This window comes from Lynx canadensis, chromosome X, assembly GCF_007474595.2.
Source record: "Lynx canadensis isolate LIC74 chromosome X, mLynCan4.pri.v2, whole genome shotgun sequence".
Lineage (NCBI taxonomy): Eukaryota > Metazoa > Chordata > Mammalia > Carnivora > Felidae > Lynx > Lynx canadensis.
The window spans coordinates 9989842-10276909 of NC_044321.2; the positions used below are offsets into that span (position 1 = coordinate 9989842).

General features: G+C 48.1%; 4 protein-coding genes across 19 annotated transcripts in view; 2 read left to right on the forward strand and 2 right to left on the reverse strand.

Moving 5' to 3' along the window:
- Window positions 1–7656, forward strand: part of RAB9A (RAB9A, member RAS oncogene family) — a 22816-nt gene extending 15160 nt beyond the window's left edge. For 2 of the 6 annotated variants that reach the window (XM_030305390.1, XM_030305388.1), the window contains 3 exons: window positions 615–707; window positions 1705–1829; window positions 6561–7656. In XM_030305390.1, the coding sequence (XP_030161250.1) occupies window positions 6592–7197 (606 nt within the window). In that variant the 5' untranslated portion in view covers window positions 615–707; window positions 1705–1829; window positions 6561–6591 and the 3' untranslated portion in view covers window positions 7198–7656. Of the gene's footprint in view, window positions 1–614; window positions 708–1181; window positions 1210–1634; window positions 1666–1704; window positions 1830–6560 lie in introns of all 6 variants that reach the window. The other 4 variants (XM_030305392.2, XM_030305389.1, XM_030305391.2 and 1 more) reach the window with 4 other exon arrangements.
- A 3871-nt stretch (window positions 7657–11527) lies between these two features.
- On the reverse strand, window positions 11528–23131 carry TRAPPC2 (trafficking protein particle complex 2). The gene is made up of 5 exons (XM_030305655.1): window positions 23040–23131; window positions 16975–17084; window positions 14382–14526; window positions 13865–13950; window positions 11528–12625 (listed from the first exon to the last, which is right to left on the reverse strand). The coding sequence occupies exons 2-5, from the start codon at window positions 17065–17067 to the stop codon at window positions 12527–12529; spliced, it is 423 nt and encodes a 140-aa protein (XP_030161515.1). The 5' UTR covers window positions 17068–17084; window positions 23040–23131; the 3' UTR covers window positions 11528–12526.
- A 257-nt stretch (window positions 23132–23388) lies between these two features.
- Window positions 23389–65685, forward strand: OFD1 (OFD1 centriole and centriolar satellite protein). Of its 7 annotated transcripts, XM_030305157.1 has the most exons (23): window positions 23390–23635; window positions 23824–23922; window positions 27846–28046; window positions 30242–30310; window positions 30398–30428; window positions 37725–37832; window positions 39773–39909; window positions 40414–40587; window positions 42630–42736; window positions 44511–44630; window positions 46540–46613; window positions 47899–47990; window positions 49095–49284; window positions 50452–50582; window positions 51134–51245; window positions 51794–52387; window positions 52876–52999; window positions 57231–57331; window positions 58236–58355; window positions 61480–61637; window positions 64266–64418; window positions 65183–65247; window positions 65540–65685. In XM_030305157.1, exons 1-23 carry the CDS (start codon window positions 23513–23515, stop codon window positions 65580–65582), a joined length of 3126 nt encoding a protein of 1041 aa, XP_030161017.1. In that variant the 5' UTR covers window positions 23390–23512; the 3' UTR covers window positions 65583–65685. The 7 variants fall into 7 exon arrangements, with proteins under 7 accessions (XP_030161019.1, XP_030161017.1, XP_030161016.1 ...); XM_030305156.1 differs by lacking the exon at window positions 65540–65685 and having other exon boundaries at window positions 65183–65390; XM_030305159.1 differs by lacking the exons at window positions 44511–44630; window positions 65540–65685 and having other exon boundaries at window positions 23389–23635; window positions 65183–65390.
- Window positions 65686–88380: 22695 nt separating this feature from the next.
- On the reverse strand, window positions 88381–236543 carry GPM6B (glycoprotein M6B). 5 transcript variants are annotated; one of them, XM_030305769.1, is made up of 8 exons: window positions 128416–128681; window positions 120544–120663; window positions 102553–102739; window positions 100867–101023; window positions 96080–96251; window positions 94223–94296; window positions 93275–93340; window positions 88381–90525 (listed from the first exon to the last, which is right to left on the reverse strand). In XM_030305769.1, exons 1-8 carry the CDS (start codon window positions 128474–128476, stop codon window positions 90376–90378), a joined length of 987 nt encoding a protein of 328 aa, XP_030161629.1. In that variant the 5' UTR covers window positions 128477–128681; the 3' UTR covers window positions 88381–90375. The 5 variants fall into 5 exon arrangements, with proteins under 5 accessions (XP_030161629.1, XP_030161632.1, XP_030161631.1 ...); XM_030305770.1 differs by having other exon boundaries at window positions 90457–92055; XM_030305772.1 differs by lacking the exons at window positions 120544–120663; window positions 128416–128681 and adding an exon at window positions 236455–236543.
- Between the last annotated feature and the right edge of the window lie 50525 nt (window positions 236544–287068).

Genomic DNA, 287068 nt, shown 5'->3' on the forward strand with positions numbered 1-287068 from the left:
TATAACTGCAAAGGCAGCTGTACCTAAGGGGTGAGTAAGTCAGCTGCCTTGAGATCTCCCTCCCCATCTTTTCCTACCTGTGTGACCTCAAGCAAGGTCGCAGACCTCTCTGAGTTGGTGTCCTATTCTGTGATGTAGGCATAGGGACACTACTTGAGAATGGCTGCAGTGAAGCGGAGTAAATGGCTTACGAGCTTCGTCCGTGTTGGCTGTTGTGCTTGTTGTTGCTGTCGTTATTGTATCTTGAACCCCAGATGTCCGCATTTTGTAGAGTCTCATTTATTTGTTGATGGCATTGATAAGTTACGAGCTGCTGTCTGTAAGTTCCACAAAGATGCCCTGTGCTTAAAAAAGATGTGTGTGGGGGGTGTAAAACTTTTGGTTTAGATCAAGAGAGGCTGGTGCGCTAGCCCAGCTTCGCATAGGCAGGCCATCACTCCGAAACCTTCACATTGAATTTGGTCTCTAGGGCTTCCTTGTGTTTGCCTGCATAATCCTCTTTATTTGTTCTGCCCGGGGCTCTTAGCGCAATTTGATGCGAGAGATGGTCGTGGAAGAAACCAACCTTTCCTTAAAACCTCCTGTGAAGACTTCTTCTTGTGTTTGTTCCACAGAAACTTCCTGTGCTCCTATCATGAGCCTGGCACTTTGGTGAAACGCCTTTCCCTTGTCCATGTCCCAGTGACTCTTCCCAACGGTCCTAGGAGGTGGGTACTGTTGTGGCCATTGTCCCGTGAGCTTCAGGAGGGCACGTAGCTTGGCCCGGGGTGTGTACCCTTGGCCTCTGTGCCAGGAGCTGTTCTCCGTTCTGATGGTGGGCTAGATTTTGTTGCGGGAAAGTTTTCCCCTCTGCCTTGGCTGTCCAGAAGCTTCTGGACAATGCGCTGCCTTAGCCTTAGCCCAGCATTGCCGGTGTCGCATTGGTGCGCCTCCCCCTCGAGACCCTTTTTTTCCCCTTGTTTGTGCTCAGTTTATTTAATTCTTTGAAATAGGGTTATATTCTAAGCCCCTCAAAATTTGGGCAAGTTTTGAAGAATGAGTGAAATATTTTACATTTTCATCCTAATAAAATTTTATAGTTGTCTGAGTGTGAAACTTTGAAAAGAAGGGTGGGTAGGCAAAAAACTTCTTGAAAGAATGATGATTAAAGTGTAATATTGATTCTAGGATTTTTTTTTTAGGCTGAGAAAGGTCATGGACAGCTTTCAGGTGTGGTTTTCCTTTTATTTTATTTTATATTTTATTTTATTTTTGTTAGATGTAGGCTCTTTAAAAAATTCTTTTTATGTTTATTTATTTTGGAGAGAGAGAGACAGAGTGCGAGCCGGGAGGGGTAGAGACAGAGGGAGAGACAAAGAATCTGAAACAGGCTCCAGGCTCCGAGCTGTCAGCACAGAGCCCGACGCGGGGCTCGAACTCACAAGCCGTGAGATCATGACCTGAGCCGAAGTCAGACGCCTAATCGACTGAGCCACCCAGGCACCCCACTGCTGGTCTTCCTTTTAAATGAAGAATCTAGCTGCTAATACAGCCAGATATTTATTTACATTTTAGTTTTTGTTTTTACTCTTAAAACTATGAAAGCAAATTGAAAGTGCATTGCTAAGGTGAGCTTCCTAATTTTTTCTTTGCAGATAATGATGCTGCTTGAACTGAACAATTAAGGTAACATTTATGACCTGTGTAATATGCTTTCTTATTCAGGTTTCTTTATCGAATTTAGCTGAATTGTTAAAGTCATGTTTTAACCTTGGTGAGGATTATTATTATTGCCCTGGGGCAGTCATTCCAAACTGGGACGTATAAAAGACTTCACATTACGTTTTCAGGTGAGTTCTGAAAATAACATAACAGTATACCTTTATTCATTCAGCTTATACTGAAGTTTCAAAGCATTTTACTATTTTTGGAAAAGAAAAGGGACAGTTTTAGGGTCTGTAAGCCAATTATGGTTATGTTCTTGTGTAGCTTGTCTGAAGCTAGCTTTTGTTTGATTCAGTGGGAAAGAAGATAGTTTATATAATTATCTGTATCACGTGTATGCCTGTAGACAACTGTACAGTGAGAATCAGAAATGGCTGTATATAGCTTAGTTGTTTTAGCGAATGCCAGCATACTTGCAAGTAGGATATCCAGGAGGCCCCAGATCATAACGTGGGAAATGTACAGACTCGTACCCTCCTTCCTGGTGCGTGGGTCCAGCATCCCCCAAATTTGTTTAATCAGAGTAATGGCACAAACTAGGAGATCCTACATTATTACGAAAAAAGAAAAGAACTGTGTCAGAGTATCCTGATAAAGTGATAAATGGCAAATCGCAAGGAATTTCTAAGGCTTAATTTGGTAGATACGTGCAACCGGTCACCGGGGTGGAGGTTGTTAGATTGCACCGTCTGGTTTATAATTCGATGTGGAGATCCTAACAATTCAATGAATGCCGTGCGGTAAAACTTTGTGTCTGGTAAGGTAATTGGAGACTTACTCGAATACTGGGATGAATGGTCTTTGGGAATCACGCACATCTCTTACGTCCTCATACCACAGCGTGGGACTTTTGTGTTCACGTGTCTTGGAAATCTTGTGAAAGGAACAACCTCGGTCGGGATGGGGGCCTCCGGGGAAGGTTCCCAGTGTAGGTGGTGGCGGTGCCGCGTGGTTCCGAGGTGGTTGGGGTGAAGTGGGGCAGGGTCACCAGCAGAGGAAGCAGCGTGAGCCGGGGCGAGAGGCAAGGGAGAGCCTGGGAGCCGAGCGAGTGGAATGGAATTTCAGTTCCACCCGACCGTGCATTTCCAGATGACTGAAGCCAAAGATGGGGAGCCAGGCTAGGTGTCTTGTCTTAGAAGTTGGACTCCGATCCGAATGTCTGGAGAACCACCGAGGAACGTTAAGGATGGGGCATTAGCCCAACGCTTTCCCCATGTCAGAATAGCTGGTGTGCATTTTTGGTTTTGTTAGTCTTTTTTCTATAAATCGAAACTGTTTAGGCAGGATTGCAAAGAATTAAGCCAAGGGACCGATTTATACATGTGTCGGGGATGGGGGGGTGGGGGGGTGGGCGGCGGGCCTTGAGACTGTCTCAGTTTCCCCTCTAACACCAACCTAGTTTGAGCTTTGAGCAGAGTGATCCTTTGAAGTCAAAAACGTCTCCAAGAGGTATGTACTCCGATTGCCTCACAGTTTTGTTGGCCGGTTTAAATTGTATCAGTTGTAGTGGTAATTAGTAGAAATGTAAAGAACCAGTAAGAGGGACAGGTTGCTACAGGTTTTACCAGAATCATGTAACATGTAGTTGGGAGCGCAGAATTCTTACACATTACAGGAAGCGTTTAATTTCATAATACCGGCTCACATTTGCACATAACCAGGAGATAGCCAGATAATGTTTACTGCACTGATTTTGCAGATTCATCCTAGTCAGTTTAACCATTATTGTTCATGTCTTCATTACCTTCCCATTGAGGGATCCCCAGTATCCACTTTCATGTTAGTGACCATTTTTGCTCCAGAACTGTACTGGCCACTACAGTCATTGTGTCTTTAAATGTGGCTATTCAAATCAGTTACATTTTAAAAAAAAAATTAAAATTCGGGGCACCTCGGTGGCTCAGTCGGTTGGGCGTGTGACTTCGGTTCAGTTCGTGATCTCACGGTTCGTGAGTTTGAGCCCCACGTTGGGCTCTGTGCTGACGGCTCAGAGCCTGGAGCCTGCTTTAGATTTGGTCTCCCCCTCTCCCCCTCTCCCCCTCCCCCCTCTCCCCCCTCTCCCCCCTCTCCCCCTCTCCCCTCCCCCTCTCCCCCCTCTCCCCCTCTCCCCTCCCCCTCTCCCCCCTCCCCCTCTCCCTCCCTTAGAGAATGAAAGGAAAACGCCAAGCACTAAAAAAACTAAGACTCGAAATAGCCGCGCTATGGTCCCCCCGCCACTTCCCCTCTCCCCCTATACCCCCCTTTCCCCCCTCCCCCCTGCCCCGTCTCCCCCCTCTCCCTCTCTCCCTCTCCCCCCTCCAAAAATAAACAATTAAAAAAATTTTTTTAATAAAAAATTTAAAAAAATTAAAATTCAGTTCCTCATTCCTTTCAGCCACACGGCAAGTGCTCAGTGGCCACATGTGGCTAGTGGCTGCCGTACTGGATGGTGCAGATGGAAGAAGATTTGTTAGTGCTGCTTCATAGGTGGTCTTCTTTTACAAATTTTAATATACTTAAAAGCCACGGGGCACCTGGGTGGCTCGGTCGGTTGAGCATCAGACTCCGGCTCAGGTCATGATCTCGCGGTTTGTGAGTTCGAGCCCTGCATCTGGCTTGCTGCTGTCAGCACAGAGCCTGCTTCCGATCCTCTGTCCCCCCTCTCTCTACCCCTCCCCTGCTTGTTCTCTATCTCTGTCTCTCAAAAAGAAATAAACATTAAAATATATATATATATATACTTAAAATCTATGTAATAGTAAAATATTTACAGATTAAATGATATAATTTGATTTAAAATCACTGGGGAGAAGGGAGAATGGGGAGTTTTGGAAGAAACAGTATTTGCCATAAGTTGATAATTGGTGAAGCTAGGTTTAGGATCCACAGAGTTTCATTTATATTCTCATTATTCAGAAATGTTGTGTATGTTTGAAATTTTCCATAATAAAGAATGAAAACAGCCCTTAATAGGAACAGTGCTTCTGGCAGCACTTAAAAGTAGCCATGTGTAGGGGCGCCTGGGTGGTTCAGTCAGTTGAGCGTCCGACTCCGGCTCAGGTCATGATCTCACGGTTCGTGAGTTCCGGCCCCGCGTCGGGCTCTGCTGACAGCTCAGAGCCTGGAGCCTGCTTCGGATTCTGTGTCTCCCTCTCTTTCTTCCCGTCTCCCGCTCATACTCTGTGTCACACTCTGTCTCTCAAAAAATGAATAAATATTAAAAAAAAATTTAAAAAAAGTAGCCATCTGTAAATGGCCATCTGAAATCCCACCCCACACAGGCTGCTGGGAGAGCTTTAGTCCTGAACCTGGGCTTCCCCAGAAGGGTGTGCAGAGCACCACATTTTTGTTTAAGGTTTATTTCATTCCCTCTCAGAACACATGAGTGGCAGCCCAGGTTCACATTTATTAGGAGTTGGAACTGCCCAAATGAGTCTTGTGGGCAGAATGTGCTAGATGACGATATGCTATTAAAAATTCTATTGCTGCGGGCGCCTGGGTGCCTCAGTCGGTTAAGTGTCTCTTTTTTTATGTATTAATTTTATTTTTTAAATTTATATCCAAACTAGTTAGCATATAAGCGTCTGACTCTTGATTTCAACTCAGGTCATGAACTCATGGTTCATGGGATCGAGCCCTGTGTCACTCTCCGTGTTGACAGCGTGGAGCCTGCATTGGATTCTCCCTCTCCCTAGCTCATTCTTTCTCTCCCTCTCTCTCAAAACAAATAAATAAAAAGAGTTAAATTCCAGGGCGCCTGGGTGGCTCACTCATTGAACATCTGACTTTGGCTCAGGTCATGATCTCACGGTTCATGCGTTCGAGTCCCACATTGGGTGAGCTCGAGCCCCACTGTCTCTCTCTCGCCCTCTGTCTCTCTCTCCCTCCCTTCCCCTCTGTCTCTCTTTCTCTCTCTGCCCTTCGTGGGATTCTCTCTCTCTCCCTCTCCCTTTTTCTCTGCCTCTTGCTCACTTACGCCTTCTCTCTCTCTCTCTCTCTCTCTCTCTCTCTCTCCAAAAAAAAATTCCATTGCTGCTGGGGTGCCTGAGTGGCTCAGTCAGTTAAGCGTCCAACTCTTGGTTTTGGGTCAGGTCATGATCTTAGACTCACAGTTTCGTGAGTTCGAGCCCTGCGTCAGGCTCTTGGCTGGCAACAAGGAGCCTGCTTGGGATTCTCTCTTTCTCCCTCTCTCTCTGCCCTTCCCCCACTTGCACTGTCTCTGTCTCTCTCAAAATAAAACACTTAAAAAAAACATTCCTGCTGACATTAATGTTAGCAAACTCCAAATAGCGTTCCTAACGAAAAGAATGGAGTCCATTTACTCGGTCGATGGCTTATTTTTGTTCACAGCAAGATCAGTCCGCTTCTGTCTCTGGTTTCCTGGTTACCGGCTTCTATGGGGATAGCATTGGAAGAGAGAAAGGGGAGGTCATTGAGGAAACCCCTGGCACAAGACGAAAGCCATCGGCAAAACCGTCACTGTGCCAGCAGAGGGCCCTTGGAAGTTGTCACGGACACCTGCCTGCTTCGGTCTCCTCCTGCATCTAACACGCGGTGGCAGGGCTTAAAGTGAGGAGAGGGGAATGGTTGAGAGCAAGGTCTTCGGGGTGGCCGTTGGCTTCGAGTGCCCGCCTCGGTCAGCTGCGACCTGAGAGGGCGGGGAAGAACGAGTCCTCACCGCCGTAGGGAGCGGCGGTAGGGCTGTGCCTGGTACGCGCTTGAGCGCTCAGTACGTGACCGCTCTTGATACCCGATGACTTTCTGTGCAGAAAGGAGTGGGGACTCTGCGTTCTGTTTCCCTCGCGCGGACATCTGTCCGCTCGTGCGTGGCAACATGCGGGTCGGAAGGAATGTAATGGTGCCTTTTTATTTTACAGGGTTCTAAAGTCAAAGATCTTGAGAGTCATAATGGCAGGAAAATCGTCGCTTTTTAAAGTGATTCTCCTTGGAGATGGTGGAGTTGGGAAGAGCTCTCTGATGAACAGATATGTGACCAATAAATTTGATACCCAGCTCTTCCATACAATAGGCGTGGAATTTTTAAATAAAGATTTGGAGGTGGATGGACATTTTGTTACCATGCAGATTTGGGACACGGCCGGTCAAGAGCGATTCAGAAGCCTGAGGACGCCGTTTTACCGAGGTTCTGACTGTTGCCTGCTCACTTTTAGTGTCGATGATTCTCAAAGCTTCCAGAACTTGAGTAACTGGAAGAAAGAATTCATCTACTACGCAGACGTGAAAGAGCCCGAAAGCTTTCCTTTTGTGATTTTGGGTAACAAGATTGACATAAGCGAACGGCAGGTGTCCACCGAGGAAGCCCAAGCCTGGTGCAAGGACAACGGCGACTATCCTTACTTTGAAACAAGTGCAAAAGATGCCACGAATGTCGCGGCAGCCTTTGAGGAAGCAGTTCGAAGAGTGCTTGCTACCGAGGATAGGTCAGACCACCTGATCCAGACCGACACCGTCAGTCTGCACCGCAAGCCCAAGCCTAGCTCGTCCTGCTGTTGATCGTTCGGGAGGTCGCCCGTGCGGTGTAACCAACTCCCGCACGTACACGAAAACACGGGCTGGGGACGAGAATTAGCGTTTGCAGCAACGGACCATCCACTTACAAAATTAAACTAACCATGTTGCTGCCTCGTTAGTGGGTGGGAGGAGGGATCGATCCATCCACTCCTGGAAGAATCAATTTACTCAGTAGTGGCACCTTACACTTGTAATTGGTAATGGTTGTCTAATAACATTTAATTTAAATACGTAAGTTACAGAGCTAATAAATGAGATGATCAAGACTTTAAAACACTTGAATATTCTAGAAGTTACTGGTGTTTTTTTTTCCCCCCCTGGGAAAATGGAGAACTACTTTTTTATGTGTATATTTTATGTAATTAGCAGTCAATTCCTGGTTGAGGGAGAAATATTCCCTAAAGCAATAATGTTCAGTATTAAAGATGAAAATCAAATGCATTTGTGTTGCAGTTATTTCATGACTTCTTCATTCTCTTTAAAATCACTGAGGTGTTCATATTTTTATTATTTTTTAAATTTTATTTAAATCCAAGTCAGTTAACATCTAGCGCAGTAATGGTTAAGTGTTTCACATGTTGCTTCTCCACATCACAGTCGGGCTCACTGGTAACCAACCACTCGTCATTTGCGTGCCACATGTGTGCCCCCAACCCCACCCCAACACAGAAGCGCACTTTGTCACTCTTGGAGGAAATCCTAAGGCTTGTTTGTCCTTTGTGTGAGGGTAAATGAAGACATCTTTTGTTTGGTCGCGTATTTAGTGCCTTCTCCATCATTGAACGTTGTGTAGGGATTTGCTCTCAAGGAGATATTTTCATCCTCGGACTTACTGATCGAGCGGCTCGCAGTCTTCCGTGGATAAAGTTCATATGCTGCGCCATTTGTGCCTCTGCCGTCCTCCGGAGGCCAACTCCACCCGCTGGGGGTCATCAGGGGACCTGCCTGGGCAGGGCTGTCGTGCGCTACTCATTGGGAGCCACTGAAAAAGCGTTTACCATCATCATTCAGTAAGCTAAGCTTTTGAAAGTCTAATTTCCTAACAAATTGGCTCTAAGCAAAACATTTTAACACGTTGAGTTTGGGGGGATAATGTTCTCAGGTTAGACAGAGTTGTAGTTTTTTTTTAATCTATAAAAAATGCATTCCCTCCCCCCGCTGCCCCGGGTGCCTGGGTGGCCTAGTCGGGTGGCCTAGTTGGTTAAGCGCCCTGATTTGGGCTCAGGTCACGAACTCCTGGTTCATGAGTTTGAACCCCACGTTGGGCTCTGTGCTGACAGCTCACAGCCTGAAGCCTGCTTCGGATTCTGTGTCTCCCTCTCTGTCCCTCCCTTGCTCCCATTCTGTCTCAAAAATAAACATTAAAAAAAAAAAAAACTCTTAAAAAACATTCTCCCCTCCCAAAACTAACCCTCCATTAAAAAACTAAGGAATCCATCATTAATAAATTAGTGCCTATGATACATTCTTCCTTTTGTTTTTTCTCTGGGGGATTTGCTTTTTTTTTTCAGTTAAAAGTGTACCCATTGTCTTGTGATTTGCTGTTTTCTCTCAGTATATGTGGATATATTTCCATTATACTACAACCCACCTCATTTATCAGCTGTACAGAAACCATTCTCTATTGATACCTAGTATCTATCAATATCACTTGTTCAACATTGGGTATTAGGAGTAAGTTTTTTGTTCCTTTTTTAAAAGATTTTATTTTTAAGTAGTCTCTACTCCCAACGCGGGGCTTGAACTTATAACCCGAAGATCAAGAGTCGCATGCTCTACGGACTGAGCCCGCCAGGCACCCCTTGTTCATTTTTTGAATAGATGAGTCACATGTTTCAGAATCATAAGGCATAAGGGTTTCAAAATCACAAGGCATAAGGGACAGAGATCCCTAACCTTGCCACCCAGTTCCTGTCCTTGGAGGCGGCACGTGTCAGTTTCTTGGGTATCAAGCTATTTAGTATGTGAGGAAAGCATATTGTTATTCCTTTGCTGGGGCTGCCATAACGAAATGCATTCTGGGTGACCTAAACAGTGGGAATTTTTCTCACAGTTCTGGGGGCTACAAGTCCATGATCAAGGTGTTCGTAGGTTTAGTTTCTCCTAGTGTCTCCGTGGCTTGCAGATAACCTTACCCTGTGTGCAGTACTCTTTCCCCCCACACCCCCCATGTGTCTCTGTGCAAGTTTCCTCCTCTTACAAGGACACCAGATTGGATTTAGGGCCCACCCTAACGGGCTCATTTTAACTTGATCGCCTCTTACAGGGCCCCGTCTCCAAATACGGTCTCCTTCTGAGGGACTGAGGCTGCAACATACGAATTTTGAGGGGGACACAGCCCATAATACATATATATGTGTGTAGGTATTTACATGGTGTATGGTTTTGATACTTGTAGAGGTTTTTAAAAAACTACAGCTTTTCTATAACCTTTTTTCAGCAGAATATTCGGGGATTAGTTGGTCAAGGGGTCTAGAGCTGGGAAGCAAAAAATGGGCCAGGGAACAGATCTTCACGCGTGTGAAGACCGGCGGGTGGGAAGGGAGAGTAATTCAGTTTAACACCGTGACTTAAAGGGATTCGGGGGCTGCCTGACCTAGCACAGTACTGACATGTGACAACTAAGGAGGAACTAAACCTGACCCGATGTCTTCAGTCTTCAAACAGAAATAGAAGGAGCTGATGGTAAAGCTCTTTAACAAGGAGCAAAAGGTAGCTGCAGATCTGATTCGTTTGAAGGAAGGAAAAGGTCCTTTGATTGAATGGTGTTGCTTAAACAAAGACGAGAAATACTGAAACGAGAGTCGGGGAACAAAGCAGCGGGTGACCCCGGCGGGGCAGGCGAGACGGCCTGGCGGCCGGACTGGTGGAAGCAGCTGCGGAGCCCCCAAGCGGGCGGCAGGGAGGGACTGTGCGCGCGGCCGGTCCGGGGAGGGGGGACCCGGTGGGGGCGGGGGGGGGGGGGGAGGGGGGCGCTGCAGTGCAGCTGCTCGCCACACGGGGGCGGGCACCCGCGCTTCTGTGTCTTCTGGTGGGACGTCTTTGAGGCCGGTCATCGCTAGAGGGCAAAACGGAACCTGGAGAATGGGCAAATGGACGTTTGAAGCCGGTGTAGCAAACGCAGTGTGCAGTGTGGAGGCTGGACACGTACGATTGCATCGATGGGGTAACGTTTTTGTCACCGCCTTGTGAAAACTTCCCTAGTTGAAGTTAAAATATAATAGATGTTCATTTTTTTAAATTAACGTGAGCGAGGGAGCGGGGGAGGGGCAGAGAATCCCAAGCAGGCTCTGCACGGTCAGCACGGGGCCCCGATGTGGGGCTCGAACTCGTGAACCCGTGAGATCATGACCCGAGCCGAAATCGAGTCGGACGCTTAACCTACCGAGCGCCCCCCAGGCGCCCCTAGATGGTCCTCCTCTTGAGAAAACCTTGAGTTTGACATTTCTGTGAAAACGCGTGTACGCTTTCCCTTCAGGATCGTGACCCCGCGACGCCACGTCTCTCACAATACCAGTGGCTTGTGGGCAGTGAGCGCGGGGAGGAAAGCGGCCCTTGTACCGTCAGGGGACGCGGAGAAGTCCCCGCCGCGGCCGGCAAGCGGGAAGGGCCGCCGAGCCCAAGTGGAAGCGCACGTCTGCGGGCCCGGGGAAGGACGGCCGGACGGCAGACTTGCGGGCTCCCTTCGGGGCGCCCTGGGAGCGCTCACACACGCGACAGGTCTAGTGCTGACCTCCTCTGCTCGGTAGGGCGCCACTCACGTCACCCGTTGCTGTTGTGTTCCCGAGCCTTCAGTGTGACCTCCCCTCCCACCACACCTAAGCGCTGCCGGCTCCCCTGTCAGATGGCCTGCCCCTGCCCCTGCCCAGGTCCCGGCGCTGCTTCTCTCCGCGCGTTCGCGGCCCACGTCCCCTCCCCTTCAAAGGCAGTCACGCGCACAGGCTGACACACTGGACTACGGTAACCCGCTCCCACGGGGCTCCTGCTCCTTGTCCCCAGCCCCGCCTCACAGCCTGGAGGGAAGGACCCTGTGTGCGGGGTGCCCCGCGACCCCCTGCGGCCAAGGCGCCGCTCCCCTCCCCGCGCGCTCCGGGCTAATTAAGGGCGCAGCAGGTCCCCACGGGCTCCGTCCGGCAGCCGGTCAGCGGGGCCCCCCCCCCCCCCCCCCCCCCACAGCTCCCCTCCGGCACCTAGTCCGAGGCGCTCCGAACTCTGCAAAATGGGTTAAGATCCGGTTTGCAGACCTTCACTGGGGGAAAGAGGGCCACAACAGCAGCAGTGGCGGGTGAGCGGCGCTTACGAGACTCCACGCTCTCGGACAAACACCTTTATTGAAGAAACCAGAGAGACAGATGGGGCAAGCAATTACGGCACCAGCCTCACACAAGGGTATGAGACCAAACAGAACTACTTGCCCAAGTTACTCGGGATGGAACACAATTCTGCCAGTGCTCGCCATCTGCACGGAACAGATGTGGTCACAGTACTTGTATTTAAGTGGACATTTACCAGTTTACAGTAAGATCCCACTTATCACAGCAGAGCTCTCCCCGCCCCCTTGGCGTACAGCCCAAAGAGCAAAGAATGCCAACGTTAACGCAATATAAACGTTTCTTTGTTAACAATCTGACAGATACAATTTTTTACTAATCGAACTATCCACCGGTTCACTTAATCTTTAGTTTACTGTCTGAGGGAAAGGCAGTATGAGAACATAACCTGTTACTTTGGTCCCGGCCTCCCATTTTACAGACCTGGACCCAGGATTCTAGATTTATAGCACAATCACTATCCCCGGTCTTTGACCGAGGCAGGCGTGTGGCATCTGGCACCGTGAAAACCGCTGCGCTTCCGGGCAGCGCTACGTATGCCGCCTGTGTGGTTTCGTAACAACGTCTCTACACGTATCGAGGCCCATGTGCGTGCCGTCAGCTTCATTCCCTACTGCAGAAACTTAGCTTTAAATCTGTCTACCAAATCCTGACAATGACATTTGGTTCTGGATCGCGACATGAAGATCGAGCTATCTGAATGAGTCAAGTCAAAAGCTTATTCTTAATTTTTAGAATAAAGACATTTTCAAGGTTATAAAGAGTTTATAAATAACACTGTTCACAAGCAAATATCGATCTATTGACAATCGTTAAGAAACTGAATGCACTGTCTTGAAATATATAAGGATTTTCATTAGGTTTAGATAAATTTAGACCACAGGTAAAACTTTTCCAGGCTATTTACTCAAGTTACTTACAATGTACACATTCCTGAGAATACCCCATTGTAGTGACGTTGTTTATTTCCAGTTCTGCATTCAACTTAAAAGGTGTTTCTTCCCAAGAAACTGAACTTTTCTGTCAAATGCGCTCGATCGAATAGGAGAATTGGGTTCATAAAATGGATTCATTGCGAACTAGGAAAGACGAAGGCATTAGTGAACTTGTCAAAGTAAAAAGGCTGACAAATCACAGATCTCTAGAAGTAAATTATTTTAACGTTTTAAATAAAATCATCAAAGACATCCAAAACAAAAGTCTGAAGATCATGTTTTCAAGTTGCACGAAAATGTTCCATTGTTAACAGTAACGCCCCCTTGGGGAAATTTTTGCCTTGGGGTTTTAGTTTTGAGAAGTACTTATGGCAAACTAATGGTGGTAGGATAAGTGTTGCCCATAGAAGCTAAACAAACTTTCAGGATTCACCCTGCGTCTGAAATACTAATCTTCTCACATTCGTTATAAATATATGGATTAATCAGTAAGGCCCTTTGGCTACATGAAACTAAAAATCTACCATATGCTCATAGTTAAAGAAAAGAAGTTATACCACATTGCTATTAGGTTACTCTTACATAATTTCTTTAACAATCTGGTTTTCAATACTGTCCTTTAACACATGGCTAAGTGATCAGTTTCTCAAACAGTGTAATGACTATATCATAATATATGGGAGAAAATTGTTAAATGGAATCACTAATAAGGAAAAGGAGTTAACCAGTTTTTACAGCTTAAATCACTTGACGTTGTCCATCTTTGTAAGAGGGCTAAAGATTCTTATCTGCTACTTCTCACTAGGAATATTAACTGTGCTGATATGCAAAAAAAATCCTGTCGAAGTACAGAACACTTAAATTACTAAGAACATACTTCTGGCAGTGCAGTTTAACCACCGACGTCCTAGTAATATTTTATTTTTTCTAATTAAGCTTCAAGATAGGCGAGTGGCATCATTCTCCTTGAGTGACTGTTTGGTAAACTTCCCACCAGTTTATGATCTATAGTCACTGCGTTGTAACTTACTTGTAAAGCAGATGGAGAACATTTTAGATTAAAATTATGAAGCAATTTCCCTTATGCATGTAGCCTGCTTCCTTCTCTTTTTAGGATTCCCTGATAAAATCAAAACTATGTGCCAAAAGGGGGAAACTGAAACCAATTTAAAAATAACCAGCACGAGTTCTGTCCTAAGTACACGTTAGCCTGGCGGGGAAGACATGCCCGACGGGGGAGTTACCAAGGGCTACTTCTGACGGGGGCAGAGCTAGTCTGAGCTGGAAACCACCGTATATAAGGGAGTTGCTGCCACGGGCCAGTTTCCGGTCACAGTTGCAATCCCTTTCTACAATCGGATTTGAAAACAGAACACACCATACCTTTATGTATAAATCGTAGACATCGGTAAAGAAGTTCTTTATTCCATCTTCTTGCCTTATGTCATGAAGCATAATGAATCTCATATGTAAAATAATTAAGGCATAATCTTAGAAGTGAAAAATGAAAAGTACTCAGGTGATAGGATACCCTTCCAATTAGTCACATGCACTGTATTATTCTGTGACGGAAAAGCAAAATACGTAAACTGGGTCTGAAGTTAGGTTTTTATCTTAAAGAAAACATAATTTTTAAAGTTAGAAAATAACTATAAAATAAAGTAAAATCAACCGTATCTTTCAGATTAACCTTAGTTTTATAGGAGACTTGGTTTTAAAATTATCCGTTAAACAAAATGTGGGGTTTTTTCCTGTTAAAAAATATAAAAGTAGCCCCCTAAATGGCAATTTCTACCCGACACTCTGAAGTCCCCAGACTCGTAGTCTGGCATCGAGGTCCCATGTTGTTCTAGTTCGTTACCCCAACCTTTGGAGACCTTCGTTACAAAGGTAAGGATATGACCTGCAGTGACAAACGCTGAAACAAACCACTCATTGAACTTGTCCACGGTTTTCAAGTACATGTTGTTCGACAGCCACATGTTCTCGTCCACGAGGTCGAGAGCAGCATGAGCTATGAACTGGTTCAGGTGACGATGATCATCCTAGACGACAGTGTGAGTAGCAGCAGATTAATATTTGCAGACAGCATCGAGAACGCCACCATCTCATTCTGTAAATTCTACGCAGTTTTCGGGGGTGGGGGAGCATTTTCTGCTTTTACTTCATTACTGTCATGGGACTTACAAAAGATCTTAAGTGTTTTCATCTCACAGTCTGCTTTTTAATTTGGTAGCTAAAAGTCAACAAGTAGGAACAGCCAACCCACTAGTAAATGGAACGTGCTCAACAAATTATACAGATTATTTTTCTAATTCTGCAAGAAGGAAGTTACCAAATTCAGTAACCACTGAAGCATGTGAAGAAAGAGGAGGTTAAAAAAAAAAAGAAAAAAGACATTCACATCTTTTTAGAGGAAGACGCGAAAAAATACGTAAGTGGTTATGGATAAAGGAGGGCAGTTTAGGTAGGCTGGAGCCGAGGAGGTGGAGAACTAGAGGTGACCTTGGCTTGGGTCTCAGGGTCAGCGGGGGGCGGGGGACACAGGGTGAGCGGGGGACACGAGACAGCTGAGGTGGCGCTCTCGAAGGCCTGGCACAGGCCTCTTTCAGGCAGACGGAGCTCACGTGACAGGGGACCCGGGAGCGGCAGGAGGCCACGCTCCGCCTCGGCTGTGAGCCGGCACCTGTCTCAGCGGCAGGACACGGTCCCGTCAGAGCGGAGCGTCCTTCACGTGGGCTTCACTGGGAGAGGCGGGACTGTCCCACCACAGTGCGGAGCGGGAATTCTCAACCTGGAATGGTCTTACTCCCGTGGAATTCTCTATTTCCAGATAGATTTTTCAAAGCACACTTCTTATGGGCTGAACTGAATTCTTATGCCGAAGTCCTACCCCGCGTCCCCAGTACCTCAGAACGTGGCCTTATTTGGAAAGAGGGTCACTGCAGACGTGGTCGGCCTGCTAGGGCACGACAGCCCCTAACCCGGGATCCCTGGTGCCTTTCTAAAACAGGCGGTTTAGAGACAGACGCGCGCGCGGGGAGCAGGCCGCGCAAAGACCGGAGTTCTGCCACCACAAGCCCAGGGGCTACGGAAGCTAGGAGAGGGGCCTGGAACAGGCCTTCCCTGGCACGTTCGGAGGGGGCTGGCCCTGCCCCCGCCTCGTGCTCGGACCCGTGAGGCCACGAGCTTCGGTTACTCTAGGCCGCCCGGTCCGCGGTGCTCGGTCGGGTGGGCCCTGGGAGAGGCACCTTAATATGACCTGCTTGCTGAGGACGCGGTTCCTGGACCGGGCTGGGGGAGGGCCGCCAGTTGCCTCGGGATCCCCCGCGCAGCCAGGCAGGTTTACCTCGCGCACATCACCGTGGCGAAGCGAATTTACTCCTTAGAGAAAGAGATTATTTGGTGTCCGGCTTACCGCCGTGCTTCCCTCACTTTGCGTGGATGACCAGTCACGAGGTCAGAAGAAAAACGCAGAACTGCCTTAAGAAGGTGAGTGGTAACAGAAGGGCTAAGGTCAAGTCACGCCACAAAGTGTTTTTACGTGCCCCAGAAACCACGTAAGCAGCCCTGTGCCACACGGCAACCGTTGTGCGGAGACACCCCGACACAGAGTCGTAATGAGCCGCGCGCTCACGTGGATGTGGGAAAATACTGGGGCGACAAAGCACCTGACAGAGAACACAAATTCCTACGCATTTGAGTGGCAAGATTTAAGTAGCTGAAAAGCATCATACGCTGGACATTATGCGTTACGATTCATTTCAAAACTCAATTCTTGTCTTGAAGGACGTGAAAGCTTATTCTGGAAGCTGGGAGAGACACAGCATAACCTGCCGGCAGTTCATCAGCAACACAGACGAGTACAGAGAGATGGGAGGCCCCCAGGGATGCTGCAGACCCTACGTTTACTCTGAACGGCAACAAGGAAGTTGGGTGGCGTCGCCGGGGAGGACGGCATGTGGGCACCCAGTCAGTGGGTGGTGCAGAAGGTCCCTGCAAACCGCGCCAGTCTCAGGGGCAGCGGGGGGACACGGAGGCAAGGGTCCTTCAACCCTCCCAGGTGTAAATGGACCTGCCGCGTAGGTCCTGATGGAAATGTCACTTGGGCGGAATGCGCTTCCGTGGCATTTCCGGTCAGTAGCAACTGCTCCTCCAGCCCCACAGCAGCTGGAAGTGTGTTTCTACGCGCTCACGGAGCAGCTTTTCAGAACGGGGGGCACGGGGAAGCACGTGTCAGAGAAGAGACCCAGGGCCTCCTGCTCGTCTGTGCCAAGCGTGTGCGGAATGTAAGGGTGAGTCGACCACTCAGAGGACGGTCCCTCACTGGCTTCTATCACCCTGTGGGACTGGGGAGCAAGCCTCATGTAACCGTGGTGGATTCCAGCTACCTCCCCGGTCCAGACCTCCCCCGGCTGTAAAATCACACCACACCCTTATAATTGCAACAGCATAAATCGCGCTTACGAAATTGTTTATGTTTCCTTACGCACTTTGGATTCTGCTTTTCCAGCTGGCAAAAACTCCATTTCAAAAACTGGATTATCATGGTGGCCAACAATTACAAAGTAGAAGCTTCCAGACATTGTCTTCAATATAGCTCCTAATTAAATGAAAATAACACACGCTTTCAGTACTCCATACTGAAAACCAAAAAGGTTTAACAAGAAGTCTAGAATTCAATTTTTTCCTTAAACTTGACATTGTAGCAGGGACCACAAAGCTTGTCGTGCTTTCCACTCTACTGCCATAGACATTTGGCTTTTGGACTATACGGATTACATGCCTGGGATATGTCCTGTAGAATCCAGTACTTGAGTTTTCATAGGGAACCTGGAAGACCTCTGATACAAAATCATAACAACATCCTCATGACCTGAGAGTTTAGAATATTCAGAGTAAGCTGGGCCAAACTCGGACTGGACCAGTTAGCATTATTAGCACTAACAATGGGAAAAACGAATGAAGGGTGATTTTGTCCTCTTCCTACCTGAAGTATGTATAATACAAATCTAAGTCTCTGCAAGTACAGGAGCCTAGGATATGCCTCCTCCTCCAGCAATATTCCTAAGAAAGGAAGACATGGGGCCCCCGGCTGGCTCAGTCCCCGGAGCGTGCAACTCCCGATGCTGTGTAATCCTCAAGGTCCCTCTAAGGGATCCATCATCGTTCTGTTTCTTCCACCAGGAGGAAACGGACATTGGGAGGTTAAGGTCCGTGCCTGTGGTCACATCATCAGTAAGTGGCAGAGCGAGACCTGAACCTAGCTTTGTCTGATTCCAGAGACCCTGTGCTAAAAATACATACAGAAATCCTTCCGCCCATCTGTCTGTCCGTGCAGATTTTGATGATGCTAAAAGCCACAGAAGCACGGATCCTCCCCTGCGACTGCTTCCCCCCTGACTTTGTCTTCATTTTATTTCTTCAGCAAACCTGTTAATCCTAGTTCTAAGACTTCTTAATGCCTCAGATGTCTTTCTTTTTGGATTATGATTTCTTCCATCTTTTCTAGAATATAAAACTGTGTCTTCCTTTGTTTTTTTTTCTTTTTTTTTAAATTTTATTTTTAAGTAATCTCTATACCCAACCTGGGGCTTGAACTCACCACCCCAACATCAGGGGTGCGAAGCACCAGGCACAACAACATCTGGCTCACGGGAGGTGCTCGGCAAATGTGATCTAGAACAGCATGGAGGAGCGTACGCACATGGAGGTGTGTGGACCCTTACGGCCTCCACACGGGGCAGCAGTCTGGTTACCTGAGAGTATACAGTCTCACGGAGTGTACGGTGACACATGTCAGAGCCCAGGGCTCATCGAGCCACACTGGGACTTCTGCTCATTCACAGAGAACATCAGAACACCTGAAACGTATTTCCTAACCAGCACAACCTTTGTTAAGGAAATCGAGGGACAGCTGGCACTTTTACCTCTGGACTTGGAAGGCCCACGACTGGAAGACAAGGCAGATGGGACGTTCTTTGGGCACGATGAGGCCAAGAGGACTTCAAACGTTATTTGGGGCAGGTGTTGGCCCACCACAGCCCGCAGGCCAAATCTGGCCTTGTCCACCCTTTCATTACGGTCTAAGGCTGCCTTTGCCCGACAACAGAATGGCAGAGTGGGGCAGCTCCGACAGAGACCATCCGACCCTTTACAGAAAAGTCTGAGGGGGAAGATGAGAAAAAGGCCCAAACAGTAAAACTGAGTAACAAACACAAGCAGGAATGCTATAAAAGCTACGCAGAACCAGGAGAATCAGCAGTGATTCTCAAAAGAAAGAAATTCTCAAGGGGAAGGGGGATGGGAGCTGGAAATGTCAACAAAGTCGACAATGATCTCATTAATTGCAATAGGTTTCACGGCTAGAGTGTGCCAAGGGAACGGCTTAATTCGTTCGGTACGAACACTTAAGCAGCAGCAGCACACTATACACGTAGAAGGAAGCTAAGCCTCATTCCTATACCTGCAGAGTGTCAGTACAGGGTGAGGATAAACAGAAAGGGGACCGAAGGAACCATAACCACATAAAGGTTATGTCGCAAACCGTCCCGCTGGGCAGAACTTGAACTGCCAAGAATTTCACAGCAGCTGAAGGAGTACTGTAACTACCGGATTCTATGGGAAAAACTGGAAGGTTACTCCTTTAATATTTGAGGCTTATTATGCCCAGGTGGTAGGCAAAAGGGAGACGCACTTTAGAATTCTGTGCTGATACACTCAAGTTTCGGGGGGGGGGGGGAGGCGGCGGCAGGGTGGATGTTTTATGTCTGCACCGTCCGATGTGGTAGCCGCTGGTGGCTACTGTGTCTGCAAGACTGAATCTGGAACTTCACTTAATTTTCATTAATTTAAAAGGCCACATGTGGTTAGTGGCTTCTGTATTGGACGGTGCAGCTCTAGAACAGTGATTTGAAACGTTTTTAAAGCTTTGCAACCTCCGGGGCGCCTGGGGCGCCTGGGTGGCGCAGTCGGTTGAGCGTCCGACTTCAGCCAGGTCACGATCTCACGGTCCGTGAGTTCGAGCCCCGCGTCGGGCTCTGGGCTGACGGCTCGGAGCCTGGAGCCTGTTTCCGATTCTGTGTCTCCCTCTCTCTCTCTGCCCCTCCCCCGTTCATGCTCTGTCTCTCTCTGTCCCAAAAATAAATAAAAAAACGTTGGAAAAAAAAAAATTTAAAGCTTTGCAACCTCTTCAACCTTCCCTCCATCTGCAAAGCAAGTATTACTTAGAGCTACAGTATGTAATACAAATAAAGCAACTGCCGTGTGTGTGTGTGTGTGTGTGTCTGTGTCTGCTCGATTTTCCCATCACCCAAAACAGGGTCCCTTCAAGCATCTCCAAGGACGACTAGGTCTCGGGGTGTGGAGGAAATGGCTACACGGAACTTGGCAACGGATTAAACTGGGGAACTGAGGAAGCGGCAAGAACCAAGGATGTTCCCAAATGCCTGACTGAGATGATCAAGCAGAATATCAAGATGAGTCTATTCGCCAAGAAAGGAAATAGGAAAGGGAAAAAAGAGGGATGAAACGAACACGTCGCTTCTAAACATGTGGTGGCAGGCAGAACAGCACGCCCCTCGGTGTCCACATCCTAATCTCGAAAACCTGCGAGTGCTAATGTACGGGCAGAGGGGAATGAAAGCTGCAGGTGGAACTGAGGGCGCTCGTCAGCTGACTTCAAGATCGGGAAAGGAGCCTGGACGAGCCAGGTGGGTCCAATATAATTACAATGCTCTTTAAAGGTGGAAGAGAGAGGCCCACGCGAAAAGTCAGAAGGAGGGTCACGAAGACGCCACGCTGGCGGGGCTGAAGATAGAAGAAAGAGCCAGGAGCCAAGGAACGCGCGCGGCCTCGAGAAGTTGGAAAGCACAAAGAGAGCCACGCTTCCTGCTCCAGAGGGGAGCACAGCCCTGCGGATACCCGGGTTCCAGCCCGGGGAGGCCCGTGCTGGACTTCTAGGCTGCTACGGAACTGGAAGAATAAATTCACGTTGGTGAAACCGCTCAACTGGGGAGGATTTGTTCAGGAGCAGAAAACAGACGTCAAGGCTGAAAAGCCTACAGGAGTGGAAAAAAAGGAAATACTCGAAGTGCTAGCAGAAGGTAGGTGCGTTCTATAGGGAGACTGAGGACGGAGGGAGTTCGCTTACCACGGGAGGAAGCTTTCAAAGCACTGTGGGAAAGGCCCAAGGGAGGGGAATGAGGGGCTGGGGTGCGGCAAGGGGAAGCTACTTAGGCAGCTGGGGGACGATGACGTAGAGAACGGAGGCTGTGTTTGTCTCCCAGCACCCATCCCTCACGCCTGCAGGGGAGCCCGGCACGTAGGAAGGGCTCCACGCCTGCAGGGGGGAACTGCGCGGGTAGGGACAACAGCTGCGAGCGGTCGGGCAAAGCTGAAAACACGGGAACGAGAGGCAGGCCGGGATTAACTAGCCTCGATGCACCAAAGAATCTTCTGAATGCTCTAGTGCTGAGGCCCTCCTGGTCCTAGAGGCCTAACAGAAGTCTGTGATGAAATAACTGCACCTTTGTATGAAGCTGAGGTTGAGGCGCTCGTGAAGAAACCCTCCATGACCAGAGACTGGACTCTCCCCGGGGTGCGAACAGCAGCCGTCACTGATGGCTATGCTGACCTGAGCTGCTCCGGAGACGGACAACTAAAATTAATGTAGTGATAACAAGCTCTGCACTACCTTGAACGGAGAGAGGGTGTCTACGTGATGGAAGAACTAGGGCGATGATGGGGTGCCTGGCTGGCTCGGCTGGAGGAGCGAGCGACTCTTCATCTCAAGGTTGTGAGTTCAAGTCCCAAGCTAGGCGTACAGGTTATCTAAACCTTAGTGCCCCCCCCCCCGCCTTTCTTTTTAACTTTTCTTTTTTTAACGTTCATTTTTTTTTTTGAGAGACCGCATGCGTGGGGGGGAGGGGCAGAGAGCGGGAGACCAAATCCGAAGCAGGCTCTGGGCTGTTTGCACAGAGCCCGATGTGGGGCTCAAACCCACGGACCATGAGATCATGACCTGAGCCGAAGTCGGACACACAACCGACTGAGCCACCCGGGGGCCCCAGCCCTTTTTTAATATAAAAATGAGACCACAAATCTGTGAGGCTGGCATCAGAAGGGCAAAATCACAAAACGAATGGGAATGTGTCCGGTTAGAAAAACAAAAGTCACCTTACACTACCATCAGGAAAAGGGAAGAAAGGTCACCTGGTACAGAAGTAACAAGATGCAGGTCTGCTGAATCAGCATGATTTTCAACCATTTTTCGTGTGTGTGTGTGTGTGTGTGTGTGTGTGTGTGTGTGTCTGTCTCTCTCTCTCTCTCTCTCTCTCTCTCTCTCTCTCTCTCTCTCTCTCTCTCTAATGTGCCTGCACGCAGGGGAGGGGCACAGAGAAAACGTTAGGCAAGCTCCACACCCTGTGCAAAGCCCGACCTCCGGCATGGGGCTAGAGCTCACGGCCTTGGGATGATGAGCTGCACCTAAATCAAGAGTCGTCAGCTTAACTGACTGAGCCACTTGGGCGCCCCCCAAAGCATGATTTTTTTTTTTTTTTTTTTTTTTTTAAAGAGGCTGCCGGGTGGCTCAGTCAGTTAAGCCTCTGACTCTTGATTTTGGCTCAGATCACAATCCCATGGTTTCATGGGATCGGGCTCTGCTGACCGTGCGGAGCCTGCTTGGAATTTTTGTCTCCCTCTCTCAGCTCCTCCCCACTAGTGCAGTCTTCCTCTAAAAACTTTGAACTGGGTTGGAAGGAATGCTCTGGAAAGAGCTAGTGCAGGAACAGAGGATGTCTAAGCTGAGGGGGGTAGGGGAAGACCTTTCTGGGGGTGGAGAGTGAGAAAGAGCAGGATCTTACCATCAAATAGAATAGATGTCATCTCAAAGCAAAGATTTGACTAGGGATGGCAAATTGGCCCCTGCTGGTGCTGTTCTCATTAACCAGTAGTGACTGCCGGGACCTGGTACTGACTTAACATGGAGACAAAGTTCTAGCACGAAAGCTAGCTGTGATCAATGAGCCACATCTTCTGGGGGTTTGGGAAAGGGCAGTACGCTACGAGAGTGCCACGTACTTAACTCTGGACTAAACAGATCTTTCAAATCGCGCCGGAGGCCGAGTCTTGGGCTGCTCCTTTGAGGCCAAGTGGAAACTCCTTTGGGTCAATGTTACTGAGCACTTTCCAACAATTAAAATAGAACTACCAGGCTGCCTTTGAGAGGACTAAACCCTTCCTCTCACAGGACAGGGCCCACGATGAATTTTCCAGCTCCAAACGACAACAGTACCCTCGTAAACAAAACCAAATCCGATTAGCTGAATGACCTACAAAAAGGCAAGATGGAGCCAAGCTCCTGAGCTGGCCGACGCCTGCAGGCTGAAACGCGATGTGCCCTGGCCGGGCGGCCTGTGATAAGCTCAGCCGCCCCGGGGCCGACCAGATCCGGCCCGGCTGCCCGCGGGCGGGGTGGGGGGACCAGGCCAAGACCCGCGTCACGCGGGCCCCGAAACGTCCTTGGGAGCTCCCGTCCCCTACTTACTCCATTCCCTACCTGCTGGGAGAAGCTGACGACGGAAACCGCCACTCCGCTCCCGCCGCAGACCCGCGCTCGGCAGCCTCTATGGGAACTCCCTGGGCAATGCTCGCGAGACTGCGCGGTTGAGGGCTCACGAGAAGTGGGAGGGACTTCCGGTCAGGGGACCGCGCGGCAACGCGCGTGCGCCGTGGTCCTCCAGGCAACGGCCGTTGGGCTTGGCAGCGTCGGGGAGGGGCGGGATCAGCGCTGAGTCGGGCGAACCCTAGTCGTACTTTGTTTTCTCTTGTTGCCTCACTACCGGTCCCCGCCCTCCAGCTGCGTGGGAAAGCCGCGCGTGAACCGCGGCCCCTCCCACCCGTGAGAACCTCGGGGGAAAGGAAGTGCGTGTTTGCCAGAGTTCCTGGTTCAGAGCGGGAGGCCGATTAAACCGTTGAACGGTTTTGTCGTTCCCGACTGCCTTCCTTTTTCCCCCCGCACCCAGGCAGAGCATGGGCTCAGAAGGCAGGGATTCGCCTCGTCCTGAGCCTGCAGCTGGGGCTGGCTGTCAACTTGGGCCGAGGCAGCCCGGGCTGGAGGGGGCTTCGCGGCGAAGCCGGCGCCTGATGTCTCAGGTACCTACACTGGTCTCCTCCTCGGGGACCAGGGGAAACGTGGCCTCTTGTTTGCTTTCTTTATAGCTTTTTCCCTCCTCCTCCTCCCCGCTTGGCCTCTTAAGGTTTCCCCGGAGGCCACTGGTCTGTCGTCAGAAATTCATGGTTCCTCCTCCCGCTGGGTAACCCGTAGCCATTCTTTCTTCCAGTTCGCCATGCCCTCCACATCTGACGTGTTGAGTCAAGATGAACTGCGAAAAAAGCTATACCAGACGTTTAAGGATCGGGGTATACTGGACACGCTCAAGGTATCTGTTTTGGGCCTGTCACATAACTTTGACGAGTGTAATCTGTAACAGGTAGTCCCCATTGAAACCTATCCAGGTTTTGGGCTTTAAGAATAGGACATAGGTTGTATTGGTGAGTTACCTTTGTACGTTCCTGCAAAACTCTTTGTTCTGGAACAGAAGTCTTGAAGATGGTGTAGAGTTTGAGCCGTCTTAAAAGGGCTTATTCAAATAATAGATTTACCGGACTGACATTAAGGTAGTGGCAGGTAACTATCAAAGGAACACATTTTGGTAAAGTTGGACTTGGTTTATAAATCTAGCTTGCAAGTCCTGAATGACTAAGTGGTTTTGTAATAGTACTCCCTTTTGAACGAGGGATATTGGCATTCTACAGGAAACATTGTACTGCTTACCATAGAATAATTTAGGGAATGAGAAATTTCTTCCCTTAAGGTGGATTGAAATGTATTAGTATTTGGGCGGCAAATATTAGTACACATTGTATGAACAGCAAGGAGTAGGATTGGCTCACGTGTTTTCATTGTATACATTTCAAAAGTATATTTTATATTCAAAAAGTCAAACTAGGGAAAAGTGAGCTTCTTAAAAAATCTTTCTCCCTCATTGTTTTGGTAACCTCAACCTTTAGATTCAACTGAGAGAGAAAAAACATGGAGGAACGTCATCTGTCATACACTAATTGTGGTTTTGTTTTTTAAAGATTTTATTTTTAAGTAATCTCTATACCCAATGCAGGGCTCGAACCCACAAACCAGAGACACGGAGTCCCACCCTTTGAGCCTGCCAGGCACCCCTCCTTTTTAATGTTATGTGGTGAACATTTTCCTGTGTCCTCGAAAGTTCCTTGAAATCCTCATTTTCAATGATAACAGGCCTGTCTGAATGTGTGGGTAATTTATGTAGCAGGCCCCTGTTGAAGATGTACCTTCTACCCAGGTGTACACATTCCTTCAATTGTCTTTTTTTGGTCTAGGATGGGTTAAGTGGCATTACTGACTCAAAAGGATGAGCAGTTTTAAGGTTCCTGGTATGAGTCTTTTTCTAGAAAGGTAGTAATCGTATATATTTCACCAGCAACTTGGCAATGCTTATTTCTTGAATGCTACAATGACTTTTTTTTAAACATTGGAAAACCCTTATTTTAAAAATCTTCTTTAATGCTTATTTTTGAGCGGGCGAGGGGCAGAGACAAAATCTAAAATCGGTTCCAGGCTCTGAGCCTTCAGCACAGAGCCTGACTTGGGGCTCAAACCTGGGAATGGTGCGATCATGACTTGAATCAAAGTTGGATGCCCAACCACCGCAGCCACCCAGGTGCCCCAGAAAACCCTTATTTTAATATTCCTTTGATTATTGAGGTTGCACATACTTTCTGGATATTCATGTTTTTTTGTGCATTGGCAACTTCTGTTCCTTGCCCATCCCCCCTGAGGTGTTTTCTTTTAATAGAAACTTAACCTGTGTTCCAGTTTTGCAGCAGTACATTATCTCGGTGTTCAATTTTAACTTGGTTCTAAAAATCCTGATGTTATATTTTTCATATGGCCAGATCTGTTATTTTTTTGCTGATTATTCTCAGTTCTTCTCCACTAAAATGGATATTCACCTCTTAAGTTTTTAAAGAGCCCCCTTTTTTTTTTTAACCGTTAAATCTTTAACCCACTTGGAATTGTCCTATATGATGCATTAATACGCTTTCTAATGTGGCATGGTCCTTGGATTCCTGGCCAAGCCATATTTTCTCTTAACGCTACTTCTGGATTTGATTTGAGGGTGTTTTATTTCAGATCTGGAGTCACAACTGATACTAATCTGTCCTGAACCTTTTTAAGCTGTCCCGGTTTGGGTTTGGTATCAGGATTATGCTAGCCTTGCTCACTTTACAAATGGAGTGTATCTGCTGGAGACCTACTGTTTGTTTTTTTGCAGCTGGCTGTCAGGTTCTATTACTCCAGTCTAACCAATGGCAAGACAGATTTTTACCTCCTAAGTCTAAGGTCATTTTTATTTTCTGCATTCAATGACTGTGGCCTGAGTGAGTTTTAATTCTTAAAACCCACTGAATTTTTTAGTGGCCTAATTCACATTCCCTTTGGGTATTTGAAAAGAATTTGTATTTGCGGTGAAGTACAAAGTTGGATCTCTTAAATGGGCTTTATCAACTCTTGTTCCTTACTTTGAGTCTACTGTTAACTTGTGAGGCAGGTATACTGAGGATCCACAAGTCCCTACTCTTCCTCACCCACAATAATTGTACTTACTTCTGTTGTAGGAACATTAATTCTGAATGGATTTCCCTCTTCTCATTGGCTGCTGGAGAGCTCCCGGCCAGTTTTGCACTTCCTTCCAGCAAGGGCTGGTTGGCGTGCTTTTGTGTTTGTTGAGTTGGGGATTCATCTGTAATGCCCTCTTCTCCCCCCACCCACCTTAGTTTTACTTTCTGCTTCTATTCCTCCTCTAAATTTTATCCTATTTTAGTACTTGTGTGCAAGACCCCCTAAATCATTATATTAATGAAGCTGGGTCTAAATAGGTTACTCAGTATGTTATAAATCTCATTAAATCACCTTTAAATTTTACTGGTGGAGGATGCTATAATTTCTCGTTCTATTTCTGTTACTGACTACACTAGATGAAGCAGGGCATGTGTACTCTGAGTAAAAATGTCTTGTTTTACTGCGGGACTTGAGATGTGTACTAAGTCCTGTTCTGTACTGGTAATGACCTACCGTTCTACCCTTGAGCTGAAGGATAAAAGAGGTACAAGAACTCAATTGGTTTCTTGGATTCTATTAATATGAATTGATAGGGAATATTTACTGCTGAATCCCACAAGTCTAGGTGGCATACTTTGTTTTTTTTTTTTTTACTATCTTTTTGTAATGTTTATTTTTGAGAGCCACAGAGCGTGAGTGGGGGAGGGGCAGAGAGAGGGAGACACAGAATCCAAAGCAGGCTTCAGGCTCTGAGCTGTCAGCACAGAGCCCGACACGGGGCTGGAACTCAGGAACTGTGAGATCATGACCTGAGCTGAAGTCGGACGCTTAACCGACTGAGCTACCAGGCGCCCCCCTTAGGCAGCGTACTTTTTTTTTTTGTAATTTTAAGTTATTTTTTAAAATTTACATCCAAATTAGCATATAGTGCAACAATGATTATAGGAGTAGATTGCTTAGTGCCCCTTACCCATTTAGCCCATCCCCCCCTCCCCCCCCCCCCCCCCCCCGGCAGCATACTCTTAAGCTCAGTCCAATTGTAGGTTTCCAGATGATATGCAAAACAGGAGAACAAATACCAGTAGTCTGAGTAACTTAGGGAATTTTGTTAAAGCCCAAATGAATAACGTTAGTGTTAAAACCTTGAGAAACTGACCTACTTTTGAACCCTAATTTTCTCACTTACAAAGTGAAGATTCCTGTACTTGAGTGTCTTGAGATGTAAATACTCGATGCGAAAGTACATCTTAGTAAGTTTTGGGGTTGACTCATTTCACTTGCATATGTGATTTCCCTTATGGGAACTCAACTTTATTTTAACTAACCAATATGCCTGATATTTTCGTACGTTCCAACAGTCCACAGAGGTGAGAAATGGGCAGAATTGTCTCCTCTACTTGATAGCCTGATTTAAAAAATGCTGAGATGGGCTCCTGGGGAAGTGAAGTTAGAATCTGCCTGCGTTTGGCTGACCACCAGTTGAGCTCAGAAGCTGTGAAACAAGTTTCTTTTTCAGAACCCCGTGGGCTACTTGTGTCAGAGGGTAAGACCATGTACAGGGGAAGGCTCCTGACTTTGGGTCCTGGACCTAGAACCATACTGGAAATGAGGACTCTAATGCATGGGTCAATCCTGTATAACTCCGGTTGAGCGATTCTGCTCAAAACGTTTTCCCTCCTGTTTGGTTTTGGTTGTTTGAGCTAGACACAACTCCGGAAGCAGCTGATTCACGAATTGATGCACCCTGTCGTGAACGGAGAGGTGCAGTCCCAGTCCGCTCCAGTGGAAGGGAGTGCCCTCCTGATAGGCACCTCTAACTCTCTGGTGGCAGATCACTTGAAGAGATGTGGCTATGAGTATTCGCTTTCTGTTTTCTTTCCGGAAACTGGTGTGGCCAAAGAAAAGGTAAAGTGTTGAGTCTTCTGTTTTTGAATTTTCTGTTAATAGCTTCTTTCTAGGTAATAGTAAGTGCTGCGTAATAGCCGAGTGTTCCTTGGCTAGCTACGTCCATTTCTCCCTCATCTTTGAGTTCCCGTCCTACATTCTGTAAAGGAGCAAAGGAGTACTAAACTTGATGGTATATCGTTACCAATTCCATGGAAGCTCCGTTAGTCTTGGGTAAAATCATGATGCGCAGTCACTAAGTTTTGGAGCTAGAATTGGTCTCCCGATCTGTGTAGTCTAAGACGCAGAGTTGCCATTTATGTTGACGGTTGGAAGCTTGTCACCGTCGTGGTGACACCACAGGTATCCTCTGCATTGTGGAGGAGGAACCAGCCTCTGGAGAGGTGAAGTAGTTTGTTCAAGGTCATATGATTTGTAAATAATGATGCTGGGCAGTAAATCTAGATCTCTAAAACATGCTCTTTTTACTAAGTCTCTTCAGATACTTAGATTCCTTGGGATTACACTAGAGAAGTGAAGGGTACAATCATTTGTAAAAATCTGTGGCATGCTCAAATACTAAAACACCTGTTTTTACCACTTTCCTGATGACTTTCTGTTCAATGGGAATGGTAGAGAAATCTAGCCCTGCTTGATTTTAAGGGTTGATACAGCAAACTGCCTATTTTTTTTAATAGACTTAATTTTTTTTAGAGCAGTTGAGGTTCAGAGCAAAATTGAGCAGAAAGGAAGGTACCCCATGTGCTCCTTGCTCCCACTCGTGCACAGCCTGCCCTACTAGCAACATAATTAGATACATTTCCACAGTGGGACCTACATGGTCACATCTTCACTGAAGTCCATAGTTTAACAGTTGGTGTTGTCTCTGTGTTTTCACTCCTGATCTTGTCGATAATTGTCCAAAAGCTTCCTATTAAGAGGTTTTAACAAAATAAGAACAGTGTTAGTATCTGAGAATCTTAATATGCTTTATTAACGACCAAATTTTATTAACATTAGGAGTTCTTTTTGGGTCCCTCAATCTTTAAGCTTTTTTGCTTTTTTGTTACTTTTTAAAGTTTATATCGGAGAGAGCATGAGAGAGCGCGCGTGCACACACAAGCTGGGGAGGGACAGAGGAAGATCGAGAATCCCTAGCACGCTCCGGGCTGTCAGCGCAAAGCCTGACACGGGGCTCGAACCCAGGCACTGTGACCTCATGACCTGAGCCGAAGTCAGATGCTTAACAGACCGAGCCACTCAGGAGCCCCTGTTGTTTGTTTAAAGGAAGCTCTGTGCCTAACGTGGGGCTTGAACTCAAGACCCCGAGAACAAGAGTCACGTGTTCTACCGACTGAGCCGGCCAGGTGCCCTGAAGTTTCTAATTACACGACCCAGTTGGGCATGTTGCATGAGTAATAGGCAGTTACATAGCTGTTCCGGCAATAGTTAACCTGCTCATGTACTTAAAGGTGTTTACTATAAAATGCCGTGCAGAATATTTTCGTGAAAGGAAAACCCTGTCAGTGTTCCGAGGGAAGTCCTAGTACATGATGCGTGTTGTAGTAGAAATACAGATTAAGAATAGCCACCCAAAATGTTTAAAACTATTTTAGATAGGCTTTTGTCAGTCATGGTTGTAAAGACGGTAAAACTTGGTATTTTTTTTTTTAAATTTTTTTTTTTCAACGTTTATTTATTTTTTTTGAGACAGAGCATGAACAGGGGAGGGGCAGAGAGAGAGGGAGACACAGAATCGGAAACAGGCTCCAGGCTCCGAGCCATCAGCCCAGAGCCTGACGCGGGGCTCGAACTCACGGACCGCGAGATCGTGACCTGGCTGAAGTCGGACGCTTAACCGACTGCGCCACCCAGGCGCCCCTAAAACTTGGTATTTTGAACCAGTAGTATTTTAAAAATTTGATTACCATTGAAAGACCCTGGGATTCACACATGTATTCGTTGGTTCATCAGATATTTGAGTGTAATCTGTAAGGCATTAACCATTTGTTAGACCCATTATCTTTGTGAAGTATTTGGAGGTTAATTCTGTGATGGGGAAAAATATTTTATCCTCGTGACTTGAATATGTTATCAATAGTATAAGAAAGCACTTCAGTTTTACATTGTTAGTGTGATTCTTAAACTTTAGGAACATCCTAATTTATCGCTTAAACATCAGTGTAAAATGTCTACTCAATTTTTTTTTCCTTAAGGTATTTACTATGCAAGATCTATTAGAACTCCTCAAAATCAACCCTGAATCCGGTCTCTACAAATCACTGGTAGGATTGTTTAGTTGTTATAATCTGCCTTGGTCTGTTAATTGTAACTGAACAGTTGAATAAAGGTAAAATATTTTCTTTCAACAGATGTCAGGATTTGATAACAAAAACAAAAAAGGTAGGAGCCTTCATATATGTAGAAAATAGCAACATTTTTGTCATGTACTTTATCCTGTAAAACTCTGAAAGTAATCTTGAGGGGTAAGAGTAGGGAACTGAATTGGAATTTGATTTTCCATGCTGTGACAATACCTTGTTGTGTTTTTTTTGTTTTGTTTTGTTTTTTACAGATTTTATTTTTTTTTTTTAAGTAATCTCTTCCCCTAACATGGGGCTCGAACTTAAAACCCTGACAGTGGGAGTGGCACTCTCCCACCATCTGAGCCAGCCAGGTGCTCCAATACCCTAGCTTTTAAAAAACAAAAAAAAAATAAAATGATTGATCTAATTTGACCAATGTACATCACTTCTCCAAATTTCAGTCCTCTTAATTGCTCTTAGATACTCGCACACAAAAAACCCACTGTAGATAGTAGTTGATACAGCCCCACAAATGATCTGAAAGGTACTTTTTGTAAACGTACCCACTGTTGGGAACATTGCCCCGCACCCAGACAGTGTTAAGGCTCTAGGTATCTTTATATCCTAGATCTCCTCCTCGATAAAGTACATGTCTATAAAGTACAACTTAAAAATTATTAATTCTTAAAGAATGAAATAACTGGTTAGTAGTAAGTGTTACATAAATATTTCTTATTAAGTGTTGATATGGGCCTGGTAAACTGCTTTAATTTTGGCCTTGATAAGAACCATCCTAGAGGCCATTCTATAACTGCCACGGGTACAGACTGTGGGCTGGACTTGCCTACGGACTTCGTAGCATGAACTTCAGCTGGTAACTTGCCTGTAATACATATTCTTTAGGTCTTTTGAATAACCCGTAACGTTATGTAACGGCCCTTTCGTGTTGGTGTGCCCCTGGGTTTTGTCTGTCGCCGGCATTGCTATCATCCCCAGTCGGTGTTCTTTTCAAACTTCGCATTCGGCAAACACTTGAGTATTTACCTTCTGCCAACTATTAGTCTGTGACTGAATTGCCTAGTCTCTTGGGAGTGATGTCAGCAGAGGATGAGTGAATCAGATCACAAGACCTCCTAGAGTGCCTGCGAAGTAGGGCATCCATACTGAAGTTGAGTATGGGTAAGTGATCCTGTATTCTATATGCCGAGGCAGTACTGTTCCATGTAAATTTTCTGTAGTCATGGGAATGGCTATCCCTGTGCCATCTCATACGGTAGCGTGTGGCTATCCCTGTGCATCTGATAGAGCTAGCCATGTGTGGCTGTTGAAGGGTTGAAACGTGGCTAGCGTGGCTAACGAACTGTTAAATTGCAGTAGCCACACGTGAATAGTGGTCATACTGGATAGCACGGGCCTCAGGTATATAGTGGGTATCTGTAGCTTAACTCTGTGGGAAGGAAACTTGGGGCCTGAAGGGATCTTAAGAAATGGTATAACCACTGTGACAGATGGGTGTTTTCTCCCAAAGCTAAGCATACTCTTCCCATCCAACAGTGATGCTCCTAGGTATTTACCCAACTGACTTGAAAACTTAGGTCCACGTAGATCCCCGAATAGGAATGTTTGTGGTACTTGATAGTGATGGCCAGAAATGGGGAGCAGTCACAATGTCACTAAGAGGGGTGGATAAAGAAACTGAGGTGCATCCAGACAAGGGAATACTAATGAGTATTTTGATGACGGTGTTTTGCACTGTTAATCCATGCAAAAACAAACTACCTTTAAACGCATTTTGTTAGGGAAAGGGGCCGGTCCGTAAAGGGTACATATTGCGTGATTTCATATATGATTTTCTGAAAAAGGCAAAAGTGTAGAGCTGCTGAGTGGATCGGTGGTTGCCAGGGATTTGGCGGAATGGGGGTGTGGAAGGTTGAATAGGTGAAGCACAGGGAATTTCTTAAGCGAGTGTGTTTCCTATGACCGTGGTAGGATCTATATAGCACTATAGTGGTCAGAGCCTGTAGAACCTCCTAGCACAAAGGGTGAAGCTTAATGTATGCAATTTTAGGAGGTCAGGTGCCCCAGGATGGATTGCAGACAGTGACAAAACGGTCTGTCCTAACCCCCGTCCCCCCGCCCCCCCCCAGGAGAAGAAACGATGCTGAGCTCATCAACATTGGAAATGAAGATTTTATGACTAAAGGCAAATGAAACTGTATATAGGCCCTGGATGTGGAGTGATAGCTGGCTCCTGGGGGTACTGGTTAACTGCTCTGAAACCGTTGTACATGGATGCTGGATTTGGACAACTAACGCAATGGATAGTAGAGGGCGAGAGCCAAGTTTCTCCCTGTTAGAGTGTGATTTTACAGTTGGGTAAGGGGAGGAGGCTAGAATGATGTGTGCGATAGTGGGTTTGTTAGACCCCTCACTGTGAGCTCAGGTTTAGCTTCATACATCTGCAGAGGATCTCTATAGATCAATGTATCTGCACGGGTCCGTAGAACACTCCACTTTCCTTGTGCAGGCTGAGAGGGCCTAGAAGCAAGGACACCCTAGTAAACTGTGTGCACACCTGGTGCCCGGTTTGGAACACTAAGATTGGGTTTCGAAGACCATTCCATCATAGGAACCAGGGCTCCCCGGAGCGATGACTGATTCTAGGACTGGGGCAGAGAAGGCACAAGAGGAGCCCGGAGTGTTGTCTAATGCTAGACATAGGGAAATGCTTAATAAGGGGGGAAAAAAGGCACTGTGAAGGAGCTCCTAAGGGCCAAAGCTAGAACAGTTGAATAAATGGGAGACCAGAGCAATCCTTCTCAGAGGGGTATGCATACAGGGAGGGGAGAGGGGAAGTGGAACCAGTTAGGACCCATGAGAAGCCCTGCAGACCTGGGAAACGGTGATGACCGTTACGGTGAGCGAGGGGGAGGAGCACCTCTGGAAAGATGACCCTACTGCAACATCTCCGAGAACGTTCCTGCGGCATGTCTACCGTGTCTCCAGAGGCAGAGCAGGCATGCCTGAGCATAAGAGTAGCAGGAAGGTGTGAGGAGACAACGGGCTGACTGGGGGGAAAAGAAACGGGCAAGAGAGGATGAGCGGATGAGCCAGAGACGAATTGCAAGTGTATGTCTAATGAGAGGAAGTGAAAACCAGACTTGGGAATCTTGGGGAAAAGGGAGGTGGGAGGCCTTTACCTTTGTTCATGCAGAAGCTGAGTCCTTTCGACTGTTGGAAGATCCTAAAGCTCCTAATTTTTCATTTAATGTGTATTTATTTTCGAGAGCGACAGACACACTGAGCGTGAGCGGGGGAGGGGCAGAGAGAGAGGGACACACAGAATCTGAAGCAGGCTCCAGGCTCCGAGCTGTCAGCACAGAGCCTGACGTGAGGCTTCAGCTCCCACAGACCCATCATTACCTAAGCCAAAGTTGGACGCTTAACCGACGGAGCCACCCAGGCACCCCAGTTTTGTTCTTATGGCTGAGTGATAATTCCACTGTGTGTGTGTGTGTCCGTCCGTGTGTCCCCGTGTGTGCGCACACACTTACATACCACATCTATCCATTGTAAACAATGCTGCTGTAAACCTAGGGATGCATATGTCATTTCAAGTTAGTGTTCGTTTTCTTTGCACAAATACCCAGTAGTGGAATTACTGGAACATATGGTAATTCTATTTTTAACTTTTTTTTTTTTCTTTGGGTAGAGCACATGCATGTGAGCAGGGGAGGAACAGGGGGAGAGAGAATCCCAAGTAGGCTCCACACTGGGTGTGGAGCCCAACAGGAGGCTCGATCTCACAACTATGAGATCATGACCTGAGCTGAGATGGAGTCAGACGTTCTTTAACTGAGCCACCCAGGCACTCCTATTTTTAACTTTTTGAGGAACCTCCATACTGTTTTCCACAGTGGCTGCACCAGTTTGCATTCCCACCAGCAGTGCAAGAGGACTCCTTTTTCTCCACATCCTCACCAGCATTAGTTTCTTGTGTTTTTTGGTTTTAGCTGTTGTGATAGGTGTGAGGTGATCTCTCACTGTGGTTTTGATTTGCATTTCCCTAATGGTGAGTGATGTTGAGCCTTTTTTTCGTGAGTCTGTTGGCCATCTGAATATCTTTGGAAAAGTGTGTATTCAGGTCCTTGACTCGTTTGTTGATTGGTTTTTGTGTTGGATTGTAGAAGTCCTTTATATATCTTGGATATTAACTCCTTACTGGATAGATCATTTACAAATATCTTCTGCCATTCAGTAGGTTGCTTTTGGTCTTGTTGATGGTTTTCTTTGCTGTGCCAAAGCTCGCTATTTTATAGTCCCGATAGGTCTCTTCAGGCGAAGGAAGCAAGAACTATCTAGAAAAACACATATCTACAGTTGATGTCAAAGATCTTACTGCCTATGTTTTCTAGGAATTTTGTGATTTCAGCTCTCACATTTAGGACTTTAATTCATTTTGAGCTTATTTTTATGTGTGGTGTAAGAAAAGTGGTCCACTTTTATTGTTTTGCATGTAGCCATCCAGTTTCCCCAACACCATTTGCTGAAGAGACTGCTTTATCCCCCTGGTGTATACTCTTGCCTCCTTTGTTGTAGATTAATTGACCATACATGCGTGGGTTTATTTCTGGGCTCTCTGTTCATCTACGTGCCTCTTGTGCCACTGCGTTACTGTTTTGATTACGACAGCTTTGGGGTACATCTTGCAATCAGGAATTGTGATATCTCCAGCTTTGTTCTTTTACCTCAAGGTTGTTTTGGCTCTTCAGGAGTCTTTCCTGGTTCCATACGAATTTTAGTGGTAGTCTAGTTCTGTGAAAAATGCTGTTGGTATTTTGACCGAGATTGCATGGCGTCTGTAAATTGCTTTGGGTAACATTGACATGTTAACAATACCGGTTCTCTGAGTCCCTGAGCACAGAATATTTTCTGTTGGTGTCATCTTCGATTCTTTCATCCGTGTTTTAGGGTTTTCATAGTGTAGGTCTTTCAGCTCCTTGGTTTGGTTTACTTACAGGTGTGTGTGTGTGTGTGTGTATAATTTTTTTTTTTTTTGGTGCAGTGGTAAATGGCATTTTTTTGCCACTTGATTATTACTGTATAGAGGTGCAACAGATTTCTGTATATTAACTTGGTATTCTGTGACATCACTGAATTCATTTATCAGTGCTAGTGTCTTTTGGTGGAGTCTTTGAAGTTTTCTGTGTATACTATCGTGACATCTGCAAATAATGACAGTTTTACTTCTTACCAATTTGGATGTTTTTTTGTCCAATGGCTGTGGCAAGGACTTTGAGTACTATGTTGAATCAAAGTGGTGAGAGAGGACATCCTTGTTTTTCCTGATCTTAGAAGCGCTCAGTTGTTTACATACATTATGAGGTTAGCTGTTTTTTATCTATGGCCTTTATTATTATTTTTTTTAACTTTATTTGAATTGAAGTTCGTTAACTGAGAGTGTAATACTGATTTCAGGAGTAGAACCCAGTGATGCATCACTTACATACAACACCTAGTGCTCGTCCCAACAAGTGTCCTCCTTCATGCCCATCGCTCATTTAGCCCATCTCCCCACCCACCTCCCCTCCAGCCACCCTCTGTTCTGTCTTGAAGAATCTCTTATGGTGGGGTGCTTGGGTGGCTCATTCGGTTAAGTGTCCAACTCTGGGTTTTAGCTGAAGTCAGGATCTCACTGTCCTGAGATCAAGCCCCGCATTGGGCTCTGTGCTGATGGCGCAGAACCTGTTTGGGATTCTGACTTCCTCTCTTTGCCCCTCACCTCACTTGTGCCATGTTTCTCTTTCTCAAAAATAGACATTAAAAAAAAATCTTGGGGCACCTGGGTGGCTCTCAGTTGGTTAAGCATCTGACTCTTAGTTTTAGCTCCAGTCATAATCTTAGGTTTGTGAGTTCGAGCCCTGCATCTGGGTCTGCACTGACAGTGTGGGGCCTGCTGGAAGTTCTCTCTCACTGTCTCTGTGCCACCACTTGCACTTGGTCTCTCCAAAGAAACTTAAAAAAAAAAAAAAAACCAACACTCTGATGGTTTGCCTCCTTGTGTTTTTATTTTCTTTCTCCTTCCCTTCCCCTTTGTTCATGTGTTGTTTCTTAAATTCCATGTGTGTGAGATAATGTATTGGTCTTTCTCTGACTGATTATTTCGCTTAGCATAATACACTCTAGTTTTTTTATTTTTTTGATACGAAATTTATTGTCGAATTCGTTTCCATACAACACCCAGTGCTCATCCCAACAGGTGCCCTCGTCAATGCCCATCACCCACTTTCCCCTCCCTCCCACCCCTCACTTTATTCTCAGTTTTTCAGTCTCTTATGATTTGGCTCCCTCCCTAACTTTTTTTTTTCCTTCCCCTCCCCCATGGTCTTCTGTCAAGTTTCTCAGGATCCACATGAGAGTGAAAACATACGGTCTCTGTCTTTCTCTGTATGACTTATTTCACTTAGCATAACACTCCAGTTCCATCCACGTTGCTACAAAAGGCCAGATTTCATTCTTTGTCATTTCCAAGTAGTATTCTATTGTACATACAAACCACAACCTCTTTATCCATTCATCAGTGGATGGACATTTAGGCTCTTTCCATAATACACTCTGGTTTCATTCACGTTGTTGGAAACGGAAATATTTGATTCTTGTTTGATCACCAAGTAATATTCCATTGTGTGTAATACTACACACACACACACACACACACACACACACACACACACACACACCCCACCTTCTTTGTCAGTTGATGGACCTTTGGGCTCTTTACATAATTGGGCTGTTGGTGATAGTGCTGCTGTAAACATCGGGGTGCGTGTGCCCCTATGAATCAGCATTTTTGTGTCCTTTGGATAAATACCTAGTATTGGAATTGCTGGGTCATGGGGTAGTTTAATTTTTAGTTTCTTGAGGAACCTCCACACTGTCCTCCAGAGCAGCTGCACCAGTGTGCATTCCCACCAGCAGTGCAATGTTTGTTGGTTTATATCCTGTTTATCTGACTTTTTTTGTGTAAACTTGGCCCATGTCTTGTCTAATTTATCCATTGTTTTGACTTGTAACAGCTCTTTGATATTATGAAAATTACTCCTGTCTCCACATCCTCGCGAGTACTTTGTTGCAGTGTATCACTTGTCTTTTGACTTGATTTCGTGCCATCTAGGTTTCTAATTCTTATGTTGTGAGATTGATACTGCTCGTTATTGCTTCTAGGTTGTGTGTCATGTTTGCAAAGGCCTTTCCTTAGAAATTATTCTTAAAAGATCTAGAATGTAAGAAAGGATAATGTTTAAAAGCCAAGATCTTAGAAACAGGGTTGATGCAATGGTTGAATGGAAAAAGTTACACGCCGAAACTGTATTATGCGCTTTGTGTCTTGTAGGTTTTCTCATGGAGTTTTTAAAAGAAGTGGCAGAGTATCATCAGTCCAGAGCGAGCTGTGATGTGGGAACTCAGACAAGTTCCACATTGCCTGGCCAAGACTCACTTGGTAACTGGCTCTCCTTCAGAATTTTAATGTTTGTTTTCTCCTCAAGTGAAGGAAAGGACCTGATGTGCTGTACTATGGGTCTGTTCCTTGACTGGGAGGGGTGCAAGCCGCAGGGGGCACAGGTGCCTGCTTCCTCTGGTAGCCTCGCGGGAGGCGGCCAGGACTGCTCGCCCGCACCACCCTCCCCTCTCTGAAGGCCCACGTGCTTCTCTGTGTGTTGGGTTCAACCTCTCATAACTGGGAGGTTCTTCTCTAGGTTTCCTCTAACTTGAATTTATGGCCACTAAGGAAATCCTTGACTGCGTGCCTTGTGGAGAAAACTAGAGAAGTCAGTGGCATATCACTTTGGTTTAGAGCTGAGGAAATCGGGGTCCCCAGAGGAAGCACAACTTGGAAACGTTCCTTCTGGGTCAGAACGGATAGTAGAATCCGAATATTTTTTTCTTTTTTTAATTTTTAAAAACTTATTTTTGAGAGAGAGGGGGAGGGAGCATGAGCAGGAGATAGGCAGAGGAAGGGAGACACAGAATCTGAAGCAGGCCCCAGGCTTGGAGCTATCTGCACAGAGCATGATGACGCGGGGATCAAACTCCTAAACCGGGAGATCATGACCTGAGCCGAAGTTGGACGCTTAACCAACTGAGCCACCCAGGCACCCCTAGAGTCCAAATTTTTCTAAAATTACATGATTAATCAGTTTCTTGGCACCTCCTGAGTCTTAAGGAGAATAATACTTCTAACCAGTAAAAAGAGAAGTCTGTTACTAGTAAAACATAAGCTATATGATGAGGCCTTCATTTTGGCCTAGGTTTTATTCCATTGGGAGCATGGTACATGCTTATTCTAGAGAAGTACTGTCCAATAATAGCCACATGTGTAACTGTTAATTTTCTAGTAGCCATGGGGGGGGAACAGATGAATTTATTTTAATATAATTTATTTAACCCGGTATGTCCAAAAGATTCCAACATGTAATTGATCCAGAAAACGTTAATGAGATTATTCTATATAAAATTTCCATACTCCATCCTTGAAACCTGGTGTGTCCTTTACACTTAAAGCACCTCTCAATTTGAACTTGTCCCACTTCATGTACTCCGTGGCCACGTGTGGCTAGAGAGCCCTGTATTGGACGACACAATTGTAAAGCATTTGGAAAACCCAGAAAAGTAAATGGAAAACCTGTTGAAAGTTCTCTAAAAAGACGGACGCTGCCAATCTCTTCAAACTACTTGTGTCAGCCGCCTTGTCCGGTGCATCCTTTTTGGCAGGTGGTGTTCTCCACGATCGAGCTCATCCTGCAAGTCTGGGTTTGCGGTCGGTTGACGCTGGCCCGCAGCTGTTGTGGGGGCTGTGGGTCTACTGGAGAGAGCACTAGAACGACAGCCCAGCAACAGACGAGCTTGCAGCCCCAGTGCTGCCCTTACACAGTTGCTTAGCCCTATGGGACTCACTTAAACTGCACGGGCATCTGCTTCCTCCTCTGCAAAGCAGAGGAGTCAAAATACGTGATCTTTGATTTATTTTAAGGTCCGTGTTTTGAACGTGTCAGTCGACTTTAACCACAGTCCAATAAAAGCACTCTCTGCCTTGGCACTTAGGGACTGGGAAGAGATGCCAGTGTTTTTTGACTTAAGTTGCACTCTTGGCTTTCTTTCCCCCTGACATTGGATGGTGAGAATTTCCGATGTAGGAATGGTGGAAACGGTTGTACAGTGAACACTTGTATACCTAGACTTACCCGGTAAATTTGTATCCTCCTTGCCTGATCGCTTATCCGACCCATCCATTAATCCATCTTAATTTTGTGGGGTTTCAAAGTAAATTGCAGACATCCTTCCCGTTGCCCCTAAGTATACTCTGTGCTTTTGAACAGAGCTCCAGCCTCTTGCTCAACTGACGGCAGTTCCCTATGCTAATTTCCTATGTTGTTTTAACAGTGGAGAAGCTTCAGCTTATTGATGATCAGTTTGCAGGTGCTTACCCTCAGCGTCCAAAGTTAGAATCCTTAGAAGTAAAGTTGAATGAATATAAAAGAGAAATAGAACAGCAGCTTCGGGCAGAAATGTGTCAAAAGGTGAGCTGTATCTTGTTGCTGTGCTTGTCTTGAATGTCTTTTAAAAAAAAAAAAAAAAGTTTAAGAGCAAATGTAAGCAGGGAAGGGGCTGAGAGAAGGTGAGAGAGAATCCTTAGCAGGCTCCATGCTGTCAGCATAGAACCTGACTCAGGGCTCGAGCTCAAGAACCATGAGATCATGAACTGAGCCGAAATCAAGAAGTCAGACGTGTCACCAACTGAGCCACCCAGGTGTCCTTTGATGTCTTCATCTTGGGTATGGGGGGGGGGAAATAGAGAATTTTTATTAACAAATGTGATACACTGTTACGCATGATTTTTCTTTCCAACTGATGTCATTTCTTATGCCTTTTGAGTGAATCCTACACGTATAATGAATGAGATGAAAGTAAAAATAAGTTAAACTAAGTATATTAGAGCATTAGTGTTAAACCTAACCCTGAAGAGAGAAGTTATTTTCTTAGTATGGTTTTGGTATTTACAATAATTGGTGATCGATTGGCAGTTAAAGTATTTTAAAGATACTGAAGTAGCAAAAGTTAAGATGGAAGAGAAAAGAAAGTCTGAGAGGGAATTGGCTGAGTTCCGGAACGAATTGGAGAGAGCTTGTCGAGCAAAATCTGACGCCCTTATTTCTCGGGAGAAGTTGGCTTTTGAGAGAATTCAGAAGCACCAAGAGGTAAGATTTCACAATTCTTTGCCAGGTGTCTATTTCCTGTGGCTGTTTGTAGATGGGCTTCAGGCCCTAGAGTGGGTTGTGACAGTTGGTTAGCCAAGATCAAGCCCTACAGGTGTATGAGGGATGGAGGTCAAGAGCACAAGTGGTAGGACTGGCCTTGAAAAGGTTATGGAGACTTCCTCCCCCTAGAGCGCTGGGAGGAAGGGACTGCGGGTGCTAGCTTCCATGTTGGGACCAGGCAAAACTCCCCGCTGAATACGCTCCCTCCTCTCGGGCAGATGGGAGGGTCGGGGGGGCAGCCTCAAGGAGAGGATCAGTGTGGAATGGCTGCGTGGGGGTGGGGGCCGAACAGCCCTCTGAAGCAGGCCGGACTGGCGGAGCTGTGTGGAGGCCCTGGCCGTGACACGGGCATCCCGCAGCCGAAGTGGATCGAACCAGGTGCTTGTAGGCAGTTGGTGTGGTACAGTCAGGTTAGCGAGGGCGGGAAGATCGAGGCGCTTGGGCAGTGGACCTGACGGAGCTGAGTTTACTTGGCTTGAGAAGGGCAGCCTCTTGAGGACATTGGGGTTCGGTGGGGTGGTGAAAGGGGCCGGAGGGGATGGTGGGCGGCTACTACCCCAGGGGGTTGGTGGGGGGAAAGAGGGCTGTGTGGTGTTCTTGGAGGCATCCAGGACAAGATGTCGGGACGCTGATGGATGGAAGAGTAAGCGTGGGCCCATAGGACAGGGCTGCGGGTTGAGATGTCGCGTGAAGACTAGAAACAAAATGCAGTATGCTGCCCTTGGGTCACAGGGGTTGAGGGTCCCTGGAATTGCGGAGTCAAAGATTGTGAAAGGTGGCCATTCGATTTCTCCTGGAAAGTGACTGAACAGGAAGTGGAAAGGGCGAGGAGTGGCAGGAGGGATGGGGTCCACTCTTGGAGGAAAAACTGGTTCCTTTCCCAAGGGGCTGTCTTAGACGAGCCTGGATTCGGGACACTGTTTGCTGTGTCCAGCCAGAACCGCTGCTATGTGGAGACCTCGAAAGTTGGAGGGCTCCCTCCCAGCGCCCATCCTTGATTACAACTGCTCAGAAAGACCCAGTCATGTCCTATGATTTCGTGTACCGTTTCTGGTGATGGGGCTCTTAGAAAAAAATCAATGTTGGAGCCACTGTCTTTGAGACGATTGGATGTTTACGTTAACAACTGCATCCTCAAGACGGGTGACTGGCTAGTTCAGATCAGTTACCAGACCAGAATATTCATTGAGTTCGCGGATTCTCTTAAGGCTCTGGACAAGATGGCCATCCTCATGCCAAGCATCCTGGCTTTATTCCACTACCTGCAATGCCCTTCTTGTGCCCCCGATGAAACCCTCTTGGCCTTCAAATCCAGCTTCTGTGTCCCTTCCTTGTAATGCCTTCCCTGACTGACTCACTCAGGGTCCTGTTCCTGCCACAGTCCTGAAGTATTTTAGTTATAAAAGTCATCACATCCTAGTGTGTAATTTCACTTTCCCTGACTACACTGAATTTTGGAAAGATGGGAACTCTGCCTGTTCGTCTTTCTCTAGTTCTGAGTGTGCTGTTAGACACATGCCAGGTACTCCGTGAAGCCTTGCTCAGCGAACACACAAATGGAAGTGTGGCCCGTTCATCCACCTTGTTAACCGAGTCAGAATGACCTATGAACTGAAACTTTGAGACGACAGAACCAGGGGCATTCTATTCTTTGGAAGTTTTATTGCTACACGCACGTTTCGTGTCCTTTTCTTGCTGACGCACTTGTCGAAATGTTAAGTGTCTGGGGGATGTCCGTTAGGTAGATTAAACAGAGCAGAGATGTTAGGAATATATGCTAATGGGGCCAAACAGTCATTGAAGGAGGGAATGCATGTTTGGGTGGCTAAATGGGCAAAAAGAGTACGCTGAATTGGAACCTCTTGAAAGTGAAATTGTAACCCTAAGTATCCGTAGTTCTCTGGAATCGAGGAAGCACTATATTCGGATCTGTTATATCTTCTTTAGCTTGCTTGCTGAAAACTTAATGCTTCTGTACACAGATTGAAACCAAGGAGATTTATGCTCAGAGACAACTTCTCCTCAAAGATATAGACATGCTAAGAGGCAGAGAAGCAGAGCTGAAACAAAGAATGGAAGCTTTTGAATTGTGAGTAACGTGTGTTCGTTTGGGATATTCAGAATGACGATTCAAAAGAACTAAATACACGTCTTAATAGTCAGATGTTAACTGCCAAATAGAGTGTTCACTTGTAAAGGGGATCCCACCTAGCTTTAAAAGGCACAAATGAAGAGAAAGACTAGGGTTTCACTTATGAACTAGTACACATTAGAATGAAAAGCAGAGTGAGATGCCATCATCGGCTACAGTATGACCAGACACGTGACTTGAAGAAGCTGATAATGCTTGAACAAATGCCATGTTTCACTTACATCCAGTCATTCACATCCAGTAGCTGCATGTGTGCAAAGTAACAATTCCAGATACCCGGACCTGCCGCCCTCTCCTGCACTGCTGCTGTCGGGGGAGGGGGAAGACGGTGGCTCTGACTCAACTCTTACTGGGCGAAGAAACTACTGGTGGTTGTTTGTTTGGTTTTTTTTGTGTGTTTTTTTTTTTCTTAGTACCAATTGTGGAGGGGCAGAGAGAGAGGGAGACAGAATCTGAAGCAGGCTCCAGGCTCTTGGCTGTCAGCACAGAGCCTGACCAGGGGCTTGAACTCCTGAACCACACGGTTAGGACCTGAGCCAAAGTCGGACGCTTAGCCACACGCTGAGCCACCCAGGCACCCCTGGGTGAAACCATTTCTCTTGGTGTGTGTGTTCCTTTCCCTAAGTGCTCACATCTGTATCCTCCTTCAAATCTCAGCTGGGATTAAGAGCAAGCTCCCCAGTCTGTAGTTGGTGGAATTAAGCTTTCTTTCCCATTTGGCGTCTTGAAACTCGAAATATTCCAGGAACCCTATTTTATTTAAGAGGTTTGTCTTTGTCTTTATTAATGTTTTTCATTTACGTAGGTTCTGTTCATTTGATTTCGTCCTACCTTACCCTGTTTGGAAATTCTCAAGTGGCAGTTTGCTAATGTGAGAGAAAAGAAAAGGGACAAAGTTTGGGCAGATTCTGGATTGTATAATCATGATTATGTAACCACTTCTTGAACCTCTGTTTGCCCTGCTTCTCTCTTGTAAGCACATTAAGTGAAGTGAATGGATTTACTCGTCCTTTGCTTTACGGATGGGGCAGCAGAGGGAGCTCTAACACCAAGCCTTTATGCTTGGCCGGGAGCCCTCCCATCCCTGTGGTTTGGTCTAAGTGCCTGTGAACCTGATTCCTGGCTCTGGAATTGGTTTTGTAGGTGTTTGAAGGTCTCCCCACGAAAAGCACTCCATTCTTCGAATTTGGAGGTTCTGATGGACCCATCTTCTGTTTTCGGCCTCTTCAGTCAATAGATGATTGAATGCCAAAAACGAATCTTGTACCTCTAATTGTTAGGGGCCAATCAGTTAAGTCTCACAGTTAGAAATAATATTCTAGAAGAAACAAACACTTAAGGTACACTAAACTTGGCTTTGTGGCTTTGTAACTAAAAGCATCCTTCTTTGACCCCTCCGTTGATTGTGGCCCTTGATCCCCTGTACCCCCTTTTTGAGTGTGGGTTTTCTCCTGTAAGTGTAGAAAAGTAAGAAACCACTTTGGTCACGACACATTGACACTCCCCTTAGCCAGGTGCCATCTGCTAGCTGATGAGCTAAAGTTGGTAAAGTAGAGGGACTTCTGGCTCTTTCAGTTCACTTCCCAGCAGGGAAGCCTTGTGAAGGTTTTACTCTGGAGCTAAAAACACAAGGTGTCTCTTTCCCTCTAAACGTGTTACTTCCGCTGTTGGGGTTTTCTTACCTGCTTTCTTTCTCTTTGGCTAATTGCAGGGCTCAGCGGCTACAAGAAGAAAAAAATAAAAGAGCAACCGACGCACTTAGGAAACGGGAGCTGAATGTCCAGAATATTGAGGAGACCTATGACCAGAAGCTCAAGAATGAGCTGCTCAAGTAATTGCTTGGCCTTGTTAAAGAAATCCTGTGTCTGAATTAAGTTGCTGGAAACATGGCCACGCTGATGAAGTAGATAGAGCCGATGGTTGATGGCAAAATTGAGGGTTGAAAAACATCTGTGTTGTCATTGGTAGTCCAGCCTTTCCTGTGAGCATTTAAGATGGGTTTAAAAAGATAGAGAATAGCATGCTCTGCTCATTTGACCAAAAAAAAAAAAAAAATTGTTTTTAAGATTTGTTTTTGAGAGAGCAAGACAGAGTGCAAGCAGGAGGAGCGGCAGAGAGAGGGGGACCCAGAATCCAAAGCAGGCTCCAGGCTCTGAACTGTCAGCTCAGAGCCCAACACAGGGCTCAAACTCCTGAACCACAAGGAGTGGTTTCAATCTAAGCCAAAGTTGGACACTCAACACACTGAGCCACCCAGGCATCTCTCATTCTTCCTCATAGCTTCTCTGACACTTCCTGAGTGCCTGTGGTTTAAGTTGTTAGGGCACTTTATGACTTGCTCAGTTTGCACAGCTAAGAAGTCATAACATTGAAATTAATAAGTGCTCAGTTAATAGTGAGTAAATGCATGTGTAGTGAAGAGAGGATTCAACTCGGCTTCTCAGGGTATTTATTAGTAATTGACCTCATTTTTATTGCCTTGCTCTTAATTTGTCACTGTGCCATTACATCATACCTGCAAAGGTTTCTGGAGGCTATTTTACTTTTGAGAGAATGAGGACGAGCAGGGGAGGGGCAGAGAGAGAGAGAGATGGAGACAGACCCAGAATCTGAAGCAGGCTCCAGGCTCTGAGCTGTCAGCACAGAGCCTGACACGGGGCTCAAACTCATGAACCATGAGACCGTGACCGGAGCCAAAGTCAGATGCTCAATCAACTGAGCCACCCAGGCTCCCCTGGAGGTTGTTTTTAAAAACTGCTGTTAAAGATAAGTAGGGGGCGTCTGGGTGGCTCAGTCGGTTAAGTGTCTGACTTCGGCTCAGTTCATGATCTCATGGTTGGTGAGTTTGAGCACCGCGTCGGGCTCTGCGCGGACAGTGTGGAGCCTGTTAGGGATTCTGTCTGTCTCTGTCTAATTAAAAATAAAACTTAAACACCATTTTCATTGTATGACTTTTGAAACAATGGATTTTAGGTACATATTTTATGTCCACTCCTCTAACCTACTAGTGAACACTGAAGTAGCTCTAGTCATTAAATGCAGAATAAATGAAACACGTATATGTGAATTCAGCATAGCCATGGATACAGAGAACTGTTGGGTATCGTTTGTCTTGGTGTGTCCTTGGAGGCCTCGGCTGTCCTGTGGTTTCAGCCAGTGTTGAATTTGGGAGGACATCATGGGAGTGCCTCTCTGCTTTCTCTGACCTCTGAACCGCAAAGTCAGTTGGCAACAGCTGGTGGAGGTGGCTGAAACCCCGTAATCTGAGCCTTTGGGTGTTTCTAATTCAGATCTCATGCTGTTGGCGGTCGGCCGTCAGGACTGTGCTCAGCCCCTAGGGGCAAAAGTTCCTCTCTGAGGGAAGAGAGATGGGACAGGTGAATTGCAAGTGACCGACTTGGTTATCGTTTGGGATTTAGGGCCCGTCACGCACACCGGAAGTTTAACTTAATTGACTTCTTGGTGTCAGTCGAGACCAAGGGAGAGATAATTGTGCTTGGTGACCTCGCAACAACAGGACCCTTCGTTTTGTGTGATTGAGTTTGGGGACCGAATTTACAGGATCACAACAGAGTTCTCCAGACCTTTCACTTTTGGAATTCAGATCCTTGGCTCTCTTCTTGAGAGAGTCTGAGGTTTGCACGTGGTCACTTTCGGTGCCCCGGTCCCATAGATAAGCTCGGGTATTGATAGTCCATCCAGGAGAGTGACAAGCTCATTTTAGTTTTTCTGACCTGCAGGTATCAACTTGAACTCCAGGACAACTATATCTCTAGAACTCACAGGCTGATCGAAGATGAAAGGAAGAATAAAGGTGACTCTGGGGACGAGCTGTGTTCACTGTGACAGAGGCTGTTAGCTTGCGAGTGCCTGTTCTGTATTCTAAAAAACCTATCGTTTACACCTGGTGTTACTGCAAAAAGTACATGGTTTTTATTAATCTTACAAAATTGGTTTTTTAATACATTTTTGTGAATCTTCACGTTTAACCTTTCGTATATTCGCAAAGGTTAGTGATTCACCAGCAGGATTTTATCCAACTTTCTTTCAGTGTATTTTGATAGATGTGACTATCAAGAAAGTGGCAGCGACTTTTTGCCATCGGGTAAATACTACTCTTAACCACGAGACACTACAATTTTTACTTCCGGAAAATTGTAACTTCTCTGTCCCTGTGATCTAGTTTATTTCTTCTACTTCTAATGTATTCGTATGCTTCATGATATTTTCACGTGACATAGAATCTTTTCTTGGTAAGTTTTTTTTTTTTTTTTTATTTGACAGAGAAAGGAACCCCAAGTAGGCTCCACACTATCAGTGCAGAGCCTGATACGGGGATCAAACTCCTGGAACTGTGAGATGACGATCTGACCCAAAACCAAGAGTCGGATGCTTAACCAACTGAGTGACCCAGGCGCCCCTACTTGACCTATAATCCCTTAAATTCTTGAATACATTAGCCCAAGAGTAGGAAAGCTGGATAATTTTTTAGTCTTTGGGATACTTGACATCTTAATATATTTCTGGGAATTTGTCGATGAAAAGAAGTTAAACTTCTAGTGGCGATTTCAAATGGACTCTTGGGAGTAAACCAGGGCTAAGCACTTGATGCTGACCGGTCAGGTCACCCCGTGTACATCTGCTCGCGGCTAGCCTGTGGAGGCTGATACTTCTATGTACCCGTGCTGTCACGCGTTCGGCAAGTCAGGGTTTTGATGTTCCATCTCTATAGACCGTGTTAGATGAAGTGAAAATGACAAAATCATAAATACAGAATCCCAACAGACAAATCTGTCTTTAAGGAAGTACTGACCTGACGGCGCGCGGGCCCTGTGCTCAGAGCCGATGGTGTAAGTGGTGACTTTTGTGCAGCAGGACGAGGCTTGCCGCGTATTCGACCGTTAGAGTTACTTGCCGTCACATGTTGAGTAATGGGGCTTGTTTCTTACTTGGCTGCTGATTTGTTTTGACCTTGACATCTGCTATTCAGATAATGAAATAATGGTCATTAGGTGTGACATAGTGGCCATAAGTTATTAAACGACTTGTATTCACTAGGAAAACTTAATGATGTTAATTGGTTAGCTCTTTTCTTTCAGAAAAAGCTATACATTTGCAAGAGGAGCTCACAGCTATTAATGCGAAAAAGGAAGAATTTGGTCATTCTGTAAAACGTGTCAAAGAGCTCGAGGTAATGAAGTCTTGTGTTTTGAAATCGACATGAGGCAATATATGAACCTAGAGCTTTAGTCCTACGTGATTTATCTTACGTTGTCCTCATGACGCGTTGGGACTTGTTTCCATCTTAGTCTCCTGGGGAAGCACAGCAAGAGGATGTCCTTTGGGGCCTAGATCCCTGCCTGAATCCTGTGTCTCTCCCTTTCTGCTTGTGTGCCTTGGGGCAAGCTCTGTGACCTCCGACTCCTCCTGTGTAAACTCTGGGATGATCCCACCATGCGTGGTTGTGGAGGGAGTTCGGGGAGCTGAGTTTTGCATGTCGTACACGGCTTGTATGCACTAGCTTCTACCTCAGCCTCTTCCCCCTTCCCATCAAGGGCAGGAAAACTTCCTGTCGGGATGTCAGGATCTCCCAGCTTAAAACCCGATGAGATGAGCTTTTCACATGCCACTGTTACTTCACTTGGATTAAGCTGTGTGTTTGCGGGGCACCTGGGTGGCTCAGTTGTTTAAAGCGTCCAACTTCGGCTCAGGTCGTGATCTCACAGTTCATGGGTTCGAGTCCTGCGTCTGGCTGTGTGCTGACAGCTTGGAGCCTGGAGTCTGCTTTGGATTCTGTGTCTCCCTCTCTCGCTCTCTTTTTCTGCCTCTCTCAAAAAAAATAAAAACTTCTGTGCTATGTGAAGGACAGAGGTGGAACTTGAGGTAGATAAAATGTTAGGCTCAGAACCTATTTTTGTAGCCTGTTTTGTAGCACTTTAGACAGAGAACATAGTTTGTAAGGACTTGTGTATTAGAGAACTCTGTAGGCTTCTGTAACCACACTTGAGCTGTATTGTACTAAGAGGAAAGCACCCCACAGCGCGTTAGTGAGATCTCCCCCTTTGATACTTAAGAAATGCCTTGCTGCAATCTGGGGTTGATTTGGGGGGCCCTTAGTTGCCTCTGGAGGAGAGGACTTCTGCCGTGGTTCGGGTCTCCTTGCAGAGAAACAGACTTGGGTCACATGACCTTCATTAAATCGTGGCGCCCAGCCTCAGGCAGCTTGGCAGCCTGGACTTAGGCGGGACTGTAGCTACCCACTGTTCACACATAGGTGTTGCTGTTTCGATTCCAGCTTGAGTTAGAGTCGGTCAGAACCCAGTCTTTGGCGATAAGCAAGCAAAACCACCTGCTGAGAGAAAAGGTGAAAGAAATGAGTGACTATTCGCTACTGAAACAAGGGAAACAGGAGCTTCAGGCGCAAAATAAATTACTTAAACAACAGCTGGAAGAGACCAGAAGTGAGAACTTGCGTCTTCTAAACCGTAAGTCTTGTCCGGATTGGCGTGTCTTTGTGATTGACACTGGCTCGGTATTCCGAAACTGCTCTGTCCTGTAAGGGAGGCTTCAGTTGAGAAGATTTTCTCAAATTTCATGGATTGAAGGTACATTCTTTTCACTCGCTGCCACGAAATTGCATCACTAACAAGTTTCCAACTGTATAAATATGCCTCTCTGGGTGGCCCTCGGCTCCCCTTCCCTCTGAATGCTGGTTGGGTTTGGCCAGTGGGGACACACTCCTGTGCTTGGAGGGAGGGAAAAGAGTGAGGTCGAGGTGGCTGTGATCCCTTCCGCGTCTCCTCCCGTGTGGTAGGCCGGGGCGGGCCCTGGGCCTCAGCCAGGCAGGAGCCCAGGCCTTGGCTTCTCAGGGCTCTGTACCTGCTTGCGGTCTCCGGGTCTGGGAATTCCTCCCCTCCTGACCCTCCAGGCCCTAGGAGCGTTGACAACAGGGCCCCGGTAGCCCGGGGAACTACACTGTCCTTCGTGGCTACCCGATGTGAGTCCCTTTATTGAAGGATCTTCTGGTGACCCGAACTGGGGATACCATCTGCTTTCTGCCTGGACCCTAAGTGCCACTGACAGATGCCCAGGTCGGACTGGATGTCAGGGCAGTCATTGGCAGGTTCTGACAGGTTCCTCCTGTGCCTTCTGTGCGTACTAGGGCAGATTGGTGGGCTTTCATGTTAATTTCTGGATTTGAAAGAATTCTTTTACTGGGAGTACAATCCCGGAGAGCTGTAAAGTATGCAGTCACGTGCATTAAATTCTCTTGGGGCGTCTGGGTGGCTCAGTCGGTTAAGTGACTAACTCTTGATTTCGGCTCAGGTCATGATCTTGCAGTTCATGAGTTGGAGGCCCTGCACCGCACTGTCAGTGCGGAGCCTATTGGGGATTCTTTCTTTCTCCCTGTCTCTGTCCCTCAGTGCTTGCGTGCGTACGCGTGCTCGGCCTCTCTCTCAAAATAAGTAAACTTAAATAAGCTTTTTTTAAAGTAATTCTTTGGTTGGGAAGTTGGTGAGTCAAGATGGCCCTTAGTCTCCTTACTATCATGTACAAAGGAAAGAACAACGTAAAGCCTCTTGAGCTGCTTTTGTTAGGTGAAACGAGAAAACGTGAGGCTGGTGACGAGCAGGCTTTTTTTACCTTCACAGACCTGGCTCAGCCTTCTCCAGAGCTGGTGGCTTTTCAGAAAGAACTAAAGAAAGCAGAGAACGCTATCATGTGTGAGCATAAGGAGTTCGAGATCCACAGGCAGAACCTGCAGAAGCAGCTGCAAAGTGAAGTGAGTACTGCCTGGCTCACCCAGGCATCTGGGCGGGCCGCTCTGTGGGCCTGGGGACTCGGTGTGCGCCACACCGGCACCAGTCAGCCGGTGGCATCAGAAATGAGCCCCCAGTCTGCTGATTACTCCCCCAGTGTTCTTTGTCCTTGGAGAAGACTCTCAAGCTGTTGTGTGACCTTAGGTTCCCCATAGTAATAAAACCGAGAGGAAAGTAAACCCCCCCTAAACACGCGGTTTTCCAATCCCTGTTGGTGCTCCCTGGTAAAAGTAGCTGATTCCCCCCCTGTGATGCAACAGTATCGATGCTCTTTCTGACGTCTGCCTCTTGTGCTGGAGTAGCTGTTGTTCGAGAGGAGTGAAAAAGGAGCTGTGGAACTTGCTAGTGGGTTCTGTTGTTGTTTCATCTGGACCCCGGGGGTGATGGGTGTCTGGCTGCCGAGAATTGGCCAAATCGACAAAGAAAATCAGCCCGATGAGAGAATTGTGCCTTTGGAAGTATGCTGTGTGATTGGTTTTACATTGATTTCTTTTCCTCGTCTAAATCTTGGCAGATCGAACGTTCTGCACAGCTGAAGGCCCAGATCCTCGATTACGAAGATTCCATAAAGAGGTTAACGAGACAGGTGGCCGATTTGAAATTGCAACTGACACAAACCCAGACGGGTTAGACACCTCTTTAACTTGTGTGTGGGTGGGTATGTGGGTGCACACGTGGGAGAGAGAATGTGAGCAGCTTCTGATGCTTGTGAACACGTAATGATGATGATTCAGTGAAGTTGTAATTCTCACAGTAGGGAAAAGCTATAGAAATGTGTCACCTTAGAAGTAAAACTCTTGTCTTGGGGCACCCGGGTGGCTTAGTCAGTTAAGCGTCCGACTTCAGCTCAGGTCATGACCTTGCGGTTGTGGGATTGAGCCCCATGTCAGGCTCTGTGCCGACAGCTCAGCCTGGAGCCTGCTTAGGATTCTGTATCCCCCCCCCTTCTCCCTCCCCCTCCCCCCTCTGCGTGAAGAAAGCAGGCCTGTGAAGCCATAGCTGGTACATGCACTCTCTTGATAAATGTTGATCATGATTGCAGCTTCAGAAAGTGTTGAATGTGCGAGTTTGTCCTGAATACTTTGATTTTTGCAAAATAATGCTCTTGATCTCTTTTAACTCTATCCTCCACCTTTTCCCATCCTTTCTCACGCTGTCGTTTTGTAACCCATAGCCCTAGAGAACGAGATGTACTGCAACCCAAAGAATTCTCTGCTCGATCGGCCCATCAGTGGATTAATGGGTGGCAACGTGGTGGTACCTCACAATGGTGACCTGAACGAGGATTTCTTGAAAGATGCTTTCGGACTGGAAAGGCTGATGGCAGGCATGCTTCTGTCAAGGATCGCAAGTGACCCAAGTGCGAGCACCGGGAGTAGTTCCCCCGATTCTGACCTGGAGTTTGTAGCCAAGACCAAGGCAAGGGTGAAAGAGCTAGAGCAAGAGGCCGAACGTTTGGAGAAAGCTTTCCGAACTTACCATCCAAGAGTTCATCCATGCCCCACGGGAAGGTCTTCAGCCAAGAGCCCGCCACCCCTGCATGCGACAGGAACGCTCAAAAAGACCACTTCCGGTTTCCCTGGAAGACGTACTTCCGCAGAGGACGCAGCTGTCCCTGAGCAGCCTCTGGCAGGCACACCCGAGGAGGACAGGAGCAGCGCTTCCGCTTCTGAGGCGCGGCCGTGCAAGGGCACGCCCTCCAGACGCCTCTCCTCCACTCCCCTGCCCAAGGCCAAAAGGAGCCTCCTTGCTAAAGTGTATCTGGAAGGTGAGCTGCCAAGAGGGTTGCGGGGTGCTCTGCATTTGGAAGCTTCTGGTGCTCAGAGGGCCTCTGAACCGAGTGAGAGTGCAGCCCGGGACGGCAGGAACGAGCAGGAGCTGAGCCTGGCAGAGCCCGAGCTCCAGCAGTCGTGTCCTCAGTCTCAACCTGCCTTGTCTGGCTGACGGTGGCGTCTCCCACACGGGGCGGGGATGCCGAGGGAGGTAGTGGGGTAGTGTCCCATTTCAGCATTTTCCTCGGCGTGCAGACCTTGCTGAGTGACCGGTGGCTTTCCCTTTACCTCTGGTGAGTTGCATGTTTGTCACTGCTGTAGTTGTATTTAGGTGCTTGAATCATCAGTTTGGTAGATCATCTATGTGTCCTACCCAACTGTTTGCAAGGGTAGTGTTAGCTTTTTGAAGGTAACAGAACTGTTCAGAAACGACGTTGCTACCTTCTCCTTGCAATTTGTAATGGTCAAGCTTTCTGCCCCTTAGGTGGGGACAGATCCGGTGCTGCTGGCTGCAGTCCTGGTCCTGAGACAACGCCCCAGCCATCACCCTCTGAGTCCGGGCACAGCCCTTCCCTCCACCTGCTGCCCAGCCCTCCGGAGCAGGCCAGGTAACCCCGCCTTCCCCTCGGCCACACCCACTCTGGGTAGCCTCACCGGTCTCACGCTGGACTTGTTGGGGGGTTTGGGGGATATGAAAGACCACGTGGCAGTACAGAATTTGTAATCAGATTGTAAGATGACGTATGATCTTTGAGAATCCTCTAAATAACCTGCTTGGAGAAAATAACTCCTTTTAGCAAATAAGTAATTTCTACTGGTTTGCCAAGCTTGGCGTGTAGAATAGAGACGATGGGGTCAATAAACATCTTCATAGTTGCAAGAGTAGACTCAGTTTACAAAGATAAAACCAATGTACAAAACATGCAAAAACAAATGCAGTTGAAAACAATTTTTGGGTCCCCTGGAGGGCTCAGTCGGTTAAGTGTCTGCCTTCGGCTCAGGTCATGATCTCACGGTTTGAGTTTGAGCCTCGTGTCGGGCTCTGTGCTGACAGCTTGGGAGCCTGGAGCCTGCTTCGGATTCTGGGTCTCCTGCTCTCTCTGCCCTTCCCCTGCTCATTCTGTGTCTCTGTCTCTCTAAAAAATATAAAAAAAAGTTGAAAACCTTTTCACACATTGTTAGTCACTCAAAAATATTTTGGCATTTAAAATATAAACAACGTTACAATTTTTTTTTGGACCCGAGTATAGTTGACTCACGATGTTGGATTCGTTTCAGGTGTACAGGATAGTGATTGGACTCTGGACGTTATGCTGTGCTCCCCACGAGTGTAGCTGCTATGCAGTATTGTTAGACTCCCCTTGAGCGAATTCCCTGTGCTGTACCTTTCATACCCGTGGCTTCCTTGTTTCCTAAGTGGAAGCCTTTACCTCCCACCCACCTTCACCCTTCTGCCCACCCCTCCACTCCCTCTCCCAACTGTCAGTTTGTTTTCTGTATTTAGAGGTCTTACTCTTTCTTATTCACTTATTCTTGAGATGCCACATAGAAGTGAAATCATAGGGTATTTGTCTTTCTCAGTCCGACTTATTTCATTTAGCATCATGCCCTCTAGGTCCATGCGCGTTGTTGCAAATGGCAAAAATCGCATCCTTTATTATGGCTAATATCCCGCTAGGTATAGGTGCGTGTATACATGCTTACACACCCACGTTTCTTTATCCATTCTTCAGTCAGTAGATACTCGGGTTGCTTCTGATCTTGGCTATTGTAAGTAATGCTGCTGTAAATAGAGGGGTGCATAGATGTCTGCAAATTAGTATTTGTTGTCTTTGCATAAATACCCAAGAGTGGAATTCCTAGATGATCCGGTAATTGTATTTTTAATCGTTTGAGGAAGCTCCGTATCGTTTTTCAGTCGCTGCACCACTTGGCTTTCCCATCAACAGTGCTGGAGGGTTCCTTTGTCTCTACACCCTCACCAACACTTGGTGGTACTTGGCGTTTTGATTCTAGCCATTCTGACACATGTCACCTGATCTCTCCTTGTAGTTTTAACGTTTATTTATTTTTGAGACCGAGAGAGACAGAGCGTGAACAGGGGAGGGGCAGAGAGAGAGGGAGACACAGAAACTGAAACAGGCTCTGGGCTCTGAGCTGTCAGCACAGAGCCTGACGCGGGGCTCGAACTCACAGACCATGAGATCATGACCTGAGCCGAAGTCGGACGCTTAACCGACTGAGCCACCCAGGCGCCCCTCTCCTTGTAGTTTTAATTTGCGTTTTCCTGATGATGAGTGATGTTGGGCATCTTTTCCTGTGTCTTTTTGCCATCTGTGTGTCGTCTTTGGGAGCTGCCTCTTCAGGTAGTCCGGCCTTTTTTGTGAGATTATTTGGATTATTGGTGTTGAGTTGTATAAGTGCTTTACATATTTTAGTTTTCTTTTTTGAGAGTGTAGGAGAGGGGCAGAGGAAGAGGGAGAGAGAATCTTAAGCGGGTTCCGTGCCAGCACAGAGCCCTACACAGAGCTTGATCTCACAACTGTGACATCATGACCTGAGCCAAAAGCAAGAGTCTGACACTTAACAGACTGAGCCAGCCAGGTGCCCCTACGTGTTTTGGACATCATTGGATTTATCATTTACAAATCTCTTCTCCCATTCGGTAGGATGCCTTTTGTTTGGTGATGGCTTTTTTTTTTAAGCTGTGGAGAAGCTTTTTATTTTGATGTAGTCCCAGTGGTTTATTTTTGTTCTCTTGCCTCAAGAGACCTACCTAGAAAAATGTTGCAAAGGCTGCTGTCACAGAAATTCCTGCCTGTGCTCGCTTTGAGGATTTCTATGGATTCAGGTCTGAGGTTTAGGTCCTTAGCTTCTTTTGAGTTGATTTTTGTGTTGGGTATAAGAAAGTGGTCCAGTTTCTTTGTTTTGCATGTAGCTGTCCGGTTTTCCCAGCATCATTTACTGAAGAGGCTGTCTTTCCCCATTGTATATTGTTGCCTCATATGTCAGATTAACGGGCCATATTAACTTGAATTTCTTTTTGGGCTTTCTATTCTGTTTGATGGACGTGTGTGTCTATTTCTGTCAGTGCCATATGGTTTTGATTACTATAGCTTTCCAGCATATCTTGAAATCTGGGATTGTGATCCCTCCAGCTTTGATCTTTTTTCTCAAGATTGCTTTGGCCCTTTGGGGTCTTCTGTGGTTCCATACAAATCTTAGTATTCGAGTTCTATTAAAGATGCTGTTCGGGGGGGCACCTAGGGGACTCAGTCGGTTGAGCATCCGACTTTGGCTTGTGTCATGATCTCACAGTTTGTGGGTTGCAGCCGCGTGTCGGGCTTTGTGTACACAGTTTAGAGCCCGGAGCCTGCTTTGGATTCTCTCTCATTCTCTCAAAAATAAACATTATAAGATTATTTTTAAAAGGCTGTTTGTATTTCGATAGGGATTGCATTGAATCTGTAGATTGCTTGGGGTAGCAGGGACATTTGAACAACGTTACTTCTCACAATCCATGAGCATGGACTGGCTTTCTGTTGGTGTCCTCTTCAGTTTCTTTTATCAGTGTTGTATAGTTTTCCAAGTACAGGTCTTTCAGCTCCTTGGTTAGATTTATTTCTAGGTATTTTACTATTTTTGGTGCAATTGTAAATGGAGTTACTTATGTTTTTGTACTACTTCATTAATAGCGTATGTAAATGCAACTGATTTCTGGGTATTTTTCTATCCTGCAACTTCACTGAATCCATTTATTCCAATAGTTTTTTGGTGGAGTCTCTAGGGTTTTCTATGGATAGGATCATGTTGTCTGCAGAGAGTGACCGTTGACTTCTTCCTTTCCAATGTGGATGCCTTTGTTTTGTTTGTTTTTGAGAGAGAGAAAGAGAGAGCATGTGCACAAGTCGGGGAGGGACAGAGAGAGAGAGAGAGAGAGAGAGAGACAGACACAGAATCTGAAGCCGGCTCCAGGCTCTGAGCTGTCAGCACAGAGCCCGACGCGGGGCCTGAACTCACGAACCATGAGCTCATGACCTGAGCCAAAGTCAGCTGCTTAACCGATTGAGCCCCCCAGGTGCCCCATGGATGCCTTTTCTCATCTGATTGTTGTGGCTAGGACTTCTGGTACTATGTTGAGTCAAAGTGGGAAGAGTGGACCTCCTTGGCTTGTTCCTGATCTTAAGTTCCAATTTGCATATAATGGGAGTAAACCCTCAATTGGTAGTGGGTCCTGGGGTACGACTGCTTAAGCAGGCGTGGGTGGGTGTGTTCAGGAGCACAGGGGTGGGTGGCTCAGTCTGGGATTCGGGTCTCCTGTAGGACCCCTGTTGATGCCTAGTCCCCATGGCAGGAGATGCTGACTCCTTCATTCTGGGCTTCTGCATGTGGATTCCATTTTACTGTACAGAGTTGAAAATTGCCACGTGGGCCTATTATCCTAAATCGTGTTAATGGTTTTTTAGATCACTCTTGTAATAAAGCCAAAAAGAAAGACGAGACACGTGTGCTGAAGGAGGGCTTTTTAGTTTACGGGGGGCTTGGAGTGTAGCACTCTCAGCCGGCACGTGCTGGCGGTGTGCACAATTGTTTTCAAAACACTTTCGGGTTCTTTAAGAAATAAACTGCTCCCGGGAACAGCATGGTGATGAGGGTAGCACTTCTCTCCCAGCCAGTGCGTGGGGGGTGCCCACTGCAGTGTAGCCCTTGTTGTCTGTGAGTCTAGGGAAAACTGCTTTTCTGCAACAGTTTGAGTCCCAAAGAGTTTGTGTCATCCTGTGCTCTGGGGTTTTATATTCCTTCAACGTGACATCCTTGAATTTTATTCTTCCAATCTAGTCTTCATCAAAGACAGACAGAACTTGAAGAACAAGGAGAACTTTCAGATCCAGACAAGCTACCTTTTAAGGACAATGAGGAATTTGGATCATCTTTTGAATGTAAGTTCAAATAGGAGTCCTGGTTTTTAGAAGTTAAGAATGTAGAAAGCTTAGTTCTGGTGAAACATAACCACGGTCATAAAAAGCGAAGCTGTTACAGATTAGGACATTTTGATTTTTGTGGTAAAACCACAGATATTAACATACTGCCTCATTTTTAAATCACAAAGATTTTCGGGGGGTGGGGGGTTCGGAGTTCTGTTCGTTAAATGTTTCTGGATAGTTCACCATTTTGGAGTGGGCGCTAAGCCTCTAATTGAATCCTCAATTCAGTTTACCACTTTTGGGATTGCCTCAGATTTAAAATGATTTTTTTTGTTTCTCCTTTTATGGAACACGAGCATGCTAAGTTAGTTTTGTTTGAATTACACTGATTCCATTGACTGCCTCAGATTTAGAAAGCCCGTTGTTTAATTAAAGAATAGAGGTAAAATACTACAAGCTTAAAGAGTCTAGAAATGGTATCCTGGCCATGGCCCCGCTTTGTATATAAGCTGTCATCGTGTTTCGTGAGCTTCATCGCTAAGTGTGAAAGGTAGAATATTTTGAACATTTAAATGGCTTAGTGAACTTTTCAAAATCCCTGTGACTCCCCCTTGTTAGGCTCGTTAAATCATGATTTTAAATACAGTTCAAACGATTAGCAGCAACCAGGTGAGTTCTGGGACTCCGCTGATTTTCCTGTTGGGTGACTGATTTGATCGTGTGAATGAATGTAATTCTCAAAGCTAAAGAACACTTGCAGACGTGAACGCGGGCAGACGGGCGGCTGTGATGCAGACTCTAGAGCTGGCCCGGCTGCTCTGGCCGAGACTTGATGCTTGGGAGCGAGCGGTCCCCCCACCGCGCCGCACGCCCTTCCCTCGCTGTGGTTCCTGAGGACTCGCGTTCACACCTCTTGCAGATGCAGGGAGCACGCCGAGGCAGTTTGAGGTGGACGGCCTCCATCCTGCTGGCGACGTGCCTCACGTGGGTGCTGCCGCCGCCGCGGTGTCTGCCGGACCTCTCGCTTGTTGCCACCCCGGTAAGTTTTGCTTTGTTTGAACCCACAAAATAAGTTAACGAATTAGTGATAGTTAATACGACTTCGTTTTCTAGTTATTTGCTGCTTCTTTGCATTAAAGTCGGACAAGAAAAACCTTCCCGGGGCGCCTGGGGGCGGGGGGGGGGGGGTCTCAGTAGGTTGAGCGTCTGACTCTTGATTCCCACCCTGGTCATGATGTCACGCTTTGTGGGTTCCAGCTCTGCATCGGGCTCTGCTCTGAAAACTGGAGCCTGCTTGGCATTCTCTGGTCCCCCTGCATCGTCCCTCACCTCACACTCTCTCTCTCTCTCTCTCAAAATAAAGGTTTTTCTTTTTTTAACGTTGATCTACTTCAATCTTCAGGGAAGCTGATGACATTGGAGGAGAACTGGGTGTCAGACTTGTCTGGCCTGGCCTACCTGGTCTTTCCTCTTCCCTTCTCCAGACCGCCTGCTTCCCTCCCCAGTGGAGACATTTGAGCTCTGCCCCAGGGCTCAGCCAACAGGCATGTCCTTTTCTCCTTGAACCAGAGTGTTTGAGCCTCAGAGGTGAAAGGAAATGCCTCAAGTAAAACCACCTGTAGGTCCTTCCCAAACATCGGCGGAGCATCATCCCTAAAACCCATGGGATGCTTCTTGAAACCGGTTTGTTGGTTTCAGGCGCAGTTGGGAATATGAGGAATCACTGAAAGGAGCAAGAGGGTTGGTTTTTGCTGATTCCAGAGCAAGTCATTTCTGGAAAGTGCTCACTCAGACTCCATCAAGAGCCTTTTGCATACTGGATGCTTTTCTGGAAGCTGCCCCTGCTTCATGCAGCTTCTAGCAGGACAGTCAGCAGGCCATGGCTGATGGCATCCGATAGGACAGCCGATGGGGGCAGTGGTGCCCTAGAGCAGCTCTGATGGGCAGACACTGGAGTCAATAGGGAATAGAAATAACGCAATAGAATAAGGGACACGAACTGAGTTGACAGGCCTTCTGTTTTTGACAAGTACAGTATGTTATAATAAACGGCTTCTTAAATTACTACTAAACGGTGGGGTTACATTCTGATCGTTGAGGAACTCTCAGACCTGTTGTTTCACGTCTTGGTCTGGGCGCCAAGGGAGGTAAATACCTGCCTAAAACTTGCTATCTTTGTGCCAGCGGAAACCGTGCTTTTCTTCGCTCTTCCATCCGAAGAGGTTTCCCTCTGCCACTCTGGAGCCACCAAGTACACCTCGCAGCGAAGGAGCCCTTTCCTCATTGTCTCTTGAAATCTTCCCCCAGACGGCACCCTCGCCCTGAGGTCGCTGCTCCTTACGAGTGACGTGCCTCCAGCGAGGAGGCTGCGTTTCTGCCTATGCAAGTGGCCAGTGGCCGCCTCTAGGGTTTGAATTTCATGACCAGGATCAAGTGGAGACTGTGCTGCCGCTCTCCTGTGGGAGACGCTAACTTTTGGTTGGTGACTAGAGCACAGCCATGAGGCTGGAAGTCCCGTCGTGAATCTGTGCTTGTCTGTGTGTTAGCCTTGCTGGGAAAGCTGAGGTTCTGGACCAGAGCTGGAGGAGAGAGGTCAGCGTAGTCCTCTGTGGAACTGAGATCAAGTTAAACACGTGAGGCGTGGGGACGTGTGTTGTCAGCCTAGAGAACAGGCGATTCAAACCTGGACCTTGGCCGGAAGGGACAGAAGTAGGGAGACAGGTGCTTATGGGTTTTGACAAGGCAGGTACAAGGTACTGTGTGAATATGGTGCTGAAGTGGCCACTTGTCACTGTAGGAATGAGGAGCTCACAGAAGATGTGGCATTCAGGTGAGGGCTGGCATCCTGGGTGGGGCTTGGGGGAAGGGAGCACATCTGCTTGAGGAGGACGTGCGAGCGGGTAGCAGGGCAGACGGCGCTGTACTCGGGCACCCGTGTGCGTGCCAGCGCCTAGACGGGAGGTTTCGGACGTGAACGTTCAGGTGATCCAGGAGGTCAGGCAGGAAGGGAAAAGGCAGTTGGGCACCCGACCGCCACGGGTTTGGATTCCACCGGAGCGGAGCGTGTGCACAGCACATCCAGAAGTGACTGGTGCTCACGCAGGTGAAGGCGGGCTGCCTGGAGAGACCTTGGTCACGGAGACCCTTGACCAAGTGATTTCGGCCACCCGGGTGAACGGTGATGAGGACCTGAACAGCAGGAGGAGGAAGAGGAAAGTGTAAGCCCTGGTGACCGAGTGGACGTGGCGTGGCAAGAGCATGACTCCAGGGACAAGGATGAGGAGTTCAGCTAGGAAGCCAGGGCTGCAGGATCTCCTGTGTCGATGGCAGGGAGCCCGGTAGAAACATGGGTGTGAGCAAACACGGAGAGAGGTCGGGACCGGAGAGGGAGGTGTGGGAAAGGTGGGGGATCAGCCCAGCGGAGGTGGGCGGCGGCAGCTACTTGGCTAGACCAGGGGGAGGGTGTGGTGGTGTCCCATGCGGGGTGCAGGAGAGACTGCAGCACCCCTGCACGGGAGCAAGGCGGGGAGTTACAAGAGGGCTGTGTCTGGGCGCCAGGGGGTGGGGTGGCGGGGCTCAATCAGGTAAGTATCCGACTCTGGGTTTCCGCTCTGGTCATGATCTCCTGTGTGGGTTTGAGCCCACGTGGGGCTCTGTCCTAACTGCACAGAGCCTGCTTGGGATTCTGTCTCTCCCCTTCTCTCTGACCCTTCCCCACTTGTGCACACACACGTTTGCGTTCTGTCTCTCAAATAAGTATACTTAAAAAAAAAAAAAGGGGGGTGGGGGCTGTGTAAATGAATAGGGACGAACGGTTAAGTCTGAATCCTAGAGATGGGGGGAGGCTCCTAACCAGAGGCAGAAGTGGAAAAGTAGGGCTTGCCTGGGGAAGCAGTGAGGAGGTGGGCAAAGACGGGGAGAAGATGTGATGGGGGGGCATGGGAGGCAGCTAAAGTCATCGTGGTCAGGGTGGCTTATCTGCATCTCAGCCAAGTAAAGGCGGGGCGTGGTGCTCGGAGTGGGTTTGGGGGCTCACAGATGGAACAGGCCAAGAGCCCTCTGAGAACCCGGCAGATTCTTCCTGAGTCTTGGGAAGGGCCCCTGCTTACATCTGAAAAATCTGATGCTGGAAATGACTTGCTCTTTATTTTCTGTCCCATTAGGTCTAGATCAGAAACCAATGGGAGAACAGAAGGAAGAAGAAAAAATATGGGAACAGCACATGACAGAACAAAAGCAAAGAGAAGAAATAAGGAAGAGTGAACTGCAAGAAGCTTTAGAAAGGGAACGAAGAGAACTAGAGAAGCTGGATCAAGAGCGGGTAACGATCGGTGCAACCCAATTCTCTCTACCGGCGTTGGCACGGTGCCCTTCCTGAGTCCCTTGCTCTCAGGGAGGGAGGTCCTTGCTGTGTCCCAAAGTCCTAGGAGTGGCGGGCAACTTTGTCTGGTTTTGGTTTTTTACCATACAACATTCTTGCAGTATTACGGACTGTGTTCTCTATGCAGTACTTGACGTCTCTGTAACATAACTGGACGTTTGTACCTCTCAACACCCTTTATTTCACCCATCCGCCACCCACCTATCCTGCTGGCAAACACCAGTTTTCTGTATTTGAGCCTGGGTGTTTTTGGTTTGTTTTTTAGATTGCACATATAAGTGAAATCATGGGGTATCTGTCCTTCTCTGACTTCACTTAGCGTCCTACCCTCTAGGTCCATCTATTGTCGCAAATGCCAAGATCTCCTTTCTATGACTAATACTCCGTTGTATGTATATACTACATTTCTTTTATCCATTCGTCTTTGGATGGACGGTCAGTTGCTTCCATATCTTGGCCATGGTAAATCAAGTTGCTGTAAACAGAGACGTGCATATATCTTATCAAATGAACGTTTTGGGGCTTTTTTGTATAAAGACCCGGTTACGGATTCACTGGATCATGTGGTAACGGTATTCTCGATCTTTTGAGAAACCTTCATTCTGTTCCTCAGAGTGGCTGCACCAGTGACGACTCCTCCACATCCTCGCCAGCGTGGGTTGGTTGTTTCTTGCCTTTTCAATTTTGGCCATTCTGATGGGTGTGACGTCCTATCTCGTTGCTTTGATTTGCATTTTCCTGATGATTGATGTTGAGCATATTTTCATGTCTCTGCTGGTCATCTGAATGTATTTGGAAAAATGTTTATTCAGGTCTTCTGCCCATTTTTGATTGGATTGTTTGGGGTTTTGTTTTTTTCTTTTTTTTGGTATTGTGTAAGTTCTTCATATATTTTGGATAACCTTTCATTGGATATATCACTTACAAAAATGGTCTCTCATTCAGTAGGTTGTTGTTTCATTTTGTTGATGGTTTCCTTTGCTGTGCTGAAGGTTGTATCTTGATGTAGCCCCAGTGGTTTATTGTTGCTTTTGTTTCCCTTGCCTCAGGAGATCTATCTAGAAAAATGTCAAAGGCCAATGTCTGATGACTACCTATGCTTTCTTCTAGGAGTTTTATGGTTTCAGTTCTCACATTGATGTCTTGAATCTTTTTGAGCTTGTTTTTAAGAATGTGGTCCAGGCGCACCAGGGTGGCTCAGTCGGTTGAGCATCCGACTTCGACTCAGGTCATGATCTCACGCTCAGGGTTCAAGCCCCACACCGAGCTCTGTGCTGACAGCTCAGAGCATGGAGCCTGTTACAGATTCTGTGTGTGTGTGTGTGTGTGTGTGTGTGTGTGTGTGTGTGTGTGTGTGTCTCTCTCTCTCTCTGCCCCTCCCCCACTCGTACTCTGTCTCTGCCTGCCCCCCCCTCAAAATAAACATAATAATGTGGTCCAATTTCCACAGCACCATTTATTGAAGAGACTGTCTTTTCCCTACTGTATATTCTTGCCTCTTCTGTTGTAGATGAATTGACCATATTAGTGTGCGTTTATTTTGGGGCTTTCTATTCTGTTCCATTAATCGGTGTGTCTGTCTGTGCCAGTGCCATACCGTTTAGATTACTACAGCTTCATAGTCTATCTTGAAATCTGGGATTGTGATACCTCTGGCTTTGCTGTTTAAGATTGTTTTTGGCTATTGGGTCTCTTATGGTTCCATACAAATCTTAGTATTAGTAGGTTTAGTATTACTAAAAGCCTGCTTTAGACGTCCCAATCTTCTCCTTTCCTTTAAAAGACTGAGAGAGGTTGTGTATAACATAGACCTTAGGAGTTTCACAACAAAGAGGAGCTTTTACGAGCTCATTGACATGCATTCTCCTCTGGTCCTGGAAATAAGCCATAAATAAAGTTGATTTGTGAGAGAGGGTGGGAGGGAGAGAGGACACGCACATGAGCAGGGGAGGGGCAGAGAGCCAGAAGCCCAAGCAGGCTCTGCACTGCCAGCACAGAGCCCACCGCGGGACTTGAACTCCCATGAGATCATGACCTGAGCCAAAACCAAGAGTCAGACGCTTTAACCCACCGAGCCACCCAGGCGCCCCTAGATCTTGCCTTTTTTAAATGGGGTTTAAAGAAAGCTTCCGAGGTCAGCTAGGTGGGATGAGAGTAACCCAGGGGAAGTGACTGCTGGTCACCGGTGCCTTCCAGGGGCTCCCTTGTCCTCATCCTTCCTCTGGGTTTGTTCTGGCCTTCTTGGTCCTGATTGTGGTTCCAGGCGTGTGGATTACTCTTGTCACTTCATACGCTTGCTGAGTCGTCTTGAAATCTTCCATATGGATGTTCTTGGACTCCTGGTTAATTTGGCCTAAAGCACAGGACACGTGAGGCGAATTAATCCCCTCCTTCATTGAGATGGCTTGTTTGGTTTCTCTTGCATGGCAATGACTTCAGTTAAGGAAATTGTTCTTTGGCATGCAGGTTGTACTTACAGGATCAGGATTATATTACTATGCATTTTTAAACGTTAAAAAGTTGTGATATATTTGTGTTTCCTATGCTGGTGCCTAATGTATTCCACAGAGGATGATTGAAGAATCATTGAAGATTGAAATGGAAAAAGAAATGGAAATGACTGTTGAAGAAACGAAAGACCAGCCTGTCTGTGGTGAAAATCCTTTAGAGAAGTACATGAGAATTCTTCAGCAAAATCAAGACCAGGGGTCTGCAGATAAGGTGCTAATGCTTTGGACCGGCTGTCTGTGGAAGGGGTGCCGGGGGATGCTTTGGTTTGTTTGAAGACCTTAGGACGAGAATCTGCCTTCTCCACAAGAGACCACAAGTTGAGGCGTAGAAGATGCAAAGTTCAAATAGAGCCTTGGGTCTCTTGGCCAAATTTCATCACTTTTGTTTGGGTAAAGATGGAAGAGATCTCGGGGCGCCTGGGTGGCGCAGTCGGTTAAGCGTCCGACTTCAGCCAGGTCACGATCTCGCGGTCCGTGAGTTCGAGCCCCGCGTCAGGCTCTGGGCTGATGGCTCGGAGCCTGGAGCCTGTTTCCGATTCTGTGTCTCCCTCTCTCTCTGCCCCTCCCCCGTTCATGCTCTGTCTCTCTCTGTCCCAAAAATAAATAAACGTTGAAAAAAAAAAAAAAATTAAAAAAAAAAAAAAAGATGGAAGAGATCTCTGTGTGTCAAATTTGATAAAAGTTGACATGTGTCTCATTATTTTAAGAACAAGAAAGAAAAAATGAAAGGAGTATTCATGAATCAAAAATGCATTAGTGCTCTCTGAGACCTAAATACTTAAGTCTCAGACACTGGGTGTTGAGAATGGGTAGCAGGTGGTTTATTTTGATATAACTACTAAATTTGATGTTTAGAAGTCACCTCTTTTTCAGTTTCTTAAATGACCTTTATCTCAGAGTTGTTAGAGAAATCAAAGTATTGAATAAAATTCCTACATGTGTAATTTCAAAATTCTTTTTCCCTCTTGGTATCAGAGTTCAAAGGTGGTCAGAGAAGGCTCCCAAGTGGAAACAGTGCCATCTAGCAACAAAGACGAAAGGTATGGTTCCCCCAACGTGACGTTGCCTGCACAAACCATCGTGTGGTGGGTTGTGTCAGCCAAGGGAAGTGTTGAGATGTTTGAGTCTGCCTGTGAGAAATGAGTGAAACAGTCAAAATTTAGGGACTTCAAAAAAAAAAAAATACAGCATCTTTTAATTTGTGAAATTGGTTCTGAAATAAATAGTAAGCAAGGGCACAAAGCCCACAGGGAAAGAATGAGAACATGATAAAGATCCCTGAATAAATTTAACAAAAATTTAATAAAAATATTTTATTTTTCCTTAATTTAGTTTCACAGGCTTTTCTCCCGAAGGGCCAGATGACTTCTGGTAACCATGTTTGCTGCTGAGTGCCTTACCCATGTAATGTGACTTGAGGCCTGTTGATTTTCTGTCACGACACAAAATCCTCAATAAAAATCTTATGTGAAATCCCATGTGATTGTGTTTCTCATAATTTTATTTGGGTTATAAACGAAAAATCATCTAGTCTGGCAATACCTCTTCAGGCTTTGTTTGACGCTAGAAGGAGCTGGGGGTGGTAGGTTTGTTTTCACCTCCCCATTTTTGTCTTGCGCGATCTGTATTCGGAAAAACTTACTGGCCAAGTTCCGGACCTACGTTTCGGAAGTCTCCTCTGTCGCTTTCCTCTCCAGAGTTGGGCTGCCTACCCCCTGCCAAACAGGAGGCCATCTTCCCCACGCTCTCCTTGTGATCTGGCGCTGGAAATAGACACAGGTCTTTCCATCCCAGGCTCTAGAAAGAGTACGGTATCCCCTCCGGTCTTGCCTTTTGACATCTTTTTCTTAGGAACAAACACGACTCCTTAGATGGTGATCGAGAAGGTGACGTTAGCCAAGCACTTTGTGTACCAGATACAATTGAAAACCTTGATATGTATAACCTCAATTCTTCGTATCACCATATGAAACGTGTACTGGGACTATCCATATTTTACAGATGACGAAACATGAGGCACAGAGGTTAGTGACTTGGCCAGGGTCTCCTAGCCATCAAATTGCAGAGCCGGGACGTGTGCCCCGGTGGGAGACAGGTGCCGCCTCCACGCTGGGCTGTTGGGGAACTGCTCCCGTGGAAGACCTCCCACAGCTTACAGCGGCTTGTCTGGTAGCGAGCCCTTTCCAGGGTGACCTTGAGGGACCACACAGGGAACAAAGGAGATAACTGCCCACTGATGCAGCACCCCAAAACTTCCCCAAGGGGAGGAAGAGGCTCGCGTGCTGCCGTTCCCCTTTCTTCGTGCACACCGGCACCACAGTCTAGCGTCTGGTGTATGCAACCGCCTTGGAAGGAGTTCTCGAATGACACTGCCAGTATAGTCACCAAAAAGCATACCTAGGACAGCTCTGAGGGTGACCTAGCACCCGGTTTGCCTGGACCAGAGAGGTTCCCTGGGACATGAGGCTTAACGTGCTAACCGATGGTCACCCAGCTCCTGATGTGGGGTGGGTTTGTCCGGTCTGCCTTTCCAGTGAGGTCCCAGAGACCCACTTCCCTTTACAAATACAGACTGGGCTGAACTGGTTTTGCCAGGGATTCTTACTAGGTCACTGAGTTCCATGACCGAGGGGGGAAGGAGATTTTTTTTTTTTTGGAGTTTGTTACCGTTTGGGTGTCTAAGGAATCTTGCACCAAAGGGGACATTTTGGAGTAATGAAATGAGTTGTCCGGGCCCCTTCCTCATCACACTTAGCATATCAAGCCTGGAGTCCTAGTGCCACCGAGAACGTGGCATCTTCTCTTTCAACACCACCTCACTGGGTCTTTTTTTTTTTTCTTCCAGCTTCCAGATAAAATGAACATAGGACATCTTGTGAATCTTAAGGTATAGAAGGTGTTCAGGAAGGCTCTTTCAGAGGGGCACGTGCACTCCAATGTTGATAGCAGCGCTATTGACGATAGCCAAAGTATGGAAAGAGCCCAAATGTCCATCGACAGACAAAATGGTTAAAGATGTGGTAGATAGGTATACACGAGGCAGTCTTACTCCATGATCAAAAAGAGTGAAATCGTGCCATTTGCAACAACGTGGATGGAACTAGAGTGTGTTAGGCTAAATGAAAGAAGTCAGAGATGAGACAAATATGTTATGATTTCACGGACGGAATTTAAGATACAAATAGGTGGATGTAAGGGAAGGGAAGCAAAAATAACATAAAAACAGGGAGACAAACCCTAAGAGACTCGTAAATACAGAGAACAAACGGTTGTTGGAGGGGTGTTGGGTCCGGGAGTGGGCTAAATGGGCAGGGGGCCTTATTAAAGAAGGCACTTGTTGGGATGAGCCCTGGGTGTTACAAGTAAGTGATGAATCACCAAATTCTATTCCTGAAGTGATTATTACACTTTATGATAACTAACGTGGATTTAAATTAAAAATCTTTTTTTAAATATACAGAAGGTGTTGACATGGTAGGCTTACATGTTGCAAAATTATTACCAGCACAAAGTTAGGAAACACCTGCATCATGTCCCATAATTTCCACTTACCCGTGAGAACATAGCATCTTTCAAGTCTGTTACGATATCATTGACCATAATCACTCTGCTGTCTGTTGGATTTTCTGAATTGACTCCTCTCATAACTGGAAGTGAGTGCCCTCTGACCAACATCTCTTTTCCATTCTCCGCAGTTCCTGCTAACCACCATTTTCGTCTGTTTCTAGGAGTTAACCTTTTTGAGGTTTCCCTTAGTGAAGTCCATCCGTGTGGTTGCCAAAAAGCAGGATCTCCTTTTTTTCTCATGGCTGAATAACATTCCTTTGTGTATAGATACACCTTATCAGCTTTACTCATTCATCCCCTTGAGGGCCACTTAAGTTTCCATATCTTGACTATTGTAATATTGCCGTGCACGTGGCAATCCAGATATCTCTCCAAAAACCTGTTTTCATTTCCTTTGGGCAAGTACCCAGAAGGGACATTGCTGGATCATAGGATACTTCTAGTGTTTAACTTTTTTTGAGTGAACCTCCCTACGGTTAACCACGGTGGCTGCCCCAGTTTGCGTTCCCTCCAGCAGTGCACGAGGGTTCTCTTGTCCACATCTTCCCCAATGCTTGTTACCGCTGGTGTTTTTCATGATTACCATCCTAACGGTGTGATGTGATGTCTCGTTGTGGTTTTGATTTGCATTTCCTTGATGATTGACGTTGATCACCTTTTCATATATCCATATACTGTCTTTTGAAAACTGTTGAGGGGCGCCTGGCTGGCTTAGTCTGTGGAACCCCAGACGCCTGATCTCGGGGTTGTATGTTCAAGCTCCACATTGGATGTAGAGATGACTTAAATAAATAAAATCTTTTTTAAAAAGTTCAGTTCCTCTGCCCATTCTTTATTTGGATTGTTTTCTGCTCTTGAGTCATAGGAGTTCTTGATATGTTTTGGCTATTAACCCTTTTAACCAGATACCTGGTTTGCAAACACTTTGTTCCACTCCCTAGGCTGCCTTTTCACTTTGTCGATGGTGCCATTTGCTGTGCGGAAGATTGCTAATTTGATGTAGTCTCACGTGTTTATCTTTGCTTTTGTTGCCTTTCAGTTTTGTGTCAAATTCAAAAAGGAAAAAAAAATTGCCAAGACTGATGTCGATGAGTCTTCCCCCTGTGTTTTCTTCTAGGAATTTTGTAGTCTTCAGATCTTATGTTCAGGTCTTTTTTTTTTCCCCCAAGTCTTTAATCCATTTGGAGTTGCTTTTTGCATATGGTGTAAGATAGGGGTCCAGTTTCATTCTTACGCATGTGCCTATCCAATTTTCCCAGTACCACTTACTAAAGAAACTACCCTTTCCCCTTTCTTTTATATATCCTTGTATATTCTGGACTCATTTGTCATAATGGACTGTATATGAATGAGTTTATTCTGGGCTCGCTCTCCTGTTCCACTGTCTAGGTGTCTGTTTTTATGCCAATACCATACCGTTTTGATTATTTTTTTTTTTTCAACGTTTATTTATTTTTGGGACAGAGAGAGACAGAGCATGAACGGGGGAGGGGCAGAGAGAGAGGGAGACACAGAATCGGAAACAGGCTCCAGGCTCTGAGCCATCAGCCCAGAGCCCGACACGGGGCTCGAACTCCCGGACCGCGAGATCGTGACCTGGCTGAAGTCGGACGCTTAACCGACTGCGCCACCCAGGCGCCCCCCGTTTTGATTATTAAAGCCTTGTACTATAGTTTGAAATTTGGAAGTGTGATACTTTGAGATGTGTTCTTAAGATCGCTTAAGCTATTTAGGGTTTTATTTTGTTTCATACAAATTTTATGATTTTTTTAAAAATTTTCTTTTTGGAGAGTGGAAGCGGGGGAAAAGGGGCAGAGAAAAAATCCTAAGCAGGCTCTACACTGAGGTCCTCCACGTGGGGCTTGATCCCACGACCTTGGGATCCTGACCTGAGCTGAAATCAAGAGTCAGATGCTCAATTGACTAAGCCACCAGGACACCCCCTTAATTTCTGTTTCTGAGGCTTCATTTTTAGTGTATAGAAGCCCAACTGATTTCTGTATATTGGTTTTCTATCCTGCAGCTTTACTGAATTCACGTCTTGGTTTTAACGTGGTTTTCTAGTGGAATCTTCAGGGTTTTTTTTATATATAATGTTATGTCGCCTGTAGATAGAGACCATTTTACTACCATTTTTTGATTTGGATGGCTTCTCTTCCTTGCCTAATTGCTCAGGCTTGGTCTTCAAGTATTGTGTTGAATGAAAGTGGCAAAGTTGGGGCACCCTTGTGTTGTTACTGATCTTCAAGAAAAAACTTACAGCTTTCCACTGTTGAGTATATTAGCTGTGGGCTTGTTACATATGGCCTTTACCGTATCGAGGCATGTTCCCTCTGTACTCCGTTGAGAGTTTTTATCAGGATATTGAATTTGTGAAATGTTTTTTCTGCATCTAATGGAATGATTGAATGATTATTATCCTTCATTTTGTTAATGTTATATGACATTGACTTGCAGATGTTGAGCCATCCTTGAATCCTCAGAATAAATCCCACTTGATCATGGTGTGTAATCCTTCTAATGTACTGTTGAATTCAGTGTGCTAATATTTTGTTGAGGATTTTTGCATCTATGATCATCAGGGATGTTGACCTGTAATTTCATTTTCTTATAATGTCCTTAACTAATTTTTTTTTTTTAATTTTTTTTTTCAATGTTTATTTATTTTTGGGACAGAGAGAGACAGAGCATGAATGGGGGAGGGGCAGAGAGAGAGGGAAACACAGAATCGGAAGCAGGCTCCAGGCTCTGAGCCATCAGCCCAGAGCCTGACGCGGGGCTCGAACTCGCGGAGCATGAGATCGTGACCTGGCTGAAGTCGGACGCTTAACTGACTGCGCCACCCAGGCGCCCCTCCTTAACTAATTTTGATATCAGGTTAATACTGGACTTGTAAAATGAGTTTGGAAGCGTTCCCTTCTGTTTTTTTTAGTAGAATCATCATCTGGTCCTGGACTTTTTGTTGTTGTGGGAAGAGTTTTGATTTCTGATTTGCTCTCCTTACTAGTAATAGGTGTCTTCAGATTTTCTATTCATGGTTCAGTTTTGTTAGGTTGTGGGTTTGTAGGAAGTTATCCATTTCTGCTAGGTTTTCCAGTTTGTGTGGGTATTGTTGTTCATAATGGTCTTTTAGGAGCCTGTGTATTTGTGTGGTATCAGTAATAATGTCTCTTCTTTCATTTATAATTTTAAGTCCTCTCTCTTTTTCGCCCCCCTTGGTTAATCTAGCTAAAGGTTTTGTTTATCTTTACAAAATACCTAGCTATTAGTTTCATTGATCTTTTTTATGGTCTCTCTAGTCTCTATTTCATTTATTTCTGCTCTGATCTTTGTATTTCCTTCCTTAAGCTACTTTTGGGCTTAGTTCTTTCTGTAGTTCCTTGAGATATAATAACGGGTTTTGTATTTAAACTCTTTGTTGTTTCTTAATGTAGGCATTTACTGCTATAAACTTCCCTCTTGGAACGGTATTTGCTGGATCCCAGAGGTTTTGATACATTATGTTTCCCTTTTCATTTATCTGAAGATTGTTTTTGATTTTTCTTCTTTGACCCATTTGTTGTTGAAAAACATGTTGTTTAATCTCCCTGTATTTGTGTGTTTTCCAGCTTTATTCTTTTTGAAAAAAAAATTTTTAACGTTTATTTCAGTTTTAAAGACAAAGTGTAAGGGGGGAGGGTCAGAGAGAGAGGGAGACAGAGAATCTGAAGCAGGCTCCAGGCTCTGAGCCATCAGCACAGAGCCCGACGCGGGGCTGGAACCCACAAACCGTGAGGTCATGACCTGAGCTGAAGTTGGACGCTCGGCTGCCTGAGGTGCCCAGGTACCCTCCAGCTTTGTTTTTGTAATTGCTTTTTAATTTTATGCCATTGTAGTTGAAAAAGATGCTTGATATGATTTCAGTCTCCTTAAACTTTTTGACTTGTTTTGTGGCCTAACATATGATGTATCCCGGAGAATGTTGTGTGTGTGCTTGAGAAGAATGTGTTTTCTCCTGTCGGTTGTGTGAAAATCCATAAAGGGAAACCTTACTTAGAATGGAGTTGGAAGGCCCTGTAGGGAGGAGCTCTCACACACACGAACTTTCAATCACCGCCTACTTCATTCCTGTGCCAGAAATAGTTCACTTTATTGCTCCAATAGGAGGAAGGAAGATTGTCTAAACAGCAGCAGCCTAGCCAATAAGAAACTGCCACAAATCAGCCGGTAAGTAACCATCACCACCCTAAACTCTTGCTTTTCTCCAATAGACTTTGAGCCCCTCCCAACTTCCTCCTTGTTCTCTCTAAAGTGATGTTCCTCTCCCTTGTTCTGCAGACTCTGCCTGTGGTTAGCCATAGCTTGCCAGTTCTGAATTGCATTCCCTCTGCTATTCTTGCATACACTCGTTTCACTGGTAGAACAACTTGCTCTTTTAAGGTTGACATTACCTGGTGATCAGAAGTGGGATGTGAAGGAGATGAAGCCCTGAGGAACCAACGACCCTCCGAACTGTGTGCGATGCTCACGTGAGCCGTTCGTGCCCTCCGATGACCAGTCGTCTTTTTCCTAGCGGTTGGATAGATCTCTTCTCAGACTCCGGCTCCCTCTCTTTGGTTCAGCTCCAACTTTAGCTGGGATCTGTTTTTGTTTTTAGGAAGGCATCACCCTTCCTGGGGAGTACTCTTCACTTTTTGTTTGTCCTCTTTCTGTTTGCTGCACCTTCTTGGTGAGTCACCTGTCGTGATCAAAAGGGGGAAACGCATGATTCTGGGTGTTTCAGAACAGCTGTTGGAAAAGGGGCTCTCATAGTTAAGACAGTTTAGGGAATCCAAAAGCAAGATAGGTTCGACCTAGTCCTTGGACCAGGCTCTTGTGCCTTTCTGGAAAAATAGGCGAGTTTTTGGATACTTTGGAGTTGTAATAACCATTCTGGGGAAACTTTGACTTAGATAAATCCACCTGAAGGGGCACCTTAAAAGAGGATCCCAACCCTCTCAGAGACAATGGAGTACATTGTTTGGTATGCAGAAGCTTCTAAAAGCCAAGATGATTTCAAAAACATTCCTAAAAAGGATCCTTTACAGCACGCAAATAAAAATTTTGTCGTGAAAAAACAAAACAAACTAGCCATCTGAGCAGGTAACCTTAACTTAATCCATCTTCCACAAATACAGTTTGAATCCAGCTCTTGTTTTGAGTTTTCAGGGGCACCTGGGTGGCTCAGTTGGTTAAGCATCCAACTTGGGCTCTGGTCATGATCTCAGGGTTCATGGGTTCACCTCGGGCTCTATGCTGACAGTTCAGAGCCTGGAGCCTGCTTCCCAATTCTGTGTCTCCCTCTCTCTCTTTGCCCCTTCCCCTCTCATGCTTGCTCTCTTTGAAAAACAAATAAGCGTTTAAAAGAAAATGAAAACTTTTGAGTTTTGTATTTGAAATGTGGCTAAGGTTTTTTGTGAGGGTTTTTGTTTTCTATGTTTTTTAAACGAAAGCTCTTACGATCTCTGTTTACATATGTGGATGTCTTTATTTTTCTACCTACAGATAGTATTGCCAAAATCAATTTGTAAAGAACTCTATTTAAATCGGCTTAAAGAAAAAAAACATATGTAAATTAAGTAAACCCAAATGTTTTCTGGGTTCACATGATCCGGGATAATCAATAAGTAAAAGCTAATTGAAGTTTGTTGGTTTAATTAAGACTAACATGCCTTAGAATTCTCAACATTGAGGAGCATGTAGGTGGCTCAGTCGGTTAAGCATCTGACTTCAGCTCAGGTCGTGATCTCGCGGTTTGTGGGTTCGAGCCCCATGTCGGGCTCTGTGCTGACAGCCCGGAGCCTGGAGCCTGCTTCGGATTCTAAGTCTCCTTCTCTTTCTCTGCCCCTCCCCCACTCATGCCCTGTCTCTCAAAAATAAGCATCAAAAACTTTTTAAAAAACAGATTTCTCAACACTGACTATAATGCAAACATGTTGTCTCTCTTGCAAAGTCTGTCAGTAAGAAAATTCACCTGAGGTGATGGGTGCTGGTGTCCAATGTCTCATGAAGTTTTTTGTGTGTAATTTGAACATAATTGGCGGGGACAGTATTGTGGTAGAGGTGGACCCTCTCCCTAAGGAACGTGGCGAAGGCCTCCTCAGAACAAGGAAGGCAACGTGGCCCAATTAACTCCCATACACGAATGCCTGGCTCTGACACGACTCTCTAACGTGGACTGTGTCCAGTTGGACTACGTGTCACCGTATATGGGAGACAAAGAAGTAGAAATTGCATAAAAGGTTACACCCCGACGTGCTCGGGGCTCAGCCTTTTTGGGGTCTTTGCCTGCTGAGCCCGTGCCTGCAGGAATAAAGCTGCTTGCTGGGAAGAAGAGCCTCTGTGTTTGGTCTCACTGTGCGAGAATCCTGCTACGTGTCTTGGGGGCTCGCTTCCAGGATTCAAAGACGATGCTTTCCCCCTCCTCTGTCACCCCGGAGTGTGAACCTCGGAGCGCTGGGAGACGACACCTCGCCTCGCGCCAGCGGACCGCTTGATCCATAGGCGACCGGTCCCTCCCGGTGCGGAAGCACAGCGGAACCCGTGAGGCCCGGGAACCGGCTCAGTGACTGCTGCCCAACAGACTGGTAAGAGCCCGGTTCGTTTTTGCAGACCTGCCCCTAAGAGGCAGAAGGAGAGCCTGATCCCCCCTTCCCAGAGTTGCCCGAGTAGGTCCATAAGGAATAAGGAACCGAAACCTCAATTCGAAGGCGCTGGGTGGCGGGGTGGAGTTGCTGTGTGACTGTGTGTGAGTGAGACGGACAGCCGAAAGGTTCCAACCCGACCGAAGGCCAGAGCGAGTATTGAGTCCCGGTCCAGGGTTCCGTGGCGACCTCATACAGTTTAAGGTGGCGTTAGACTTCCCCAGGAGTGTGATCCGGGTCAGGGCTTGATACTGAATCCGCCAACGCTAAGAGGCTCCTGAAATCTCTCCTGGAGGATGGCGAGTCCTGGCCTCCAGAGGGAGGTGTTCAGTACAGTACTTATAGTTAGATCTGTGTCGTAGGAGACAGGGTAGATGGTCAGAAGTTCCCTAAGTGCAGGTGTTCTTTGCCTGAAAGGGGCCAAGAAAGGCAAGTATTTGCAGACTCACCCCCTGAGGCCTCTCCTCAGGAAAAGCCACCTATTAGACCCTTATGCCCTCCTTATCCAGGAATACCAGGGATAAAAAAAAAACTTCCCCTGAAATCAAGGCCCGTCCAATGTATCTATTGACTGAAATGCCTCATGATGGATTTGGCCCCTTAAAGGTTCCATTTCAGCAAATAAAAAGGACCAGGGCAAATTTTCAGACAACCCTGATCAATATATACAAGTATTCTAAAACCTAACCCATGTTGCTGAAAAAAGAAAACAAAACCCCCAAAAAACTCAGGATACTTGGATCTGTTAAGAAACATGCTTTATGCTTAACGATTCAAAAGTTGACCATCTCAAGATTTCTGATGTAACAGATAATTCATAATTGGTTACTACTTAGTTTTCCCTGGAGACGAAGGTTTCTAAGAGTTAAAATTCTGCCAAATATAATTAAGACTGATAAAAATAAGGAAAGTAACTATGTAGAAAAATGGGAGATATGTAAGACAGATATAAGGAATGGGAATACATTTTTGTTGAAAGTAAAAGAAAGTAATTTTGTCCTAGATGAGTCTGGTTGTTGGGAGAAAAAGGGCTTTGGTCAAAATCTGAAAGCAAAGGCAAGTTGTAGAAGGTTTGTGAAGGGAAATCTTTGGAAAGAAATTTTACATGTGGTCAGTACGGACTAAGGTTAAAACGAATGGATTTTATTTATTTATTTTTTTTCAACGTTTTTTTTTTTTTTTTATTTTTGGGACAGAGAGAGACAGAGCATGAACGGGCGAGGGGCAGAGAGAGAGGGAGACACAGAATCTGAAACAGGCTCCAGGCTCTGAGCCATCAGCCCAGAGCCCGACGCGGGGCTCGAACTCACGGACCGCGAGATCGTGACCTGGCTGAAGTCGGACGCTTAACCGACTGCGCCACCACGCGCCCCACGAATGGATTTTAAAAGTACACTGGTATGAGATTAAAATTCTGCTTTACTTTGTTAAAAAGGCAAAGGTTTCTTGAAATGTTGGTATGTTTTTGAAAAAAAAAAAAGTTTTTTCCCCCCTTTTGTCTGCCCAAAAAGATGGAAAAAAATTATTTTAACCAAAAGGGCAGGACAGCACACCCTTTTGAGTTAACTGAGGCCTTGGTTGAAATTGCCCCTCCTTTAATCCAAAGGCTGGGGAGACGGTGATGATGTCCTCACTGCCAGCCTCCAAATGTTCCACATTTGTGTTCTTTCTGTTTAGCACGGGAATGGATGCCTGTGCTGTGTGAGGGATAGGTGACTACCATATATAAAAGGCTTTTCCTGGGTTACATAGGAGCCATTTTGCCACTCTTAGCCCAGTGTATGCCAATTTGTGGCCACCTAGATACTCTAAAACGGATATCCACATGGCTGGAACATATTTATGTGGGCACTGTTGAAAAAGGCAAGGGAATAGACCTCGACTTTGGTCCTTTTGGCCCCCTTGATGGCCAATTTTATCCTTAAAAAAAAATGGTTTTCACCAGCCTTCTAAAATATATTTGTAAAGAGGATTACTGTTGGCCCAAAACAAAATTAGCGCGTCCTTCTACAACCAGGGAAGTCTTCCCTGGTCACAATCGATACCCCCCGAAGTCCTGTAGGCAGAAGACAGAGGGATAGGAGAAATCAGGGAAGACCGGATCAGCTCTTGGAGGTAGGGTCAAGCCTGGCTAGGAGCAACTGCTCCCAGCACCTCTCTAGACTGACAAAATTCAGGGCCAGGAGATGAGGCTTCTCCTGGCCAACTCTTGGGGTCAGGAGATGAGGTTTCTCCTGGCCAGCTCTGGAAAATGAAGATAAGGGACAGTCTCCTCCTCCTTTTTCCTATAGATGGGCAATTGCCCAGCCAAGGCCAATACTCCTTTGGGACGCATTCTGAAAAATTGGGATGATTTTGATCCATAAACTCTGGGGAAAAAAAAACAAAACAAGACAACTCATTAATTATCATGGGGTTGGGGGTCCTATTAGGGAACTTCCAGTGTCCTACTGGGGCCCAGATTCCATCCCAAGATCCTAATTGGAACTATGACCATCCCATTAAGAAATGGTATTGCCACCACTTCCCAGCATGTGCTTTAGAGAAATTAAGGAGGTCTAAGGTTAAGCCCTTTATGCTAAATTAGCCACTATTTTTTTTATAAACACGGAATGAGAGCCCAAATGGCTTCCTGGCAAGGTTGAGGGAGACTCTCATTAAATATATGGCTATCTCCCCTGACACCCGTGAGACAGACGATTTTAAAGGACAAATTTGTCACTCAGTTGGCCCCGATACTCAGAGGACACTGCAAAAATTGGCTGTTGTCCTGGAAGGAACCCTAAAAGAGCTGTTACGAGCTACCATTTGGGTATATTACAACTGAGATCAAGAGGGAAAAACAGGAAATGAGGCTTAAAAAAATCTGAGGCCTTAGTCGTGGCCTTAAGCACTATGTCAGATCAGACTTCCCAAGCTCCTGGCCGCAAATGCCACTTATGTGGCCAGTCAGGACACCGGAAACTAGACTGCCCTCCGAAGGGACGACAGAACTCAGAGCCCTGCAAGCCATGCCCCTTGTGTAGAGACCATCACTGGAGGTGTGAATGCCCTCACGGACCTCTATATGCGAGGCTCAGATAGCCAGTGTTCCTGGAAGGGACTGATGGGCCCTGGGGGTCTTCGGGGTGGCTCCCAGAACCAAGTGTCTATTGGAAGCCCGGAGCCTCTGGTAACTCTGGAAAATTCAGGTCACTAAAAAGCCAGTTCATTTCCTTCTTGGTGCCGGGAGCCACCTTTTCTGTCCTCCTCCTTTCCAACCCCCCACCCCCCTCTGGAGGGACCCGCTCACTGTCGTTTCGTCCGCCCCTCCCGCAGGAAAGGTAGCCGAAGCGGGTCCCTGGATTGACGACAGCAGAGTGGAGCCGGCATCTCGAAACTGGGAGTGCGTTCCTGATCCGTCCACGCCGTGCGAGCTGGCCCCACGGAGGCAGCAGTCGGCCACTCCAGAGGCTCCGGGAGACGGCAGCCCTGCCCTGGTCACTCTGGAAGCCGGCTGATTCACGCACGGCAGAAGCTCGAGAAATCGGCGGTCCGGTAGAACGAATCGACTGTCCTTATTTTCTGTATGTTTCCTTACCGTGATGCACTGTCACCCCTTGTTCCTCACTGGGATGGTGATCCTTGCTCTACTCTTTGCCATAGGACGGGCTGAGTACCCCCTGGCCGGCTGGAAATGTGGTGAGAACTTTCTGTGAACGCTCCCCTTCCTTTTGTGGACAGGCTACTTCGTTGGTACCAACACGGGGAAACAATGGCTGTAGGAGACCAGAAAATGCGATTCCCACAGCCCTCAGAGTAAGACAAAATGCCCCCAGTCCTACTATCAGGGCTTGGCTTCTCAAAAGTTCAATTCCTGGAAAAAAACCGGTCTTGCCTAATGGGGAAGAAGTTCATTGTGGTCTGTGTTAAAAATGTAACGCGCCTAGACCAAAGATTTTACAACTCAACTGCCCGGAAAACCCAATGGTGGGGGACCCCAGATCACCCTGAGCCAGATCCCCACCCCTTGTTTAACTTCTCTCCTCTCCAAGAGGCCTAGACGAGGTCAACGCAGCCGTCGGATGGCGGGTCCCAGGTGGACTAGACTGGACATGTGGAAGGACATGTGGTACTCACTCCCCTCAGTCTGCTCAGGGTCACAGGTGCTAGAAACTAATCGTCCATCTTTCTTCCTGCTCCTACTTGCCAGAGGGAAACATTTGGGAGCCCAAGTGTATGCGGACAGGGAGACTCAAATCAAGCGGCGTGCCTTACACATCGGCGACTAAAACGATAATAAATGGCCTCCCGAGCGTATAATCCAATAGTATGGCCCTGCCGCCCGGGCAGAGGACGGGGCCTGGGGCTGCCGCGCCCCCATCTACCTGCTAAACCGCAGAATCAGACTGCGAGCGGTTGTAGAAAGTATCGTCAACGAAACTGCCAGGGCTCTTAGCTTCCTAGCCAAGCAGCAAACCCAAATGTGCAATGCCATCTATCAGAATCGCGTGGCCTTAGATTGATTACCTACCTGCTTGCTTCTGAGGGAGGCGTCTGTGGAAAGTTTAACCGGAGCGACTGCTGCCTACAGATGGATGACGAGGGAAAAGTCCTAGAGGACATCACAGATCGAAGGAGAAAGGTTGTCGATGTCCCCGTCCAGACCTGGAACAGTTGAAACCCCGGGGAGTTATTTGGGGGATGGTTTTCAACTCTCGAGGGGGGGGGGGGGGGATTCAAAACCCTCACAGGTGTTAATCTCTTGATTTTGGGTGCTATCTTAATCCTACCTTGCCTAACTCTCCTGGTTATACGGTCTGTCTCTAGCCTCATTGAGGCAGTGGTCAAAAGGAAAGTGGTCACGCCTGTGATCGTGATGTGGAGATATAAACCTCTAAACCAAGATGATGCTCTTGGACCTAAAATAGGGGGTCCCTCCCTAAGGAACGTGGCGAAGGTCCCCTCGGAACAAGGAAGGCAAAGTGGCCCAATCAACTCCTATACACGTATGCATAGCTCTGACGACTCTGTAATGTGGACTGTGTCCAATCAGACTATATGTGTCACCATGTATGGGAGACAAAGAAGTAGAAATGGCACAAAAAGCTACACCCTGCTGGGCTCGGGGCTCAGTTTTTCGGGTACAAACCCACTGAGCCCATACCAGCAGGACGAATAAAGTTGCTTCCTGGGCAAAGAAAGCCTTGGCGTCCCATCTCTCTCTCTCTCTCTCTCTCTCTCTCTCTCTCTCTCTCTCTCTCTCTCTCCCCCCCCCCCCCGCAAGAATCCTGCTATATACTGGGTTAACGTAAATGATGTAATTTCATTGAATACCTGGATAATTTTTTAAGCAGGATAGAATACTAAAACATTAGTTACTGAACACAGATTTATCCACTTAGGGCTTCTTCTTACAAAGACCCCCAAAATATTGGGGTCTGTTAGTAAAATGTGCTGAGAAAATTTTCTATGAGAAAAGCAGGTTTCTCGAAATAATGAAATGTATTCATAAATTTCAGTCCACAATTGCTTACGTTTTAGTTTTTGCTGGGAATTAAGGATTCTAAGGGTTAAGAATTCGAAATGGATGTAAAGTGTAACTGTTGGAGACAATAAGGAAGAAGGAAGAAAACCACTGTAGTTGAACGGTGTGCAGATGATGGGGCTTTGGAGTGGTGGGGATTCGCAGCCAATGGCCAAGAAAGAATTCTTGCAACGTCTTTGGTGCAAAAAAGGTGATTTTATTTTATTCAATTTTTTTTTCAACACTTAATTATTTTTGAGAGAGAGAGAGCATGAGCAGGGGAGGGCTGGAAAGAGAGCGAGAGGGAGAAACAGAATCCAAAGCAGGTTCCAGGCCCTGAGCTGTCAGCACAGAGCCCGATGTGGGCTTGAACCCATGAATCGGGAGATCCTGACCTGAAGTTGGATGCTTAACTGACTGAGCCACCCAGGTGCCCCAGAAAAGGTGACTTTATTGAAGCCTGAGGACAGGATCACTGGGCAGAAAAAGCTGCCCTGGGGTTGTGAGGACTGACTGATTATATACTGTGGAGTTGGGGGAGGTAAAGAGAAAATGGAGACCTCCAGAGGGACTTTGATATGCTAAAGAGGACTCTTAAGATGCCAGGGACCTTGCCATTGTCAAGTTAAGGTTGTTTTCCCTCTAGTAAGGCATTAACACTAGGAAAGTAGGGGATTTCTGGAGAAATGTTCTACTCTGTACCAATGGGCTGCAGGTTATAACGAAACTTAATTTTACCTGCCATTCCCTTCTTGCCTTAGTTCCCCACCTCACTATGGAGGGGAGGGTGATGTTGGGGCTCCGGGAAACGGAGTCTATAGGGTTCTGGAGATCAGGCTATTGGTAGGATTGCCTTTTTCTTGTAATTTACTAAGACATTTGTAAACTGATGGAGACGTTGTCCTGTATGACTGTGATCTCTTTCAGTTAACCATTGGTCTTCTGTCCTGTACTCTGTTCTAGGGCAGCCAGGAGTGTCTGAGGAGTGTCCCACACATCCCACGGGGAGGGGAGGGGACTAGGGGGGGCTAGCTTGTGCTGGGCCCTCAGCCTGCCTTATGCTCCCTCATCACAAGCCTTTCGGTATTCTTGTCAAACTTCTCTAAAATTTGAAACGAAGTTTTTTTGACCTCAAACTAATAAGAATTTCTAGAGGGTCCCTGGAACATCTCAAAACGTTCTCTCTTTATAAAAAGAGAGATGTTCTACTAATTAGGTGTATTTGTTATGTTAAATTACATGGGAAGCATTGTCAAATCAGGAATATTAAGCCTTCTTTATTTTGCGTTTGTATAGGTGTGAATATACGCGTTCCAAAAATTACACGAAGTTTAAAAAATTCTGTGTCCTGGTACAATGTTAGTAGTCATAATTTTAAAATGTATGTCACAAAATGAACCAAATTTACTTATCAATTGCATCACTTTTTTTTTTGTAGGTGTAGGTGTGAACTTTTTTTTTTTTTAAGAAAAATTTTTTTAACATTGATGTTTGAGAGAGAAAGTGGGGGAAGGGGAAGGAAGGACACAGTGCGAGGGTGACAGAGTATCCAAAGTGGTCTCTGGGCTGAGAGCAGTGAGCCCCATGCAGCACCCCAACTCACGAACCGTGAGATCATGACCTGAGCCAAAGTCGGATGCTTAACTGAGCCACCCAGGTGCCCCTCTTTTTTTTTTTTTTTTTTTTTTTAATGTTTATTTCGAGAGAGCGTGCGCGTGTGCGCACCCACATAAGTGGGGGCAGAGGGAGAGGGAAAATCCCAAGCAGGCTCTGCAGGGTTAGTTCAGAGCACAATATGGGGCCCAAACCCACAAACAGTGAGATCATGACCTAAGCTGAAATTGAGAGTTGACACTTAAGGGACTGAGCGCCCCCAAGCGCCCCTGTGTGTGTGAACTCTTATCAGATCTTTAACTGTGGCCGTTTTCAAGTCCGTTGTCACTGATGGTTACTGTTTTGTTCTGATGCTTTTACAACGAATGTTTCTACAGGAGTGCTTCATCTTCAAGGAGGTTCATGAGAAAGGAATTTGCCAGGTGCTCTAGAATACAGGGATTTGATTCCTTTAAGATCATGACACCGAGCTGGGTAAGAATTTCTAAAACTAATGAAAACTGATGGCTTTAATGCTTTGTCTTCCCGATGTAAAGGCCCCTCACCTTTCTTCCCCCCCCCCTCTCCTTTTAAGCTCTCTATAACTTAAAACAATTTGGTAACAATGACTGAAGCATTTAGATATTTTTTTCTCTACATGAACCCTCCAGAATTCTGAAACTCTTATTAAATATTCTCATTTTTCCTGACAGTATATTTTTGGAAGTTCAGTGAGAATCTGTTTTTTGTGTGAGGATATCCTATGCACCTAGCCTCTGCTGCTTTTGATCCACAGCTAATAAAAAGGGATATACTTCAGTTTTGCAAAAGCGCAAGCAAACCCATTGTGAATAATCCCACTCTGGTAGGACAGTCTTCCACGGGGTACTCCTGGCACGATGTGCACGTCGTCATAATGTGCAGCCCAGAGATTTCGTGTATTGGGAAAGACCTCTCCAGAGAGACTCTGCAACCCCAAGGAAAGGCCCTATCAGGGACTATGGACGGATGTTCGTGCTGCCTAACTTCGAGGAACATACGCTTGGATCCACGTATCACATGGAAGAAGGTGCCAAACCCTGAGTGGACGCACACCATCCGGTGACCTGAAAGCAAAGATTCCCAGAAGCTGAAACACATGAAGCTGAATGAGACTGCTCTCCCAAGGCGACCATGATGTGGTTCAAAATGGGGTTTGGGAACCAATAGCCAAGAAGGAATTCTTGAGACATTTTCGGTACAAAGGGGTGGTTTTATTAAAGCCAGGGGCAGGGCCCGTGGGTGGAAAGAGCTGCCCTGGGGTTGAGAGGAGTGAGTGATCATATACTTTGGTGCAGGGGGAGGTAAGGACAAGGGAAGTTTCCAAAAGGATTCGTTTTTAAGTTTGTTTATGTTGCGGGTGGCAGTGTGTATGGGGGGGAGGGGGGTGGGGGGTGGGGAGAGAGAAAGACAGCATGTGCCGGAGGGGCAGAGAGACAGATTCTCAAGCCAGCTCTGCGCTGTTAGCCTGGAGCCCTACCAGGCCTCGAACTCCCAAACCATGAGATCGTGACCAGAGCTGAAATCAAGAGTTGGACTGCCTCACGGACTGAGCCCCCCAGGCACTCCCCAAAAGGATTTTCGTATGCTAAAGAAGCCTTACAGGATGCTGGAGGCATGGTTACTGTCAAGCTTCGGGTCGTTTGGCCTCTAGCAAGGCAATGACCTAAAGACCGTACAGGGTTCCTGGAGGAGAATGTCCCACTCTGCCTGCCCCAAGGATCCGTCAGCGGGCTGCACGTTATCAGGGAATTTAATTTTCTCCTTTGCCTTCGTTCCCCACTTCAACTAGACCAGGCCAGTACGCCTTTTTCTTGCTGTCACTTCTTATTCCTCCCTGTCCGACTGTTGAATGTGCCCCGAAACTCCGATAGGTTCATGATGTTGGCGATCCCTTGGTGTTACCTGTCACAGAGTGTCTTCAGTCCCAGATGCCACTGTTGACGGTACCTGCAGGTCTATGGGGGTTACCTGTCGGATGAGGCTGTTTACAGCTAGGTGCTCTCATACCTTGTGTCAAACTTTCTCCAACCACCGCCACACCGGTTCAGCCGAACGCTTCCACGTTTGCCGATCGTGTGACATTTGTGCCCCCCCCTGCCCTCCCCCCACTTTGTTTTCCTTGCCTAAATTCAATCTGTTCCCCTGCGAGGGAGGTGCACATGGGCGGCTCCTTCCTTGCAAGGCTTTCAGAAGAGCCCCTTTCAGGACGAGATGGCACCTCCCAGAATGTCAGGCCGGTTCCTCTGATTCCCGGCTCGGAAAGCTCACTCGGGGAATCCCAGCGAAAGGATGTGTCAGTAGGCAGACCCTAGACGAGGACCTCCGTAATCCGCATCACTCTCCCTCCCGTCTGCAGTGGACGGCGTTGCCACGGGCCTAGCAATGCTCACACAGCTGGAGGGCCGCGCTGATTGGGAGCTTTCACGGTCCCTGTCACCATCCATGATAAATCACAGGCCTCCCGTTGTCCCTCCCCATCCACCCTCCGTGGCCACCTGAGCCGGCGCACGTGACTGCAGGTAGACCTCCGCGGGGAGAGCTGGTCCACGCCGCGGCCACAGCAGCGAGCCGCCCAACAGTGACCACTTGACTCGTGGGCTGAAGGAGGTGGGGGCAGGTGCACAGGCCTCGGTTACCTGCTTGTGGCAAATACTGCCTGCCGCACAGGGGTCGATGCCTCTGGAGGGGTAGAAATCGGATCGCGCAAAGCCAGTGTGGTCCTTCGTTCAGCTGGCTACCTCCAGGCCTAGGGTCAGGGTTGAGAACCATAATCCAGTTTGGAATTGCCCTCCTACATTCAATTCTGCTCCGTATCATTCAAGTTTCGTGCCCGTGGCCTGTCAAACCTTTGTAGAAATGATGGACCCGGTAAGGTAACGCGGGCTCAGTGCTCCGAGCTAATCTCCAGATAGAGACTTGGGATGGGCAATGCCTGAGCGTTCTCCCTCCTAACCTTGTCACTCAAACGTGACCTTAAGTGGTTTCTAACTGCTCTGCACTTTCCCTCTGATTTGGGACAGGATAACCAGGTAAGGTCCCAAGGGACAAAAATTACTAAATACAGAGAACTCAACTCTTGATCACTTAACGCTTTTGGAGAAAGATTTTGATTTTTTTTTTTTTTTTTTTTTTTTAGTGTTTGTATTTATTTACGAGAGAGAGTGTGCGCGAGCAGGGTAGGGGCAGAGAGACCAGAATCCAAAGCAGGCTCCAGGCTCTGAGCTGACAGCACAGAGGCCGACCAGGGACTTGAACTCAGGAGCCACTGAGATCATGACCTGAGCTGAAATTGGAGGCTTAACCGACAGAGCCACCCAGGCACCCCAAAGGGAAACTTGATTTAGAATGGAGTCAGGAAGGCCTAGAGGGACGCTCTCACACATGAACGTTCTATCACAGCTTCCTTCGTATTCCCAGGTGGGCCCAAGTTCCCTTTACTGCCTCGGCGGGAGGAGGGTTTTCTCCTTGCCCACCAGTCGCCTGGCAGGTGCGAAACCGGGCACCGTCCTGAACTCTGGCTTTCCCCCGAGAGACTGTGGCTCAAAGTGGCCCCTCCTCGCTACCTCCTTTTCCCTCTGTAATGTTCCTCTCCTTTGTTTTTCAGACTCTGCCTATGGTTCGCAGTAGTTTGGGTGTGCCAAATCGCAATTCTTCTGCTATTCCTGAACAAACTAATTTTGCTGGTAAAATAACTTGTTTTATTTTTAAGATGAACAGATGGAATGTTCTGTAAATGTCTGTGAAGTCCATCTGGTCCAGCGTGTTGTAGAAGTCCAGTGTCTCCTGACTGCTTTTCTGTCTGGATGATCTCTCTGTTGTTGAAAGCGGGGCACTGAGGTCCCCGGCTGTGACTGTATCGCTGCCTAGTTCTCCCTGGAGCTCTGTTAATATTTGCTTGATACGTGTATGTGCTCTGACGTTGAATGTATCAATGTTTACAAACGCTCTATTTTGGGATCAATTTACTTTTTAACGATTACACGACGAATTTGTCTCCTGTGACAGTTTTTGGCTTACAGTGTACTTTGATACGTGTACAGCTACCCCTGCTTTGGGCTATTTGCATAGAATACCTTTTTCCATTCCTGCACTGTTGCAGGAATGTGTCCTTAAAGCTAAAGTGTTAAGTAGGCCGCATATCTATGGCTTTTGCTTTTTTGTCCGTTCGACCACTCTGTCTTGATTGGAGAATTGAGTCCATTTACATTTAATTATTGATAGGTATGAAATTCCCATCACCGTTTTGTGGTTTTCTGTTTATATTTTTAAAACACGTTTATTTCTGAGAGAGAAGGAGACACAGAGCATGAGCAGGGGAGGGGCAGAGAGAGAGGGAGACACAGAATCGGAAGCAGGCTCCAGGCTCTGAGCTGTCAGCACAGTGCCCGGCATGGGGCGCAACCTCACAAATGGTGAGATCATGACCTGAGCCAAAGTCGGATGTCCAACCGCCTGAGCCACGCAGGCGCCCCTGATGATTTTGAGTAGTGGTATGCTTAGGATTCATCTTCTGTGTATCTACTACAGGTTTTTGCTTTGTGGTTACCAAGGAGCTTACATAAAACGTATGTTTAACAGTCTTTTTAAGCTCCTAACAACTTAACTTTGAACATAGACCAGTGCTCTGCATTTATACTCTCCCCCCGCCATTTTTTTTAAAGTAGCCTCCACGTCCAATATGGGACTCAAATTCACAATCGTGAGGTCAAGAGATGTTCTACTGACTGAGCAAGCCGGGTGCCCCGTCCCCCATTTTGGGTTCTTAATACTCATTAGCAAATTATCATATAGTTATTCTTAATACTTTTGTCTCTTAATATTCATCCTAGAGTTGTGATTTACCCAACCTCATACATTAGAGTATTCTGAATTTAACTGTATCTTTACCTTTACCGATGAGTTTTATAGTTTGATAGGTTTTCCTGTTGCTAATTAGCCTGTTTTCATTTCAGCCTGAGGAACTCCCTTTATCATGGAAGGCTGGTCTAGTGGTGCTGAACTCCTTGAACCCTTGCTTGTCTGGTACTCTCTTGGTGTCTCCTTCAGTTCGGAAGGACAACATTGCAGGTATAGTGTTCTTGGTAGTTATTTTTTTCTTCACCAATTTGAACGTATCATGCCTCTCCCTTCTGGCCTGCGACATTTCTGCTGAAAACCCCACTGATAGTCTTATGGGGTTTCCCTGTATGTTACAAGGTTTTCTTTTTCTGCTTTAAGACTCTGTCTTTAAATTTTGACACTTCAATTGTAATGTGACTCGGAGTGCATTTCTTTAGATTGATATTTTTTGGAACGCTTCAGGCTTCCTGGCTCTCTGACAGGAGGAATTATACTGGCCTCTCTTCCAAGTTGGTTGATCCTTTCTTCTGTTTGATCTAGTCTGCTGTTGAACCCCTGTACTGAATTTTTCAGTTATCGTGTTCAGTGTGATTTGATACTTTTTAATATGTTCTCTTTGTTGAAATTTTCAGTTTGTGTGTTGTTTGGACCTCTCCAAGCATCGATGGAACTTAATTTGAACCCTCAGGTAAGTCACTTTAAGGTCATTTTTAACACTTAATTTCTGAGAGAGTGTGAGCAGGGGAAGGGCAGAAAGAGGGACAGACAGAATCCGAAGCAGGCTCCAGGCTCTGAGCTGTCCGCACAGAGCCCGACACAGGGCTCGAACCCACCAACCGTGAGGTCATGACCTGAGCTGATGTTGGACGCTTAACCGACCGAGCCACCCAGACGCCCCAAAAGAGGAAATGCATCTTTTCAGATGGCTTTGGATGCATGCCGTGCGATGTGGGAACTCCCCTGTAGGCTTCCCTGCTCCCCCCTGGACAAGGACCTCTGAATGCATCTCTGTTCACATCTTCCCCAGGTAGGTGAAGTTCACCTATCAAAACAGTGAGGAAGGCTAGGACACGGTTGGGGAAAAGGACTTTGCCAAACCTGACTTCACTCATGAACTGTGAGAGCAGGAGCTGAGGCAAAATCGAGTGGGACGCTAAAGGCACCCCAGTTATCATTCTTTAATGGACTCGTGGCTTTATTTTCATCTCTTAAAAAGTCAAGTTCACAAGGTAAAACTAGAGAAATGAAAAATCGCTCCTCTGCCTTCTAGAGGTTCCAATACTTCGTGGTAGGATTACTGTCATTAACTAAAAGATTGCATGCGATCTTATCTAGACAGGATTTATACACAGCTAATTGTTCAGGGGACTCCTATAACAATCGCACAACATGCCACAGAAACAGGAGGTATTAGGGCGTGTGGCAAAGAGCATCCTCATTGGGCTCCTGATTGTTCTCCTGCCGAGCCTGGGGAAGGGTGATGATCCGGAGGTGGCACCTCATTTAGAAAGGCAAGGTCTCAGTAAGGCACAAGAGCTGATGCTTAGAAAGGTCAGGTGAAGAAAATCCCAATGCAGACTTGTGCCAACAGGTAAGTAGTCGAAGCAGAGAGTCAAATGAAAATCCCAAGTAACACACTAAGCTCTGCTGCTGTAGAGAGTACCTGTCGGATTGAGATCTTTTACCATTCCCGCATACATCTTCTTTCAGTAGACTGGGACACTTTGGGTTTGTACAGGAGCCACGGGTGCCCAGACCCTTAGGAAGGATCGTCCTTGTTCTTACTTTCCCCAAACCTGAGCTTTGTGTTAACCCCATACCTATAATTGCTTTCGTTTGCTGAAGTATCTGTACTTCACAGAACTCTAGAGCTGTCGGTAGCATTTTCGTAGAAACGTGATGTCCGTACACATGTGAAATGTCGATGATGCGTACTGTTTAAAAATGACACCGTACTGCAGACACAGAAAGATAGTATTTTATGTATGGTAAAAAGGCAAGTGAGTGAAGCTATACTTTTATTGCATTACTCTTAGTACATCCACAACTATTTCCACCTAAATAGATATTTAAAATAAGCATACACAAGTATTGACTATTATCTACAAATATTTATTGTAACACTTGAATAGAACTACAGGAAGCCCTTGGCACTGATAGAAAATATTGATTCACTGTTAGGTTACAAAAATTTATACATAGCAAAATTTAATGCTCTTTACATAAAAAATATTAGACTACTTAAACAAAACTTTCAAAAATTCTTGGTAATAGCTACCAGAATTAGAAAAGTAAAATTAGGCTTTAGATACTGCCTCTTCTAGAACACTGGACTCTAACAGCACCTCCACTGCTGGAAAAAAAAAAAAATATTGAAGTCTGTCATGCAACAGGAAAACAAAACTAGCTATTCTGGAACAACTGTTCTACATAGAAGAGAGCTTCTCCCAATTAAAGAAAAAAAAAGTCAAGATCCAAATAGGCATTTTTAGGCATTAACAACAACAACAACAAAAAGAATCCAAATGAAATCTTATCCTTGATGTTCAATTTTAATAGCATCTTGACAAAGGTATGCTTCCTTTCATCTTAAGACATTTCTGCACACGTGTATGTTTTAAAATCCAGGAAACAGCCAAACCACAAGTTAATTCTTAACATGAATATACAGAGTTAATCCTATATTATGCAGCCCCTTTTAAAAGCACGGATGCACCCAACGGTTATATGTATCATTTCATAAAGAGCAACACAAAGTTTACCATCACTAATACCCAATACCTCTAATCACTTAATGTTCTGGAACAGAATGATTTAGAAGGCAAGTTTCTTTTGAAAATGGCTTAAACTCAAGGTGGATTTTTTTTTTTTTTTTTTTTTTTTTTTTTTTTTTGCTGAACATCAAACTTTTATTATTCCAGGAATGATTTAGATTTAAAAAAGGAACTAAATACCAACCCTAATTTAAACTACTGAAGTATTCAAGTCTAGAAAAGTAGGAGGTCTGTGGTCTATTTGTAATTCGGTTTTAGATAGTTGGTATGAAACTGTAAACTTGCTATTGAGACCACGTAAAAATGGTTTAGAACGGTGGTCATTTTAATAAGGTAACACTTCTTAATTCAGAAAAACATTTGTGGAACCAAGGGCGATGAGGGATTTGGGGTCTCCTGTTGTAAAATTAAGTTCTTAGAAATTGAAAACAGATACTCATTAAGGCAGAGCTGACATTTATTCCCCAGGAACGACGACGCCACCTGGGCCGTTGGATTAGAGGAAAGCTATTATAGAATTGACTTTGGAAAGCTTGTCGATGGGCCACAATCTAGCTTCCTCAAGGGTAGGTGTAGCCGAATTAGAGTTATCAGCATTCTTGAAAAATAGATTTCCGACTGGATCGGGAGAGGAACGGGTCCTGGACTTAAAGGGTAGGGACGGCAGCTAATTGAAACAAAGAGTTCAATCATTAACTCGGAACCCAAGTTTAATAAATGTCAGCTGTCGGAAATGGTACTCTATTCCCTACCCAGGTAAACCCCGCGGACAGAGGGCACACGTGAATTTACGGTCACACTGCTACGTGCCGGCCCGTCGGCGGTCCCGCTCCAGCAGTATGCCACATGCCCGTGGCCTCTCTCTCGCGGGAGGCTTGCTCTACGGCTAAGTGGGAACAGGCCACCTATCTCAGAAAGCGGAGCCATCGTTTTGTCCAAGTGTTGCCTTTTAAAATGGCTAACGTGAAGCCTCCGGTATCTGCGCTAAAGAAAAAGACTGGCCTCCTGGCAGGTGTTCCTAGAAATCCCTCCCAGCAGCTCGAGACAGACAGTGAAGTGTTTGTACCTCTACATTAGTTTGGTGGGGGGTAAGGGGGGGCGGGGGGACACATCTGGACGGCAGAGCAGCTGTCTGTGGATTTGTCAGAACTGTCACTTCGGCGGCGGTAACGCTCTGGCAAACGTTTATGTGTAAGAATTGAGTTGTTCTTTGGACCGAGACTGGATATCCTGCAGCTCCTGCTCTTCCTTTGCTTTGATATCCTGGCAAGCCTGCATTTTGCTGGCGTCCTTTAAGTAAGCCCAGTTAGAAGACAGTATCATGAGGAAGTGGATCTGGAAGAGAAGGGTGCGCATGATGGCTAGTGAGCATGGCAGAAGGCAAAGCGAGCTGCGAGGCAGGTTAGACGCTCCCGACTGTAAAAAGGGAGAGGGTTATTCTGCATTCATACTCGTTGTGCGAGCAGAGCCGTCGGAGCCCGGCAGCGAGCTCCCCGAGGACGCTTACGAGTGAGAGGCGGAAGGAGAGTTAGTATACCAACGTGATGAACTGGAAAACATGGCCCAAGTTGCTGTTAAGAAAAAGCAAACAGGAAGCAGGAGGGGGGTGTGTGTGTGTGGTGGGGGGGGGGGGAGTCATTTTAAAAACTCGCGCAGACGTTCAGAAACACGGCGTGTGCGGAGTTGGAAATGTGTAGTGGAAGGGTCTAGCTTGTCGGTGGCTAAAAACCAGTTCCCCAGAGGCCTAAAAGTGAATGATGTGTATTTTGAGTAGATGCGAAACTACACACGTAACACGGAAAACTTACGCGAATGTCAAAACCAATAGAATTAGGAACTAGACGCAAACAAGCATGCGGTCCGTGTTAACACGTTTTGAGCCGGGAAGCTACCTTTTCCGTTGGGTCACGGCCCTTCCTGCCTGTCACAGAATGGAAGAATCCTCATCCTTGACACTTCATGTAGCAAACACTTCTTTCCCACCTAGTTTCCTGGTCTTCCCTGCAAAATCTACACCTCGAGTTCCTCCTCTCTCCTGTTCAACGTAGCGGAGGCTTTCCGACGGCAGGCACGATTGCTCTTGCCGTTAAAATCTTACGTGCGGGTTGAGAGCGGGCTACGAGGAGTCGGTCACTGCTCGCCAAAACACAGGGGCAAGGTTACCCATCCTGTGCCTCTGCAAGGGAGGGCTGTGGTGTGCGGAAAGAAGAACCCTCCCCCCCGGTAGAAACCTCTAGCTGACTTACTTGAGGGGCACGTATGGGGCAGTGAACCAGGGAATCAGCAAAAAATTTTGTAATCAACTTTACAATAGGTCTTTTTTTTTTTTTTTCCAGAGTCTAACACAACAAAACGCAGATCAGAACGGATCTGTCTTCCATCTCCTGTGGAGCACTCCTGTTGGTTATCAAGCAAGCAAAAATAACGGAAAATGCAGGTATTACAGAGTGTTAATACTTCACTTAGAGATACCCCTCAAAGGTCAAGAAAATTCTTTTTTTTTTTTTTTTTTTTTACCGGATGCTCACCCAATGCCAGTAAATCACTGAATCCTTTTCACACCGTGGAAATAAGCCAGATCTCATGGTTTTGTAATTCACTTAGGGTGAGGCATGTTATTAATCTACAAGGCAAAGTGAGTCGACTAAAGCTATGTACAAATGACTGTAGCAAAACGGTAGCATCTGACTCTGCTTTCATCTGGGGGGGGGGGTGGAGTGGGGTCAGTGATCTTTCAGGCTACCGCGCAGAGCTGTCTAAAGCTCCTTGTTGGACTTAGGCAATTTAGAATTTAGTGCAGCAGTCTTCCCGACTCTTAAACTTCAAAACAGCATAGTTATATGTAGTAGCCATCATGTAGATCAGCTGGTGGGAGAGAACAAACAGGACAGTGAGATACAGGTGGTCAGGGCCGGTGCCCGCTCCGGCCCCGGGGCTTTCTTTGTCCCCCATTTGTCACCACACAGCTTTTCCTGCGTGCCACCCCACCCCCCCTTTCTCGTAAGCACCACTGGTCCTCACCTCCGCCCTCAGTACCTTTATTAGGAAGACTTGGCTGGGTCCGCAGCCTGCCGCTGGAAGCTAAAGGCCCTGTTTCCCCTCGTCTCCCCCCACCCTGCCTCCTCCACGCCACTTAGTCCTCTTTGTGCCTGTGCCTCTGCAAGAGAACAGGTGGCCAGCGTGATTTTAACAGGCCCCTCTGAGTTTTCAGGGGCTCTAAAGAGCACGTGACGTTTCCTTCCTGCTCCCCGCATCTTAGATTTCTTGAAATCACAAAGCAGGCCCTCGGGCATTACACCCGGATGTGTGTACGTACACGCAAACACGCAGTAGGCTTGCGCCCCCACAAGATTTGCAGGGTCCCTATCTGCAACTCTCCTCCCATGCTAAAGTGACTCTGTAACCCCCCAAATCACTGCTCGGGGCACTTTCACAGGCACCGGTGGGCAGGCCGCACCGGGGTGACGACGGGGTCTCCCGACTGTCGTCGACCGAGGCACCACGCTGTGTGCTTTCCTGGTTTGGACCGTACACGAGTGTCCTTTCTGCGGGCGAGTTCGTGCCGGGTTTTTTTTGGCTTTTTTGTGATTTTGCTGTGCACCTGTTTCCTAACCGTCGTGCCGAATGGAGTGTTCTCGAAAGTCTCGAGCCAGCAAGAGGGCCCCGAGGTGCCACCCGAGCTTCGGTCAGGGAGGAGTTGTACTGCGGTTCAGTGATAATCAGTATATACCAAATAACTGTCTTTAAACAGAAACTCCTAAAACAAGGTCACGTGTTCATCAGCTGGCCGAAAGCGAACCCCCGGTCTCCCCGCAGAACAGGGGCTCAGTGTTTAAGGAGACTTGACAAGAACATCAGTACGTGCATCTATGTGTATATATACGCATTTCCGGCTGGAAATTAACCTTTCCTGGCAAAGAAATCAGTAAATGCCTCACGTGCAAGCACGCGCTAGGCCAGCCCAGGTGTCTTGTCCCCACAGAATCCAAATTCCACTACCCTCCAGCAGTGCTGCGTCCCCGAGTTGTCTGCCAGAAGGGAAAGCCAGGAGCTAGACTAGGCCAGCCTGGGGCCCGATACTCACCAGGGCGATGACGGTGGCACCGGCTCCGGCGCAGGCCACGATGAACAGGTGATAGGACACGTAGAACTAGAAAAGAACAGGGCACCGTGTGAGCACTGTATGTGGAAGGACGGGGCCTCTGCCCGTTCGTTCTCCTCGATGGGCGGCGGCCAGGCTCCGTGCCAGCATGCACGGGTCTGGGTCATAGCCCGGCCGCGCCACCACGCGGGAAGCTTCAGAAACTGCTGCGCAGGCCGTGCCCTCCACTAGTCTAACCTCAGTAGCTGGGCCTCCACCGGGAGTGGAATTGCCCTCCGGGACTGCCCTGTGGAGCCACGTTTAAGAACCCCTGCTCGGAGCCAGTATGGACCTTACATACTGGCTAACGATGGAGGCAGGGGCTGATGCTAGGAGTCTCTTAAGTATGCAAGCTCCCACTCGTGCATTTAAGAATGTTCTTTTATAGACAGTTATAAACCGATGCCTAAAGAATATTCTGAGGTCTGCTTTTAAACCAAAGCGGGTTAGGATTTATTTACTGCCAGTTAAGGCTGAACGAGAGATGAACTGTGACTAGATTGATAGAAATTGGGCTTAGATACACGTTCGAGGGAATCTTTTCGGTGGAAATTAATTTGCATTTGTTCTGTGATAAATGTCCTACTTTGAAAAACCAAGTGAAGGTGAAAGAAGGCTGTGGCATGTATTTCCAGATGTGCAGGATTCAAATTCTCGCCCAAAGAGAGAGCTCCCGGTCCATTTCCCACGGTCCAGCCCGCCAGGTGAGGATCCTTAGCGTTTTCTAGGTCACAAATGGCCGAGTGCTGGTGACCACGTACAAGGCCGTCTACAAAAAGCTCTCCTTCCTAGCATTTGCACTGGCTCTTGCTTTGTCTACGGCCAAGAGCCCTTGCCTCAGCCTGCTTTGCCAGGTGACTGCTCTAGGCCCCCTGCCGGAGAAGGGTTTACCTCATTGGTGTTGCAGATGTTCTCCAGGGCAGAGCCACAGATTTTTCCTGGGAAAGCATTCCAAGGGATGATACCTGTGAAGTGAATCCCAACACAACGTTCGTCATTATCAGCACACACGGCAGTGCCCCGGGCTCTCGATGGTCCTCACCACTTGGGTTCCAGTTACAAGGTAATCAGTCATCCACTCTGTTCTTCATCGACACTTGCCCTGTCTGCCCTCGGCAGACCAGGCCTTTTAGAATCAATAGCAACTCCTCCTCGGACAGGAGGACCAGAGCAAAGTCAAGTAGGCCTGAATTGGTTTTCCCTCCAAATTACGCTTTGTTTAGTTGCGCCGGTATCTGTAAAACCTGATTTCCAAAGCTGTTTGCCCTAGTACCCATGGCTGAACTCTAGTTAAACAGCTGGAGGACAGCCGCCCTCGTGAAGCATTTCCTGGTCCGTGGACTTGTTACTGAAGTCCCGAAATGGAGAGTCGGTACACGGAGTTTCAAGGCAGTTATTTGTTATGTAATTTGGATTTTGTAGGTCTTTTACAATTGCATTTTACAGTGGCATCGAAAATCCAATTGGAAATTTAAGAAAGGGACACCCCGTGGAGTCTACACCAATTACTGTGTGCCTCTCACTATAACCTGGACCCTTCCCCGCCATGCCACGGCCCCTTGGGTTACTGTTCTGTTCGCTGTCACGTAGTAAGCACATGCTTTTAAATAGGAACGTTACTCTTCTTCTCCCAGGAAGTAAGGAAGGATTTTTTAAAAAGTTGCTTATTTCTTCCCTTCTTGCCATGGGCCACGAATCAGTCTTCATACTTCAGGGGAAGGGGAAAAGACAAGTCTCCACAGTGCTTTCATATACAGAAGACTGAAAAATATGATCACTGAGGGCCAAAAAGTTTTAGGGAAAGTATTTACTAAGGCAATGATAGACCTCTATTTACAAATCCTCTTTACACTCTGTTTTCAAACCCTCAGCAAGACCAGTGTGGTGGAACCTTGGTCTTTGTGAGAACAGAGTAGTGCAGTGGGCAGTGCTGGGCAAGCTTCTGGTTACGTTGGAAGGAAAGATGTTGAAGCCCGGCCCCATGGGAAAAACAAGCAGCACAAATGAAATGGTCCTCTCTCCCCGGCAATCTTCACCGCAGTTTTAATGAAAAGTTCTTTCTCCCCCCCATCTCGCGGTTTCTGCCAAGAACAGGATTTCCTACCATCTCGGCTAAGAAGCACTAATTAAACTCCTTACTTAGGAGGCCGCCTCTCAGTTTCATTGACAGGAGGGGCAAGGGCGCCTTCTGGGGCTTGGCAAAATGACCCAGCCTTAGCTGCCTGCTGGGAGGATCCCATTCATTGGAAAATAGGCTTCAAGGGGTTTCCAACCACCGGCTTTGACAGAGTTCAGTCTGGTGACTTTAAAGTATGTCTGGATTTTATGTTGTTTTCCAGTACAGATAAAGGTTAGTCGTCTTTAGAAGACCGGATCTGAAGAGTGGGCCACAGCAGTTAATTGGACTGCAGTGTCTATGCAATATTTTGGATGGAAAGGGGAGCGGTACAAAACGGGAAACAACTTGAGAAACAAGTCCGTAGCCTTTTGAGATCCAGGAGTGTTTTCTGATCATAACACACAGCTCCTTTATAAAGCAGTTGGAAAAGGTTCTGTCGCCACATAACCAAAATTTGAACTACAACTACGAGCCTAAGTGAGGTTTCCCTCCAGAAAACAGAGCACAGGTTCTACGAGAAGAGTAAATGAAACCGATCACGATGATTAAAAAGACGGCCCTATAACAATTAAGGTCCAGGCCTACGCACAAGGGGAGAAAGGGTCGTCTTGGGCGTTAGAAGGAAGTACCGTATTGCCGGATATCCACGCAGATCTGCTCCACGCCGGCCGTGCCGTTGGTCTGGGGTGACCTGATGACTTCACAAGTTGACCATATGTTGTAGAACATAAACACGGGCACCGCAGAGAAACCAAACACGCCGAGCCAGGCCACTCCCAGCACGTAGGTGAGGAAAACGAACTGAACCGAGGAGAAGGAGAAAGAATCATCAGTGACCCGGGCAGCGTGCAGGCCCCGGGAGGAATGCTCACGTAGTTGGGGCCGGATACCGGACCTGTGGGATGCATTCCGGGCACCGCCTGGGCCCCCGGAACGACAGGGCAAAGTGGGGGGGGAGAGGGGGGAGGAGGGCTGGGGCGGGCACGCTCTCCAGAGCTAGAGGACGGAGAATGTTACTGCCCAAAGCCACCACCACCGCGACTGTTCAGGGCCCTCGCTTCCCTAACGAGGACATGAGACGCCAGGAGGTGATCTCCCTTGTCCGAGATTCCAGAGCCAATCCGAGCACCAGGTACGAGGCCATCCCTAAGTATCGGTTCCACACTTACCATGGGAGAGCGGTGGAGGCTTGGGCAGGCCACTGAATTCTAAGCTATCAGTTTCTCAAAAACTGCCTTTATTTCACACAACATATGGGCAGTCACTCACCAGTGCTACAGCTACAGGAAGCCCTTTCTCAAAAGGAAGCGTGCTAGGTTCAAGATCCTGCGAATTCACTAAAAGCGTGAAGTGTTTGAACCTTTAAAATAGCCTTGAACACAAACTTCATGCACAGTAGAAGATAAAATTCTCATTTCCCTCTACTTTCCTTCCTAACCTGCCTTGACTACCAGTTTTCAGAGAACTTTGAAAGGCTGTTCCAAAAACGTCATGTCCCGGTATTCATATTTTCAGAATGCGCACCCACGGAGCTCGTGGGCAACGGTTTAGAATTCTAATTTGGCTTTTATTTTTTTAAGCCGATGCTGAAGACCCGAAGCTTCCCTCGACTTTGCATACTGCAGGAACAGAGCTGGCTGAGCCCCGATCAGCCTTGGGGGGCCAGCTCCTGCTGGTCCCAAGCCCCTGAAACTGCAGAAATAAGTCACTCTTATTCAAGGGCGTTTCTACCGTCAGGAACATTTGCATTTCTAAAGAGATCCAAAGAAGCCGATTTCAGCAGTTTCAGAGCTCCCGACTAGGCTTCCTTTTCTTACCCTTCCCAAGAATACTTTCTTTCTAGTAACACCAGAGACTTGTAAAAGGGCTGGGGGTTCCCGGCTTGGTTAACCTTTCAGCTGTGGTCTGGACTCCAAAAGGTAGGCCTGGGCCCGTTGCCGTCATGGCGGCCTGAAGCAGGCAGAGTCGCTTTCTCAGTGCCCCAGGCCTTCTAGGGAACCAAGGGCAGCTTTGCAGGCCCAGGCTTCCAGGTGGGTGGAGCACATTGAGCTTCTGCACCTCACCCGCCATGTTGGCCCCAGCTGTCATCAGGCCTCCCTGTCACCGCCGACTTCTTGACATGCCCCAGGGCAGGGCCGTTCCATGATCTGCTTGAATGTACAGTCAGACCCCCGTGGTCCTGTGGTTACGCTCCCAACCACCACCATCCAGCAAACATCACAATCAAGCGAGTCAAATTAATTTTCTGGCTCCCCAGGGCATATAAAAGTCACACTGTAGGCTGCGGAGTGTGCAACAGCATGATGCCTGGAAAAGGTACATACCTCAATAAACTTATACTTGAGTGCTAACCATCATCTGAGCTCTTTCAGGGATTCCAGCCCGTTGACCCTGGCCGAGGTCTTGGTCTTCGATAGGCTGCCAAGGCGTTCGAGCCCCGAGCCCACGGGCCACCCCATGTAAGGACTTTGGGAGCACTCAGTCCCCAACGTGTCCATCAGTCAGATGTGCCCTGGGTCCCGGCAGAGACTGCACCCCTTTATTTCTGAAACTTGAGGGATATAAGTGAGGGGGCAGCTGACCAAAGTCCCCCACCTTTCTGTTGCTTTTTCCTCTAGGCTCCTGACAGTCTTTTTTCTAAAATCATTTCCTTCCCCAAAGTAACCATTCCCCTGACTTGTATAGCACTCACCTACTATTACTATTTTTAAATAACAGGTTTACCGAGATAGAACCTCCCCTGTGAGTTGTAAATCCATTTACTCTCAGGGCACGGGCGTGGTTCAGTCAGTTGAGCAACCTCCTCTTGAGTGTGGCTCAGGTCACGATCCCAGGGTTGTGACATTGGGCTCTGCACTGAGGGTAGAGCCTGCTTGGGATTCTCTCCCTCTCCCCCTCCGCCCCTCGGCCTCCTGCTCTGTGCTCTCTAAAAAAAATAAAATAAAACCCCCACAACTCATTTAGGCCCTTGTTCTGTGAACCTAATGTGAAACAGCCACCCTGAGGGGCGCCCGGGTGGCTCAGTCACTTAAGCATCCGACTTCGGGAAGAGTCAAGGGGCACAGACAGGGCTCGGACTCCCGCAGGACCGGTGTCCACACTGGCATCGCCTCTGGCGGCCCTGCCCTGAGACTGTGACAGTGACAGCCCGGTCTCAGTCGTGCTGCGGGAATTAGGGACCGGCAGGGCCCCTGATGCAGCACAGGCCGGGGCAGAACCAGAGGGGCTCCCTCAGAAACTTCCAGAGCTCACTGGGTAAGAGATACCAGCCGCAGGTGCCACTTGCCATAGGCCATGGGCCCCGAGCACAGGAGCATAGCGAGAGTGACTCGGAGGTTGGACCTGAGGTTTTAACAAGCTGCACCCTTGTCGGGGGGGGGGGGGGCTCTCCTTGGCCACCTCCTTGAGCCCCACGACATTCCTTACCTCCCTGGCAGTGGTGCCTCCTTTGCTTGGGTCTTCCCAGTAGACCGGGCTGTGCCCCAGGGATCTTTTCCCCTAAAACCTCGGTGTCACCTTGTCCGTGCCTGCCACAAGTCTGTCAGCGTCAGCCCCAGTGTTCCCAGAAACCCCAGCCCAAGTTCCTCGGTGACACACTAGGTGACTGCCCGTGGACACCAGCAACGGTCTGACACCGAAAGAACAAGCAGCCTCCTCGACGGGCCGCCAGGCCAGAGACCTGGCGCTCATCCCCTCCTGTCACGCTTAGTCCCACACACCAACCCTAGCGTTTGGCTTGCCCCCACTCCGAATGCGTCCCCCGTCCCCGGAGCCTAGCTGGGATCCCCGCCGCTTGTCACAGCCTCACACTGGCCTCTCGCTCTCCCTCCCTGCCATCCGCCGTGCTCTCCTTCCTGAGTGGGAGTCTCCCACTCCCCGCCCCTCTTTGTCACCTTTGTTCGTAGCCAGGCACTCCGGGCCTTTCCGATCTGGTCTGTCCCGTCCCCCTGCAGCTGTCGTTTCCTCCCTTCTTCACTAGACCCTTCTGGTCCGGCCGGGGCACACTCCTGGCTCCCAGGAGCACCCCGCTCTTTTCTGGGCCTCGGCCCTGCCCCTGCTGGTTCCCAATCCCCCCACCTGGCCCGGCCACAAAGCCCCCCCCCCCCCCTTACTGTGCGGGCAGCATCGATGCCCCACTGCCTTGTGCTCCTGTCTGGATTTCTGTCCCCGGCCTGTTTGGCAAAGGACTCTGAAACTTGCCAGGAACCAAGGGCCAGACAGGGAAGCAGCGGGGACGGTGCATCTCAGTAGTTTCCTTAGGACCAAGGTCGCTCCTGGGATGAGCAGTGGCCATGGCCGCCCAGAGTAAGACGTGGCCTCCGCACCGTGCCACGGGGCACACACCTGCTCATGGGGAAATACGCTACAAGCTGTGGTCCTCCGAGGAGGAAGGAGGGTTTTTCTGACTGCTGGGCCCCCCCTGGCATTTGAAGCCAGACAGTACATCCTTTCTTCAGCGAGACCAGAAAGTTCCGTCAGCGCCCAGACTCCAGGGAGATGCTTGATGTAAACGCACCATTTACGAACTCAACGTGCCCCACATCCGACTCCATACGTGCCTCTTCCTTCCCAGCCTCTCTGCCCACCACTGAGTTTCCTTTGGTGACGCGGCCCTTTGTAAGCCTGTCTTTTAACGAGCTCTTAAGCTCTGTCCTCCTCCAGACCAGAGGTCGGCAAACGCCGGCAAGAGGCCGGACAGGGGACAGTTTAGGCCCCGCGGGCCACGTACCGGCTCGGTCTCAACTCTTGAGATCTGCTGGGAGAGCGTGAAAGCAGCCACCGACGGCGTGGATGTGGCCGGGTGCCCATCATACGACGCTCACCAAAACGTGAATCTGACATCATTTCCATGGATAATTTTCCCCACCAAGTTAAGGACACATAGCCATTCTTAGCTCGTGGGCTGCACGAAAACAGATGGCAGGCCAGATTGGCCCCACGGGCTGGCGTTTGCTGCGAGCTTCTTGAGGACAAGAGCCTGTGACTAGCAAATACCCCGCCAGGTGCTTGGGAGGAGAAGTGCCTGGGACTTCCAAGGAATCGCGACAGTTTATCCCGGCACACGGTCTTTAGGGCCACAGTCCGTGTTCCAAGACAAACGCAAGGGGGCGCGGACACAACATGGCAGTTCCCTCCTTTCACAGCGAGAACTTTCTATCTGAAAAAACCATCAGGGCCCTGACGGCCTGTATATTCATAAGGGAAATGCTTGGTGCTGCGGCAGCAGGCGTTAATCATCAGCAAGAATGAGATGTTGGAAATTGTTCCATCTCTGCAACTCTAGAATGTACGAACAACATCCGCGTCGCGGACGCTCCGTCCACCCGCCATCGGCTCATAGCTTTGACCAAATACAAAGGGAGGCACAGGGGCGTGGCCCTGCTTGTGGGTCACATAACCAGAGGCTCGTACTCACCATCCCACTGATGCACCGGCCGCAGGCGGTTGTCTTAAATTCGCCGTGCAGCTCCTTCACGGCGCTGGTGGTGTAGAAGCCTTCTGCCAGCAGAATGATCCCATACAAGAAGAAGAAGGACGCGATCCCGTAGATGACATACTGCACCAGTTGTATTCTGCGGAAAGGAAGGCGAGATCCAGAAAAGGGAAGCGGACCACGGGGCGAGGGCAAGATGTTTGCGCCACCGGAGGGCGACCATGACGGTGGTCAGGTCCCGTGAGCCCTCCCATCCCAGCGATGGCTGCCGTGGGCTCATGCGGCATTCCAGGCCGGCCTCTCTCCCAAGGTGGGCCCAAGGGTCAGATGGACAACCTCTCCAGGCAAGGGAGAAGTCTGCCTGGTCAAGGGCAGAGGCCCAGCTGTCTTCTTTTAATATGCCCCAAGTCCTGTGCCGTGAGGATCAGAATCCTCATTGGGCGCATAAGGACACACAGGCGTCGACTGCGAAGTTAAGTGACTCATCCAAGGACACGCCGGGAGGGGCAGAGCCAGTCTCTGAACTCTGCTCTAAGGACCGCACGTTCTTTCCGCCATAGCAAAACACCTCCCAGCCAGGCCTAGTGCGTAACGTTACTCTCACGAGCCCCTAGAGAAGCGCTCAGGGGCTTGTTTAGGGAGGAAGTTGTGCACTCATCTCCTAATCACACGTGGAAGCGTGGGCATGGGGGTTTTCTGATGCTTCTTGGGAGTTTAAGAGCCATCGACTGGGATCACTAGCTAGTTAGATCGGTATACGGCTCCCGGAATCAGTTTTGGTAGGTATTTCTTGGACTTCCTTGCACACAGCTGACACTCAGGGAGCGCCTTGTCCTGGCTGGGGGTCCTTGCCACCTCCCCCACCCCCACACATTCCTGTGGATGTCATTTGCGAACACGGAACAAAACAAAAGACAAAGAAGAAAATTCCCTAAGGACTCTTCCAACATCATTCCATTATTGTTCAATAAAACTTCCTGCCTTTTGCAGCTGGGAGAGAAGCTGCTTATGGTCACAAGACGCCTAAACGTGCGGTGAGACTTTGGCAGTCAAGGAAGGAGCAAGACCGCACTGAAGGAAATGGAGAAAAGGAGAGTCTCTGCAGGAGGCTGCTGGGCCTCCACTGAAAATTCCAGAATGGGCAGCCAGAGACTTGGGGCTAAAGCCCTGAAATGTCCCCTTTTCTGCATCAGAGGATGCTCTGGGATTCGTTCTCCTGGAGGAGGAAGAACACTGCCCCTGCACGCTGAGAGTTGGGGCAAGTCAACAGGGTCCCTCGCACTCGGGGACGGTCCTTTCCCGCAAGGACCCCGGACGGCATCGCTACTTAGGAGCTAGGGAGACGGTCTCTGGCGTGACCACCTTGCCACAGCCCTACCACGTGCACGGCTTGTATATGTGTGTGTGTGTGTGTGTGTGTGTATGTGTGTGTGTGTGTGTAGTCCTGTGTGTCCCCCTTGCAGTCCCCAGACGCCCCTGGGGCCAAACGCTCACTGCCTACTTGGCCCTTTCCTTTTTTCCTCCTCTCGTGCGCTTTTTTTCCATCTGCCTGCAAGGAAGCTTGAAGGAAAGCATCCGTTTCCTGCCAGGAGAGCTCACTGGTCTTTTCGAAACCATCACGGGGTAGTTGCATTTGAAATCCGTCGCCAAGGGGAAGCGGGTACTTACACCTCGCTCAGCAAGGCATGGTCGCTGGTGTTGGTGGAGAAGTGTTGCTCGAGAATCGCCACGGTGCCCGCGAGGGCCACGTGCCCACAGCCACAGAACAAGGCGACCCCAGAGAAGCAGAGGATGGTGGCCACCAGAGAGGCGTAGGGGACTCCTCCCAGACACTTGATGCAGCATTCAAAGCAGCCTGGACCCAAAGGAGAGAAAACGCAGCGGTTACGGCACGACGCCTCGGTCTTCATCGCTACCGCACCTCCGCAGAGACGCGCTACCGTGCCCGTCTCCCCTCGCATGCTCTGTGCCTAATAGCTCAACGGGCCAAGGGCCAGCGGGGTCGTGCCCCGCTCTGTGCTGAGCACCCTGGGGCTCCGAGAGGGAACGTAGCTTAATTTGCTCGGGGTGAGCACAGAGCGACCAACTGACAAACGTTCTGGAGTAACTCCCGATTCTAGACCTTCCTCGTTGACCTGGGGCGGACAGGGCAGGCAGGCGGCTGCTCCAGGGACGCTGAGGGGCACGCACTCCACTGAGGAGGTCGAAAGAGAGGACGGCAGTGAAGCTCGAGTTTCACGAAGAATCAATAGTGACACCCCCCCCCTCCCCAACCTCAACCTCGGGGGGTTTCGAGTACCTCTATTGCCGTAGCAGCCAATGGCTTTCTCCCAGCCTTTGACCTCCTGGGCGACCAGAAGAAGCAGATACAGTAAATCACACTGTTGCTGCGTTCAGAAAAGGGTCAACGTGGTCATTGTGGAAAGGCGATGGGGGTTTGGGGGCCCTACAAGTACAAAGTCACCCACGTCCACGCGAGTGGGTCCGCTCAGGTTTCGTTTGTGTCACTCTCGAATGCCCTCAGCTTTCGAATACAAAGACTTCATTCCTCCTCCCACCCTCCCCGGCTTCCACCTGCCTCCTTCCCCAGTGCAGGTGGTGCAGAGTAAGCTCCAGAACTGGTGGGTGACATTTAAGTACTTGAAGGAAAAGGAACAGAGGGAAAAACAGAAAAGACAAAATGAGCATCCATGAAGTGAAATGAAGGAGAAAGAGCCACAATTCATGGTTCATCTTGAGAAGATTTTTCTTCATTAAAAAAACAACAAAACAAAAAAAACCAACTCGAGATGTCCAGAAATCTCTTCCCAAGGGGCAGCGCCAGGTGACATTTTCAGTTCGGAGACCTTTACGTTTCGGTTAAAGCAGTGCTGGCCTCGGGGTAATGGGGGTACCTCTCCTGACCTCCCGTCGCTGTTTTAAGTAAATGGCTTGTCCGGGAGATCGAACTCGGACGGCATTAGGATGTTTAACAGCAATCAAGAGCGGTTCACTGCTTCAAGGTGAGCACATTAAGCCAGCTAGGTATTCCCGCCCCCCCGAAATGGTCTTTATAGTAGATAAGAAATGACCCAGCACAAAGCGCTGGAGACGGACTTTGCCATTGGGGAAGGCATCTCATTCAAGAGTAGCATTTGCCTGGGGCGCCGGGGTGGCTCAGTCGGTCAAGCGTCCGACTTCAGCTCCGGTCATGATCTCGCGGTTCGTGAGTTCCAGCCCCGCGTCGGGCTCTGTGCCGTCAGCGCAGAGCCCACTTGGGATCCTCTGTCCCCTCTCTCTGCCCCTTCCCCCCTTGCTCTCTCTCTCTCAAGAGATAAATACGCATTAAAAAAAAAAAAAAGTAGCATTTGCCTAAGCCCACCCCAAGAAGGGACTATAAACCCTCGTTACCACATTTCTCTTCAGTTTGCTGGAAAATAAGAAAGGTCAGGGATTCATAAGCAAGGGTGCTGTCTTTTATTTCAAAGGATGGCTGGCTGTTGCGATGAAGAACCACCTCCCGGAAGTGGATCGCGCAACTACGTACAATGGGGACCAACGCGCAATACGGTTCAAGTTCACTAGCAAGGTGGTACCTTCGAGAGCTTTGGACATTTGAGGTTTGGAAGCAAGGGCAACGGACTTCCGTCTTAGTCGGTCATACAACTTTCTGGGGAATGAGGGGAGGAGGGGGGAGAAGGCAGCAACTGGAGGTCCAAACGGTCTCCAGACCCGGCCCAGCAAGACAAACTATGATCCTCAGCCTCGTGGCCCGTTACGTAAAGAGCAAGGAGACCCGTGTGTCATAGCTGTCGCTCACCACCTCCCCTGTCCTCGGCCCGTTGCGGGGTGTGATGAACAAGATCGATGGCAGCTTCCCTGGCTAACAAGTGGTGTCCACTCCTCACCGGACACAGCTGTGTGGCCTTGGGACTGTGCTGTCCAGCACGGTAGCCAAAAAAAGAAAAAGAAAAAAAAAAACAACCCCAGTTCCTCAGTTGTACTAGCCACGTGTCACATGCTCAACAGCCACAGAACGTTCTCTCATCACAAAGCACGGCTTTGGAAGACCCGTTTTGCCTTGCCACGTATTCTGTCCTCTGTAAGGCGAGCTGGGTTCTGAGTTCTACTTTGGATTTCACGAAGTCGGTACTTTGGGAAGGCCCGGGTACAGGTACAAAATAGCACGTCCCCCTTGCCTTCAAGGGGACCACACGAAGCTGCAGGCACACAAGTAACGCAATTATCATAGCGCAGCGTGACGACGGCGAGTCAGAGACTGCTGGAGAGCCATGGGGTGGTGGGGGGGGGGGGTAGCAGGGAGAGGACAGCAGGAGGGGACAGAATTCCTATCCGAGAGGGGTCGGGCACAGCTTTCTGCAGACAGGCCCGGTGGCACTACGGCTCCATCTTGATATGCTAAGCGTGACGAGAAAGGCTGCCTGAACAACTTATTTCTTCAATTACTCCCAAAGGTATACTCCAGATACCCCCGTGCGGTGGGTCTAGTTTTGGAACAGCAGTCACCACGTTGGGCGTCGTGGTTGCACACACACAGACGAATCTCCCGGGGACCCTGCTGGCCAATGTGAGTAGAAGCTTGTGGAATCCGCCACGGGAAGAATTTACAGGAAACAACACGGCTGGATGAAGGGTGTATTCTCCCTTGGCTGGTCAGTTGCGCGCTAAACTCGCACGTGTGGTGGCTATCCAACCTTCTATAAATGGATCACCCCCACTGTACCTTCTCTGTCAGTCTAGAAGCTAGCATCTTCAAACACGGGCAGGCTGGTCATGTGCCACACACTTACCCCAGAGAAACCAAGACCGACCTGAATACGTTTTCTAAACGTTAACAGCATCTCCGACCGGCAACACAGGTGGGTATGGCTGTGGCAGAGGCGGTCACGATGGCGACACGTGCTCAGGCCAGCCTCACAGGCATGCGACCTGTGCTCTCACAGGGCCCCGTGCTTGCTTTAATGCTGTTGCTGCCATCTTGAAGTTCAGCAACCCGACTCTCTCGAGGGACTAGCGGTGTGCTGGAAAGAATGACTTCTCCCTTCCCTCTGGAGGGAGGCGCCAGTCCCCCCGTCCTAACCCCCAGAGGCAAGGCTCAGCGTTCTCCTCGACCGGGGGTCGGCAGACGACAGCCTGTGTTTTTGTAAATAAAGTTTTATTGAACACGGCCGTACCCATCCGTTGACAGACTGCGGCTACTGCTGCCCCACCATGGCACGGCTGAGGAGCCCGGACAGGGAGCGTGCGGCTTACAAAGCTTGCGACATTCACTAACCATTTCCAGAAGGGCTCGGCCGACCCGCCCCGGGGAGCAGTGGGGCTGAGAGGGTACTCCCAGCACCAGCGGCATCGGCATCACCTCTCAGCAGACTGGAAAATGCCAACTCCTGCAACTCACCCCCGAGCCACCGAAGCAGAAGCTCGGGGGGTGGCCCCGGCGATCCGAGCTGAACAAGCCTTTTGGGGGTATCGTCACGTACGCTCCAACCGGAGAACCCCTCGAGAATCACGCGAGCTCTTTACTGTGTCTCCCCACCTCCACCAGAGGATTCCTGGCTTCTGGCCAAGACGGCCTAACGGGGAGCTGATTTATTCTCCTGCCTGAAACAATTAAAAAACTGGACAAAAGATATGAAACAATGGTCTTCAAGGCTTACGAGTCAATTGGTAAAATAAATGCTCAGCAGAACCAAAGAACCAGGGCTCGCTCCAAAAAGAGAAACTCTTCCCCCACAACCTGGCTCTTATCTCCGTTACTGGGGTCTCTCGAAGGCCTTGTTTAACCGAAGCTGTCGGTTAAGCAGAGTAAGAGCTCCGGGTGGGGACGGCAGCACTGGGAGGAGGGAGCGGCCCGTCCACTCCTTCGTTCCATCTCATTCCACGAGTGAATATTCAATGCTCCCCAGGTGTCTCCAATGTCCCAAGCGCGGGGCTGGTGGGCTAAGATGGGCACGACACACCCTGTAACGGAGCTCACAGGCGGTGGGGGGAGAGCGACATTCACCCAATGGTTTACCCAGAAGTCCTACGAGAGCAGACGGGGGGGGGGGGGTACGTACTGAGGCTTGGGGTGGGGCGCAGCGACGGCTTCCAGAGCCTAAATACGAAGGGTGGATTTGAACTCATTTGGTAAAGGGGAAGGATAGGTGCCAGAGGGGGGCTCCGGGAAGCAGGCAGATGGCAAACAAAAGCTCTACGGTGGAAAAGGGCAGGGCGCTTTCCCAGGGATGACATAAGCTAGAACAGAGAGTCCGGAGAGGGCAGCAGAAGGAAGGCAAGGAGGGGTCTGTCGGAGCTTGACCCCTTGGGGCTTTCCAGGCTGCGTTAAAGACTCTGGACTTGATGCTCCGAATCAGGGGAAGCCACGGAGCACTTTTATCCCCAGGGAACAGGTTGGGGTCGTAAACCCTCGCTGTTCCTCCAGCGAGGCGTGACCAGAACGGGGCTAGGCTTTTCGAACACACGTGAGTTCCGTTTTAGGCATGCTGAGTTTGAAACGACTGGCTGTCACCTCAAGAGAGGCTTTCTGGTGGGCGATCGGATTCGTGGGTCTGTAAGGAGCTAAAGAGGGACGCCGTCGGCTTCTGTTGGATGGCAACGAGAACTTGCTGAGGCCAACCAAAGCCCCGAGTGCCCTATTTATAGGTTGAAAGCAACTTAGACCCTGCGCTTTGCAGAGCGTGGTCCTTGGATGGGCAAGGTCAACCCCAGCAGGGAGCCGGGGAGAAACGCAGGCTCTCACCCCACCCCCACCCCGGATCAGCAAGCCCCCAGGTGATCTGTGCGCAGGCGAGTCCGAGGAGCCCACTTCTGCCAACAGTCCCATCTCCCCCATCCCGGGGGGGCGGGGGGTGCGTCCCGCTTTTGTGCGCCGTCCGTGTTGGGGGTTTTCTCCCTAAGAGGCGGCCCACCGGACACGGCCAGAACACTCTAGCCACCTGCCAATCAAACGCAAGTTCCAGGGTCTGCAACGAAGCAAAACAAAATGTTCCAAGTTGTTCGGCGGGCCTTCCAAAGAGTACAACAGGAGCGCCTTCTCCGAATCAGAGGACCGCGGAGCGCCGCCGAGGGAGGTGCCTGCTTCTCTTGGACGCTCCTGTAAATGCACGGACTGAGTTTTCCCAGGCTTCAAACCGGCCATGACGTTGGGTTCAACGCGCACCAGAAAAAGCAAGGAAAGCATTTTGTGATGACTGTGATCGGCTCATGTAAAAAGGGGGGGAAAAAGAAAACAAAACCAAAAACAAAAAAAATCAAAGCTAGGGTTTCTAGCACATTTTACTAGTGATTGTCGGTGCCTCTCTCCAACCCCCCCCCCCCCCAAACCTCTGTTAGGTTAATAACGTCTTAAGCCTTCATTTAACCAGGCTCTGGCCAAAGAGGTTTTTAGAATTTGATTCACACAAAGACTCCAGTGTGCATTAGCCTAAGACAGTTTAAATATAAACCACATAGTAGGGGGAAAAAAAAATACGCATCAGTGCCTCTGACTCTCAATGGCCATTTTGTCTCCAGCGTCTCTAGAACCTTTTGTGCAGAACAACAGAATAAAACACGTTTTGTCCCCGGGCTTGCGGATGGCCGTTGCCATGGCTGAGTTCATAAGAGCCCAGTGATTTGCCCCGAGTCGTCTGTGATCCTGGCTGCAGATTTAATGCTGGCTCAGAAGGAGGGACGGCAGGAACAAGGGCTCAGATTCTTCCCCAGGGAATGAGTGAGAGAGAGAGAGAGAGAGAGCGCGCGCGCGCGAGAGCAAGCGCGTGCGCAACACAGACTCTCTCACACACACACACACACACCCCAGGCCCTCTAAGCGCCGCCTTCCCTGCTACTTTACTGGTTTCCAATGAGCCAAAAAATGGAAGGAATTAACCAAGGTTTGCAACTTTGAAACAACAGGCAACCGGAAAATGGAGGCAGACAGAATCCTACTTCAGAGAAACAACACTGAATGTCAGCAGACAGAGGCCACCCTCGTTCTGAAATGGCCTGAGCAGCGGTTCTCAACAGGGGGTGGCTGTGTCCCCCAGGGGACATTCAGCGCCGTCTGGAGCTATTTTTGGTTGTCCTCAGTAGTGCCAAATGTCACCAGGGCCAAGGTGGGGAAATCAAGATCACAGGAATAAAAAGTATCCGTTGTTGAGATCGGTGGTTTTCCAGTAGGGACGCTTTTGTCCTCCGGGGGCCTGATGGCAGGGGGTGGAGAGGTTTTCAGTCATTGCAACCCGGAGTACACTTTTGACACGTTGTAGGTAGGAGCCAGGAACGATGCTGAACCCCTATGACGCAGTGCGCCACCCTCCCACCGCACACGTGCGCACGGACACGCGACAGAGGATGACGGGGCATGGGCCTAAGACGTCAATAGCGCCAAGGGGGAGACCACCCAGCTCAAAGGTTACAAGAGCAGTTGCGGTCCACGACAGATTCTACCATTAAAAACAAAAAAGTCTAGGGGGCCCCTGGGTGGCTTAGCCAGTGGTTGGGGGTCTGACTTGGGCTCAGGTCATGATCTCGCGGTTCACGGGTTCGAGCCCCACGTCAGGCTCTGTGCTGACAACTCAGAGCTTGCTTCGGATTCTTCCTCTCCCTCTTTCTCCCCCTCCCCTGCTCATGCTCTGTCTCTCTCAAAAATAAATCATTAAAAAAAATGTTTTTTAAAGCCTTAAACTTTGTTTTAAAAACATAGAGCAGAAGTTCTCAAATGTTGCTGCAAGTTAGAATGGTCTGAAGAGCATTTTAAAGCCCTGATGCCCAGACTTCACCACCGACCCATGAAATCATTATCTCTGAAGGTGGGACTCAGGAACTAGGTTTTTGTCTTTTTATTTTTTTATGGTTTTTTTTCTGTTTTTTGTTTTTTTGGAGAGAGAAAGAATGCAAGCAGGAGAGGTGCAGAGAGAGGGACACACGGAATCCGAAGCAGGCTCCAGGCTCCCAGCTGTCAGCACAGAGCCCGACGTAGGGCTCAAACTCACGAACCGTGAGATCATGACCTGAGCCCAAGTCGGACCCTCAACCGACTGAGCCACCCAGGGGCCCTGAGGTTTTGTCTTTTTTAAGGACACACACAAAAAAGCTCCTCAACTGATTTCAATGAGCATCCAAGCTAAGGAATAAATGTCACAGGGAAAGAGGCAGCAAACCACGGCCCATGGGCCACACTGCTCTTCCTGTGGCCTGGGAACTAATAATGTTTTTTTTTTTTTCACATTTCTAAATGACTTTTTAGATGTCAAAGAATCACATTGTCTCATATTATTTTTTTATTTCACGACGCAAGTATATGAAATTCAAATTTCTGTGTGCATAAATAAAGTTTGATGGGAACACAGCCACATGCATCAGTTGACGGACTGTGTGTGGCTATTTTCAAGCTGCAAAGGCAGAGCTGAGTTGTTGCCACAGATATTTACCATCTGGCCCCTTACGGGAAAAGTTTGCAGAGCCCTGTTAAACAGCGGGGCCTCTCAAACTTGAATGTGCCTAGAAATTCCCTGGGGATCTCGTTAAAAATGCAGATTCCTGTAGGTCTGGGGAGAGAGGCGGTTTCTTCTTTCCTTCTGCATTTGTCACCCACTCCCCAGGTCATTCTATTCTGCGTAAAGGGGAACCGGGGTTCGGGGGGGGGGGTAGGCGGGGACCAAGGCCCTGGGAGACCCGGGGACTCTCTCAGGGGCTCTGCCAGGTTAAAACTCTTTTCATCAATAGCCCTAAGGTGTCAGTGTTTTTACACCTTTTGAATGGTCTGTGCGATGCAACTTTGGGGGGCAGGGGCAGAAAGCACAACGTGTGACTGCTGTCTTGAGGAAAAGTTCTCATGGAATGGAGTTGCGAGCTCAACTAGCACCTTTTTTTTTGTTTTGTTTTTTGAGCATCCCTTTTTCTTGAATTAGTGACTGGCAAACCATAGTTATTAAGACTTGGGTGTCTGGCAGAAATTGTCTCAAAAAAAGATCCGAGTGCACTAGCCTGTCCTGTCAAAGGAAACAGTTGACGGAATCCGTTTGTTGCCAACCGATGTGGGCAACGTGCACCTGCCGTAGTCAAAGTGCCAGCTTCCCAGTACTTCAAAGACTTCTGGATGGACTTGGTGGCCGTATTCACAAATGAGACTTTTTTGATCTGGCACAACGGGACGTGCCAGTAGTTGGAAGACCCGCACAACTCAGAGAACCAATGCTTTCCACAGGACCGATGTGCAACGTTACGCGATCACCTGAATACCGAGCCAATCGAAGTGCAAGAGAGCGCCACAGATTTTAAAGGAACAGAACACAAAAAGGTCACAGGTATGGCGTCAGAGTCCGCATTACAAACGTTCTTTAGGAATCCGCCCCCCTGGTTGGATTTTGGTGTATTACGGAAAGGCCATTAACACATTCCTCCATTCTCCAACTATATCTGCAAGAGACCAAGTTTTTCAACCAAAACGAGTTATCCAAGATGCCTCTGGATGAGTGCCGACGCGGACAGGAAAACGCAGCTGGCTGACGGAGAGCAGAGAGTAAGGAAATGTGCAAAAATCTAACACAATAGGACCCTTCTCCCTGAAATTTTACTTTGTTTTGAAAAGTACTTCTCTTTCCTAAACACTGTTTACGTTAACACGTCCTGGGTTTGTTATTGTTATTTTAAATAAATATGTCCGTTTAATAATAAATGGGGTATAATTTCTAATACAGAAACTATTTAGAGACATAACCCACATCACCAAAGCTTTTTTGGGGTCTGTTATTTTTAACAGTGTAAGTCAATGGGTGCGGGAGGGGGGGCTTCCTGATAAAGCACTAAACGGCAAATCACTCGAATGACCATTTGCCCCCCCCCCCCGTTCTCTCTCGACCTTCTTAGAGTCACCGACATAAAAGTCCGACTGTACGATGCTAAGAATGTTGAAACTATTTTGAATGATGCAAAAGAATCAACAAAGTCAGGAAACAGACACTTGCCGGTCTCTTCCTTGGCCCCTCGCGGGAACCGGCTCTGGTTTTCCTAAAGATCGCGCGTGTGCTCTGTGCCTAGTTTCTAGGTGTGGGGGTGCATCACTGGGGAAGTGGACACTGAGTAGGGGAAGCGAGCTCTAAGTTCAGATGACACAGATGTGAAAAGCAGGGAGATCGGCAGGGCGTTCAAGAAACTGGGAAACTCCCCACAACAGTGAGCTATAGCAGCCGTCGACCTCCCGGACCGTCGGGGCGAGAGCATGTGTGCATTTCCGGCGGATCGCTGCTGTGTGAGAGGCACTAGGCCGGACCTGTGCGGCCGCGGAGGGGTGGCCTGGGGGACATAAACTACACGAGAAATCATTTAAGAAGGGACACCGGGAGTGAGGTAGGGACAGATAAGGAAAGGGCAATGGGGGGGGGGTGGGGGGCGGCAGAAGTGTAGACAGGCCTTGAGGAACAAGCAGACCCCGTGGTTAGGACAGGTGGACAAGCATGTCGGGAGGAGAGCAGGCCCAAGGGGACGAGGGGCGCGTGGGAGAGCTCAGGATGTGAGGACACCACGGCAGCATCGGGGAAGAAGGCGGGAAGGGAGGTGGGGCCCTCCTGCGGGAGGCCTCCCAGCCAGCCCCCCAGGCCTCGTGTGCCTCACTTTGCAGGCAGCGGGGACAGAAGGCAGATTTGGGAGCAGGCCAGTGACGCGGCCCAAGAGATGCTTGTAAGAAATTCAGCCGGCCGGCTGTGTAGGCAGGACTGGAGGGGGTGCAGAGCAGCCCCTCCCCCAGTGGGTGGGGGCAGGATAGGCCTTTATTCAGAGGGCACAGCGTGTGTTCAACAGAGGCAGGAAGGATGAAAACCGGACAGGGATTGGAACCATTAAGCAGCTTTTAATAAGGAAACACCAGGCCCCAAATGGCGTCACTTAGGCCAAGTCCTCAAACCAGGGGCTTAATACCTAGCCTAAGTGCTGTTTCAACCTCTCCCAGAAATGCAGTCTTAACCGCTCAGTCTGGAACTTTTTCAGTCAGCCCCGCACCAAAGAGTCTGCCACAGGGGCCTTCTCCATCCCCTGAAGAAAGATGAGGTCCTCCGCATGGTAAGACCCCTTGCTTTTCTCCCCTAAGGGACAGGGGCCTTGACTGGAACAATGCTTCTCTTCGGCTAAAACCTTCCTGCCCTCCACCCTCTGTCTGTGGAAACCTTCCAGTTTGAACAAATATTCAGAGCCCCTCTACTTGCTAGATGGGATGCGCCAATGGATTCGTGAATCATTTAACAGAACCAATTAGATCTTTAAAATTTACTCAGTTGAATTATTACTTAACACAGTCAACATCACACCACATTTTACAGGAATGGCTTGGCGAGAAACAGTGAAAGAATTTATGCGAACAAATCGTCATAAGGGCCATTCCCGAGAACGCAAACTAATCCGGAGAGACGGAAAGCAAATCAGCCGTTACGTGGAGGGCTAACGAAGGGACCCCGGGACCCCTGCAGATCCATGGATGTGTCACCATCTGCCTTGTGCTGCTGGTTTCACTGGCACAGTCGTACGTCACACTTATCAAATAGGCCACTTTAAACGTATGCACTTTATTACGCATGTCAATTATACCTTCGAAACAGTAAAAAGACCTGCTTCTCAAGTCTGATTTTTTTACAAAAGATGCCAGAAAATTCAAAAGGCTGTGAATCCTCTTGGGGAGCTAAGGACTAGCAGCAAAAGGCAGGAGCCACAACCACCACTCGGTGACAGGCAAGTGAAAGGGCAATTGCCATCACGAGAGAAGACCTTGCTCTAGCTAGAGGGGATGAAGGATGTGCTTTTTACGGCGTGTGGCAGGCGGCCTCCTAAGATACGCCCAAAGATCCCTGATCTTCACACGCCTGTGTAATTCCCTCTCCCCGCGGGCGGGCGGGACCTAGGGACTTGCTTCCCTGATGAGGTTTCCAAAGACCAGGACTTCTGTCTTGCTAGCACTTTCGCCCTCCTCCACTCACTTGCTCTAATGAAGCCGCCTGCCGTGTCACGAAGGAGCCACGGGAACGCCCGCGTGGCGAAGGACCAAGAAAGGTGTTGGGCCAACTGTCTACGAGGGACCGAGTCCTGCCAACGAGCACAGCAGCAAGCTGCGAAGTGGATTCTTCCACAGTCGGGCCTTCACATGAGACTGCGGCCCCAGCCAACGCTTGCGTGGCGGCCTCGTTAGAGACCCAGAGGCCGCTGAGCCAAGCCCAGACTCTCGAGCTACAGAAACTGAGAGACTATATGTTGCTTCTACCGGCTAAGTTCAAGGCTAATTTGCCATGCAACAGAAGAGAACTAAGACGCAGCCACAGCTCTACAGCAGAATCCTTTCACATGTTAGTAAATACAGAAAGATGCCATGACGACATAAAAACGTCAAGAGGCGTTCACGTCAGATTCAGTAGCACCGTCTGCTGAGGATGTGGCGATCTGGTGTGGGGCATCTTGATGGTAAACACGTATACAAGTTGCCTCTGGGTTTCAAGTTGCCATTTTCTTCAGAAAGGTGTTTTCTGAACTGAAATGATCCTCTGCCAAAGGTGGTATAACGAGGAGCTATTCTCCTCACCAAGGTTATGACCCTCTGTGAGTACAGCAGTGTCGCTCCAACCGCAGAGGGCACTGATTAAAACATATCAACTTCCCGGGACGCACCCCAAGGCGGACGCATCTCGGGATGGTGCAGAAGGAAACAGCTCAGAGAAGGACTTGAAAGAGACCAGAGAGGCTGAGCTTCCAGAAAGAGCCATGGTACTCTCTGAAACAGGACTGGACTTTAGCCTAAAGCCTGTGAACGGCGGATCCCCTCGGGGAGCAAGAATTTTGGGGGCTGGAGAGAAGAAGGAGAGGGAGTTTGAAGATCTCAGGAAAGGGAGTGATTAGCAAATCACTTGGGTGCTGCCTCCCCTAAGTAGATTAACTTTGCAACGTGGGCTAAGAATGCAAGTACTTTAAGTCAGGGGTTGGCAGGATTTCCCCACCCCCTGTAAAGGTCCAGACAGCAAATATTTCTGGCCGTGCAGGGGCATGGGGTTACAACCACTCAATTCTGTTGTTGTGGCAGAAAAGCAGCCACGGACAATCTGAACGTGAACGGGTGTGGCTGGTTCTGACGTTTTACCACGAGAGTTATTCCTGGGGGGTGGGGGGTGGGGGGGGGGGAAGCACTGTCCACAGAAGATTCCAGATAAAATGCAAGCATGATGATCTTCAGAGAAAGCCTCATCCCACCTAAATGATTCTCTGACACCCAGAGCTTTCTGTTTAGCACAAAAGCCATTTTATATAAGCTTCTGACAGACGTGGCAACGCGTGGGTGTGGGTGGCTTATTTGTGAGCGAGCAGAAGGGATGCCCGAAAGGACACAGCCTAGGGGGCGGGGGGCGGGGGGGAGCAGCCTCGAGTCTCCAGCAGCAAACTTCAGCTCCGTCCCAACCACTTCGCAGTATCTCCCGTTCGCTCTACGGGTGGCAAAGGGTCTCAAGACACAATCCAGTTTCGTTAACTCTCAACAGAAAACACAGCACACGAGGGGTGTCATAAAGGAAGCCGAGACCAGATGTCACTGTGTCGAAAGGACTGAGAATCACTGCTTTGAGTAATCCACGTCGGTGTCCCTAAAACCAGAGGTATCGGACAGAAAGCCCCAGACCAACATTCAATAGTGATCGATCTGCTTTGCGTCTCGGCTCCGTTCGTTTGCCGCCCCTGAGCACGGTTACATAATCAGGCGCTAATCACAGGCTAACAACATAGCTGACAAAAAAACGAACAGTCACGAACAAGAAATTATATATATTTGGCTGACATAATCATAGTCTTTGGTAAATACGCCATAAAATCGTTAACTGCCGTATACGGCACATTTTTTTGGTGAAGACGCACGCAGGTGATTTGAAAATGGAGTAAGTGAAGGGCGCCTGGGGGGCTCAGTTGGTTGGGCGTCCGACTTCAGCTCAGATCGTGATCTCATGGTTCGTGGGTTCGAGCCCCGCGTCGGGCTCTGTGCCGACAGCTCGGAGCCTGGAGCCTGCTTCGGATTCTGTGTCTCCCTCTCCCTCTGCCTCTCCCCTGCTCATGCTCTGTCTCTCAAAAATAAACATGAAAAAAAAATTATAGCAAGAACCTAAGCTGTAATACACTTAACGCCGCGTCCACTGTTAGCCTCTGCTTGAGCAGAAACACCGTGACTTACTGGAAGCCCTCGGACTGGGCCGTGTGAAGGAAGAGGGCTTCTCCAACCAGACTCTCGCGAACAGGGAGGCCCGGCCATCGGAGTCCAACAAGCAGCACGACCACACCGCGGGTTACAGGGGACACCCAACTGCAGAGCCTCGACGGTGTCCGCAAAAAAGATTAAGGTTCTTTTCCCCCCTTGAAATACGGTTCAAGGGTATTCAGTGAAGACCCCACATTTGGCGGCCTGACAGCCCCAGGTTAGGAAAGAGCGACACCCCACAGCGACCCACACCCGATGGCACTTCCCGGCACGTGGGCTTCCTGCTCGACTCTCAGAGCAACACCCACATCCCCCCCCCCCCCACGCTCTCCCCATACCCTCCAGAGTGAGTAGTTCCTATGTGAGAGGGCTCTCTCTCTCCACTTCCAGAACGATCTACGGCCGGCCGTCTTAAACCAAGTATCAGAACAGTTTGGAGCGGGGAGCCAGGCAGAGAGGGAAGCGGTGATGGGCAGAGGGGGCGGTCCTGCTGCTCGGCTATCAGACGGAAGGCTGAGGAGTCATCCCTGGTCCACCTGCTGATAGCGGTGAAGGACCAGCCTCCTGCAAGTCGCCGGACTGTATTCAAGAAGGTGAGGAGGGACATTTGAGAATTTCTCCCAAGCTCCTGGTAACCTTCTCCTCGCCCTCTCTTGGCCACAAGGAAACAAACCTTTCCAGCTTTCCCTGCCCCTCCCCCACTCTCCTTCAGCAAGATTTTCAACAAAGGGGTGAGAGATCAAAGGCCACTGTCCCTTAATGACCACCTCTCCATAAACACAGAGGGAAGGACTCCCTGAAGCCATTCTCAGCCTTTTCCAGAGAGAGATTTCTAGATCTCTTGAGGATAAAATCACTTCGATTCCTTCCCAGTTCTCCCTTCTTACCCTGAGCCTTCCTCTAAATTATTGCTTCTCTTGGGGCGCCCGGGTGACTCGGTCGGTCGAGCATCCGACTCTCGCTGTAGACTGAAACCGTAGTTCGTGGGATCGAGCCCCCGCGTCAGGTTCTGCGCCGACAGCGTGCAGCCTGCTCGGGATTTTCTCTCCCCCTCTCTCTGCCCCTGCCCTGCTTGCTTGCTCTCTCTCTCTCTTAAAATAAACATCTAAAAGGAAGTCAATTAAAAAAAAATAAATTAGTGCTTCTCAACCTTAATGTGTGTTGGAACCATCTGGAAGTCTTGTTGAAATGCAAATCGTGAGCCGGCAGGTTTAGACTGGGGCCTGTGACTGCATTTGTCATAAGCTACCAGGTGATGCCAATTCTGCGGGTCCGCAGATCACACTTTTCTAGCAGACGATTTCCCTCCTCTCAGACCCCACTCTGAAGCCTGCCATCGCACACCTGACAACGGCGGCCTCGAGTATTCCCTACACGTCAAGCACGACATTCCATCGAAGGCAGGCGCGTCACTGAGCATTCCTTCTACTGCCACCAGCCCAGGCCCCCGGGCAGCATCACCGGGGATGGTCCACACGGCCACCACCCTGGGATTTCCCATCGGCCTGGAGAACATGTGGATATCACCTGGCCAAAGCAGTTACAAGATGAAAAAGAAGAAAAAAGAAACCGATGGCAAAGGTTAGTCATCCAAGTCCCCAAAATGTAATTCTACTGGGAAGTTACGCCAGAAACGAGGAACATCGAAGGATCAAGGTTTGCAAAGCAAAGGGGAACCACTTGGACTTTTCTAAAGGGGAATAAGCGAGTTGGGGTTAGGAGGGGGAGGGGTCACGGCTCTAAGAGCTGCATAGGTGGGAGAGGCGTCTTCCTTTGGCAAAGATCTGCTCAGCCTCTCTCAAACCTCCCCCCCCCCCCCCCCACTGGAAAGAAACGAGAACTCTGGAAAAAAAAAAAAAAAACCCACCAGAGCCATATGGAATTCTCTATTTTTTCCCTCACACCATCTGGTTTGGGATCTAAGTACAGAATGGCAACTGCGATGATTTAAGAGCCAACGAAATCTCCAAGCAACTGGGAAGGCGCTAACGTGGCTGGGCTCGGTCCCCTCACTCCGGAGCCCCAGCTGCCTTCTTCGTACCTTGCCGCGTAAGGTCTGTGCGGCTGGCTCCGGCCACGCACGGTGCCCAGTGTGGGTGCCACAGAGGCGTATTTGTTCCAATTACTTTAGCCAGTACACAAAAAGGGAAAACTGCGTGCGGGGAAAGGCCGTCACAGGGTCTGGGAAGATGATTCTCTACACCGAGTTCAGTTTCTTCCTGCTTAGATGAGAGCCTGCCTGTTCACAGAATTCTCACCTGTTAAGTGTCACCAGCGATGGGACACTATCAAGAGTTCGACATGTCTCATCGTACTGTTCCAGAATCTCCCAAACCCCGAAAGTGAAGGACTTGGGGTTCTTGTGTGGCTCATCTGGCCACAAGACCTGTTCCGATCTGAACTTGGTGACCAAATCTGACCTGAACGGGCGAGCGACTGTTCACGGGCTCCACGTGCCAGACTTGGGCTCTCTAGGGAGACGAGCGTGCTGGGCCTGTGGGAGCGCCCAGGCCTGGCTGGAACAGCGTGCAGCACACGGGGTGTGCACCCAGTTACCTGCCCAAATACCCCCCCCACTCCCCCCCCCCCCCGCCCCGTGCCCTGTGCGCATCTCATGGTGCTGGGTTGGGGGTAGCTTTTTAACAAGAGTTTGAGATAGATACAGTTCACCTACACAAGTCGCCTGTCTTAAGTGCACAATTCAACGGCTCTGAGTGAATTCACAGAGTTGTACAGCCATCAGTAGAGCGCAACTTTAAAACATTCCCGTGACTCCCCAAATCCTCAGCTGCTGCCCACTCCCCCTCTCCTCCAGCCTCCGGCAAACACGAACCCACCTTCTGTCTCTCTGCATTCGCCAATTCTGGAAACTTAACATAAATGGAATCAGACAAGAGTTGGTCGCTTACATCTGGGTTCTTGTACTTAGCATGTTTCTGAGATTCATCCATGTTGTCGTATATCAACATTTATCCCATTTTACTGCTGAGTAGCATTCCGCTATGGATATATCATGTCTGACAGCACTTTTTAAAATATTTCTTTATTCTGACAGAGAGAGAGAGAGAGAGAGAGAGAGAGAGAGAGAGAGAGAGGCAGGCAGGCACGCAGAGAGAGAGGGAGACAGAGAATCCCAAGCAGGCTCTGCACTGTCAGTGCAGAGCCAGACGCGGGGCTTGATCTCACAAACCGTCTAATGGGAATTCTTAAGATCCCAGAACCCTCTCCATTCTTTAAAGTATCTAGAAGAACAAACGTCTGACGTGACTTCTTGCCCGCTCTTCCTAACTGGCACTGCGAGTGTGCACGCACGCTCACACATGCGCGCGCGCGCACACACACACACACACACACACACACAGCTGGTGCCTGACAGCCACATGTCAGAATAAGGAATGCGTAATTCAAGATGTACAATTAAATCCAACGTCAGATTTCGTGTTAATTAACCTGAAGCCACAATTTAGGTTTCAAACGAAAAAGTTCTGTTCAAGTAACTAGAGGCGTTACGACTCTGTAACTCAATGCGTGTCTTACACTCTACGTCAGGGCTGCTCCTTCTCCAGTTGGAGACCCCACCCTGTCGCTCCTGACCGGTTCCCGAAGAAACATGCGGTGCAAGGACTTGGGAGGACAAAGAGGACTGTTGTCGGGTTGATCTGATCCACCACCGTCCCTTTTGATCCGCGTCTTAAGTAACTTGAAGTCACTGGAGTTTTAGCTGACCGAGCTGGGTTAATAAGACCTGTGTAGACTTTGGGAACATGGAGGGCGGGCGTTCACACCGCTCACTGCTCTCCCTGCTTCTGGACCCCCACGTGTCCCTCCAACCTGGCACCTTGCAGTTCTGCAAGACTAGCGTTCCTTGAGAGCAAGGAAATGGGAAACCAGACCCAACAGACCTACCTGATGGGATCGAGCACACAGTTATCCGATCCTCGTGTCACGGGCTTGGATTTTTCCTTGTCAGAGACAATGACTGATGTTCAGACAGAGCGCTCCAAAGCAGTGGGGCCAGGAGGCCCACCGGGGACCCTCATGGTACTCTTGGAGCCAAGGCTCCTGGAGCGTCCCGGCCCCGGTCTTGGTGCCACGGAGGACACACGTGCCACAGACCTCGCCCCCCCCCCCCCCCCGCACCTTATGGGTTCAGACATTGGAAATTTCGGAGGTAACCCAAAAGTTTATGTCATTGCACACTGCTCCCTTTGAGAAGAGGAGGGGAGGGCAAGGACAGGGGAAGGAGGGAGAAGAAAGAGGCAAAAGATGGGGTGGAATGGAGAGGAGGAGAGAAAAACAAAAGATGATGACAAAAATTTTAAAGGGCCAATTCCACCCGCGCCCCTGGGAACAAATTAACGCATCAAACACAACATGAAATATCACCACACTGAAAATGCCATCACAAATATTAAGGGTAACAGTTGACTTGCTATTAGAATTCACCCCGAGGCTGTATTTACCTGGACTGCTCAAGGGGCTAGCCCTGTCCCCCAGGGTTGGCACGGGATGATACTGGTGGTTCTTTGAGCCTGGGTACATCCAGTGGTACCTGCCAATTTCCATTTCAGCTCTGCTGTTCACTGCCAATTTCAGGTGGCAAAGAGTCAGTGTCTCTATCTCCGGCAAAGATTATTTATCAGCATTTATTCTTTCACCATAGAGTTAAAAGGAAACGGGGCGTCTTTTCAAAAAAAGCTACTGAAATGCAACCTTTCCGTACCGTCTTATCAACCGGGCAGGATGAATCGAGACCGTTGGGAGGCTCCTCCGTTCTTGAAGTTTGCACAGCTCCGCAAAATTGCCTTTCTCCTCCCTTACTGTCGCCATTGCCCCCTCCCCCCCGCCCCCCGCCGCCCACCCCCAAAAGGCTCACTTTGGACAGACGCTATTCCTGACACAGAGTAGGCTGCTGGCAACTATCAGTTGAATCACAACCTTGAAAGCCCTAACAGCTCATGAGGACAGCTCTGGCCGGTTTCTGTCTGAGAATCCCACAAAACCTCTCGAGGGATTACGCCCTGTGGGGTGCCACAGATAGTTAAGGATAAAAAATGATTCTGATGTTGACGTGGGCAATTATTCCATCAGAAGATCAGGTTATAATGCTCCCTTTGGCCCCTGCGAGCGCTGGGGGTAAGGCCTGAGGAGACGGCCACGTGATGAGGCAACCAAGGCCGAGCGGGTGCGCTCAAGACCTCACAAAGCCTGGACGAGACCCCGGCTGCACCCAGCACGATCTCCGAAAACTCTCAAGGTTCTTTCCGACTGGGAAGGGGAGGCTTTTCTAGGTGGTGTTTTAAAGGAAGCCTTTTTGGGGGCGCCTCGGTGGCTCAGTCGGTTGAGCGTCCAACTTCAGCTCTGGTCATGATCTCAAGGTTCGGGAGTTCGAGCCCCACATCGGGCTCTCTGCTGTCAGCACAGAGCCTGCTTCGGATCCTCTGTCTCCCTCTCTCTCTGCCCCTCCCCTGCTTATGCGCTCTCTCAATAAACATTAAAAAAAAAAACAACTTAAAGAAAGGTGGCTTCAAGGTAAAGCAGAATTGTCTTTTCAGAGACATTTGAAGACATTTTAGGGGGAAAATGGTGCTAGGGCAAGATCAGAACTCACGATGAAACTACGTGCCACTGTTTGTGTCGTCAATAACGGGGAGGGCAGCTCGCACGCGCGGTGCTCGTGATGCACCGCCATCGTGTAAAGCACGCTGCACCTGTTGCCTCAATAATCCAAGGTCTGCTATCTGCCACAGCCATCCTATGAAATCAATACTCTTATTACTCTGTCTTTATAAACGGAGAAACCGAGGATGGGGAGAAGGGAAGTCACGTGCCCACGATCAGGCAGCCAGGGGTGAAGGAGCCTGGGAATGAGCCCGGGCCATCGGACTAGGGAGGGGACGCGTGTGAAACCGCCAGATTACCCTGCTGCGTGGCCTCTGCATTTGCTACAAGCTTCTACTCTTGCCGAGGCAGTGGTCAGCTCAACAAGAGGTTTTCTGAGGTCCGCGTGGAGGTGAGCCGTGCTTCTGTGCCTCCGAGAGAAACGTCTCAGGTCCCAAGCTCCTGATGTGATTTCAGGGCTCTGAAAAGGACTTAACTCTCCACTTTCCCTGGGTTTAGACTCTTGCCTTACTGCTCAGGAGATTCCCGCTCAGATGTGGGTTGTGCTACATACTCCAAGAGCAAAGAAACCCAGTGGGGCTGGTGGAAAGAACCAGAAGCAGGTCAAGTGTCTGTGAGCCCTTCGCATCGACCTCAAGCAAGACGATCCCAAGTAGTTCGATCACTTTTGACCGGAAAAATGCTTCGTCGTCCTCTAAAAAATTTCTCTCTCCATGCCCAACACACAGTAGGCGCCTACAAATAAATGAATGAGTTATTTGGCTGAAAGCGAGGCAGCACCCTGGGACCCCGTGGGTCCAGAAATGGACCTCTGGGCCGCCCAGCACACTGACCTCACCCAAGCCAGGCCATGCGATTCCCTGAACCTCTGTGCCCTAAGTTTGTGTTTCCTGAGCAAAAACATGGCGGCCACGCCAGACACGCTGAATTCAGCATAAAAATACTACCGCTCCAGCAGATGTGGAGACAGGATCAGCAAGTGGATGGCTTTTTTCCAATACTTCTGGGAAGGCCTTTCTCCAACAGTAAATCTTTAGGTACGAAAGAAAAGAAAATCATGTCTCTTTTGTACATGTGAGCCAAACTTAACGGCAGTTAACATGAAACTAGTTCTAAAATTGCAAAGAGCACGGTATACGTTTTTTTTTTGCTTAAAAGGACAGGGTCCCCGGCCTTGGAAGGGGGTCACAGGATCGCAAGGAGAAGCCTCTGCGTGAATGGCCTATTACAACACCGTCGATGCCAGGCAATTGGCAAGAGTTGGGAATATATACCTACACGCCAGGGAGATCCTGGCTTCTGGCCTACGGAGGGGAGGCTGCAAACGTTCCCCTTAGAGAGTAGAAGATTGAGATGGGCAGGAGATCACTCTAGATTGTTGAAGAAGCACACGAAAGACTGTGACATCTGAGACACAATGTATAGTTGGGGCTGACGGGAGCGGTTGTGGCTGATGGCGATAGTCACAACTGTGGCTGGTTGTCACCAAAGGTGGGTATGAAACAAACAATGGGCAATTGAGGAAAGGAAAACAAAACAATGCCTTGTGCTCTTTTTTTTTTTTTCCAATGTACTTAGATAATGTGATTGATTTATGCGACAAGGCTGAATAACTGAACTGCAGACTGGTATCCTTTTTAAGCATCTACGAAATTATCACTGGAAGCAACTAAGGGACAAAGACTGAGCTTCCTAGAAAGACCACAGTCCCCAGGCAAGGTCTTTGAAAGCTCTGTCATCCTTCATTTTTAGGTATTATTTAAAATATTCAAGGAAAGCTACAACCACACTACAAAATATGGCGGAGGTCAGCAAACGACAGCCACCTGTTTTTGTAAATAAAGTTTTACTGGAACATAGCCACATTTATTGGTTTACTATCCATGGCTGTTTCACGCTACAGTGGTAGGTGTGAGTAGCTACCACAGAGGCCGTGTGGCCTACAAAGCCTAAAATATTTACTCTCTGGACCTTTATGGATGAAGCGTGCTGACCCCGGATATGGAACATGGCCAGTAAGGCTTGAATACAGAAAGAAGTTAATGCAATTAATCAAATCAGCCTCCAGAAGAGGAAAGGACTTTATTTTCCCTTTATATGTTTTCTTTCTTTTTCTTTTTCTTTCTTTTTTTTTTTTTTTCTTTTGAAAAGAAACGTCACTGGGCTGGCTAAGGATGAAAGTTCTCCTCCCTGGTACTGTTGCCTGCTATTTAATCTGGCACCGATCGGCAAAATTATGATGAAAACCAAGACTCTAGGACACATAATGGTCCCTAAGATGACTTAGCACCCTTCTATGACGTGAGCTGGGAGGACAGAAGACGAGCGATGTTTCAAAGGAGGATGTTATTAAGTGAGTAAATCAACAAATGAATGAACCACCAGGTCCATTTGTGAAGCACAGACTGCAGCCTCCGTTGCTTAAAAGCCAGTGTGCGTCACCTTCCTCGTCTATCCCACAGCCACCCCTCTTCCTGGCCAACCATCTCACGGGGTTGTACGTTTGGTTCCAAGGAGAAAAAAGCAAGAGAGTGTCTCTGGAACAATCTAATTCGGCACCAGTCCCAGTAAGGGAAAATTTCCTGTGGGGGGACGCTCGCTGGCTACCTTCTCACAGCGATGTTCTCAGGTGCATCACTGCTAACAAGTCACTTTACCAGGATTATTTACTCTACACTGACTCGTAGTCTCAAGTAACAGGAAAGGGCAATTTGTCACATTACAACCTGAACCGCAAGATTTCCACTCAATTTCAAGGAAGGCAAATGTGGAATTTCCAGAAATGGGTCAGAATTCTTTTTCTGGTGAAATAGCAAGGCCAAGGCTTGAAAGATATGCCCATGGAAACGACAATATAAAGCCTGCTTTTCTCTACAGCCTACTCCCCAGACACCCTGTCTTCAAACGTCCTCCTTGGCAGGTTCTTAAAAGGGGAAAACTGCACCTAAAACTTTCTCTGTACCATATTCATATAATTAAATGTCAAGAAAAAAAACCCCTCAAAATCTAATCATTTATAGATCACCACGAAGAGTGTAACGTGTCAAATGTGTCCCTCGGGGACTTTAGCACGCAGGCCATATATTCTATAAGAGTGCTTCTCTTCCCAGACAAAAAGGAAGAGGGCCCAAAGGGTACGCGCTTAAATTAAAGCAACAAAAAACAAACCGAGACACGTAAGGCATTACATCGATGCGATCAAAACATTTAAATGGATGTGTTCATTTTCTACACAAGCCAGCAATTCAAATTCGTGCCTCACTCTGCTTACGTCCTAGAATTTATTGTTAATTACGCATCATTTCCGATTCGCTGCGTTTTCCTTCCTAGGTGGTCTGAGGTGTGGGACTCTCAAAATCATTTCAGCCGTGATTCCCGGCGCTTAACTAGCCCGACTCTAATTGTTTCAGTAGACTCCAATTTCCTACATGTAATAAAAGAATTTGCATCACAGATTTTTTTTCTGCACAATACGGCAATTGATTCGATTGTTTTTCTACCCCTTGATTGAGTGCTCCCAGCAATTCCAGATGCACTGGTCTTCACAAATGAATTGATATCAAGTAATACTCCACAGAAATAAATAGAAACATAGCTCTCCCTGTCTTCATTATTGAGGCCCATGATCTAGTGCCTTTGATTCTGTCTTATTCATTTCCTCTACTTATTCCATTTCAGCGATTCTGTTTACTCAATCCTCATACTTGGATTTAATTTAATGCTTCCAATGTAAAAACGGTTATTCGTAATAACCTGGCATTCCTTACGTCCATCTGACAAGACCCGCTTGCTTTCCTTAAAAATTTCTGGAGATCACTAAATACCTCTTGGGAAGTCTGACCTCCCAGAAGTGTTCTGCGGCAAAAGCAAGAAGGCGGTTGCAAAAACATGTATGCTTTTTTTTTTTTTTTTTTGGATTTAGATGATTATTGTTCAAAATTGGAACACGGTCATTCTGATTTAAAGACACAGCTCCCTTTGTCCTGCCGAAGGAAGGGAGGCCAGCTAAAAAAGGCGAGGTCAATTTATAAAGCTAAGTTTAATTTATATTCTTAATAATAATCCAAATAATTCTCCGAAGCGAGACTGCCTAAGCTACTGGGTACTAGCCATTGGGCAATAACACCCCAAGTTAAGAGGCAGGTCTGGTCCCTAGCACTAACTACTGAAAGCAAACGGGAAAGAAGGAACGGGGGGGTGGTGCGGGGGGAAATAGACGTGCATGAAAAACTCTGTGGGGAGTGACAAAATGCATAGGATTAAATTTCGTAAATTAAATCCCTTGCTGCAAGGCTTAAATGAACCCCCCCCCCAAAAAAAACCAGATCCACCAGCTCAAGAATTATATAATGCATTCTCCAATTATCTCAGAATTTTACATGTATATTTCAAGGAAGTCAACATTTGTCTTATAAATTTCAAATTAAATCTGAAGGAACACTAGAGTGACAAGCGGGCAGAAACATTTCTGTCAACTTCGTGTGTGTGTGTGTGTGTGTGTGTGTGTGTACGCGCGCGTGCACCTGGAATGACAATGGGCCAGCAAACTGGAAAATGACAAAGGTGATACTTGTGTGGGTTTTGACTTGGGTGCAGCTGGCATATGAACTTGTTCGTCTACACGAAGATCAGTAGCTAAGCCATCCTCCAAATCAGCATTTATGGCGGGTCACAGAGCCATCACAACCCCCCGGGGGTGCTGGCCAAACACCTGACCTGGCCGGTATTCTCACTCGAGCCCGTACTATACGTGTGACGAGACCTCGTGTTAACCTGGCACTTGTGAACTGCCTCTGCAGCCAGTGTCTGTCAATTTTGGCAATTTTTAGAGTTCCTCCAGGAATTATCTTTTGCTTCTAGTTTTGTCTCTAAAACCATAGCTAACTAACGAGTTTTCACATACAGACAGTCAATCGATGTAGTGCAGCCTGCAGATTTGGTATTAAATAGTATGTAACTGACGTAAAGTGTCAGCAGTCCATGAAGACTCAACGAGGGGGAGAAACACGGTTGTGTAGTAAGGATTTTGTATTGGGTGTACGCTCCTCGCTTGCTTTTGCGGAGAAAAAAAAGAAAGGTATGTTTTTGCAGAGGCCGTGATGGTTTTATTAATGGCTTATCAATGGTTAATCTGGTTTCTCAATATGGCAAACCCAGTATGAACAAAAAGCGTGCACTAGATGAAGTCATCTATTCTCGGAGAAACGTTGCTATAAACTCCAAGAGACTTCCTCACAGCAACGCTGTTACGTTATCATGCCCCCCTGAACTTCGTCTCCAGTCGTCACGGAAATGAATCTTTTACTTTTATCTCCATTCCTCAAGCTTCATAAATACTCCCAAGAGCTTCTCTGATGGCTGTTTGGTCCTCCTATAAATTAAAAATATATACGAGACCAGGCACGGCTTTTGTTTGTTTGTTTTGTTGGTGAGGGCGGGTAGGTTTCATGGAGGGATTGAATCAAACTACCAATTTTAAAATCAAAATGCTCCGTACCTAATGCCACTGAGTGACGCGGTGAAGAACGGCTGCAATGGCACATTTCACGTGGTGCCTATTTTATCTCAACTTTGAAATTTACTTCAAAAATGAAACTGCTCCGTTTAGGGTACGTCGTCTATTAAAGTACCCTTTACAGAAGCAGTTCCATAGAAATTATAAACAGGCAGCCTGTAGCCAAGCCTGCTGTCAGCCAGAGAGTCCAACCGACATACCCATAAGCACAACAGAGTTGTGCTCTCGCCCTGGAAAATCACTACTGCTTAGCGAGTGTCGGTGGACCCAGGGCCACGGGAGATAACCTGAGCGTGAAGGCTGGTGATACGAGAGCCACTGCAGGTGTAGAATGGGGTATCCTTCAGGGGAGCCTGTAAGTTTGGGTGAGGGAGACAGGTGAACGCATCTCACCGCATTGTAATTTAACGGTGGCTGAGCTGACGCCATGGGGTCTCACGCCTGACATCAGTTTCCATCTAGCAAAAGACAGATTAATTTTATCTCCTGTTTTCTGCCATTTTCTTACCGCAGAACACTTGTTTCTCTCGAAAAGCCCTTCCCTGTGTCAACATCGTGATGACATTCCCCTTAAGGGGACAAGACCTTTCCCGGTTCCCCTCCACCCCTTTCCATCAGCACTAGGCGACAGAGCTGACGTTTCCTCTCTGAAGCTCCAACTGTCAAGGGTTATTACGTGTCACAGTCAGGAAAGAACAATCATATTCAATAAGAACATCAGAAAATGTCCCAAATCACTACGGTATCAGCGGAACCCAAGCATATTTAGTACGTGTGCCCCTCCGGTTCGTCCTCGGCATGAGCAGAAAACAACGCGTTTCGTGTCCCCGCACTATTACATGCAGAACGTGGGACCTAAGTTATGACTCATTCGATTAATGAAAAAGACAAAAAGACCGTTTCCCCCATCCAGCTACCCAGGGTGACAAACTGCGGACATCCTTCTGGGAAATCCCATATGGGGCAGGAAGATCTGGAACACGAATGGGCAGAAGAAAGGCTGCTCTATGAATTTAACCTCAGCCTGGAGGACAAAAAAAAAAAAAAAAAACAACAAAAAACAAACCCACCCGAAAGCAAGACCATGCCAGAGGGATTGTTTTGGAACTATTGTACAAGAGACCCAAAACCGGGCTACCCCTCTCCAAGCACCCCCAGTGAAAAGCTTGAAACCGGCTATTGTCGGAGCGCTGGGTACCTTTTCTCTCTTGGCTTTGTTCAGTATTTTCCTCGGCTGCAGTTTCCATGGCTGGCTTCATACCATCCACCAAAAATGCTTTTCCCCGCTCCCCCGACACACACTCTTCCCCTCCTCTTCCTTTTCTCCTGGACTCCCCCTCCGCCTCTTATTTACACCGCGTGATTGAGAGGCTCTGTTCTCACTACAGTGGATTACAGTCCCTTCCAAGATGCAACGGACGCGTCAGCGGCAGCTTCCCTCTGCCTACTGGTCCAGAGCCACAGCTGCCAAGGAGCCGGCGGCCACACGTCAGCGAGGATCCCAGTTATAACGCGGCCGTCCCGCGCCCCGGCCCGTCCCACTGCGGTTCCCGGGGGACAGCCGCGCCCCCGCCCCCCACCCCCCACCCCCGCCCGCGCCCCCCAGCCGCCGGCCAACTGCGCCCGCTGAATGCTAATCAGCTCTCCCAGGGCAGAAGAACACATTTGTGACATCAGAGGACGAGATGCGGAGGAGAAGGGAGAGAGCCCACTCCCACCATGTGACTCAGCGGGGTCGGGACGTGTGCTCTCTTGGGAGGACGCGGGCCTCCCACCGCAAAGTCCTTCCTGGGGGCGGGCGGGGGGGGGCCCTTTATGGGGCATCACAGTTTGAGTCAAGTTCATTTACCCCGACCCCGGCAGAATACACTCAGAGGACTAGCCCATGGTCTCTATTTTACTTGCTTTCTTTCCTATTTGTCTTCCATGCAGTCTCTAGCTAGCTAGCTAGATTTGCAAAATATATATAATAATATTAATATATGATACAATTATGTATTACATATATTACAGTATATATATATTTTATATATATATATATTAAAGACAGAAAAATACATCAGAGGGAAGAAAACCAGAAACGTGGATTTGACAATAGCTGTATGCAATTTGGCATTAGAATTCTAATCTGTTCTCTGTCTGTAACTAACATACGAGGCAGTAAGAGACACGTTAGCTCAAGCCCAATTCATAACAAGGTTTCCTTCCCTCCATATTTAAAAGCCTAACATGCTACAAGCCTATCTGGCTGACATTCTGGTGGCTTCTTGGAATGAAAATGGAAATACAATGGTTTTTCTTACTGGACGTGATTATTTCTACATAGAGCTGTATTCATTAGAACCTCTCCCTCAAAGTCAAAAGGGTGTTTTCAAGAGCATTCTAAATGTTCGGCATAAAGGCTATTATTGTGCCAATAATGACTGACTGCCGGTTTCACAAGCCTTCTTACGTACCCAGATACTATGGGACCACAGTTCTCAGCCCATCCAAGCATATAAAAGCCTTTATCACGGTCATAAACCAAGCATCGCTGGTTTCTGTACCATGATTTAAACATTTGATTGACCCACTTACGTTCACCATCTCTATTAAAGATCTTTCTAGAAGCTCAAGTCAACTAGAGGGATGAATACTGAAAACCACAGGGTGAAGGCTTCCCTGACCGAGAAGAGCCTGCCAGTTGGTTGGGTTGAGCACCCACCTTAGAAGCAAACTTAAAGCCAAGTCAGAGGCCATTGTCTCCGGAAAAAAAAAAAAATCTCTTCCCAGGTTTGATGCTTTGTCGCTCAATACGTAAGAAAAAAACGTGTAAGATCCTGAATGGAAATCCTCCCACACCCTGATCTTTCAATGCCTTAGTTTTAGATAATCCCCAAAGCCTTCTACATTCAATACCCCTGGCCCCCCCGGTGAGCCAGAAAAGATGTGGAAAACCAGTTTGGCCTGTTCCAACATTTTCTTTTAATTTTACTTCTCATTTTTCACTGTTAACCATCCTCCTAGAAGTCCACACCCACAATCAACAATGCCTTTAAATTATGGCCCCAGACAATGTTATTGTCTCATGGCGAGAGAAGTAAGAAGCAGGCAGCCTACAATTTCAGACCTTCAAAAAGAGATTCATTTGCGATGCAACTGCCTCCGTGGGAAAACGTGATGATACGTCCGAACAGGACAGTCTTAAACATTTTTGCAAAGACTACTTGTGTGCACTCAGACCAAACGATGGAAACTTTTGTGACAGGCCTGTTCTCCCTTGGCAGTTTGAGAACGAAAACCAAAACAAATTTCAATTCAGCACCAGAGCGGACGATCGTAATTAGCTCTGGTATTGGTTTTATTTAAAAATTATCTAGTGAAACCATTCAATTAGAGAACTGGCAGAATACAATACTTTTTTGACTATTACTTAAGAATATTATTTTTAGGGACACCTGGGTGGCTCAGTCAGTTGAGCGCCTGACTTCAGCTCAGGTCGTGATCGCGTGGTTCGTGGGTTCGAGCCCCGCGTCAGGCTCTGGGCTGACGGCTCAGGGCCTGGAGCCTGCCTCGGATTCTGTGTCTTCCTCTCTCTCTCTGCCCTCCCCTACTCGCACGTGCTCTCTCTCTCAAAAATAAACAAACATAAAAAAAAAAAGAATATTATTTTCAAATGTTGTTAAAGTAGGAAGGCAGAATATGGAAGATGCTCTGCATTAAATACGGAAGACTTTTTAAATTTAAGTACAACTCTGGTTCTGTATCATAGTCCTAGAAAACAAAACCATCGGACAAAATAGTCACAAATTCTCCAGCTGACACCTCCATCTACTTTCACCTTGAAAAACTATATGCAAATGAGAAATTCACCATTTCTGCCTTATTCACAACTTCACCGCTTCCTTTGTCAGGCTGATGACGTAGGACGATTCTAGAAGTTACCTTTGTAACTTTATATGAAGCCTCAAAATCTGACTGTGGTCTATGAAAAACCATTTGAATTGGAAAAAAAGCGGGATAGAAAAATGATCAACAGCAAGAGAGAAGAGCATACATTTCTAACATTTCTGAGGCAATTGTGGCCGGTTCGGCGAGCACCTTCTACGCGCTCACCCCTGCGGGGAGCACAGACTTTGCAGGAGACAGTGCCGGTCTCCAGGTAACCCGCAGACTAAGGGGCCACAGTGAACCCTCGTAACCGGTGATCCCCCGCAAGCCCTCCAGGATCACAACACGGAAGATGAGAGGCGGGAAAGAGAAGTTGGGGAAAGCTGTGCGCGGAGCTGAGCTACTCCTGCCCTTTGGATGGGAAGTGCCAGGTAGGGGAGGGTAGGGAAGCGTGGAGAAGGGAAGGAGAGTGGGAAAGGGCAGGGCAGGGTAGAGAAAGGGAAGGTAGAACAGGGAAGGGGAGGGCATCCCAGGAAAACCTGGAAAGCACACAAAAAGGAAAAGGGATGGCCCATGTGGGGGGGGGGAGCTGATTTTTCTGACTGAGGGTCCAGAGCACAGGGTGTGTGTGTGTGTGTGTGTGTGTGTGTGTGTGTGTGTGTGTGTGTTGGGGGTGGTGAGGGGCAGGAGGGAGAGGAAGGGACGGGGCTGGGGATCAGGGGGGTTGAACAGACCACCTTGCTAATCCTGGAGGCAGCAGGTGGGGAGGGAAGGCTTGCAAACAGAGGTCATCCGTGCTTTACAAAGGTCATGGGGTCCATGACGTAAAAGACAGAGGGGCAGGGTGGGGCCGGCAAACTAATGAGGAATCTCCCAGCAAGAGATCGGAGGGTCCAAACTACGGCCAGGGGAGGAGGGGAGGACCCTGAGGACATCTCCCTGGATACTTAACGCCTCCCGGGGATGGAAAAGGAGAAGAGGAGTGTGCAGTCTCCAGCCTGGGTGAACGAAGAGATGGTCGCAGGATGAGCCAAAATGGGGACCCAACGAGGAGGAGGAAGACGTCTGGCAAGGAGACGAGCCCGGATGGTTTGGGGTACGCGGGGACACCCTGGGGGAGCTGTCCGGAAACATGGCTCCAAAGGAGAGGGGCTGACCAGAGACTTGGGAGTACAAGGCCACAGCTCTGCTCAAATGCCACCTTCTCGGGGACTGTCCCTGACTTTCTTGTGAGAGTAACCCTGACGGGCCCAGTCCCCTTACCTGGGTTAGATGTTCATGACCCAACACCGATCCATCCAGGCATTTCCCTGCGGACTGTCTGTCTTCCCCCTACCATAGAAGCCCCGCACGGACAAGTGTTGTCTGTTTTGCTCTCTGCTGTGTACTACCAGCTCCTAGAACGGTCCCCGGCACGCAGGAGGCCCTCAACCTGTAAATGAATGGTGAACAAGGGGCCAGGGAGGACACAGACCAGACGTACTCTGAGATCAGACTTTAAGGGGCGCAGTCTCTTAAAAATAAAGGGACAGGGAAAACTTTAAGGGGAGGGTGAAAGAGGCTAAGGAGGAAAAATGAGAAAAGCTGGGGAACCAGGCCAAAGCAGAATTCGAGCAGAAGACGCTCCACGGGGGCCTAACGTGAGCGTCGCGGGTCGTCCAACACGGTAGAAGGAACAAAGAGGGGGAGGGCTGACAAGCGGAAAGTAACCTTTACTACCAAGTCGTCGCTGGAACTCCCTCAAGAAGAGTTCTGGGTGAAGGATGGTGTGGGAGCAAGACACCTCGGGCGCCTCCACCATCGTCACTCAGAATAGGACCCCCCTCTGCCTCTCTGTCTTGGGGCAGCTTCCCACTTGTCAAGAGAATTTTGACTGTTCGTCTGCGATCCGTTCCAGGAATATCTTCCCGGCCTTTATTTTGTTACTGACGACTCTGGCCGCCAGTTCCGCTGCGTGTGTGTACGTGTGGGGTTCCTCACACCAGCAAGCAGCTCCCCGACACCAACAGGAGGTCTTACGAGTCAGCTCATTTCTGACACTGTGTGCCCAGGGCGTGGCATCAGGTCACCTGTGCCTCTGACTGACCAGCTATAGACCAGAGGTTCCAATGACCCCCTTTCCTTCTCGGGTTCGACGAATTTCCTAGACCAGCTTATGAAACGCAGAAGAACGTTTTGCCTATTAGATTACAGGTTTACTGTAAGTGATATTAAAGGATATGAATCAACAGCTGGATGAAAAGACGCACAGGACAAGGTATGGGGAAAGGACCGCAGCTTCTGAGCCCTCTCCCAGCACGTGACTGTCCCCAAATCTGCAGGTGCTCACCCACCCAGAAGCTCTCTGAACCCAGTCCTTCTGGGGTTTTATGGAGGCTTCGTTACAGAGGCACAATGATTACATCACTGGCCAGGGGTACGGATGGGGGTGGGGGTGGGGACGAGGCTGGAACTGAAAGTTCCAACCCTGTCCTCACTTGGTTGGCTCCGCTGGTGCCCAGCCCCCAACCTTAGCCTCCAAAAAGTCACCGCATTCACCTAAAACAAAAAAGTCACCTATACGGCTCTCCATTACAGGAAATTCCAAGGGTTTTGGAAGCTCTGTGCCAGAAATGAAGACCGAATATGTATGTCTTCCAATAAATCACAATTACCCAGTCTCCTGCTAAATTTGCCTTACGTGTCTCACATGCCCGTGATCCACGTAACTGATGAAAGAGATGAATGTGACAAGACCACAGTGAGAGAGACTTGTACAGGCCACTATGGACATCATCCTGGTCACCTGACTGGCTCGTGGGTTCATTCACTCCTTCGTCCATTCAACCAAGGTCCATTAAGCACCTATCGCACGCCAGACGTCGAGTCTCTGTTCCACGTTACGTGACCGTGACTGTTCAGTCAACTGGGAACTCATCAAGAATGGGATGAACCCACGGGAATGACACTCACCCTAGTCACAAGGCTATCAATCAAGTCACAAGTGTCACATGCCTACTCTTTCCACTTTTCTGAAACCACATTACAGATTTCTTCTCTTCAGAAGGACTCCTCGCTGGGAGTCATTCAATCATCGAGAAGGAGGTTTCCATATTTATTCCAGCTACTAATTCCTCTGAAATTTTTACATCTCAACCCACAGTTTTTTCCCCTTCCAAGCCCAGCCTCTCAGTACCCAAGACAGAACCTCCTTCATTTCCTTTCCACTTACCTCTTTTTCCATTCTCGTCACTGACGGGTTTCTTTATAGATCATCTCTCTTCTCCCGGTGACGGATGCTCCCTCCTTTCCAATGAGCCGGCATGCCTCCCCGACTCCCCCAGCCCCTTCTTGTCACTAAGACAGCACTTGTGGAAGCCCTCCTGCTGACCCCCTCCAACCAAGGCAAGCAACTCACAGCCAGTGAGTTTCCCCGAGACCTGTACTTTCTACAGTTTCCGGGGCCTAGAAGGCCTTCACATGCCCAGGCATAATCCTTGCTGTGCCCCGCAAAGGAAATCGGTCCCCGGAGTGGCACCCCCAGAACCACAGACAGCCCCACTTGACGTTCTAGTGTGCCTGAATGAATTTGAAATCAACTGTGTTTTTAAAGAAATTTTTGTTAAGTGACCCCTATTTTCGCATTATATTCCCCATGATATAATTAAAGATGTGTCCTAGAAGCAGATATCAGAGGCCTGGAGGGAAAAGATTACCAGTACTGCAAGAATTCTTAAAGCTTACATTTAAAGCAGAAAAGATACTTTGTTTAAGAGAGAAACAGCACAAGCCGGGGAGCGAGACGGAAGGAGAGGGACAGAGGAAGAGAGAGAAAATCTTAACCGGGCTACACGCTCAATGCGGAGCCCGACACGAAGCTTGATCTCACGACCCTGGGATCACGACCTGAGCTAAAATCAAGAGTCAGACGCTCAGCCAACTGAGCCAGCCAGGTGCCCCAAGATACTTTTTACGTAAAGAAGCAATCGTACTTCTGTGCTGGGTTCAAAATGTAGCATAAATTAAACACCACAACGACTAGAAAGAGACAGCCAGAAATGGAGAATTCGATGGTTTAGAATTGGATCTTTTCCATAACTGGACCTTCCCTAAGCTTTATCCATTTGGCAAAGCTTCTGCCTGCCTTTACCGGAATGAAATTTCTCATTTCACATCCGGCGTGGGTTTTTAATGCCTTTGGATTTCTTATTCTTTTTCTCTTTCCTGATTTCCTCGGTCCCTCCTCTATACTCGTCATCCTTTCCTTTACAGGACATGACACCCCGGAAAGCTAAGAGCTACAGTGACAAGTCAGACTGGATGACTCACACCCAATACTCTGACAAAGCTCCGATGAGTACAGGCCGTCCTCACTGGGGTTTCTCTTGCACGCGGACACCGGGGACGACGGGGGAGCACCCAGGAGCCCCTGTGAGCCCGATCCCTTCCCGGTGTCGTCTCGTCAGCTGTGTGACGACCGGCAGTGTCCTCGCAAAGCCGCCAGAGCCTCCATTGCAGTGATCGGGGAGTTTGGCCAACGCCGCCAACCACCTGCTGGCGGGCAAAGTCACCCCCGCTTGAGAACCGGCGCCTTGAGTCCACCTTTTCTTCCCTACGCTTGCTTGGGCTGTTGTGACGTCCCGTCGGCCAGGGACTTCGTACCAGAACCATGTGGGGAACTCTGCAAACACCCGCGCGGGGGCCCCATCCCCACAGACCCGGGTCTGACCGTCAGAGCACGTGTGCGGTGGGCACGAGAGCCTGAAAATCCCCCCGGGTAATCCCGACGCGGGGCCAGCCGCTGTAGGTCACGGGGCCACACACGACGTGCGCCACGGTGATGGCGACCGAGCAGAGGCATCTGAGGAAAATTCTACAAAAGGATGCCATCCGTTTGATGGATGCCCAGGATGTGGTCAGGGCGGCCACGCCGGACCGGGGAACCGGTGAGGCAGAAATGAGAAAGCGGGCATCACGGCGGGGGAGAGGGGGTTCAGCGTTGACCCCGAGGCTCAGCTCTGACCCCTCGAAGGACGGTGAGTGCGGAAGGGAACGCACGGGGAGGTCAGGGTCCGTATTGGGTTCCTACGGCTGCTATGTCCAAGTGCCTCAACGTGGCGGGCTTTCGACCACAGGAATTACTCCCTCACGGTCCCGGGAGGCTAGAAGGCCAAAATCAAAGCGTCAGTAGGGCCACACTCTCTCCGAAGCCTCTTAGGGGAGCACGCGTCCTGGCCTCTTCTTGCCGCTGCTGGTTCTTGGCAGACACATCGTTCGGACCTCCGCCTTGGTCGTCATGTGGCCTTCCCCGTGTGCGTGCGTCTCTTCTTGTAAGGCCACCTGTCCCACCGGACTAGGGCCCACCCTCACCGAGCATGGCCACATCTTGACACGATTCCATGTACAAAGACCCTCTTTCCAAATCGGGGCCGACTCTCAGGTACCAGAAGTCAGGGCTTCAAGGTCTTTTTCTGGGGGGACATAACTGGGAGATGGTCCCGAGGGGCCTACCAATTTGGGGTGGGGGTGGGGGTCTGGGGGAAGCACTACTCCCAGGGGACGCAGAAGAGGCTGGAGGAGATCCCGGGCAGGGCGCCGTCACAGAGAAGGAGGGAGGTTTGTGACGGAAGAGGTGGTCCGCGGTCAAGGCCGCGGGAAGGGGCAGACGCAGCCAAGGGCGCTGACACGGAAAATGCCCGTTTCCTTACCAGCGTCAACAGGACGATCAGAACGGAAACCAGCTTAGAGAGGGGTACCGAAGGTCTGGGGTGCCAAGAGGAGAAGCAAGGGCAGTCTGCTTTCTAAGGGAGTCTGATCGTGCTGGGAAGGTGGCAGAAAAATGCAGGCAGGTTAAGGGGGAAGGAACGCAGTAGGGAGGCGAGTCCCAAAACGTCTGGCGCAGACAAGGCCGCGGGGGGGGGGGGGGGGGGCGACAAGATTGCAGGTGTCCGCGGAGGCAGATCACGGAGGACTGGAGGTCCCAGGAAAGGCGGGGGCAGCTGTGGGCGCGAGGATGGGACACTTCGCCTTCGGAGTGAGAGTCAGGGAGCGGGAAACGGAGGGAAAAGAAAAAGATTGTCCAAGATGGAAGGAATTCCAACTTGGTAGAGGTGGCGGGGATGGGGGGGGCGGATCAGTCGGTTAAACGTCTGACTCTCGATTTCAGCTCAGGTCATGATCTCACGGTTTGTGAGTTTGAGACCTGTGTCGGGCCCTGCTCTGAAAGCATAGAACCTTCTTGGGATTCTCTCTCCCTCCCTCCCTCTCTCTCTCTCTGTCCCTCCCCCACTCACTCACTCTCTCTCTCGCTCTTTAAAAAAAAAAAAAAAAAAAAAGGAGCTGTGCATAACAGCGAAGGGTACATTTATTACTGGATTTAGTCCAGTCACAGCCCTAAGAGGGACGTAACAACAGCCCCATTTTAGGGGTGACGTAACAGAAGGTAGGACCGTCTCGGTCTCAGGCAGTTAGCCCTCAGCCCAGATTGCTTGGGGACTCAAGCGGGGCTGAGTCTTCAGGGGATCCGAGGCCCCAGGGAACCCCGAGGGATCAGAGGGCGGAGGCAGCGTGAGGCAGAGAGGCGGTCCCCTTGCTGTGAGTCTCATCGCATTGGAGGGAAGCGGACCCCCGCGCGATGGAGCCACACCTAAAGCCCGAGTGGCAGCAAGGACCAGATGACAAGGGGGCTTTGATTAAAAAAGCCAGTTTGCCCCTTCCTCCTATATACACAAGGCACACACAGCTGATGCACTGATAACGTGCTTCCTGACTCATTAGCGCCTCCCCGGGGAGCTCAGATCCCTGGCCAAGAGTGACGCATCATCAGTGATCTCCCCCCCCCCCCCCCCCCCCGCCACGGCTCCCAATCATCTCACCCCCCACCCGCGTGCCAGCTCACAGGAGCAAGGGCAGGCCTCCCAAACCCCAGCGAGGTGGATCCTCGTCGGGTCCTCGGGACAGCTCCTCCTCGGTTGGCCAGGCACAGCCCCACAGCCGCCTCCTCCGGGAGGCCTCCCTGGCTGACCTGTGCTCATTTCCCCCTGCTTCGCATACCTAACCGCCCCCATCTCAGCAACAGTGCAGGCGTCCCCGCACGGCAGCTCACTACACGGGACACACCCAGCCTCGACCCGCCTCCCGCACGGCTGGGAGACGCCGGCCTGTGCCGACCCAGCCCGACCCGACCCCTCCGTGTGGTACCCCACGGGAGGCCGGTCTCCTTCTCTTCGGCCTGTTTTGCTGCAGGAAGCCAGACATTTTCAAAGGCAAGGTCAACTCACGAGACGCGTGGGCTAGGAAAATTCTCACCGCAGAAGTGGCCGAGTTACGGGACGAGCCTGGCAGGGTGCGGATAAAGAGGATGGGACCCTTTTCAACTCTGAGAAGTCCAGGTGAGCGAAGGGGGCCTCGTTCTCGCCTAGATGCAGAGTCCCTACCACCTTCCCCTAAAATGCAGTCGGCGGGTAGACGGACGGGTTTCTAATAGGCCGCTTGATAAAGGCGCTCGATTGATCCGGCGGGTGCACACACTCTCCCCACGGGCCCCTCGCGGAACTGGACCCCTCCAAGCCCATCCTCAATAGCGCGTACTTCGTACTGGTCTGAGCAGAGAGCATCACCAGTCCGGCGGGCCGGTTGTATTTTCCCATTCTTTGTTCAAGCCCCTCCGTAGCTATCACCGGGTCATGACGAAAAAGCGCCAAGGGCCAGCTACTGGGGACACACGACCGGGTCCCTTCAGGAGCTGTCTCCACGGGCTACGGTGCGGCGTCCTGAGGGCCCACTGCATCCCCACGAGATGGGACGGTAGCTGAGGAGGGGCGCAGAGAGGCCGGCACTCGGGACCCGAGGGGCCCCACGTACCAACACGGCCACGGGAACTCTGACCCACCTTCTCTCACCTCTGCCTTCCCTTCGGAGGCAAGAGGTGGGCGTAACCACCCCCCTGGCGTGGATGGAGAAACCAAGACCCGAGGCAGCCCAAAGGGACTTGGCCGAGGTCCCACAACCGGTCGGAGGCCGGGCTGACCCTTGACTCAGGCCACCGGATGCCACAGGTGGGAACTGAGGCGGCAGAGACAACCGTCAAAGTTCCACAAGGGCCCGGCTGACTAGGCGATCAGCGGCCATCAGCTGCTCAGCCCAGGGAGTCCAGACTTGCTCAGAAAGGCTCTTGTGCGACTAGCTACGTTCTCCCAAACACGGTGGTCCGGAGCTCCCCGCCTGCCCCTCCCGCACCTCTGGTGAAACACAGGGCGGCGTAGCTCCCCAGTGAGTGGGGGGCCCATGTCTGTATCCTCGCCCACCACCCCTCGCTGCCCAGCTCTGCCATTTACCAGCCTCGTGAAGCCACGTGACCTTCCTGAGCCTCGGCTGTGCCAGCTGATAAACGGGCTCGCGGAGAACGTCCTTCATCAGGCTCCAACAGACTGTTCTACAGAGAGGGCCTCAGAACAGTACTTCCTACGTGATACTTGCGAAGCGCAATTATTTCTCTTAAGTCCTTATGCTCCCACCACCACCCGACAGGTCCAAGGAGGAGGCAGAGGGAGTAAGGAAGAGCTGGTGATTCTACATCCTTCCAGATCTTTCCCTGGGGCTAAGATGAATAAGGCAATGAGATTACAAAAGATGTGTCTCCAAGGGCCCTCTTTAACGAATTGTCAAAATTGGTTTCTGCAATCTGGATGGAGGATGTTGCCCACACCTGGGTACTCAGAACCAAATTAGATTTGCCTCTGGTTTTTATTGAAAGAAAGAAAAGAAAGAAAGAAAAAGAAAGGAAAAGGAAAAGGAAAAGGAAAAGGAAAAGGAAAAGGAAAAGGAAAAGGAAAAGGAAAAGGGAAGGAAAAGAAAAAGGAAAAAAGGCAGAGAGAGCCCTGCCCTCGAGAAGAGCCTCAAGCTTGGTTTCATGCTCTGATGTCACGGTCTTCGAATTCCTAGTCATGTGATCTTTAAATCTGTATTTTGCACGTGAGGCCTTATCAGGCACAGAATTCCACGAGGCCCACAAGGCATGTTCAGTTCAGTGAGATTCAGAGTCAGTGCAAGGGAAGCGTGTCGCATTTACCACTAAGCACTGGCCCCGTCACTTGCCATCATGGGGACTCGGTCCGCTCACATCTGAGCCTCTGCCGCCTCATCTGTCAGAGGCAGGACAAGAGGCGGGAAATAACCATCCCCAGCAGGCCACACGTAAAAGAACCTTGTGTGTAAGGAGGGCCACCAATGAAGAGTGAATCTTAGCAATCGCATTGAAATCTACTAATAGTTGACATCATTAAATCGCACGCAGTGTCTTCATATTGGAGAATATACAGATTCAGTACGTCTCCAGAGACAGGGCAAAATCTGAGAAATGACCTCTGTATAGCTGTCTTGTTTTATTTTTCTTTGGAGAGCACGCACGCGCACGAGCCTGGGAGAGGGACAGAGGGGGGAGAGAGAGAATCTTAAAGCAGGCTCCGTGCTCAGCAAGGAGCCCGACTCGGGACTCGATGCCATGACTCTGGGATCATGACCTGAGCCTAAATCAAGAGTCGGATGCTCGACCAACCGGCTGAGCCACCCGGGTGCCCCTGGATAGTTTCTTGACCTCAGGAATGGACACGGGACACAGGTCACGGGGCCAACGAGCTACTAGGTAAATATGAAAGCTGACGATTTTGTTCAAGAATGTCAAATTGCGTCTCTGGGTCCCAACAGTGTATGGCAGGACCGTGAAAGCCAGAGATAATCACTGTGAATGAAGCCAGAGAGATGCCGAGAGCATGAACGTTTTATGAAGCCATTTTATTCTAGCTCTTCTCCATCTTCAACACCGCCTGTTCGGCCAGCCCTGCCTGTGTCACCTACCAGTTTGCCAGAGCCCGTTATCTTGTGAGCGGACACCCAGCACTTCCAACACTCCACAGAAGCCGTGGAGACACGCACTGGTGGACAAGTGCCCGCTCACAGGACCCGTGACTTTACACGGGGCAGGCAGGCAGGCACGGTTTCTCCTACATTCTATGCGAATAATTTCTACAGCAGTGGCATGACGTATTGCTAAAAACAAATCTTTTTTTTTTTTTTTTTAAAGATCACCGGATCAGTGAGTGCCATCGTCCGCACTGACCCCGCAGGCCGTGTGATAAAACCCTTCCCCCGTTTGGGGGATTCAGATGGCGTCGCGATGTTGGCAACATGCGGGTGCTCATTAAAACGCGTTCCTTCTAGGTTCTCCATCAGCCAACGACTTGAGGTCACTTAATCATGTACTCGAGTGGGATCAGAATGGGCTCAGGTGACTTCAAAGGGGGCACCAAATGATGGGTGTCGATACAGAGAGGAAGGTCCCAAGTACTAGGCCCCCCATGCCACGGAGGTGGCAATGTCACCCAGCGCCCTGAGAGGGCGACCCCTTTACCTCCGTTTTACCACCTGGGCATTTAACACGACGTCACGGGAGTCCACCTAGAAGTTCTTCACAGAAGCCACAACGAGAAGAATTTTATTCAGTGCTTCCCTGATTTTCTGGTCCAGCTTAAAATAAATGTCACGCACGCACCGAATCCTAAAGCAGGAGGAAAATCTTAAAACCGGCTAGCTCTTTTCTCCTTTTCTAGTCTGTAATTGGGAAAGACAGGACTCAAGATTCAGGTCTCTTGACTCACAGCCAAACAGGCTCCTGTTTTTGCCTGATGCACAGCTATCAAAGCAAACACTCTGTTAGGATAAGGCCTAACTGCCGGATCTGCAATGCACGCCCTAGACAGAGATAATTCTTCCTGAAATATACATTACATCTTTGCACAAAGACAGTCATGTATTTTACAAAATACCTTTTAAAAGCAAAATCGTATTGGGCCAAGACAGTGTAACAGAAACGACAACATAAATCTCTGGAAATCGATGCTTGTTAACATCAATTTATCTTTTTAATGAAAAGCCACTGATAAACCATGCCATTGGATTAAGCGAGCTAATGCACGCCATGGGCTTTGCACAAGAGCCGGGACACTCGATAAAAAGTAGCTGTTATGATTAATAAGCAAGACCAGAGCGGGGTTTAAAACGCTTCCCCCCCCCCCCCCCCCCCCCCCCACCAAGAAGGCAATAAAGCTCCAGGATGGAGCTTGTCAACCAGCCGCGGCCACAGGATAATGGATGGATAATGGTCACCTGCTCTACCCGCTCTCAGGAGAGAAGCTGGGATTGTGGGAAATTCCCGGCTCCCAAACTGAGATCTCACCCATTCCTGCCCACTGGGGAAAGCAGATCAAAGGGCAAGGCAGTGTATGATAAGAGATGCATCCATTCATCAAAATAAAAAGGAAATTACTCACGCCTCCATGCTTTGTTATTGGCGACAAACTGGAACTTTGCACCAGGAATCCTAGCGCGTGAGGGCTATGCGTTCCACAGCTGAGAACGGCTGCTTTGGGGGAACGCGAAATGCCTCTAAGCACTTAAAATGATAAAGTATTAAAAGAATCCAAGCTGCCGCTGCTGTGGTTGTATCACCAAAGAAGAAAGGCTCCCTAATTTTTGCACTAACAGAGAAAACCCAGCAAATTCTTGATTTAGGCCAATTCTTCAAATCCTAAAACGAAACGGGAGTTTGTAGCCTTTTTGCTTTTTGAAGCACCTGTTTCTGAGGGTTGGCAGAGAAAGGACCAGTTGAACACAGCACTCTGATCCTCATGTGGATCTAGAAAATTTAAACGTTTTTATGTCTAATTGGCCACCCTGATCATTAGCTTGTTTAAAATGTCAAAAATCCTACTGGAGGGATTTGCTGTGTAACCTTTCCTGGGGCTCACAGAACAGTTTCATGGGTGAAAGGGACAGGCAATTTGTCACATTCCCACCCAACAGCTGATCAGTCAGATTAGTTATGTGGGATATTGACTCCTTTTTTAAAAGTTACTGGATTATTTTCTACTAATGGCTGGTAATTTCTTTTGCCAATATTCACAAGAAATGAGACACATTTCAAAGCTATACCTGTCGTAATACATTCAGCAGGGTCAAGACAGAAATTAGTCCTCTGTGTCAACTCTTGCCACGAAAAATGAGTATTTTTATTATTGTGAATCAAAAGCAGTCGAATCTTCGAATCGAAAGCTCTGCCTGAAATCTTAGTGTTTGGACTCCTCAGCCAGAACATCTGCATTTCCTTCGCCGCGTCCTCAGAAAAAAATCCAGATACCTCATTAATTCTCCATTAAAGTCATGCTAGGGCTTGCAGTCGGACGCATGCAGAAGGTGACCAAAGCCAATTCCTTCTTTTCTAAATACTCGTAATTCACTGCCGGCAACACCGAAAACCAGCGCTAAACCTTTTAACTCTTCACAGCTCATTTGTTCACTTGACACACATTGATCAGGCTCCAGCCCCGGAACAAGGGTTGGGCCGGGCACAGCGAAGCCACGAGGGCAGAGGTGGTCCGTGTGCAAGCAGCCGCGGGGATCTGGGGAAGGACACACTCACTCACTCATGATTAGCGAATACCGACCCACCCACTGGTGTCGGGGCACCGTCACGGCGGCTGCCATCACACGGTATCTCCCTCACCGGAATGGACGGTCCACGACAGGTTCCACGTCCGATTTGTCCCCCGGCGCCCGTGTAGCATCCGGCCCAGGGCAACTGCTAGGAGTGTTGCTGACCGGACAGCAGGAGGGACCTGGGGCTCAGCACCCCTCGAAACACACACGACCCCCACGGGAGGATTGGGAGGGGGGTCGGATGGGTATGGGGTACGGATGGAGAAAGTTGAACTCACAGGCAAATGGCAGATCAAGGCTGGGCGGGGGGGGAGGGTGCGAGTGGAAAGGAAGTCTTCGTGGCGGAAACACCACCTGGACAGGTACCTGATGGACATGGAACAGCAGTTCGCACCCAATGATGTCTTAAGGAATTTCAGTGTCTTCATGAGTCCCAGACCCTTAGGAGTTTACCATTTGCCCAAGTCCACCTGGGAAGCGAGTTCCTTGATTCCTCTAAGTCTCCAATCCTCACCTGTAGAGCCCGATAATACTCAGTCCACACACCCTCAAGTGACCGGAAAGATGAAATGAGAAGATAGCAACACGGTGAGAACAGTGCCCGGCTACTACATCACGTATTAACGCTACGCGAATGTCGACAAAAGCTAGTCGTCCACACATGCGTTTCTCAAAGCCATTAGAACACACACGGCTTTCTCCAAGTTGGCACCATTATCAGTGGCGGCCGGAACCATCAAGAACCCTACGAGGGTTTTGCGCATCACCGGCTTTCAGAACAGGGGCAAGACGTCCCACTCGCTCGCTGGGGTTTGCTTAACTCCCAGTTGCGTTCAGCTTTTACATTTTTTATGGTGAAACGTGTAAGGAGATGATCGCTGCTAGATGTGAAAAATGCTCAACAAGATTACGTATTCACTTCCAGCTTGGGGAGCTAGGGACAGAGTGGCAGCGGACAAGCACGCCGAAGTGAATTCAAACACACGCGACATGCCAGTCGGAGTAAGGTGGCTCTTGAGTGCTGATCTCGGGCCACCTGTCGAGGTTAAACCAACGAACGAACAAAACACGTGGTGGACCACTGCTTTGTGATCCGGGTTTCCACGAGACGAGTCTTGGGCTCGCTACGCTTACCAGTTGGCACTTTACGTCACTAAAAGTGGCGGGTCCCCTTCTTCACTGTGACATCCTTGGCCTGCTGATGTCAATCAGAAAACTAGATTAATGGTCGCCGCTTGCAGGCTGTGACTTTAAAGCCGAAATCATGCTTACCACACCAATGGACAAGACCCAGACCTTAATAAGGAGGAAACAAATCCACACAGCCTGTCATTTAAAACCTGTGTGTGTCCAGCACGTGAGCTACTTTGTAGAGGCAGATGAATGACCTCTAACTCGAGTTTCTATCCAGTCAAGTGCTGTGGGTGTAAAAGGACGTCTCATGTTTACAGGGCAAAGATTTACCAAGTTTTATTTTTTCGGAATTTGTCATCAAGATGAACCAAGATGCAATGTCTAATTGTTTCTTAAAAGCACATGAGAGACCAGTACGATAAAGACCTATTATTGTTTCCCACCTAAAACCTACTGCCATCAGTCTCTACTAAGCACTCCACACAAACCTAGACTTCAATTAACATTCATTTTCTAGCTTCAAACGGTGGTATAAAATTCACTTTCGTGGGCTATATAGACTACACTCCAAGTATACCTGACAAATTTACAAATTGACTCCAATGAGTCATGGGGAATTTCAATTTGGAAGCACTTTTCCTGGTCTTAATGGCTCTTTGGCAATGCACACGTTATTCTTCAGTTATAAAATTTGCGCATTTAAAAAACTAACCGAGCTCAAACGTGCCCACAGGAATTAAATCAATGCGCTTCCCTGCATAAAAACCAGCCAGCCAGAGCAGGAAGGAAAACATATTTCTCCTATTGTTGAGCGTGGGAGTCCACATCCAACACTGTCATCTCACTGTACGGAAATCCTGGCTCGATTTGCCACACAGAAAGTAAAAGTTAAACACGTAAAAATCCAGCGATGCATCCAAGGAGAGCGCCAAAGGCATAAGCTGAAGACTTGACTGCTATTAAACCCTGATAAGGCTGGCGTGGAAAGCACAAGAATCTAGATCACCGTTTAGTCATGGCCTTGGCTCAATAAAGTTTTTGCCATTTCAGATCACGGATTTCTTCTTTTCTCGCCTGTGCCCTGTCTAGGAGGTGGCAGGGCGCGGGTGCCTTGCATAACAACCCCACCCCTCTGCACTGAATAAGGAGCACGCGGCCTTCCTGCAAGGGGGCGGCCTGAGTGCCCTATACAAGGGGGCTGTCTAGCAACGACAGGAGGCAGCGCCTGGGGGAGGATAGAGCAAAGCCATGAGAACCCACTCAACTCTGGGCAGCCCACGGCCCCGGGGTGGAGGTGGGCGTCCGGTGGGGGGGGGGGTGGTGAGGGGGGAACAGAGCTGCCGTCCTATTCATCTCCTTTGTCCCCTGATCATCATTCATATCGCAGCGATGACAGGCCCAGAGAAGACTCTGGAGGGGAAACGGGCCTCAAATTAGCATATTTCTCCCCTGCACACAATGGAGGCTTTTAAGCTTCTGTTTTTTAAAGCCAGGGGAGAGAGGAGGAGGAGGGGGAGGATAAAGCTGGGCCGCTCTTAGCAACAGTGTCTGCCTGCAATGATTTGCCTCCCTCGGAGCGGCTTGCGTGGTTTTCAATTTCCTTAAAGCAAGTCCCTCGAATGGCCTCAAAACTCAGTAGAAAATATTTATTGTGCCACGGTATAATAAACATCCTCCCTCTTGTCATTAAGTCGCAATTAGACTCTGATCTTAAAAATTAATGATAAAGCTTAAGCCCTCCCTCCAATCCTGCCATGGAGCACCGCTTCCCCCCCCTTCCTCCTGGAGGGAAGGACGAAATGAAGAAATGCCATGACGCCCTTGCCAGGTTGATTTCTGCGTTTCTGACTGTCAGGGATCGAATGGGGGCGGGGGAGAGGCTGAGAGGCCGCGGGAATGCTCAGATGGCCCTGAGACTTGGCTGGGGGCTGACAGCGATGACCTCGGGGCACCTTGCCTCGCAGGCTGTCTTTCCTACAGACGTCCCAGTCCCCTGCGTCTTTGCTGAGGGACGCCAGCAGAGCAGACAGCAACACCGGACAGGTCATAAAAACACACACCAATCCAGAAAGCTCTAAGAGGCCGGCCAAAGAAACGATTTGAGTTTCACGCCACCATGTATCAAGTCTCCAAAAGATGGGGCTCTCGATCCGAGGGGGACAAATGAAGATTTCTCTGGCTCAGAATGAATTCTTGGAAAGGGCTCTGCACCTTAATAAATAACTTCACCGGAGAGCATTAAAACGATGCCCTACTTCCCACCGGCACAGGTTCCTTCCTTCCTCATGGCTCAGGCCGATCCTCGAGGCCCCCAGGGAAGGAAGGTCAGGGAGGCTGGGAGAGTTAGAACTTGTCCCAAGACCAGGATGGAGCCAGGCGCCGGCCCGGGCTAAGCCTGGCTCTGGAAGGCGGCCCAAGCGCTCCTGCCTTCTCCCTTCTGGAAGGGAGAAGGAGGCGGCTGCAAACGATGCTGGGGCCATCTGCTCTGCCTCCCAACCATGTCCCCGCAGGGCTGGCGTGGCCTCCTGCCTCTCAGAGATGCCTAGACGTCGCCCCCTCCCCGGGGCCCGCGTCCCCACATGGGACCAAAGTACACCTGCACCTGCGTGTGTGTGGCCCAGGCTCCAGTCACCGACCCTAGCTCAGCCTCCCTCTCTCCGCTGTCTCCAATGTACCCCCAAACCCTTGGCTCCCCCCTCCATCTCTCTTTCTCCTCTCCAGCACCCACCCTCCCCCTTTTCTCTGTTCACTGAGGTTTCTCCAACCTACTGTGCCCTCAGGGCACGCCTCTCCTGAGGATTAGGGCCCAATTTATAAACGGAGGTTCATCTAGCACTATGTTAACTAACTGGAAGGCAAAGAAAAGGTTGTTTTTTTTTTTTTAAAAAAAAGGAGAACAGTTTTAAAAAGAAAAAAGAAAAACACGGATGTTCAAAACGAGAGCTTAAGTCTTTCCAACGTGATCTACAGATCCCATGCAATCAAGTCAAAAGGCTGACAAGCCTTTTCGTAGCCGTCAACAAGCTCGTTCTAAAGTTCTTCAGAGGAACTAGAATAGCCAGAATTATTCTGAAAGAGAACAAAGTCCGAGGCCTCCCGTTATCCCATTTCGGGACTCACTGTAAAGCTACACCAATCAAGGCAGTGTGGTTTTGACAAAGGACAGACACACAGATCAGTGGAACACAATAGAGAGCCCAGAAATAGACCCACGCAAATATAAACTCACTTTTGATGAAGGTAATCGCACGGAGAAAGGATGTTCTTTTCCGTAAATGGTGCTGGGACATTTGGACGTCCATATGCAAAATAGGAAGTCAGACCCATATGCCTCACACAAAAATTAACTCAAAATGGATCACAGGCCACAATGTTAACCTATAAAACTCCCGGAGGAAAATGCAGGGGGAAATCTTCATGATCTTGGGTTCGGAGATGGGTGTTTATTTTTCTTTCTTTCTTTTTTAAAGATTTATTTATTGGGGGAAGCACGCACAAGTGGGGGAGGGGCAGAGAGAGAGGGAGACAGAGGATCCGAAGCGGGCTCTGAGCTGTCAGCACACAGCCTGACGTGGGGCTCCAACTCAAGAACTTGAGATCGTGGCCTGAGCCGGAGTCGGACGCTCAACTGACTGAGCCACCCAGGCGCCCCGGTGACGGGTGTTGAGACGTGACACTGGAAGCAAGATCCATGAACAAAAACGCGGCCAAGGTAAAGATCATGAAAATGACAGCTTAGCAGAGCGTATAATAACAGGTGGCTTACAAGTCCTCAACGACATGTGCTTCACCTAGCTGATGGGTTTATGTGACATAGCTCATTCTGGACGATGCCACAGCAGGGTCGGGGTCCTGCCCTCCGGGACAAACGCCTGGCTGAGCGCATCACAGCGCCCCCCCCCCACCCCCAGCCACACGGGCCGGCCCTCGCTCTGAAGCCACGCGTGCCCTCTTGCTCCCCCGTTCAGCTGGTGGTTTCGGTGTGACCTCTCTGGCTGCCGGAGGGCTCGGGGAGGGCCGGCTCTGGGTCTGAGGCTTCCTAGTGTCCCCTGTGGGCCTTCTGTGACGGCGCAGGAGGCTCAGGTGAGGGTCTAGTCTCTCTCAGGAAGTCGCCCTTCCTAAAAGGGTGAGATGGCCCCCCCATCTTATACACACACACGAAAGGAAGGATGAAGGTTTCGATGGGGACACGGAAGACGAATTGGGCTTGGAGGATTCTGACTTCCGAAGGATGTGAATAAAAGATTTAAGTACGTGGATATATATATGCCTGTGTACATGTGTATATGCGTGTCTAACACATATATGCATACTGGCACATAGAAACACAGGCGCACGCGCAGACGCACACAGCACACACACACATTCACGCGTGTACCTGTGCGCGCACGTTCGTACCCATATATACACATACTGCCTGTTCAGCAGCTCACATCCTTCTAAACTCAAAATGTGCTGAGCTGACTTCATCTTCTCCACACCCGTCTGATGCCTCCTTCCTTCCCAAAGCTCTCCCTTCCTGTCAAAAGCATCGCCATCATCCCAACGCCTTAACGGTCTTGAGGCATTCAGAATCCCAGCTCCTGCGACTAGCAGCTAAGTCACTCGAGGAAGCCGTTTAACTTCTGCCTCTCTGGCCATCCGCGTCCGCATCTGTCAAACAATACTAATAAATTCCCCCATCAACATATTGCTTGGAGAGGTCATTCCAATTCTACAAAGTCTCTCTACAGACCAAACACTCTCTCTAAAAGGTACAGTAGTTGGCTAAGACTTGTGCACCTTGGATTACTTACCAGGAGTGTGTGTGTGTGTGTGTGTGTGTGTGTGTGTGTGTGTGTGTGTTTCAGCAGTTTAAATCCGTCCTTGCCCCTTCATCCACCCTCTCCGGGACTCGGGCTTGGCTTTCTAGCTGGTTATCAACCTCCACGATTTCCCGGATCTCCAATCCCAAACCAAGCCTTATCTGTCCAAACTTCGCACTCTCACGGAGTTGTTCCCACAAGCTAGAGGGGGAACCCCTGCCCGCCAGGTCAAGTCGGCCTTCTCAGACCCATGCAGGTCACCCTGCCCCAAACCAAGTCATCCGATGCTCACCTGCAGGGCTCCCCACGGTCACCTACCCGGGGCCTCTTGCCTCCATTTCTTGGACCAGTTTCCTTCTCGCTCTTTCCTCTCCCCTTTCCCTTGTCCTAATTCTATTCATTTTCGTGGCATAACTCAAGGGCTACAGCTCGTGGGAACCCCTGCCAATGACTGGGTTCTCACTCCATCTCACGTCTATGCCCCGTCAATTTACCGCATTATGGTGTTCTATCTTTTTCTCCAAAGCACCCTTGTGTTGAAGCCTGACATTCCCCAAGAGACTTTGACCTCTGACGGGCCAGAGACCATACAATGGTGCCATGCCACAACACCTAGCTTGGGTTGAGAAAAATGTGCTCACATTCGATGAGAACTCATTGATTTTCAAGTAATGATTACTAGAATATTTGCAACGCTTCTGTCCTGCGGCTTCTAAAGTATTATTTTTCTATCTTAAAAAAATCAAAAATGGACCGCACAGCACCACCGCTTTTTAAGAAACTTGTAAGTAAACAGCACGGGATTACCAGAGAGGGACAATCTGGCAGAGTATATCATAAAGCGCCAACTTACATATCGAATATACTGTGTCGGGAGGGCTCAGTATGCAGAAACACTAAGTGGTTTTAATTTTCCGCCTACAGTTTGTGAAGCCCAGGGGCCCCAAATGACCTCAATGTTGAACAGGAGGCGCATCCATCTGCCAGCAGTAATTATTTTATTGACCTGATTAAAGAACAACTATTTCCATGGTCAGAAAGATCTATCCAAACACATCAGCCTTAGGCACACAATGGCAGTAATTAGAAATGCATATTTCCCTAATTAAAATAGGAGTCCATGGGCAGAACATAAAATAATGTATTAATATTTACTCAGCATATTTCTTTCACTGGTTAGGATGTATGACTAAGCCAAAGCCCATTTTTAAAAAGTGTTGCGAGATGACTGACACACCATATAATTCAACCCATTTCAAGTACACAGTTCAAGAGTTTTTAGTTTATTTCTTCCCTTCCACTTGTCCAGCTTCTATGACTGCCACTGTCACCATTATCTACTTTTGAACATTTTGGTTGCCCCTGAAAGAAACTCTGATCCTATTAGCAGGCAATCCCCAGGCCCCCCTACCCTACCCCGTGGCCCAACTCTGGTTCTAAGCAACTCCTTTCTCTATGAACTTGCTTGTTCAGGACACAGGACATGTGGTCCTTTGTAACTGGCTTCTTTCACTTAGCACAATGTTTCCAACGGCCACCCCTGAAAACTTGTTGTAGCAAGTATCAGAATTTCCTTTTTTTTTTTTTTTGACATGAATAGACACTTCTCCAAAAGACATCCAGATGGCCGACACATGAAACAATGCTCCACATCACTCATCATCAGGGAAATACAAATCAAAACCACACTGAGATACCACCTTAGACCTGTCAGAATGGCTAACATTCACAACTCAGGCAACAACAGATGTTGGCGAGGATGCGGAGAGAGAGGATCTCTTGTGCACTGCTGGTGGGAATGCAAACCGGTGCAGCCACTCTGGGAAACAGTATGGAGGTTCCTCAAAAAACTAACAATAGAACTACCCTACGACCCAGCAATGGCACTACTAGGCATTTATCCAAGGGATATAGGTGTGCTGTTTCGAAGGGGCACATGCACCCCCATGTTTCTAGCAGCACTATCGACAATAGCCAAAGTATGGAAAGAGCCCAAACGGCCATCGATGGATGAATGGATAAAGAAGATGTGGTATACATATACAATGGAGTATTACTCGGCAATCAAAAAGAATGAAATCTTGCCATTTGCAACTACGTGGATGGAACTGGAGGGGATTATGCTAAGCGAAATTAGAGAAGGACAAATATCATATGACTTCACTCATATGAGGAATTTAAGAGACAAAACAGATGAACATAAGAGAAGGGAAGCAAAAATAATATAAAAACAGCGAGGGGGACAAAACAGAAGAGACTCATAAATATGGAGAACTGAGGGTTACTGGAGGGGTTGTGGGAAGGGGGATGGGCTAAATGGGTAAGGGGCACTAAGGAATTTACTCCTGAAATCACAGTTGCACTATATGCTAGCTAACTTGGATGTAAATTAAAAAATAAATTATAGGGGTGCCTGGGTGGCTCAGCCGGTTAGACGTCCGACTTCGGCTCAGGTCATGAGCTCACAGTTTGTGGGTTCGGGCCCCGCGTCGGGCTCTGTGCTGACAGCTCAGAGCCTGGAGCCTGCCTCGGATTCTGTGTCTCCCTCTCTCTCTGCCCCTCCCCTGCTCATGCTCTGTCTCTCTCTCTCTCTCTCTCTCTGTCAAAAATAAATAAAAATGTCAACAAAAAAATTTTTTTAATAAAAAATTATAAAAATTAAATAAATAAAATAAAACCAAGACGTGGATCTCTAAAAAAAAAAAAGAATTTCCTTTTTTTTTTTTAATTGATAAAATCCTATGGGGCCACGTTTTGTTTATCCACTCTTCAACTTGTGGGCATTTGGGTTGTTTCCGCTTTTTGGCTACTCTAAATAACACTGCTATGAACATTCACCCACAAGTTTTTGTACGGACATAAGTTTTCACTTGTCTTGGGGCATACACATGAGAAGAGCATGGCTGGGTCACATGGTAACTCTGTATTTTACCATACGAGGAACTGCAGGACTGTTTTCCAAAGCAGCCATACAATTTCACACATTTTCACGTGCAGTGAGCGAGGGCTTCGTGTTTTCTAGATTCCGACGCTTGCTACTCTATCTTTCTGATTCCAGCCATCCTAGTGCTGTCAAGTGGTATCTCCTTGTGGCTTGGATTTGCGTTTCCCTCAAGACCAAGGATGTCGAACACCCTTTCATGTGCTTCCTATTTGCATTAGCTTTTTATTCCTGAGTTTAAGGCTTCTAAAAGGTGTGTATGTATATTCGAGATCCAAGTCTCTCAGAGGATTGTCAAGTATTTTTTTCCCAGTCTGCCGGGTGTTTTTTCACTTTCTTGACGGTGTCCTTTGAGTACAAGATGTTTTCATTTTGATAAAGCCCAATTTATCTTTTTTCTTTTGTTGCTTGTACGTTCATGACGATTCATCTCCTTGTTTCTTCCAACGGTTTTAGTTTTAGCTTCTACATTTAGATCTGTGATCCCTTTTAAGTTATTTGTTGTGAATGGTGTGAGGTAGGGTTCATTTTTTTTTTTCTTTTGCACGTGGACATCTAGCTGTCCCAGTATCATTTGTTGAAAAGAGTATGCTTACCCCCATTTAATTGTCTTGGTGACTATCGGTCCCTTAGGGCCGCTGTAACAAACTACCATAGACCCGGGGGCTGAAACAACACACATTTCATTTTTCACGGTTGTGGAGAATGAGGAGTCCAACATCAAGACATGAGCAGATTCCCTCTCTGGTGAGTTCCACTTCCTGGTGCATAGACAGCCCTTCTCCCTGCATACTCCATATGGCAGAAGGGGTAAGGGAGATCTCTGGGGCCTCTTTTACAAGGGAACTAATCCCATTCATAAGGGCTCTACCCTTATGACCTAATCCCCTTCCAAAGCCCCACCTCCAAATACCATCACACTGGGAATTAGGTTTCAACATATGAGGGCCGGGGGTGGGGGCGCACGAACATTTATTCTATAGAAGTACCCTGGTTAAAAATCAACTGACCACAACTGTAAGGGTGATTTCTGGACTTCCGTTTCTATTCTAATGATCTATATGCTATTTTTATGCCGGTACCAAAACGCCTCGGTTACTGTAAGCTTTGTAGCTTGGGGGTTATTAGGCTATTGGGAGGTTCCCAAATTCCATGCTGGTAGAATCCTATTTTAACTCAAATGTTGGCTGCATCAGAAGTGACCGGAAACACCTAATTGCACATTTGAATGCTCGTTAGATGGCAAAAACTTCTAGTGCCTCATCTTCTGACAGTTAGAAGGTGTTTTTTTTTTTAAATTTTTTTTCCTACATTTATTTATTTTTGAGAAACAGAGAGAGACAGCATGAGCAGGAGAGGGGCAGAGAGAGACAGAGACACAGAATCAGAAGCAGGCTCCAGGCTCCGAGCTGTCAGCACAGAGCCCGACGTGGGGCTCGAACCCACGAACCGTGAGATCATGACCTGAGCCGAAGTCAGACGCTTAATCGACTGAGCCACCCAGGCGCCCCTAGAAGGTGTTTTAATCACATACGTATCCTATGAAAGTCAAGCATCCCACTTAATTTCATCACCTCACTATATTCAGAATTATCTGACCACATGACATCCAAGTTATGGTTTCAGCTGGATACAGTAAGATGATTGTCAAGCCGTGGACAACGAAGACTCAGGGCCCAAGACACTGGAGAATGTTACTCTACAGGTCAACGTTGGGATCTAGAAGCATCTGCAAACTTAAGACAAAATATTCCCCCTCGGAACCTACCAACACATCTCCTAGTGTCAGAGCTGTGCGTGGCTCGGAGTTCATGAGGTATTCTTTACTGCTGACTGTACTCAGACCACAAGTAAGGAAACAAAAGAGACAACTCATCGTCTTTAACAGGAGTAAGACCAAGAAAGCCAAGAGAGGTCTTGCCTCACTTACTTGGGTATCTTCTAACATTTGCCAGAATGTTTTTCTTTTCTACAGTGGAAATTGAAGCACCTGAAAGGCTGCCAGCAAGGAGTGTTTATTTAGGACAGACTGCCATTTTCCATCTCCCACAGTTTGTGTTCACTTGTAGGAAATGGCCTTCTAGCCAACCTATTCCAACCAACATCTCAAAAACAAAAGGTTTCTGATTACACAGAAGATAGACTGTATTTTTCCGCGCAGGCGTAAGATAAGAGCGACAATTCTCTCTCCTCTATGTATTTTTGTGTTTATGTTCAACTAAAAATTCCCTAGCTTTCAGCGTACCACTATCTACACTTATAAGTCAGTTTTTAGGGTTCTGTTTAAATCTTTCACATTCTACCACTTCTGAATGCTTTAGCTGTCCACAAGGACAGCCAGCAACGTTGGAAGGCAGGTCTTAAATTCTCAGCGCTACGTTCCGTAAGAGGTACGTGGCCACACAGAACCCAGTGCGACTCCAAATCCTTGACCCTCATCATGTATTTTTCTCGGAAACATTCCCCCTCTCTGTGCAGGAAGTGGCATCCTTCTGACGGTTCTCCCCAAGCCAGGAAGGCGCACTGTGTCCAGACTGGTGAGTTCTTCGTCTTGGAGAGAACAAGTGGGGAGTCCTACTCCACAGGAAAGAAGGCCGAAACCTCTGCTCTTTCCCCCTTTCCCCCTTTTCATTTCCCTCCATTCCTTTCCCCCTTTTTCATTTTCTGTCTGTCCCTTCCTTTGCCACTTGGCTGCCTCGCTGTAACATGCAAACCTCTGTTTTCTCCCCCCGAGTGCTGTCCCTTTTCCACACTTGCATTTCCTCTCTGGAATTCCGAATTTCCACCCATCTATCTACACACCTATCCAATCACCCCCAGAATTTCTAGACCCGTTTGTCTCGTTCTGATCTGCGTTCCTGGACACTATCATCGATGTAGCGGACAAGACCAGCAGATGGCTCGGATGGTCTGTCAACACGTCTATCTGTATTGAGTTTTAACGCCCAGCACTGGTCGTGTTTCCGTCTGTTAAATATATAAACAAAGTCCTAGAAGTCCCAAATCCCCCAGTCAGTAGTAACAGAAGGATGAGACCTCACGAGGCTACTGAAGCGAAGATACCATCTCACGTGCCCGCGAAACATCCTTACATGCAAGTCGCTGCCAACGTTCTGCGCGTCCAACAGAAAAACTGGGCAGAAAAATCAACAAAGTGAGCTATAAGGCAGTTTTGGCCAAAGTCCAAACAATGTTTAATATAATTAAATATTCAGAGACCAAATTTTAACGTTTACCAGTAAGTTTCTCTCTCAGAGTCTATTTTATTTTATTTTTTATTTTTTTTAACGTTTATTTATTTTTGAGACAGAGAGAGACAGAGCATGAACGGGGGAGGGGCAGAGAGAGAGGGAGACACAGAATCCGAAACAGGCTCCAGGCTCTGAGCGGTCGCCCAACGCGGGGCTCGAACTTACGGACTGCAAGATCATGACCTGAGCCGAAGTCGGACGCTTAACCGACTAAGCCACCCAGGCGCCCCTCTCAGAGTCTATTTTAAACACATAAGGATTCCTGTTCTTTATGAATTGCAGATGATTTCTAAACGCAACGCCTAAATATCCCATCTAAACTCTAATGCAATGCTAATCCCACCTATATTTTTTTTGCACAGTTTAAATACACGAATTATGCCTCTATTTGGCCTCCTTTTTGCCACTCAGGTCCTCACAATATCCATTTCTGTACAGAAAATGGAAGGGTTTGCTAATCCATTAGTCACCCAGCTCTAAGTGGATTAATGCTGGTGCAGTAGAAAATGACTATAGATCACATCAAATGAGTAATTCCAATTTTGAACTTTATAATCAAGCCCAAAAGGCCCTCCAAATTATAGCTTTAACACCTGCTTAGTAGCAGGGTTCTTTTTTAAGCAACTTTATGAATACTGCGATTTAAATATTAACGGGTTTTTAAAACTGTTATTTCTTTAATTTTATTTGTTTCAAGACAGAGAAGGTAAAGTGCAGGACAAACGCCTACGTTTTCTTTCTCTAGTCTAAGCCTAGAACTACACGGATGTGCAACGGCCATGACGAAGATATTAGGGGAGCTAGCTACCAAAAAAATAAACGAAGACTTTCAAACACTTGACATGCTTACTCAGGCAACTGCCCTACATTGCCCATGTCCCTCGCCTGGCGAAACTAAACGTGAGAACGATATACGACTGCACACAAACTAGAACGGCCATAATCAGAAAGACAGTCACAAGCATTGGTGAGGATAAGGAGACATCAGACCCCTCGTTCACGGCCTGCCGGCAAGAATGGAAAATGGTGCAGCCACTCTGGGAAACAATACGGAAGTGCTTCCAAGAGTTCAACAGAGTTATTAACGCATGGCAACGCCACTCTTAGGCATATAGCCAAAGAAAATAAAAACAAATGTCCACGCAATAACTTCTACATGAAAGTTCACAGCAGCACTGATCATAATAGCCAAAAAGTACAAACCACCCAAGTGTCCATCAACTGGTAAACAGATAAACAAAATGTGGATGGTCCACACAGTGGAATACTGTTTGGCAATAAAAACAAAGTACTGCTACATGCTTTGACATGTATGAGCAGGTTGTTCAGTGGAAAAAAAAAAGCCAGACGTAAAAGAATACGTAGAAGTCCATTTATAGAAAAACATTCAGAAAAGGCAAACAGTGGATAGAAAGTGGATTCATGGTTCCCCAGGGAACATGGGACTGGGCATGGGAACAGGGACTAACTGTAAATACACTCAAGGCATCTTACTGGGTGATAGAAATGTTCCAAAATGGGATTGTGGTGGTGACTATACAAGTTGGCAAATTTACTAAAAGCCATTTAATTGACGTTAAAACCGGTCAACTCTCCGGAACCTAAGTTATACTGTAACACAATTGTTAGAAAAAAAAAAAAATGTCGGGGAAATCGTCAGGAAGCAGGTATGGTAATTTGGGTCAGAGATGATGATGGCCCGGGCCAGGGAGGAATGAAATGAGAGAAAGGTGAACTCACTCACAAGGAGCTGAGAAGATGTAACCGTCGGGATCTCCACAAAGCCCTTCCTTACCCGCTTTCGTATCGAACTCAAGGGGCACCAACGCTAGGTCCCATTCATTTCGACCTGATCACACGCTACCTTCCATTGTCAGTTGATTGCTTCGTGCACACGGTCATTGCCTGGAGGCCGGATGTGTCCCTGGTTGCACCATACTCACGAACACACCGATGGTGAAACAAGGGAACATCATCTGCCCCAGGCTGAATATCATTGATTATCCTGGATTATATCAACAGTCATCATAATGTGAAGACGGTAAAACTAGCAATTACCTTCACATAGGAGTTGCTGGGAGATGTCACTTCAAGAATGGAGTAAAAATCAATTTGTTAGAAAATAACCACCATAACCGAGAGCAAAAAAGGGAAAAGAAAACACAATCATGGAGTTGGCCAAGGGCAACATTTGTGTTTTGGTGGGAAAATTAAAAATATACGAACACTTTGAAGAACAGGCTTATCTTCCTAATTCAGAGTCTTGTCCATTTCTTAATTCAAGTCTTAAGCCCACGCAGAGCAAGAGAGAGAACAGGGCCCAGCAGCTAAGAGTCTGGATCGTGGTTGAACCACTCACGTGAGCTTGGACAGTAAACATGTGTAAGCCCTGTAACAGCCAGCTTCCTTGAAAAAAAAAATGAGAACACTAAACACCTTTCACAAAGCCCATGGGACACATCAATGAAATGACGTGCAACCCTCAGGACACGCATCGAATCAAAGTATGACTTTTTATCACGGGGGTGACGGACTTTCCGTCCCGGAACCACGGCCCAGGTGTCCAGAACCTCGTGGAGAAGGCCCTGGCGCTTGGGTCAGTGCTGCTGTGACTGACTCGAAGGCTCGACTGGCCGTATTTTGGCACTCTGCCAACGCTGAGCTGGTTCCTCCAACCCCCGCTGAGATCCCTACAGCTACTCACAGCTTGAAAGAAATAGTCAAGAGTACCTGGATTCTGAGCCTGAGCTGGGTTCTAATTCCAGCTCTGCCAGCTTACTAGCTGGATGGCCTTGGGCAATAGCTTATGTCCTCTAATCCTCAATTTCCTCACCCTCGAACTGAGGATGATAATAACCCCTTAAGGCTGATGGGAGAGCCCCTCATACGCTAACTGTTCTGTCTTAGAGGCACACTTATTTTCAGGAAAAAGATCGCTTGTTACTTGGCTTCTTTACATTTCTCTTGCCAGGTGTCCCCAACAGACCAATGCCTCTTTGGAGAGAACTCCTCTCCACCTTCCTCCTTAACCCTAAGCAATCGCATATCCAACACGGTGTATACCGAATTCCACGGAGAATTGTTCAACGTTTACCAAAAATGGCCTCTTTGAAACGATTGCCGTTGGCCTTGCCGATTACAAACGAAGGGCCAAATCAAAGAAAAACGCATCCCGATGTCCTCAGGTCAACATATTCCATCAAGAGATGGAAACCACTTTTTTAAAGTTATCGTACACCAAACGTGTGAGATGTTCAACGAGAATAAGAGAATTCCCTTTATACAGCTTATATATTTTTGGTCTATAGCAAGAATATCTGGTTTTTGTTAAAAGATAACCGAATACATGGAAAATTCCTCTGTGTGTTGTATTAATAAAATACAGAAGGGAGCTTTCTAAATATTTCTCATGTGGGCTGACAGGTAACAAATGACGGTTCCTAAGGAACCTGTCTTTGTTTGAGTTCCTCTAGGACCCGAGCCTGAAACAGAGCTTGGATGCAAGTCGTTCATTTGGGAGTTGATCCCAGGAAACGTGGGTAAGGGAAGTGCGAGAAGGGAAGAGGAGGTAGGCAATAAAGGTGGGTTAACAAGTTGTCGCCGTGGGCGACCGGGTCTTAGGCCCACCACAAGACTCTGAGAGACAGTAGGGAGGACGTGTTTCAGAGCTATCCCACCATGCGGCAGGGGAGCTGAGGTATTTACACACCAGCTCCCATCAATCACTGCTTGGGGGCCGCTCCCGGAGGGTGTTAATTCTCTTGACACTTCTGCCCTGCCAACAGATGAGCAAGGCAGAATCTGGTGGCCAAAACGCTCGAGCAAAGAAAAGCAGGGGCTGGCACTTGGAAGTTGGACCAGAGTTCGCTGAAGTGGTAAGGGGAGGGGGTATGAACAGGACCCACAGCACCCGCCACAGATAGGTTACTTAGGCTATTAAAAGGAAATGGCACGAAAACACACATCAAGATAAAGGCTAGGGACGCCTGGGTCAGTCAGTTAAGCGTCCGACTCTTGATTTCGGCTCAGGTCATGATCTCATGGTTCATGAGATCAAACCCTGCATCAGGCTCTGTATGGACAGCACGGGGCCTGCTTGGGATTCCCTCCCATCTCTCTCTCCCCCCCTCCCCTGCTTGCACACACACGTTCTCTCTCTCTCTCTCTCTCTCAAATAAACATTAAAAAAAGATAGGGGCTAGAACCTTCAGAAATGCCAATCCCTGCTCAGAAGTGAGCTATACTATGAAAAATGAATCAGACGTGAATCCACAGAGCAGTGATTGGATTTTTTATCTTGTCGTGTAATGCTTTTCTTATACATATTTTCTTATCTGCTTTTTATCAAGTATATCATGATATGAGCCATAACTAAACAACATTGTGGGTGCAGGGTCATCAAACTGGTTTTGTAGAAGGCCAGAGAGTAAATATTCTAGGCTTCTGTCGGCCATGTGGTCTCTGTGCCACAGCACAAAAGCAGCCAGAGACAATATGGAAGAGAATGGGTGTGGCTGTGTGTCAAAATGTTTTCATTTACAAAAACAGGGGGCTGATGTTTTGCAAGCAAAGGGAAAAGGGAGCTCCAAGATTATAAAATTGCTCTTATTTTCACTTATAACAGCATGCCTTTGATATACCTCTGATCCTGCCTCTTCCCGGCCCTTCTGATTTTTCCCTGATCTTTAAAAATTTAATAGCTAATGCCAGGACACAATTGGAAAATCAAAACAACGGAAGGACCCATGCTTTGAAAATTCCCACTTCCCTGGCTTCTATCGGTCTTACTTGCCCCCCGCGAGGTCACCACTTTTAAGGGTTAGAGCGTAAGTACACTTTATGCAAAAAGCAGCACGCTGTATCTACCATTCTGCACCTTTTTAATTTAACAGACACAAGAAGTCTTTCCACACAGCGATGTGCAACGTCCTGGTCCTTTTTTCCCCCCCAGCTGCGTAAGGATTCCTGGTGGGAACGTACCCTCTGATCGTCCCCTCGGAGACCCAGCCGGCCCCGGGGGCGGAGGGGGGCGGGGCAGACCCTGCTTTCGGGTCTCTCGAGACCGACCACGCGTCCTCGACAAGAGCTGCTCACGTTTGCATTCCCAGCGGCAGCACCCCCAGGGGACCTCGGGACCTTCTTTTCATTGGAAAAAGGCAGAAAGACCCCTCCTGCAACTATGCACTTAGGTATCTGTGCCCAGAGAGCACACCTGCGCGCGGAGGGAGGCTAGAGGGCTGCTCACAGCTGCACTCGCAGCTAAATTGATTACAGCCACACAGACGGATCAAAGGGGAAACGCGCGCACGTGGAGTCCGCAGGCATCCACGTGCAGCTCCCCCCCCCCCCCAAGAAGGGGTCACACGGAGCTCACTCGGCTCTCTCGGCAACGAAAGCGCGACACACCCGAGACGGTTCTGCCCCGGGGAAGCCATCAAAAAGACTCCGGCTGGTCACGCAGGCCACCCGCCCCGCCTACACGGATCAGGATTCCAGACTCCAGGAAGGAAGGCAGGTGTTCGGGATCGACCGTCTTGTCTGGACAGTCTAGGTCCCCCGAGCGGCCTTATCAGGAAGGGCAAGTTTCACATCCGTGTCGGGAACGTGTTTTCCGGCCGAGCTGGCACACGCCGGCCAGGGGCCGACGTCGCCAGGGGGCCTCGTTAGGGAGGGCGGCCTCGGGCCTGCCTCGTCAACCCCCGGCCCGATCCGATCCGGGATGGCACTGTTTCAGCGACGCTGACCAGCTAGTTTGAAACCACGCGGCCGGTGGCCGGAAGGGGATGCGGCTTCTGGCGAACTCTGGCTCGGAGGGAGGAGTTCGAACCAGGTGGGCTGCGAGCCTTGACCCCAGCCGTGGCTCCCAGGTGCTGCCGCCGGCCGATGCGCCTGGCCTGACAGAATGGTCTCCGGACAGAATCAATTACTAGTTATTCCAAGCTGCTTTGAAAAAAATGACCCCATTCTTTCATTTTACAGAACTACCAAGAGCCAAAAAGGAATACAGGGCTGGGGCTGGCTTCCTAGATTTCCCTGCAAGAAAGGCCGTCGTAGCTCAGGGAGAGAGAGAGAGAGAGAGAGAGAGCGAGCAAGCAGAGGAGGGGCAGAGAGAGACAGAGACAGAATCCGAAGCAGGCTCCAGGCCCTGAGCTGTCAGCACAGAGCCCGACGCGGGGCTCGAACCTACAAACCGCGAGATCATGACCTGAGCCAAAGTCAGACGCTTAACTGACTGAGCCACCCAGGCGCCCCAATTTTTTTAAGTTAATGGCTATACCCGCGTAACCGGATCCCAGATTGTTTTTTTTTTTTTTTTTTTTTTTTTTTAATAAAGGTTTTCTTTTTTTTTTTTTTTTTTTTAATTTTTTTTCAACGTTTATTTATTTTTGGGACAGAGAGAGACAGAGCATGAACAGGGGAGGGGCAGAGAGAGAGGGAGACACAGAATCGGAAACAGGCTCCAGGCTCTGAGCCATCAGCCCAGAGCCCGACGCGGGGCTCGAACTCACGGACCGCGAGATCGTGACCTGGCTGAAGTCGGACGCTTAACCGACTGCGCCACCCAGGCGCCCCCCAGATTGTTTTTTAAAAAACACGTCGCTGGCACCCAAGAGCCCTTCCCCTTGTGCCCCTACAGGTCCCAAGCCAGCCACTACTACTCTTTGACCACCACGGATACGCTTACTCAGTTTTGACTTTTATATAAACGGATCATGTGGAATGTTCTCTTTTGTGCCTGCTTTCTTTTGTTCAACAACTTGCTTGCGAGGCTCACCTACGTGGCTGCCGGCTACAGTGGTTTATTCGCTCTCGCTGCCGATAGAAATCCATTGTATGAAGATGCCACAGTTTATTCAGCCCACTGTGAAGGAAAGTTGAACCGTTTCCAGGTTGCAGCTATTATGAAGAGTTTGCGTGTTCATTTGCAACAGGCTCGTAGAAAGTTTGTTTTAATCGAGGAATAACACGGAGCCAAGTGCACAAAATCCTTAGTTGATGGATTTTGCACGCACAGGCACACACCTGTGGAACCAAACCCAAGAGCAAGATACAGAATATGTCTGTCAGCACAGGGCCTGCTTCGGATCCTCCGTCGGCCCCCCCCCGCCCCCGCCCCTCCCAAGTGTTAAAACAAACATTTAACCCCCCACCCCACCCCCCCAAAAAACCCAACACCAATCACTTGAAAAACAAAAGCAACTGCCCATCTTTAAACCCACCGTGCACCCTCCACGGAGGTGGGGCAGTGAATCTGGTCAAGCCACACGAGGTCTACGCCAGGCCCCGCCATTCGCCTGGGGACTTACGAAGGTCACCGCAGCCCATTTGGTCATCCGCCAGCGAGGAGGTGGAGCTACAGGGACCCCAGGGCCCTCTGCAGCTGCACAAGGCCGCATGTCAAAACCACAGTCTTCCCTGCCAGGTCCTGGTTCCCAAACCCACATTCTTTCTGTTTTAACCCGGGGCTGGCTCGGTAGGGACAAGGAGCAGTGAACCACTGTTTCCCACTCATTAACTCTCGAGTTTCTTATGCGTCATTAGATCATCCCTCGGCCTTCTCTTCCTCCGGCTGCCGAGTTGTAGCTCTTTCAGTGTGCGCGTGTTGGCTCTACTCCAAGTCTTTGCGGCTCACCTCAGAACCTTCTCTAATTCTCTACATGCCTCTAGAAACTTAAGGAGCCCCGACAGAATGGTGTTTTCAGAAAGCCGACCGAAGGCAGTTGAGGAGACAGAACTCCAGACAACGAACATCGCATCCAGAACCTTCCCCCACGAAGCGTGGGCAGAAGCCAGCAGCCCCGGCGTCACCTGGCATCTCGGGACGACTGAGTATGATCACACTCCTCCCCGGAGCCCCTGGATCAGAGTCGGTATCTGCACAAGACCCCCAGGGGCCCCTATGTACACTGAAGGGGGGAAAGCAAAGGATGTCGATTTAAAAGTGAACCTTGGGAACACATGGTTTACTGCTTTCAACTGCTGCAGACCGAATGGCTTAAAGCAAAACAAATTTACTATCTTCCGGTTCTGGAGGCCCAAGACCCAAAATCACTTTGCTGGGCTAAAGTCCAGGCGTCAGAAGGGCTGCTTCCTTCTGAGGGCTCTGGGAGCGAATTTCTGGGCCTTTCTCAGCTCCTAGCGGCCACCTGTATTCTCTGGCTTGTGGTCCCTTCCTCTATCTTCCAAGCTGGTCACATAAGCGCTTCAAATCTCTGTCCCTCTCCTCTGGGCGTCCATCCTCACACACCTCCTTTGGACCCTTCTGCCTCCTCCTTACAATGACCACTGACATCAACGGACAATCTCCCCGTCTCGCGATCCCTCATCTGGTCTGCAAAGTTTCCTTTGCCATATAACATAATGTAGTCACAGGTTCCAGGGTGGGCGGCCTGGCCCCTGCGGGGAAGGGGGGTAGCATTATTCAGCCTGCCACAGAGGAGGAGGAAGAGAAATCCGATACAGTACGGCAACGATGGGGAGCCAACACCCCTTATCAATCATCACTTACACAGGCAGAAGAATCCGGCGCGAAGAAATGACAGTGAATGGCTTCCATTTCCGTATCACACAAAGACACCGAGATGCTGGCCGACTAGTGCCCCCCACCAACAGAAACAAGGACGTGAGCCATGGTTCACACAATCCGGGGCTACTGCTTAATATTTAAGGCAGCTTGGGTGTGTTTTATTGAACCGAATCTAAACGATCGTTTGATAACTGCAGGTGATCAAAAAAACTGAAACTGACGAAATTCACTAGCAGGAGCGAGGATACACAAGGATGCGGAACTGCCGGCGCTTCTGGGGTTCACGCTATTAGGGAAACAAGTAAGCGAGGTCTGTAGTGCAAGCGGACGGGATGAGCGATACAGGGGTAAGGACTGGCTCAGGACCTCGTTCACACCACCACAGTGGCTGCCTTCCCAGAGTGCCAGCGGGCACAGGGGAGGACCCAGCTCGGCACTGCACGCACCGACGGTTCAGGTGCTGCGTAGATCTCAAAGAAGCTGTCGAGGCGAGAGGGAGTCCCGTCTAGTGAAGGTCCGAAGACACCCCATTTTGCACAAGACACGCTAATTCCATCCGCACTCGTGGGAAGGCATGCTACTGTTCCAGTTCCTGTGGCAGCGACTCCAAACGATCCTACCTCTCTCTCAGCATTAACTATTTGTGCTTCCTGGGCACCTGGGTGGCTCCGTCGGCTAAGCGTCCGACTTCGGCTCAGATCATGATCTCGTGGCTCGTGGGTTCGGGCCCCGTGTCGGGCTCCGTGCTGACAGCTCAGAGCCTGGAGCCTGCTTCAGGCTCTGTCTCTCAAAAATAAATAAACGTGAAAAAAATCGTTTTAATTTAAATATTTGCGCTTCTTCATCTCCCATAAGAGGAGTCTTCTTTTTTTCTTTTTTTGCTCTCTTAAGAGCAGGCGGCACTAAATCATTCTGTTTGCTCCCCTCTCACAAGCTCATACCTATTTCCGATCACTGTGGCTCTCTGTGGGGCAGAGGGACCCACGCCTGTAATGTTCTTCCTTTTCGATGTTGTAAGTACTCCCACCATGGCCAATCTTTAGCTACCCATGTGCTGTCACTGAAGTCAGTCGCTACCCCTCCAGCAGACCAGCGGACTATCGGGAACCCTCTGCAACCACGTGTGTGAAGGTGACAAACCTCAGGGTCCTTTACAATCGGAGTCTTCCCGACATGCTCCAGTGGGGCCACTTGCACACATGAATTGTGACCTCTCTGCCACTGCTCACGTTACTTCCAGGATAGTGTATCCAGCCCCTTCGAAGCCTTCTCTGCCAGGGACCCCCACCCCCTGGGCTATTCCTCTCCCCCACTGATTGCTCGCGCTGTGTTTTGATCCATCCATACTCAGCCGCGCCACACACCTTGAATTGTACTTGCTCATGTGATTTCTCGCTGGTTTAGTCTGCAAAGTCCCGACAACTTCTGTGACAATAAAGACTGCCAGCGTAGGCATCCTCACCATCACCCTCGGTATCTTTCACAGCAGACGGGTGTACGCTTCATTTCTCCTCTGACATCATCTCAACAGTCCCGTGACCTGGATCTGGGTGAAAACCATTCATCCCTGTTCTAAAATACAAAAAAAATCTAGGTATCATGGAGCCTTACAATTGGCAGCGAGGGTGCTTTTTTAGCTTTGAGGTAAAATTTATATACGCTACACTTCACCTATGGTTTTAAGTATTTGAGACAGAGCTTGCACGTGAGCGGGGGACGGGCAGAGAGCGAGGTACGGAGAGAGTCCCAAGCAGGCTGGAACTCACCAACCGTGAGATCATGACCCGAGCCGAAGTGGGACACTTAACCGACGGAGTCACCCAGGTGACTCCCCCCACCCTCCCCGTCCAGTTTTTTTAATGCATTCACCAGTTGGGAGACACTGGAGTTGTTTCCAGTTTGGGGCTTACTGTGAATAACGTAGCTTTGCACATTTGCTTCTAAGTCTTGGTGTAAACAGATTTTATTTTTTTTTTTTTAATTTTTTTTTTCAACGTTTATTTATTTTTGGGACAGAGAGAGACAGAACATGAACGGGGGAGGGACAGAGAGAGAGGGAGACACAGAATCGGAAACTGGCTCCAGGCTCCGAGCCATCAGCCCAGAGCCTGACGCGGGGCTCGAACTCACGGACCGCGAGATCGTGACCTGGCTGAAGTCGGACGCTTAACCGACTGTGCCACCCAGGCGCCCCTGGATTTTATTTATTTTTAATGTTTGTTTATTTTGGGGAGAGAGAGAGAGAGAGAGAGAGAGAGAGAGAGAATGCACACGCAAGCAGGGAAGGAGCAGAGAGAGAGAGGGACAGAGGATCCACACTGACAGCAGAGAGCGCGACGTGAACCCACGAACCGTGAGATCATGACCTGAGCCCAAATCGGATGCTTAACTGACTGAGCCACCCGGGGGGGCCCAACAGATTTTATTTTTATTGCTAAGTTTTGACACCTTTATGGAGTTTTTAATGTATCAGGCACAGTTATAACTGTATTATACTGACCGACTTCTTTAATGCTAATGTCAACGCCAAGGGATGGGTATTGTTAGTTAATAACCATGAAGGCGCACGTGTTTACACAGCCAGGCAGTGGGGGAGTCGGGCTGGAACCCTGCTATCCCATGCGGTTGTCCCAGAGGTCGTACGAAGTGCTTGGAACGGTAAGGTTGCATACACGTTAGCTCCAGTAACCGGGCTCTTGCCCCCAAGGGCTCCCACCACCCACAGACAGTCTGAAAGAAAAGCCGCTCAGCTACTGAACCGAATGAACAAGGAGCGTCGTTCCCAAGCGTGCCTGTCGGTTCCGTCGTCCGGGCTCACCTCTCTTCTCTGCCCCGTCCTCCATCCCAGGCCCGGACTGGAAAAGAAATCCCTGTTTCATCACCTTGGCAACGGACGTCACGTCACAGCAGCAACAACTGAAACATCACTCGGTGCGAACGCGCACGCTGAGCCAGATGCGCCAGCGAGCTGAAAGAAACACTCCAGGGGCCGCCCGGGTGGTTTCTACACAGGAAGGGATTTGAGAAGGCAAGAGAATCCTCATTAGGTTGTTTTTCCGTCGGCCCCTTTCCCCCTCTTCAGTTATTTCAGTTTTCAGGATTTTAAGAAGCGACCACAAAAATGTATAAACCTTGGTGGGAGGAGTAAAATACGACTACCCCTTAAAATCGACAGGACTCGTGGGGCGCCTGGGGGGCTCAGTCGGTTGAGCGTCGACTTGGGCTCAGGTCATGATCTCACGGTGCGTGGGGTCGAGCCCCGTGTCGGGCTCTGTGCTGACAGCTCAGAGCCTGGAGCCTGCTTCGGATTCTGTGTCTCCCCCCAACTCTCTCTCTCAAAAATAAAAAAAACATTACAAAAATGTTTTGTTTTTTTTTAAATCGACAGGACTCTTACAACACTCTGGTACAGTGAGGGGCTCCCACGTGAAAGAGACCATTAACACGGTCAAACCCTGAACCCTGTTTCTATCTGCTTTTAAATAAGGGATTTCTTTTATATTCTTTGGTTAAAAATAATTCTGATAAAAATTCAACTGTCGGCCGTTTTTTCCTAGTACTATTTTGGCTCTCAAGACTGGCTTTTTGGCAACCACGACGACTGGTATTGAGATTTTGGTATTGAAAAGGTTAATAACGAACACTCCGCTTTCAAATGGACTTCGGCACTCAATATTGTACTTAATCAAATGTAAAAAAATCTATTTTAGGCCGTTGGTCTTCTAATTAATTTGTTAATTGAAGAAGTAACCAAGATAGATTCAATTGACAAAAGTAACACATGCAGATGGAAACGAAACTCACACAGAAGAACATAAAGTAAAAGTCCCTCGGCACGGGCTCCATGGAAGCTACGGATCCCTGCAGAAATGAAGGCAAAATCTACACATAGTTATATTGACACTTCTCAGGGTAGATAGAAGCTTCCAACACATTCTTCAAGTGGTCTGTGACCCCAAAATGGTGAGAACAAATAGTCTCGTGCTCAGGACAGCTCGGCGGTCAAGTTTTAGGGTAAGGGGGCGGGAGGCGTGTGTGTGCGCGCGCACGCGTCTGAAAGGTAGCGTGGCAGAGTCACGGATTAAGTTCTCAAGTCAGTAGAAAAGGCAAAAATCTCGAAGTGAAAACCATAGAGTCTAACAAGTGGATCTTGGTCCTTGGAAGCTCGAAACCAAAAGAAACATCTACTTGCCTGCAGCTGTGCCCCGCCCCCCCCCCTTCCTGGGGCCAGAGTAGTCAAGATTCGGGTGGAAATGGGGGAGAGACCGGGGGAAAACCGTGGTGGTTCTCACTGTCCTGCTGAGGTCATGTGCCTGAGTTTGTGAGTGGATTCTGCAACATGGCAGGTAGGTATGATACAGATGTGAAGCAACACGAATAAATGAAGGCATGTTTTAGAGCCTTTGGAAAACACCCATGAGAAAAGTATTATGAATATTACCCCCCAAAGAGCTCTTTCGCTTCTGACTTCGTTTGTGGAAATACAGTTTAGAAACTGGTAGAACCATAGAAAGCCATGTAGCCTGAAAGTAATCCCCCTCATCCCAAGCACCAACGTTTTGCCTCTTGGATAGGCAACCAGCAGAATATTCGGGAACAGTATCCTTCTCGGTTCTCCTCGGATAAGGGATCTTGCACACTTGTACCTATTACATAATTTCACCAAACCATGCTCCGCGGGCAACCTGAAAAACGAACAGCTGAAGCTATAATTTGACATAGTCTTAGTCTTAGGAACAAATGCCCCGTGCACACGAAATAAAAATTGAACCCCGTTTTGTTCATTTATGCTGCAGTGACTGTTTCCACCTCCTATGAAAATGGCGGATCACAATTCCACAACGCAGCGTGGTTTGAAAGAAGACAGACTCAGTGGAAACTCTGTTTGAAGACACCAGGGATTCGGCCTCAGAGAAAACCACAAAAGCTGTAACACCACAAGCAAAAATAAGCGAGTAGTAGTTATTCGGACGCCAAACTGTCAATTGTGCGACCTCTTTCCATGCTGGCCACTTCCCAGGGCTCATTATGAGAAAGGTTGTTCTCTCTCCCGAATGAATGCAGCTTTTGAACACTTTTCTAGTTACATTTGGTTCCAGGGCCGAAGGATTATTTTAACCATGATCTCCTAATGGGAAACTCACTCACTTTCTTCCTAGAGAAAGAGCGGCCTTGTGATGATTCTAGCCCGTTTTCAAAACTCCAGGATCTGTGGCATTTGCAAGGGCCAGGGATGAAGTCTTTGGCAAAACAACAGAGAAATAATTTCCCTTTGGTCCCCCCTGGTCCCTCTGCTTCAGTCTGCGGTGAGGTTGTAAAAGGAACCAGAAAGAAACACGCACGGTGCGGCTGCAGATTTGGATCGCCCGTGATAACCAAATTGTGATTTTCTCTAAAGCAGTTCTTTTTGGGAAACTCGCTTTATTATACCCAGAGCTGACAACAAATGACAGCAGGATGTGGCCCATTTATTTCTGGGGAGCAGCGAGAGGTCAGTGAAGGCAGGAGAAAAGGTTACCATACGTTGTATCAATAAAGTTCTATCCAAAAGGTCGCCTGTCGCCGGATCCTGCACTCTGTAGTACAAAGGGACGTTGAAAATCCCCAAGAGCCTTGACAAACCTGAAAGAAATCGATGCTGACCCTTCACCTTCTCCCCGTCTCTCTGAGGACATGCACGGTAGTGTAAATAAATCTCCGAAGCAAATCTCCGAAGCACCTTACTCAGCAAAAAAGAAATGCCGATAAATTCTCAATGGCCCGGCCTCGCATTGCTGCCAATTCCCTCCTGCAGAGAGCGGACGAGGGGGCTGCTATCCTGGACCAAAGGTCTAGAGGTTCAGAAAATGGCAGATTTGATTCCAGGGTCAGAGTTGGGGTGTGTGTGTGTGTGTGTGTGTTTTAATGTTTATTTTTGAGAGAGAGAGAAAGAGCAAGTGTGAGTGAGTGGGGGAGGGGCAGAGAGAGAGAGAGAGAGAGAGAGAGAGAGAGAGAGAGAGACAGACAGAGAGACAGAGGATCCCAAACAGGCTCCGCACGGGCAGCACAGAACCCGAAGCGGGGCTTGAATTCACGAACCGCGAGATCATGACCTGAGCCAAAATCAAGAGTCGGACGCTTAACCGCCTGAGCCACCCAGCTAGGGTCACGCTCCAGAAGAAGGGAAGTGCCCCTCATGCTGCGGAAGTGAAAGACAAGGGCACATATTAAAGAACAAACAGGAATTTCCGAGGATAAGGTCAGAAAGGTGAGCTTCCCGAGCAGGGCGGTGCGAGTGTTGAGTGCAGCGAAGGCTGTAGTGAGAAGGCCAGGGGGTGCCCAGCTCTGCTACGGACCAGTTTCGTAGCAGGACTTGGAAAAAAAATAATCACTCACCCCTACAGGTCACTTGACATAAGTTCAATTCTGTTTCTTCATTTAAGTTTATTTATTAATCTTGAGAGAGAGAGAGAGGGAGGGAGAGTCAGTCCTGAGCAGGCTCTGCACTGTCAGCACAGAGCCTGACGCGGGGCTCGAACCCACAAACCGTGAGACCATGACCTGCGCCGAAATCGAGAATCAGCTGCTTAACCGACTGAGCCACCCAGGTGCCCTTGTTTCCTCATTTCTAAAATCAGGTAACCACCGGCTTACAGGGTGGCTGTCACGATCACATGCACATGAGGACACTTTGTAAACTCTAAGGCAGTTCAGGATCTCATGATCAAAAACAGCCGAATGGTCACGGGACAAACTCGTGGCTTCGTGTTTTAATTCCAACAGGTAAAAGGAAACCTGATTACCTCTTCAACTTCGTTCTGTTTCTGACTCTTGGACAAGAACAAGGACGCTCAGCCAAGAAACAGGGGAAGGAACGATACGCAGGACAGAGCACGAAGTCCCCAAATCGATCACAAGATATTCTAAAGGGATTTACACAGCAGAGTGAAGACAGATCTCACCCCAGGTGCTTGCAGAACCGGAAGATAAAATAGTTAAATCCTCCCCTGTAATACCAATGGAGTCGGGGAAATGCACTTGTCATTTTCCAATGTGGCAAAAAAGACCCATGCCTCGGAAACTCTGGATTACTGAACTTGATACACATCCTGGTCAAGAGTCTATAGATTATTAAGGAATGCCTTGTGAGCACTCAGGAGAGGATGCAGTGATTATTAGATGTAAGAAGATTAGCCTCTCTTGCTTTCTTCCCAGAAGAGGTAGTTAGATTCTAAGGCTGAGGGAATCTTCTAGACACAAACCGTCTGGATACGGCAAAGCACCTGTAAAGGTCTTTCAAAAACTCCCCTTGTGTCCAAGAGAACGTGGAACAGCCGACCTTTAGCGATGTCAAACCCCGACAGATCTCCAGGCTGTGACAGCAGCAGCGATGAAGTACGAGGCTGCCAGGCTGTCTCCAGGGACTCAGGTGGACTGGGGCCGGCCCTTCCGCTACTGAGGCATGCCTGTCAGCGGCTCACACGAAGGTTCTGAGACCTTCCGTCTGTAGGCGATGTGAAACTAGGAAGTAAGGCCACCCCCCTCGGTGACAAAAACCATCAGATGCCAAAAGGAGTCGGATGAAACGAGGAGAACCTATCTGAAGAGGTTAAAGGCCGAAGGAACAAAGGTCATATCCGAACTTAGCTGTCAGAAACCAGATGCGTGATTTCTGGATGGGGGCAGGGAAACGCGGTGGTAGGACAGGCTCATCAGCAACACACAGAAAAAGTCTGAAGGGCTTAGTTGACAGAAACACCAACTCGAGCCCCCTGATACGTTCACCCGAAAGGGCAACTAAAAGCTTACGCTGCGCAAAAGCACGGAACCAAGATGAGATCTCCTGTCTGGTGTTCGGTTCTGGCCGCCATACTTCTGGCATAACTATACAGAGTCTGGTCACTAGGCAGAAGGGCTGGTGGTAAGATTACAAAGTATGAGCACGAGTACCCGACACGGCCAGGTTCTCTTAGATTCGGTGAGCTGACTCCGTTTCACATCTGAAGGACATCAGAATAGAGGAAGATTCAAGGTGGGCAAAGGATTTTCCAGAAAGTGAGAAAAGTTCTTCACAGATGATAAAGTAGAATGTGTGGGGGCACCTGGCTGGCTCAGTCAGAAGAGCGTGAGACTCTTGATCCTGGGGTCCTGAGTTCGAGCCCCATGTGGGGTGTAGAGATTATTTAAAACTAAAACCTTAAAAAAATAAAAGAGAAGGGGGGGAGAATGTGTGTGTTGGGGGGGGGTGTGGAAAGGTACTCCTGGAAAGGAGTTATTTAAATGGTGGAAAAAAGGCTTTCTATTAAAAATAACATTTACAGAGTATTAACTGACAATTGCTAGGTTTCCAAAAAGGTCGACACCTTAGCAAAGTAAGTTGGCAGTTTACTCAGTTTCTGAGTTTTGAAGGTAATCTTTCCAACCGAGTATAACTATAGGATTTTAAATTCAGACCCAAAACCAGTGTTGGATTTTTCTTACATTTCCTTATTTCCCATAACTTCTGCTAATGGAACATGAATTAGATATGTAAATCAGCTTTCACTAAAAATGGAATACAGGATCTTAGTCATTTTTTCTTAGATAAAATTGTCTCCTGTTGGTTATTAACCAGCCTACATAAGAAAGAATAACTTCTGAAATGTGATGGTTGCATAAGAGTTTTCCTTTACCCCTTGGGTCAAATGAGGGGAAATTCCGTGGCACAGAAGAAAATGTATGCTGTTCCCACAGAAGAGATTCTGTTTCCACAAAGTTTGGCAATAGCGTTCTTGGACAACTAGTATCTTTCCTTTCGCACACTCATTCAATAAAGTGATTCACAAGGCAGCTCCCTGAAGTGCTGGTCATTGACTCGGACATAGCATCACCCACATTTTCCCCCCCTTCTGGGACCCTGAGGTCATTTCTTGCCTCAACTCTAAAGATGTTCCAAAGTGGCTGATCGTGTAGGTCAGTGAACGGCACCGTGCGGGATGCGTGGAGACGACGTATACCCTTTATCCCAAGTCTATCTTGTGGAAAGACGTATGCGTAGACCGTGGGAGGCTGGGGGAGTATTTCTACCTCGGGATGTGACCAAAAGCCTTCACAGTAACGTCCAAAAGATACTAGGTGTCCTTCTACCGACGCGTGGGCTCACTAGACAGAGTACATATGCATACAACAGATGACCACTGGGCCATAAAAAGGAATAAAGCGGTTGCTTAGAGCCAGGGAAAAGAGGGGAAGTGTCCAGTGACGGATATGGGCAGAGAGGTGGTTTTTTGTTTTTTGTGTTTTTTTTTTAGGGGGATAGAAAGGTTCTAAAATCCTCAACTCTAAATCCAGGACGGTACGGTATGTGGATTACAGATCAATCAAGCTGTTAAAAGACATGAGAGATTTGTAAAACCACCATTAGGGACTCATGATGAAAATGTGGGGCCATCAATTTGTAATCAGGTTACCCGGTTTAGTTTCCGTGATGAACCGATGGTCTCTTCCTTGGACTTCTTTCTTCTCCTTCCAGGATCCCCTGTTCAGTGGCATTTCAGTGATTCCCCACTCCTTTAAGATATAATTGGTTTTTAACCGCTCTTTGGGGACAGAAGGGTTGACATAACTTCAGGCTACCAGAAGTGTCACAAAAATATTAGACTGTTTCTGTATACCCTTTACCCACCTTGTCCTTAGGTTAACATCTTACTTAACTGCAGGATATTTATCAAAGCTAAAATATTAACCTCAATACAATGTGAGTGACTAAAGCCTAGAACTTCTTTGGATGTTGCTAATTTTCCCCCACTCACGTTCCTTCTCCTTCTATTCCAGGATCCAGTCCAAGATCTCCTAAGCTTCCTTCCATCTGTGACAGTTCCCCAGTCTTTGTTTTTCATGACTTTTCGTCTTGTGAGGAGTGCTGGTCACGTGTTTTGGGGACTGGCCCTCGGTGTGAGTCTGTCCGATGATTGCTCCTGATTCAGTTCACGTTGTACATTGCTGGGAAGGAAACCCGGGAAGCGAGGCAATGCATTGTATAGGGACCAACGGTGTTGATCTCAACCTTGATCCCTTGGCTAGAGTGGGGTCTGCCAAGACTCTCCACGGATATAAACTTTAAACGTATTTCCATACATTCAACAAATATTTATTCACTGTTCGCCATGTGCCAGAGGTAAACAACATTAGGCTCCAGGGCCACGAGGCTTGCTCATGCCCATCTACAAGTCAAGACAGTTTGTGAAGCCACTCAAACACACACGTTCCTGGGGAGGCTCGGTCGGTGGTTGGGAGTCCGACTTCGGCTCAGGTCATGATCTCACGGCTCGTGAGTTCGAGCCCCGCGTCGGGCTCTGCGCTGACAGCTCGGAGCCTGGAGCCTGCTTCGGATTCTGTGTCTCCCCTCTCTCTCTGCCCCTCCCCAGCCCATTCGTGCACACATGTGAGCGCACACTCTCTCTCTCTCTCTCTCTCTCGCAAAAATAAACAGTAAAAAAAAAAAAAAAGAAAGAAAAGAAAGAGATTTCGACACACACGTTCCTGGCTCAGCCTCTCGGGATTCTGAACCAGTAGGTCTGAGGGAGGTTTCCCAGCAGACTGTGACAGCGGCCAGGATGGAGAGGCAGAGAGCCAGAGGACAGTGGCCCTACTTTGGAGGACACTCAGGCTAGAAGGAAGGAGGGCACACAGACAAGTCTGAAGTGATGATAACCTTTCTGGTGAGGTACGGACTCGGGGCTGTACGAGCAGCAGAGTCCCAACGGGGAGTCTGATCAGCCCGAGCCGGTCTCCAGGTGCCCGACTCTTTCAACAGCTCCGGTCTCCGTATTTACTTCTTTACAACTGTGCCACAAACCTGTGTGCACCAAGGAAAGAGTAATGCACGGGGTTTGCGTGCATTTTGTCAGCAAAGCCACGTTGCCCAGAACAGTCCTGGCAAAAAGGGAAATTCTTCACGAGTGCGAGGCCAGGGCCGTTTGGCCGCTTTGAAATCTGTTCAAAGAAGTCAGAGCTGTTCCAGCCTCTGGCAGCATCGAGAGACTTGGGGGGGAAAGGAGGGCAGGGGTCCCCGGCGGGGACTTCAGGCTGAAGAGGAAGAGGCGTCCCACCGGAGCCCCAGAGGCCACCCGACTTGTACCCACGGGCTCGTTCCACTTTGTTAACCTGAAGCCTCTCACGACCAAGTCTTGTTTGAGCAGCTCAGTCTGGACTTATCTTATGTTCCCATCACCCCGGGGAGCTTTGAAAACGCACAAATACCCAGATTACTCCCTGAGCTCCTGATTTCCCAGGTTTGGGGCAAGGCCTGGGCATCTGGCAGGTTTCGTCATCTTCCCAGGGGTGGCGGAAGCGAGCCAGGGCTTGGACTGGAGCCTTGCTCCTCCAAGGGCGGCCCGCCTTCCAGCAGCGTCGATTTCGCCCCACCGAGCGAAGCGGATTCTGCATTTTAACAAGATTCCCAGGTAAGCTGTGCGCACGTTTAAGTCTGAGATGCCCGAAGGCAGAGCTGCTCGAGACCACAGCGTGGCCGCTAGGTACGCGTGGCTATTTACATTAAAATCCAATCTAATTCAAAAGTCAGTTCCTCAGTTGCGTCAGCCCCGTTTCAAGTGCTCGATAGCCACACGTGGGCAGTGGTCGCTCTACCGGGCAACAGAGATTTGGAACGTGCCCATCATGGCAGAAAGTTCTATCAGCACTGGGCTGGGGGCTCAAATGAGCCGCAACCCTTGATATCCAAGGAAGGATGAGTGTCAGGGAACAGAGGTGGAGGCTGCTGGGTCCAGCTGTTACTCCAGGGGTGGCGACCTCCCCTCATCCTTGGAAAACAGGCGTCCTAATAATTAATCAAGACAGAGGAAGCCAAGATGGAATGAGGAATCTGATTCGGATCTGTTGAACTTCATATGCCTGCGGGACGTTCTACTAAAACAGAGGCACTGGCAGGGAGGAAAGCACCGCCAAGAAGGATTCTAAGACAAGAGGCATAAATTGGGACTCTGCAGGCCAGCCAGGACACAGGATCACTGGGGCAGAGGGTGGAAGAAAGAACAGGGCTGCAACTGTCAGTGTGAGTCATCGACACACAGATGGGAGAAGGTGGAGTGGATGGGACGACCCAGCTGGGTGTGCAGGGTAAGGGAACAAGACAGTCACGCACAGTCTGTCAACCTGTGCGCGAAAGGGCGGGCAGCACAGGAGGAGCCGGAAATCCATGATCAGAGACAGGAGGGAGAGCAGGAGGAGGAAGCTCCTAGAAGTCCCGAAGAGGAAAACAGCTAGAAGAGGGAGGCAAGGAGAAGAGGCGTTAACGACTGAATGTGACCTTGGAGGAGGAGGTACAGGGCAAGGCCGGGACCCGCCAAGGCGAGAGAGCCTGACCCTGTGAGCTTGTACGGGCTGCACAGTGGATGCCTCCTACCATTTCCCACCCCAGGCATCTCTCTGGCCCTGGTGAAGGAGCTGGAAGTTTCTGAAATGAGCGCGTGAGCGCCCACACAGAGGAGCGGGGCGGTGGAGTATCGAGACGCAGAGGGGAACCCCACCTCGTGCGCCGTTTGCTTGGGGGAAAGAGGGTTTGCGGGTTTGACAGAGGAAGACGAGGTTTGGCCCCACTCCCAAGCAGAACTGTGTGGGGACCTGTGAGGGGCCCCGTGGCCTCAGCAACCAGCAGGTAAGCTCACCTGCTCCACGTGAAGGTCGTGAAGGTACAGGTGCTGAGCGCCCCGCCCAAGGCCCCGCCCCCACCCAGTGCCAGGGAGCCAGGTGGAGTTCAGACTCACCCCCAGATCTTCCAAGAGTCATACACTTGCGTCCCAGGGCTCAGGTTCAAACACGGGTCTATCACTTAGCAGCTGGGTAACCTTAGGAAAGGGGCTTATTGACTCCAGGTCTCTATTTTCGGATTTTTTTTTTTAATGTTTATTTTTGAGAGTGCGCCAGGGCAGAGAGAAGAGGACAGAGGTTCCGAAGCCGGCTCTGTGCTGACAGCAGCGAGACCGATGTGGGGCTTGAGACCGTGTCCTGAGCCCAAGTCGGACGCTCAACTGACTGAGCCCCCCCCCCCACCCCGGGTGCTCCTGTTTCCAGATTCTTTTTTTTTTTTTTTTAATTTTTTTTTTTCAACGTTTATTTATTTTTGGGACAGAGAGAGACAGAGCTTGAATGGGGGAGGGGCAGAGAGAGAGGGAGACACAGAATCGGAAACAGGCTCCAGGCTCTGAGCCATCAGCCCAGAGCCTGATGCGGGGCTCGAACTCACGGACCGCGAGATCATGACCTGGCTGAAGTCGGACGCTTAACCGACTGCGCCACCCAGGCGCCCCTCCTGTTTCCAGATTCTTAAAAAAAAAAAAAAAAAAAAAAGATGACAGCGTTTCCTTTTGGGGCGACGAAAAGGTTTTGGAAGTTGATAGAGCTGGTGGTTGTAAAACACTGTGAACGTATTAAACGTCACAGAGTTGTTCGATTTAAAATGGTTTCTGCTGGGGCGCCTGGGTGGCTCAGTCAGCGAAGCATCCAACTCTTGGTTTCGGCTCAGGTCACGACCTCACTGTTCGCGGGATTGAGCCTGGGCACTGGGATTCCCTCTCGCTCACTCTCTCAAGAAGAAAAAAAAAAGGGGATAACTATCTGCTTCATAGGGTGGTCTTGAGATTAAATGGGTCAATCCACATTAAGCAATTAGAACAAAGTCTGATGCACAGTAAGCCCTCCAATGATATTCCCTGTAAGCGCCATGAAAATGTTCTCAAGGGATCTAGACGGTTCGAGTGTCTCCGTTTTTGCCTAATGGATGACTTTAAAACAAGCATTTATATTTAAATATGCATTTCCTTTTAAAACGTATCTCAAGTATCCTGTCCTCCACATTTTCCATCACTGAAATGGCAAGTTCCCATTTCATTAAGCTGCACTTCGTCTTTTAAAAATCATTTTAAATAGAGCATTAAAAAAAAAAAAAACTGGGCTTCTTGAAATGACAAAAAAACACTGTGTCATCTTTTCTTACCCTGAGCAACACAGGAGAATACTTAATAGTACATATTGTACAAAAAGACACATTTCAAAAAGAGCTGCCAGCGATTTACAATGGATATATTAATACTATTTTTATCCAAAAAGAATGGGATTAAGGAAGACATTATGAGACAGTCAAAGGCTTTGTTTCAACCGTTTGTAAACACATGCAAATAAAGACTGAAGCTCTTATCTAGGAATAAACCGGAACCATTTCATAAACAAAAGCGTATACTTTTGTGAGGCGTGAGGAGAGAAACTAACAAAAAGAAGTATGTTGGGGAAAATTCATACGATCGATGGCATCTTCCTTGGTAATTAGATTCAACAAAGGTGCATTACACCACGAGAATATTCGACACATTCCATAAGGTGCCGCGGGATACAAGAGCTGGTGAGCGGCTCCCAAAGCCAAAGGCTCACCAGCGCGGACGTGATGCTGTCACACTCATATACTGTTGTAGGTTCAATTGTGTCCCAATAAAAACAGGTGTTCAGATCCCCACCTCAGGTACCTATGAACGTGGCCGTATTTGGAAACAGGGTCTTTGCAGATGGAATCAAGTCAGGACGAGGTCATACTTGATTAGGGTGGGCCCTCACGCAATGACTGGTGTCTTTACAAGCAGAGGGAAATTGGGACACAGAGGAGAGACACAGGGGAAATGTGAAGGCAGAGGGAGAAATGCTTCTACGGGCCGAGAAATGTCAAGGATTGCAGACAGCACCAGAAACTAGGAGAGGGGCATGGAATGGATTCTCCCTCGGTGCCTTCAGAAGGAGCCAACCCTACAGGTCCCGGCCTCTGGAACTGTGAGAGAAGAGACTTCTGTGCAAGCCACCCCGCTGGTGCTACTTTGTTGCAGCAGCCCTAGGAAACGGATACACGCGCCATCTTGGGCACACCATCTTCGAGGACCAGGAGAGACTGAATAGAAAAGGGGGTCAAAGGCACAGGCTGTGAAGGCCTTGAGCTGTGCGGCCTTGAGCCGGGGGCTAAATCTCCCTGTGTCTCCGTTTCTTTGTGGTTCAGTGGGAACAACAGAATCCACCTCACATGGTCGTCGTGAAGATTCAACAATCCCTCCCCTCAAACCCCGCCCCTCTGGCCTACTTTTTCACTGACATTTCGGTATTTCAAATATGGTAGAACCGACGATGCCTAAATTTCCACAAAAACCCGAGTTTCGCGAGCAAGAGAATCAAAATCTATTTTTGTAATCTCCAACAAGAAAGGGTTGTTGGGTTACTAGAATAGCCCAACAACAGAAAGGCAAGAATAGGTCCAAGTATGTTTGAGCACAACGAGCACAGACAGAGGGACAAACATCCTCCAAAGCAATAGAAGTGGGGCAGATGCGAGAAACGAAGATGCGAGGAGGCGGAAGTAAAGCCTCTCTACGTGGAGCTGAGCGAGAGGCATTCATCGGACAGTCACTGACACGCAGGATGCATGGGAAGACGCAGGGAACGATCAGGAAAGGCATCACGACAGAGGCGGTTCCTAACGTGGGTTTGAAGCAGAATGGATCTATGTGATAGAGGAAGATCGGCACAGAACTAGCATGGGTAGCGACTCAGTAAGGTAAACGTCAAATCGCTGTAAAAGCGAGCAATTTCACTCCTCGGTACGTACCCCAAGAACTTAAAACAGGTGTATAAACAAAAACCTGTACACACACGTTCACGACAGGCCACAGAAAGGAATGAAGTGCTGACACGTGCTATAACGCGGATGAACACACAAAACCTGATGCCAAGTAAAAAGCCAGACACAAAAGGCCACACGTTATATCGATCCATAATCGGCAAATTCTGAGAGACAGAAGTGAGGTCAGTGGTTGCTAGGGGCCGGGCGGAGGGGAAGATGAGGCACAGTTTATGGGGTTTCTTTTGGGGGTGGGGGGGAACCAATATTCTAGAACCGGACAGTGGCGCTGTGGGTACAACATCGTGGATGCGCTAAATGCCCCCGGACTGTGCAGTTTGAAGTGGTCAGTTGGTAAGTTTTATATGTGTTTGATCATAAAATAAACTGAACGAAGAGAACAGAAGCAAGGAAAAATTCCACAAGAATGACGAAAAAGCCATGGTGAGTGACACAGAGCAATGGGGTATAAGGAGAGAAAGGAATTAACGGTGATGCGTTTGTCACGGAGAGGAGATTAACTTGATACAGTACTTAAGGCAATCCTTTAAAAAATTTTTTTTCATGTTTATTTTTTGAGAGAGAAGAGAGAGAAAGAGCGTGAGCAGGGGAGGGGCAGAGAGAGGGGGAGACACAGAATCCGAAGCAGGCTCCAGGCTCTGAGCCGTCAGCACAGAGCCCAACGCGGGGCTCAAACGCACGGACCGCGAGATCGTGACCTGAGCTGAAGTCAGGCGCTTAACTGAGCCCCCCAGGCACTCGGCTTTTGCTATTTTAGGAGGTCACGGATGAATTGTTGCTGGCTGGTTATTCATCAAGGAAGACACCCAGTTGGACACGCAAGGTATCTACCTCTTTGCCGTCACAATTTTACGTCTCACTTGTTAAAAATTCCTATGTACAAATGTTCTCTGGTCAATGCCCACCGGTCCTGCGTTCCCAGCATAACCGGGCACCCAGGAGCGGTGCGCCCTTTCGGAGCAGGCGGTGGCACAGAGAACTCTCAGCTGTCTATGAGAACTACCAGGGAACTAGACGTCAGTGCGAGGGGCAAATGGTGGGATGGATCCAGCCAGACGGGCAAAGGTGGTCTGGAACAATCTACCGCTGTGAACCTGGCCTGCTGCCGACTCTGAAGGCATAAGGAACCTGCTGCAAGCCTGGGCAAGCTCAGGCACAGCGTATCTACCTCCGAGCACTGGGGACGGCGGACAAGAGAATGGCTGTTTCCCAGTGGGACTCAGCGTCCGCTAGAGAGTGCCATATGCACGACTGGAGCGGGCCTGTTGTTGGACAGCGTCTGAGACGACAGCACGCCCATACCACAATGCCGTGTCATCCCCTGTCTAGTTCCTGTAATAATGGACAAGCCACTGGAGCCGTCTGAGAGCATCAAGTCAACTCCCAAGCTCGGGGGCAGGTGGGGAGCCTGGGGTTCATAGGAGTACACGGGCAAGGCCAGACTATTTTCCGGGTGATGCCATGTCCAGCTGTGTTTCAGTGTCACTGCAAAGCCTGGGGCACGGGGCAGGAGAGGACACTTCCCCGACCACCCCTTCCCACCAAGCAGCTCCTTGCCACACCCACACAGCTGAAGACCAACTAGCAAATGCAGCCCACGTCGAAGCACAGATGACTGGACCACCTTCCTTCTGAGCAAGTAATGCTCTCCATGTAGAAGTGACACGGGTCCTTTAGACGTGCAAGAGGGGACTGCGATATGGGACAAAACAGTGGAATGAGATCTCAACAGTCTCTAAAATGTAAAATTATGGCCCACCAAACCTTACTCAGAGCACGTAAGGGATGCTGAGGTAGAGGGTTTACTTAGGGCGCCCGATGAAGCATTCGAGTTCCTTCCCCAGCAGTAGTTTAAAAAAAAAAAAGTCGCAACACATGAAAAGATGCTCAACATCACTCGCCATCAGGGACATGCAAATCCAAACCACAAGGAGATGCCACCTCACGCCCGTCAGAACGGCTAAGATCAACAGCCCAAGAAACAAGTGTTGGCAAGGATGTGGAGGAAAAGGGGCCCACGCGCACGGCTGGTGGGACTGCAAATTGGTGCAGCCACTGTGAAGGACAGTATGAAGGTCCCTCAACAAATTAAAAATAGAAATACCATGGGATCCAGTAATTCCACTATGGGGTATTTAACCAAAGAAAACAAAAACACTAATTCGAAAAGATCTACGCACCCCGATGTTTATAGCAGCTTTATTGACAATAGCCAAACTATGGAAGGAATCCAAGTGTCCATCCATAGATGGATGGATAAGGAAGATTCCATTTTATACACACACACACGTGTGTGTGTGTGTGTGTGTGTGTGTATAAAATGGAATCTTCCTTATCCATCCACACATATATGTGTGTGTGTGTGTGTATATGTATATGTGATGGAATATTACTCAGCCATAAAAAAGGATGAGATCTTGCCATTTGCAACAACATGGATGGACCAAGGAGGTATCATGCTGTAAAAGTTAGACAAATACTGTATGATATCACTTATATATGGAATGTAAAAAAAGGCAACAAAAAGGCAGAAACAGACCCATAAATACACTGAACCGATAGTGGGGGGGGGGCAGTTTGCGAGGATGAGCAGAATGGGCTAAGGGGCAGGGAAGGTACGGGCTTCCAGTTACGGAATGAGTAAGTCGTGGGGATGAAAGGTACAGCCACCAGTTTCTCTTCTGATACCATGTTTCTGTTGCTGTGAGCCTGAAACTAAGGTAACATTGTGTGCCAACTACAATTAAAAAAAAAAAAATGTCTCAGGGGTGCCTGGGTGACAGTCCATTGAGCATCCAACTCCGGCTCAGGTCATCAGCTCACAGTTCGTGGGTTCGAGCCCCGCGTCGGGCTCTGTGCTGACAGCTCGGAGCCTGGAGCCCGCTTTGGATTCTGTGTCTCCCCCGCTTATCACCCCCACAAGAGTTAACAACTTCTTAATATCATCCAATACCCATCTCTGTTCAAATTTTGCTTCTTATCCCCCCCCCCCCAAATGTCACTCGCATTGGTTTGACTCGACCAGGATTTCACAAGGGCCTGGACAGGAGACAATCAGAGGCAAATCTGGAAAGCAGGGAAATTCTTAAAAATCAAAAATTATACCTTAGTAAAGCTGATTAAAAAAATCGAATCCAAACTTTTGTGGATTTTGTTTTTCTATCCAGGGCTTGGAGGGAAAAGTAGGAACGGATTATTTGGGCCAAGAGGGGTTTTCCTCCCCCAACCCCACCCCCATGTGCAAATGCTCTGGTTATCTGTGATTCTCCTTCCCGCTCCAAGGTTGTCCCCATCCTAATCCCCGAAACCTGTAAATACCTTACATCATACAGCAAAGGGGGATTAGGGTTGCAGACGGAATGAAGGTGGCTCATCAGCTGACCTTAAAATGGGGAGAGGAGTCACGACGGCCTTAAATGTGGAAGAGGGAGGCAAGCGTCACAGTGATGCCACGTGAGAAACACTCACCCCGCCTTTGCTGGCTCTGAAACTGAGGAAGATGGCCACATGCCAAGGAATGGGGGTGGCTCCCAGAAGCTGGGAAGGGCAAGAAAAAGGCTTCTTCCCTAGAGCCTGTAGCAAGGAACGTGGCCTTGCTAACACCTTGTTTTCAGCCCAGGGCGACCCCGGTCCGACTCTGCCCTCCAGAACGTAAGCTACCAAATTTGTGTGCGAAGCCACGGTCGTGGCAATTTGTTACAGCAGCCGCAGGACACTGAGAGCAGGACCGGAAAGCCCCGACATCCTTTGATGTCACAGTATTACTTGGAACGTTTATCTGCCACTGCCCCCTGCCAGCGGCTAGCGTATCCGGCTGCCGTCCTAAAGCGGTGTTAGGATCCTAAGGTGAGTCCCCCCCACCCCCCACGTTTAACGCTGCAATCCTAACCCCCCAGTGTGATGTGTTAGGTATTGGGACGTGGGGCCTAAGCCCCTGGCCCCATCCACCGTGTGAGGACCCCGCCGGAAGGCACCCGTTATGTACCATGAAGAGGCCTCTCACCAGACAAGGCATCTGCCCGCATCCTGATCTGGGACCTCAGCCCCCAGAACCGAGAGATACACATTTCTGTTCTAAGCCACCCAGTACATGGTGTTTCGTTAGAGCCACCCGAGCGGACCAAGACAAGCGGATCTTCTATAACCAAGGAAAAGACCCACAAGCAAACCAACGGTTCCCCCCATTTTGTGGTACATCACCTGGAGGGCTTATTCAAACAGTGCTGAGCCCATCTCCAGAGTTTCTGATTGAGTCGGTCCCCCGAGGAGGGGCCCGAGAGTTTGCGTTTCTAGCAAATTCCCATAGGATGCTGACCGCTTTTTGCATTTTGAGAACCATCAGTATGAATCCATTATTCCTACCTGAAAATCAATTTCGTGGGGGGTGGGGAGGGGGGTAGGAGGGGGGTGTCAGAGCCAGCTTTTTGTTTCGTTTGAATCATTACGGACAATTTCCAGCTTCTGGGAGGATTTCTTTTCCCTTGCTTTGCAAAGAACACAGAAGACCCTTTCCTTACACACCCACCGACGGTGCTAGAAATGGGCGAGCACGTACGTGGTGCGGTCGTCGTCTGAAATAGCAGACCACGTCAGGGTGGAGGCCTCACTACACACATGTACAGGCAGAGAATGACACTTTGTGGAACCCAGGGTAGGCGGAGGAGGGGTGGCGGGGGACGGCGAGTCGTGGCCGATCTCCTGTTCTGGTGGAGAGCCGACAGTGGTGGTCCCCTGGCCCGTTCCCATAAAATGCAAGGAAGCCAGAGTTCCATTTTCTTTTTTTTTTTTTTAAGTTGATTTATTTTGAGAGAGAGTGAGAGCATGCACATCCACGAGCAGAGAGAGAGAAGGAGAGAGAGAATCCCAAGCAGGCTCCACACTGTCTGCACAGAGCCCAATGTGGGGCTCGAACCCACGAACCACGGGACCATGACCTGAGCCAAAACCAAGAGTGGGACACTTAACTGACTGAGCCACCCAGGCGCCCCTCAAGTCATTTTCTAAATCAGGGCAAGAGTCTTGATTAATCTCTCATTATCTGGGTTTCAGAACGAAGATCTCTCGCTTTGTTGTCCAATATGAAGCCACCAGCCCCGTCATCACTGAGTACTCGACTGGGGCTCGGCCCCCTGAGAAGTGTTTTAAAGGTAAGATTCACACTGGACTTCAAAAAAATCTAGTATGAAATATAGTGTAAAATATCTCAATTTTTAGGCTACAAGTTGAAATGACATTTTGGATATATCAGGCTAAATAAATTAGACCATTAATTTTACCTGCTTTTTAGCCTTTTAAATAATTTAAATAATTTTTATTTTTATATTTATACATTTTTTAGTGTTTATTCATTTTTGAGAGAGAGAGAGAAAGCACAAGCAAGGGAGGGGCAGAGAGAGGGAGACACAAAATTCGAAGCTGGCTCCAGGTTCTGAGCTGTCAGCACAGAGCCCGGCACGGGGCTCGAACTCACAAACCATGAGATCATGACCTGAGCCCAAGTCACATGCTTACCCTACTGAGCCACCCAGGTGCCCTATTTAACCTTTTAAATAATTTTTAATAGCCTTTTCAAAATTACATGCTGCTCACATCCTATTTCTATTGGACAATATGGACCCAGAATATTCTAGAAGAGTTCACATTGGATAAAATATCTGAAATGCAGATTTTCTTAATTGTTTTTTTTTTTTTTAAGTTGTCTCCACACCCAATGTGGGGCTCGAATCCATGACCCTGAGATCAAGAATTGCATGGTCTACCGATCAAGCCAGCCAGGCGCCCCTCTTAATCACATTTTTAATCTGGAAACAAATAGCCGATTCCTGTAGAGTCGGAATGTCAAATAAATTCATCAGGCCTCCTTCAACTTATCCAAACGCACACGACTGACTAATGCTCTACACTTTATCTCAAGAGTAGTGCATCGAGTGGCAATTCTACATTGTTCTGGAACAGAGAAAAGGTGTTTTTAAGGCCCTATCCACCAAAAACGCAAACTCCCCAATCTGAAGATTCTCCAGGTCTTCCCTCATCTTTATTTACTCGTGTTAAAAGACTCTGGAACCATGGTAGAAGAAGAAATAACAAGCAGTCTCCATTTTCTTTTCTTGACCCATCTTTTCCCTAGAGAGCTACAAAATAATGAGGCATGTCATTAAGCAAGGCTGAGCTTTCCCACAGACGTGAGATAATTGAGCCTGAGTTCCTGACCAAGGACTCCAGATCAAAGAGACGGAAGGAAATATAGACTCTCCAGTCTGCAAAAAAAAGTATGCAAAATACTGCCAGGATCCACGTAGTGGATGGGCCCAGAGGGCGTGACCCCACAGAGCAGTGGAAGGGACAGGAAAGTAACATTTGTCAAGCATCTACGTGTAGTTTGCATACACCGCCAGTCAGCACTGAGCACTCCATTGGGCCCCCTCACCCTCCCGAAGGCACTAAGGTACTGATGGCCTTGCATGCTTACAACCGTACTCGAGGAGAAATCAGGGAACTTGTTAGTGCCCGAGTCCTGTTCCCCACTCTGCATTCCCAGAACAGCGCGTCTTTTTTAACCATTCTGCACCATTTTTCCCAAGAAAGGCTACATAAACTGTGCAGAAGACAGCTCTAATTATACACAGAGAACCGGGTCGTTATAAAGTATACAGACACTGTACAAAAAAACAAAGTTTCTGTGACTCGTTTTCACCCCAAACACATTAGGCTAACGCAAGCACTAAATATTCCAGGACTTCTCTTATGGAAAGGAAAGGATTCTTCTTACGAAAAGGAAGAAGTCTTCACTGTTCAAATACCTTTCTTTTTCCCTCCAGTCAGTTACCCCCGGGGGCAACCAGGGGCGACCTCCGAAAACATCTGCAAGACTTTTGCAGTAGTTGCGGCACCACGACCGCGTGGTTGGGACGTGAGAAGGCGAGGACCTCTAGAAGTGGCCCTGCTCCCCATCCCGCCCTCTGCGATTTCTGACGCCCCCTGTGCCAATACCTCCAGAGGCAGGCGTGAATGGGGGGGGGGGGCACGGTCACTGCCCCAAGGACACAAAGGGGCTTATCACCCTACGTGTGTGAAAACAAGCTGCAGTGCCAGGACGACCTCGTGTGGTCCCACGTCCCTCAACTTCCGGTCACCGCTGCAGACAAGAAGGATGGAGCGAGGGCAGTGCAACTGAGGCAGCCGTTCGACAGCAACGAATGAGCAGAGAAGGAAAGGGCGCGTGGCAGGGAAACGAGGCTGGCCCTACACGGGAAGGCCATCCAGTATTTTATGTTTGGGTTTGGAGAAGACTTTGTTTTTAATGTTTATTTATTTATTGGGGGGCGGGGGGAGGAGGCAAGCAGGGGAGGGGCAGAGAGGGAGAGAGAGAATCCCAATTAGGCCCCTCACCAGACACGGGGCTCAATCTTGTAAATCGTGAGACCACGACCTGAGTCGGACGCTTAACCGACTGGGCCACCCAGGGGTCCCCGGATTTTGAAGGTTTTGGTTTTTCACCGCCCGCCCCCACAAAGCCGCTTCCAACTGTTATCATAATGGGCCCTAGTGAAAAGCAGACACGTTGGTTTTGTTTTCGGCTAAAACCCACAGGAAAAGAACATCTGAGAAGCACAAAAACTTACCCTATACGCTTTTCTGATATACTTGTAATTTGTTACACGAGCAACAGAAATGCATTTTTGACCTTGCGAGCTACCCCCTTCTCCTGGTTCTGCAGCAAGCTTAAAACGCTTGTCCCTCCCCACCTTAAGTGCTGCAAGGATTCCAACCAAATTAGTATTCTACGTATGCATTGATGCAAATTTATGCAAATGTTAAGCTAACGGATTAGAAAGCAAAATCTCCTCCTGAATTTTCATATTTAATCAATGATTAATGTAACCCAATGTGTTTAGGAACTCAACTGATCTCTGCGTAGGCTCCCACATTCTTCTCCAGTGAAATCTTAGAACATTCCCGGTACATACCGCATTCCCTCATCTGTATGTTTATAGTACCGTACGCATCAGGATACAGCTGCTTTACTTGAGCATGTGAAAAATGCTCCTATACATCCACAGTATCTGTAACTTCCCAGCACTGTTGACATTACAGGGCCCTACACAATCCAGTCCTCTGAACTCAAATTTCAAGACATTTCCCCTCTTGGTCTCCCTGCAGGGAGGCCATCAAACCCTAAGCGCTCAGCTCTTCTGCTGACATCGCCAAGTCCCCAGCGCTCAACACGACTGACCGACAAGGAACAAGGGAAGGCCTTCTTTCGGCTCCCATTTCGCTCTACCTTGAGTCACCGCTGCACCAAAGATACGGAGAGCAAAACAGAGCAGCCCTTATTCTCACTGGTTGATGCATGAAGGGGGGGGGGTACTGAGCTGTGGATGCCCCCTCTGATAGTGGCCTTCGCCTTCCCACTACATGAACCGCGGTCCCATCTGTGCCCGCTGAGCCCCCTGGTAAGGCTTTGTGTTTCCACGGCTGGTAACAAACGCGTAAGTCAAGCTCAAACGATGACGAGCCAAGCGCAAAGAGTTAAATTCAGTGCATCACCTTGGGTTTCCCGGTTCAGAGGGCACTGGAGCCACCTTGGGGGAAGGCACAGATATGGGTGAACAACGGGAACTTCCTCATCCCGGCCTGACTACGCCAGAAACAAGGGTACCGAGAAGACAGCCCCTCTCTCCACAGGGAGGTCTCAGGAGCCCACTGGTCAGCTTCCATCAGACCTGCCATCAACACGACCCCTCAGCCTCACTCCCCTCCTTGTTGAAGCTGACCGTGGAAATGGCGATTCTCCACCTGGAGTCATGGGGGGGGGGGGCGGGGAGGGGTGCCACAGGCCCCAGCCAGGCTGCACCCCAGAACAGTTGAATCCGAATCCTGGGGGTGGAAGCCGGAGAGCGCAAGCTTGAATGGACAGCAAAGTCTGTGAACCCGTGGTACACGGGGCATATCAGAGGTAAGCTTTTACAGTGGCCGCGCGTCCAGCCTCCAAACCCACGCGTTATGGAGCCCCTGCTCCTAAGCCCAGAGTTTTATATTCTACGGGTGGGTTGACCACAGAAAAACAGACTGGGGACCAGTCAGTTGGATCATCCCTAGGGCCCCTTTCGGCACTCGGGGTCCATTTTTCTGGGAGGCTAGTGGCATCTCACAGGACACGGGGAACACGATAAACACGGATGAAAAAGGTCACGCATTTGAAACATTTCTCCACGCAGCCGCGGGTTACTGTCAAGTCCACGTTCTTGCAGAAAGCCATTTGCTCATAAGCTCGGGACTGAGAAAAAGCTCTCGATCATGAGGGGTCCTGGAGGGCGCACGCAGATCTCCGGAAGGGAAACTACCTTCAACCGTCTTTCAGGCGAAGCGGCGGGGGAGAGAGAGGCATACACACGTCTTTCTCTCTCACCCTGGGAAATGCAATCAGGAGTTGCGTCTGTCACGTGGCGTCGATCCCAGCCAACATTTGGCAGTTCAAACTCTGCCCGGCCAGCCACGTCTATGCTCTTTGTTCGGCGCCCTGCACACACTGGGGCATTATGCTCCCGCTCTCAGCGAGGGCAAACAGGAAACACATTCTTTTCTCTGCAAGAGAAAGATGTAACTTTTTGCCTTCTATCTTTCTGCTACACGGGGCAAGATTATTTCGTTCCGTCCGCTTGTTTCCTGCAACTCCCTTCCCGCCCCTTCCCCCCCCCCCCGCCCCCTTTGGCTTGGTAGATGGTTTCAAAGAGCAAGAATAGAAAAGGAGTAGAAAAGGAGTGGTTATTTTGCTTTGTTTTGTTTTGCCTTCTGTCTCCCAAGCCAATTATCTAACACAGAATCACAACTGATTCTGACGGTAACAGTACCTCTTTCTCTGTAAGGTATTTTCGCCTGGCAGACAGCTTCTGTGGCCTCCGGATATACACGACACTTGCCTTCACTGGCGATCAACAGCTCTCCAGGCTAACTGGAACGGGACATTAACCAGAAAGGAACCTACAGACTGCTCAGACCTGGATAGGCAAACGCACGACCTGGGGGCTCTGTTTATGAGGCAGATTCTGATTCTGCAGGTCTGGGGTGGGGGCTGAGACCGTGGATATCCAGCCAACACCCAGGTTTTGGTGACATCAATAGGCATTAATAGTTCAACGACTCCGGGTGATTCTAATTTAGGCCAGTTCCCACAGAATAACGCCGGACAAATAATGCTTAGGCACCAACTCCCCATCTTACGCTCTTCCAGCAGAACATAGAAGATGTCAAATCTGGATGTGTGGATAACAACCACTTCCCATTCCCAGGGAGGTTAACACATATGCTAGTGGTAGATCGGTCCATCCAACGACTATTCGCGGAATGCCTACTAAATCCCCCCAAAACTGCGTCAGGCATTGGGGATACCACGGGGAGCAAAAGATATGGTCCTTTGCCCTCATAAATGCTGGCCGTTTTGTGGGGAAAGGCATTACCAAATAATCACACAAATCCATATGATTTCAAGCCACGGACAGGTACGAGGAATAGACAAGAGTCTAAGGACAATGTGGAGAAGGGAGGCAAACAGGGGCGCCTGCGTGGCTCAGTCGGTTAAGGGTCCGACTTCCGCTCAGGTCATGATCTCACGGTTCATGAGTTCGAGCCCCGCGTCGGGCTCGCTGCTGTCGCTGTCAGCACAGAGCCTACTTGGGCTCCTCTGTCCCCCTCCTCGCTCTGCCCCTCCCCTGATCACGGTCTCTCTCCCTCTCTCTCTCAAACATTAAAAAAAAAAAAAGAAGAACTGGACAAAGATATGGCTGGTCTACCGTCCAACCAATGATCACAGAACCACAGATTTTTTTTTTATTGTAGGAAAATACGCATAGCACAAACTTTTTAACCCAGTGGTATTAAATATGTCCACAATATTATGTAACCATCACCACCATCCACTTCCAGAACTTTTCCATCACCAGAGGCAGAAAGCATTTTTTTTTTTTTTAAGCTGAAAGAGACTTCCCTAGCCGGATTCTACAGGAGGAAAACCGACTTCCCAGTTCAGAATACGTGCCCCAGTTGTACACTGTAAAATCGAGTTAGACATGGAATCGAGCTGCTAGCTACGTGCTATTCCTTAACCACTCTCAGTAGTCACTGAAGAAGGGTAAGAGTGTTAAACCTCCCAGCCCGTGAGGGCGGCACTTAGGAAAGTTACACCACGTTACTTGACGCGGGCACCAGTGACATTTGGGCTCATCATGCTTTGCATGGGGGCTGTCCTGTGCATCCCGGTATACGGAACGGCAGCCCTGGCCTCGTTAGCACCTCTCTAGTTGTGACCAACATGTCTCTGGACACTGCCACATGTCTCCTGACGGGCCCGATCACCCCAGCCGAGAACGGATCAGTTACAAGGACGCTTTCTTCAAGGGCCACTTCTTCAAGTCAAGGGCTGAAGAACATGGCTCATTCTGACTCAGCACCGAAAAAGGAGGCCATATCCTCCCTTCCAAGAGGACAAATTCACTTCTTACACGTGCAAAGCTACGACGTCTCCACCATGACGCACATTAAAACTACCTATGGGGGGGGGGGGGGCGCCTGGGTGGCGCAGTCGGTTAAGCGTCCGACTTCAGCCAGGTCACGATCTCGCGGTCCGTGAGTTCGAGCCCCGCGTCGGGCTCTGGGCTGATGGCTCGGAGCCTGGAGCCTGTTTCCGATTCTGTGTCTCCCTCTCTCTCTGCCCCTCCCCCGTTCATGCTCTGTCTCTCTCTGTCCCAAAAATAAATAAAAACGTTGAAAAAAAAAAATTAAAACTACCTATGGGGATTTTTATGGGGCGCCTGGGTGGCTTAGTCGCTTAAGCGTCCGACCCTTGAATTTGGCTCAGGTCATGATCTCATGGTTGTGAGATCGAGATCAGTGTCCACACTAAATGTGGGGTCTACTTGGGATTCATTCTCTTGCTCGCTTTCTCAAAATAGAGAAATAAAACTTTAAAAAAATCTCTATGCCCAGGCAGAGCTCCAGACCAATCAAACCAGAATCTCTGGGGGCGGGGCTTGGGCAACAGTTTTCAACACTCTCCAAGTGATCAGAACCGTTGATCTAGCACGGACTACTACTCAATCCTGACGGTCCATGGGGAAGCAGCACTGACATCACCTGGAAGGTCACCTGGGGCCCCACTGCAGACACACTGAATCAGAATCTGCAGCTTAACTAGACCCCCCCCCCAGGTGATTCACATGCACATTAAAGTTTGAGGAACACTGCTCTGGAATTCATAAAAAATAGTACCTGAGCTTGTGACTGGCCATGTGAATCTTGTTTTCCAGCTGCACAAAGCAATTCAAATAAATTAAAAAAACAAAAAACCAAACAAAAAAACCCAACCTTGCAAACAGTTGTTTTGACAGAACTGCTTCTCAAGTTCCCTCCTCTAAGCCGAGAAGCCCTACTCTGGGGGACGGAAACACCAAGGGAGAAACGTGGCACGTCTGCCATGGTGGACACTTGTCTGAGTTTGCAGTCCCCAAAAGGGGGCCGGACACAGTGCTGTGTGCTCCGTGGGTGCTTAATAATTACTTGTTGGCCGGCTGACCAGCCCAGATGTGAGAACAAAGTGGGTTTCTCTGGGAGTCCGGGGGAATTTATTCACCGGACCATTGCCTACGATTTGAGGCGAGCAGTCACAAGTCTGCTGGTCTCTAGGTTTGGGAACGCGGCGGGGCAGGAGGAAGGGACGCCGAGAGGAAGATCACAACGGCAAGAGGCCGCGGAGAGCACAGAACGCATCACTGTACTCGTGGCATGAAATACACAGAAGGAAAGCCTGCCAATCACCGCATAATGAATTCGCTTCTGGCTGCTAAAGTAGGAGCCACAGGACAATGAACAATTTGAGCGGCTTCTGTTTCCACAATGCAGCCTTGTGAATGTCCACAGGCAGAAAATTGTGCCTACCACGCACTGGGCATTTTTCTTTCTGGGCCGTGCTCTAGGTCGAGGCAGCAAATTGTGTACCTAAGACACAATTCACGACGGGGCTAGGAAGACCAACATTTGAACCTCCTGTCCGGCACAGTCCTTGGGTGGGAGACAGGATTTCTTTTCCTGGACACCATCTGCGTAAGGAAAAGCAGGCGTTCCGAACAGCAGCGGCTGTTTAGTTAGCCGAGCACCGACACGTGGAAAGGACTTCGAGGATCTCCTTGTCCGCGAAACCGTCTCATAGGCATAGCTGGTGCACAACGACGCTGCCTTTGAGTGTTCGGTCATTATGTGTCAACTAATTTGACAAGCCGTTGGTATTCTCCGGAAATAAACTGACAAGCAGTGAAGAAAACCCATGCTATCAATTTCCGTGTGTGATGCGCTACCAGGTGGCCTCCCCAAATTGTCCCCCAACTAGCAGTTTGAGAAGTCTGAGAATACTCACTTCTCCGCGCAGAATCTGGGGTCTTTGTTACCACTGACCTGGGGAACACAGGATGGACTTTTGTTTTCGTGCCTCTTCTGTAAAGCTCCTTCCAGACAACAGAAGCCTTACTTCTTCGATTACACACGCACATGTGCCTGGGTCACCACTGGGCGTATCGCTTTGCCTACCCTGGGTTCGGTTTCCTCATCTGAGCAGCGGGTTGTTGCATGGTGACTGACACTACGTGACTTCCGGAGACACAGCAAGCTCAGCACGTACCCGTGATGCTCAACGCTGATGACAAAAGTCCTCAGGACGACACACAAAGGCGACGTTTATATACCTTCCAGTACCCTTTTCTTTCCCAGTTCGAATAAAGGAAGAGCTTTGGTCCGTTCGATTTTCCTGAAGTCATCTATAATAACCTATCTCCCTCCTCCCTCCCTCCCTCCCTTTGAGGCTCCTGCAAATTCTATGGGGGAACCGATAGGTTCCACACAGAACTCAGGACCTCTTTCCTGAGGCTTCTATCCAAAAATAAATGGTCTTGTACGCACTGCCCAAGGGTCACAAAGTATGCATTTTCACCCTTTCTCCCAAAAGACTCCCAATTTTTAAAAAAAATTAAAAAAAAATTTTTTTTTAAACGTTTATTTATTTTTGAGACAGAGACAGAGCATGAACGGGGAAGGGTCAGAGAGAGGGAGACAGAGAATCTGAAGCAGGCTCCAGGCTCTGAGCCATCAGCCCAGAGCCCGACGCGGGGCTCGAACTCACAGACCGCGAGATCGTGACCTGAGTTGAAGTCAGACGCTTAACCGACTGAGCCACCCAGGTGTCCCTTTAAAAAATTTAAGTAAGCCCTATGCCCAACATGGGGCCCAAACTCATGACCCCGAGATCAAGAGTCACATGCTTTATGGGCTGAGTCACCTGGGTGCCCCCCCCAATTTTTTTTTTATTGATAGGCCTCCCTTGAGAATAAAAGCTCACCTATTCCCAATACCTAGAAATTGAGGTACATATTATATAAAGTACTAGACGTACATATATTAAATATAAGTTTTATTTATTTAAAAAATTTTTTTAATGTTTACTTACCTCTGAGAGACAGCATGAGCACATGCATGGAGGAGGGGCAGAGGGGGAGGGGGACAGAGGATCTTAAGCTTTGTGCTGACAGCAGTGAGCCCAATGTGAGGCCCGAGCTCACCAACCGTGAGATCATGACCTGAGCTGAAGTAGGATGCTTAACCGACTGAGCCACCCAGGCACCCCTTATTTTCAAATAAATACAGAGGTGTCATTATTCCCCTCTTGTGCCCAGTGAACCACTTCGTGAACCCCACTTTGCTGACCATGGCCTTACTCCCCCCACATTCTACTCAAGTATGTCCCCCTAGGTAAAGATAATTAGAGGCAATGAGAGGGAAAGAGAAAATATCAATCTGTTCTCCGATTTGTGTCATGAAAATTTAGTTTTAACCTTTGAGGCATTTCGGGGAGTTCCCTTTCCTTCACAGAATGTTCTGGTATGGAATTCCAGTTCCATTTTCCTTACAGCACTTGGTGGTGCCATGCGGGAATTCATTACTAACAAGAGGGGAAGATCTTCACACTCTGAACACTTAGCACTGCTAAGTCTGTTCCTGCCCCTAAAGCAGAAAGCCAAGGACAGGCTTAAGGATAAAACTTAGGAGCTCAAAAGAATGTACTAACTTTTCTGGTTACGGAGAAGGGAGTTCCAAGCATGTTCTTCTACAAACAGGAAAGTACTGAAGGAAACAACCAGTTAACGCACACGTGGCCACTTGGCCATTAGACCAAGGTTAAGCACCTTATCATGTGTCAGGCTCGGTGCCACGTTCAACAGGTGGCAACCATTGCCCTCAAGGTACTTACAGGCTCACGAAGGAGCCGGACGTGCATCCAAGCGATGGTAAAACCGTGCGACCCAGTGGGTGAGAGCAGCACACCCTGGGCAGAATGGTACCACGAAGGAGAGAATGTGAAATTGCCTCTGGGAGTCGGGGGAAGGTTCTAAGAATACTGAAGAGGCAGGGGTTAGGCAGGCAGACAAGGCGAGGAAGGGAACGGGAACGGAAGATGCAAAGGGGTAGCGTTATGAAAGATCGCGGCCAGTTTGCAGAGACAGGGATGGGCTGGCACGACGGAAGTAAAAAGCATACGTGGGAAAATGTTGGGAGGTGGGGCCGGAAACATAAGGATAAGCCAACCAAGACTTGTAAAAAAAAATATATATATAGATAGATAGATAGATAGATAGATAGATAGATAGATATATCCTTTTCAGCAGCGATCAAATCGATTTCTGAGATCTTTAACAAAATGCCCGGGATGGCGAAGAGAATGAAATCACGCCCCAAATCGCTGGGGTAAGGTTGAACACTGTAAGCACGAAAGGAAAATGAAAGGCCTCGGGGGCCAGGAGAAGGACGAAGAGAGGACTTTTCCCGTTAGTGGCCAGAACCGCAAGTCTGCAGTTTTCTCCCGCAGGTCTCTGCGACCTCCTGTGTCCAGACTCCCGACAGGCACTTGGGGGCAGAGCAGGCTTGCCTGCGATGTTTCCCAAGTAGAGGCCCAGTTCTGTAAGACACTCTTCTTGCTTAGGAGGAGTCCTGGGGAAGATTTTTGCAGGGGGGTGGGGGGTGGGGAAGTGTAGCTGATGCACGAGGAGCAATGCGGGGGAGGGGGGGCGCGGGGGGGGGGGTAACCCGAGGGTGTCATTTGCAGGACAGAGGGTCTGAACAACACAAGGCTGAAGCAGCAGTCACATTCTTCATACGGCCTTGTCCTGAGCTAGTATTTCGGTGGACTTATTCTCAGGCAAGTACGAGTTCTCCACAATCGCAGCTACCTTCAATCAGGGGGCAGTGCACTCTGCTGGGAAGGAGCCAGAACAGTAAATATGTTCAGCTTTGCAGGTCACACGTGGTCTGTCACAACGACCCTAGCACAAAAAACAGCCACGCATCATACGAAAATGAACGGGCACGCTGTGTTGCAATAAAACTTCATTTACTGAAATTTGAACTTCAGATAATTTGCACCTCTCATGAAATACTGTTCTGCTTTCGACCATTTAAAAATATAAAAACCATTCTTAACCTGTGAGCCGTTCAAAAGCAGGTGGCAGGCCAGATTGGGTCTATGGGTCGTAGTTTGGCAACTGCTGACCTTGATAACCAGATATGATCCCCAAATTACCGCCCCGAGTGAGGAGTTGTGTTTATCACGACTTCTATGCAGTTACACGCTTTTGCTATAAATGCAGCATTTCTTTTTTATTTATGTTTATTTATTTATTTATTTTGGGAGACAGAGCATGAGCAGAGGAGGGGCAGAGAGAGAGAGAGAGAAAGAAAATCCCAGCAGGCTCCATGCTGCCGGTGTAGAGCCCCACGTGGGGCTCCAACTCATGAACCATAAGATCATGACCTGAGGTGAAATCAAGAGTCAGACGCTTAACGGACTGAGCCACCCAGGTGCCCGGCATTTCTTTCTTTTTTTTTTTTTTTAAGTTTATTTATTTTGAGAGAGAGAACACTAGAGAGGGCACACACAGGGGAAGGACAGAGAAAAGAAGGAGAGAGAATCCCAAGGAGGGTCTGTGCTGTCATCAGAGAGCCCGACGTGGGGCTCGATCCCGTGAACTGTGAAGTGAGATCACGACCTGAGCTGAAATCAAGAGTCAGCCATTTAACCAAATGAGCCACCCAGACATCCCTAAATGTAGCGTTTCTTTTTTTTTTTTTTAATGTTTATTTGAGGGAGAGAGGGGGAGGGCGGGGAGAGAGAGAGACAGAGAGAGAATCCAAAACAGGCTCCAGCTGTCAGCACAGAGCCCAACACAGGGCTCCAACTCACCAACTGTGAGATCATGACCTGAGCGGAAATCCAGAGTCAGACACTTAACTGACCAAGCCACCCAGGTGCCCCCTAAATGTAGCATTTCTTAAACACAGTCTCAAGGATCCTCGAGAGCTCCTATCTGAGAATCCCATCTGAAAGGCTTACTATTGTCTGAGTTTCTCAGGCTTCCACCTTCTCTCTGGCTACTGGCTGAAATCTGCTCCGTCTTCTGAGGGCCGATACTGACGAACAGCAATGGTCACCCCTGACCTCATGGCCAACGACGCAGGCAGAGAGAGGAGGAGATCAGGATCGCCAACTGCTGGGTGCGCGGCTCACCGGTCCCCGGAGAGCCAAAGGGTTTTAATACTCTCCAAGGAAAAGGCTCCGCCCCCAGAAGTCACCTTCTGGCTGGCAGCGTGACTCTCACCCATGAACTGGACTTTCCCAAGTCCGCGCAGGGGCACTCTGCACAGAGCTGGCTGATTTCCTCTGCCGACGGGAACCCAGCACAGGGCACGGATGCCTGCGTCAAGAGGACGCTGCCCAGGAAGAGCGAGGAGGGGAGGCGGTGCCCTGCTGGAGGTCTCTCTCCCCCTCTCCAGGGAGTCTTCAACATGCCTGGAGATGTCAAGTCACAGGCTGCGGCCCTGCAGGGCCTCCCGTCTCTCCAGTCCTCAGAGACCTCCCGGGGAGCGTGTGGCTGGCGCGAAGCCTGGATCCTCCCCAGGGGTGTAATAAGCAAAGCCAGTTCCGGGCGGGACTGAAACTCACTGTCGCCTGGGGAAGAGTTCTCTCTGCAGGGTGTCTCAGGGGACAGGGTTTCCACAGCACGGAGTGCAGACAAAGGAGCAATGCCTGGCCACTCTGATCCCTTCCAGGTGACCCAAAAACACCTGTGCCCACTAAGCTTTTAAGAAAGCAAGTGAGTTACAGTCGCTGGTCTCCCTGAAATGTTACAACATCATCTTGGTGAGAAAAGAGCTCGTTACTTGCCATGCAAATATTTTCTTTGGGGGATTTTTCTCGTAATGGGAGATCTTAATTTGAGAGTGCCCGCTGGGGCATCTTGGAGGATGCTCTCTGCTTTCTTTACAGCTTCTAAATATACCCGCATAATCGCAACAGCCCAGAGGGGCCAATAAGCCCCTTAGCGTCGCCCTGCTATGACCCTGCCCCGCAGTAAGGCACGGACAGTGGCCACCGCTAAACCTGCACATCTAATTTCTGCACAACATCATAATAATCTGGGGTTGTTTTTTTTTTTTTCATTTTTAGTTGTTTTAAGATTTCTAAACATGTGTTGAAACATGCCGCTTTCATTTCCCTAGAGAGTAATAATATTCCTTTAGCAAAATTCTTAGGTCAACCCCATGTGTATTTTGGAACAGACCAAAAGCTGGAAAAAAAAAAAAAAATAACATATCATCCGGGGGGACAAAATCATAGCCGGTTAGTAACAAACCTTTCTGGAAAGTGACTAGCATGGAACAGAATCTTCCAGACTGTATACTGAGGACTGAAAGTTCCAAGGGATGTTAATAGGTATTTCACAATAGCTTTGAAAATGATACAATTTATATCTCCATCATGGAAATGAGTGACGGACTTTAGAAAATTAGCAGCAAAGCAGCTCTTGAGAAAAACACACATTATACCTACATATTACTCACGCCTTGTGCTTCTATAAGCTATTTTTAACACAAGACTTAAAACACATGACTAAAGGGGTGCCTGGGTGGGTCAGTCGGTGAAGCATCCAACTCTTGGTCTTGGCTCAGATTGTGATCTCACGGTTCGTGGGATCCAGCCCCACTTCGGGCTCTGCCCTGATGGCACAGAGCCTGCTCAGGGTTCTCTCTCTGCCCTCCTACCCCCCCTTGCACTTGCGCGCTCTCTCAAAATAAATAAACTTAAAAAAATGCATGACTCAATATTAGGCTGAACCACACGCAATCGCCAATTTCGTACGCAGGAAAATGGGCACATGTTGGTAGATTCATATGGTTCACTCTAACACAGGAGTTACATAGAAGCAGGCAGAAGATAGGGCAGTCTAGCATTTAAAAAATTAAACAAGAGAAATTGTTATGGTTCAGCTGATTAATTTGATTCTACGAGCGGGGACAAAAAGTAACGAATGTTTATTCCAGATGACCAAGTCAACTAACTGTTCGGCAGACACGTTTTCACTTGTAGGAAAAGTGTGGATTTTCTTGTCAAGTATATATAACACGCAGGCTCAACGATTCTTGCCCAACAGGTGAGCTTGGTCTATAAAACCCCACTGGCCTTAAGGTTTGTTAGGATTGTATTTTTCAGACGCTTTTCTCCCTCGGGGCCAAGTTTTCACATCCTCTGAAATGACCCAACAACCCTTTTCTCCCTTGTAGGAGTGATCAGCATTATTCGGTTCGCGTGAGCTATCATATCATCTTCCAAGGGAGACTCTCGTTAAACTTAAAAATACCTCACAGGAACAAAGTGCATAGCATTAAAATTCTTTGAAGCCAAATGGAAAATCACACTGGACGGGAAAGGATTTTCAGACAACCCGGTCTCACGCGAGCTACCTTGATCTCTTGCTGTTGTTGTTTTAAATGATTCAAGGACCAACTGCATTTAGAAATCGAGATGCTGCCCCATGTACGTCCCGGGAAACGAGACTGGCTCAACAGGCACCCCCACACCTACGTGCCAATTTGTGCTTGTTACTCTCTCGAGGGGAACGTCTTCCACAGTGAATTATCGCTATTGTTAAACAGAGTCTTCAATCTGTGCATCATCGTCACGCTGCACCACTCTCCTACCCAGCTGCAAGTCATGGTCACGAGTCCAAAGGCATGTCCCAAGGCTATCCCAAAAACGTCCAGATGGGCTCACTCACATAACACTCCAATAAACAGTGGCGGCCAGGGGAGCACAGCCTGGTCCACAGCCCACCACGTTCATACTCCACGAGACGCAGGTGATCTCACCCTTCCCCCGGCGGGGTCTCCTGCCACACCGACACGAAGATCTCCCTGGGCATCTCATGCTTCCAAGTGTTTTCCTTTTAATCGACTTAACTGCATTTCTTTACATCGCCGTTAATTTCCTTCCCCATGTTAAACTGATCAGAGGTATCTACTGATGTCGACTGCACATTTTTTTCAAAGTGTGATCTATCTGCTGCCACCACACCATGTTAATATCACTCTTGTCAGGAAGGAGAGGGGGTGTTTGTAGGAGTCTGTGCGGCCTTACTGGAGGGGAGCGTGTCGCTTCCTTCAGGCAAGGCTTTCCACTTTAGGCACCAGTGACATCTGGGGCCAGACGATTCTTTGTGGCGGGGCTGTCCTGTGCACTGTGGGATGTTTAGCAGCGTCCCTGGCCCCCGCCCAGCAGATGCCAGGACCACCCCCAGATGGAACAATCAAAAATGTCTGCAGACACTGCCAAACGGCCCCCGGGGGAACAAATCAGTCCCAGTGGAGAAGCACTGATTTAGGCTTTCTGGAATTCTGAAGACAGTCTGAGGACCCTTTATTACTGCCTCTGTGCTCTCTTGGGACACTGCTGCTCAAAGCTGGCCAGGACCAGCAGCATCTGGGAGCCTGTCGGCAATGAAGATTCTCAGGCCCCACCCGAGATCTGCCGATTCCGAATCTGTATTTTAGCAAGATCCATGGCTGATTCTGATGCACCGCGGAGTAAGGAGCACTCATCTAATACCCTAGCTTGGAATCTATCTTTCAGGATCTTATAAAGATGATGATGCCCAACTAAAGGTGCCAAATACAGCTGACACACCAGAGTCACTTGTTATTCAACGGGTGATTTCTTTCCACTTGTTTTTGGCTAAATGCGAGAGGGGGAGAGGGGGAGAGGGAGGGAGAGGGAAGGAGAAAAGGAGAGAGAGAGAGAGGAGGAGAGAGGGGGAGGGAGGGAGAGGAAGAAACTGAGGAATCATGTCCTGGTTCCTCTGCCCCACCCTCACAGGGAGATTAGCTCGGTGCCACAGGCACTCACTACACTTCCCTGCCAGGCTTACTCACAAAGTAACAATAAACACAACCAACAACAGTACTTGTCCTCCACACACTCAAGTATACTGTTCTAAGGTAGTCTGATCTTAATTTCAAAAGCAGATCTATTTACATACAGAAACGTGCATTTTCAACAGGGGCAATATCCCCTGCTCCCTGATAGGATGAAAACGGGTTGAGCGGCAAAATACAACCTGACTCTTTTTATGTCCAAAGTACAAACACGCACACAGTACATAAACATATATACTGTGTATCTGGGGTACTAATAAGATTTCACGGGGAGGCAATTAGGAAAAAAAAGTCTAAAAAGTCTTCTTGTGGGGGCAGGTGGATAAGAAATAAAAAGACTGAGCAATACTCATAAAAAAAAAAAAAAAAAGATCTCTTAAGAGTCAAAAGTTTCTAAGACCCCAATGTAGTCTTGAGTAAACGGACCCTCGGAAAATGCACAGGAACTCACTTGTACTTCCTGTGGGAGAAGCCGGAAACTGGAGCCTCAGGGACAGGGAACAGTGTGGGGACCAGGCGGCCGGCCCTCAGAGGCCGCTTCCCTACTGTAGGGACCTCGGGTAATCTGCTTCCGAGCCTCAGTTCCTGACCACCTGAGTAGGTTGCCGTGAGGACGACATGCACGGATTACCACCAGGTGCCCGACGCAACCTGGCATTGAGGAAGTTTTCATAAAATGTTAGCTTTTCCTTTTTCTATTTCGTCATCCTCTCCAGTTGTAAGATTTTTAAATGTCATTAATTTGGGGGGGGGGGGGTTGGCAAAACATCTATCCCCTTCTTATTTGTAGCCCAATAAAGAATCGACCTTTTTATTTGAGAGAGAGAGAGAGAGAGAGAGAGACAGAGAGAGGGAGGGAGAGAGAGTGCACACAGGTGTGCACACGAGCCGGGGAGGGACAGAAGGAGAGAGAATCCCAAGCAACCTCCACACCACAGAGGCAGTCCAAAAAGAATCATCACTCTTCGCAAAAACACAATAAAAAAAAACACACCACCACCACACAGGGCCTATGGGAAGAATGGGGTTAGAGGCACGACACTCCCAAACCATCGGCGACACATATTAAAAACAAAGATAGAAACCCAGTAAAAATGGCAGGATCGTGTCACGCACGTTGGAGGGTTAGGAAATAGGACCAGAAGTATCTTACTTCACCGCGAATAGAGACCTGAAGTTTGCTGGTGGGGGAGGCGTCAGAGGGCTGCAGTGCAGGGGTGCAGGGAGGGGACCGGAAACGGGGGGGCTGTCACCCCGGGCGTGGGTGGACGCGGCTCCCAACGCACAGGGAGAGCCAGGGAGCTCACAGACGGACGTGTGTGCACGTGCGTGTTTTGTGTGTTCCAGCTCTGCGGGGACAGAAAGGTACTTCTCTGCCTTCACCTAGTGTCTCAGCAGGAGAAAACGTGCCCGGAAGCACCTGTGATATTCTGATTATCACTGTTCCCCGACGGATCAATCTCACTGGAACACATGTGTGGTTTCAAAGCAGGAGTCCCGGCACAGCTGACTGTACTTCTAAGACCGCTCAACTTCCCGATCTGGGCTGTTGTGCGAAAATAAGGGATCGTTCTTCTTAACTCGGATTCAGCTCCATCTGAATTAAGAGATATTTTAATATCCATCAACTACACTCTGAAGCCTCCAGAGAAGTCTCGCCCGTTTTCTGTCTGACAGTGCTTCCAAGGAATAGCGTTCCGTACCCATCGCTGAGTTTCCAGAATTCAAGAACTCACAAAACGGACACAATGTGCTGAACGTGGGAGGCAGGCTGTGGAGAGGGTTCTAGACTCACAGACAGCGGTCTGCACCCAAACCCTTCTGGGACTCGCGACGGCCCTTCACCTCTCCGGGCCCCGTTATCCTGTCTCTAAGCTAAGGTTGCCTTGAGGCGCAGAGGCGAGAACATACGCTGAACTCATCTGGTTGAATGTACGTCCTTCCAAGAGGTAAGGGGCACCGTATCAAAAACACCCTTTATTCTCCCGGCTTGGCACAAAATGGTCATTGGGAGGGCTATAAAAATGCAGAGGAAATACAAAATAAACACCGCAAACGCCGAGACAGTTTATAGACACAGTTAAGACGTGGAGGAAAGCAGCAACTCGTACCGGCCAAGAGAGAATTTCATTTCCTCCCGCCAGGTTTTACTAGCTTTTGTCTCCCTGGCTTCTTGGGTTACAGTCCAGAATGTCCCACTTCCTGGTCTAAAAAGAAGATTCAATCTCCTGAGCCTACCAAAATTACTCTTGCTCAATCCATCGCTGCTGCCATGGCCTTTGAGGGAGCTTCGGAGCATGTGATGTGTTTCCACGCTTCCCCGGCCCTGCCAGGAGCAAGGACCTCTTGTTCCCAAAGTCCAGCCAGACACGCAGGGTCAACGCCACAAAACCCAGAGATTTTTGCTTGCTTGCTTGCTTGCTTGCTTGCTTGGGGGACTCCACATTCAAATCACATTCAAAGAGCAGAGAACAGGCACTTGTAACCTGAAGACGGGCACAGAGCACAAGAACTCGGCTGTGAACTCCACGCATTCTCCTCAGTATGGCCCTCCACTCAACGGATTACTGACACTCAGACCCCAGCAAGGTTTCCCAACCGAGAAAGAGATGCTTTGAAGGCCAAGGCCCGCCTACTGCTTTTATCTACCGTGACAAATGAATTCGACGGCCTCCGATTTTAAGTTTTATTTCGAAAAACGAATGAAGCGTCACACAGAAGCAAAAAGTGACGCAGTGTGAACTTCTAGCGTCACGACTCCTCATTTGTCGGTCTGAGTTCAAAGTTCCCCTACGATCATTAGGCTGTAAGCGGAAGCCGAAAATCAGTTGACTATGTAACAGGAACCCCGCAGCACAATCTTCTGTAACGCTGATCATTCACCATAGAAATACAAATAGGATCCTCCCTCCCTCCCTATTTTCCCATAGGATCATATTTAATAAGGTCTTTCTTTATTCCTTTCTGAGAACAGGCACCTTCAAAAAACAAGGAGGCAGTACTTCAGGCCTAAATACATAAATGTTTCCCCTCAATTTATTATTAAAGGGGGGGGGCGCCTGAGTGGCTTGGTCAGTTAAGCATCTGACTTCGGCTCAGGTCACGATCTCACGATCCATGGGTTCGAGACCCCTGTCAGACTGTGCTGACAGCTGGGATCCCGGAGCCTGCTTCGGATTCTGTGTTTCCCTCTCTCTCCACCCTTCCCCCCACTTGCACACACACACTCTCTCTCTCTCTCTCAAAATAAATAACTAAAAAAAAAAAAAGAAAAGAAAAGAAGCTCCCACCTAAGAGCCGCCCCAAAGCTAGCAGAAAATCAGGAAGGAGAGCAGAAGGACCTCAGGCTTCTGTCTCCCACCCTAGTCAGGGCTCCTGACACACACTTACACCCCAAGGCGAATCCAACCACAGAGAGGTCTCTTTCTATGCACACAGCCGCCACCATCCCAAAGACAGCTACTGGTGCCCTTTCCCCCCGCCGCCGAAAGCAAACGAGCAACGATACCACAGGGTGAACTGCACAAGGCTCACGTGACCCAGTCGCACAAAGAAAGTACAAAGGGTGAGGCTCCACTGAGACGGAAGGAGGCTCAAGTGAAGGCACCTAGTTGGATATGAATCGGTATGTCCACAGTTGGACTCTACCAGGTGATCCTAGAACCATCCCAGGACTCTCTGGGGCTGGACAGTAGTTCCCAGAAACGACCACCGAGCAACCGGTTACGGGCATCGGGGTCAAAGCTTCGCCAAGGGCACGTCGTCAAGGAAGCACCGAACGGGACAGACTTGCTCTCTTTGCGTTCTTTGCCGTGGCCCCTCTGTCCACGGGGTCCTCTTCTGGCCCATCCCCGTCCATGGGGGCCCTGCGAGGCGAGAGCCCCTTGCCACCAGGCCCCGGACATCCCTATCCCTTGGTCTTCCACCTAGGACTTCGTGGCCTCTCTGCGGGTCATGGGGCCAGCCCGACTCCAAGCTGGGCGAACGCTACCCGCCAGTTATGCAACGTCAGCCACGCACCAGGCGCCACGCTGGGCACTCTTCTTAGAGTCAGTGTATCATTTACTGTTCACGACAGCTGTCAGCCAAGTACAACGCCCGATTACGACACGGAAACTGAAGCTCGGAGAACATAAATACAGCCATTTGCCCAAAGCAGGCAGTGAGCAGAGTCGAAATGTGAGCGTCTGACCCCTAGGCTTGCGTGCATTGTCAACTTGTCACGCGGGTCCCCGGGTCTTTCCTGGTGCAGGGCCAGGCTCCAGGCAGTGGGTCGCTGGGGAAGGCACAAGGTCCCCATCATCTAACTGCACGTTACTCTGGGTAGGGCTCCCCAGGGGCTGGGAAAAGTGGTTCCGTCCCAAAAGGTCTCACAGACCCAGCGGGTTTCGGAGGCGACTGTCCCACTCGGGCCGAGGCACGAACAGAAACTAACAAATACAACACGACCGCAAGGCGGAGCCAGATGTGAGTGTCTGTGTCTGGTACCGGGTAGCAGAGCCCGCTGGGGGTGAAGGCCGGGCGGGGCCGTGGATGTGGGAAGAACGAGGCATCACAGGCAGAGCAGGAGACGAGCGCCCCCCAGTGGCTCGGAGCAGAGGGGCAGAATCACTTGACAAGTGCGGTTCCCTCCCAGACAAGGTGGCAGCAGGATGGAGCTTCTGTCCCCCACCCCCCGACCCCCCGGCCATCAACTCAACCGTCATGACACCTGCTCAGAATACTGCGTTTACTGCATGAATCGAATCAGAGCGTTTGGAAGAAAACGAATTAAACTGAAGTACGGCTATCAAAATTTAAAAAGCTGAAATATGTACAGAATATGTGTAATCACCTAACACGGAACTGTACAGACACGTAGACTATGTCTGTCCTTGATTCACAACGGGGAGGGCGTTAACATACAACTGCAAAGTAGTGATGACCCTGACAACATGTTGAGATCTCTGCCACAACTACAATGAGATATGAACAGATCTGTGATTTCTATAAATGCCAAAGTCACGGGAACTGCCGAAGTCGCCGTGATTTGTTGTCCACGTTCATAAGAACGCAAACGCTAAGCCTTCGTTGGAGGCTACTGAAGATACGGATTTCTTTCTTTTCCTACCCCAAACCCTTCTGAGTTCCGTCCCCAGGAACCCCTTGGAAGTGTGTGGAGCCCTTCAGAAGCCCTAGCTTTGGACCGGGGGTCGGCAAGCTCTAGCATGAAGGCCAAATCTGGCTTGCTGCCTCGCCTTGTAAATAAAGTTTTATTGGCACAGAGTCACCCCCGTAGGTTTCCACATTGCCTAGGGCTGCTTTGGCACTACAATGGCACTGGTGAGTAGCTGTGACCGACATTCGCTATCTGGCTCTTTCCAGAAACAGTTTGCTGATCGCTGTGTTAGACTCTGCAAGCTGGAAATTCCCTAAACGTGTGGCACCGGCCACAGCTGAGGCCTGGTACTCTGGGGGTGCCGGGGGCGGGGGCAAAGTTTCCAAGCAGATCCTTAGGCTTGACCGGGCGAGGACCTAAAGCCTCACCCGTCCTCACGGCCTCTAGGTCTCTCTCGAAACTTAAGACAGCAGCTCAATGAGCAAGAAGCTCGTCTCTGGGCCTGACACAGAGTGAGGCCAGAAGAGGCTTCCTGTAGCCGGGCCTGCTTCTGCCTTCGAGAAAAGTCAAACCGTGTTTCGCTACGGGGATGTGCTATGGCCTTTAGAAGACCACACCATCCTGTACTCAAAGGTGGCTCTATTAAGAGTTTCTTTTAGTTCTTTTGAGCTTCGTAGAGGCTCAGTGGCTGCCGTGGAATACCTCCTAAATGCTAGGAGAAAACTGCCTTCCAGAGCGGGCTCCCTTGGAAAACGCAGAACTCGCGCGTGGTACCAAGAAATGCAAGGATATAAATACGGCACGTGCCGAAGCCGTGTGTACAAGGGGGAAAGGAGCGTCTCCCAGAAAGACCTGTCTAGGCCAGCTAGCCATTCCGCGTCCCTCCGTGTGGCCCCAAATAATCCCGATTTTTCCCACCAGCCACGTATGCAACTTGCAATCACCGGAGTGTCTTAGAAGCAGATCAAGCTGGCCGGCCGCCTTCCCCGTTTCCCCAGCTCTGCCCCGTGTGTGCCCGTCACCCTGCTGTCCTAAGCCACGAGACCCCTAATGAGCCTCGGACAGGAGGAGATCTGGCTGGAGCCAGCTCCGTCCTCCGCTCTCTCGAGACAAGGGGACAGGACGAGGCAGGACAAAGCGGACCTCTGAATTCATCTCGCCCTCACACGACACTTGGCAATTCTGAAGGGAGACGAGGGCGGTGTGGACCCAAGGGTCCCCTCTCGGGTTCACGGATCCATTCGTCTACCAGCTTCGCGCACGTACTTCATTTCGTCTCTCCGCAAATAAAGAACATCTAGAAACCTTCAAAAACTTCGGGGCGATCGAATGCAAAGCGAGGGCTTCCTCTTTTGATAATTCGAGCCGCTGCTGTGACAGCACTGTGTTTCCTCACCACCCCCCCCACCCCACCCCCTTTCACCCGGGTTTTCTCTCCAGCAGCTGCTTTTGTTTTTTGTTCGAGGGCCTCCTCCCACTTGCCCTCCCCTAACTTGTTACAAAGTTGGGAACGGGGGGGGGGGGTGAGGGGGGGATGCCGAAGTACAAAGCGGCGCTTGTTAAAAATTTGAGTAAATCTGGGCTAATAGCCAAATTTAATTCTAAAGACCCATTTTGGAGGCTCAGGACTAAAATGGAACCTAGCATAGGTCTGGCTGTTTCTAGGACACCATGTCCCCATTGCGGGGGGAGGGGGGAGAGCGGGGCAAGAGTTCAGTTTGATTCTGCGGGCCACCAGGGTTTGAAGATGTGATACACGCTAAAAACCAACCAGTTTGCATAGAGCTAAGCTATAGCGATTTTTCATTTGAAAGGACACTTTATGATCACACGAGATTTTAAACACAATCACAGAATTCTTATATTTTCCCAACCACACCTAACTAGACCCCACCTTCCTAGAAATGGAGCCAACCTAGCGTTTTTATGGGGTTTTTTTCTTCGAAGAAATGCCCAACCTCATGTCATTCACAGTTTGGGATTAAATCCATTAGAAATCTCTCTAATAGTTCAAGAACAGAGCAGCTGTGGGGCTAGAAAATCACCATCCAGGTTCATAAACGCTTTTCTAGGATCACGTGACTCCCCAAACTGATTCCACAGAACAATTTTAAAAAAGCGAACCTCAACAGATCATTCGCTTATCAGTAAGTTCTGTGGTAGTTCTGGAAAAGAGGCTCTTTTCGGTTTTAGAGTCATCCTCAGGAAGATTCTGGAACAATGGTCATAAAAGTAATATTGCTAACGTGAAAATGATCCGACTGCACTTAAATTTGAGGGAATAAATGTACCGAACAGTCTGTAGACTTTTTCTGCCTCCTTGTCTATGAGTTCTACAACCCACTTGCAGATTAATTAGGACATAAAGCTAATTGTTTATCTTTTCATGCTCCATCAGCTCTTAAGAGGTCACAAGAGCCCCTCGTGGGATAGTATCAAAGTGGCAGCTGATGTTTATCGGGCACCTACCATGTCCAACCACAGTGCCTGGCACATGGCTTCTATCTTCTCACTGGGTCTCCACGACAACCCTGGAGAGGTTTTACGGGTGTGGACACCGTGGTGGGGCAAAGCTGGGTAGCTTCCTAGTGAGAGGCACTACTGGGATTTAAATCCAGGTTGGTGTGGCCTGAAAAATGACTCTAAACCATTTAGATTCAAATCCAGGTTTGCCTTTTTTTTTTTTTGTAAGTTTATTTATTTTGAAAGATAGACGGGGTGGGGAAAGACGTTCTGGGCAGAGAAAGAGAGGGAGAGAGAATCCCAAGCAGGCTCTGTGCTGTCTCTGCACGGGGCTCAAACCCATGAACGGCAAGATCATGACCTGAGCCGAAATCAAGAGTCGGACACTTAACTGACTGGGCCGCCCAGGGGCTCTGGTTTATTTAACTTTAAAATGGACTATTAGGGGCTCCTGGGTGGCTCAGTCCATTAAGGGTCCAACTTTGGCTCGGGTCATGATCTCATGGCTCGTGGGTTTGAGTCCTGCATCGGGCTCTGTGCAGACAGCTTGGAGCCTGCTTTGGATTTGTGTGTGTGTGTGTGTGTGTGTGTGTGTGTGTGTGTGTCAAATAAATTAACATTAAAAGATAAAAATAAAATGGACTATTAAACACTGCACGTCCTCTTGAAAGTTAGCACGAAAAACTGGCCTCAAAAAATACCTATTAGAGTTCATTTCCAGGGGACCCTCTCAAGTCATGATTTTTAGCCTATTCGTTTTTACTTTACGTCCAATTTTAACAGCTTGATTATCTGCTTTATCAACCACTATGAGAGAACTCTGAAAATGGGGAGAAGGCGGCACTGAGCGAACAAATGAGATTGGAGAGAGAAAAGGATGAAAACTATGCATAGAAAGCACAGCTATTGGAAGCCATCAAAGATACTTACAAAAATCGATGAGACTCCACTGATGCTCCCTTAACCAAATGACCAGAGTAAGTACCACCAGCAACGAAACATTCTGACATCACGTGTCCTCTGACTGAATACACGGCGACGTCTTGTGGTATTTTTTTCTCGAAGGGCAGAACCTCAGTCTAATCACGAGAAAACGTCAGACAAACCCAAACTGAGGGGCGTGCTCTCTGACCAGTACACTCCAAAAGAGTACGGGCCAGGAAAGACCAGGAGAAACTGAGGCACCGTCACAAATTAGAGGCGACTAAAGAGAGGTCACCGCTAAATGCCACGTGGGATCCCAAAGTGGATCTGCAACAGAAACAAGGTATCCGAGGAGAAACTGGTAGCTGTAGTTAGCAGGATTGTGCCGATGTAGTTTCCTGGTTTTGAGAATCCTTCTCCCGCTATGTACACTATTCTCGTATGGGGAGGGGGGGGAGCTTGGTGAATGGAATACGGGAACTTTGTACTCTTTTTACGACGTCTCTCTAAAATTTTCTCAAATTTTCAACGGACCAAATTTGGTTCCCTACACGTATGGAAAATATATCTTAGAGATCTCTGCTCCTGAAATATTTAAAACTAAAACATCCTGGTTCTTGGGGCGCCTGGGTGGCTCAGTTGGTTGAGTGTCCGACTTCGGCTCAGGTCATGATCTTGCAATTTGTGAGTTCGAGCCCTGCTTCGGGCTCTGTGCAGACAGCTCCGAGCCTGGAGCCTGCTTGGTTGGGATTCTGTGTCTCCCACTGTTTCTGCCCCTCCCCCGCTCACGCTCGGTCTCTCTCAAAACATTAAAAAATAAATGAAAAGGACTTCCCATTTACTGAGCAGACTGTTCGCACACGAACGTGTGTTGGAAAATAAACAAATCTCGTTCCCATTTAACAAGGCGGTACCACTTGGGCAATACCTTTTTTAAACAAACTTTTTATCTTAAAACGGTTGTAGGTACAGAGAGTTATCCAGGAGATAGTACAGAGAACTCCCCTATACCCCGCACCCAGTTTTCCCTAGCATTAACGTCTTAGATTAGCATGGTGTATTTGTCCCGATGAATAACAAGCCTACCGGGGTTTCTGCGACAGCTGGCCCCGCTGGCTCTCCGGGCCGACTCATTACATGGATGACCATGAACATCAACTTGGTGCTAATCTTGTCTTTCTTGAGCACCTGCTATGGGCCAGGCACTGCACTCGCAGTCTACATACATCATTCCAGTTAATTCTCACAATAATGGAACTGGGTAGGGGCCTCTTATTAGTCTTTCTACATGCTGGAGAGACTGAAGCCCAGCAAAGCTAAGGGACTGCTCCGGATCACCCAGGAGGAAACGGTGGAACACGAGTCAAGCAAGAACTTTTTTTTTTTTTTTAACACTTATTTTTAAGGGTGGGGAGGGGCAGAGAGAGGGGGAACAGAGGATCTGAAGTGGGCTCTGTGCTGACAGCAAACAGCCCGATGCGGGACTCGAACTCATGAACCACCCCGAGATCACGACCTGGGCTGAATTCAGACTCACTCGGACTTAACGGACTGAGCCACCCAGGAGCCCCGGGACTGGCCGGTTTCTAAATACATACTCCTAACGGCTACGGCTGTCAGCAACCGAAACCTATCCCCGCTGTTCGTCCAGGCTTCCCACGTCCTATACGCGTTCCCCTGATGTGTAATAACTAAAACGCTTCAAATTTCTTCCTCTTTGACTTCCCCTTAGGCTCACCCATCCTTTCCTCTCACTTGTCAGTAACACCTGTGGCACCTGTCACCTAACGTTTACCTTCTCCTTCTAGCCTAACCCCGCTGTCCGAGGATCTGATCTGTGTCACTGATAAAAATGAGAAACTGGACAGGACCCTGTGAACATCCATCCAGGCTGCCGTGGCTCCTTAACCAGCAACGTCTGGGCCACACTGCAAAAAATGTCCACCGCATCTCACCAGGTAGAGGCTGGCCCAGTGGTTCTCAACCCTGGCTGCACATTAGAATCACCAGTGGAGCTTTAAAAAGTCCCTATATCCGGGGAGCACTCCAGAAAATTACATCAGCATCTCTAGGGTAGGATATAGGCATCAGTGTTTTTACAGTTCCACGATCTAAGAAACATAAATATCACTGAAAGATGTTCCCAGAGTTTCTCAGTACTGACATGAAGCTCATTAATTTAAGAAGAACCAAGTGTACAGCTAAAATATCAGAGAACAAAACTTGAGATGCCTTTCTAAGTCATTTATTTTCCAAAGGGGCTCAATTTATGCAGGACAACATAATCATCAAGAAGCTACAATGTGGTATATTTATATTCATGTAGAGCAACATGTTGCAAGGAGGTTAAAAAACCAAACAACCATGAAACTGAAAACATCATTTATTAAAAAAAATTTTTTTTTTTAAGTTTATTATTCGGGGCAAGGGGGAAGGGAGAGAAAGAGAGAAAAGGGGAGGGGCAGAGAGCAGGGGAGAGAGAGAACCCCAAGCAGGCTCCACATTGTCAGGGCAGAGCCTGACGTGGGACTCGAACTCACGAACCACGAGACCATGACCTGAGCTGAAATCGAGAGTTGGGTGCCTAACCGACTGAGCCACCCAGGTGCCCCCCCTTATGATTTTCTTAACCTTTTCTTTTCTCTAGTTTAAGCATAAGTATGTAATACATCTGACATGCAAAATGTGTGCTAATCGACTGTTCGTAAGGCTTCTGAGCTTATTAGTAGTAAGCTATTAGTAGTGGTGTTTGGGGGGGAATCAAAAGTTATACACAGGGGGACCTGGCTGGCTCAGTCAGTAGAGCGTGCAAGTCTTGATCTCGGGGTCATGAGTTCGAGCCCTACTTTGGGCATAGTGTTTACTTAAAAAAAAAAGTTATACACAGACTTTTGACTGAGTTGGGGGTCGACACCCCTAGCCCCCACACTGTTCAAGGGTCAACTCTAATAATAATAATAATAATAATAATAATAATAATAATAATAATAATGGCTTAAACACTGAGTGTTTTCTATGGGCCAGGCATTGTTCTCTGCACTTTATATACATACAGCCATTTAGTACTCAATCTCACAAAAACTTTTGTCCCGTGTTTCAGAGTAGAGCATCAACGCTCTTGTAGGTAACTGGTATTTAAATCCAGCAGTCTGACTCTAGAGTTCACTCTCTAACCATAAAACGACATTATGACAGGAGATCCTCACGTTATTAGTTTTATAATATACATGAGCACACAGGAGTGGTTGGGGTATCGACACATCGACGGAGGCCTGGAGTGGTCCAGAGAGAAGATCACAGAACTCTGAAGGGCTCAAATCAGAACGGAATCCTCTCGGGGCCCCTGGGTGGCCCGGTCAGTTAAGCGTCAGACTCTTGATTTCAGCTCAGGTCGTGATCTCGCAGTCGTGGGATTGAGCCCCGTGTCAGGCTCCGTGCTGACAGCAAGGAGCCTGCTTGGGATTCTTTCTTTCTCTCTCTCTGCCCCTCCTCCACCCGTGCTCACGTGCTCTCTCAAAATAAAGAAATAAACTTAAAAAACAAAAACAAAACAGAATCATCTCTTGACTTCTGTGCCAAGCTTCACCTTGCTATACGCCATAATTAGTTCTTTCTTGGGTGCCTACCTATAGACTAGCGCTGTCCAACAGAATTTTCTGCAACGACGGCAACATTGGAGATCTGCGTCACCCGGTATAAGCAGCCTCTCACCACGTGTGGCTGCTGAGCATTTTAAATGTAGCTAATGTGGCTAAAGAACTGAATTTAATTTAATTTAAATTAATTCAAATGGAAATAGCTAGTGACTATCATATTGGAAACACCGCTAGAGAGGCTACGGAAGGTCTCTGGGTTTCGCCTTTCACAATTACTTTTCAAACCACATTCACTTCCAGGCTCGGCTTCCACGCTCATTTAACAGCTCATCAGCCCGGCTCGAGCTCTATTGAAATAAAAGGCCACCGAGGGGTTTACACAAGCATGAGCTGCCTGAGCGCTCTGGGTATTTGCCTGGTCAAGGAAAATATTGCCCGAAGAAAAGCCATTTCCTTGCAAGTTGAGGATGTAGCTGGTTTCCAAGGAGCCGGAAAAGGTGTCAAGGTGAGGTGAGTGGCCTGCCTGAAACACGGCCCCAAATTATGAAATTGAAGACCTCATCACCCCAAGCCCCCCCCTCCACCCCCTGGTCGTCACACAGTCACAGTCTTAATCGCTATCAAATCCAAGGATAAAACCCAAAATATTGACTGAAGACTTCTAAAATTGAATTCTCGCCGGCACCGCTCTCCCCGAAAGAAAACGGGACGATTTCTCTGCAGTTTCTCTCTAGTGTAGAGGGCAAGGTAATGCTGAACCAACAAAAGCCTTCACTCTTGCACCGGTCCAAACACTTTTTACACAGAATGCTTTATTAGCCTCTAAACTCCAGTTGCAGAAACCAAGTTGAGCCCCAAATCACCTGACCTCCTCCATGACTTCCGTTCCTTCCGATGGAGGTTTCGAAGAATATGTGTACACAGGACAATTAAGCAACAGACGAGAACGAAATGCTTTCAAAGCCATCCTTTTCACAGACACAACTGGAAGGAGGGGAGTATCCTTGCATATTTGGAAAACAACGTAATTAGAATCATCTAAATGGGGAAGCCAATAATGTGAGGGAAAAAGACAGGACTGAAGACAATCAGAGACAGAATTCTGCTGTCACCAGTGGAAGGAGGAAGCACTTCTAGACACGGTCACTTCCTGTCGTGCGTGCCACCAACATAGCCGTTGCCTTTTTTCCCCCACTTTTTTAACAATGTTTATCCATTTTTTTTTAAATGTTTATTTATTTTTGAGACAGAGACAGAGCATGAACAGGGGAGGGTCAGAGAGAGGGAGACACAGAATCTGAAACAGGCTCCAGGCTCTGAGCTGTCAGCACAGAGCCCGACGCGGGGCTCGAACTCACGGACCGTGAGATCATGACCTGAGCCGAAGTCGGACACTTGACCGACCAAGCCACCCAGGCGCCCGATGTGTTTATCCATTTTTGAGAGAAAGAGACAGAGTGTGAATGGGGGAAGGGCAGAGAGAGGGAGACACAGAATCCGAAGCAGGCTCCAGGCTCTGAGCCATCAGCCCAGAGCCCGATGTGGGGCTCGAACTCACGAACCACAAGATGGTGACCTGAGCCAAAGACAGATGCTCAACCGACTGAGCCACCCAGGCGCCCCTAGCCATTGCTTTTGATGCTCGGTGCTCCTTGGGTTATTTAAAGATGGCTTGCCCATATGCTTACTGCCAGAGGGCGACTGAAACTTCCCACTTTCACCTATTTATTTTCTTTCTACATCATGGCCTGAAGCAAACTCCATATGGGATCGGCAAAATTACTGAATCCGTCTTATTATATTAGTGTGAGGAAAATACAGTGTATATCTTACTTTTATTTAGATAAAAGGTATGAAATATCTATAATATAAAGTTGAAGCGCCGAAAGCTATATGCTTAGAATTAACAAGCAGGGAGACGCTTGGGGCGCCTGGCTGGCACAGTCAGAGAAGCATGAGACTCGATCTCAGAGTTGTGAGTGAAGCCCACATTGGGTGTAGACGTTGCTTAAAAATAAAATCTTAAAAAACAAATGCATACGTACATACATATATATATATATATATATATATACACACGTATGTACGTATATATGTATGTATATGTAGAGAGACACTAACTATTACCTTAAATAAAAACTAGAAGACAATCCCAAGACAGACCAATCCTTCTGTTCTCTCTAGACCGTTACACCTGATCTTGAAGTAGGGTTCTGCCTGAGTGCTGCATGTTACTTTAAAATAGCCTAATTTGGGGCGCCTGGGTGGCTCAAAAGCATCTAACTTCGGCTCGGGTCACAACCTCGCGGTTCATCAGTCTGGGCCCCCGCGTTGGACTCTGTGGACAGCTCAGAGACGGGAGCCTGCTTTGGATTCTGTGTCTCCCTCTGTCTCTGCTTAAAAATAAACATTAAAAAAAAATTAAAACAGCCTCATTTTACATTATAAAATGTGTTCTTCTTCAATTTACACTGCCAAAATGTGAACCAAAAGCAGGGGGTGAGCCAACCATCTAACATATTGTTCAAATGTTAACCAACATTTCAGTATCTTGTTCTATCTCGTTTCCAGTCTGAATTTTGGAGCATTTCACAAAACAAGAGAATTTCTACTCAAAATGTGGTAACCCTATCAACTACTCGAAAAGCTCTTCCTTTTCTCCACTATGGATATAGCAATCTAGTTATAACATCAGCTACATGGATTTTTTTATGTCACATTTGTAATTTTAATACGAAACCTGGATTACAAGTGTATCATTATTCTGAAAAAAAAAAATTATTCTAACGTCTAAGATTTGTAAAAATCTGAAAGTTTACATGCTTTCGCCAATTTTACTTCTCTTTTTAATACGTATGGCAGACACTATTTCCTGTTTTCTAATATCTACTGCCCTCCTTTTCGGCAGTTAACTGTATTCTTAGCTAGCTACCCAGCAAGAGAGTACGTTCCCCACCATCACTTGCAGTTAGGTGTGGTCATGCGACCAAGTTCTGACCTTTGGGATAGGAGAAGTGACACAAGTAACATCCCCAGAATGGCCTTCAAGAGCCTGCCCACTCTTTTCTTCTTCCCATTAGCAGGAAGGTGAAGGTGATGGCAGGAGCTGCAGCAGCCATCTTGGACCATGAAAAGGAAGCCAAGTCTTAAGTACTGACATAACAATGAGACAGATAGAGCCTAGACCTCTGAATCCTTTTTGGAGGAGGGCCACCATACCAGCTGGCACTTGTACATCAGAGGGATGAAAACTTCTGGACTGTGGAAGTGATTATTAACATTTTGGGGGGATTCTGTTATAGTAGATAAACTTATATCACGGCTAATTAGTAGGTACCAACGGTGGTACCAAAGTATCTTCATGGGATCCCCAAAATGGCAGTCTTCCAGCTGGTCACTCGCCTTGCTCGTCGGAAATGGCCCAATCAACCGTGACCACTTTTCAGAAATCTAACCCATCGTCAAAAGTGTGTTACCATCGAGACCATCACAACAAATGGGCAACAGATTTCCCTATTCCCTTTCCTGCACTCGCAGAAGAAAGTGAGCAGGAGAAATGGCATGCTCCATACCTACCCCCCACCCCAGTTGAAGGTCCCTTGTGGTTGTAAGCACCAACACCCAAGAAACAAAATCAACCATACCCTTAAATGACACTGACTGTACCGCCTTGCCACTTCCCGGCTCTGTGATCTCAGTGGTGATCCGCACACACCAAAGACTCAGTGAAGGTTTTATGTGTGCATGTTGTAGGGCAGCAAATTTTGCCAACCCAAGACATGCCTCTTTGACATATTATTTTAGGCTGGTTATTTCCAAGCAACAGCAAACGCAGGAGAAGCTCTGACGAGCGAGAAGTTAGCCTTTTGTAAGGGACATTTACAGGTAGAAGGGAAATCTCCATCTGTAAGGGCGTCTCCCCACACCTACTGGGAGGAGGGGGAAGGGCTCTAAATCTCTAGAAACTCTAACCAATGGAGAAGGCCAGGCCGAAATCTGCACAACAACCCTACCCTTGTTTACGGTGCTTTTCCTGGTAACTGGAAACTGGTTCCCCACCCCCAACATCTTGTGTCTTTGGCTGAAGGTGGGTTGTAAGGCAGTGGCTTCGGCCATTTCGGGTCTCTCCCTTGTATACAGGAGGGGCACGGGATATTCGACGTCTGTCTCATTTTCTCCTGTTAATCTGTTCCGTGTCAATTTTCTTCTTAGACCAGCCCTAAGTGGCTCAAAGGGTAGGAGAAAACCTCGCCCAAGCTTATTCTCCAGCATTTGTAATTACAACTAATGATTAAGTACATCCTGCTCCTTCAACTCTGAAAGGCCCAGCAGGATTTTCAGCTGCACTGGCCCAACCCCAAAAGGGGGATGGGACATGTGGGTATGGAGCAGGAAGGGGGCCTAAGGCAGCAGTCTCTGGACCTGCCTCGTGAGCCTCTGAACTCTAATTTTATTTTCTCGCTGACCAAGGGAGCTTATTCGAGCCAGCCAGCCAGCCAGCCAAAAAAAAAAAAAGATGTAACATAGAAACACAACTGTGAGCTGCTCAGTCCTTGCCTATGTCTCCACAACAGGACAGGCACACATCACCAATGTGTATACAGAATGCAATTTATGCACGGATAGACGTACATCACTTGTTATTCCCCACTTCTGCAGAATGTGAAATGTTATGGTAGCCTTAATCACTTGCAAAATAGTCAAGTATAAAAAGACCAAGTGGCCAACAGACGTTGCAAAGCCCACTTCACAAAGGAGGCGACAAAACCCCTGCATGGAAACGTTCAACACTGCTTAAGTTTGTTTACAAAGAACATGGATTGATTGGTGTGTGTGTGTGCGTGTGTGTGTGTGTGTGTGTGTGTGTTTTAAGGAGGTTCCACCTTGAAAAAAAAAGATAAATTAGGCAGCAGATTGGTATAATGGGACCTCCGTGACAGCAGAAATGGAAATAGACTGAAATATTCAAGTCCAGTGTCATAGGGGCTCAAGTGAAAGGTGGGCACATCCGCCTGAGTGCCACCTGCAGACAGACACCCCATAAGGAGCTCAAGCCCCATTTATCTGTGGGTCCCTCAATTATCTAGAAAATCCGTTAAGGTTGTTTCATTCAGTTAAACATAGCAAGGACGCCAATGAGCTAGGTGTAAATATTCCAATTCTTAAATGACAGACGTTGAAAAGAACTTCAGTGCTTTAGAGTAATAACCTCCGGTATTTCTCAAAACAACTGTGTGATCAAGTCAAAGGAGGAGTAACTCGCTGGACCTGAGAAAAGTCTGTGTAGGTGATTTTTATGGCAATAAAATTATACATATTTTAAATCAAGGAAGCAACAGCCTGCCATTTTAAGTACAAGGTTACCATGGCAACAATAGCATATACCTGATCTCCTGTACCCTAAAGATAAGTATTCATAGGTAATAAAATCATAGAAAATAATTAAAGCTTTCCATTTAAGACTCAACTATGTAACAGACTAGAATTTGTCAGGCATTCAAGCAACATCTTAATGTTCTGGTGCCCACGATGGTGTCACCAGGCTTCTAAAGAAAGAAGCATCATATAACGACGATGTTTCTTTAGGTTAGGACAGTTACTGGCATCGTTTATGGTTTATTCTGTGATGTAACTTGTGGTTTTGATCAGTTTTATTACCCATCGTTTCTATTTTCCTAATTGCATTAAACTACACATGATAATTTGCTACATTCAGAAGATACCGTGTTGCAAAGGTCTGACTCTCTCCAATCAAAAGCTGTTTCAGCAGGACGGTCACTTGCAAAAGTAACAACATTCAGATGTAACTAAATCTGAAACTTGTTAATACGGTCCTTAAAATACCCAATTGCTCTGTAAAGGAGAGAAATGGCTACTATATGTAATATATGTAGTAGAAACACAGACTAGGATTGGTACCATTCTATCACTAAAAAAAAAAATGCTTTCTCCTGAACACATTTCGGTTGTTTGGCTTTTAATCCCTATTACAGGTACATCTGACCCACCAACCCATGGGCTCTTCCTCAAGGCCAAAGACTCTCCTACCACGGTAATTCTTGTACTTGCAATGGCACGTGGGCAATGAATGTGCAATGACAATTAAGCAGGCTGGTCTCAAATAATGCCTTTGATGGGTCACCTGGGTGGTTCAGCCAGTTGGGCGTCCAACTTCGGCTCAGCTCACGATCTCGAGTTTGTGAGCTCGAGCCCCACATCGGACTCGTGAATGTTGGTGCAGAGCCCACTTCGGATCCTTTGTCCCTCTCTCGCTGCCCCTGCCTCGCTTGCGCTCTCAAAAATAAATAAAACATTAAATAATAATAATGCCTTTGATGATATCAGCAAAGCAGCAACGTCACAGCCGTCACAGCAAGTAACTACCGTGGACATTCAGAGCTTGGGCACTGATGTGCTTTCGAGTGTCGGGGTCTGGAGCCGAAGGCCAAGAAAGAACTCTTGAGACATCTTTGGCGCAAAAAGGTGATTTTATTAAAGCACGGGGACAGGCCCCGTGGGCAGAAAGAGCTGCCCTGGGGTTGTGATGGGTGACTGATTATATACCTTCAGGATGGGAAGGGGGTTAGCTATTGTTAGGAAGACATCATTTATTACTGTCTAGTAAAACTTCGGTCATGAGACCCTTCAGATGTACATAAGTGGGCCATAAGCTTAGAGGATGATTGCCACCTGAATCTTGGGGGGCGGGGGGGGGGGGCAGAGATCAAACAAATTTCCAAAGTAATTTCTACATGTTAAAGTAGACTTCCAGGATCCTGGGGCTTTGGGGGGGGGGGGGGTCGGGCTATGACTGCCTTTTGTCCCCAGCAAAGTGTCATCATGGAGGCAGCCGAGCTCCTAGAGGAATGTCATTCAACCTGTCTCAAGGACCCGTCGTCAATGGGCTATAGGCCAAAAGAAAATTTAATTTTTCATCTGCCTTTGTTATTCCCACATCAGGCATCGGCCATGGTGGTCTTTTTTTCTGCCCGGGCAGCGCTGTAGCCGCCTGTGACAATGACAAAACGTTGGACCTTCTTTGTAGCATTACAGAGACATTTCCTCATGGGAAAGCAAGCAATTTCCTGGGCAGATGATCCACAGTGGGACCGATCTTCCTTTCCTTCCCGATGTCTTCCTTCCTGAACCTCTCCATTCCCCTTACTTGGAGAGGCCATCAAAACTCTCTTGAATTTCGGGAAAGAGTCAAGAGGCCAAACCTTTTATCATAAAGATTTCAAACAGGATACCAGTACGGTGGATACCGCAAACTGGACTGTGGGTGGGGGGTGGTGGTAGGAGGGGTGTTTCCCTGACCGGCCAATATCCGGCGCTAGGATTTGTCAGGTAATATTTTTGTGAATAAACACCCGTTTGGGGGGATTGTTTTGTTGTGAGAGAGCGCGCACGCAAGTGAGCAAGGGGCAGAGAGAGACAGAGAGACAGACAGACAGAATCCCAACAGGGGTGGGAGGAGAGGGAGGGGGGCAGGGAGAGAGAGAAACGGGACTCGAAGTCACGAATTGTGAAATCACGACCTGAGCCAACGTCAGATGCTTAACGACTGAGCCACCCAGGTGCCCGCACCTGCTTTCAAATAGAAGGATAAGTACTATAATAAACCGGGTTCTGATTACTTGCTGTTTCCTAAGAGGATGAACTCTTAATTCTAAGAAACCAAGATGGCTTTCTCCATTCTTAATGTCATCCTCAAAGAGCAATCTATTCAAGTAACGTTCATGAATGTTTAGCAGTTTCATAGAACTAACACAAAAGAACAAGACTTTCAAATAAAGCTGTGCAGGGGCCTCGGTGTGTGAAATTATATTGGATTTTTCTCACAAAGACGTCAAAGTAAGATGCATCAACTAAACATTCATAGGAAGAGAGCTATCGATATGGTTAGGAATAAGTAAAGGGCACGGACATAAAAACTTGACTCTTATCCAGGAAAGATGTTTTTACCAAGCTCTCCTAAAGATACGGAGGAAAAAATTTCCCGCAAAGATGGACTACAGTTACTTTTATATGCCAATATCAGACCACTGAGAACCATTTATTACATGGGAACAAAATAACACACCGAACATAACCAGACACGGCTTCCTCCAGATCACACTTTGAAAAAAAATGTTTTTATTATTTATTTTTGAGAAGGGGGGAGGGGCAAAGAGGGAGGAAGACAGGAGCCGAAGCAGACTCTGCACCGGCATCGCAGAGCCCGATGTGGGGCTCGAACTCACAACGGCGAGATCGTGACCTGAGCCAGAGCTGGACACAGCCGACTGTGCCACCCGGGCGCCCCTCCATGTCATACTTAACCATTACCCACATGGGGGTACCACACAAAGAGAACGAGCAGATAAACTGGGAGCCTGCTTCCGATTCTGCGTCTCCCTCTCTCCCATCCCCCGCTCATGCTGTGTCTCAAAAATAAACGTTTAAAAAAAAAAAAACGACTATCCAGGAGGAGGCTATAACCACCATGTGCAAAGTTTGGGCAGGGGGGAGAAGAAAGAAAGAAATGGGGATTTCTTTTGTCTCCCCGCAGGACCAGGCAGGAAATGGCCCTTGGGAGGGAATATTCCGGCCACCACCTTGCTTCCAGCTTGTTGGACAGCTGGGCTGTATCAGACTGGACCATACCCACAGGCCATACTGGATGCCCCAACGGCCAAATATGGTCTACCTCATGTGTCTCAACCCAAGACCTTCACCACGGACTGGGGAGGCCAGGGAAAATAGGATGCTTCCGTCAGCCATCATGCTATTCATTAGCAGCTCTTAGAAGAAAATTAAAAGGTTAATCAAGTTGTTGCTTCAAATTAAACGGTGAGTGAAAAAATACCGGTCACTTCAATGTTCTATGCCTTTTTTTTTTTTTTTTTTTTGGTTACATGAGTATTTGAGAGTTTGCTGGAAAGAGGTTGGTATAATAAAACCTCTCAGGTAAAAAGAATTTTCTTAATACAATTATGATCCATTTCGTATCATACGTGTGATCATTTGTCTCATTATTATCATAAAGAAAGCCTCGATTGCGGTCAGAATTCATCGGACATCAACGGAGTTCAACAACTGGGTCCATAAGAGCGCCAGTAATTAGTCACATCCAGGCCTGCATTTGTTCGTGTCACAGAGGCTTGTCCCCGAAGGCTCCCTGTCAGAAAGGCACCGTTTGAACCGGGCAACTCCTTCCCCACCTGGGTCCCTTTATTTGGTGGCTACAGTCCCTTTGTTCTATTTCAGCTCAAACCCAACCCTTCCCGTAGGCTATTATGTTTTAAAGGTTTGCAAAGATGGTCTTTCATGACTTCAAAAGTTCCATCTGTGTCCCCACCTAGGCGCACTGGACGCTGGGGTCCAGATGATGCTGTCTTGCATTTCGTGGCTTCGGGGCTCGCCGTCAGCTCAGAGCCTGCTTTAGATCCTCTGCCCTCCTTTCCCTCTGCCCCTCCCCTGTGTGTTGTCTCCCTGCCCCCTCCCAAATAAATAAACTTCAAAAAAATTTTTGTTTTTTAAATGCTAGAGTTTGTACATTGAGACCCCTCTCCAAGACAAAAACTTATGACAAAAACAGGTGAATTTCAAGAATGGATTCTAGGACTGGGGGTTTTCAAGATTACCTAAGTCTAAACGTAAGGAGGTGGTTTTTTGTTTGTTTTTTTCTAAGTAGCGCCACACCCCACCGTGGTGCCTGGCTGGCTCAGTGGGTACAGCATGCAACTCTTGATCTCAGGGTCCGAAGTTCGAACCCCACGTCGGGGGTAGAGATTACTCAAAACTACATACGTACGTACAAACTTTAAGCAATAAAAATAAACGCGTGGAGGTGTGTGGGCACTGGTCGGTGGGGGGTGGCGCCCAGGGGCAGCAGGCAGTATACAGAAAATGTCCAACAGTCTGGTTTTGTTCTGGCCATCGTCTACAGTGAGGGAGTGACAACACTCTTATTAAAAATTACATTTCCCAAGATAGGTCCTAGGAGAATATGTCCTAGTTCATGATTTCTGTTGCCTCCAAATAAACAAAAGTCTGAGGACCCGGGCAGGAATGTTTCTGCGAAGTGATGGGTAGCAGCACACGTAATCTCACTTGTCGGCTGAATACACCACTTTCTGGAATAAATCAGGCTCGTGCTCCAGCCCGATCCCGGCCTCCTCTTCAAGGGTGAACAGCTATGTGAAAATATTCCAGGACAAGTTTCCCATTAAAGCACTTCGGGAAACTGGGGAATCTCGAGTCGACCATGAAGGGTTCAATTTCTCAGATAACATCACCAAATGTGGAAGTAACAGTCTGTTTAAATCACTCTAGGGTTACCTTAGCTGCATATCGCTCTAACAGATGAGTGGAAATTTCACTTTTCTTCTCTCCTTTGACATACTACAAAAAGATTAGATAAGAAAACCGTCACCAGTCAGTTGAGGCAATAATACCTCCCTTCAGTTCGGTTCTTATGACCAGGACGGTAGGGGATAATCGAGAACCAGCTTCCCCCTACAGCTGCTATGTTAATCTCAAGAAGTGTATCCGATCTGTTGGAGTCTGAGAAGCCACAGATCTGTGGAGGGAAACGATGACATCCCCATGAAATGAGAATGGACACCAAATGATTGACTTTTTCTCTTAAAAAAAAAAAAAAAGTCACAGAAACTAGGAGGGCCCTTTAATATATATTTTTTTAAGGCGTGCAGAAACACTACTGGGGAAGATCAAAGAAGATGTGGATATGGCAGCTTCGATACGGAAGCTTCCACATGGTAAATACATGCACTGTCATGGAAATTATGCTGGCAATTCACTGTAATCCCACTCAAAATCCTAACAGGGATGTTTGTGGAACATGAAAAGCCAATTCCAAAAGCAAGACAAAATTAAGACTATCTCGGGCACTTTTAAAGAAGAACGAGAGAAGCAAAATTCTCCTAGGAGACACCCAGGCTTACTACACATCTACAGTCATCAGGACCGTGTCCTCTTAGCACACAGATGGCAAAACATAGCCAAGAAACGGAACGGAGTCCAGAGATGTACGCGCACGTACAGGAGGGAAATTTAAAACGTGAGAGACAGTGTTCTATGAAAATCAGTGGGGAAGCGATGAACCATTAAGTACACGGGCGTTTCTGCAGAGGAAGTATAAAATAAAAATAGATTTCTCTTACTCCACCAAAAAGCTAAAATCCCAAAGGAACAAAGACTGAAAAATGAAAAGCATTACTTTAAAAACACCTTAGAAGAAAACATGGAAGAACAGAACACCTGCATGACCTTGGATATAAGAACAATTCTAAAACAAGGCAAAAACAAAAGGCACAAATCATAATAAAGGAAAAGATTAATTAGGACTTGTTACAATAAAAAACAACTCAGTACAACAGAAGATACGTTCCACAAAATCACAGAGAGGAAGAGAACACTGAGGTCCCGTTTAACGGAGGATTAGTATCCAGAATGTATAAAGAATCACAACAAGCCAGCAAGAAAAAACAAGGATATAAACGAAAGGCAAAACTTCAAAGGGCCATGAACCTACCAAAAAGCTCCAAACTGTCTAGGAACATCCAACATAAAAAAAAAAACAATGAAATACCGCTTCATACCTATCAGGGTTGTGAAAAAATTAAACCGTCGACAGCACCAAACGCGGGTGAAGACACGGAGAGACGAATGTTCGCGCGCTGTTGGCGGGACCGTCAACGGACACCCCTCCGGGGGAAGCAGCGACGCTCCAAGGTCTAGCCGGCTCCGAGACACGACGGAGCGTTCGCTCGGCTGCCGACATCGTTCATTCGGTGAGCAACTTGGTCCTCACCGGAGGAACGAGGGCAGGTTATCTGTCTCCCTCCAAACCACGCAACAAGTTCATTTAGCAGAAACGGTTTGTATCGATTTCCGAAACTTCTCAGGAGGAGGATCAGAACCCATCCCAGGCCTCCGGGCCTCGGCCAACCTTGCGGCGTAGTAGAGACAGCCACCTGCCAAGACCCCCCCCCCCCCGACTACCGTTAATTCGGACAATTCTTAAAACTCCCGTCTTCTTTGGGAACCTACTTGGGAGGAGGTCTCAACATCTGGCAGATCCTTAGAGCTTGAAGCCATAAAATATTTACATTGAGCAGCTCCTGAATAAATACGCAACACCCACAACCGTCTCTTTATTTACAACCCTGCCATCATGAACTTTCCATTTCCCAGGGGGATAATGGGGCTACCTTATCTCGGTCATCTCTTCAGCCGTAGGCTCGTTTTTCATGTGCCTGTCTCATGGCTCGTCAATTGTTTTCAAAGCACTTCTCACACCTGTTGTGTCAAAGTTTTCCACTCAAAATAGAGGGTAGGAAGCAGTGGTTTATGGACTCCCTGGCACACCTCTATACCCGAAAGCATTTAATAAATGATTTTAACCATAATTTTTTTTTAATGTTTATTTATTCTTGAGGGAGACAGAGTGTGAGAGGGGGAGGGGAAGAAAGAGGGAGTCACAGATTCCGAAGCAGGCTCCAGGCTCCGAGCTGTCAGCACAGAGCCTGACGCGGGCTTGAACCTATGAACCCCGAGATCATGAACTGCCCGGAAGCCGGACGCTTAACCGACTGAGCCACCCAGGCTCCCCTTAACCATTAGTGATTTAGAAGCACGTCTATTTTTCAGACAGAAAACATCACCGACTTTCAAAATGATATTATTAATGTTGATCAAAAGCTGCCAGACCTAAGCGTTTATCCTAAGTGATTCCATTTACAGAAGTGGAAAAAGAGGCAAAACTATGCTGGTAGAAAGGAGGAGTGATTACCCTTCGCCTGGGTGCCTCAAAAGGAGCATGCAGAATTCTGCAGGGCTGGTAACGTTTCGCTTCGTCAACTACGCACTGGTTAAGTTTGAAAAAACTCACCAAGCTGTATGCTTACGGTTTGCCCACTTTTTGTGTTTATATACTTCAATAGCAAATTTCTGTTAAGTTTATTTACATATGGGGGGGAGGGGAGAGAATCCCAAGCAGGCTCCGTGCCGTTCGTGTGCAGCACCCGAACTCACGAACCACGAGAACACGGCCTGAGCTGAAATCAAGACACTTAACCGACTGAGCCACCCAGGTGCCCCTCAGTAGAACATTTTCAAATGATTTTTATAATATCCGTGCCTCTTACAAAACATCTAGAAGTATTCGCGACGATGCCATTATATAATAGAGCTCAGACCAGTTTTTGATAATCCAGGACATTGGCTTTGCAAAACGGTAATAATTCATGAAATGGAAATTCATCTCTTTAATGTTCTGAATTCTACTTTACTTACCATGGCAACTGTCAAATGCCACAAGAGAAAACTAAAAGGAAAATATAAAATAAAGTGCTGCATCCAATCAAGTTAGCTTAAGGGTCTCAATTCCTTTGCTAATTACGCCTCCAGCCTCTGCTCCTTTAAACATTCTTTTCGGGGAGTTGTGAAACATCACATTCCTAAACCTAACAGAGGGAAACCGATGCACAGATGGCACAGTGGATTTCCTAGGCTTCTCCGAACCGTTGCTTCCAACGTTCTTGCACCATTTAAGACGAGAACTAGTTTCCAAGCGTGCTCAGACCTCTCTGGACAGACCGCATTAAGGTCTCCCCGGCAGCGGGGGGGAGGGGGCAGGGAGATCCACGGCTGGGGGAACGGCTCTCTGTGAGCAACAAGGGGGAAAAGGAGTCCTTCCTCTCACAACTCCCGCATCTCCCAAACACATAGAAAAATGCAACGAAGCCGTGACTACAGACCCTAAGGACAGGACAGAAAGTGCAGGAAGGTTGCCTCAAAGGCTTAATCTGGGTAGATTTGATTATAGCGAAGGAGATGAATTCTAATTATGGAAAGGCCATCAAGGTAATTAAGGATATTAAAAAAAAATGGGACGAGATCCTTGATGTCTTTCTACTTGATGAAGAGCACAAAAGATGATGAAAGCGATTTCAGTGAGCGGGATCAATTTCCCATCGATTCAGCCCTTTCAGGGCTCCAGGGCGCCAAACATCAGAACAAGCCAAGCCGTGCACTCCCGATCCCCAGGGGTGTTTGGTCTCATTGAGGAGATGGTTTAGCCACCGTTTTACTCCAAAGAGAGAGCGAATTAGGTGGTCTGCAAGGGTCCCCATTCCATCTCCAGATTCTCTGATGGATGTTGAAAATGGTTACAAATTTTTTAAAAGGTTAAGAATTTTTTAAAAATTCTAGCTGAACTTCGGCTAGAATCAAGCATCCTTTTCGGAAAGCGAACACCCTGGGCACCAGAGACCCGCCTGTTCAGTACACGTGCTCAACTAAGTCCTCAACGACGCCACTACTAAGACCTCAGGATAGCATGAAGCACAAAAACGTTTTCAATCGCTGTCATCCCAAAGCAGGGGTTGTCAACACGGGACGATTCTGCCCCTCAACGATGGTTATTTGGCCATGTCTGGACACGTTTCTGGTCGTCACATCGAGGACACTGTCACGAGCACATAGTGGGTGCACACCAAGGGTGCTACTCAATATCCTCCAGTGCACAGAAAGAATTTAACCGTGCTACAGAAAACAAACCAATAGATAAACAATCCAATACTAAGCGGTAACTCCAACTTCACGTGTTTTACAACATATGTGGCCACACCAAGTTCAAATATACTGAGTTATATGTATACACAGCCACGAAGAATAAAATTCAAGGGGCATCTGGGTGCCTCAGTCGGTTGAGTGTCCGACTCCTGATTTCGGCTCAGGTCACGATCCCAGGGTCGTGGGATCGAGCCCCACGTCAAGTTCACACTGACAGTGTGCAGCCTGCTTGGGATTCTCTCTCTCTCTGTCCCTCTCTCCCACTCGCACTCTCGCGCTCTAAAATTTTTTTTCATTTTTTTAAATAAAATAAAATTCAAAAGATCAGGTTGAAGCACTTTTTCCTTTGGAAGATTTTTGTTTTCTGACGAAGGAAGCAGTTATTACTTGTAGACATTAAAATCCTACCTTCTGATCACTAGAAAATGTACTCTTTTTTTTATTAAGCAGTCAGTTCATCCGTCCGATGTAATTATCACATATAAGTATCAATCTACCAAGATAAATTTTAAAATAATTGGCCAAGATCGATCAAGAAAGATAAAGAGAATACAAATTACCCACATCACTAGAAATGAACGGAGGAGGACCACTACAGGTCCCACAAGAAGATAGAATTAAATGGTTAATACAAGAGTATGATGAACAACTGTACGTCTGGAAAGTTGGTAACATACATAGATAAAATGGAAAAAAGTCCTTAAACACAACTCAGCAAAAATCAAAGAGAAAGAGGAAATCTGAACACTACAATCTCTGTGAAAAAATATGACACAGGGGCGCCTGGGTGGCTCAGTGGGTTAAGCGGCTGACTTCAGCTCTGGTCTTGATCTTGCAGTCTGTGAGTTCAAGCCCCGTGACGGGCTCTGTGCTGACAGCTCAGAACTTGGAGCCCAATTAGGATCCTGTGTCTCCCTCTCTCTCTGCCCCTCCCCCATTCACGCTCTGTCTCTCAAAAATGAATAAATGTTAAAAAAAATAAATAAATTATCTAGTTCGGGGCACCTGGGTGACTCAGTCGGTTGAGCCCGGCTTCGGCTCAGGTCATGATCTCACAGTTTGTGAGTTCGAGCCCCACATCGGGCTCTGTGCTAACAGCTCAGAGCCTGGGGCCTGCTTCAGATTCTGTGTCTCCCTCTCTCTGCCCCTTCCCCGCTCATGCCTCTGTGTGTGTGTGTGTGTGTGTGTGTGTGTGTGTGTGTGTGTGTCTGTCTCTCTCAAAAGTAAATACTTAACAAAAATTTTTTAAATATATAAAACATAACTTTAAACACTTCCACAAGGAAAACTCCAGACCCAGATCTTGGCACTGCTGAATTGTTTCAAACATTTAAGGAAGAAAAATGCCACTTTTAATATTACTAATCAAATAGAGACACAAGACCAGGTTCCATTTCAAGAGCCACCCTCTCTGGAGTCACAGCAAAGATGACCCTCTGAGCCCAGAAGTGCTCACGCTTCCTTCCTTCCTTCTCCACTTCATCCTTTGAAAGGGAAGAGGCAAGAGACAATATTAAAAACGGTTTTGCAAGATTCACATCTAGATGTCCACTTGTAACTAAAATGTGTCCCTCCCCGGTCTTCCTTCCTACTTTTCCCCACCCCATTCTCTGCTCAGGCCAAGCCAGTTTCTTCAGGATTCTACCAGTAACCAACCCCACTCACTCCTACCTCCCTTCTACCAAACCCTAAAGCCCTTCCACTCTTCTCAAAACACCTCAAGCCCAAGTGTCCACCAGAAGCTTCAGATAAGCTACGAGGGGCGAGAAGAAAAAAAAAAAAAAAAAAAAAAAGATAAGCTACAAGATATCGCCCTTCTCAGAACTCCTCCCAGACTCCCATCTGGAATTTTACAACTAGGCACTAAGGATTCTCTATCCCACTGGTTTCTTTTACCTCCTCAGAGAGATGATCGGTTCCATCCATCTGTCACTTCCCTGCTTAAAATCCCTTGGTGATTCCCCCCAACCAAGAGGATAACCTCAAGTTATTTCCTGCTCTTACCTGTGGCCTGGCCTCCCCTGCCAGCCCCAGCACGTCTGTACCCAGAGCCTGGGATGGCTTCTCCCGGCCACTGAGACCCCTGTCGTCCTGCTCATCCTTCAAGACTTCGATCAAGGGGAACAGTCTCTCCAGGGAACCCCACTCTGAAATACCAACACCGGCCACTCCCACTCCTCTGCTCCGTTTCCCCTGGACAGAGGAAATTATTCTATGTGAGCTGTACTTCTGTTGTCATTGTTAATCTCTCTGAAATGACTGTGCTGATGAGGACAGAACCCAGTTTGGGGGTTGGGGTGTTTTTTGCTTAAGATTTTATTTTTTAAGTCATCTCTACACCCAACATGGCCGGGGGGGGGGGTGGTGCTCACAAGTCAGAGATCAAGAGACTCAGCAAAGTACCTGGCTCACCCATCGGAGCAGGACTCCTATCGCTTGTTGAGGGAGCAGCTTTCATTCCCCGGAGGGCCCCCAGGGTAGAGGCATGGAACGGGAACTCAGACGCTCTTAGGGAACGCCGAGCCAGTGGCCTTGAAGTAGGCCTGTTTAACCCAACTGCAGAAGCGAGCGGAAACACTGCAAGTCCCCTTCTAATCCTCAGGGCCATGATGAATTTCCCGGAAACTGTTTCACCCCAAGCTTTCCTGGACTTCAAAAATCTGACAAGAGGGAAGTACTTTTCACCAAGGACAGGAAAATATTAAGACATCAAAAGAAAATACAAGCTGAAGGCGGGGAAAAAAAGTAATGACGTAACAAACTGCTCTTTAAATTATTTTTGGGTCTGTTTGCCTGCGGCAAATTACTTCTAAAGCCTCTCCAAGCTCTGAATTCTGTTATTCTGTGAAAATCTGAGCTGAAAGTATTCATGTTATTAAAGAATAATAATTAGGGGCGCCTGGGTGGCACAGTCGGTTAAGCGTCCGACTTCAGCCAGGTCACGATCTCGCGGTCCGTGAGTTCGAGCCCCGCGTCGGGCTCTGGGCTGATGGCTCGGAGCCTGGAGCCTGTTTCCGATTCTGTGTCTCCCTCTCACTCTGCCCCTCCCCCGTTCATGCTCTGTCTCTCTCTGTCCCAAAAATAAATAAACATTGAAAAAAAAAATTAAAAAAAAAAAAAATAAAAATAAAGAATAATAATTAATCCCATTTGCCCTATTTAGTATGGTTTAGCACAGTTCTCTAATACCAAATAGAATTTTACGTACCTTGTCATCCGTAGATTTATAACGTAGACAGGCCTCAATAAAGTACATTTTACACAACAAAACCCTCATCCTTTCCACAAATATTTCTGGAGCACCTACGATATGCCAATCATTGGAACAAGCGCTGGGATAGAAAAATGAATAAAACAATCTTGCCTCTTGATGAATTTGAACAGAAAAGAAAGCATATTAAAAACACTAACAATAGGGGCGCCTGAGGTTAAGCATCCGACTTCAGCTCAGGTCACGATCTCGCGGCTCCCGAGTTCGAGCCCCTCATCGGGTTCTGTGCTGACAGCTCAGAGCCCGGCGCCTGCATCGGATTCTGTGTCTGCCTCTCTCTCTCTCTGCCCCTCCCCTGCTCGCGCCCGCTCTCAAAACTAAACATTGAAAAATTTTTAACAATAAACACGAAGAAGCCAGCTGATAGTAACCAGAAAAATGTTAAAATTATGACATGGGTGACACAGGCTTAAAAATACAGTAGCAGCTCTATTAGCGTGTACCCCAGGGCCGCACCCAATCACCCCATATTTCCTACTCCTTTTGTAAACCACACTGACCACTGTCCACAGGACATCCACGTACCCCTCTGCCACCAGCTGACTTGTGTACCTAAGGGTCAGTTGGGTTTGCTCCCACACCTATTTATGCCGGTTGTATTTGTTACTATAATTATGAAATGTAATTCAACGCTACCTAGACGGATAAAACGTGTGCACAAGAAGAGTTCTTATTTCTTTGAAACCCAAGCTGATCGCTTGGCAAAGTCTTAGTGGCGGGTCAGTTGGAAACGCGACGTACGAGCATTCTGCACACAGATTGGGTCCCCATGCCTTGAAGGGCTCACTCGACTCGAGAAGAATCTGAAGCTGGAAATCAAAAGCCGACGCATCTGCGCCGTGACGGACACGCCAAGCAAGACTTCAGGGGCCTCCCCACCAGGGCTCCCATTGGAAGCAGGGGTCTTGAGTCTCACGACAAAATATCGGAGAACTCGTGTTTAAGGCGAAACGGAATGCTCAAGCCACGTATGTGGCACTTTTGAGGATTCCCCACTTCAGCAGTTTCAATAAACCATCTGACTGCTTGACCCTGGAGGTAGCGGCGAAGGATCATCTCCCGGAAACCCCGGCAGGGGTCCAGTGATTTGGGCAAGAGCTTCCGCCAGAGCCAAAATATCCTAATTATTTCCTGTTTGTCATGAACACTATTCTGTGCTACCGGCCTAGGAGGTCGATTTCCAATCTCAGTGTGCATCGAGACACTTAAAGGGAGCGCTCTCCAAGGCATGAGGGCCTGCTCACGGGAAGATGTTTACCCTCACAGGGCAGGAGGCTAGCACATTCTGGAAAGACTTCCTGCCCGGCTATTCATCGGGATGCCATTCCTTTGTGTCCAACTGCATCTGAATTTCCGAGCAACCTTTCAGAACCCAACATGTATGTATGCACGTATGGCTTCTCGTGGGGGGGGGAAGGGGGGCCCCTGAAGGTGGTCTGGGCCCTGTGTGGGGGTGACGAGAGGATCTCTGGAGCGGCCAACGCGAAGGAGAAGAGGGCAGGAGAAGCCAAAGCTGGAAACGGTACAGCTTCCTCCACAGGCTCCCTGGAGAAGGGCCAACCGTCCTGTGATGCCGGCTTCGTGGAAACAAATAGTGTTGAAACAATTAGAGAGCTGTTTTCGCATGTTTTTCAAGCATAACATTACCCTTTTTTTTTCCCCTCCTCTAAATTACATCCATTTAGATCTGTAAGAGCCCAAAGAAATAATTTCATCAGATCCTTTGATTCCACGGAGCTCAAGAAGAGAAAATGATTTACCCAAGATCACAGAGCAACTTCGCGGCAGTGCAGGGGCAGGCGCATGGCCCCTGGTCTGCCCCGCTTTTTCCTCAATTTCCTCACCCTGGGGACCTGCGGCATCACTGCCAGGGAGCTTGCTAGAAATACAGAAACTCGGGTCCCATCCAGGCCGACAGAATCAAAAACCGCTTTTTTTTTTTTTTTTTTTTGACAAGATCAAAGATGATTTGTAGGCAGGTGACAGTGAAAGGAAAACTGCTCTGAACCAGTTTTGGGTAAAGCTATTTTGTGAGATGACTGTTTAAATTCATAATCCTTGGAAACCCATCCTCACCACAAAACGGATGAATGCAATTTCCGGATGTATCTGACCATTTCACATACAATTTAAAAAAAGTTTTTTTTAATATTTATTTTTGAGAGAGACAGAACGCGAGTGGGTTGGGGCAGAGAGAGAGAGGGAGACACGGAATATGAAGCAGGCTCCAGGCTCCGAGCTGTCAGCACAGAGCCGGACGCGGGGCTCGAACTCACGAGCCGTGAGATCATGACCTGGCTGGCTCAGAGCACCCAACTCTCGATCTCGGGGACGCGGAGTCTGAGCCCCATGTGGCGCACAGGGGTTACTTAAAAAAGGAAAAAATTCTGTTAGGCAACAGGAGTTCCCAACAGATGAAACCGGCGTAAAACCGGGAACGGATGTGTGCCCAGCACACACGCGCTTAGAGGCACAGCGGCCAGACGTGGAACTCTTCGGCCAGTGAAAAAATTAGTTTCAACACGCTTAGGTGCTGTGCACCGTGTATGCACAACCTCCCATTGTGAACAACCACCAAAGTTACCGAATAGTCAAACACACTTCAAACATCAATGGGCTCCTTGCATTTACGTGAAATGTCCCCAGTAGTCACATCCACCCGCACAGAAAGTAGACTAGCGAGCGGCCCCCGGCAAGGGAGGTGGGGTGGAGAGTACTTCCAATGGGCATGGGGTTTCTTTTTAAGGTGACGACCACACGGTCAGCGGTGGGGGGGGGGGGGGGGGGGGGGAGACACGACTCTGAATACACTACAAATCACGGACTTTGTACACTCAAAACGTGCAAACTGTATGGCATGTGAATTACATTTCGACGAAGCCAAAATAAATAAATAAACCCGCTCAACAATGCAAACATATTTTAAGATACATTGAAAGATAGACCCCTACGTACCACTACGGGTCAGTATTTTATTTTTCAATTTAAAGACGTTGAATACTTTAAAATTTGAGTCCAAAGGGGCTTTTATTTCCATAAACCGCACTCATTTTACTAGTAAATTAACTGATACCAGGTTAAGGAAGTGACTGGTGCAAGAACCCAAGTCCCAACTCAATGGGTCAATGGCGAGAATTTTCCCGACCTGAAATCGTTTCAATTAAAACATTCATAAGGGTATGTTGGATAATTAAATACATCTGGAAAAACACAACCAGTTCACAGCCTTGTGGTGTATTTACTAAGAATCTACCAGAGGAAATCAGTAGGTCTCCTTCTGGCATGAAGAGAACTTTTTTTTTTTTTTTAATCGTAAAAACTCAAACCAAGGATACAGCCAGGACCAGTGAGGTATGCGCAAATTAACAAATTGGCAACTGAAATATAGAACCAACAACTGTCCGAGACACAAAGCACTGCCTTGAGAACAGGCCCCTGGTCTGGGCATTTGCTGCATGAGAACGGACGTCCACACCGATTTCCAAACTACAGCCTACCCCAGGTACTGTGAAAGCCATCCTCAAGAAGGTGCCCAGGTGGTAACCGGACGCTCCATGTCTAAAAGGTACGAGTCCGAAAGCCTCGTGTCAAAAGACCAGAAATAACTTTATTTCAGGAAAATTAGCGAAGGCTTTCCTCAGTACTGAGCTGCTCCATAAACTTCCACACCTCTGTGCCAAGCACTGCCAAAACACTTCCAGGCTCAGCGGCGGCCAGCTGATTTTTGTGTATGAGCCTCATTTAAAAGGGAGCATTGAGGGGCGCTTGGCTGGCTTGGTCCATGGAGCACGTGACTCTTGATCTGGGGGTTGTGCGTTCGAGCCCCACCTTGGGTGTAGAGCTTACCTGAAAATAAAATCTTTTAAAAAAATAATAAAACAAAATAAAACAAAATAAAATAAAATAAAATAAAAGGGAGCATGGAGTGATGGGACTACTCAAGTCGAGGTGTTTAAACCGGTAGGAACCAGAGTTACAGGTCACGTGTTCCTGTCCTTTCTAGAAGGATTTTATCCTAGCCCTCCCCTAACTTCTGGGTAAGAAATTTTCTTGTTGGATTCAGGGGCCTTGTTTCCTCTCATATTTTGATCACCTAGTAAATTCAAGAAGATTCAGCTGTAAAATTCTTTGCTCCTCCCTTTAAATTCAAAATAATGTCCTTCTTGCTGTCCCTCACCAAAATTATAATCAGCACAAAATTACACTCCCTCCCTTACACATACATTCTCTCTCTCTCTCCCTCTCCTCTCTCTCTCTCAGCAGCGCAGGGCTGCAGACTGGGTAAGGGGCCACGGATGGGGGTGGCGGACGGCCAGGAATTCCCAAGCCCTGACCATTAACCCGTAGTGGTTAAACCCACGGCGTTCCTCATTAAGAATGCTTCGGCGGGGCTCTCCAGCCTGTGGCTTTTGTGGCGCGTGTGGCTGCAGTCTGGCTGCCACTAGAGAGGGATAACAGAGCGGGGAGAGAAGCCCTTCCCCAAACACAGCTCGCAGACGCTGCCAGCGGTGCAGCGGAATCAGGGGGATTGCCACAGCAACCTTCCGACAGTCCCCATTTAACGACATGCCGCTGACGGCAGCAGTTCGGGGTGTCAGGAGGTGACAGAAAGAATCCTACAGCCGCCCAACAGCCGCCCCGGGCCAGGTTGGAGATTTTCAACCCCCAGAACCCGGCATTCAGCGTTACGAGTCGATCCCCCAGCTGCACTCGAACCCCCTTGGCAAGCCGCCTCCACCTGCGCCCAGCTCCGCATTTTGATAGTTGCAACAGGGGACAAAGAGACTCCCCCTCGGTCCCATCCCGTCCCTCCCCCTCCCCCCTTCCTGGCTTCAAGGGTCACGGTTCCCAAACGAGTTCTCGGAAGCCCCCAGCCTCGGGGAACTGGGCGTCCGTTTCCTGTGGTTTTAAGGGCAGCAAGACCACGGCGGGGGAGGAAGGGGACGGGACCCCACTGGGAGCGGAGCGCTCCGGCGACAAGGAGAGCGTCCCGGGAAACCGGCAAGAAGCTCCTCTCTGCCAACCCTTAAAATAAAGCCGGGGCCCGCCGCCCGGGACGCCCCGTCCGCTCTCCCTGCGGCCCCCACCCGCACCCCCGGGAGGCCGGCTCTTCCCCCTCCCGCGAGCGCCCCGCCGGGGGGCCGCCCGAGCGCGGCCGGGGCGAGGGGCGCCCCCACCGCGGGGCCGGGCCGCGCACCTGGGCGTTCGGGACACCTGCGCCGCGCCCCTCCCACCTCCGGCCCCCCCAGCGCCCCGGCGCCGAGGCGCCCCGGGAGCCGCAGCTGAGCCGGGGCGGGGGCGCGGGGCCGGGGGCCGTGGCGCGGGGGTGGGTGGGGGGCGGCGCGCTGGCTTACCCATGGCTGGAGACTGGCTGGAGGGGCGCGGGCTCCCCGGGGACGGGCCGAGCCGGCGGCACAAGTTTGCAGGTCTGGCGGGCACGTGCGCGGGCCGGGCTCCGGGCGTGCTGCTGCGCTGCTGGGCCGGCGGCTGGCGGCTCGCTGCTGGCTCCGGGGCCGGGGTGGGAGCGCGGCGCGGCTCCGCCTGCACTGGGGGCCGGCCGTGCCGAGAGGGGCCCTGACGTCAGCGCCGGGGGCTTTGTGCGCCCGCAGCGAGGGCCCGAACCCGGCAGCGGGCCCGCCGGGGCGGCCGGCCCTGCTCGGGGCTTCCTCTGGGACCCCCGAGCGGGCGCGGAGGTGGCGCGGAGACCCGAGAAGCCAAGGGGGTGGGGAGAGAGGGGATCTGGGGAGGGGGGGAGGGGGCGCGGATCCGCTTCCCGGGACCGAACTGTTAACAGCTGGAGGGGGCTTTGCGGTCCTAGCCTTAACCCATTGTGCAGATGAAGAGACTGAGGCCGGGGACACCGAACCAAGGACGGCCAGGGTTTCGCAGCGCACCGCCCGCATCCGTAGTCCTGGCTCCTTTTGTTCATGTATGAGCTGCGGGTGATTACTTAATTCAGTGGGGCTCAACCCTGGTTGCACATGAGAGCCAGCTGGGGCGATTTAAACACCCGGTTGCGTCAGGGTCTCTGCCGGCGAGACTGAGGCATCCAAGCTGCAAAAGCCACCAGGTGATTCCAATGTGCATCCAAGGTAGCCAACGCTGACTTGAGTTACTTGTGGATAACGATGATCTAGAAGGGCACGGGCGGCACTCTCCAGGCTGGGGTGGTGAGAGAGAGATCTGGTGGTGTCCTTCATCGGCCGGGCGTCTTGATCCCCGGAAGCCCACCCCTGTCGGGCTCTGGGAGACTTAGCAGACTCACCCCGGTTGCCGCGTCCCCACTGCTCAGGCCTTGCACGTGAGCCTGTAAGTGAATTAATGGTTTAACAGTGTCCAGAGCTTAAATTCCTTCTGTCTCTTTAGAGAATAATGTTCCTGTCTCCAAAGGTATTAGAAAAGCTCTGAGACCCTTGTCATTTTTCTACGGTGGATACTTGCTGAGACATCTCTGAGCGCGATATTGCGGCGGAGAGTTTATGCTGTGTTTCGTTGTTTTGAAAACACTTCCATTACTGGAACGGAGGGTTGCATGAACTGGAACCGTAGCTAGTACCCTTAAGGGACATTTAACCCCAAAGAGAGAGCCTTTAGGATTAAGAAAGAGTGGAGGTGGCAAACATTTCGTCTATTGAAATTTATTGGATTAGGAAAGATTTTATCAAGGCAGAGCTCTAGAAAACCTAACAATATTTTTGCATTAAAGGACAGAGATTTGTGCTGAGCAGATCACTGGCTCATTTTCACAGTCCCACGGGAATAGTTAGTCCTAACCAATCTTTATGCACTAATAAAACAGCAGGGAGCTCACAGGTTTAACTTCTTGTCCCCATTACAGGAAAGTAATCCATTTGAATGAGGCCCGAATGTGCGCACATGCAGGAATGCAACCGCAGGCGGCTATAACTGAGATCGCGTGCAAAGGGCAGAGACAGAGGTGCAAGTGGTTGGGGGCACAGGGGAATGCACTTGGTTTCGTTGGTTCCTGCATCACGGGAGACTCATGGGAGACTCCTAGGAGACCGTGCAAACGACAGAATGAGACTCGGGCATGACATTCTGAAATCGTGTTTTGGCAAGCCATCACCTCACTCCACCACTCTGGGACCAAAAATTGTAAGGTTGTGTGCCCTGAGATGAAAGTAAACCCTTTGGTCCACTGTCTGTCCTTCCCTAGAAGTCTTGGGTTTTTTTTTTTTTTTTTTTACCCGTCAAAAAGAAATAACAGCTGTCCAAATATTAAAGCAAGCCACAATGGGATGCTGTGATTAAAAAAACCAAGTTATAGCAACTGTGTCCACAATGTTAAAGGAAAGCCACAGTTTAATAGAAATGTTTACTCACTTTGGAAATTTCATGGGCTTATTTCTTTTTTTTTTTTTAATTTTTTTTTTTCAACGTTTATTTATTTTTGGGACAGAGAGAGACAGAGCATGAACAGGGGAGGGGCAGAGAGAGAGGGAGACACAGAATCGGAAACAGGCTCCAGGCTCCGAGCCATCAGCCCAGAGCCCGACACGGGGCTCGAACTCACGGACCGCGAGATCGTGACCTGGCTGAAGTCGGACGCTTAACCGACTGCGCCACCCAGGCGCCCCCATGGGCTTATTTCAACAATTGTCCCTAACACCCTTAAGAAGGAAAAAAAAAACCCAAAAAACAAAAAACCAGCAGTTGGGAAATCAGCAAGACTACTATAGACAGGGTACATTCTTCTCATATTAAATAACTGAAACCTTTAAAAAATGAAGCAAGATTTGGGGCACCTGGCTGGCTCAGCCGGTAGAGCGTGCGACCTTTGATCTCAGGGTTGTAAGTTTGAGCCCCACATTGGGTGTAGAGATTACTTAAAAATAAGATCTTTAAAAAAGGAAAGCAAGACTGTTTTGCAGGTGGGCAAGTAAATTGGTAGAGCCTTTCTGGAAAGCTATTTGGTAGTATATATCAAGAGACTTAAAAATATTCATAGCCTCTGACCTAATAATCCCACTTCTGGGACTTTGTCCTAAGTAAATAATGACTGTTTCAGTCAAAAGTAATATAAAAAGACGTTTACCTCAGACACGATGTAAGCAACACCTATTCAATAAAAGGGAAGCAGTTACGTAAATTATTGTTGAGCTAGTTTAGTGGCTCCCAGCTGTGGATCATTTTACTCCTCAGGAGACCTTTGGCAATCCCTAAAAACAGTTTTAGTCGTCACATCTGGGGAGGGGATGCTACTGGTTTCTGGTTGGTGGAGGTCGCGGATGCTGCCGGACATCCTGCGATGCCCAGGACAGCCCCACCATAACAAAGAACCATCCAGCCCCAGATGTCAATAGGGCCCAGGTTGAGAAACCCCGATCTGTATGATCATGTATCATGCAGCCTTGTTTGCAAAGAATTATGTGGGAACATGCTCAGATATCTTGTGTTTTTTTTAAGCAGAAGAAAAAGCTAAATGTACACTATAATCCTAGTCATATTCATATGTACATATATATGTATTAAAAAAGACTGCGAGAAGTCCGTGAGTTCGAGCCCCGCGTCGGGCTCTGGGCTGATGGCTCAGAGCCTGGAGCCTGTTTCCGATTCTGTGTCTCCCTCTCACTCTGCCCCTCCCCCGTTCATGCTCTGTCTCTCTCTGTCCCAAAAATAAATAAACGTTGAAAAAAAAATTAAAAAAAAAAAAAAAAGACTGCGAGAAAATGCACTGTTAGAGACTCTTCTTCACCAAACGCAGATCGGCTCTCTGCCCACACAGCTGGACTACATTTCCCAGATGTCTTAGCAGTTAGGGGGATTGAGTTCTAGCCAATGAGGTCAGAAGTAACATCCACCGCTTCCAGGCCTTGCCCGTGAAACTCCAACACGATCGATCGCTTCGACATGCTTTCCCCTTCTCTCAGCTGGAACGTGATGTTGACACGAGGGTGCCTTCGGGAACCACGTTGAAGACGGAATTGCCTGCGCCTGGGTGCTTGAGTGGCTTTGTGGAGAGAAGCCCACCGGCCGCTGCCACGCTGATGGCCTGGAACTGACTCGGACACTTGTGTGCACTAGAAACGAACTGCTGTTATGTTTGAGCCATTACATATTTGGGGACTTATTTGTTATAGCCGTGGTCCTACCCTTTGACAATGAACCAGAATTACTTTTACAATCAGGAAGAAACGTATAGCTGTACCTCACTCGACACTAGAGATGGTCTCCTAAGAATTTGATTTTAAACTATAAATGACATTTCCAACTGCTTTCATACAAGTTGACTGTGATCTTACTGACCCTCCATGCCTCATCTAGGAGTACAAATTCATTATAAACTGTAAGGACACGGAGCGCCCTGGGGGCCCAATCGTTTGAGTGTCCGACTCTGGCTTCAGCTTAGGTCATGATCTCCTGGTTCGAGACTTCGAGCCCCACATCATGCTCTGTGCTGACAGAGACTGCTTGGGATCCTCTCTCTCTCTCTCTCTCTCTCTCTCTCTCTCTCTCTCCCTCTCTCTCCCTCGCCCTCTCTCTCAAATAAGTAAATAAACCTTAAAAAAGAAATTTAAACTGTAAGACACATTTTGTCTGCTCCAATTACTTTTTGGGTGGCGTTTAATCACGTGTGCCCCCCACTCCTTTCTGTGTCATAATTACTCATGAATCTGGTCTCTGTGACAAAAATCTTCTCATGGGCAGAATCTTGGCTTGATCTTTGATTCTTAAAATCTATCTGCTTCTCCCTTACTGGAGTTCGTTTACTGGCACAGCAGGCACAATTTCTATATCGTGTAGCCTTTTCTCCTGTTTCTCAGAAACATGGCTCCTTTCTGAGATGGCTCCTGATGGCTCCTTTGAAAACCCAAAGCAATGGGAAGTCCATGAACTGGTCTTCAACTTTACTGTCACTGTATGGACAAGACAAAACAAAACACTGGGCTCTGTTTTGCGGAACTAAATGAAAATCTTAGCACACCTTCACATATTTGAATACGCCAACAAAAGCACAGCCGACACAAAGTGGAACATGAAAGATTATGAACGAGAAAGCAACACCACTAATGCCCCCAGCTGCTCAAGTCGGGGGTCAGAAGATACTGTCAAAGTTTGATGGGAAAAGAAATAGAGCTTTGTGAGGGCACCTAGGTGGCTCAGTGAGTTAAGTGTCCAACTCTTGATTTCAACTCAGGTCATGATCTCACAGTTTGTGGATTCGAACCCAGCGTTAAGCTCTGCACGGACAGTGTGGAGCCTGCTTGGTATTCTCCAGTCTTCCTCTCTCTCTGCCCCTCCCGTCTCTCTCCCTGTCTCTCAAAAATAAATAAACATTAAAAAAAAATAGAGCTTTGGGACGCCTGGGTGGCTCAGTCGGTTAAGTATCCGACTTCAGCTCAGGTCATGATCTTGTGGTCCATGAGTTCGAGTCCCGCGTCAGGCTGTGTACCGACAGCTCGAAGCCTGGAGCCTGGAGCCTGCTTTGGATTCTGCGTCTCCCTCTCTCTCTGCCCCTCCCCCACTCACGCTCTGTCTCTCAAAAATTAATAAATGTTAAAAAAATTTTTTTTAATTAGAGCTTTGAGAGGATGGATAATGTAAGTGACATAAATTCTCATCTTTCACATCAAAGAGCCAGTAGATATTAGCTAAAGTTGGTAAAGAGAGAATTAAGCATATTACCAAGATTAGAGCCATTGCTACGACCCTATCATATCCGATGTCATTTATAAACATTTATTTTTTTAAATTTTTCTTTACTGTTTGTTTATTTTTGAGAGACAGAGTGCGAGTGGCGGAGTGGCAGAGAGAGAGGGGGACACAGAATCCAAAGCAGGCTCCAGGCTCTGAGCTGTTGCACAGAGCCTGACGCAGGACTCAAACTCAAGACCTGTGAGACCACGATCAGACGCTTAACCGGCTGAGCCACCCCGGGGCCTCCTATAAATAAACATTTCTGATACCCCCTTGGCTCTCCACCAACGAAATCCAAATTAAAGAACAGATCAATATAACTCCTCAATTATAATGTAAACGAGAAGTGAAAGTAGTTTCTAATGTGTAGTGTTTCTCTCGATGTGTAAATACTCAGGCATGATTACACCGGAAGATGCAACCAAGTCACCCAGTGAGCGACTGAGTTGTGGAACTGCCATGAATGGGGCTGCTGAGATGCTGAACAATCGATCGAGATGCGATTGAGATGTGCTGTACTGGGCACTCGAATATCAAGAGCCGCCTTGCCATCAGCGTCGTGACGTCCAAAATGGTGAAGGAGCGGATAAAGTTCCAAGCAAAGCAAAGTGTGGTCTTCCCTCGATTTATACAGTAATTGTATTCCTGGGAAAAAAAAAAAATTCACATTGCTTACAACCATGCCCAAATATCTTGTGTTTATATGTAAGATGAACTTATTTTTTAGGTACCAGTAACTAGAGGCAGATTTTTCATCTGCGTAAGTGTCCAGAAGACATTAAAAAATTGGTCAAGAAATGGGGACATGTCTTCATTGTGTGAGACTGTCCTGTGTACTGCTGGAGGCCAGTCACCCTGTCCTGGGCCCACTAAATGCCAGCAGTGCCCCCTCCCCCTCCCGGTGACAACCCAGACTGCCCACACTGATACCCAAAAGGCCTCACATCCACAAGTCTGGATCGTGGAAGTGCTTCCAGACAAATTCCAAAAGGAAGTAGTTGGAAGAGATTCCCTCTGCGAGTGAGGCTGGGCGACATTTTCATCAAGGCCACTGTTCTATTGAATTCTTTTCATATGTATGAGCTATGACAGCGACATGTATTTAAATAAGGGACCCTTGCCCATCGAGTGGTTAGTTCTATGCCTTCTGGGCTCCTGAGACCTTATTTCCAGACATACGCCATCTGTAAAATGGGTATAATCATAGTCCCCACCCCATACAGTTGTTGTAGGAAACTGGGTCTGGAGATGTGAGGTCATGTGACCCAGGTTGCACACCGAGCTCATGGCAAATCCAGATTTAGCTTCGAGCCCAGTGGTCTCCAAATCCAGGCTCTGTCTACTCCACCACGTTACCAGCCATAGAAAGTGTTTCTGGGTCGTAAGATTGCTGTCTGGGCACAAGGAACAAATGCAAAGCCTTGGCCAGGGGCCTGTCGTGGGGCATCTTCTAGAGTCAGTCTCCAGTTGGGCTGTGGCTTAGAGAAGGACGAATGGCCACGTCCTGCCACTCGTGTGGGTCTCCTGGAGTGACAGGCTGAGTGGGAGGAGGACGAGGCTAAGAGAGAAAAGAGCCGCATCCCAGGGGACCCCGCATCCCAGGGGGCTCAGGATCCGAAAGGGGGCTGAAAGCTCACCCCGCCCTGAAAACACAGCACATTTCTTGCTGTCTTTTTGCGAGAAAGCGCGATCCGCAAGTGATTTTCCTTTGGTTTGTACTGAGCATTTCCATCCGTGAGTCGGGGTTATGTCCACCCCTGCTGCTCGTGTCTTCCACGGGACACTCTACTTCGGGACGGTGGCTGAGTTAGCCGCACATGTGAATCCAGACCAGAGTTCCCAGCGGGCCCTCAGGAACTCACAAGACCGAAGAATATAGCTAATGGGACAGCGTGTCCGTTTTTTGCACATGAAAAAATTAAAATAGAACCCCGTGCAGAGCTCAACATTATTTAATTAGCCCTTAATTTTCACCAGCCAACGATTTCTCTTACGCCCCGCACACTTCCCACTTGCCTGGTAACAGTGAATCTGGTAGCCTCTTAGAAAAAATAGTGTCACTTTACTTTGCCCTAGAGTTTTCCTATCTCCCCTCCCAAGTGATACTTGAAACCGTGTCACAGAATCTCTGAGTTAAAGGGAATTTTATAACTCAGTCTGACGAATCCTCCACATTCAGGAAAATCCGTTGTGCCCGATCTGTGGCCATCTGCCTTTCAGGCATATTTGAATTCTCTCAGCCTCCTGGTTGTTCTATGGCTGACATTCTGTTATTTCTAAAGTTCTTCTTCAAGTAGGGAGCTCTGAAAAAGATGTAACTCTCCAGGGGTGCGTGGGTGGCTCTGGCGATTAAGCCTCTGACTCTTGATTTCGGTCAGGTCATGACCTCATGGTTTGTGAGTTCGAGTCCTGCATCAGGCTCTGCACTGACAGCACAGAGCCTGCTTGGGATTCTCTCTCTCCCTCTCTCTCTCTCTCTCTCTCTGCCCTTCCCCTGCTCACACATGCGTGTGCACTCTCTCTCAAACTAAATAAACTTAAACAAAAAGATGTAAGTCTCCAGCTGGTTAGGTTGAAACTCTTCCCTTGAGTTGGAAACACTCAAGTAATATGGATTTTGCTTGTTTCTATTGTGATAAAATACATATGACATAAAATTGACCACATTAAAGTGTAGAATTCAGTGGCATTTACTACATTCACAGCGGGGTGCAGACAACATCACTGTTCAGTTCTAAAACACTGTCAGCAGCCCAAAGGAAAACCAGCCTGTTAAGGTGTCGTTCTCCAATGCCCCTGCCCCATTCCTGCTTTTATAGCTGGATAATATTCCATTGTATGGATAGACTACAGTTTGCTTAGCCATTCACCCATGGGACATTTGAGTTGTTTCCACCTTTTGGCTAGTGTGAACTACACTTCTGTGAACAGCCAGTGTAAAAGTATCTGTTCTAGTCCTTGCTTTAAATTCTCTTGGATGTATATACACCTAGTGGAATGGCTGGGTCAGGTGGCAATTCGATGTTTAATGTTCTGAAGATCCGCCACAGTGTCTTCCACATTGGCTGCGCCATTTTACATTCCCAACATCAGCGTCTGAGGGTTCCGATTTCTCCACATCTTTGCCAATACTTATTTCCCATTTTTTAAAATTACAGCCATCCTGGGCACATGGGTGGCTCAGTCGGTTAAGTACCCAACTCTTGGTTTCGGTTCACGTCATGATCTCTCAGTTCATGAGATCGAGCCCCACATGGGGCTCTGTGCTGAACAGTGCAGGGCCTGTTTGGGATTCCCTCTCTCTCTCTCTCTCAAAATAAATAAATAAGCTTAAAAAAAATTATAGCCACCCTAGTGGGTGTGAAGGAATCTATTTTTCAAGACCTCCCTGACATGGCCTCCAAGCCCTGCCCAAGCCCACCCTAACCTCCCATTGCCTGCCCCCATTCTCCGTGCTTCTGCCTTGCTGCCCTCACAGGCCCTCCTTCCCAACGCAGGGCTTTTGCATGTGCCCTTTCTGCTGCTTCTTTGCCTTGCTAGAATCCACACATTATTTGACTCAAAACCAGAGCATCGTTTCCCCAGGGAAGCCGTCCCGGGCCTCTCCAATAAGTCGAATGCCCCAGTTGACAGTCTTACGGCACCATCCACCTCTCCTTTCTGGGACCTCCCACAGCCGCAATTTTACTTCGGATTCTGCGAATATACAATGTATGTTTTTCTCCTCCGGTGGGCCATAGTCATCGTGGGAGCAAATTAAAATGTGCCGATGAATGAGTGAAAGACTCTCTGAGGACTCTTGTGAGACTTTGAACTTGTGGCTAACTAAAATCTGGACGGGTTTTGAACATAAAGTTCCTTAAATCCATGTCCCGTCTCCTCCTTCCGAGGCCTCTGTTTCTACAATAATAGTCTTCTGTCTGTCCTGCATCATCCGTATTTCCCTTTCAAGTGGATCTTTCCCACTGGTTCACATACATGTTGTAGCTACTGCCTTATTTTCTTGCTCCTCTTCTTAGGAAAACTTCTGGGAAGAGCATCCATACTGGCCCACACTTCCTCACCTCTCACTCTCTGAAGCCTGCTCCAATAAGCCTGCGTCCCCATCATTCTGTGGAAACCACTCTTGTCAAGGACACAAATGGTCGCCGTGTGGCAGGATGGGATTCTTGCAGTGGATGCCTCCATTCTTCTGGAAGCATGTTCTCATCTCAGCTTCTATGAAGCCACACATTGCTGGTTTTCCTTCTACTTCACCGGAGGCAACTCCTCAGTCTGCTTTGCTACTACTGAAAATTGTCTTGTCATGGCAATGTTTATTTTTCTTGTCAGTTTCAGGCCTGGATTGGATGCGCCGGGTGGGCAAGGACCTTCTTTATCTTCATCACCGCTATAACCTCCTTGCACAGAATGTATCAGATGCTCGTGTTTTTGTTAAATAAACGAATATCTCCTCCATTTGAGCTTATATAACTTTGAACCCAAGAGACTCGTTAAAATTCTTGTATAAAACGTATCACGACATCTTAACAGCATCAGCCTGAGTTTTGAGTCTTCTACCGAAAACACTAGCTACCCGTCCTACTTGCAGTGAACACGCCTTGTGAATTTTCATCCATCTTGTGGATAAAAATATTGACAATGACAATCTTTCTTCCTCCTGGTTGACCTCAACTTATTGACCAGCATGATTGTTTTCAGCCTGCTAGGTAATCCTTGATTGTGTTGACACCCAGCACACATTTCTGTACGTTGCCCACAAGGAAATGACAACTTGTGTTGTGGAAAAAGGCCACTGTCTGTTTACCACACACGGAGTCCTGGGTTGATTCAGCTGTTCAGCTGGGGCAGACACCTGTTAACAGGGTGATTTCCAAAATGCACCGCGAGCAAGGTCCATTTAAAACTCAGAAAGAGGAACAGATGTAACAATTATGCAACCCTTGCATATTTCAACGCCCAGCAACCGCCTCATGGAAAATGAGCCAGTTCTTGTACCATATTGAAACCAAGGTCAAGGAACACCTGTAGTGCTACTGTTTCTGTTGCTCTGATGAGGCCATATTATATGGCTCCAGGAGCCTCCTCTCCCCCTCTCCTGTGAATGGCTCTCCCTCTGCTTCAACCCTTCCCAAAGTCCACAGAGGATGTTGAGCATACCCCCGTTCTCCCATCTAGAAACCTTATCCAGGGAACCAATGAAGTTGGAGGGGTGTGTGTGAGGCAAGGGACCGCTGTACCTTAATATACACTATGCCTCATGATCATCTCTTTCTTTTAAAAATGCTTGCAGATCTTCCTTGTCACTCTACCATGCATTTGTAGATGCTACACATCACTGAATATTTTCCCCAACGGATTCCTGACATAGAGGTGGGCAGGGTGAGCATTATCAAAACGTTCATTACGACTAGGAGTGGTGTGTGCCTCAGCCATGGTTTTAAGACTCTGGATGATTAGAATAGAACTTGTAGACTGGAGCCACATGATTCTTATCAATTTCCCTTCCCACCCACCAATATCAGCATCGGTTAGAAGTGTGCTGCAGAGGGGCACCTGGGTGGCTCAGTCAGTTAAGGGTCCCACTTCAGCTCAGGTCATGATCTCACAGTTTGTGAGCTCAAGCCCCACGTCAGGCTCTCTGCTGACAGCTCAGAGCCTGGAGCCTGCTTCAGATTCTGTGTCTCCCTCTCTCTGTGACCCTCCCCTGCTCACACTCTGTCTCTGTCTCTCTCTCAAGAATAAATAAACATTAAAAAAAATTATTAAAAAAAAAAAAAAGAAGTGTGCTGCAGTGACCAGGCGACATGGTGTTTTCTTTCGGGTAAGCGACCGAACTCCTTTGAACCTGTTTCCTTGCGCTTGAGAGGCAGAAAAGGCTACTACTGGCCCGTGCTACCTTGTGAAACTTTGAGGAGGCTCAGAAGAGTATTTGGAAACACATGGTTTAAGGTAAAGCCCTGTCTCCAGGCTTACTATTTTTGTTGTGATTGCCATGATCTGTCAAGTCAACGTCTCCTTCTCTCTCATTCCCTTTGGAGACTCATGCTTCAGTCCAGTTTCCTGGTGTATCTTGACATGATGCAAAGAGTCTGTGATCATATCTGCAATGCCCTAGCTAGAATCCTGGGATGTAAACTGTCAGGCCTGAAATCCTGGACTCACGTTAAAGGAGGAGTTCATTCCTAGCTTACCTGGAGACACACTAAGGACCAGCTAGACCCTTATCCCTGTGTTCCTCTGTGTCCTCAGTCCCCTGCTGATGTTTGTTGAATGAATGAATGAATGGATGGATGGATATAAAGAGCAGAGAGGCCTGGGATCAAACATCACCTTGAGCCCTTCTTAGAGCCTCAGTTTCCCACTCTGCAAACTGAAAATAATAGACCCCTCGCAGGGTTGGGAGGAGGATTTAAATAATAGCTTTAATAATAATAATAATAGATAATAATAAATAGATAAATAATAGCTAATAATAGCTTCTCCTTCCTGCATTCAATTTACCCTCAGTGCCCCTTGCATAATGGTTATCTGCTTTACATTTTACTCTTTCTTTTCAATTTTTGTTCCTTGTTACAAGGCAGAAGCAAATGAGGAAGCCGATGGTTCTGCCCTCTCTCTGTCATCCGATCTGCCCCAAACCTTACTTCTATCCAATCTCTGTCCCTCTTTTGTCTAGTCAGGAATCAAAAAATATCCTTTGTACTTTGTGGGTCACAAATAAAAGCACAGCACACACAAGGATAAAATATTGGCAAATCAGCCCACCTACACAATGTCCTTTTTCTCACAAGGCAATCAAAAACCGTAATTCTGATTTGAAAAACTTGTGCTTTTCTGTTGATTTCTTAAAATGCAATTGAATTTGAGATAAAGAATCAAAATCCTTTAAGAGAATTACATCTCCAAGCAGGTCATATTTGGGGAGCAGTTTCCCAACATGTAAACTGAATAATGATTGCTTTAGAATAATCATAATTACATCCCCAAACGGGAATTTTTATCTCGGTTAATTTTTTTCGTTGTACTGTCAAATGACGGCTTCTAAAGCAATTATGAAACACTGCACTATTTTTCGCCACTGAAAAGCATGCCCATTACCCTTCGCAGCTCCCTGTTTCCCTGCCATGCAGGCATTTGCAAACGGTGGTTTTGTGATTTAAACTTAATCAAGCAAACTGCCATCTAGGAAGCTCATTTGCCAAATGACCTTTGAGAGCGTCTATCTTTGTATCACGGCAAAGGGCCGGGACAACATCTGTAGGCGTGCCTCCATGGAGGTACGGTTAATCCTCCCTGGGTTTGGTTTCCACTTTCCTAAGGAGTTTTATGTGGGCGGTGGGAGCAGATTGGCCATCAGAAAAAGCCAAGCTCCCTTTCCTTGGTGGAAGACGGGCCCCCTGCGCAGCAGCTGTGCGCGGGTGTCTTTGCATCCCCTGGGTATGACTTGGCGTCTTGGGTCTGTCCCACGGTTCCCTGGTGCCCGTCGCGTTGTGTCTTGCGTCTCCGATGGCCCCCTTGGACCTGGCTCCCTCCTTGGAGAATTATCACATCCTAGTCAGAAGGGCGGGTGCTGATAGGGTGCTGATGGGTGGCACTCTGCCCCAGAAAAATACATGCAGCTGAGGGGTGTGACCCAGTGATTCAGCTAAGAATGGGCTTTGAGGTCAAGTGGACTGGGCTCGAATCCTGCCCTGGCTTCACTGAAGCCGCAGGGACGAGAATCTGTTCGAGCAGCCTTCCTCCTCTGCAGAACGGGACAGGAATCGGGCCTCCCTTATTTTTTTTTTAAGTAGGCTCAGCATGGGGCTTGAACTCAGACCCCAAGGTCAAGAGTGGTGTGCTCCACCAGCCGGGCCAGCCAGGCGCGCCTGGAATCGGGCCTCTCTTAGAAGAATTGTTTTGAGGACTCAAGGGGTGAATGCACTCAAAGAGCATAGTGCAAGGCCGTGCTTCCAGAAAGGGCTTCATAAACAGGAACTACAGCTACCACGTCGGGAGGGCGGCCCCGGGAGGACTGAGTGTGGCTGACCAGTACCTCGTCTTCACTCCTTATGCTTGGCTTCTTCAGAAAGCGTTGTTTATCGAGGCCCCTGGGTAGCTCAGTCGGTTGAGCATCCAACTTCGGCTCAGGGCAGAATCTCGCGGTTGGTGAGTTCGAGTCCTATGTCGGGCTCTGTGCTGACGGCTCACGGCCTGGAGCCTGCTTCCGATTCTGTGTCTCCCTCTCTCTCTCCCCCTCCCCCACTGGCACGCATGTGCGCACGCTTTCTCTCTCAAAAATCAACTTTTTTTAAAAAAAGAAAGGTACTGTTTATTGGGTCCTTTGAGTTTGTACGTGGCCCAAGAACACCTTCCAACTGGACAGCGACTTCCAAGCTTTTACTGTGTATAGTGGCTTTTGTCGAAGCCACTGGCTGCACAGACCCATTCTCCCACCCCCCATCCTTGGGCAGACGCCTGGCAGTTGTCTCCCTTGCTGTTCCCACATCTTCCTTATGATCACGGACTGTTCTCAATCTGGCCTTTTCTGATTTCCTTTTTCTTCCTTATTCCTTCGCCTCCTCAATATATATATATATATATATATATATATATATATATATATATATAAAATCATTTTTTTTTTTTTTTGGCTTCCATTTCCTGCTCTGATTCCCACCAGCCCCAGGCTGATGACACACATCGTGTGGCAGTCTTCCTATCTGATGCCACTCTCCGTGCCGACCCAGCTGCAGAGAGAGCTGGGGCATCCTTCCCAGGCTCTTGCGAGAGCCAGAGCCAGAAGGCAGCATTTCCTTGAGTGGACTCTTCCCAGTCTTGCTTTCCAGGAGGGTGAGGCCGAGTAATGTTGTGTGCCCGTCGGTCCCTAGGAGCAGCGGAGCGTGCTCTCTGTGAACATCTCCTCTGAGGAGCCAGCGTGCAAAGCCCTGGCGGCCCGGCCACCAATTTCAAGGTCGTTCCCGTTACTGACTCCAGCACAGCGAGCGGACTGACCCCTCTCCCTCTGCCACTGGCCTGCCGAACAGGGACTTCCCGCCCTGGGAGCCTCTCAGGCTGTTTGTGTCTGAGTGTGACTGAAAACCATTTGGTAACATCAGCTGGGGATGCTTGTGAAAAGACAAGTTCCTGGGGTGCCTGGGTGGTTCAGTTGGTTAAGTGTCTGACTCTTGCTTTCAGCTCAGGTCACAATGTCACGGTTCACAGGATCGAGCCCCACGTCGGCTTCTGTGCTGACGGTGCGGAGCCTGCTTGGGGTTCTTTCTCCCTCTCTCTCTGCCTCTCCCCTGCTTGCATAAGCTCTCGCTCTCTCTCTCTCAAAATAAATAAATAAACTTTAAAGAAAAGAAAAAAGACAGGCTCCTGACCTCTTGACTCAGAAGTTATCTGTCAGGGAATGTGGATTGTAACAAGTCTGGGGGGCCACTGCTACCCAGAGTGTGGACCTGAACCCACATGGGCTCCACTTGGGAGCTTGTTAGAAACGCAAATTCACAGCCCTGTCCAGAACCCCCGCATCAGCCCCTCTGGAGGTAGGGCCCGAGGCTCTGCGTGATTCTCGAACCCCACGCCTGCTGGACCGGGTAAAAGCAGTGTGTTCGTTTCTTCTTGCTGCTGTGACCAATCACCACAAGCTTAGTGGCTTAAGACAACGCAAATGTATTCTCCTACAGTTCTGGGGGCCAGAAGCCTGCAATCAGTTTCCCTGGGATAAAGTCAAGGAGTCAGCAGGGTGGTGGTCCTTCCAGAGGCTCCAGGAGCATCGGTTTCTTTGCCTGTTTTCAACTTCTCGTGGCTGCCTGTGTTTCTTGCCTGGGGGCGCCTTCCTCCATCTTCAAAGCCTGCCTCTGCTTCTGCCGCCGCATCTGTCTCCTTCTCCGAGTCTGCCTCCTCTGCCTCCCTCTTACAAGGACGCTGGTGATGACACTGAACCCACCAGGATAATCCAGGATAATCTCCCGTCTCAAGATCCTCGACCTGATCACATCTGCAGAGTCCTTTTTGCCATGTAAGGTACCATTCCCAGCTCCCTGGAATGGGACATGGGCAGATTTGGAGTGGGGGAGGGCATTCTTCAGCCTTCCACAGGCAGTCCAAAAAGGTCCTTGTCGATATGTAACTGCGCTACGCAGAAGCCAATGGACCAGTGTTTGTCAAGGGTCTTGACTATGCCCATCATAGTAATGTAGGCAGCTCCAAAGGTGAGTGAGGGGAATCCCTGAGAGTCCCTTTGTTTTGTTTTTGTTGTTGTTTTTAAATTTTTTTTTTTTCATGTTTTGAGAGAGACAGACAGAGCGTGAGCAGGGGAGGGGCAGAGAGAGAGGGAGACACAGAATCTGAAGCAGGCTCCAGGTTCCAAGCTGTCAGCACAGAGTTCGAAGTGGGGCTAGAACTCACGAACTGGGAGATCATGACCTGAGCCAAAGTCCGATGCTTAACCGACTGAGCCACCCAGTTGCCCCAACCCCTGACAGTCCCTTTGGATGAGTGCTTCAGTGTACTAAGCACTTCGCATAGATTATCTTGCTGATGTCTCAGGACAATCCTGTGAGCAGTAAGGGTCTTTAGCTCATCCCCAGACCTGCTGACACAGAACGCACATTTTAACAAGAACTACTGTTCCAGACAACCGGCAAATACAAGCAGTACTTCATTGTCATAATTCTTCTCTATAAGGAAAAAGCACCATCTTAATTCTTATGATTAAAATGTTTTGTTTTGTCCTAAATGTAATAAATCTCGTTATAGAAAAATGGTGACACGAACAGGAAAACATCACCTGTCCTCCCAACACCCTAATGTAACCACTACTTCATTCCTTTCAGAGGCTTTTTCACCGAACCTGGTCTAAACATAGCCGCACCGTCATTATTTCAATGGCTTTATGACAGTAGAATGGTTGATTTCAGCGTTCCCCAATTTTCGTCAATTTTTCACTAATCTGAGCAATTTTGTCTTTGTGCGCATAGCTTTTGCCTAAATGGAAGATTATGTCTTTAGAATAGATTTCCCAAAGTGGAATTACTGAGTCCTTGGTAATAAAAACTCAGAAAAAAAAAAACCAAAAACCAAAAAACACCACATTTTACGATTTTAGTTGTACGTTGTTTGCGTGTGGGTGGGTGGGTGTAGGCTGGGAGCTTGTTTTGGGAGCACAAAAATCTAACCTTTTCATCTAGATTCTACGACAGAGTGAGAATGTCTCACCTCTGCCTCTTGAACAAATGGGCCTGGGTTCAGCCTGTGGACATGAGTCCAGCTCTAGTAGATGCCTGGTGACATTGCTATGAGGACCCACCCACTCCCAACCTGGGAGTCTTATCTTCTAAGACAGTGACCTTGGTCATCAGCATCACCCCTGACAAAGCAGGTCATGGGATGTGCTCACCCCTGCGGTCACTTATGACTATATGGCTGGTTTACAGAAATAGACAGGTGCCAATGTTAACTGTTCTGATGGGTCATGTTAGAAAGTAGCAGTGACTAGGTCACTGTCATTTGATTTCCGTCCCTTCATTTTTCACACCAGTCAAAAGTGGGACAAAGATTTGGGTGTTTTTTTTTTTTTCTGGTGAACTTTTAAAAAAAGTTTTATTTATTTTCGTAATCTCTACACCCAACATAGGGCTTGAACTCACAACCCTGAGATCAAGAGTCACATGCTCTTCCAACTGAGCCAGCCAGGTGCCCTGGTTCCCTTTTTTTTAAGCGTACAATTTCAGTGGTTTTAAATAGCAACTATCAGGGCGCCCGGGTGGCTGAGTTGGTTAAGCATCCAATTCTTGATTTCAGCTCAGGGCATAATCTCACAGTTCGTGGGTTCGAACCTGGCGTTAAGCTCTGCACTGACAGTGCACAGCCTGCCTGGGGTCTCTCTCTCCCTCTCTCTCTGCCCCTCTCCTGCTTGTGCGCTCACTCTCTCTCTCAAAATAAACAAAAAATTATTTTAAAATTTAAATAGCGACAATCACCACAATCAATTTTATAACATTTTCATCACCTCCAAAAAACCCTAGACCAAATAGCAACCACTTCCAATTGTCCCAAAGCTTCCCCCTCATTCCCACCCCCCAGACAATCACTAATCTGGAGATTAGTCTCTAGAGATTTGACTATTCTGGGTATTTTATATAAGTGGAATCATTCAATACGTGACCTTTTGTGACTGGCTTCTTTCACTTAGCATAGTGGGCTTTATTTATTTATTTTTTTATTTTTTATTATTTTTTTTTTAAATTTTTTTTTTTTTAACGTTTATTTATTTTTGGGACAGAGAGAGACAGAGCATGAACGGGGGAGGGGCAGAGAGAGAGGGAGACACAGAATCGGAAACAGGCTCCAGGCTCTGAGCCATCAGCCCAGAGCCTGACGCGGGGCTCGAACTCACGGACCGCGAGATCGTGACCTGAGCTGAAGTCGGACGCTTAACCGACTGCGCCACCCAGGCGCCCCTATTTTTTTTTTATTTTTAAAAAAATTTTTTTCTTTTGAGAGAGAGAGGTGGGGGAGGGACAGAGAGAGAGGGAAACACAGAATCCGAAGCAGGCTCTAAGCTCTGAGCTGTCAGCACAGGGGCTCAAACCCACAAACCCACAAAATGAGATCATGACCTGAGCCAAGGTCGGACCCTTAACTGCCTGAGCCACCCGGGCGCCTCTGGCATAGTTTTCAAGGTCCATCCGTGGTTGCCGCATATGTCGGGATTTCGTTCTTTTTACGGCAGGATGATATTCCATCGTATGGATGTAAGGATAGACCATGTTTTGTTATGCGTTCATCTGCTGATAGACATTTAGGTCATTTCCAGTGTGGGACTATTATGAATAAATCTTGCTGTGGACATTTGTGAGTTGGTGTGTGGACACGTTTGCATTTCTCGAGTACCCAGGAGTACTATTGCTGGGTGATATGGTGACTCTGTTTTTCACTTTCTGAGGAACCGTCAGACTGTTTTCCAAAGAGGCTGCACAATCTTGGCATCCCCACCGGCCGTGTATGAAGATTCCATTGTTTTCACATCTTCACCAACACTTGTCTGTGTTTTTTCTTCTAGCCATCCTTCTGGGTGTAAAGTGGTGTCTCACTGTCATTTTGCTTGCATTTCCCTCACCGTTAATGGTACTGAATGTCTTTCGTTGTCTGTTAGCCATTTGTATATCTTCTTTGAAGAAATGTCTTATTCCAACCCTCTGCCCATTTCTTTAATTGGTCTATTTGTCTTATTATTGAGTTGTAAGAATTCTTTGCCTATCCTGGTTCTAGTTCTCTCAACAGATAAATGATTTACGAATATTTCCTCCTACTTTGTGGGTTGTCCTCACTGGTACATCTTTTTTAGTCTACACGTGGAAAAAGCTGTAGCAATTAAAATTTTTCTTTTGGTCTTTTTTCAACCGTAGTTTTGTGGTGTGTGTGTGTGTGTGTGTGTGTGTGTGTGTGCGCATGTGCAGGTGCATTAAATCCAAACGTTAAGCAGCATTTTAAAATACAGTGCCTGGGGCGCCTGTGTGGCTCAATCAGTTGAGCATCTGACTCTTGATTTCGGCTCAGGTCATGATCCCAGGGTCGTGTGATAAAGCCCCGTGTTGGGCTCTGCCCTGAGCCTGAAGCCTGTTTGGGATTCTCTGTCTCCCTCTGCCCTCCCCCGCCCCCCAGCTTGCACGCATGCTCTCTCTCAAATAAAAATAAAGATTAAAATAAAATAAAATAAAATAAAATGAGTGCCAAAGCAGAAGCAGACTCTTTGTTTGCCGATCTGATTCTTCAAGTAAGTAAAACTGAACCAACACCAAAAATGACAGCTTCTTTTCTCTCCTGTGCCCCCAGACTTCCTACCTAAACACAGATCTCCAGAGACAGAGGAGTGGAAGAAGAGGCAATAAATCATCCACATTTGGGCAGGATCATCTTGCAAATAACGACATACCACTCAACCGAGAGGCTAAGTCCGTCAGTTGAGGCTGTGAAATCCACCGCAGAATGTCTTAATTGAAAGAAAAAAAATAATAAACACTTTCAGGAAACGAGCCCCGCGTTGACAGGAAACAGGACTGTTCCATGTGTTGGACAAACGTCCCTTCTGAAGAAAAGTGCTGGTCTTTCCACTACTGACACATCTATGCAGGCTGACTTAAACCAATAGCTGAGCTTCTGGGGAAAAGTGGGGACACTGTCTTCCGAAGGCCCCTGCCACGTAAAGGAGTAAGTATCATGAGACAGATGGATCTGGAAGGTTCTTCCCTTTCTTTCCTGGCTGCCCACATGCCTACCGCCCAACCCTCAAGCTCAATCTTTCCCGCAGCCTCCTCAGACCCCGGCAGCCCCCACGGGTCACCTTGCTCTCTGACCACCCCTGGGGCCTTCTGTCCCTCCCACACAATATTGCACTTGATTCTCTACTTCCTGAGATCGCTTTCTCTGTTAACATCTTGACTCCCACATCTCCCTGCAAGTTTCTAAAGGCCTGTTGTTCCTTTTTTTATTTTTATTTAAAAAAAAATTTTTTTTTAAGACAGAGAGAACGCGCAAGCACATGGGGGGGAGCAGAGAGAGTGGGGGGGGGGAGGGGAGAGACAGGATCCGAAGCTGGCTCTGCGCTGTCAGCACAGAGCCTGATGTGGGGCTCAAACTCATGAACCGCTAGATCATGGCCGGAGCTGAAGTCGGACACTCAACCGCTCAACCAACTGAGCCACCCCGACACTGCTGAGGCCTGTTTTTCCTTATATACAAAGAAGGGATCCTCTCCATGTTTGCTGAAGTGAGGGCAAGTGTGGCCTAGAAGACTGGGAAACCCTGCTGGGCCAGCGCCCCATCTCACAGGCTGTGCTTCGCTGGGGTTCTCAGGGCCACTGGCAAAAGAGGGAGCAACAGGCCTGGGGGCTGCAGCTGTTGTCAATGCACTATTTGGCTCTTCCTCTCTGCCCCTCCCCTTCCTGTGCCTCTGCTGTCTGCGTCCTTTCATTTCTCATTTTTTCGAGATTTCTATCCTTCCCACTAAATGACAAGAAGAAAAAATGATCGTCGCTGAACTCAAAGAATAGCAAAAGGAAGGAAGCCTCGAATTATTTGTTTGGTTGTTTTTCATCTTTTCCTTCTTTTTTCTTTTCTTGTTTGCATTTTGTCAAATGTGGCCAAGTGAGTTTTGGGAACTTGTATCTATCTAGAATTGTAGATGGTGGAAGAAACTGTAGACAGATCATGTAGCTCAACACATACCTTTACAATGAAGAAATGGAGGTTCAGAAAGTTACCCCAAATAGCACAGCTAGTGAGTGGCAGGGTCAAGGCTGGAACCTGGGTCTCTCTTTTTTTTTTTAATGTTTATTTTGAGAGACAGAGAGAGCAGGGAGGGGCAGAGAGAGAGGAAAACCAAGCAGGCTCCATGCTGTCAGCGCAGAGCCCGATGCGGGGCTCAAACTCACAAACTGTGAGATCGTGACCTGAGCCAAATTCAAGAGTCGGACCCTTAGCCTGGGTCTCTGGACTCCTCCTCCTGTGCTTTTGCCCCTGTCCCTGGGGTGGGCTTCTTATGCATATGATGCCTGGCTCATAAAGGAAGGATGTTTGATAAATGTCATTATTTTTATCACCATTAGCAATGTCTCCAAACCTATATAGGTCTCTGAATTTAGGCTGATTCAGAAAGCTAAACATCCAGGAGTGAAATTCAGCATCAGAAAGAAAGAAAGTAACGCATTGCTCTGACAGCTTTCCGAAAACTCATCATGGCAGAGTTTCCTAAAACTCTACAGTCTCTTATTCTGTAAAAGTGCTGGCTTATTGTTGGCAGATGATTAAACCCCAAATCCAACGCAAAACCAGAACTTAAGAGCTGAACATTCAGAAATGCGTATGGATATCCTGACCCTCTCCTGGCTCAGCCCTGCCACATGTGGCCTTGAGTCAGGCTGTCCAGTGCAATTAAACGTCACGCTCTCTGTCAGACGAGTGGCATCTCCAGAATTAGCAAGCAATGCTGCTGTAGGAAAAGGCTCCATCAAATGTATCCACGTCGTGGAATCAGACAAAATGTATCTGTGTGAGAATCAGCTGATTTTATGGAGGGGAAGGAGGGGAACATCAGGGCCCTGAGAAATTCTCATTATCTTGCTTTGAGAACCTTCCAATGAAAACAGACATTGATAGGGCTTCCTTCCAGCAGAAGCCTTAGGATTAGCTTCTTCTGCTTGCCTAGACAGTGGAAACAGCACTCTCTTATAACCCTTCCTTTTAGCATAAAGATCTTGGTTATATGATGTAGCAGTGATAGAAGGAATAAGAGGAATAAAATGGAACCAAGACACCGAGATAAAAGGCAGAGCACAATTTTTCTGTTTGATGTTTTCTGAAAAGTATCATGATCTGACGAGATTTTTCCTTCTTTCATCCTCTTGATGGCTGAGGCCCTGATTGTTGCAATCAAAGTCGAGTGGAGTACCCGGTGAATCAGCTCCCAGGATAATGCAACTCTGGGAGAACTGAGCTCAGAGTTTTAGAAGGAAGGTTCATGAGAATCATGTGACATGCTGGCTGTCAGGGAGATGGCCGTGTGGGGACCCTGGGGGCCCGTGGCCCAAACAAAGACTTCTGTGACCTCCAGGCTCATGGGTACACTCCAGGAGGGCCCAGTCCCGACCCAGAGCAACATGGCGCCGGGGTGGCACCAGTGTTATTTCAGTCCTGCGCCTTGGGCTCTTGTGGTGCATATCTTGCCGCCCTAGGAAGGGCCATGGGAGAAACCTCAGCGCTTGTGTATCTCTAGGTTAACCGTTTCTGGTGTTGCAAATAAGCAAATCCTGGGGCTTCGGTGGTTTATTGGAGTATCAAGGAGCTGGAGGGCATTTGCTCTATAAATCCTCCCTGAGTATCTGGTGGAGGCCCATCTCCGTGTGACAGGCTGGGAGAGTGGGGAGACAGGAACCCAGCCCTCCGGGAATTTACCGTCAGGGGCTGGCTTTGGAAGAAGTACCACCAGGGACTCACCTCATTCAACGGTGGCCTTATGTAAAGAGTGCTTTTGTGTCACCGATGCTGGGACACCTCGGTCCTCACTTCACCCTGCCCCGAGAGCCACAGCTCCTTAGGATCCTGGGATTAATGATCAGAAGGCAGGAACTGCCTGGTCAGAGAATCTTAGGATAGTTTTTGGCCACATGGCATGTACCACGTGAGAGTCAGATGGTACCCCACCCGGCTTATGCCTGATCCCGAAAGAGAAAGTTCAAGAGGGTTTGGCAAATGTCAGTATGTCAGTGTTTGCTCTTGTGTCCCCTCCCATTAATAGGGCCACCCACATAACACAGGCAGGGGAACCTACTGACTTCGTTTCGTCCTTCCACAGTCCATGCTTGACAGCACTGCGTCCTGGGTGTTAAACAGCCCGGGTTGCTTCCATCTGAACCATCGGGATCTGAGTTCTTACGTGACTGGCTGAAAAGCAGCACAGTCATTCCAAAGCGATTTATTGAATAAATAGAAGAGCGAGCGAGAGAGCAAGGGAACGAGGGGGTGAGAGACTGGAGAGCGAGCGAGAGCGAGAGTCTTTATGCAGATGTCCAGAAAGTCCAGTGCGTTCGGCCTTGAAGTTTAATTAGTTAAATCTGTCATCTCAACCCCAGACACTTCAGAGCCGTGGTGCTCAGCCGGGCTGCGCGTGACAATCCCCTGGGGAGCTGACAGAATGTACAGATGCCCAAGTCCTACCACCGACGAATTAAATCCAAGTCTCTGGGGGTGGTTCACAGACATCAGTATTTATTAGCATTTCCACTGCTATAGAATCATCAGACAACTGACGATCACTGAATTAGATGTCTGCGAGAGGATTTAGGAGGACCAGATTTTTAAAATCCCCTGCTCTTCTGAGTATACTCCAATTCCATTTCAACATAAGACCTGGGCATGATTAGTATCAGGCCTCAGTAACCTCAACTCGTTATTATTCTCAACATTTTGCGTTACCAAGAGAATACTGCTTATATGTATGCACAAACACGTTTGAGTATATAGTCATGCATCTATGCAGAGAGGTGGGTTCAGCACTATGTTTCTGGCAACAGAGTACATAATGGCTTCATTTTTGTCAGGGATGCATTCACCTCCTTTCCTGACACGGACCCCTGAAAATTCATGCACGCCTTTATTCAGAGAACACGAGCCTGCTGCAGCAGGTGCAAAGGAGACAAGGGCCTGGCCAGTGGGAGGGGGAGAAGAGCCTACTCGTATCCAATGAAACAGCGTTGTATTGGGTGCTGACGGAGGTTCAGGCCAACACGATGGCTTAAGAGAAAGAGCTAGAAGAGACGACTTTCCTGAGATTTGACGGATGAGGAGTAGCTTGCCCGGCAGCTCAGGGTGGGGATGGAATAACAAGATGGGTGTAGGGCAGGCTCAGAGGCAGGAAAGAAAGAAATTCCTAACTGGGCCTCCGTCTTGCCCTCGCCTAGAATATTCCATTAAGAAACACGACAAAACAGGGTGCTATAATCCTGTTTCCTCCTAACACAGGGGGTTCTGGACACTTCTTCACATAGGGAATGAGATAGAAGCTGTGCCCTTTAGGGAATTTCGGTCTCATGGCGGGCTACGAATGGACCTGCATCACCACGCTTTCCTTTCTGAATTTTTTTTTTCCAAAGCAGACTGTTGAATCTGCTCTAACTGAACGCAAGACAAACCCAGTGAGAGGAATGAAAGTGTGTCATATGTAAGTAGCTGAAGCAGCGCGCCTGAGACTTCGGTCTGGCAACGACACCCTACGGTTGTATATCACTTTGCCATTTATTAGCGTATTTGATCTTCATAAAAGCTTTGTGAGGTAGACAAGAGGAGACAGGCAATATTATTCCCGCTTTACTTGACTCAACAGGTCAAGTGATTGACCCAGAGTAAGGAAGTAATGAATTGCTCTAGAACCCACGTCTTCCTACTCCTTATTTCATCTTTCTACATATTTCTTTCCTTCTGGCTGAACACCAATTTGTCACAAATGTCTCCATGCCACACCATTTAGAAAGCAGAGAAAGCTAGTCCTGGAATAACTCAATTTGAGGAGAATGTCTTTGTCCCCAGTTTAGTCTCTTAGCAACCACATATATTTAGTGATGGCTCCTTCTATGCCTATAAAGCATACCCAATGCGCACTTGGTTTCATATGTATTCCTTGAGCTGGACCGTAATTTAACTACAGCTTTGGTCTAAAAACTCTAATAACTCTTTCATACTCAGATTCTTATTTTTCACCTTCTCTGCTATGCACATGATGTATGAAATTCTGACAGTGTCTCATTTTAAAAATTCATTTTCTCGGGGCGCCTGGGTGGCTCAGTCAGTTAAGTGTCCGCCTCTTGATTTAAGCTCAGGTCATGATCTCATGGTTTGTGAGATTGAGCCCCACGTCGGGCTCTGCACTGGGGGGCTCTCTAAGGGCGCCTGGGTGGCTCGATTTGTTAAGCGTCTGACTCTTGATTTTGGTTCAGGTCACGATCTCACAATTTGTGAGATTGAGACCCACATCAGCCTCTGCACTGACAGTGCAGAGCCTGCTTGGGATTCTCTCTCCCTCTCTCTCTCTGTCCCCCCCCACACTTGTGCCCTCTCTCTCCATTTCCTGCAAAAATAAATAAAAGAAGATTCTCTCTCTCTCTCTCTGCCCCTCTTCCCTGCTCAAGTGCACGCTCTCTCTCTCTCAAATAAATAAACATTAAAAAAAAAAGATGATCTCTTCCAAAAAAAAAAGACATTTTCTTTAAGAGGATGATGCTAATAAAGGATATTTTTTTCTTAAAGGTGGTTTATGACTTCAATAAAGTTATGGGAATTTATACAGGTACAACCTTTTGGGGAAATAATATGACAATGAGTATCAAAACCCTAAAACACATCCTCTGTTTGACCTGTTAGTTCCACCTCTGGAATCTGTCCCAGGGAAAGCAAATCTAAACTGCAGACCAAAATTTGTGCGTACAGGTCTTTCTCGATGCCTTATTTAGTGGGTGGGTTGAGTTAAATTTTATACAGTCATAAAAAAGAATATCATGCTTTCATTAGAATAAATCTTTTAGTGGTAAAATGCTCATTTTACTAGTTACGAGATCAAGTGGAATGTGTGTTTGCATGTTATGAACCCAGCTACGCGAAGCCCCATAGATGAGAGAGAAACACACCAAAATGTCAACAGTAGTTGTGTCTGGGAGGCACCATATTGGTAAATTTCCTTTCTCGCGCATGTTTTTCTGTTTTTCTCAAGTTTTCTGCTGTGAGTGTGTGCTATTCTTATGACGGGGAAAAAACGAGCTTTGAAGGACCGTGCTTCTGTGTTGAATGTAGCGTCTACACAGGCATCTACTTTGAACAGCTCTGAGAATATGCTCCAGGGAGTGAAGTGAGGAATAACACAACCATCCTGGCGCTGGCCTCCCTGCTTCTACCCTTGACTCCCTCCAGCTGGTGCTCTGCACGGCAACCAGAGGTATGCTCTTAACATGGAAGGACCCATTTCACTCTTTCACTCAATATCCTCTAGTGGTTTCCCATCTCGTTAAGGCAGTGTCTTCAGCAGAGCTGACAAAGCCCTGTGGCATCCACTCCCTCCTCCCCACTGCCTGTGCCCCCCACCTCCATCTACTCCGGCCACACTGGCTTCCTTGCTGTCCCTTCCACAGACCAGGAAAACACCTGCCTCGGGAACGTTCCCTCTCAAAGGTGTTCTCTCAAACACCAGGATGGCTGCCCCCTCCCCTTCTGCACATCTTCCCCGAATGTCACCTTCTCAGGGAGCCTTCCTAACCATCCAATTCAGATCTATATACCCCACTGTCCTCCTAGGTATCCATCCTACGCTCCTGATCCCTCTTACCGGATTCATTTTTCTTTTATCTGTAGGACACATCATCTTTTAATACATGACGCAGCCCACTTATTCAGCACAGGCTTCAATGTGTAATTGGCAGGCCAAGAGACTGAGCTCTCCCAGCTCATCTGCGCTGTGAAAATGTGGAAATCGCCTTTTGTGCCTGTTTTCCTCTCCCAAAATATATATTTTTTTGGCAGAGAAATGAGCACATTGTCTATATAGCCCTACATTTGTCTACTTGTGTATTTATTAGAACTGGCCGTGTAAAGGTACATCATATAGGTCACTGCATATGACTTAGGTCTCTACTAATTCTGTTTGAGTCATTGCCAAATACATTTCCAAAATGGCCCTAACATAAAGACATACTCAATTTCATTGAGATGTATATTTATATTCTTTTTGGAAGGATACTATATGCACATGGTTCAATAGTCCAAAGATAGAAAAAGGTATACAGTGAAAAATGTCCCTGTCTTCCAGTTCCCCAGTGCCCCTCGCTAGTGGTAACTATTGTTAGCAGTGTCTTATGTATTCTTACAAACGTATTGTATCGCTACCAAAGTAAATTCATACATAATATACAGTTCCCTTTTTTACCCCCAAAGCAGCATACTCCACACACTATTCTCTCTACCTTGCTTTTATTAGTAGTTCATCTAGGCGATCATTCTGAATCAGTACGTAAAGATTCTCCTTACGGTTTTGTAGTGGCATGTCATTCCATTGAGTGTATGTGTCCAAAATTTTTTATTTATTTTTAAATATTTTATTAAAATTTTTAAATAATGTTTATTTATTTTTGAGAGAGAGAGAGAGAGAGAGCGCGCGCGCGCGCAGGGGAGAGGCAGAGAGAGAGGGAGACACAGAACCCGAAGCAGGTTCTAGGCTCTGAGCCATCAGCACACAGCCCAATTCGAGACTCAAACCCATGAACTGTGAGATCATGACCTGAGCTGAAGTCGGATGCTTAACTGACTGAGCCAGCCAGGCTCCCCTAAAGATTTTATTTTTAAGTAAATTCTACACCCAACATGGGATTCCAACTTACAACCCGAGATCAGGAGTCACATGCTTGACCAACTGAGACAACTAGGTGCCCCATGCACGTGTCAAAATTACTTAGCCAGTCCTATACCGGTAGATGTCTGGATGTTGGCATTGTTTCCAATCTTTTGGTATCATAGACAATACCTGTATATATAAGTCATTTTGCACATATACAACTGTATCTGTAGAATACATTCCTAGAGGTAATTCAATTTGTCACTTTGTGCATTTATAATATTGCTGCATATCTTATTTTTGGGTGAGGACACAGGATTTTCAAGATGTCAACCTCTGGGGTGCCTGGCTGGCTCAGTCGGTAGAGCATACGACTCTTGATCTTGGAGTTGTTAGAGCTCTACACTGGGTACAGAGATACTTAAAAAATATGTATTTTACTTAATATATATTACTTTATATACATGACTTATAATATGTGTATATATATACACACATATATATATGTGTATATATATACACATACACACACACATATCCTCTGTAAATTAATGTGAGATTTCAACGTCATTCCAACCAAAATATCCATAGTATCAGTTTTTGGAACTTTAAGTCCACTTATGACACACCTTTGCTCTGTATTCACCAATGGCTCCCCATCTTGCTCAGAGAAACAGCCCAAATCTTCATTTTCCCACAAGGCCCTCTTGGATTACTCCCTGTTACTTCTCTGACCTCATTTCCTTCTCTCTCTCATGCGCTTTGCTCCAGGCACACTGGCCTCTGGTCTCAGGGCCTTTGCACAGTGCTTCTGCTTGTCCGCGCACTTTGTTTCCTCATCTCAACCGCCATATTCTCAATGAAGCCTGTCTTGATCCCCTGGTTTCGTACTTTCCCCACTTCCTATCTTCCTTCCCTATTTTGTCTCTCTCCATCTCACTTATCACCCTTTGACACTGTAGGTATTTGACTGATTTGTCTTTCTCATGCAGCTAGAACGGAAGCACCACGTGGGCAGATATTTTCCCTGTTCTGGTCACTGCTGTATCCCCAGTGCTTAGACCACTGCCTGGTACTTAGGAGTTGCCCAGTCAACACTGATTGGTTTAAATAAGCATGTGGAATAGCCAGAACCTGGGGGGGGGGGGGAATGATTAACAGGTAAGGGGTGGTGATTAGCTTTACTACATAGTAAAATAGGTTATAAAGCAAAACTAATTAAAACAGTTGGGTTTCTGGACCAAGAATAACTTGAGCAGAAGAAGAGAACAGGGTTTGGAAATAGACCCAAATCCATATGAGAATTGGAAACACGATGACAGTCACGTACGAAATCAAGACAAGAAAAGATGGGTTATTCAATAAACAGGTTTGGAATACCGGTCTAGTCACTTGGAGAAAACAAGATGAAAACTCTATGTCTCCTCTTACACCAGGGAACCAAAGATACACAGTAAAACCCTGGGTTGTGAGCAACTTGTTCTGTGAGTGTTCTGCAAGACCAGCAGACATTGCTGATAAATTTTAACTTGATAAGCGAGCGATGTCTTACAATACGAGTAGTAGGTGATGCCGAACGTTACATGATCACAACTGAGCCAATGGTTCTCGAAATTCGCTTTGATACGCAAGTGCTTTGGATTACAAGCATGTTTCTGGAATGAATTATGCTCGCAAACCAAGGTTTTACTGTATCTGGAAAAAAAATCCAACACTAAAATTTGGGGGGACTAATTTGTAATCGTGGGGACAAGCTTTCTATGCAGGACACAAGACTAAGAAGAGATGTAGGAAAAGATTAATACATTTCACAAAAAACAAAAAAGCTCTTGTAGGGAAAATTGCCACAGAGTTAAAAGACAATACGTACTAGTAAGAACTTTTCAAGATATATGACTTATGACTAATTTCCGAAAGTTGCAAAAAGCTCTTATTAAATCAATAAGAAAAAGATGAAGAACCTGACAGAAAAATGGGACAGGACATGAATAAGCAGTTCTCAGAACAAGAAATCCCAGTGGCCAATAAATAGTGACAAAAGGCTTACTTCCACTTATACTTTTAAACATGCAGATTAAAATATCAAGAAAATACATTTTTTTTCATTATCAGATCGGCAACGATCCACCAATTTGTTAACAGCTACACCGGCAAAGAAGAGACATACGCATTCTCACTTACTGCTGGGAGAGGGCAGTTTCGGGCGATCTCTTTGCAGAGCACTTTGGCAATATTTCTGAAAATTAAAGCTGGACAATGCTCTCTGACCCAGCAGGTCCACATCTAGGAACTTGTACTATGGAGACAAGGAAAAAAGATCAAGGATATACATTGTAGAATTATTTGCATTAAAAAATAAAACCCCGATTGTCCAATCATAAGGAAACACCAGTTAAATAAACCATTCTGCATCCATACAATGGAAATATTCTACAGCCATTTAATAAATTACTTGGGATCTTATATGTGATTATGTGATACAAGATTCAGCAAATGCAAACAACACGTGTAGTATATTTCTATTTGTGATAGAGTGGACATGCGTATATATTATTGTATATGTATAAAAAGGGTTCTGGAAAGATCTATAATGTAGCAGGTAGTGGGAGTTAGGTCTATGTTGGGGAGACAAAACTGTGCCTCTCATTTTGTAGCTCCTTTCTGGTTCTCATTTCTTGCACTGTGCATGTGTCACATGTATTATAACAGTAAAACACACACACACACACACACACACACACACACAAGCTAAATTTCACTCTAAAAATTGTCCTAATTCTAAGGAATGAGGTTCGGGGCGCCTGAGTGGCTCAGTCAGTTAAGCATCTGACTTCGGCTCAGGTCATGATCTTGCGATTCCGTGGGTTTGAGCCCCACATTAGGCTCTGGGCTGACAGTGCAGAGCCTGCTTGGGATTCTGTCTCCCGTTCTCCCTCTCAAACAAATAACCTTTCAAAAATATGAAAAAAAAAAAGTCTCTAATGACATTCATCTCTACTGAAATGACTTCAACTATGGAAGGTAGTTTACTCCTCATTCATATTATCTTTGTTAGCAATAACAAAAAGACCTTTCCAGAGGCAGGAAGCTGGAATCAAAAGAGAATGTATGAAATAAAGGCCTGATTTAAGTCCATGAGATCAAAGGACATTTTCGTCTCCCAATTAAAGAGACATTCCCACTTTCCAATCCACAGACACGGATGATTGGCCCCAAGCCTACTGTAGCCGGAGAGAGCTCGGTTTGCATTCCCAATCTATAGCTACAAGGTGACCCAGGAAAAGTTATCGAGTCCCTCTCCATCAGTTAAGTCACGAAGTTGTATATAAAGCAAATCCCCCAAAAACGGCTTAAAAGAGATAGAGGTTTTTCTTCCCTCTGACACAAGGTAATTCCAGAGTTGTGCCCTCCGTGGAATTGTGAGATAAGAAATTTGTGTTTAAACTGCTAAGTTAGTTTGTGGCAACGTGTGCCACAGCTGTGGGGAACTAACACAGAGGATGGTGGAGCTCGATGGCCCTAGATCAGGCGTCCGCAAACTCTGACCTGGCCCACCAACCAAACCCAGCCCACTGCCTGGTTCTGTAAATAAAAGGCTTTACTGGCACACAGCCACACCCGTCTTAGTCATGTGTTGTCTTTGTGCCTGTCTGCCTCTCATGCTGCCATGTTGGAGCTGAATAGTTGCAACGCCTAAAGGATTCACTATCTAGGGTTAGAGAAAAAGTTTGCTGACCCCCGCCCTAGACGATCTCGAGATAACCAGATGACAAAAGCAGTTTACCTGGGTGGTGACTCCTGAAAGCACTGGCGACACGGTAGAGGTTAGATGGGGAAGAAAGGCAGCCAACAGTGTGTGATTGAGCAGGGCATCACTGTGGGTGACTGAGGCTGCATCCTACCAGAAAGTTCTGGGAAGCAGCACAGAACAGGCACCTCAGTCATCTATGTGATATAGGCAAGGGAGCTGGGAATTAATCAACCCCCATCAGTCACTGGTTGTGCACTGCTGATTCCGTAGTTTGGAGAAAGCCCTTGGGAAAAGAGATGTTACTACAGACAGTCGGAAGTCAGCCTTAAGTGGTAAGTCCTGGTGGGTAGAGATGGGGCAAGAACTGAGTCTGCTACAAGTGGGAAAAGGACATGTGTCTGAGTCCAGCTTCTGCCCACGCCCCCACCCCACTAACCATCCCTCCCCCGAGAAGGAATGACCCATCTAATTGGTGAATTTGGAAGAAGGAGGTGAGCATGCTTGGCTCAGGGTTTCTTGAGTTCTCTTCCAGATTTGTCTGCCCACATAAAGGGTCCACTCTGTTTTGCTCTCCATTATGAGAGAAGCTTACGGCATGGGCACTGCCCCAGAAATAGCAGAGCCCACACTTAGGTTCAAGTCGGTGAGAATGTATTGGAAAGTCTGTTGGCCCCTGGATTTAAGGCCACATTCTACGGTCATCAACAATGCTGATTATTTCTATCTCCACTTGTTGGACTCTTGAATTTATTTTTTAGTTGGTCTTAAACTTGGGTAGAAGGAGGGTTGCAATTTATTAGGCTCTTAAACCCCACAGATGATTATTATTTCTATGGACTGTCTTACTTAGGTTCGTAACATAATCTAACACGTTACTGTGAAAATCTCAAACAATGCCCAATTTGTGGTCAGTATATTTGTTCCCTTATATGGAACAGGTCTAAGAACAGAGGACAGAATGTTGTACCAGAAATTTGCTTTCCCAGCTAGTACCCAGAACTGTTTTACTGGAAAGATGACAGGAAAGTGCTGTGTACTGGAAAATGCTCATGACAGATTCATACTCTTCTCCTCATAACTTGGGCAACAATGGACTTTTGTGACCTGAAGAGACACACTATATTCTAGAACAGAAATAACAGATGTGCATGTCTCCATTGCACAGGGAATGCCATTTACCCCAGAGAAAGCGGAAGGAGCCACAGACGACAGAACAGTAGTGCCTTTTATGGGCTCTTTTTAGAAACTTGATTCTTATACCCCTTTGCTTTTCACTTCATGCGTGGTTATAATGAGATTCTCTGCCACTTGTATCTGTTCGGTAACAACTTCTATTTCTACCGCTTTCTACCGCACACTTTTTTTTTTTTTTTAAAGCTTGAAACATCTCATGAAGCGCTCGCAACAGAAAACAGAAAGAAAAATGATACATGCAGGGAAGCAGAAACGTCAGACAAAGTGAGTTATTATAAATGCGACTACAGTGGGCAGAGGATGTGAGTCAATAATGGGAGGAAACTGCCATGGCCGTCCTCCATCTTGAACAGCCCAGATCCTGACTGGCCTGACCCCGGGGCTTTCTCACAGCATGGCTGGTGGCTACATGTCTCAAAGAGGATTAGGTGCCGCTGTCAGTAAAGCAAGACTCTAAATCACAGTAGTTCAAGAAGACAGAACTTTGCTTCCTCGTGCAAAAGTTAGGGCAGGGCAGTCCAGAGCTGGTGTGGCTGTTGTGCTCCCTGCAGTCCTCAAGGGTCCAGGCTCCCTTCCTCTCACTGCTCCCCAATCCCCAGGGTGCGACCTTCCATCTATGCTGTGAGATGACTGGGACTCTAGCCACCACATGGGAATTCTGGGCAGCAGAAGAGGCAAGGGGTGAAGAAGAAAACTGCACCACGGTATGTGCCTGCTGTCTTTCGAAGGAGGTGTCTGACAGCAGCCATGGGACACTTTCGTTCACACCTCATTACCCAGGACATAGACACACAGCCACATCTAACTGCAAGGGAGGCTAGGAAACGTGGTGTCTCCATAGGTCCAGCTAAAAATCACAGTTCCTATGGCTATGGAAGAAGGGACATTGGATATTGGGAGACAACCAACAGTCTCTGCCACAATGAGCTGGAAATGGATCACTGGGGTGTGGTCTCCACGTGCTGTTCCCAAATGCTGGTCCTCGGAAGCAGTGCCAACCCCCCGACAAAGTATTCACTGGGCTCTGCTGAAACGTAGACAGGGGCGCCCAGGTGGCTCAGTTGGTGAGGCGCCAGACTCTTGATTTCGGCCCAGGTCACGATCTTACCATCGTGAGTTCTAGCCCTGCATCAGGCTCTGTGATGGGCGTGCAGCCTGCTGGAGATTATCTCTTTCCTTCTCCCTCTGCCCCTTCCCCACTCCCCCACACGTGCGTGTGCACTCTCTCTCAAAATAAATAAGTAAATAAGTAAATAAATGATTTCAAAAAGAAATGTAGACAGATTTGTGCAATGTGGTTTTTTTAATACTTATCTTTAAAGTTTATTTATTTTGAGAGAGAGAGAGAGAGTGCACGAGCAGGGTAGGGGCAGAGAGAGAGAGGGAGAGAGAGAATCCCAAGCTGACTCTGTGCTGCCAGCACGGAGCCCAACTCGGGGCTCGAATGCACAAACCATGAGATCATGACCTGAGCTGAAATCAAGACTCGGATGCTTAACCGACTGAGCCCCCCCCCTCCAGGCTCCCCAGTAGTTATTTTTTGAGGGACTCCATAGGAACATCTGTGGGGCTTCCTAAGACCCTGTCCACCTCTGCCACCCTCAGACACATGGGGAACATGCTTTTGTGCCCATGCCTGGCTGCCCGAGACCCATCTGCCACAGACCGAGGGGCCATGATTTTTCTAGGGTCTTACTCCTGCCACAGGATTCCACCCAGGAGGCGAGACACAACCTCTTCTGGGATACCTAGGTCAGGTCCGTATTAATTAGAAAGCTTCTGGCTGCAAGTCAAGTGGTTTAAAAATATGGATTGAATCATCTCACGGGACAAGAAGGTTGGAAGCAGACAGGCTACTTCTTTGCCGTTCTCTTGGCTTCCTGCTCTTAGTCATAAAATATTTGCTTGGCACTAAGTATCACATTGTCTCATGACCACATCCAAAGCAGGGAGGAGTGGTCTTTTGCTTTCTTTCAAGGAGGAAGAGTCTTTCCAGAACTCTTCTCCTTAATAACTCATTGGGCAGAACTGGGTCACATGGCACCCCTAAACCACCCGCTGGCAAAGGGCGGGATCACCATGGCTGGATTAGAATAATGACGATTCACTCCCCGGAGCTCAACACATTGTCACCCAATATCTGAACAGCATCAGGGTTCAGGACAACCGTTGGTGTCTGTCACAGCTTCTTTCTGTCCTCTCTTGCCTCCGGCTTTTCTGGGGGAAGGATTACAAAACCCAAAATGTATCTGCTTGTGTAACTGCCCCTCTGGCAACTGCCCCTCCTGGGACAGGAGACTGGGGAATGGCTGAGAGAGGGTGACGACACATTGTTGAAACCGATCTCCTGTTCTCCAAAGTCTATGCTATTTGCACACAGGAGTTCCACTTATCCCTCCCGAGCGTGAGGCTGTTGGAACCCAAGAGCCCAAAGGTGACTCTTATTTTCTCTATTTCCAGATCTCATCTCTTCCCAGAGTTAATGAATGGCCGAGCAGGGGTAGGGTTACAGAGGAGAATCCTTTCTTTCGCATTCATCGGTATCCCCAGGTAGACAGCAGCTCCTTGAGGGCGGAGGCTTGCTTTGCTCTCCCCAGCACCTGACAGCCCTGACGGCGAGCTCTCATGCAGTACAGATGCAAACAGTAAAAGACCTCGCCCAGGGGCAGGGAAGGTAGCTGTCAACTAGTCAGCGGGTTCGAACACTGTTGTACTCCTAAGTCAAAAAAGATGACATTTCAGCTCTCCAGAGTTTCTGATTTTCCTGAAAGAGAACATCCAGATCGGGAAGCCAGGCAAACTAGCCGAAGCCAAGCTATTTAGAATATGGCTGGGGTCACCACAGGATTGATAAATCCTATCTGTTTCACAGAAAGGGTATGGAAAGGAATTGTAAAAGTTGAAAAGTGTTCAAGATGGGAGGGAATGCCTCCAGTGCTATGAGGCCAACGGAAACACGGTAAAGAATCCCTTGAAATCATGCAGACGGTTATACTCTGAGGAAGAGTAGCTAGAGAGTTCAAGCTTACCTACGAAGAGCTTTCTTAACAGAGGACTGAGAAGCTACTGTCTACATTAGGTAGAAACGCAGAAAAAGCCCTGAGGTGGTAAAGATTAGAGTTATAGAGCCATAGCGGAGAATTTCTTTCTCACCGTAGACAAGACCTTCTTTGTATTTCTTCCTTCCTTCCTTCCTTCCCTCCCTCCAAGTGGTTGACACCTTACATTAATTTCAAGTGTACAACACAGTGATTCGACAGCTCTATACGTTACGCTGTGCTCGCCACAAGGGTGGCCGCCATCTGTCACCATGCAGCGCTATTACACTACCAGTGACCGTATTCCCCAGGCCGTACCTTTCATCCCCGCGACTTACTCATTCCGAACTGAAGCTCGTATCTCCCACACCCCTTTGCCCATTCTGCCTATGTCCCCACCCCACTCTCCCCTGGCAACGATCTGTTCCTTCTCTGTATTTATGGGTCTGGTTCTGCTTTTTGTTTATTCATTTGTTTTGGTTTTGAGATTCCACATATAACTGAAGTCAGGTGGCATTTGTCTTTCTCTGACTTATATCACTGAGCATCATGCCCTCGGGACCCATCCATTTTATAAGACCTTCTTCATATTTCTCAGCCTTTTAAAAAAATTTTTTAATGTTTATTTATTTTTGAGAGAAAGAGAGACGGAATGCGAGTGGGGTAGGGGCAAAGAGAGAGGAAGACACCGAATCTGAAGCAGGCTCCAGGCTCTGAGCCGTCAGCACAGAGCCCGACTTGGGGCTCGAGCCCACGAACTGTAAGATCATGACTTGAGCCGAAGTCGGACTCCCAACCACCAACTGAGCCACCCAGGTGCCCTATCAGCCTTTTTTATAACAGCTTTGTTGAGATATCATCCACATCCCATACAATTGACCCATCTAAAATGTATGATTTGGGGCACTTCAGTGGCACAGTTAAGCGTCTGGCTTCGGCTCAGGTCATGATCTCATGGTTCGTGAGTTCGAGCCCCGTGTCGGGCCCTGCGCTGCTGGTGCGGAGCCTTCTTGGGATTCCCTCTCCCTGCCCCTTCCCCGTTTGTGCTACTTCTCTAAAGAAATAAACCTAAAAACTTTTTTAAATAAAAAAATAAAATGTGCAATTTAGTGATGTTTTTTAGCACGTTCACAGAGCTGTGCAACCACCACCACGATCAACGTTTGAACATTTTCATCACCCTGAAAAGAAACCCCGAACTCGTTAACATTCCCTTTCTCTTCAGTCTCCTCACCCTCGCAACCACCAATCAACCTACTTTCTGTCTCTATGGATTCCCCTTTTCTGGACAGTTCACAAGACGGAATTGCCCAATATTTAGATACTGTACGTGGCCGTGAACTTCGCCATCCTCATAAATTGCATTGCTACAGTTAAACAGCCTGGAGAAAGCCATGTTTGTCATTAAATGGGCATAATCACATAAGTAGGCCATTGTCCAGGCATATACAGAAAAAGAGATGGGATGATCATTGATTCCCTTAAAATATCTGTGTTATCTGAAAATTAATACTAACATGGGAAGGCCATATTTTTGACTTACAGTATTATTAGTGTTGTTTTTATAAAAAATGTTGTTCTTGGGGGCACCTGGGTGGCTCAGTCAGTTAAGCGTCTGACTTCAGCTCAGGTCATGATCTCAAGGTCCGTGAGTTCGAGCCCCGTGTCGGGCTCTGTGCTGACAGCTCAGATCCTGGAGCCTGCTTGGGATTCTGTGGCTCCCTCTCTGTCCTTCCCCGCCCCCCCCCCCACACACACTCTGTCTCTCTCTCCCTCCATCTCTCTCTCACAAATAAACATTAAAAAAAATTTTTTTAATGTTTTTCCTGGTATTTCCTTACTCCTTTGGTCTTCCCACAAACTCACAAATTGGAGCCCTGCCCTTCTGTCTGTGCTCATTACGGAGGGAAGGGTTGAGATGGGAAAGGAGAGCAAAGAAGAACCTCTTCCAGGCTTTTAAAGTTCAAAAGCCATGTCCTTCCACCAGACTTGTGCAGATCTGTGAGGTGGGCCCTGTTGTGTAGCACTGTGGGGGCCCAGAGTACGCTGGCCAGGGGCTGTGTCCCCCTGGAGGGAGGGGTGCTTTGGTCTCCTGGGCTAGCAGCCTCCTTCTCAGCTGAGAACGGAAAAGCTTAAGATTTGGCCACACCTGGGGCACCTGGGTGGCTCAGTCGGTTAAGTGTCTGACTCTTGATTTCGGCTCAGGTCATGATCTCAAGGTTTGTGAGATCAAGCCCCACATTGGACTCTGCACTGACAGTGTGGACCCTGCTTGGGATTCTGTCTCTCCCTCTCTGACCCTCTCCACCTCTCTCTTGCACCCATGCTCGCTCTCTCTCTAAAATAAGCTTTTTTTTAAAAACTTAAAAAGAAATTTGGTAACAGATGTCAGAGAGTACTTGAGTCAGAACCAGGCTTCGCACACAGACGGCAGAGGGACTCGGAGAGGTGAGATCAGATCCTTTCCCCCTTTCAAAACCTCAGCTTGCTTCTCGCTGCACCTGGTACAAATCTACACTCATTTCCACCAATGCCGACCGCAAACCAGTACTGTCCGATACGACTTTGTGGGATGACGGCAATATCTGTTCTGTGCCATCCATGTGGCTGCGGAGCATACGAAGTGTGGCCAGGGTGACTAAAGAACTGCATTCTAAAGTAATTTCCATTTAAGCGTCACACGTGGCTAGTAGCTACCGTCCTGGAAAGTGCGGACATTGAACATTTCCACCATTTCCTTGAAGACGTTGGTATTAGATAGCGTTGTTCCTTCAGAAACCAGCCTTGAGACAGGGTGTGGAATTTCCTGGGAAGGGTCAGGGAGGGGGTAAGATGAGACCTGAAAGGAAGAGAGCCAGAAAAGAACAGGGCCGCACTGTGAGCACCTAGAGCCCAGGGACGCAGGGAACTCTGGTGATCCGAGCAGAGCACACACGGATGATCTCAGAATCGTCCCACTCAGGGGGTACAGGACTTGGTGTATTTCTCCATTAATTCCCACCAGTCATTGATTGAGGGTGGCTCTCAGGGGGGTGTTAATTCTCGAGCATTTCCACCCGCCCAGAGCATGGCCCGGGAAGGCTCTGTGGCCCCAACGACGCTTCAAGCCAAGTCATGAGGGCAGTGGTTGTGTTGACGGGGCCTGCGGGCTGGGGGCACCGGCAGTGGCTGCCCCCCCCCCACTCCTGCCCCCCCCCCCCCCGGTCTGCTATCCAGATAGGACTGTAATGTTTCACGCATATCCTTAGAGACATTTTTGCATGTATAAATATAAATACACATAATACCTGTAAATAAATTTCTTAGTTTTCCATTTATGCAAATTGGATCATTCCACACGCAGTCTCTTGCCCGTTGCCTTTGGCGCTTAATAGTTTACCCTGGAGCCATTTCGTCGTAGTTGTTTCTTTAATTCCCCCCCCCCCCCCCGCTCGGCTGTCTTTATCACGAAGAAGATCAGACTCAGAAAAAGAGCCGCAACGGCTTGGCTGCAAGAATGCAAAGATTTGTGTTTAGCTTATGGATTTAAAAGGCAAGCTGTTTGTTGAGACTGCAGAGTTTGGTTCAAGGCATTGCAGGATGGTGTGATTTTCCTGTTAAAAACAAATGGGAATTTGCTTGGTGATAAACTCAGGCAGTGTGTGGGCTGATTAGACAATAGAGTCTGCAATCAATAGATTAACCTCCTAGGATGATTGCAGTCGCAGAAGGCAGCTGTCTCCGGGGTCGGGCGCCCTGCCCGGCAGAGAAGCCTCGTGAGCCCCGGGGTTCAGGCCCCAGCTCTGCCATTGACCTGCTGTGTCACTGCGCGCCGCCTCTTGACCTCTGAGGGCGTCTGTTTTCTCGTCTATTTAATGAGAAGGGTAGCGCTCTCTCGATGGGTTTGACGCACCGACCAACGGTGGCTGGCGGGGGGAGGCTGCAAACCCAAATGCCTTCGGGGGCTCCCAGGCAAACGCACGAGTCCAGCGACGCTGCCAGAACAGGCCGCAGTGGGCACTCTAGCTAAGAGGGGGATAAATCCCGCACCGCCCGTCTCCCACGTGGAAATCTTTTAACCTTCATCTTGGCCAAAACAACGCCGATCTGTGGGCTGCATGGGGCCCTTGGGCAAGAGCGTGCATCCTACAAATTACTGTCCTCGTTGCTGCAGGGACGAGACGGCACTCCTGTGGCCGTTTACTAAGCCGCATCGCTACGGACTCTTCCGAAACCCCCCTCCCCCCCCAGGAGGTCCCTCGCTGCACTCCTCCCCCCCCCCCCCCCCCCCCGTCAGGTGAAGTTAGACTGGGCTGTGGGAAAGACTCTAAAACGTGAGTGGCTTTAAACACCAAAGGTTTACTTCTCGCTCACACGCCACGTCCCTTGGGGCACGACACGGCCAGGTAGACGGCTGGACGCTGACGGTCACATCCTCACCGCACAGCCTGATGGGCCTGGGGAGGGGGAGCGGAAGCTCCTGCGCAGGCTCTTACCGGCTTCCGCTGGCGTCTCATTGGCTAGGGCTGGTCACGTGGCTTGGGGGTGCCTGAGGCGGACCTCCAGCCACGTGCGTGCATTCCTTCCTCCGATTTCTTCTTCTCCCGGTCGGATAAAGATGTTCCTCATCGGGCCGCGTCCTTTAGTCACAGCTTTGCAAGCATGACGAGTGACATTCTTTGGAGGCTCCAGGACGTTTCGTCTTCCTCGTTGCCATGGCACCCCACGCCTGAGCTCCTCATGGCCAGAGCAGTGCCATAGTGGCCGGACTGTCCCTTCTCCGGCTCCTGCGACAACCAGAGCTTTTCAAGTTGGGGTTCGTTCTTGGGCAGTTTTTTTCTTTTTTCCAGGATTTCTTTTTCTTAGAGCAGTTTTCGGTTTACAGTAACATCGAAAGTTACAGAGGTTTCCCGTGTTCTGCCATTCTTCCTCGTCAGTGCCACTCACTACAGTGGTACCTTTTTGTTTGTTTAGGTTTGCTTATTTTCCAAGAGACAGAGCACACAAGGGGAGAGGGGCGCAGAGAGAGAGAGAGAATCCCAAGCAGTCTCCTTATGGTCAGTGTGCAGAGCCCGAGGTAGGGCTCAAACGCATGAAACTGTGAGATTATGATCTGGGCAGAAAGTAAAAGCCAGATGCTTAACTGACTGAGCCACCCAGGCATCCCATCTTTTTTTGTTTTTCTTAATTTTTTTAATGCTTTTATTTTATTTTTGAGAGAGAGACACACACAGTGCAGGTGGGGGAGGGGCAGAGAGAGAGGGAGACACAGAATCCGAAGCAGGCTCCAGGTTCTGAGCTGTTGGCACAGAGCCTGACACGGGGCTCGAACTCACAGACCGCGAGATCATGACCTGAGCCGAAGTTGGATGCTTAACCAACTGAGCCACCCAGGTGCCCCTGTTTTCTTATTTTAGAGACAGAGGGAGTGTGTGAGCAGGGGACAAGGGCAGAGGGGCAGAGAGAGACAGAAAATCTCAAGGACTTTATGATCCCAGGACCCTGGGATCATGACCTGAGCTGCAATCACGAGTCAGACACTCAACCAACTAAGCCATCCAGGCAGGCACCATCAGAGAGAGAGACAATGAATCTTAAGCAGGCTCTATGCTCAGTGCAGAGCCCGACACAGGGCTTGATCTAATGATGGATACATGTCATTATACATTTGTCCAAACCCATCGGATATACACCACAAAGAGTGAATTCTAAGGTAAACTATGGACGTAGTGTGAAGATGTGTCAGTGTCGGTTCATCCTTTATAAAAAACATACCACTGGGGGCGCCTGGAAGGGGGAGTGGAGAGAGAGAGAGAGAGAGAGAGAGAGAGAGAGAGAGAGAGAGAGTCAGTCTCAAGCAGGCTCCATGCTGAGCACAGAGCCCGGCATGGGGCTCGATCCCAGAACCCTGGGATCATGACCTGAGCCAAAATCTAGTGTCAGACACCCAAGCGAATGAACCACCCAGGTGCCCCCAGAGTGCCATATAGTTGGAATCACACAGTATGGACCTTTTCACATTGTTTTCTTTCACTTAGTAATATACATTTAAGGTTCCTCCATGTCTTTTCATGGCTTCATACCACAATATTTTTTCAGCACCGAATAATATTCCACTGCCTGGACGGACCCCGGTTTATGTATCCATTCACCTACTGGAGGCCATCTTGGGTGCTTCCGAATTTTGACAATTATGAACACAGCTGCTATAAACATCCGTGTACAGGCTTTTGTGTGGACGTAAGTTTTCAACTCCCTTGGGTACATACTGAGAAACATGATGATCGGATCAGATGGTAAGAGTATATTTAATTTAGTAAGAAGCTGCCAAACTGTGCTTCAAGGTGGCTGGAGCGTTTTGCATTCCCACCGGCCGTGTAGGGAAGTTCGTGTTGTTCCAAGTCCTTGCCAACATTTGGTGTTGTTGGTGTTCTGGCTTTTGGCCATTCTCTCAAAGATGTGTAGTGGTATCTCATTACTGTTTTAATTTGCATTTCCCGGGGGACATATGAGGTGGAGCATCTCTTCACATGATTACTTGCCATCTCTGTGGATCTTCCTAGTTGAGGATTTTTGCATCTGTGCTCATGAACATATTGGCCTGTGGTATTCTTTTCTAAAAAAAATTTTTAACGTTTATTTTTGAGAGAGAGAGACAGAGTGTGAGCAGGGGAGGGGCAGAGAGGGAGACAGGATCCGAAACAGGCTCCGGGTCTGAGCCATCAGCATAGAGCCCAACGCAGGGCTCAAACTCACAAACCGTGAGATCATGACCTGAGCCCAAGTCGGACCTTCAACTGACTGAGACACCCAGGTGCCCCTGTGGCTTTCTTTCCTTGTAGCGCCTTTGTCTAGTCTTGGTATTAGGGTAATGCTGGTCTCATAGAATGAGTGAGGGAACATTCCCACTGCTTCTATCCTTTGAAAGAGACTGTAAAGACTTGGTATAATTTCTTTCTTAAATGTTTGGTAGAATACACCAGTGAACCTATCTGGGCCTGGTGCTTTCTGTTTTGGAAGATTATAATTACTGATCCAACTTCTTTAACAGATATAGGCTTGTTCAGATACTCTGTTTCTTCTTGTGTGAGTTTTGGAAGATTGTATCTTTTAAAGAATTGATCCACTGGGTCTAGATTATCAGATTTGGGGGCACAGAGTTGTTCAGGGTATTCCTTTATTATCTTTTCAGTTTCCATGGGATCTGTAGTGAATATCATTTCTGAGATTAGTAATTTGTGCTTCGCTTTTTCCTTGTTCCCATTTTAATCTCCTACTCTTTTTCTACCTTTTGTAGTTTTAACTAAGCATTTTATAGGACTCCATTTCCTCTCCTTTCTCAGCATATCAGTTATGCTTTTTTTTTTTTTTTACTTTTTTAGTGGTTTTCCTAGAGTCTGCAATTCTACATTTACAACAAATCCAAGTCTACTTTCAAATATACCACACAATGTAGGAGTACCTTAAAATAACAAAATAATCCCAATTCCTCCCTTTTACCTCTTCTAATATTGCTGTCATTCATTTCACTTATACATAAGCATACATAGGCATATACACTCACAAGATATACACAAGTATAGGTAATTGAATACATTGTTGCTATTATTATTTTGAGCAAACTGTGATCTGTTAGGTGAATTAAGAATAAGAACAGTAAGAAATAAATGTAAAAAATAAAGTAAAATAATCTTACACCATACACAAAAATCAATTGAAAAATGTATTAGGGGCACCTGGGTGGCTCAGTTGGTTGAGCATCCAACTTCGGCTCAGGTCATGATCTCATGGTTCATGGGTTCTGGCCCCACATCGGGCTCTGTGCTGACAGCTCAGAGCCTGGAGCCTGCTTAGGATTCTGTGTCTCCCTCTCTCTCTGTCCCTCCCTCACTTGTGCTCTGTCTGCCCGTCTCTTTCAGAAATAAATAAACATTAAAAAAAACAAAACAAAACAAAACTGGGGCGCCTGGGTGGCTCAGTTTGTTAAGCGGCCGACTTCGGCTCAGGTCATGATCTCATGGTTTGTGGGTTCAAGCCCCGCATCGGGCTCAGTGCTGACAGCTCGGAGCCTGGAGCCTGCTTCAGATTCTGTGTCTCCCCCTCTCTCTGTCCCTCCCCCACTTGTGCTCTGCCTCTGTCTCTCAAAACTGAATAAACATTAAAAAAAAATTAAAAACAAAAACAAAAATAAAAAACAAAACTGGGTGCGCCTGGATGGCTAACTGGGTTAAGCGTCCGACTTCAGCTCAGGGCATGATCTCCTGGTCCGTGAGTTTGAGTCCGTGTCAGGCTCTGTGCTGACAGCTCAGAGCCTGGAGCTGCTTCAGATTCTGTGTCTCCCTCTTTCTCTCTGCCCCTCCCTCGCTTGTGCTCTGTCTGCCTGTCTCTCTCAAAAATAAATAAATATTAAAGAAAGATTTTTTTTAAACGTATTAAAGACTTGGATGTAAGACCTGAAACCACAAAACTCCTAAAAGAAAACATAAGAGGTAAAAGCCTCTTGATATCAGCCTTGGTGAGGATTTTTTAGATTTGACACCAAAAGCAAAGGCAACGAAAGTAAAATCAACAAATGTGACTACATAAAACAAAAAAAGCTGCTTACAGCAAAGGAAACCACCAATAAAATGAAAAGACAACCTACGGGATGAGAGAAAATATTTCCAAATCATATATCTGATAAAGGGTTAATAGCCAAAATACATAAGGGACTCCTACAGCCCAACAGAAGAAAACCTAATCTGATTAAAAATGAGAAGATCTGAAGAGACATTTTTCCAAAGAAGACAAACAAGTGGCCGACAGGCACGTGAAAAAGCGCTCAACGTCGCTCATCATTGGGGAAATGCAAGTCAAAACCACAGTGAGAGAGCATCTCCCGTCTTTTAGAATGGCTTTTATCAAAAAAGTAAATAACACTTGTTGGTGAGGATGTGGAGAGAAAAGAACCCTTGTGGACCGTTGCTGGGAATGTCAACTGGTGCAGCCACTCTGGAAAACCGTGTGGCGGTTTCTCAAAAAATTAAAAACAGATTTATCATATAATCCAGCAATCCCACTTCTGGGGATATAGCCAAAGGAAATGAAATTACTCTCTTGAAGAGATATCTGCGCACTAATAATGTTCACTGAAGCATGATTCATGGTAGCCAGAACGTAGAAACAACCTATGTGTCTACTGACAGATGAACACACAGTGGAATATTATTCAGCCGAAAAGAAGGAAATCCTGCCATATGCACCCACATAGATAAACCCTGAGGGCATTATGCTGAATGAAATAAGTCAGACAGAGAAAGACAAATACCACATGATCTCACTTATACGTGGAATTAAAAAGAACATCCCCAAACCCCTATAAACTCATAGATACAGAAAACAGATTGGCGACTGCCAAGAAGCAGGGGGTGGGGGGATGGGTGAAGGGTGAAATGGGTCAAAAGGTACAAACTTTAAGTAATCTCTACACCCAACATGGGGCTTGAAGTCACGACCCCAAGATCAAGAGTCGCACGCTCTGCTGAGCCAGCCAGGCGCCCCTGAGAATAAACCTGGAAAGTTCTCATCACAAGAAAAAAAATTTGTTAACTATGTGTGGTGATGAATGTGAGACTAAACTTACTATGGTGATCATTTTGCCATATACACATATATATATAATTATGTTGTATGCCTAAAACTAATGCAATGTTATATGTCAATTGTATCTCAATAAAAATTTTAACTTAAAAAAAAGTACAAGTAAAACCAAACAGTAAGACCTTTGTTGGAATTTAGATTCCAAAAGACGTAGCCGGATAGGTTAAAAAGCTATACTGTTGAATCATATATTATACACCTGAAACTAACACAACACTGTATGTTAACTACACTGGAGTTAAACGAAATAAAAGGACATACTGTTAAATGACGGGTTTTATTTTCTGCTTTATAGTTGGGCCAAGTTTTCAAAGGATCCCATTTCCGAATTGTTTCTCAGCCCACGATTAGGCCTCATCCTCTTTGGCCTAAATGTCTCACGTGTGACTTAGCACACTGTATCACTTATCCATTCCCGTTTGGGTGGTTTGGTGGGATGTAATGTATCCACAGTGTTTCCCAAAGAACCTGACTTCTAACTTGGCAAAAATGAATGTACTCAGACATTCTGAATTTTGCCTCGGGGCAGACCAACTTCGAAGTCGCTCTTCGACTAATATATACAAATATTTTAAAGCAAGAGTGGGAATGTGAAGCATAACCTACTTCTCTTTCCTATAGAGATTCTATTGTATTTAAAATCTATTTTTACACCAGTTGGCATCCTGCTTTTTGGCCAAGAACTCGTCCTGCACATCCGACCTTGCAGAGGTCGGGACAGATCGCGGCATACTAGTGAAGAGAATTCCAAGTAGCTTGCAAAGCTTGCTCGCTCCTCATTTTCCCATGATCACCTCCATCAAGCAGCCCCACCACCAGCTGGGAGAACAGAGATTTTCAGGACAGGTGGGAGGCTGTGCCCAGAGGAATGAGCAAATAGGAAATGTTTCTGAGCTACTTGAGTGTTTAAAAAAAAAAAAATGTTCCAGGGGCGCCCAGGTGGCTCAGTCCATTAAGCATTTGACTTAAGCTCAGGTCATGATCTCGCCATTCATAAGTTCGAGCCCTTCCACCCCCCCGTCGGGCTCTGTGCTGACAGCCCAGAGCCTGGAACCTGCTTCGGATTCCGTGTCTCCCCCTCTCTCTGCTCCTCCTCCACTCATGCTCTGTCTCTCTTTCTCAAAAATGAAAAATGTTAAAAAATTTTTTAAAAGTTCCAGAATAAACAATCTTATCAAGATATGTAAAGAAAACGTTTAAAAACAACAAATTGCCAGTCATGTTTGAATTTGACACTATCACGTAAGATAGAGCTGTCAGTGTTTTGTTCAAGAAGGAAATAAACCACTTAACATATCCATACTATCTTAAACAATGACATTGCATTAAAATAACCAAACCTTAGTTAAAAGAATTAAATAGTTTGGGGCACCTGGCTGGCTCAGCGGGTAGAGGACATGGCTTTTGATCTTGGGTCATGAGTTGGAGCCTCATGTTGGGAGTAGAGATTATAAATAAATAAACAAATAAACAACCAAACTTTGAAGTGAACAAAAATACAAAAAATGTTTTTATTTTACCTCGACCGATTTCTCCTTTGATGCTCTTCCTTTCCCTGTGTGAGTCCAAGTTTCTGACTTGTATCATTTTCCTTCTGCCCGAACTCGTTAGCATTTCCTATAAGGCAACAAATTTCCTCAATTTTTAGAAAAATTATTTTTTAATGTTTATTTATGAGAGAGAGAAAAACAGAGAGTGAGCGGGGGAGGGGCAGAGAGAGAGGGAGACAGAATCTGAAGCAGGTTCCAGGCTCCAAGCTGTCTGCACAGAGCCCGACGCGGGGCTCAAATCCACGAACTGTGAGGTCATGACCAGAGCTGAAGTCAGACGCTTAACCGACTGAGCCACTCAGGTGCCCCAAATTCCCTCAACTTTTATTTGAGAAAGTCTATTTCTCCTTCATGCTTGAAAGATAACTTCACCAACTACAGAATTCTAAGTTGGTGGGGTTTTCCTCTCAACGCTTTAAATATTTCATTCTACTCTCCTTGCTTGCCTGCTGAGAAGCTGGATATAATTCTTATCTTTGTTCCTCTATAGGTAAGGTGTTTTCTTCCTCTGACTTCTTTCTGGAATTTTCTTTGATTTTCTGTCATTTGAAAATGATCTGCCAAGGTGTGGTTTTGTTTTGTTTTTGGCATTTATCCTGCTTGGTGTTTTGTGAGCTTTCTGGGTCTGAGGTTTGGGGTCTGACATTGATTAATTTGGCATCTGACACAAAAATGATGGAAATTCTCTACCATCATTGTTGCCAATCTCTCTCCTGTTCCTTTCTTTCTTCTCCTTCTGGTATTCCCATGTGTATCTAACATGTTTTGAAGTTAGTTGTTCCCCAGTTCTTGGATATTATGTTCTGGGTTGTTCTTTTCTTTTTTCCCCCAGTCTTTGTTCTCCGCTTTTTGGTGTTCAAGGAGTCTATTTTTTTTAAAGTTTATTATTTTGAAAGGGGGGGGCACAAGTGACAGAGAGAGAGAGAGAGAGAGAGAGAGAGAGAGAGAGAGAGAGAGAGAGAGAGAGAGAGAGAATATCAAGCAGGCCCTGCACTGTCAGCACAGAGCCCGACGTGGGGCTTGAACTCCTGAACTGTGAGATCATGACCTGAGCAGTAGTCAGAGGCTCACCTGATTGAGCCAGCCAGGCGCCCCTCAAGTGAGCCTGTTGATACATCCTCCAGCTCAGAGATGGTCTTCCTCAGCTGTGTCCAGTCTACTAATAAACCCACTAAAGCCACGCTTCATCTGTGTTCCGGTGTTTTTGATCACTAGCATTTCCTCGTGGTTCTTTTTCAGGATTTTCCCCTGCTGACGTTGCCCATCTGTTCCTGCGTGCTGTCTCTCCATCAGAGCCTGTGCATACGAACCACAGCTGTCTTGAATTCCTGGTCTGACAATTCCACACTCCTGCTACGTCTGGTTTGGGTGGTTGCTTTATCTCTGCAATCGTCCTTTCTGTCTTTTGCCACGCCTGGTCCTGTCCCATGCCACGCCTGACATGGTGTGCCAGGTAAAAGGAACCGCCGTAAACGGGCCTTTGGGGGATGTGCTGGCGAGGACAGGGGGGCGGGGCTAGGAGGGCTGCAGTGAGGTTCTGAAAATACCCCGGCAGGGTAGGCTCTGGTTAACTAGCTTCCCCTGCGGGCAGGCAGGCCCTGCTGCGAAAAACAGCCTTGGCTTTGTTCAAAAATGCTTCCTTTCCGCCTCTCCCTGCCGGAAACTTGATTTTCTGCCACATGTCCTCTGGGAAATCTGCTCAAGCTCCTGGAGGTAAATCTCACGACCAATGTCTGGCCCTCGCCCCCGGAGCTGTCCACACTAGGCCTCCAGCAGTCCGTGTCCTCCCATCCCGACACGGGTTCTCACGGACGCTTCCTTCCGCCTGGGGGGTCTCTGCCCGTGGAAAAGCCACCACTCGTGTTCACCTGCCTCCCCACCCCCCACCCCTCCCCTTTCTTACGGAGCCTAGAAGACACGTTGATTTTTTCAGTCTGTTCAGCTTTTTGTTTTTAGGATACACTGGTGACTCCCAAGCTCCTTACGTGGAGAACCGGGCTCTGCCAGTTTTAAGTCTCCACAAACCAGCGAATGAAAGGTTTACACTCACATCATTTACAAGTCCATTAACGCCACAAGACTGACTCAAACAAGCAGCAGTCCCCGCCACCTTCGTTGCACACCTGATTCCGCTCCCCAGAGGCCAGCAGGTGGTTAGAGGTGCTCTGGAGGAGATAAAGGCGAGAGGGCGAGAGAGAGAGAGAGAGAGAGAGAGAGAGAGAGAGAGAGAGAGAGAGAGAGAGAGGAGCGCCTCCCTGATGGAGGGGCTGAGGTTTTCAAGATAGAGAAGACGACATGTGGATCAAGGAGGGAGGGAGTGATTTATGTGGGTACATAGAGGGCAAGCTGTCCGGACAAGGAAATGAACACACAATCCTGGGGGCAGGAGGGATACCCCAGGGGGCCTTGTTGCAGCGCAGATTCTGATTCAGTGGGGCGGGGGGAGGACTCCAGACGGCTTTTCCAGTGGGTTCCCAGTAGGTGCTGATACAGCTGGCCCAAGGAGGCACACTTTGAGTAGCAAGCTTCTAGAAAGAGGAGCTCGGTGGGGCCAGAGCAAAAAGAGAGAGGGGCAAGGAGACTGAACCGGGGTCAGAAGGTGAATAGGGGACCAGACCTGGCGGTGCAGTGAGGGCCGCTGGAGGAGGGGCAGAGCTGTCGCCCGGAATGACATGAAGCAGAGAAAAGCATCTTGGACGCATCTGCGTCGTCGGGGCCTTGCTGAGAAGAGCTCGCAGGGGGCGGAGGCAGGTAGGAAGCCGCCGAGTGAATCCAGATGAGAGAGGGCGGTCCTTCCGACTCAGCGGCCACGGGACTGGGGGTGGGGGGCGGCGGCGCCCCCCCCCCCATCCGTGGTGGATTGGCAGGGGGAGCGACAGGGGGCTGCAGGCAGGTTGCCGGCTGTGCCCCATCCGTCCTCTCCCTGCAGACCCCCCGCCGCCCCGGCCAAGCCCCGTTGGTCCTCATTGCTGTCACTGCCTGCGAGCAGGTGGTGTTCCTGAGAGATGCTCCGACCCGGCAGGGCCTTTGCAAAGACCTCGAGGTTGCCTGCGGCGTCCCCAGCCGGGCGGGAAGAGCCTCCGGAAACTGGCCCTTTCCCCCGCTTCTGGGCCACCACTCCCCTCCACGAAGCCTCACTCCGGCCCAGGTCCCGACGACCTTCTCCCCACACTTGCTAGGGAGCAGGGAGAGCCGTGGGGTGTTCGCCAATCCGGCCGGCTGCCCTGACACCAACCTGGGTGTCTCCCGTTCAAACACCTGCATCCGCTGTCTTATAGGTACTTAAGCAAATCACTGGAAACTTCCCTTCACTGGTCCGCTACTGTCGTACCACATGGCTTCCCTCCGTGCCACTCAAGGTGGAGTCCGTGGCCCAGTGGCATCAACATCACCTGGGGGCTTGATAGAAATGTAAGTTCCTGGGCCTCACCCCAGACTGCTGAATCGGAATCCGGCGGTAGGGCCCAGGAACCCCGTGTTCTAGGGGGCTCCCCAGGTGATTCTTGTTGAAGTCTGAGAGGTAGGGAATCACACCAAACCTCAAACTGAACATCAGTAGGTCCCGGCGCCATGTTTGAGAGAGCGGGTCTAGCCCAGTGGGCTCAACCCTGGCTGTACATCAGGATCATCTGCAGAGCTTTCAAAAAAAGATACCCGTGCCTGGGCCTCCACGGCCAGCAGTTCTGATGTACTTGGCAGGAGCAGGGCCCAAGGGAGTCTAACTTGCAGCCGGGTCTGGGAATCTTGGGAGCTTGGCAGATGGCCCTACATTCTGTTTCCCACACCCAGCTGCATTTCCTGTCCCTCGCTGGTCACTCTACCTGAGGGGTGTCCCTGCCATCTCCATATTGCCAAATCTACCCATTCAAGGAACAGACCGAGTCCAAATCAAGCTGCTCCTCAAACTGGTCTCTGATTCTCTTTCGGTTTCCTGAAGCCACATGGGCACCTGTAGCCAAATAAGACTCCTGCGTTGCTCTCTTTGTTAAAATGAGGCCTCGTTCAGTGAACTAGTGGTTCTCAAAGTGTGTCCTATGGCATATTCGTGTTCCGGCAGACACGAATGCCCATTTTGTGCAACAACTGGTCTTTGGTCAACACATAAAACTTGGGAAATATTACGCACCAGATGATTTCTGCACCTCACTCTTTGGGTTTTCCTCCCATCCCCACACTATCCTTTCTCAGTCTTCTTTGTTTGTTACATTTTCTTCTATGCAGCTGAAATTCACAGAACACAAAAGCAGCCATCTTGAAGTGAACGATTCCGTGGCATTTAGCACATTCACGGCGCTG

What these genes read in the sequence shown, in the direction of transcription:
- OFD1 (XM_030305156.1), top strand. Translation starts at nt 23,513, where the DNA reads ATGGGCTCAGAAGGCAGGGATTCGCCTCGTCCTGAGCCTGCAGCTGGG. An exon ending in AACGTGTCAAAGAGCTCGAG is followed by an intron (nt 47,991 to 49,094) that starts GTAATGAAGTCT and finishes TTTCGATTCCAG; the next exon opens with CTTGAGTTAGAGTCGGTCAG. An exon ending in ACTGACACAAACCCAGACGG is followed by an intron (nt 51,246 to 51,793) that starts GTTAGACACCTC and finishes TGTAACCCATAG; the next exon opens with CCCTAGAGAACGAGATGTAC.
- GPM6B (XM_030305769.1), bottom strand. Translation starts at nt 128,476, where the DNA reads ATGAAGCCAGCCATGGAAACTGCAGCCGAGGAAAATACTGAACAAAGC. An exon ending in CATGCCTTGCTGAGCGAGGT is followed by an intron (nt 101,024 to 102,552) that starts GTAAGTACCCGC and finishes TCCTTTCCGCAG; the next exon opens with AATACAACTGGTGCAGTATG. An exon ending in GTGCCACCGTCATCGCCCTG is followed by an intron (nt 90,526 to 93,274) that starts GTGAGTATCGGG and finishes CTTCTCTTCCAG; the next exon opens with ATCCACTTCCTCATGATACT.
- TRAPPC2 (XM_030305655.1), bottom strand. Translation starts at nt 17,067, where the DNA reads ATGTCTGGAAGCTTCTACTTTGTAATTGTTGGCCACCATGATAATCCA. An exon ending in AGCGTTTGTCACTGCAGGTC is followed by an intron (nt 13,951 to 14,381) that starts ATATCCTTACCT and finishes TAATTATTTTAC; the next exon opens with ATATGAGATTCATTATGCTT. An exon ending in TCTACGATTTATACATAAAG is followed by an intron (nt 12,626 to 13,864) that starts GTATGGTGTGTT and finishes CGTCTTTCCTAG; the next exon opens with TTCGCAATGAATCCATTTTA.